The sequence below is a fragment of the Micropterus salmoides genome, unplaced genomic scaffold, assembly GCF_014851395.1.
Source record: "Micropterus salmoides isolate LMB-PRFRI ecotype aquatic unplaced genomic scaffold, ASM1485139v1 Ms_hic_scaffold_20, whole genome shotgun sequence".
NCBI lineage: Eukaryota > Metazoa > Chordata > Actinopteri > Centrarchiformes > Centrarchidae > Micropterus > Micropterus salmoides.
This window is the reverse complement of record NW_024041151.1, coordinates 3,629,625-3,909,293: the sequence shown is the minus strand read 5'-3', so window position 1 is coordinate 3,909,293 and position 279,669 is coordinate 3,629,625. Positions and strand designations below refer to the sequence as shown.

The window sequence follows — 279,669 nt, the reverse complement described above, 5'->3', positions numbered from 1 at the left end:
TTTCTATAATCTTAATCAAGGTTATTACATTAATAATTTCCTAATTTTGTTAAAAGAATCATGTTTCCTTTAACACACATTTGCTGTTGCAGATTAGTTTTATTTAAAGCTGATTTGCAACAGAAAGGGTTGAAATGATCTAAGCGTCCGAAGCTTTGTGTTGTGTGAGGTTTGTAATTGAGCCTTGCTCACAAGTCCTTGATTTTTGTACCGTAACCCAGCTGAATCTGTTGAACCTTTAGACCAGTAGTTCCCGACCTTTTTGGATTCTGATCCCTTCAAATGAAAATGCTTCAGGGATCACAATCCTGTGTGAGTTTTAGTCCTCTGCACCCGCAAAAAAAAGGCTTGAAACACTGCAGTTTATTTAAATAGACAAATTAAAGGGAGCATTCAACAGTGTTGCAACCAAGTGGGAACCTCCGGTGCTTAAACCTGCATTATCTCTAACGGCCAGCAGGGGGCGACTCCTCTGGCTGCAGAAAGAAGTGTGATTGTAAATGTTTCTACTTCTCAGCTGATTTATTCCCTCAGTAAACACTTTCCTGATGAGTTTCTGGTCTCAGTCGCTAGTTTCAAGTCTTCTTCAACACAGCATGATGTTCATTTAGTAAATTATGGTCCCATTTAGAGGAACATAGACCAGACAGAGGGGAGGCTCTATGGCGGGGCTAGCTTGTGATTGACAAGTCGCCACCATGGCAACGTGTATCTGCTGCACTATCCACGTATTAGGAGTTGGCTGTTCATTTTTCCGGTAAGTACATTTTGTTTGTCGCTAGCCAAAATTAGCATACCGGTTAATATCACAGTCACCGTGAATTACAGATGCACCTTTGCTAACCAAGTTAGCTAGCGCTAACCAAGATGGCGACAGCCAAAACGCTTCAAAACGCTGGTCCACAAACCATAACGATGTCACTGTGGCTACGTCCACTTCTTTTCTACCGTCTGTGATTGCAAGTCATTTGGAGATTACATTTACAGTGTTTTGGACTCCTGGAAAAGAAAGACGTGTTTTGCCCAGTGATCCCTTAAAACGAAGCTATGCCTACTTGTGACATTTTGTCGCCAGCTGATGTGTCTATAAGTTATGATAAATTTAAACAGAGGGATTTTGTTACGTTTGTTTTATTCTAATAATTTGAGGCGAAATTATCCATTAATTCACACGAAAAATACTAAATATTTGCGACCACTTGGGAGGTCCCGACCCCCAGGTTGGGAAACACTGCTTTAGATTCCAACATCACCGACATTAAAGGATTTTAATCTACTTAATAGTCATGAAACGTTTCTTTGAAGTCGGAAGTTCTCAGTTTCACCACCAGCAGTTTTGGTTTCCATTCAGTTTGACAAGTAACTTTTTTCTGGCTGTTGTCTCGCAAATATTCCCTGATGGGTGGAAGGCAAATCCTGCCCCGCAGCATTTCCCTACCGCCAGCCCATGTTAATGTCCTAATGATTCCTTCTGTTGCCATCGTGAATGCTAATAAGAAGATAATGTTTCCTGCCACGATAGCAATTTCAAGAGGCCTTCCTGCTGCGGTTAATTCAACTGTTGAGGAGCTTTTAACCAGATGCTTGACGATATTAGGCACTCTGAGGAAATTGAATGCTACCCACATGAGTTTAATGAACCAAAAGACATTCACAGAGCCAGAAATACATTACATTAACGTCTGCATGTAAGGCATTTAGTAAGTTGGTGCTTTTATCCAGAGAGACTCGCAAAGAGTGCAGCAACACAAGGAGATCATTAATATTACAAGCAGCTAATAGCGTGGGTCAGACCACCACTGAGTGCTGTCATTGATTAATTGATGTATTTTACCATCTTAATATCTAAATGTAAGTATGGATTATTAGGATTCTGTTCCTGTATACTCCATTGCATTTAAGACAATGAGATGGTGGCTAAACAAAGGCATGAATAATTTATGTCTGTCAGTGTCAATGTATTTGATACTACTATATCAGCAGAGCAATGACCTAAGCTAATGCACATCTGAGTAATGGAGAGGTATATTTGGCTAAAATGTTATGACTTTATTCTCATTAAATGTGTTAGTCTTGTACTATAATGACTTTTTTCTCAAAGTGTCAGAGAACACAGATATGTGGGAGAGATTCTGAATGTGCAGAAAGTTTTGAACATTTGAACACGGGAGCTATTAAAGTCCTGAAGTTTATTAAAATAAATGTATCCACATTTAAAACCGTCACTTCAATCGGTTATGCCTGCTTGCAGCAGGGATGAAATTAAATGAGAAAAATTGTTCTACAGGTGTATAGAAGCATGACACGATGGTTTCAGGTCTAAAATGCACAATGTCTCATCGTTTCGCTGATGTATAAGAATACGATGTAAAATTACAGTAAAAGATCTGGCTCAACTCCCCCCCCAGGTCTTTTGGCTAGAATTACCTCATCCCTGCCATTTTAACAAATTTGTGTCGTCCAGCAGTTTAAAGGTAACGTCACGCTAACAGTATGGCCTCATGTTGTAGTTTCCTAAAGCACCAAACACATGCGTAAGATTTTCTCAAACCTGTCTGTAAATGTTCACACACAAGAATCCTTGAACATAAAAAAAAATCACTTCGATCGGCAAAAAAATGTTTTTTGATCTCAAATATGCTCATGATTTATTCCACAGGCCTCTCTCCATCACATGGTGTGAGTAAAATGGTTGACTCAAAAATGTGTGGTCATATAACCAATTTAGTCTGTGGTTGATGTTGTTATTTCCTCATTTTTATCATGCGATTATTGCCTTTGCACTATAAAGTCTGTTTAATTGCTTATTTATAAATGAGCCGCTATGTCTAACGGTTTGTATGTCATTCTGTATTTAGATACTGATATCAGCGATACCAAATCTCACGCCAAACTAAATTGAAAAGTTGGCAACCCTTTTAAAATGCTGCTCTAACATTGAGGCATCAGTATTAAAAATCTAATAATCTGATTTCAGTCACAGGAGGCTTTTTACTGCACAACCAGTACTTTTATTACTTTACTACATTTTGCTTATAATACTTCTATACTTTTACTTGGGTGGAGTTTTAAATGCAGGACTTTAACTTGGAGTATCTTTACATTGTTCTACACAGAGCTATTTTTACTTACGCTTGGCAAAGACTGGCTGTATATAACTTCCTGGGAGTGTCAGTGTAGTGGTCTCTGCGTGCAGCCTGTGGTGGTTAAAGGTAAAACCAAGCACGAAGACGTGTGATTTGAAACAGGCCTCGTTGCTAACAGCCTCTGGAAAAGTCTCTGTGATGAGAAGGGTTAAATGATGGAGAGCTGCCGAGTTTGAGCTGCACAACTGCCAAGGCGGATAAACAGAACCGGCTGACTCAAGCCTCAGGAGATGGTATCGAGCCGAGTTACACACAAACACATTCACAGGCTTAACAAACTGGATACTAAACTCAAAACAGCTGAGTTTTAATGGTAAACTCCTACAGGCAATACACAAACATGTGAAACAATACTTCTGTGTGTGCAGGTATAAAATGTGGCTCGAAAAAAGCCCCAAATTAAATATGACATTTAGAAAATACTTATTTTTCTTAAGGGTATGAACATTAAATTGACAAGCAGCTCATTTTCTAAAACAGTCGGACTCCAAGGCAAGAGAATCTGCACTTCAGACAAAATGCTGTGTTAGTGATTATCTGAAATCAAAAGAAACAGTCAGCAGAGCGTACTCCTCTACCAGAGCATAATAATCTCCTCAGTTCCTCATTAGCTTTACAGACAGTGTCGTATTGGTTAATGACAGAATGGTAATGAAGGGAGGCACTAAGGTAAAGGTCATAGAGTAACTAAAATCAATAGGTTTCCTTCTGTTGTGTCAATTTAGGAATAAACACTCATAACATCCTGTTTGTTTGACAATATAAAGGCATGACGGTGGTGCTGGGGGAAAGGTCACAGGGTCACTAAAGTCTATATGTTCTTTTCTCTTGTGGTTATGAAAATGCAAACCAAAATACACATTAACTTGGCAAGTTGTGTTCAGGAGACACTGGTCTTAGTAAAAACAAAGAAACACGTAGTGGTCTTCACATTTCCTCGACTCTTGCTGGAGGTTATTACGAGCCAAGAATCAGGGACAGGGGCAATAATGATAAATATATCTACAGTATTTTAATGTAGGTTGACAGAACTTTACATGTTCAGTGAGGCTTGGTTTCAAGGAGTCACAGCGTAAAACTCACAATATAACAGAGGTGGCGTCATTGTTTTACAAGTCACAAGTAAGTCTTAGCACCCAAGTGAAGTTTGTACGAACATGATGTATTTGTGAAACATGTTTTTGTTAATGTCAGATGTATTTATAGTTGTGAAAAAAGGTTATTTTTAAGATCTGTAGTGTTTATTTGTGCTAAGAGTGGTGTAATATTACTACATACTTGTTTGAATAGTTCCATATCGACCGAAAAACACTGTAGTATTAATAACAATACTTTTAGGATAGAATATTTGTTATTATTATTATTATTATTATTATTATTATTAGTAGTAGTAGTAGTAGTAATATTAATAACAATACTTTTAGGATAGAATATTTGTTATTATTATTATATATTATTATTATCATTATCATTATTATTATTATTATTATTATTATTATTATTATTATTATTATTATTAGTAGTAGTAGTAGTAGTATTAATAACAATACTTTTAGGATAGTATATTTGTTATTATTATTATTATTATTATTATTATTATTATTATTAGTAGTAGTAGTAGTAATATTAATAACAATACTTTTAGGATAGAATATTTGTTATTATTATTATATTATTATTATTATTATCATTATTATTATTAGTAGTAGTAGTAGTAGTATTAATAACAATACTTTTAGGATAGTATATTTGTTATTATTATTATTATTATTAGTAGTAGTAGTAGTAGTAGTAGTAGAAGTAGTAGTAGTATTAATAACAATACTTTTAGGATAGTATATTTGTTATTAGGGCCCGAGCACGACCGTGCGAGGTCCCTATTGAAATTGCTCGGATTATTTTTTTTTTTTTTTTTTTTTTTTTTTTTTTTTTTTTTTTTTTCTGCAAAGTAGGCCCAAATGACATGGCCTAAACATACTCGAAAACTCACCAAAATTTGCAAACATGTCAGAACCGGTGAAAAATTTCGTATTCTACAAGTTTCGCACATGGGCGTGGCAAAATGACTCGCTAGCGCCACCTAGAAAATTGGAAATGATTAGCCCCTCGTTCACGTTCAACCTACATGTACGAAATTTTCTGGGGACATGTATCGTATCAAGACGCACAAAAAAGCCTCAAGAACCCATAGCCTAAAGTCAACAGGAAGTCGGCCATTTTGAATTTTATGGCCATTTTTGGATGATTTACATACTTCGTACTTTAACGAACTCCTCCTAGGGATTTAGTCGGATCGACGTCAAATTTCTGCTGTGCCTTCTAAAGGCATTGACGATGAAAAGTTGTGCTATTTGCGAGTTTTCGTCAATGGGCGTGTCCGTGGCGTCGATGATTCGCAATGAAACAGGAAGTTGTTGTAACTTCAGTGTACATGCTCACATCTGGACCAAACTGTACATCTAGGATGAGAGTCCCGCCCTGAACACATGTACATGCCGACATTCACCCACAGTCATAGCGCCACCTGCTGGCAATAGAAAGTGACCTTTAACGAAGCAGCCCCCGCCGCACGTTTCACCTATGTGCACGAATTTTCTGTGGTACGTGTATCTTGTCCAGACGCACAAAAAAGCCTCTTGGAGCCATAGCCTAAAATCAACAGGAAGTCGGCCATTTTGAATTTTACGTCAAATTTTGGATGATTTACACACTTCGTACTTTAACGAACTCCTCCTAGGGATTTAGTCCGACCGACCTCAAATTTGTGCTGTGCCTTCTAAAGGCATTGAAGATGAAAAGTTGTGCTATTTGCAAGTTTTCGTCAATGGGCGTGTCCGTGGCGTGGCGTCAAAGATCAGCTCTTCGCCATGACACGGAAGTTGTCGTAACTTCAGTGTACATGCTCACATCTGGACCAAACTGTACATGTAGGATGAGAGTCCCGCCCTGAACACATGTACATGCTGACATTCACAGACAGTCATAGCGCCACCTGCTGGCAACAGGAAGTGACTTTTAACGAAGCAGCCCCCGCCGCACGTTTTACCTACGTGCACGAATTTTCTGTGGTACGTGTATCTTGTCCAGACGCACAAAAAAGCCTCTTGGAGCGATGCCCTAAAATCAACAGGAAGTCGGCCATTTTGAATTTTACGTCAAATTTTGGATGATTTACACACTTCGTACTTTAACGAACTCCTCCTAGGGATTTAGTCCGACCGACCTCAAATTTGTGCTGTGCCTTCTAAAGGCATTGAAGATGAAAAGTTGTGCTATTTGCAAGTTTTCGTCAATGGGCGTGTCCGTGGCGTGGCGTCAAAGATCAGCTCTTTGCCATGACACGGAAGTTGTCGTAACTTCAGTGTACATGCTCACATCTGGACCAAACTGTACATGTAGGATGAGAGTCCCGCCCTGAACACATGTACATGCTGACATTCACAGACAGTCATAGCGCCACCTGCTGGCAACAGGAAGTGACTTTTAATGAAGCAGCCCCCGCCGCACGTTTTACCTACGTGCACGAATTTTCTGTGGTACGTGTATCTTGTCCAGACGCACAAAAAAGCCTCTTGGAGCGATGCCCTAAAATCAACAGGAAGTCGGCCATTTTGAATTTTACGTCAAATTTTGGATGATTTACACACTTCGTACTTTAACGAACTCCTCCTAGGGATTTAGTCCGACCGACTTCAAATTTGTGCTGTGCCTTCTAAAGGCATTGAAGATGAAAAGTTGTGCTATTTGCGAGTTTTCGTCAATGGGTGTGTCCGTGGCGTGGCGTCAGAGATCAAGTCTTCGCCATGACACAGGAAGTTGTTGTAACTTCAGTGTACATGCTCACATCTGAACCAAACTTTACGTGCTTGATAACTCTCCCACCCCGCTATGGAGGACCGATCCTGACACAGTCAGAAATAAATACAGAAATAAATAAATGCTCAATAAATAAATAAGCATCCAATTAAATACACAAAAAAATTAAGTAAATAAATAAATGTAGGTAGTAATTAAATTATACAAGGAGACATAAATGTATATATTTTAATTAGTGCCTTTACTTATTCACCTTTGTTATAATTACCTTATTTGTTTATTCAACTTTATTTATTACTAATTTTTTAATGTATTTATTTATGTGTGTTTTAATATTTTTGTCTGTTTTATTCTTCCTTTGTATTTATTTACCTTATTTATTTTCACCCATGGTATTTATTTCTGCCTGTCTTAAATTTTTGTATGCATTTCTGCCTCATTATGCAAATGAGGAGGGGCTGTGTCTCAAGGGGTCATCTTCTCTGCTATTGGTGGACCAGTCAGACAGGAGAGCTCCTACTCTGCCTGCAGACATCAACGATCTTGCCCCTCACACAGTCAGATGGCTTCCTTCAGTGCGCTGAGGTGTTTAACAACTCTGAAGACAATACTACCAGCAATGTCTTCCTTCTCTTTTCACGTAGAAGCACCGACAGACAGTGCTTTCAGTTTGCTGCATGCATGGACACAGAACTGCGGTATAGGGAGAAGCACACGGTCAGCTGGCTGCAGCTAAATCTGGAGTGCACTCGTATTCAATTCTGTATGGTAAATTCAGTTTTAACGGAGCAGAGCGAGCTGACAGGCAGAGTTAGAGACTTTTTCTGTCCGTTTCTCTCTTTACAAAGACGCATGTTGCAGTCAGAGTCTTCTCTGAGATGCGAGCACGACATACAACACAATTTATCAAATTACACAACGGATATACAGTATGAAAATAAGATTGATTGGATTATACTCACAGGAAGTATAAAACCTCTTACATGGGTCTATTAAAAGTAAAGTAACACAAAAATGTCAGGGAAATTACTTTACTTAGATTTAAGTACTGCAGTTGTACATTTGAAATACCTTCCTACCTTTCTGATAGGAAGCCTTCTTGAGGTGGTATAAAACATTTCTTCTTATATTCTGATTTGAGTTGTGGACAACTATGACCACATGAATTAAAAAAACATTTCACTGCCCAAGTCAGCTATGACACAAGTCTTGATCATCAGACTACATGCTGTACAGTATTTGTGGACAGATTTTGTCCCAGGATTTCTTATGCATTTCTTCTTCTTCGTTGCATGATTTAGAATAATAAGGTGAGAAATGGGTCTATTCTGAGTTCATCCTGCACTGCAGCAGCTAATAAAGTCCATTTAATCCCCAAAACGCTTTTCTTTTAGGCAGGCTAGAGCAGAAAACAACTCACCTTTCTCAAGTTGTACAGTAATGTCACATGTGTATGAAGGTGGATCAAACAAGCTAATCTTAAATGTCAAAGTAGAGAGGAGCCTAGTAGGCCTATTTATTTTCATTCATTACACAATATGAATAAGCTATGCAGACAGTTGTAAAGAAAGAACATCTTTTTCTTCTGTTCTCTACTTGTTATAGTTACACAGTATTAGGGGTGTGGGCTGTATTAAAAGTATCTACTGTTCTCCCATGCTCTAACACACAGTAACGATGAAATGTGTGCTGTTCTCACATTCTTCCTCTGTATGTACACATAAACAACAAGGCAGGGAAATATAAAAGGAATTTATTTTATTGTTTGGGTACATTATTGTTCAGTGTACATGCTCACATCTGAAACAAACTTTACGTGCTTGATAACTCTCCCACCCCGCAGACATCTACACGTCAATACCGATTTATATTCATAGCGGCAAGTGCTATGTAGCTCCACATAGGGGACACAGGAAGTGACATATAGCACATTCATGCGGCGTCATAACCGCGTAGGAAATTCACAGCCGCACCGGCAGAGCTCCAGAATATGCAACTCGGCCGGCTCACGCGCGGACGCGCTACTAGTGCGAGGGCCCGCCCAACGCTGCTTGCAGCTTTAATTATTATTATTATTAGTAGTAGTAGTAGTATTAATAACAATACTTTTAGGATAGTATATTTGTTATTATTATTATTATTATTAGTAGTAGTAGTAGTAGTAGTAGAAGTAGTAGTAGTATTAATAACAATACTTTTAGGATAGAATATTATTATTATTATTATTATTATTATTATCATTATTATTATTATTAGTAGTAGTAGTAGTAGTAGTAGTAGTAGTAGAAGTAGTAGTAGTATTAATAACAATACTTTTAGGATAGAATATTGTTATTATTATATTATTATTATCATTATTATTATTATTATTAGTAGTAGTAGTAGTAGTAGTAGTAGTAGAAGTAGTAGTAGTATTAATAACAATACTTTTAGGATAGAATATTTGTTATTATTATATATATTATTATTATCATTATTATTATATTATTAGTAGTAGTAGTATTAATAACAATACTTTTAGGATAGTATATTTGTTATTATTATTATTATTATTATTATTAGTAGTAGTAGTAGTAGTAGAAGTAGTAGTAGTATTAATAACAATACTTTTAGGATAGAATATTTGTTATTATTATATTATTATTATTCATTATTATTATTATTATTATTAGTAGTAGTAGTATTAATAACAATACTTTTAGGATAGTATATTTGTTATTATTATTATTTATTAGTAGTAGTAGTAGTAGTAGTAGTAGTAGAAGTAGTAGTAGTATTAATAACAATACTTTTAGGATAGAATATTTATTATTATTTATTATTATTATAATATTAGTAGTAGTAGAAGTAGTAGTAGTAGTATTAATAACTATACTTTAAGGATAGAATATTTGTTATTATTATTATTATTAGTAGTAGTAGTAGTAGTAGTAGTAGTATTAATAACAATACTTTTAGGACAGAATATTTGTTATTATTATTATTACTAGTAGTAGTAGTAGTAGTAGTAGTAGTATAAATAACAATACTTTTAGGACAGAATATTTGTTATTATTATTATTATTACTAGTAGTAGTAGTAGTAGTAGTAGTAGTAGTATAAATAACAATACTTTTAGGACAGAATTTTTGTTTTCATCGCTGTTGACTGGCTTCCTGTTTGCCCAAGGCTTCATGTCATGTCTACATCCGCGCAAGTTGTGGATGTGAATTTTTTCACCGTCACGCTGGTCTAAAAACGCGCGTGTCCTCCCCTATAAAACTGTAATTGTATCTGTGTGTCTTACTGAGAATATTTAAGTTGAATTAAATCCAAAATCATTTGATGGATTGTTTGTAGATGACTAGAGTATTTTATAGTTCCACCGGGTGGAGCAGCGGAAGGATATTTGACTCGCTGTCTATAAAGTCGGCTCCACCGCTCTTCGTCGCTAAACCAGAGACAGCACCCGGAAAAGACAGGAACAAACACCAGGAACAATTTGTCGGTAAGTAATTGGAGCTTTTTTAAAGCGTAATCAAACTGAGTGGTCTAGCGTTTTCACATGTGTCGATGTATGGCTTTAATCGTATGGCTTTAGTTGTTGGTAACAAAAGAAACTGCAGCTACGTCAGCTGTTTTGGAAGCTAAAGATGCTAACAGTAGCGTGAGGCCCAACGTTAGAAACGTCGCCAAGCGTTTATCACAATCCACTCTATTAAACCAGTAAACAACGAAACATTAACCGTAACAAATGCGAATAGTTCAGGATAAATCAACGGCCGAGTTAACTCCTTGTTGTTGCTATTTTCTTGCGATATCCGGTTAGATTAGCATCGCTAGCATGTTAGCTTCTTCCGCTGTTAGCAAGTTTAGCTGGTCGGACTCATAAAGGAAACGTCTGGTTAGCTGAACGACTAAACATCTTTCTGTTTCGATATGTACACAGTTCCCCCTACCGAGGTTAAGCTGTATTTAAAAAGGGATCTGCTTGTATTTTTCAGGAAGCTTCCAGTAGAGCGTGGCGGGTGTGACCTAATTAATCTGCACCGTCATCTAGCTGTTAGCTACGCTACGCTGCTAGCAAGATGCTTTTCAGTAACCAGAATCAAAACATTTTCTGTCTTAAACTGTATTTTAATTTAATTTCTAATTGTTTTGTCTTTTGAATGCACTTTGTAACCCGACTTACCGCGTTTCTTTCTTATGCTATTAAATCTAAACATAGGGTTGGGCCAGATATGGTAACATTTTTTATTATAGTTTTAAAGTGTTTATGTTCAATATCAATATGGATCAAATGTTGAATCATTTCTTTAAAGGCTGATTTTGTGCTCCTGAGTAAAAGTTGAAGAAAACCTGTTTAACAAATCTTAGGCAGAACATTTAAAACTATAAAAAAATAAAGTCCCTCTTCCTGCTCAAAATGTCTAAATAGAAAATAAGTGCGACATTGTTTAACATTTGAATGTTTTTTTTTTCTCAATAGATTCAAAATGCAGATCTTCGTGAAGACCCTGACTGGCAAGACCATCACTTTAGAGGTTGAGCCCAGTGACACAATCGAGAATGTCAAAGCCAAGATCCAGGATAAGGAAGGCATCCCTCCAGACCAGCAGCGTCTGATCTTTGCTGGCAAGCAGCTGGAAGATGGCCGCACCCTGTCCGACTACAACATCCAGAAGGAGTCCACCCTCCATCTTGTGCTCCGTCTGAGGGGTGGGATGCAGATCTTCGTGAAGACCCTGACTGGCAAGACCATCACTTTAGAGGTTGAGCCCAGTGACACCATCGAGAATGTGAAAGCCAAGATCCAGGATAAGGAAGGCATCCCTCCAGACCAGCAGCGTCTGATCTTTGCTGGCAAGCAGCTGGAAGATGGCCGCACCCTGTCCGACTACAACATCCAGAAGGAGTCAACCCTCCATCTTGTGCTCCGTCTGAGGGGTGGGATGCAGATCTTCGTGAAGACCCTGACCGGCAAGACCATCACCCTGGAGGTTGAGCCCAGTGACACCATCGAGAATGTCAAAGCCAAGATCCAGGATAAGGAAGGCATCCCTCCAGACCAGCAGCGTCTGATCTTTGCTGGCAAGCAGCTGGAAGATGGCCGCACCCTGTCCGACTACAACATCCAGAAGGAGTCCACCCTCCATCTTGTGCTCCGTCTCCGTGGAGGAAACTAATCACTTCCTGCTTGAAGATGTGCCATTTGTTCCTTCTGATCCAGCAGTCATTCCTTAAGTTTCAATAAAGTACAAAGGTGTTCCTGATTTATTCTTTCTTTGACTTTTAATAATTTCACTTTGCACTTTGCTTTAGCTGAAAGTTGGTGTAACTGTCTTTGGCTTCTAGAAGTTGATTGGAGGTAACTTATCTGACAAATAACAAGATGTTAAGATTGATATTTGTGGTTGAAGTGGTCTGATCTGAGACCTGAAATGTTGTTTTTATGACCTCCACAGCTGCTGTAACAAATGTTCCTAACTAATAAAAAGGCTTCTCACAATCACCTGATCCTGTATTATTTTATAGTTTAGAGATTTGGTTATTCTTGCGTGCTTTATCTGAACTTTTAATCAGATTAAACTACATGGCATGAGCTCATGTTTCTTGCAAGTGTATATAAAATTAAACTAGTTGGCTATATGAAACACTAAAAGTAGCCTCATCTTGAACAACATTGTGTCAGCAATAATCAAATTTTTGTAATATTTTGCCCACAATACTTTCAGACATTGTCAATGCAGGGCTGCTGTTTTAAACTGTGATGTTGCCACTTTTTCTTTTATCAGAGCCAGCAAATATTCATTAAGATGCTTGAACCAGTGATTTTTGCTTGATAAATGATTTATCAAAGGTTTTCTGGATTAGTCGTTGACTTCAATTCATTAATTGACTATGAATTGTAGTTTATCAGCTCTTGTTTACCTCCAAAATCCCTTGTTTCAAATCAAACTTCGACAGACCAAGTAAATTAAAGGCAACAGAATCAATATGATGTACCAGAACCTGATAACTCGTTTCACAAAAACTAATTGATCCTGTTCAAACTTTGAAAGCATTTAAATTCATATTCTCTTACAAATAAAACTGCAACCGACAAAAGGAGTCTAAACCATAAAATGTTCTTGAAGCAAGCGTTTTAACAGTAAAAGATAATTTTGTTCAATTACTACTTTAATTAAAACAGTTCAACTGCGCAGCTGGTGGACAAGGTATTCAGATCCTTTAAATAACTAATACCACAGTTTAAAATACTGTTGCATACTTTTACTTTAACATTTTCTAATGCAGGAATTTTAATTGTAAGTATAATCAGCAAAATGTACTTAAATTAAAAGTCACAAAGCGTCAGCTAAAGGAATAAATGCAGTCGCAGTTGTCCAGAGGCCAAAGTGACGCCTTCACAATGCTTTGTTTTGTCTAACTAGCGACATTATTGCAAATAAATTAAAATAATCAAAAAAGAAAATTCATATGTAAATCTTAATTTGTAAAGTAACTGAAGCTGTCAGAGAATATCAAAAGAAAATACTCATGTACCTGAAATTTGTACTTGAGTAAAAGTACTTAATTACTGTCCCCCCTGCTGTTAGGACCAAACAGACCAACAGAAACAGATCTTAAATGTTGTTTTATTACATTTTTCAGGGCTTTACAACCATAACGCAGATACAGCATGATGTAAATCACCCTCGTCTCTAACATTCTTTAAATGCACAAGAAAACAAAAACAAGAGCAAAGATGAACACGACATGATCAACAGTACTGAGGCCTAACACGGGTTCAGAGCAGGGTCACGCATTTACTAGTAACACATTTTGGTTGTTTCTTTGCGGCTATTTATCGTCACTACAGGAAGCTGGTTGGATCCTCGAGGCCTCTCAGTGCTCTGCCAGTTCACAGAGATCCGACCTGAGAGCTGCGATAGTTTTAGTCAGGGGGAGCTTTATAATACAGTGACATTACATTTGATACAAGTCCAATTATGAAGTGTGAAAGAGCACAATCTGTACGCTTGTTCAGCCTGTAAAAACTGGGTTTAAATCAGAGATATCAGGCAGATTATTATCAGTTTGCAACACTTTGCACCTTCCCTGTGTGTGTGTGTGTTGTCAAGCTCACAGCAGTAAACCTGTGTGTGTCTACAGAACGGTCTCGGCACAGTCACCGAAGTGAGCGTGCAGTTTTTGGTGAAACTCTGCTCCAGGTGGAGGCAGGTGATCGGTTGGATGAGGGCAGCGTTGTTGCTTGGAGAAGAGGCCGGGCTCCTCGCGGTCTGACTCCACCTGGATGCTGACCTGGGGCACGGGCGGGCGTGTCGGCAGGTGTGGCGACGGGGCGATCCCGGGGGCGAGGCTCGTCTGGGATTGGGCGGGTGAGGGCGGGCAGGTGATCTTCAGGTGCAGAGTGATGCTGAGGAACAGTGGTGGTTACACTCTTGCCATCTCACACATTTACAGTCAGATGCCAGTTTATTAGGTACACCTGCCTAATGCAGATCTGTGTAGGAGCTGCTTTAGAGAGATCATTTCAGAGGCTGCTGTTTGTATAGCTGCTGAACTAGGTGTTTCTATTATTTTGTCCGCCCTGTTTATATCAGTGAGGGTTGGATATAAATAACAGGAGCAGCTCTCTGTGTAACATCACATACAGTTTAATACCTTCATGAAGGATTTACTGCAAAACCTTTGCATTAAACTGCTTTAGTTTTATGTAGGTGTACCTAATAAACTGGACACTATGTGTACATGTACACATACACAAGCTCAAAAACTGCACAAAGTAGGAGTACTGACACTTTAACATTCATTCATTAAAAAATGTAAAGTGTGCTTTTATGTCTTGCATCTTTGAAGGTGCAGCGTGTTACATGAGGAATGAACCACTTTAATTTGTGTTGGAGAAACAAGAAGAGTTTGGTTGTTTTACGGCCGTGACTTTGACTGTTAAATGACTGTAGAGGGCGCTGTTCACCGCGAACAGCAGGAGGCTGGCAGGTGAAGTGAAAGAGATGAGAAACAACAGGAATCACAAGGGCTTATGGGAAACAAGAGAAACTTTTCACCACTCAGATCGCTGCATGCATGCTTTCTGTTTATCTTCATCGGCACTTAAGCTGCAGCAACTTATCAATTAGTCGCTTCAACTAAAAAAATGAAGCAGCAAGTCTTAATCTTCTCTTTTAGTATTATTGCATGATAGTAAACAATATCTCTCTGGCATTTTACTGACAAAAACAATTATTCTGAGAAATATAATGACGATATACAGTAGAATAATAAGTTGGAGTCAAGACATTAACCCTCAGACTAAAATAATTGGTAGCTGCAGCCCTTAATATCTATCTTAATATTTATTTGACCATTTTGGCTGTTTTAATGCAAATGGTATATAATTTGGCAAAATTGTGAATTTTTGGAATTTTTAAAAAATTTTGATCCCATGTTGCAGAATATATATAACACACACTGTTTAGTGATCGCGTCTGTCTGGGTCTTTATTTCTCATGCAGATTACCATCTAATTGACATTTCTATATTTATTACATGAATATTTTGTATTTTGAACGGTTTGAACCCTGAACCTTCCTGCTGTGAGGCGCCATCGTGCCGCCTCATGTTATTGATATACAAGCTAAAACTGTTTTGTGCTGTAAATAATAAAAAATAAAAATGGAAGCTATAAATGCAGACGTGATAGCCGAGTTTAAAAACAAATGTGTTCGGAAAATATTTCCTCCGCCACATGTTGTCATGTATGAAAAGAGAGATTAACTGTTGTTCTTTAGGTTCACTCATGACAACCGTCTGCTGCCAGGCGTGAGCGGGTAAACGGGATCAGACTTCACGGCGCAGAGAGGCGACAGCAGCCGTGCAGGAAACAAAAAGGGTGAAATGCAAGATAATGCAACATGGTGGCGGTGGCGGCGGCGGCGTGCTCTCCGGTTTACAGAATCAATACGTGTTTTCACACTTCATTCATTGAAGAGAACTTTTCTAAAGAAACAACCAAAATCCTGTCATGATGAATCCCCTGGTCACCATCTGTAACGATGTGTCTTTAAAAACCAGTCTCCAGTGTGTGCAGTAACAACAACAATAACAGCATTAAAGTCTGTTTCTGAAAGGATGGCACTGTTTGAGAGCCTGTTACTACTTTTGTTGCAGTAAAACCGACAGTTGACCGTAAAATCAGTGCGCTTGGATCATTTATTGGGATTATGATAAAAATATATATGTATAAAATAAGAGTACTGTTATCCTGTAAGTACGATAAACAACTGTTACCTCTATGTGTCTCTGCAGCTGAAATTTAAGGAAACTAAACTGATCAGATTTTCTTTATCAAAGCTACAAAAACTCACAAAACAATATTTACAGGCATCAGAATAAAGCTGTGAATCAACTATCCTGTGACACCACTTTTATCTCCAAATGTTGGTGGCACATTTTAGATTTTAACCTCTCACAACTTCTCCTGTGAATAATAAACACTCAGACACTCACACCTGAAGTCTTTGCAATGCATCCAGGTGAACTGTGGGGATTCTGACACGAACATCTGATTCATAGTTTTTCACGACACGTTTTGCAGTAAAGAAATGTGATAATAATAATAATCTGTCTAGATATGCCAGGATCTACATTAAAGTACACGAACAGTTAAAGGACAGAGCTACAGCAGAGGTTTTGTGAGGCGTGAGGTGAAAGGGACAGGTGCATGCAGCTCACGGAGCACATTTAGGTACTTTAAAACCCCTTAGATTGACATAATTTGCGCCAAACATTTTACTCCTCTGTCATGTCTGATCTTACAGACGGATACACATAGTTTTAGATTCAGGGGGACTTAATCTCTGTATCTGAAATAAACGCTCATTAATCTGCTTAATGACAGACAAAAGAGGCTCCTCATAACTGCAGAACGCCCCTGAGAATTAACACTTTTTAAAGTTTTCTTCAGTGTCACAGTAATCCAGTGACGGCTGTCTGTACATCCATGAACACACTGCTAACAGGAGCCGCTAACGGCGACCTCAGCTGCTTATAATGGGGGCAATTTGATGAAATTTAAACAAATATGGGCTGGAGCCCAATATAATTCATGTTTATGTTTGTGTTTCCTAAAGCATTGCGGTTCTGAAACGTAGACTGGTGATGGACTTTCTGAGTTATTTCTACTGTACAGGCCTTTAACATAAAAAACAAAGTAAGAAATCCAAATCAAACATCTAAAATCACACAGGGTGTGTGTTTCTCTGTGTGATTGGTTGTCTGAAAGTGACCGTGCCGTCGTCCCAGCCAGCGTTCGTGCGGGGTGAGTGCATCAGATCACTGAAGGGCACGTGAAGTTTCAGCACACAGTACCTGCGGTCTAATTCGTTTTCTTCGGACGTGACCGTCGAGTACGGGTTCATCTCCTGTAGGGAAACACACGCAAAGAGAAACACATGCACAGAACAACACAAGCATACACAGGCGTGTAAACACATTGTACGGTGCAGCACAGACACAAACACAGACACACAAAGATGATAAAGATGAACAAAACCAATCGAGAAAGAGACCAGTGTCACCATAACAAGCATCTTTAGAGGTTGCTCTGGACCACCTTTATATTTGAACTGTCTGTAATATCGACGTAAACATGTTCCTTGTGTCGTATGAAACAACGCTCTCACTCTCAAGGGGCCACAGATGGACGCGTGCTCGTGGTCCATTGGCATCAGTTTGGAAAGCACCGGGGAGCGACAACGCACTACGCTGAAGGTAGGTGTAGTATATTTAACAGAAAAGTCAGAGTAAGGTGGTGGTCGGGGTGGACGGAGGGCCAGAAAACGGACTCTCAACCAGGAGAGCGGCGTTCGTTTGCCGTGTGAATCCAGAAAAATGTCGGCTGTGTATTGTTCCCGGTAGGCTTTAGCTTCTGTCATTATTTCTTTTCAAGTCAGTTTGAGTCCATTTGAGTCGAGACGACAGCCTGAATACAACCTTCAAATGCAGAATGCATCTGCAAAACTGTCTGCTTCTTTTTGAGATCGCTTTTTCCAACAATTTGACAACATTTTTCCCGGGGAGGGCAGCAACAGACAGCGGCAGCGCCGTGATAAATTGTCTAACAGCTCCGAGTTTGTCGGACTTAGCAACAGTAACTAAGGGGGGGGGGCGTGGCTTAGAGAAGGGTCAATTAACATACCATAAAACTTCAATTAAAAGCAGAGTCCCAAATAGCCGCCTACCCCGTTTACTGGCCTGGTGTGGGAACACATTTAGACAAATAAATGCCTGGTCTGGTTTTTATAGATAGGTCGCCGCTTTAGCTGCTTCTATGTTGCTAAGATCTTTAATACAAATATTAATGTTTAAACGTCTGATCAATGTGTCAGTATGAACATGCGGCACATCGTTAGATTAGTTAGATTCTCCACAATTCAATCGTTCAGTTAATTTAACGGAAACAACGAGCCCCAAAGTCTAATTCTTATAGATTTACCGGTGTAACCTGCATGGTACAAGAGATTAAAAGAAATAAAAATGCAGACTCCCGTTACCTTTGAAGCGCTCGTTAAGCCCGTTATATGTCCGTTCCTTGATTATTTATCTTCCTTTAGTCTGTTAGGGTCCACTGATCAAAACAGCTTTAAATAAAAATGAATCCAAGTTGTGAATCCTGTCATTTGAAGTCTGTCGCTCTCTGTCTGCTAACTTCTCTCATCCTGCACCCTGTTGTTGTTTTCATTACGTTGCTGCCTTCAAAATAAAAACATATAAACCGTCTGTCGGAGCCAGATCAAATGAATGACGTGTATTTGATATTTGATCATTAATATTCTGTTTGATAAATAAATAAACGGTTTCATAGAAGCCTATTTCAGTTTTGTGCAACAGGAATTAAAGGCCAGTCCCATATGGACACCTGTCCCAAATATAGGCAGGGTCAAGTCAGTGATTTTAGCAAATAAAAGCCCTGGGCTATTACTCAAAGTTTGATGGTAGTTATTTTCACCCAAACCATGATCTTTTCCTAAACATAACAGAGTACTTTTTGGGGCTAAAAAACCAAATTGCAACGTTTCACAATGTTAACGACGTGCTGTTTGAAAATTGTGACATTTCGCAACTTTAACAAGTACATTTATTTTGAAACTGTAACCAGATGTTGCATATTTATTGTTGCAGGTGACCACAGAGCCATACACGTGCAAAAACGATACGAAGCGTCCATAAGTGACGAGTTGGGAGTGAGGATGTGTTTTAATAAAGGAAACCTCTGGAGTTTGTAACGCTGTGGAGCAGCTTTGCCCTCTGAAATTTGCTGACCTCTGTCCTTGAAATGTTTTAAACCCCCATGAGAAGAGTTAAAGGTGCACTTCTGTTTTGCTAACAAACATCTGATGCCCGGGATTCTCTCTAGACAAACACAAGTACGCAGTGGAATATCATGATTAACTTAAAATTCATGTAAATTAGATAGAACTCACAGTCACATTATCACATTATTCATGGTCAAGAGCAACTTAATCTGTCACATTTAGTAAATGGCATTAAAGATTTAAAAAACTGGCACAACGACAGGTGGAGGAAAGGGCTGGTGTACTCACAATCTGAGGTTTGGTTTTGGGTGGGAGGGTTAACACAGGCGGGGACCGGCTCTATGACCTCCATGTGGATCTTCACTGGAGGGACAGAGCTGTTGGTCTGAGTGACAGAAAGAGGACGTAGTCTGCATGCAGGACAAACTGGGATTTTAAAGGATAAGACTACATTTATTCTATATATTTGTGTCACAGCCAGAAACTATTAAACTATCAGTGAGCCTGGGTCACATGTTCCTTCATCACCGTGAACACACCGTAGTTTATTCTGACTGCCCCAAATCCTCGCTACAGCACACGTGTGGATTCATCCGCCGCTGAAAATAGTCCCCAACAAATGCACTATTTCTTTCTGTTTGTCTGATAGAAACTTTTCGAGCAGCTGTTTGAGGAAATTACCGAGCCTTTTAAAACGTTAAACTATATATTTGTGAGGAGAGCTCGGAGCTGAAAGCCACAGACAGGAAGTCAGACAGCACTGAGAGACGGAGTAAAGGCCGGGCCACGCCAGCATTTAAAACAGCGTAAGCGTGACAGACCTGCAAAGTTCACCTGTATTTAAAAATAAGTTGTCTTTTTCCTTTAATGTAAAAAAGCAACTTGTGGCCGCCACTTGTTTATCTGTTCTGGACTACGGGGATCTTTTAAATGTCCATACTTTAGCACCGAGTCTTCATATGGTTGACACAGCTTACCACGATTCCTTGAGGTTCATAACCAATTGCAAAGCTCTGACTCACCACTGTGAGTTCGACTCTCAGGTAGGAGGTGCTGCTCTGGCCACACATAGACTCTGTCATTGGTACACCTTTATATTTAAGGCAGTTCTTGGTCTGCTGCCACACATGCGTTCTTATCACGCAGAAAAGTGCCGGACAACGCTCTTGTTTATGCTTTCTTTGCCAAAAAACCCGTACTTAAACTGGAAAAAGGGCATTTATGTATTCTGCACCCTCAGCATGGAATTAGGGCTGGACAATAAAACAATAACAATAATCAAATCGAATTATAATTTTTTTCAATAACAATATAACAAATGTTCAATAAATATTCAATAAATGTTTTATTTTATTCACTTGAATCGTACACGAATTAGGACTTCATTTTTCTTATTAAGATGTTTATTCTGTTGAGGAAAAAGGACTGAAAAAGGTTTTACATTAAAGATATTTGTTAACTAAGATTTTATCATAAATATTTTGAATGTGAATCTCAGATTTGTGAAGTGATCCACTGTTTGACATCAAGTGTTGACCATAAAGAAAAGTTTAAACCGCAATTAACCATCTGGTTTCTTCAACTTTCACTCAGGAGCAAAAATCAGCCTTTAAACATGAAAGACAAAACTATTTGATACTTATCGTGATAATTATCGATATCGAAAGATATGAAACTTTTTATCGTGATAACATTTTTGGCCGTATCGTCCAGCCCTACATGGAATACGTTGCAGAAGGACTTGAAACTCAATGAATTAACCTCGTTAAATGCTTTTAAATCCAAAATAAAAGAATTAGAGGCAGAGTCCTCAATACGTAAATGTTTTTAAATTGTGAATCTGACTCTTTTGAAATGTGAGTCATTTTTATTTTATTTATGCTGCTGCCTGTCTTGTCCAGGCTGCACCTAATTGCAAAAGAGATCTCTATCTTAACGGGACTTCATTTTTAAATTAATATTTAAAAATATTAATTTACGATAAATATATGGCGTGAACCACAAAACATGCTGTTCAAAAGCTGGACCTTTTGGTAATTAGCGTTGTTGCGAATGTAACGGGAAGTTTTTCTTACTTCTGGAACAGAACGTGGCGCCTCCACTTCGGCTCTCTTTGGCTAGCATTTAGCTCGCCGGTTACCGTAAGTTACCAACTGGTCCTGTTAGTTCTCGCTACAACACAAACATCCGCTTATCCTGCGTACAGGGTCGCGGGGGGGCCGGAGCCAATCCCAGCTTACAACACAAACATATTTATTACACAAGGATTCGTTTCACTCTCTGGTGCCACCCAACCGTAAATCGCGGCCGGATTTGTTGACAGAAATATAGAATAGCGCTAGCCTTATCCTTCAAAATCAGTGGACAATCACAGTCCTCACGCTACTGCCAAGGAGCAGCTTCAGTTCTTTTCTTTTGGCTGAAGACATGACGGGCACAAAGATGCTAAAACACTGAACAACTCATCTCTAAAGTGGTGGAACACAGTGGGAGGGCTGAAAGGAGGACGGACAGACAAAAAGACTGTAGTAAGTGTTGTACAGTGCCTTTTCAGCAACACTGTGGGACAGAGAGGAGAAACATACAGTACAGTATTAGTCAGAGAAAACAAACCCGCGACACACCCACAACAGATGGAGTGACATTTAAAGCACCAAGAAAAGAGACTCGCCAGCTTTGGAGATTACAGCAGCTGTGTGTTTGGCAGGCAGAATGTGCAGAGTAATCTCGTGTTTGATTTCATGTTTGTGGACAATTTCCCTCACCTCCTCGTCGCTCTCCGGCTCTGCCGCCTTCTTCTCCTTCTTCTTCTTCTTCTCATCCTCCTTCTTCTTCTTGTCTTTGTCTGGCAGGATGTCGTCCAGCCAGGCCAAGTCGTGTTGCGAGAATATCAGATCCAGCAGCTTCCGGACGAGCATCAGACCCAGAATCTACACACAGAGGAATCAAACCGGTGGATAAAAGAAGCCACCGCCTCACTCTGCCTCTGAACGTTGGACTCAAGGTGCCGGAAATGTCGACTTAATATCGCGACACAGTTTACCGCACATAAAGTTCAGGAAAATACAGGTTTCCATCCAAATGTAGCACAAACGTTAACCGAATTTCAGAAAGTCGGCAAACGAAAATGCGACTTTGGCTCCATCCCCTGCCGCTGTGAGAACATGACTGATGGCGATAAACAGCGGGTGGATCGCTGCCGTTAAACCATCGCAGAAGAAGAGGACATAACGAGGTGACGTCTTTAAAAAAGCTGCGGTCAAAGCTCAAAATGAAGGAAAACGATCAGACGTTTCTTTTAGCTTTATGTGTTAAAGTGATGAAGGCTACCGTAACCCTTGAGCTGATGCATCGAGACGCTTCGAGATATAGAATCGAACCGTTGACCTGAAAATCATAATCGAAACAAATCGTGAGACCAGTGAAGATGCACAGCTCTAGCATTAATGCACATAGTCTGTTTCTTTCACACTTATTTTGCTTTTTATTGATAGTAGCAAACTGATACTGACGTCAGATATTGGGCCGATACGGACTCATAATAGCTGGATCAGGTATCGTGACAAGGGGCCCGATCTATTGTATGTAATTACAAGCGTTTTGCAGTTGTGGTGGCTAATGTCACTAAGGTGAGAGCAGGATCCAGAGCATTTAGTTATCAAGCGCCTCTACTATAGAACCAGGCCCCAATTTGGGTTTGGGAATCTGACAACATCACTTTTAAGGCTAGACTTAAGACTTTCCTGTTTGATAAAACTTTTAGTTAGGGCTGGAATTGGGCAAACTTTAAATTATTAACCCGTTTTTTATTATTTTATTTTGCTGATTTATTCTGATTGTATTTTATCTTGTGTTTTATCACATGGATTTTTTTTAAATTCCAAAGCATTTTGTAAAGTGTAATGGGACCATGTCTTTTGGTGATTTTGCACTTTAAATAAAACTTGATTCACTGATTGCTTTTACGAGACGCGTCAGCAGTGCGTCAGTAGACCCGAACATCTTGCTAGGAGAGCCAACATCGCATTTTGTTTTACTAAGTTAGGAAGTAATGTCAAGCCTGATGTTACATAAAAAAGAATAATCCCCGGCCTCTTCTCACAGTGAGCAGCTCGTTGATTTTACGATACTCGTCACCAGCTGCAACCCAAAGCCCAGCTATTGGTATTGGGACTGAAAAAGTCGGATTGGTGCGTCCCTCATTGATACACAAACTCTTCTACCCTTAGCCAAACTTAAAAATGTATTTATGATATTTAGATTTTTAATTTTAATGTGCAAATAGAAAATTAAATAAAACACAAAAAAGTCAATGTATTAGCTAAATACTTAGCTCAGTAGCTAAGCGTGCCTCTTTTATGTTTAGACAAAGAATAGGAACACATCCCTTTGTTCTGACTTGGGAGCATTAACTATTCACTAGCCTAATAAAAAGCCTTAATGAGCCTTTTTTATTCTGGTACATATGTGGAGCAGTTTGTTAACACGTGACACCAGATAAAAACGATGTGTAGCAGAATCGACTGTAACTGACGTCCACTTTGTTGACACTTCTTTTGTCAAGTTACAGATATCACAGCTGTCAGGAATGTCTCAGACTCTGAATTACAGCTCGGAGGCTGATGTCAATGTTTTTTCCTACTTGGCTGCTCATAATTATGGTTCCCTGGACATGAAAGGAATGTGGCATTAGCTGTAAAGTTGATTGTTGTTCACTTATATTAGGACTTAAAATGTTTCGGCTTAAAGTGTTTTGGTCCTTACGTTAGTTGATAACACATTCACAGTCAGCCATTTGTGACTGTATTTCCTGTCCTTTTTCTTCTATTTAGTCAAAAAACATCCCAGCAGAAACCAATAGATAACGTCTGCTGGTGGTCACATGGCAAAAGAAACCAGGATTGTTAGACCAGGACACAAACAATGTCCAACCACCAAACCCCTCAGTATCTTCATCAAACTAAGATCAACCCTAAATGTAATAAAACAAACATGTTACTATCTGATATCTTGATAAATACCTCAATCAAAAGACCAATGAGTGACCGAGATACAGGATAGTACACTTACCATTACTGGGAAGATGATGGCCAGGAAGGTGGACTTCAGGATCCAGAGGACGGCCAAACAGACGATCTGGACGATGGTGAAAAGATGGACGCGTCTCAGAGGAACGTGACGCAGGAAGGAGAAGTCCGGCTGGTGTTTGGCTGGCATCAGATACAGCTTCATACGCTCCCAGAACTGAAACACAAAGACGCAGAACGTGTCCTCAGGTGTTCTCAGTCAGAAGTTTAATTATTCAGAGCACTTGTTTAGAGCTGAAACCCTCAATACATTTATTAGTTGAGTTGATCGACAGACAGCTGTTTTCATAATAATCATAGTTAAGTACTTTTTCAGGTAAATTTGCCAATAATCTCTTCGTTACAGCCGTTTAAATCGTAATAAGATGTTTAAAAACTGGACATACTGTATGTATTGACCTCAAAAATCCAGCATCAGTAAGCCTCAATGTTAAATATACTGTAAAACTTCAATTAGAAGCGTAGTCCCAATTAGGCACCTGACCCTTTTACTGGCCTGGTGTGGCTGCATGTTTTGACAACCCGCTCTCACTCCCAGCCTCGTCACATATGGGCGCATGGTCAAGACCCATTGGCATCAGTTTGTAACACATTGGGGATCCCTAGCGTCATAGCTCAACGCAGTGGGGGAAGCCCTGTAGCGTCAGTTTTTGACAGTAAAGGTAGGTAGTAAGGAGGTGGTTTGGGTGGATGGAGGGCCAGAACCCGGACTTTAAACCAGGAGTCCAGGGTTCTTGTCCCGTGTGAAACAAAGAGTCAGCATTAAATATTTTTATTTAAGTTAGTCTACGTGAGTTACGTAAAGTAAGTTACGCAAGTGACGTTAACTTACGTATTAACTGACGTACGTAGTTATTTTAACCCAAACCATGATCTTTTCCAAACCTTAACCAAATAGTTTTGCTAAACCTAACCAAACTGAAGTGTTTCACAACTTTAATAATGTGATCTTTCAAAATGAAACTCTAGCGTTTTATTTTGAAAGTGTAACCGGACTTTGCATATTAATTGTTTCTAACTTTACCGGACGTTGCATATTTGTTGTTGCTAAGCATTGCTAACTTGACACCGGAGCATTAAACGTCGAAAAATGACGTTTAATGTGTACCCAGGGCGTTAACCAAAGGGCCTTGACCAAGCGTCAATATGTGACGAGTCGGGAGTGAGAACACGTTGGTTTTGACAAATAAACGCAGGTCTCAATTAGAAGCCTGGTCTGGTTTTAATAGAAGTTCTTTATATATAAAACCTCTTAAAGTACCTGCTCTCTCTCTTCTCTCTGTCTGTCTCTCAGAGCTACAGCAGATGAAATTAATTGATAGTAGTCATGCTGGTTGGAATAAACAATTTGATAGTAGCTTATTTCTTTGTTGAGCAAGAATTTTGTGGGAAAGGAATTAAAGGCCTGTCCCAAATGTAGTTAGTGATAGTATATAATTCAGTGACTGAAGCAAATAAAAGCCTGGGCTCTAATAAGACAACACGGATATATCATCTTTGATCTACCTGGATGCCACTCAGTGATGCCACACCCATGTAGAGGAACACTCCATACAGGACTGGCATGGGGATGTACTGAATTAAACAGAGCAGCAGTTAAAATACAACATTATAGGTGAAAAGCAAATCAAATGATGAAAAAAAAAGAAACATCACATTATCTTCCTTGTTCGTTGCTGGCGTCTGCTAACATACCTGGAGAACGGGAGCGAGGAAAATTGAGAGTCCAGTCATAACAAACACCAAAATGCCCGTCAGCCTCTGCTCCCTACCAACACAGAATTATATGGTGTTAAATTTATATGTGGTGGAAATTATTTACCCACACACACAGTCTCAGGATAGCACAGGTGTCATTTACACTGGGGACATGTCGCCTCCACTTTTTGAAATGGCTGATTAAAGTACAATTTGTTAAAAAAAACGCTCTGAAATATAGCTTATAGTTAAATAACAAATGAAAATGCATTTAGAAAGGCTTGTAAATTAAGAAAACAATGAAATGCTATTAACATATAGAAGAAACAAATGTGCATTGTCCAAAAAAAGTAACTTATGCCAAAACAAACAAGTTACTGATTATAAAATAAACGGGCATGCACCAATCAGCAAATTTAACAACTTCTGGACACAGTTTCTTTTTGGCCACGTTTTCCGTTCTCTACCTGTGAACATGACAAAAAGAGGAGGACAGACTAAATCATGCCTACATATGTGTTGCCTCAGCAGGGATGATGTTAAATGAGAAAAGTATATTTACAGAACAAACACATCTGAAAGCTACACAAAATGCCTGAAAGCTGCACTGCATTTGACTCTATTATATTTATATATTTTGAAACGTCACGTGCACCTGAATTTTGTGTTTCCTTTTCCAAAAATAAAAACATTTCCACCATAAATTGGTGCAGAGACTTTCACCAGAATGCAGGAAATTAAGTGTGTACAGATCAAAATGTCCTGGGGGAGCTCCCCCTAGACCCTCCGCTCATATATGCTGGCATTGAGGATATCTTTAAAACACTGTTTAAGGATCTTTGTCTCGTTCTCGTGAACCTTTCCAGAGGTAAGTTTCTCTTCACACCCCTAACCTGAGCCCCTATGTCCCCACCACTTTTCAACACAAAGTGACGCCCTTGCAGGATAGTCTCACCTCACTCCGAGGAACTGTGGCTGCTCTCCAGGAGCGCTGGACTCGCTCTCCATTTTCAGAGAGTCGATGTGAGCGATGGAGATGACAGTAGCTGCTACGTACCAGGGCAGACCCAGGAAGGAGCACACAGCCATCAGCACACCCACCCAGAACAGGTCCAAGTGGTAACCGCAACCTTTCTGCAGTTGGGTAGAAGGTCAAAAATCATTCAAGTCTAACCACGATTGTAGCAATGAACAATTTCTGAAAATTGGACTAATATTTAATTTATCTAATTTTTGTACTAATATTTAAATTGTGATTATTTTTTGAAAAATTAAAACTCCAGTTCTGTATTTGGTAGTTGACATCAACAAAGCTATAACATAGCCTTATCACAAATTTATCTTGTTTCTACATTAAGTAAGAATTAGAGTATTGCAGTTTGTGGAGAACCGCAGATCTCAAAGTGGGATCCGGGGGACCCCCAGGGGTCCTTGAGGGGGTTCCAGGGGGTCGCCGGCAAAAAGGGGAACAACTTATTTTTACTATTGACATAAGGTATGACTAGTTTAGACGTGGATTTCATACACTTTCTTTTCTAAAATATACAAAATTCTATCAGATGGGTGACAGTGGGACATAATCTTCAAATCAAATGGGGGACTGCTGTGTAATTTGTGACAGTTTAGAGGTCCTCAATGTAAAAAAGTTTGAGGTGTAGAGGACCTCCTAGGGTGCTTTCATACCTACACCTGCATTTGAATCAAACACTGGAACATTCGTTTGGACAGGTCGAAAGCAAAATGCAGCAAGGTCCAGACCAAATTTAGGTTTCTTTATATTATATCTTTTTCTTCTCTGAGAAAAGTTAAATGTTAAGTAACTCTAAAAATGTTTGCACTTTTAAACAATTACATTAGTAATCCACTTAATATTACACACATAATATTAAAATTTAATTTACATTTAAAAGTGATGTTATATTTACTGATAACAGTTAGCAGGCCAGTTAAGATAATAAAGACAACTGACACATTTAAAATGGGTTTCCTGTAAAATAAGCTTGTTTGGGTTTATGTATTTTGAAGCTTTGTATTTCTTCTGAGAATGTCCTGTATTTTCAGACCTTAAGTTTGTTTTCCTTGCGGTTGACTATGACAGCGCTGATCTGCTGGTCCATGAAGATGAGTATGGTGACCAGGAGTGCAGGAACAGAGCTGGCCAGGTACCACCACCAGGGGTTCTTACCAAATGGCATCACCAACCAGCCACGATCAGGACGAGTTGGCTGATCACACATACACACACATAATGAAAAATATATATAGTAAATATATGCCAAAGATAAAAAGGAGAGAAGGTGACTGCACACATCCATCTTAAAGAATCAAATGCTTTACATCTGCACTAATAAAACAAATTAAAAATCTCAATTATATAACTAGTTTAACAACTTTATATACAGCTAGCTAGTTTTAGCTACTTTATATACAGTTAACTAGTTTTAACTAATTAATATACAGTTAACTAGTTTTAACTACTTTATATTACTATGGACATGTAAATGCAATAGACTGGGGGAGCTATTTCACTCATTGTATTTGAATAAAGTCCAATATAGAGCAGACTAAGTCTTTGAAAATGAAATGTCAAATGCTCTTCTCATTTTCATTGTTAGGAAATGGCATTTTAATTTTAATTTTGACCTTAAAAGACCATGAGGACATGGACATGTAAATGCAAAAGACTGGGGGAGGTGTTTTGCTAACTGTATTTGAATAATGTCCACTTGAGAGCAGGTTAAGGCTTTGAAAATTGAATGTCAAATGCTGTATTTTCATTTTAATATGGTCCTAAAATGCTCACACAAGTATGTGATAATGAAAATGAAAATTGGATGATTGCATTTTCATTTTTACCTAAATAACACATACATATGTGGAAAATGATAATGTTATTGTGGGATTACATTTTCATTTTTAAGTTTGCGTGATAATTTGAAATTAGTCCTCTATACGCTTCCATAAGTTAGTTAACTAGTTTAACTTTAAATATAGTTAGCTAGTTTTAACTACTTTATATACAGTTAGCTAGTTTAACTACTTTATATACAGTTAGCTAGTTTTAACTACTTTATATACAGTTAGCTAGTTTAACTACTTTATATACAGTTAACTGGTTTAACTTTAAATATAGTTAGCTAGTTTTAACTACTTTATATACAGTTAGCTAGTTTAAACTACTTTTATACCGTTAACTATTGTTAACTACTTTATATACAGTTAGCTAGTTTTAACTACTTTATATACAGTTAGCTAGTTTAAACTACTTTTTATACCGTTAACTATTGTTAACTACTTTATATACAGTTAGCTAGTTTTAACTACTTTATATACAGTTAGCTAGTTTAAACTACTTTTTATACCGTTAACTATTGTTAACTACTTTATATACAGTTAACTAGTTTTAACTACTGTATACATTTAGCTAGTTTTAATTACTTTATACAGATAGCTAGTTTTAACTATTTATTTTTACCGTTAGCTATTAGTTATTGTAAAATCTTAATCTTAAAAGTAAATCGGAACCATAGCTGTCAAAGTAGTAGTAGTATGAGTAGAAATAGAATGTAAAGAAAGTACACTAAGGTACAAGAACCTCAAAGTTATAAGTACAGTGCCTGAGTAAAAGCACTTAAGTACTTTCCACAAGAAAAACACACACACATGCAGTAGGGCAGTAATATGTTGTAATGACACACACATTAAAACAGAAAAATCTAATTACCTTAAACTCAGTAGGAACGATTAGTTTGGGTGTGTCTAACCCCATCAACATATCCAGACCCACAAAGGACATGATTGACATGAAGATTGCAAAATCACTGATTAGCTTCCTCAGCTACCAACACACACACCAAGAGAAAGGGAGGACAAACAGTGAGGAGGGGAGACATATGTATGTACAAGAAAAAAGTGGAAATGAAGACAGGACAAAAAAAAAGAGAAGATATACTCTGTAAAATCATTACATTGACAAATCCACACTAAATCAATGACTGATTAGAAATGTATAAAAACTACATCATTGGGAGGGAAAGAAAGATGAAAGATGAAGGCGGCATTTTAGGGAACAGTGGACCTTGATCTCAGTGGGCACAAGTAGTTTGGGGGTATCGAGCTCCAGCAGGCAATCCAGTCCACAGAAGATCAGGATAGAAATGATGATGGCAAAATCACTTATCAGGCTACGGAGCTGGAGCACATTCAGGGAGAGCAGAGGAGAAGACAACATGGTAGAGGACATTCTGGTACAGATACAGAGGTTTAAGCTTTGGATAAGGACAAGGAGAAGTTTCCTGCAGATATTCAGTAGCTTTAAAGGATGAAGCTGGAGATATTCTTCTTTTTATCGGCAACAAAACCGTGGTAGTTTTTAGCAACAATACGCTTTGTTGGATTGTGTATGTTGGATTTAGTATTAATTAGCAAATATAAGTATATACTCTAAAATGGTGCACTTATTGAACATTACAGCAGAATGTTAACTTTGTCATTGTAAGCATGTTAGCATGGTGGCATTAGCATTTAGCTCAAAGAAGTGTATTTTTGTAATCTGAGTTAATGAGTGATAAAGCTTCCCTTGGTGTTAACCACACAGTTCACAGAGTAAAATACCATGCTATAAATTTGTAGGTAATGCTATTTTACTGATGAGCAAATTAAGTTTTCTGCAATGTTACTATACAATACTAATATATATATATATCTATATATATAGATATATATTTTAGAAAGCTGATCAATATTTGATCGCAAACAGCTGGTTTGGTCTTCAATTAAATAAGATAATAATTAAATAATATTGCCAGCCTTCTCCTTTATATTGGAATGTCTTCATGCACACATTACAAGAGTCTAGCATTTCACATGCAGGTTTACTTTTCTGTAGGGTAAAGCCATTGTGGAAAAACAACGTACAAGTCTTTGAATCTTATCTACTGTCTTACCTTTGTTGGAAAGTAGCGGCTAAACTTGAACTTCTTGAGAGAAACAGTCATGGAGTAGGTGCCAAAGAAGAGGATGAAGGACATCAGGGCCAGGTCAGGAACATACTTACAGGAGTTCCCCATCAGCATACCACCGTACTTCACACACTCTTTCTTACTGAGCTGACTCCAGTCCAGGTCTGTCAAGTTAAACTGCAAAGATAGGATGGAAGGGGGGAAGAGGAAAGTGGGAGAAGATGGGCGACAGGGTGGGATGGAGGGGTTCAAGACGGGGTGGGGAAGGTGGGAAGCAGGTCCGAGAAGGGAATATCGAAAGACGGGTGGAGAAGAAGCAGACACGAAAAAGAGAAAAGACAAGCGATAACAGAAGAAAAGACAATACAGAACACGGGGACTTCCAGACTCGTATTTGTCAAACATCTCAGAGTCAATCCTAGTAATCGCACTAAAAGTTGAAGAAGAACTTCCTACACTGACTTTCAGCGTGATGTCACCAACCTTCAGTGCCACAGAATAGAAATTTAGACCAGTTATTGTGGTTTTCCTTTTTTTTTTGTATTGGCACTTGTGATTTTAGCGTCTGGTTTTTGAAGGTAACTTTAGGCCTGTACAGTGTTTTAATTAAGACCAAATGTGGACCCTTCAACATTTTGTCAGCGTGTGGTAACGACCTTTTGGTTGCGAACAAGGATCAATTTAACCAAACGGGAGAGTCTTCTTCTGCAGCATGCGTTCTCAGTCATTTCTAAAAATGATTCAGTTTTTTGTCAAAACTATCTTTTAATAAGCTCTTTGTCATCCAATGTTGCCAAAACATCTGTCCTCACACCATCTCCTGGCAGCTATGAACAAGGAGCTCCACTAACTATCAGCAGAGACAGGTGATAAAATACTTTTACTCCTACTTCTAAAAGTATGACAAATACTGCCTCACTCAGAGGTCTAATTTCCTACCCTGAGATGCTTAATAAATATGGGCCAGGTTTCTGTCAAACTACCGCTTCAGTTCATTACAGTATAAAACATTTACAATACAAACCCCCAAACAATTAGAGATGCAACTTAAGTGCAATTTTGGCAGTTCACTTCACAAAGAAGGATAGAAAGGATTCATGTGAGGGATGTTTTCTGTCTTTGGCACTTACCAACAGAGTCATATTATCATCTGCGAGTGGAGCTGAAACATTCAAGCCCAGCACAGATGCTAAAGAGCAAAAACACAAGAGGGAGAAGACGGAAACCCAATGAGTCATGGGTAACATGAAAATCCAGTGGAGTGTTTGCTATGAATGAACCAGAATCAAAAAGAATGACTGATGTGAATGAGCCGTAATATGTCACAGCATGTATGTTGATGAACCATGTTGGGTTTTAAAGGAATATTTTTATTAATTGTTTTTTGTATCAAATACTGACTCTCTGCACGCTGGCTCTGTAGCTGCTCCATTGTGCACGTTTGGATTGAAAGCTTTTTTACTTTTGTCTGGCCTCTTCTCTCTGGTTTGAAGACTCAATTGGAAAATAGTTTGTGCAAATTAAAATCTGATGACACCTTCGAGCAAATCTGATCAAACCACACAGTCCTGATGAAGCAGTTTTTTAGTGTTAAAGGCCGTCCACATTAACAAGAATAACTATAAAATCGAGAACGTCCTGTAATGTGTGGCCCCATGCACACACTGCGCGCTCCGCCTGCGTAGGAAAATGGATTGATGACATGTTACAGCTGTGCATTGCGCAGAGAAACATAAAGAAAACCAGAAGGATATCGGTTTGTGAAATTCTTCAAAGACAAGAAGAGGTAGGAGAATCCAACACTCTGTTACGAGAGATGTCGTCGTTGAAGACACATTTTATTCTTACACATGGCATTCTGGTAATCTTCAAAGAGGACATCAGTAATGACCCTATGAGACCCCAACGCCAAAGACTGTGGGGGGTATGTCTAAGGTAAAATTATTTTGATTTTCTGTCAGTGTTTCTATTGTTAATTTACATTATATTTGAGTTAGAACAATTTTAAATATTATTTATTTATAGTTATTGTTATAGTTATCGCTCTTAGTGTGGTCTGTCTTTTAACCTGTTAATAACACTCACTAAGGATGCTGACCTTTAAATTTAACTGTTGCTTAGTTAGGATATTTAATGTTCTAAAGGAATACTTAAGATCATTGAAACCTTTTTGACATTTTCAGTGCCCTACAGATTTTCAGACAGGCAGTGAGTGTTTGCTAAAAGCACATCTTTGGTGGAGTATTCTTCTAATTAAGTCACTTAAACATTGTTCAAACATGCTCTACCAGAGTTGACATGTGCGTACTCACTTCATCAGACAGCATCCCAAAAATGAGGCAGAAACAGACAAGATACACAAATCATCACAGAGTAAAGAACAAACATTTTTGCATCTAATCAAACTGACAAATCCTGTAGCTGTTCATGTCAAATTACGTCACGTCATTAATAGAACAGGTTGACATTTTGTGAGACACTTATTCGAAATGAGAAAATTAAAACCAATCCTGGAGTCACAAATTGGTTAGCCTAGCTTAGCCTACAGATTGGAAGCAGGGTTCAAAATTCAAAAATACACAAAACATTTATTCTTAGGATCAAAGCACCTCTTAAGCTCACTAATTAACAAGAATATTATTTAAATGTTTCCATAAACAGGAATATAAAACTAAAATTTGTGGTTTTGTAGCTGTTTTGTAACTAGAACTTCACAGCAGAACAAACTGGCTGTTGTTCGCCAATCATGTAACATGATTTTGTTTGTAAACCACAAACTGTCATTTTTAAGTTTCAGGTGGGGTACGACTCAAACAAACGAGAAACCATGTTTTAATTAGTGAGCTTTAGAGGTGTACTTCTGTACTTTACAAAGCCAGGCTAGCAGTCTTTATGCTAAGCTAGGCTAATCACGTCCTGACTCCAGCTCCTTAGTGCACAGACTTGAGGTTGATATCCATCTTCTCATCTCACTCTCACACAAAGCAAACTTTTTAACTATTCCTAGTAGTATGGTGGGAAATGTCTCTAACAAGCTCCATCTCTAAATAAAGTTATTCCAGAACATGTAAAACAACAAAACAAGAGTTTGACGGCTCACCCTGGTCTGGTGCGATGCATTCGCACTTATAGGCAGTGATGTAGTCAGGTTTGAAGCCACGGTTGATTGGGTAATACTTCCAAGCTCCAACCTGTGAAATACAGCCAGTTTTATCTTGTGTTAAGTGTTGTGCAGTTAATTTGTAGATCTTGAGCTTGTGTCTGTGTGAAAGTGTTCGTCCGTTCCACGTGACAACATGTTATCTACCATCTTCTTAATGGCGTCAGAGATGAATATGAAGGAGATGAGGCTGGAGAAACCCTCCTCTGTGAAGCGGGTCATGTACTTGATAATGTAGCTGGCGTCTGAGAGCACCAGCAGCAAACACTGCAGACAAGAGTGAAGGCCAATCCACAGACGCAGCTCCATGTAGTCTATATCATTGCTCCTGTGAAGAGAGACAAGTGCTTACATCACCTATCTGGTTATTTGTGCAGTTCACATTTGGGTGCTTTCTCTTGTGCGCGTCTTACTTGCTGAATTCATAAAGCAGTTTCTCAAAGATGAGAATGGGTCCAGTTGAACTGAGGATGATGAGAGGTTGCCCACCAAACAGACAAAAGACTGTCCCTGCTAAAGCAGTGCCAAGGAAACTCTCCATCACGCCCTTTGGAAAAGATCAGGAACAGACAGAGACGTGAGGTCAACTGTGTACATATTCTAGGTTTGTGCATTATGTAGTTAGGGGTGTCACGATTCTCCAAATCAACGATTGGAGTTTTGATTTAAACATTTTCTTCAGCATCTCCCAGAGCAAATAAAATAGTGTGGTTTCCAGGTTTTAGCATCGTTAGACTATCCAGTCTTGATTGGCAAAGATCAACATATCACTTGTTTTATGCCCTGACAATGGTCTTCTTTGAAAAGAAAGTGTGATACAATCATATAGCCCTACTTTTTGTGTGTACCACGAAAAGGCCATATGGTCAAATATAAATAATTAATTTAAAAAGTAATAACAATAACTTATTTCACCAGTCGAAAAACTGTTAAACATAAAAACAATAAGAAGAGTCACCAGAGGGCAGAAGGGTTCTTTACAACCACACGTACAAAGCCACCAGCTCCGTTTTAGGAAGCATGGCCTTGTGGGTTATCTGAACTGTAGTATGTGATGGAGCGGGCTTGTTTAGTGTCATGATGTCTTCTGTTCTTCCCTCAGGTGGATCACGTCTGGTCTGACTGACGGAAGAGCCAATAAAGTGGGGGTGAGATCCTTGTTTCGGACTCTTCTACGCCTTTCTGCTGCGGCCGCAGCAGTTTGTTTGTGATCTGTGTTTTTGTAGATTCTTGTTATTTGACTGTTCTGATGACTCTGGAAGTCTTGTTTTCGTGGCTTAATGTCTGTTTGGTTAGGTTTAGGTTTAGGGGTGGGGGAGACTCCAGACCCTATGGCCCTTTGTGGGCTGGTCTGGAGGGCTTCCCTTTCTTTTGCAGCCCATCAGACTTTGTTTTGAGTATTTGGGGTTGATTTGGCTTGGATTTTTAATCCAATTTTTTTTCATAGTTTGTTTAATAAACTTAATATTTTATTTGCAACACCTTGACTCTTTGATTATTTTAGCCTTGCTGAGGGATGTAACAGAAGTGGTTTCTCCCAATGCCATCATGTTTTCCACAGTCACAGAAAAATGCATACAGAAGAGAAAAAAAGTCTTTGTTCATGCAACGTTACTACTGCGTCCTCCTGTGTTCTTATCCTGCAGATACATTTTCGACTCCGGCACAAGTTGCCGATAAGCTACGCAGCCTCGTCTTTGAAATTTGTTTTTTCCTTCGGATACACACAAGTATGCAGGAGAGAAGGTCGAAATCGAAAGCTCATTTTCAAATTCGTGACACCCCTAGTTGTAGTCTTTATGAAGACCTGGTAATTGTCGGTAGCGTCCCCTAGCAGTCCGCCAAAGGTGATGGCATTGGTGATGCAGCCCAGGTAGATGAAGACCACAGCAGAGAGAGACTGGATATGGAAGCCATCGTAGATATCACTACAATACCAAGGGATCTTCCGTTTGATGTCCAGCCACAATCCACCTCCAAACCTGTTAAAACAAAGATGAGCACATTGTTAAGATGACAGAACCAGGATGCAACTGCAACGCAGATCTCCGGTCCTCTCATACCTCCCAGTGAATTTCAGCTCCTCTCCAAGCTCATGTGGCGCTGGAAGCTCATCGTCTTCTCCTCCAGCCGCCCCGCCGGCCGAGCCGTTCATTTGACCCAGCTCGTTCAGGTTCAGCACTGACTTTCTGTGGCACACATGGAGACAGAACAAGCCGTCAGGGGTTGGACAGGACTTACTTGAGGTACTTGTCAAGAAGTAGTCTGGAGACGTGTGGACATGAATGGGAAGACAATGTAATGATGTGAAAGCTCAGAATCATGAACCTACAGAGAATTATCAGTTGAATCTGCAGTTCCTCTTGACTTTCTGGAGCTTTATAAGTGCCTTTCAGCTCACTGTTAAACTGTTCTCTCAGCGTTCTCTAGTCAAGACCACCCAAACAAAGAACAATTCCAGACAAGCCAGGATGTATCAAGACCAAGACAAGACCAAGAATTTGAGGGGTTGAGACCAAGTTAACACCAAGACCAAATGAGGACGAGACCCTGGTCAAGACCATTACCTGTGTACGACATACGATAAAATGTGAAACATGATCACAGGCGTTTCTCAAATTGATCTGAAATATCCATATTCCCATAAAAACACCCACATACAAACACTAAGAGCTGAAATCAACTTAACCATCTTTATTCAACACTCTTTTTCCATGTTTTCCATCCACCCAACACGATGCAGTTTTTTTGTGCAAGCAGACTCTTGTCTTCCATATTTGATCCTCATATTTGATCTGCAACTGTCTTTTCAAACGGAAAATGAGTATTGTGCCACGTGCTTATGGACATAGAGAGCACCCTATTTAATTTCCATCCATAGCGACTTACAATTGCTATATATGTCAGAGGTCGCACGCCTCTGGAGCAACTAGGGGTTAAGTGTCTTGCTTAAGTGGATTTGAACCCGGCTCTCTCACACCAAAGGCATGTGTTTTATCCACTGAACCATCACCACCCATTAAAACAATGGGAGGAGAGGAGAAAAGAAAAAGCAAGGGACTGAAACTGTAAAATCATTTTCGTACTTTTTGGGGGAGCTGTTCAAACAGCTTAGCTCAGGGAAACAACAGAAGTTTAAAAGTCTCTGTAACTGCTTGTTTCCACTGCAAACAAGTGGCGAACAAATTCAGTTATTACATGTTTAAATGTGATTAAGTACATGCCTCATTTCTGCTGATGGAACCTTCTTGGGAGGTTCGATACGTATCTTTGGGTCCCATTCCCCTGGTGGGAGGACAATCACCTCATCCAGAAACTCATCGACACCTGCGATCAGGTCTTCACGGTCCCTTGCTTTATAGGCAACATCACTGAACAGCTGACAGGAAGGCATAGAAATACAAATCAAAGTAATCCATTGAATGCGTTAATGAGTGTGGCCTATCGGTGTGGGACAGTGGCAGTCACTTACATCATCCACCATGAGCGTAGCGATAGCTCTGCCAATCTCATTGTAGGACTTGCTTTTGCCCGGAGGACCCAGCAAGATGAAGAGAAACCTGTCAGAACAGAAGGTCCAGAGGCTTATTAATGCAAGAACCCCCACACTCCAGAGAGAGATTCACAGGGAGACATGAGAGACACCCCCACCTTGTTGGCACAGGGACCTCGGTGAGGCCTCCCAGAGTCGTGGCCTGAGCCAAACGTACAAAAGAGACGAAGGGTTTGTCCAGAAAATCCACCTCACCGATCAGGACATTGGAGGCTTCGGCATCACGAGGAATCTTTTTCATGAACTTGTTCTTCAGCTGGCGGACGAGAGGGGAAACAGAAGGAGGCAGCAGGTAAAATCACATGTTGCACAGCAGCGGACATTTCCTAGCTGCTTATGTGTGCCATGATCAACTGGCATGAAATCAGGTACAAATATTCAAGGTCCCCAGAGGATGAATCCTGACTTTTCATCTAGATCCACTTGCATTTAACCTTTTCATTTATCCAGTGAAATATCTCAAAATCTGCTAAATGGACTGGCACAACATTTGGTACCACCATTCATGGTTCCCGGAGGATGAATCCAGTTTACTTTGGCGAGGCACATGTTGTTGATTCAGTAGTTATTGGATGGATTGCCATGTTCATGTTCCCACAGCATGGCCTAGTCTTTTTACTGCATATCATACTGTATCTCCTACTTTTGCTCATGGTGCTAAAGTTAAAGCCTCAGTCAGACAAACAGCAGGTGACGAAATGGTCCGGCGATGCTCAGTAGTTTAACACAATGCATCGTCATCCGGCAAGTTGATCCATTGGCCAATCAAATAGTGCAAGAGCACATTCCTGGTGGATTATTTGTAACGCTATATTTTTTGCAATTTAAATTATTAAATGCTTGCTGCTGTAAATTTTTCAAGAAAAATAATAAGTAAAACCCTTCGTTGTAATATAATATTGTGCAGTGTTTTTACATCTGATTTGCCTTCAAATTCGTGGCTCTGTTACTAAAACTGGACTTCCTGGATCGTATTTCTTTGTCTCACCGGTACCTGAAACAACATAGCCTTCCAAAGCAGCTACTTGTGTTCTTTTAATACAGTCATGTTTTTAGTCTGAAAGCTCATTAAGTCGCCATTTCTCTGCTCATTCTTGTTGTGGTGGAAAGTACTGTCCTTACAATTTTGAGGTACTTGTACTTTCAATTTTCTATTTTATACTTCTAGTCTTCTTCTAATAACTATAATTTCAGAATCAGAATCAGAAGGAGCTTTATTGCCAAGTAGTGTTTTACACATATGAGGAATTCGCTTTGATGATAAGGTGCTACACGCAGACAAACATACAGTTGACATAAATAAATGTAGGAATATATAAATATGGAATAAACAAATGCAAGTTATATAAGCATAATAGAAGAATAAGACAACTATTTGCTTAACTTAATAGTTACTTTACAGATTCAGATTAATAAAACAACATATAATAAAATACATTATAATTTAATGTTAAAGATTAAGATAAAACTTTATTGACCCCTACGGGGGAAATTAACAAGCTACCAGCAGATGAAGTACACATATAGTAGTAGTGAGTTCCACATTTACCAGTTTCAACCTTAAAGTAATGAATAAGTTATCAAGTAATAATTAATTTGAGCCAAAATAAATCCATGATATTTGGCAATTGTAAAACAATCAATCAAGCTTAGATGCAGTTAGAAGGTGTCAACATAATAAGAGTATACTAAAATAAATCCCTTGGAGTGATTATAGACGACAAGATCTGTGGGAATCCCACACATAACACTATCACTCCACATTTTCTTTTGCTCACTGGTGTTACAGTATTTAAATTACTGTGCAGAGGTTTGGGGGCCAGAAACAATCTGTATAGAGAAAAGGGTCTCTGAAAACGTTTTTGTTTGTTTCTCTTTTAAACGTTCAAAATAAAGAAATCAATCAATCAATCAATCAATAATTGTAATCCAGTAATATAACATACTGTACTGTATGTCTGAAATGGGCCATTTAGCTGATCATACTTGCAGATCTTGTAGCGAAGTCTTTTTACAGTGTGGTATTACTTTTAATTAGCTGACGCTTTTATCCAAAGTGACTTACAAATGATCAGAGGTCGCACACCTCTTGAGCCACTACGAGTTAAGTGTCTCACTCAGGGACACACTGGTGATGTGTGGCAGTGGGAATCGTACCCCGGTCTTATCCACTGCTCCACCGCCACCCCGTTAGTATTTTAAAGGATAAAGGCCCTGGAACCTTCCTCCACCGCTTTGTTTCCCACAGTATCAGGGGCACAAACACATCCAATTGAAATTTTGGAATTACATACAGTATAAAATCCCACAACACTGTGTTGTAACTCTCCTCCTCCTCCTCCTCCTCCTCCTCACTAAGGAAGCACGTGGCAGTGGAGTGGTGGGTGCTTAAATTAAAATCTCTTCATAATCTGTTAATGCCGCTTTCAGAGTCAATTCACCAACCGGTCCTCTTTCACTCTCTTGGTCCTACGCAACCGTAAACAAGACATTTCAATCTCTCTTAACATCAACTAATTTAAGAGTACTCCCTCGCTCTAAGTTTTAGTTTCCACCTGCAGCTATACTGTCGTAAGTTTAGTAGTTTTATACTCTGGCAGTAGGCATTACATGTTATGATGAGTGTGTGTGAGTGCGCATATGGGTCAGAACCGTCGGATCAAAGAAAGCTGGAGGTGCCATGCCAGCTTCTGTGAACAAATGATTAAAGCAGACTCAGGGGTCACATGCACAACGTCTTTTCCTGCTCCCTTTGAAGTTCTTGTAAAGATATTTATCCGATTTACAAACATAAACACACACAAATTACTGCTGCTGGTTAACAATTAATACAGTATACAGCAAAACAGAACCTCACATACAAATCACAAGAAAAAGCAAGTGACTGAAACCGTAACTTTATTGTCGTACTTTTTTGGTGGGAGCGGTTCAAACAATTAAGCTCAGGGAAACAACAGAAGCTTAAAATTCTGCACACAAATGCACAATCATAAGTACAAATACCCATGCAGGTACATGCACAAACACAAAGTCGCAGCTCAGCTAGCAGACTGTGTGGATTAGAGGGGTTTAGTAGTTCTGACGACTCTGTACACCTTCTCATAAAACAAGGCTCAACTTTCACAAAACACAAACACAACCTGAGAAATGGAGAGGGAATGTGTCACATATGCCATCTGTTAACTGTGAGCAGAACCGAAATAATCCATCGTTATTTTCCCACAGGCAACAGGAGAATAGCTGATTACAAATCAATAACAGCTCAGACAGTGACTGTGTTTCTACAGTACGTGCAGGCACTGACTGTGTACAAGCCGCAGATATTTTATTTTACACATCAGTTTACTTGTCATAACGCGTACTTCTTGTATGTATGGAGCAGCTTTGTCAAGTCTGAGAAAAATAACCCTGATGAGGTCATAGTGATGTTATCAGGTTGGTTGATGATACAAACTGGGGATGTGGAGTCTGAGAGATGTGGGGCATTTAATTGGTTTAATGAAGAGATGCTGTTAACTTGCCTGGGAAATGTAGGACCCAGTGTTTTTGGAGCTTAACCCAAACTAGTTTATTAAAAAGTGCAATACTACACTTAAAATATGTTGATTTCTTTCTGTTTTCTGTTGAAATTCTTTTAAAAAACTGTACTTTCTTTGACAACATTATAGGTATTAAAAATTAAGAAATGAAAACTTCAAACTGGACGGTTTCGGTTTCCAAACATGAGCAAACAACTCCACAGCTGTTGCTAAATCCTGATTGGTGAATGGAAGTTTGTGTCAAAAACAGAAATCTCTCAAAACCTTTCTAACTTTGGCAGGAACTGCTATATTGAGGGCCCCACCACCCGCAGTTTGAGGGCCTCTAAAGGGCAGTTCACAACTATTTGCAAAACTACATACCACTAGGGATTAAGTAGAAAAATATGTCTACAGTATGAGATGTGGGTGAACTGACCCTTTATCTGTAAAGGTAACATATTTCCATGACAAAATAGTGGTGTTGCTTTTGTATAATATGTATACATAAGTTGTATAAGTGTTTCTACAAATTAACTTAATTTCTCATGAACCATAAACTGATTTCATCATTTGACATAATGAATGCTTTAAAGGTGCATTTTATTCTTACTGTGAATAAATTACATAAAAAACTAAACTAAACCAGCAGTGAACGTATCTCTTAACAAGTCCTGTGTGTGATATCTCTTCTTCCTCTGAGCCGTAGAGCTCCATTGTTGTCCAGAAACTATTAAAACCCATCAGTGAGCCTCACTGCTGCACTGGGTCACATGTTTGTACATCACCATGAACACAAACACTGTAGTTTATTCTCACTGAGTCCTACATGCACCGTCCTGCTGTCACAAATACTCACTAGAGCGCCACATGTGGATTCATCCGCCGCTGAAAATAGTCCCCAACAAATGCACTAAATGGTAGAAGGATGCTTTTATCCAAAGCGCTACAATTAGCCTCTCATTCACCAGCAAGCGACCATGTAAGAGGAATGACCTCGCCCAAGGACACATGAACTGCCAACACAGTGATTAGTGGATGACCTGCTCTAGTTCTTGGGTCGCAGCCGCCTACTACTTTATCCGATTTGAGTAATTTTTGATAGAAACTACAGTGAACAGCTGTTTGAGGAAATTACTGAGCCTTTTTAAACATGAAACTTTATATTTGTGAGTTTTTTTGTTTTTTAAAAACATTTACATTTTCAAGTAGGAACCAAAGGGCTTGGAGCTGAGAGACACAGTTGTTGAAAATAAGAATATAAAATATAAATGTAGAATATTTCCAGCCTTAGTGCACACAAATCCACAGTTACAAACACACATGAAGCATGAACATAAAAGTTACCTGGTCTGTGCTCGGTGTGTCTGAAATGTCATTCATGCTTCGGCTCTGGGCAGCATCTGTAAATGAACCACTCACTTTAATATTTAAAACACACAGTGTGCCATGTTATGTTGTATAAAAAGAAAGAAACAGGGGTTTCTATGCGTTTTGAGTTGTGTCTCAGTGGACTTTTATTCAGCTGAGATGCAACAGAGAGAGCAGTCCACAGTGTGTGCTAGAACGTCACCATGACCACTTGTTTCTGTGGAGGATTATATTTTAATGACTCATTTTAACTCAAAGCATATTTGGGAACAAATACCACAAATACAAATCGAACAAAAGAGAACAAGAACATAGCACAGAGAGAGAAAATAAATCCTTTCATAATCCTCTTCACCCAGATAGATTCACAACATGAATTAGCAAAGGCGCACACAATAGGACCAAAATCTCTAAAGTAAACACATATTATGTATTCGTGACAAGTCTATACACACATCATGCAGTGAGGGGGGTTAGCTGGGATCAGTGTTGAAAAAAAATATAGAAATACCCGAGAAGTTTAGAAAGAGAGAGTTTTGTCTTAGAGAAATTTGTTAAATAGCTGCAAATATTGAGTGTGTATCTTGGTGGAAGAAGTAGTGGAGAGCCGGGGCGAATGAAACGCGGGACCAATGAAACACAGCGATTTTCTCTAAGCCCATACAAGTCTGATACGCCAAACTACCTCAGCACATACAGTCCACAGTAACAGAACTGAGAAAAATCAGGTGGATACGTCTACTTTTGTGTCAATCACGGAAAGTAAATTCACTCAAGCGATCTTTTTTTTGAATGATGAGTTGTGTTTATTGTTCCATGTGCCATGGTCATGATCACATAAAAGTACTTTAACACATGAAGTTTTAAATGTCAAAGTTTTACAGTTTAGAAGCTAGTGAAGTTTAAACGCCAAGAGTCACTGTTGGGACGATTGAAAGAGGTGTTTCAATCGTCCCAACAGCCATTCTACCTTATTTAAATACGGCGGGAGGGGGTCAGAGTCCACTACGTTGCAGGCTGGACCACCAGGATGCTCACCAGCCAAATAACAGGGTCTTCACAGTAGACCAGGAAAACAGGCTGCCAATATCTAATCCAAATGTGCATTAGCTGTTAGATTTTCTAGTTAGCTAGCTAAGTTATATTTACTTTTTATATTTCTATTTTTTATTTAAAAAAAGGACATAATGAGTTTTCAATTACGTATTAAGAAGGGCAGTGTCAAGCTTTCTAAATAAAAATAACAATAACAAACTATTTTATGTATATCGTTGTGTTTCTTCAGTCCCACCCCTGTGTTTCATCCGTCCCGCACAGTAGGGACAAATGAAACAATGCGCACCTTTCCTTCAAAGTGAAATTATACTGTAGTCATTCCACATTTTAACAAGATAACACCTGGGATTGATAGAAAACACATGTGAGTTGTTGATGACAACAACAAATGATTTCTGTCTGTAACGTTATATTTTAAAATGACGTATATCTGAAAAGTGTAGTTGAACTACTTTATATACAGTTATCTAGTTTGATCTACTTTATATACTGTTATATAAGTTTATATAGTTACAGTTTGCTAGTTTGAACTACTTTATATACAGTCCGCTAGTTAACCTACTTTATATACAATTAGCTAGTTTAAATTACTTTATATAAGTTACAGTTAGCTAGTTTAAACTGCTTTCTATATGGTTAGCTAGTATGATTTACTTTATATTGTTAACTAGTTTGAACTAGTTCATTTGCTAGTTTGAACTAGTTCATATACAGTTAGCTAGTTTGAACTGCTTTATATATGGTTAGCTAGTTTGATTTACTTTATACTGTTAACTAGTTTATATACAGTTAGCTAGTTTTAACTACTTTATATACAGTCCGCTTGTTAACCTACTTTATATACATTCAGCTAGTTTGATCTACTTTATATACAGTTAGCTAGTTTGAACTACTTTATATACAGATAGCTAGTTTGATCTACTTTATATACAGATAGCTAGTTTGATGTACTTTATATTCTATTAACTAGTTTGAACTACTTTATATACGGTTAGCTAGATTCAATTCCTAGCTAGTTTAACTACTTTATATACTGTAAACTACTTTATACAGTTAGCTAGTTTACTTTATATACTGTAAACTACTTTATACAGTTAGCTAGTTGAAACTACTTTATATACAGTTAGCTAGTTTACTTTACTTTATATACTGTAAACTACTTTATACAGTTAGCTAGTTTACTTTATATACTGTAAACTACTTTATACAGTTAGGTAGTTGAAACTACTTTATACAGTTAGCTAGTTTGAACTACTTTATATACAGTTAGCTAGATTCAATTCGTAGCTAGTTTAACTACTTTATATACAGTTAGCTAGTTACTAAGTACTTTATATAGAGTTTTGGTCTGTTTTCATATTTGCTAGATAATTTTACCTCTTTGTGTGCTGAACAGTTATTTAAAGGAAACCACCTTAAATAAGGGTGGAACTGTGAAACGTGATAAGTCACGGGTCAATAATGTCAGGAACCATGTTTTAACCTTTAACAATGTATGGTAGGCTATTTCTAATCTTATTATATCTTTTGTTTATATAATATCTTAAACGTAACCAAACCCATGGTGCATTCATGTGTGTGTGTGGTGTGTTTAGACTCACGCAGGTGGCTGAGGCTGCTTGACTGCCGAGAGCGTAGGTCTTCTGTGGAGCGGTGGATGCCAGAAGCTGAACTAGTACTATGATTAACCTGAGGACTACGGTCTGACAGAGCAGCAGCAGCAGATGTGAAAACGATGAGCACCGAAGAGGTGATTTTACAAGGTAAGGCGGTGATCAACGTGGCAGAAAACAAAGGCAGCATTAGTCATTAATTAGAAGGTTAGATCACTTTACTGTGATTGCTGATTGGTAGTTGAAAATGCATACAAGTGGCGCACAAACTTACTGGAAGCAGTGTTGGAGGACTTTCCTATATCTGCCAGCGAGCGGTGGATTGGTTTCTTGGTCTGGTGACGGTGTTTCCTGAGCAACACAAAGCTGATCTTCTCCTTCAGATCCGGAGGAATGAGACCATCAGCTATCTGCCGATCCACAATCTCATCTGGAGTCAAAGTTTACAGCCCAGTTGAAATAAAGGTAATTTTGCATGGACTAAACCACTTCTAAGGTAACTAAACATCATTTTTGCACATGTCAAGTTAATTATCCCGCAATGTAATTCAAAAAAGACAAGAGGCTCAGCTTGAGCTCCAAAACTCTAAAATTAATTGCAGATGGTTGTGATCCGGATACAGGAAGAACCTTGAACACAAATGTATAAAATCCAGTTTCTTAGCCTGTTTTCGCTTATTGTTTTGGTTTTGCGTCTTGCAAAATCTGCTTTTCCCAACAACATTTCCAACAGAAAAAGCTTTGATAAAGCCATGGTATATGACCTGCTCAGCAGCAAACAGGAGACAGACACAGGCAGAGTTTGTTAAATAAACCCTCTTTTTGAAACGCTACATGTGCCTACCACATGGAGTATGAAAGGAATGGAACGTACTGCTGTCTGGACCATTGGACTTCAATCTAAGGGCCTTTACACCTGAAAGTCTGCACCAAGGTCTGCACCAAAGGTCATATTTTTGATAAAATAGTTTTGGTTTGGTTTCAAATTGCAATTCTGTGAGCATACTGAAGAACTTTACATGACATTGCGTCCTGTCTTCATCATCTATGTGGGCTGCATCTCCTTAACCTTGACAATGATTGGTTTGTAAACGGACGTGAGTTGGACATCGTCATGTTGCCAATTCAGCGGCTAGCTTTGACAATACTCTTTGGCCTTGACATGAATGAATGAACAGATGCATATCCATGCCACTATATTGTTATTATTATGGCATTACTAACTGCAGCACAAACTCAACTCGAGGCTGGTTCAAATTCGCCTAATGAACATCCTCATGTGAACATCGTCGCTGGCAGGAAAAGAAATTTCTGCACCTCCGTTTGGGGATAGACCAAAGAAGTGTCAATTTTCTTCTATAGCGGCAGTTTCAAAAGATGAGCTGTCGCAGCAAATGTATAATTGTATCCTTATTTTAATGCATTTCTCTGTGCATAGAAAAATAATTCTTAATTTTCTATTGCTACGTCATCTTCTCTCAGTTATTTCCAGTTTACTCATGAACCACCGGAACTTCCTGTAAATTGTCTGAAAGTCCAAACCATCCAAAAAATGCTTTCACACTAGAAAAGAACCGAACGTTATAGTTCTGAAGTCTAGAAACAACAGGGGAGAAACTGCTGTTGGACTCACCCACGATCTGTGGCAGCGAGTAGCCCTCCAGGTCCAGCAGGATGCTTCCTGTCTGCAGACAGGTCCTGAGCTCAAACAGGCTGTGGAGGGTCAGTGTGGAGACATGAGGCTTGCTCCATCTTTCTCCTCCCTCCTCCACCTTCTCCTCAAACTTCACCCACCTACAGAGAGGGGAAAAAGTGGGTTGGCTCTGGAATTCAGTAAATTAAGAGGTGTAATTTGAATGAATGATTGATTTGTCCAGCCAGCAGGATGCTGTTATGTGTTAAAGCCCCGTCACCCAGCACCCATGATGTCTCATATCTAACCCTCAACCTCTAAATCCATCAAAAGTGACCCCAAATCCTAAAATAATGAAAGCTCTGACACTCTGACACCGGTATGTTTGTGTGTATTTCCGTGTGTGTACCTTGCAGACTCTTTCCACTCTAACTCGCCCCCCTCTTGCTGTAGTGTGTCCATCTCAGTGAATATTGTGGGTGTTGGGGTGGTGTCATCCTCCGCCAGTAAGTGGCGCAGCCGCTCTGCTGCAGGGGACACTGCATAAATGTAGGCCAAACAAGAGACAGAGTCAGATTTCCATTAAATTCACAGACAGAGGAAACTTACATAAAACAACCTGAAAAGCAGAAAGATAAAAGGCAAGTTTATTTGTGTAGCACATTTCAACAACAAGGCAATTAAAAGTGCTTTAAATAAAACAGAAAAGCAACATAGGGAAAAATAAAAAAATACATTTAAATAAAATTTCAAACAAAACGAGGCTTTTAAAATATAAAAACAGGTTAATTTACCCGGTATACCAATTTGTTAGTGGTTTTGTAGAATCTTCATCTTTTCTAAAATCTCTTTATCGTACAATATTTATTTCCTCTGATTCACAATCTAGCTACAACAAGGCTGCTGTTCTGGGAGTTAGGGGCACACATTCTTACTCCCAACTCATCACATATGGACGCTTGGTCAAGAACCCTTGGTGTCGCTGTTTAGCGCCCTGGGTACCCTGTAGTGTGTTTTTTTTATACAGTCTATGGTTTTTGCACATGTATTACACAATAATAAAAATGCAATGTTAGGTTAGATATTTAAGATAAAACTAGTGGTCAACGTTGTGAAAGATCGCAATTTGGTTCGGTTTAGAAAAAGTTAATGGTTTGGGTTAAAATAACTACATTAGTTATGTAAGATCATTAAAAACAATCAATGTTGACTTTTTGTTTCACACAGGAAATGAACGCCAGTCTCCTGTGTGTCTATTCATCCACCCTAAACCACCTCCTTACTTGGACTTTTCTGTTATTTATAACCAGGCTTACTTTTAAGAAAAAGGGTAAAAGAGTGTGTGACCAAGCGTCCATATGTGAGAATAGGTTGGTCAGGAACATAATGTCAACAACACTCTGGTCTAGAGGGCAAAATAACCAACAAGTCTATGCGGATCAACATCCCCCACATACTCGAGCACCACAACCAAACGAGTCCTTCTGCATGATGAGTCCTTCTGATGCAAATACATTTTTACTTAAGTTTTATTTAAATGCAGGACTTTCACGAATAAGTATTTTTTACTCAAGTACAAGATCTAAGTACTTTTTCCACAACTGCATGTAACAGATGTCCTTTGTCGGATTAAATCCCACGACATTACGTGGCTGAGACCACCAATAGAAACAGTGTGATCTAAACCACACTTCTTTAACGAGCGAACAAGAGAGTCAGCTCCTCTAATGACTATCTGATATCTGATCAGCTGGACCCTTTTTCTAATTTTACTCTGAGCAGATCGATCCCCATTAACGTCCGAGCCCGGAGGCGCTGTTCGCTCGCATCCCACCACTGATTGTGTGTGCGTCAGTCAGCACGAGAACGTGTGTCGCTGACTTTGTTTGTTCCTCCTTATGATCCAAAAGCTAATAAAAAGTGAAAAACCCATGAACTCAGAGAGCTGAATGGTTCCAGTTTAAACCACAAGTGTCACGAGTGATGTTCACAATCTCAATCAACAATTCCACATGCAGGGAACAATTAGGTAATCCATGTTAACTACAGCGTGGTGTATAATTATAATACAATACAATGTTCCACAATGAGCCCAACACAGTTTCCATTGCTGTCTCTACTGTCTGGCACATTGGGTCAGGTCATGTTGGTGTGTTTGTGGCTGTTTAAAAAATATTGCAAACATGCTTCAGGTTCTGAGATCAATGCTTTGGTTAATCAGAGATTCGGTGTGTGACAGCTGAGAGAGCTGCAGACTGGATAGAAAAATGAACCCTCATCTTTGCTGGATGTGGATTGACAACTGTTTGCTAAAGCATAGCTTATTGTTATGTAAATGGTGAGACGTCAGCTTGTTCCACTATCACCAAGGGGCTAAAAGAATCAATGAATGCTGCTTTAAATAACTGATTTATTAACAATGTGAGCTTTTTAAACCATGAATCAAGAGACCTTAACCACATGGTCACTAGAGAGTGACACAGTTATTTTAAAATGGTCTCAAGGGAACCATAGCCATAAAAAATGTCCCGGCACAGAAGATCGGAAATATTTATTTATTCACAATAAGTAATAGGTAATAGACAGAAGAGGTTCATTACTTTTTGATAAACTGCATACATTGAAAATGAGTGATAGTTTAATTAAATCTAATTTGCATGTCAGTGGCCGTTCTTTTTTATCAACGACATCACTACAATGCATCATGCTCATTTCCAGGCTTTCTCCATTTTCACTTGTGCCATCTTTACCTGTTTGGGAGCCAGGTAGGGTCCAGCAGGAGGCCATAATCGTGGGGAAAGGCGCCCCGGGGTCCTGCATACTCACTGGATCCTCTGACAAGTTAGACCCAAAGGTATCTGGAGAGAGATCCTCCGTCTGCTTTGGGCCAAGGAAAAAGGAGGCGTCTAGCTTCCTGTCCTCTTGTTAAGGTTGAGTGTCCACCATGAGTGGATAGAAGTGACACACTCCTTCTCACATACGTCCTTTCTGCTTGTTTCTCCGCTTTGCTGACTCCTTTGAGTTTTATTCCTGAGCCAGTTGTTGTTAATTCAGGAAACCATGTATGGTTTGTTGTGTCGTCGGTGTCAGCGGTCAGACCTGCGCCTTCAATCAGTCAGAAAAGGTCTTCTCTAAGCTGTGGCAGAAATCCACTGAAATCTCCAAAGCAGCAAAGAGCCAGAGGCTTTAAGAGGGTTGACACACTCCACAGGGCCCTCTAGTACTCTCCTCCCAGAAGCCCATGCACACGCACTCATACTCAGACACGCAACAAAAGCAAGGACATCCTCACCAACATAACCTCTACTTTCTTGCTCTGATGGCCCCAACAGTCCTGCATCAGTGCCTCTAACTATCCGCCTCAGGCTTTGGTGTTTGCTGCACACGTTTGGTATAAATCCGGACTGGAAAAGGGCAAAAACACAAAACACCCCAAATAACACACATACATGCACACCAGCTTGGAGTTCCTCAGCTCTAATCAGCTTACGGGCTTCAGTCTTCATGGTCCCTTGGGAACAGGGACCATGCTGCAAAATATTCATCACTTACATGCACTAGCGACTTCAACCTCGTCACACACGTTTAATGCAGAGGCTACTTTGGCTTAACAGCATAGAGCCTGGTCAAATATCACTACTGTGTGTGCCGGATATTTTGCACCAGCTAGCAGTGGTGGACAGCAACTAAGTACATTTACAAGTACTGTACATAAGTACAAATTTGAGGTACTTTACTTGAGTATTTTCTTTTCATGCTACTTTCTAGATATTGTACTTTTTACTTCTCTACATTTATCTGACAGCTTTACCCAAGATTTTATACAGTACAGCTGACAGGATTATCAGACTGACACTGAAATTAACTGGCAACAACTTTGATCATTTAAAACTACTTGGTGAGGTTTTGGAAAACATCACGGTGACAACTACAGTAACGTCAATTCTGTAACCTACATAAAAACATTTAAAGTTGACTTTTTGTTTCAGACAGAAAACAAACACCGGTCTCTTTGGCGTCTGGTACCAACACACACGGCAGCCTTTAGCATCATAGTTGAACGCTAAAAGTATTATTATTATTAATAACAGAAAAGTCTGAGTAAGCAGGTGTTTGCGGTGGACAGTAACTGGACTTTAACCCAGAAGAACGGTGTTTGTTTTCCACGTCCTAAGTTATGTTACTTAACTTACGTAAGTAAAGTAGTTATTTTCACCACCAATTCTTGGTGCTTAAAACTAAGCAAATTGTGACGTTGCACAACATTATCCACTAGTTTTATTTTGAAAATGTGGATGTTGCATATTTATTCTTGCCAACTTGACCGCGGAGCACCTACACAAAAATTACGCTAAAGGGCACCCAAGGTGTTAATGAGCAACGCCAAGGGTGTTGACCAAGTTGGGAGTTAGAACAGATCGTGCATTTATGTAGTTCTTTTGTCCAAAGCACTTTAGAATTTTTGTTTTTTGTTCACAACCCTGACCATCAGGAGCAACTACACCAGCTTTAAGTGTTCATAAATGACGCTTCCACCAGTGCGTTACAAACTGACTCCAAGGAGTCTTGACCATGCATCCAAAATTTACACACTGGGCTGGAATAAAGCTCTTGGAGTTTAAAGTTAAAAGGTATCAAGGGAAGGGCCCAGTAGTTGTTCAGAGTTTGGATGGATGACTCTTATTGCCATCCAAGTCCATTCTGACTTTTTACTTCAGCCCACTTGGTTTATTACTTTATACTGTCTCCTCTGGTTTTACCATCCTACTCTTGCCAGTTTTACTTTATTACTTTATTTATTTGTTTGTTTATGCTTCTTCCATTTGCTCTGAGGGGTTTCCTTGTAAAGCTATCTCTGTACATGTTAAGAAAAACACAGCATTTAATTTTCTGCCGCTAGGGATCAAAAGAAAGACAAAAGACGTAGTTAGTGAAGTAGCATGTCTTCACCACAATTGCCTTTATTGCGATCACCTTCTCCTGGTTAGGGTTTCTTCAGTGTTTATCGTTCTGGAGGTTTTTCCCAGGAGTAGAATTATCCGCTTAGACAACTTCTCTTCAAAAAACAAATGTACCAGGTGAATAAAACTGGGAGAAACACTGACTAAAGCAGTTTCACATTAAAAGTCAGTGTTTCTCCAACCTTGTTTGGTGGACACAGGTCTCAATGCATGTAGACATTACCTCAAACAGGCACGTATCTAACCTGAGGGGTCGGCGTGCTCGCGGCGCTCTGTGCTGCCCTCGTCATCGCCATAGTGCTCCTCTCTGTCATGGTAATATCCCTGGTGCGAGTGTTCACGGTGTGTGTGGTGATCATAGTGTGTGTGCCGCGTGTCGCGGTCTGCGTCACTGGCATAGGAATGATGTCTGCGCCTTTTCCGTCTGTGAGAAACTGGAACGCCGATGTAGACGGGCTGGGCCTCTGAGAGAGAGAACATAGAAGAGCCGGATCAATACAGTCCTCATTAGTAAGCAAGTACACACACACAGACTGTCATGTTTCTATCACTTCAGAGGACATTAAATTGACTTACATTCATTTCCTGGAGACTTAACCTAGCCATAAACCATACATTTCATTGATTTATGTTACAGGGAACCTCGTTTTGGCCACCCAATTGGACTGTATAAACAGATTTATGTCCCCATAACATGAGTAATACATGTCCCCACACATTACATGAACTGAAGTGAACTGAACTGAACCAAAGTAAATTTAAAAAGGTTGAGTTAGATTGGAAGATCAATACCACTCTCATGTCTGTACAGTAAGCTTAGATTAAGTTAGCTCAGCACAAAGATTGGAATGAGGGGGATTTCCCCAAAATGTCGATTTTAATTTAACAACTCATGCTCGTGTTTCTGAAACACAGTTGGTCCAACACGACTGTCAAACGGCCGCATTTCAGCCCGTTCTCATTCCCAGGCGTCAAATAGCTACGCTTTACCACGTCCTTCGGCGTCTGGTACATGGCAGTCTTTAGCATCATAGTTGAATGCTAAAAGTAGGTCTAGCATTACTAACAGAAAAGACAGGTGGACAGGTTGGTCAGAACTGGACTCTCACCCAGAAGACCGTTGTGTTTGTTTCCCGTGTGAAACAAAAAGTCAGCATTGATTCTGTTACTTAACTAATGAAAGTACTGTAGTTATTTTGACCCAAATCATGATCTTGGTGCCAAAACCTAACCAAACTGGGACATTGTGCAATGTTAACCACTAGTCTTATTTTGAAAGTTTAACCTGATGTTGCATATTTGCTAACTTGACCATGGAGCCCTACATGTGGAAAAATGACACTAAAGGGTACCCAGGAAGTTAAAAACAAAGCCAAGGGAGTTGACCAAGTTGGTAGTGAGAACAGGTATTTATATTGTTCTGTCGTCCAAAGCGCTTTCCAATTTTTGCCTCTTATCACACACCAATGGCAGCGAGCCATCATGCAAGGTGCTGGGCTGACCATCAGGAGCAGTTTGGGGTTTAGCAGACATGGAAATTTTTGAAACGTGGACAGGAGGAGGTAGCAGTTGCCTACTTTACTCAATCTTGCCTGCAGGGTAACTGTTTTCTCACCATCATCATCGTCGTAGTGTCGGTGGCCCTTACTTCTCCCTCGCTGCCAGTCATGATGATCCATCCTGAAACCAAAATGCAGAGAGGAGGTTTACGTGGTGGAAAGAAAGAAATGACCCACAGCACCTCACATACGGATGCTTTCTCTGTTTGTGGAGATTTCTCTGCTCGGGGAATCCTCCTGGCCTTAAAGTGACTCTTACTGTAACAAGTGAACCGCTGGCCCACATGGCCACACATGTGCCACAGAAACCTCAACGGATCAATGGATGACAAGAGGAAAACTCAATGGAAAACCCCCAGCAGCCCTTCAGGACCAGCTGCAGCTCAAACTATGGAAACCGAAGGAAACAGCATGGAATTCCCACCAAACTGCTGCTCGGCTTCCTGCTCCCAGTACAAATAGTCTCGTATTTAACCTTTAAAAATAAAATAAATTGTGTTACTATACAATATTCACACAAACCTAGAGCCACACAGGATCTTGAAACATTACATGAACAAAATAAGTTTATATCAAGACAATTACACAATCAGTACAAACTGACATGCCATAGCTGAATGTTGTTCTAACGTTGATGAGGTTACGGAGCTTAAATATACAACGATTCCACTTTCACTTTGTTATTAATGGCTTGGTTCAGAGCCCATAGGACAGCAAAATCCAAGATGAGATCTCATAGTTGTTTCCTTGTTTTCTCAGAGACACAAATGAGCTGCTTTTAATACCAAGGTGAGACCAAAGGCCTTTTCTCCCACTTCTCAAATTCATCTCAGGAGAAACAACCATATAAAATCTCATTTATGTCTGACTCTGATCAAAACAAGAGATCTCTAACTGATCTTAAATAGGTCTAATTTAAGTCTCCTCAACATTGGACCATGAGATCAGAGAAAGAGCTCAAAGAAAACTCAAATATGTCTGTTTTCTCATATTGTTAACTCATCTGTCTTACTCTGATCAAAGGATGAGATCTCTACAGTATGTTAAATAAGCATCATTTCAGTCTCCAGAATGTGGATCAGAAAAAAAGCTCCAAGATATTTCTCAGTTTTGTCTTAGTGACCCCACTTAGTGGTTATTTTACTCAAGTACTTTACTTATGTCAAATGTTGAGGTTGAGTATTTTCTTTTTATGGGGGTTTGTACTTTTACTTCCCTTAATTTTAAATCCTTATTGTATTTATTGTTAATTATCTGTTACAAGTTACTGAGAAAAATAAAATTAATTTTGAAAAACAATAATACACAAAATAATGCACTTTCAAATGTCATGTTTTCCAAGAACCCAAGAACACAACAAGTATCTGTTATACAGAATAAGCACTTTTACTTTTGATACTTAAGTACATTCACTATGGAATACTTTTATACCTTTTGCTTGAGTAGAATTTTGAGGACTTTAATTGTGGATATGGTATTTCTCCTCCTTTAAGTCTATGAAAATTGTACTGGATTTAAAGACAATCAGTCCTTTATTGCCAATTTTAGCTGGATGGTGCAGCGGCAGTGTCGTTGCCCTTGGAACAGCAGGAGCGGGGTTCAAACCTCCAGCACGGTTCTCCAAGCACAGACAGTGATGTGATACAAAAAGCTCACAAACATCTCCCCAGAGCTCCCAACTGCTTTTTAGGAGCAACAAGCAAGACATTAATGAACTGGAAAGGATACAATGATGAGATCTCATCTGTTACTTTCATTTATCCTATTGTAATCTCAATTCAGTATCCATCTGTCTTACCCAAGTCTCAAAACCTCAATCTCTCTTCACCTCATCTTTTTCTCCTAAGGGCTTTTAGGAGCAACAATTCAGATTGGAGTGATCTCAAAAAGATAAACTATTGAGATCAAGAGTATGGAAGATTTAGAATGCCTGAATAAACACAAACCAAACAAGTGTTTTCTCAAGAGTTAGTTAGAGTAAATGAAGCTCTAGCAGTGGTGAAGTAGGGGTAAGGCGATTTTCTCCGAGCCCTGGCTGCATTTGCAGTCCAAGCTGTGGCAGCACCTTCAGCACGCAACCCTTGATGGAGCTGCAAATATCGCATCATCGTTTCCCACGGCCGTCTTCGGAAAACTGTTTTCCAGCACAGCAAGTAAATTTCTGAAGTGGGACTGTTTTTCGAATTACAAGTTGTGTCTTTCGTTTCATGTGTCACAGTAGTGATCAATCTACACGTTATTTAGTGCTTTGCCCTGTCAGAGTTTTTGAGTGTAAAAATAAATCGTGTTGATTTGTCAGGAGTTCCTGTCGGGACGAAAGTAACACTTGTTACCGCTACAGTGACCACAAGTGTTTCTTTTGTCCCGCTGCTAATGTGGTGACTTTCTCTGTGTTGCAGCATGTATTGAAACATGTTTATGTTATATTATACCAACGTATATTTAATAGGAACAAGGGAAACACAAAAAATCTAGTTGTGTTACTTTTGAACCAACGGATGGGGTCGAAAGTACCAATGCGTCGCTTATGTTTAAAGTGAAATTATACAGAAGTCGTTCTACATTTGTACAAAATACCACCTGACATTGATAGACCACACCTGTGAGTTAGTGCCCACAGCAAAAATATATCTCTGTCTACAACATAACATTTTAAAATCAAGTTTTTCTGAAAAATGGTACTTTCGCCCCTGCTCTCCCCTATTCATCAGAGCCTTCACTTAAAGGTTGAGCAGTTCGTCCATTTTGGGCTACTGTGGTTAGCGATGGCGCAATGGATAAGACATTGGTGACACTTGACCCCTAGTTGCTCCAGAGGAGTGCGACCTCTGACATGTAAGTCGCTTTGGATAAAAGCGTCAGCTAAATGAATAAAATGTAAATGTTTTTTCATTCATTATGTAAGGTCTTATACGCCACTGAAAACATAGTTATGGATGTTATATTGCATGTATTGTATTATATTATTGTCCTGCATGTTTGCATGTAACAAAAGTAGGTTGTGTGTTGTTTGCATGGCTAGCTGTGTCTAAATGGTGTCTGCTGTTACTGTACTGATGTTTTACTGTTTCTGGATGTTTCGCATGTCTTATGTTGTGTTTTTGAGCATGCTTGTTTTGTTGTTATTGTTCTTTTTATAGTGTTTCAGTGTACTTGTTGTTACTTACAAAACATCTTGCTGAAGGACTGCAGTTGAAAATTAGCCAGTAGGCTAACACTGTCACATTTTACAGTAATGTTGATTAATGTGTACTGTCCTTATAAATAAATACCTAGAAAATAGAAAAGTACTAATACCACACTGTGAAAATACAAGTAAAAGTTCAGCACTGAAATTGTTACTTATGTAAAAATATGTCAATATAATCACGAAAATAATATTAACTCTTGATTGGAGGCAATTGTACATTTACTTAATAATTATTATTAATAATAGTACAATATAACTAAACAACCATTTCTTATTTGGGAAGGTCACCTTTACTTAAAAAATTGTCAGACACAGTGATACTGATCATTTCTATGTCTTTATTGACCAAATGTTCAAAAAGATAAAGAAAGGAGGTTCAAAAGACCCCTCCTCACAGCACATACATCTGATTTGAGTTTGTTCTTTTCAAACACAAAGTCACTTAATAAGCAGTGCTTATTTGTTAAAGCAAATTAAGGTTCAGTACGTCATTACCACTATAAATTTTACAGAACATGGATTAAGACCAAACAAATCCAAAATCGGCCATGACGTAAAATTCCATTTGACCTTAACTCAAGTCATATCCAGAAGAGTAAGGCAAGCATACAATATTACTAATACTAAAAGACAAAAGTAAAACAAGAGAGCCATAAACCAGCCAGGAAAAGACTGAGTGCACAACATGCACAACCAATCAGTCTGTGTCTTCTGAGAAATGTCAATAGGACATGGCTATTTGGGAGATGAATTGTCGACGAAGCGTCGCAGTGAAACAAGGGTCATTTCATTTTGGCGATATGAGGCTGCTCAACGTCTGATTTTACATAGAACTACCAGTTTTCGCCCAATAAGTAAATTTACAGCCTATTACTATAAACATTTCAACGTTTAATGCTGTAAATAAACATGTAAAAAGAAAAAAACTTTCAACAAATGTTTTTAAAGAGGTGGTATTCTGCTTTTTGGCTTTTTCCCTCTCCTTTACTGAGTTATATTCCTTTTTTGTGCATGTAACAGGTTTGCAAAGTGAAAAAGCCCAAAGGGAGTTCCCATCTCCCTCAGAAAACTCTGCTCTGAACTGCCTGAAAACAACTCGTTTGTAGTCCAGCCGCTTCCCTTTCGAAAGGTAAATACGCCTCATATAACGCTCGCCAAGCGGCTACTCTGACATGCCCTCAAAAACAGCGGTGGAAAAACAGCGAGCTGCAGCACACAGCTCTCCTCTCCCTTCCAAACACTAGCTACCCTCCAGGCAGTCAGTGACATAAAGTTGTTCCTGTGATGTAGAGACAGAGCTCAGTTAAAACTTTATGGATACAGATTAATAACTCACCGCTCTGAAACTCTCGCTCCAGTCCATGTTGCCAAGCTGGTCGGCAACATGTACAGCTGAACCGAAGCTGTTTACGGGCTTCTCGCTGACCCGCCCTACTCTGCTTCTGATTGGCCAGTAGTCCTTAACTAGGAACTGAGCATGTGCAACTCCCAACAAAGATCATTTAGAGACAAGATGTATCACTCCATAGCTAAAACAATAGAGGCAATGTTCAGTATGACAAAAATATGGTGTTTTTTGAAAATTAAACCATGTAAACCTGTTCTGGTACAACCCCTAAATAAGATTCTGAAAATGAGCAGAATAACACCTCTTTAAAGTGAGTAAATAAATCCAGAGTTGTAACCCTAACACTGGGTTGTCAGTGCGCAAGTGTAGGCGTAGCGTGTATGTGTGTAGTGGCAGAAGAGGAACACTTGCTAAAGAGACGGAGCTCCAGCTTCACTGGTGTTGTGTTGAGTTGTCCGCACCTCGTGGGACTTTCGGATAATTTATCACCGTTGATGAACCACACAAAGAATATTATTTTTAAATAGCTGGCTACTTGAAATAGACCCGCGAGGAACAGTGATGCACATGCCGTTGTTGGCAGCACGGCATGCACGCAAAACTACACAAGACTGGTGATTGGCAGGCGAGAGAGAGAGAGAGAGACAAGGGTTTTCAAAAAGCCTCAGTTTAGCTGGAAATTTACAGACGTAACAGAGACTGCAGCTCTGCAGCTTCTCAAGATTAAAGCAGAGCCACCATGTTTTACCCCTGCTCCCCCCCCGCTCGCAATCGCCACGCACAAAAATACACATAATTCGACTATCAGTCGACAACAGGCAGGACATGACGATTCTGATTCGACTATGTAAATCCTTAGACAGCGCCACAAATTTTGTTTCGTTATGCAGCTTTGTGCTGCTAATAAAGAACCTTGTTCTTTGTATGGAGTTTAGCATCCTAACTAAACAGTTTCCCAGTGCGATGTATTTACAGTATCCACCCAAAGAGTTCCTATTCACAACATAGTCCATTTCACAGCTACTAACCCAACACGATACGTCTCATCTTTTTTTTTGTCCGACTGGCATCACTTGAAATGCTGCCCTTCCTAAAACTTATCTTATATACAAATCCTCTTCCTTTCCTGTTTCACTCTCCACGTCCTGCTCTAAGTGCATTTTCGAACTGCCCGCCTTCCTTATTGGAAACAGTCCTAATTCCATCCCTTATGTCAGGACTTCTGTCTCTGAGTAGATTTTATTATGGTTTTTTTTATGTTGCAATTGTTACTGTTATCAAAAAAAAGGCAGTGTAGCTAGAATTTATTATATATTTACCTTGCTGACTAATTTACTTACAGTAAAATCTAAAACATTTGCACATGGGTTGTATTTACCACCATCCAAAAATCCTTTTTTACAGTGTACAACTACAGTTATCAAACATAAGACAACACAGTACCACCATGAAACATACAACAACAATCGTGCCATGAGCAGAACACAGCAGCAGCCAGTGGAAGGAAGGTAGATTACAGCCTAACAGAAAACACATTCGGCCCCTGTATGGCATGGGGAATAAAAGATCTCTTTTATATGTACCGGTTCGGCCTCGGTACCCTGACTCGACGGCCAGACGGAAGCAACTCAAACTCTGAGTGGCGTCTGCAGATATGGCACTGTCAAATACATCACAAGCTGCTTTTTTGGCTTACCAATCACCTTTTCTAAAATATTAACAATTTTGGAAAGCTTTTTTTTGTCTTTAACATTCAGATTGCCATACAAAGCTGTTATATTAATCAGTAAAAGGCTTTCTACCAGGCCCCTGGACGCGTTGACTAATTTAAAACAGGCGCCGGGTGGTTCTCTTAAAATTAGTTTATAGAGTTTATATATTTAACAGCTGCAACATTAAAGCAATGAACAAATTAATGCATCATAATTACAGTACTATACATATATATTTGTATAATTCTGAAATGTGTCATTCTGCATAATGAGTACTTTCACATTTAGTGCTTTAAGTATATGTGCATGCTCATACTTTTGTATATAAGTAAACTCTTTGTACTTTGTACGCGGTGGTGAATTATTATTATTATTATTTTCTAGGACTTAGTTGGTCACTTTCCCTCAGGGAGGAGTTAAGTTTGAATAAATGTGAGCCATGATTTCACTTTACTGCTGCCATAAACCGAAAACCCAGAGCCCTCTGCACATTCCTCTGTTTCTCTGCCCGACATATTCATGTACATGTTATTAGAAGTTGCTCACCGAGCGATCCTGTGCACCCAATGACGTATGCTGCTCTTCCTAAAGCTGATTTAGGGGTGGTTTTCTAGGCTGATCAATAGATGTCATTTCTGATTGCTCACTAGTCCCTGACGCCTGATCACTGAGTGTGAAGGACAGTCACATGAGTGCGGTCGTCCACACACACTCACTGGCACACGCACGAACATGAAGTAATGAGAAGCAGACGGTTAAACCGAACATTTTAAAAACAGTCAAACCCTCACCGCATGTTTGGGTTTATACCGAGTCTGTCGGGTCGAACCTGCTTATTTTTAATTGTTTTGCCAAATACCTTTTGATGAAGAAAGGTTATTGGGGGTGAGGTTGGTCAGCATCAGATCTCAGACGTATAACCATACATCCAATTACGCGAGGCCCAAAGGTCACCTATAAACTACCTCACCCTTAAACATGGTGTTCGTAATACATTAATTCGGCGGGCTCTTTTCCTGATGGTCGAGTACTACAACACTGCGAGGGACGCCAACCAGAGAGTCTGCATAGACACAGACAGTCAGGCCCTTCTTCTCCATAACACACAGGTTCAAACTTAAAAAAGTCTCACCGCCCACACAACAGGCCTTCTCCAGCTAATTTGTTTACTCAGGAAGGCAATCGCTCATATGATGAGCCCCCGGCTTTGGGATTTTTCTTTGGAAGAGGCCGACATCCTCATGTCAGTAAAACGTGAGCAAAAATTCAGCAAAATGAGACTAAAACTGTCTGATTTCTGCAGCTCTACAAGCCCAACCACCGCACACAAAAATCCTAAGATCTAAAGACTGAGGCAACTTGAACCTGAACTTAAAATAAACATTTAACAAAGATATAACCCATTGTTTTAACTAATTATTTAGCCAAATCTGTAAATCCAGTTTTCCTAATAAAATGACCAAGACCTTATTTCAAATGCTGCATGGTTTCTTGCAGTATATATAGTATAGAATTACGGTCAAATATCAAAGCAGGTAGCCCAAACCATCCACACAATACAGTGTAATCAAAGTGCTGTAAACTCAGCACTAGAAAAACTAATCGCAAACATTTATTTAATTTGTCACCAATATATCAATTGTTTTCTTGAATCGAGTGACATTTGGGGACTGAGGGTGAAATTATCTTTTTAAGATGTATAAATATACAAATAAAACTAAACTAAATGACCTGCACAAGAGATATTTTACAGATCTATTCAAAGCTTTCCACTTTACTCATCTTCCTGGTGCACCAGTGTGACACATTTAAATTTGAGGGAAAATACATTCTCATACTTGACATATTATTGCCAGATTTAAACCTTAACAAGCTCCAGAGAAACAAAAGGACAATCATGCAGTGTAATAAACAAGTGTAGAAATGTTTATGCCTTACCTGATGTGAAAGATGAAGCTGAGACAACCAAGAAGTTACCGCAGTATTTTTATAATGTCTTGGTGAAGGATCCTGACAAAAGAAGACACGGAGTTCAACAACGTTCTGGGTTTTTCTATCAAGCCAAATGCTGCAGCTAAACGCCAACAAACTGCTCTCGATGACTGTAGAGACATCTGAGTATTGAGTCCTGGATGCCGCTCGAGTGTCACTGTGTGTGTGTGTGTGTGTGTGTGTGTGTGTGTGTAGAGTTTGATCTGTTCATGCTGTTTTGGGCGCCCATTCACATTTTCAGTGGTGGAAAGTACATTTACTAAAGTGCTGAAATCAAGTACAGTTTTAAGATACTTGATTTGAACTCTACTTTAGTATTTCCATACAGTATTTTATGCTACTTTACACTTCTACTCTACTATATTTCAGAGGTAAATGTCGTACATTATACAGCATTTATTTTGACAGCTTTAGTTTGGAGTCTTATACAATAGGGCTGCAGCAAATGATTGTTTATTTTGTTGATGAATCTGACTTTTTTAATTAACCCATCAGTTGTTTGGTCTATTATCAGAATCAGAAATACTTTATTGATCCCCGTGGGGAAACTGTTGTGTTACTCTTGCTCATGTTGCTAATTAAGGCATCAAAGAAAATATAAATATAAAATATGTCATTAAATATTATATAAAAATGATAAAAACAATAAATATAAAATATAAAATGTTGGCACACAGAAATAGAAAAAAGAAAATAGAAAAATAGAAATAGAAATTTGGAAATATGTACAGTTCTCTACAGTACGTAACAGAAGTGTAATATTTGAAGTGTAAAGTTTTGTCCAACTAACAATCCAAAACTCCAAAATATTTGGTGTGCAATGAAATGAGACTTGTTGCTGCCCCCTTTGTGTCTGTGCAGAAGTGTCTGTGATGGTATTTACATGCATGCACGTAAATCCTACACACGTTGGACACTGCCTACCATGGAGCACTGGGGTTTATCACACATTTGAAAGCCCTTACTCACCACTGGTTCTTGTATGCTCAGATTGGATGGTCTGCCTTGTCCTCCTGTAGACTCAACAATTAGAATATTTTTATTTATAAGACTACTGTTGGTCTACTTCCATCTTACCTACGGATCTACATCCTTGGCAAAGTATGGGAAGACTTATACCAATAATCTGTCCCTAAAGTCTGGACTGAACTGGGAAAACAGGGTCCTTTAGGTTTGCTGCTTTGAATCAGCTGCAAGATGACCTGAATCTTCAGGAGCTCGTCTCTCTGGATGCATTCAAAGTCCTTTTAAATTAATTGGAGCCTGGCACATCTGGCTGATTTGATTGATTAATGTTGCCCCTGTTTGATCCCTGATGTGGATGACTTGTGATATATTATGATCCTGTAATTTATGATTTATTTGCAATGTAAATTGTTATATGTTTTTTTTTCTATAAACCATGTTAAGGCAAAACACAATAATGTCCATAATGATGATTTTGCTTCAATCTGTCAATTTTCAGAAGTTATTTTGTAACTATTATTACAAAACCTTTACAAAATGTACAAAACAATCTTGAATAACATAAATACAGATTATTATTTGTCTATTTTATACCAAGTCCATCAACTGCAGACCGCATCAATTTCATCTTTGTTAGCATTTTACATGTAAAAGTTCAAATGGTCTTTTTAAAATTCTCCATATTGAATCATATATCATTTGAAAGTTTGTTTTCTAGAACACAATGTTGGCTAGTTCTTGTATCTTATATATTTATATGAGATTTGTTCACGTGTTATGCTAAGTGTGTTTCTATTGCTAATCTTTAACTGCCATTTTCTCAAAATGACATGTTTCCTCGCCTTTCAATGCCGTTAGTTCATCATTATTTTACACACTGTTTCTTAGGTTTTATAGCAAGACATTTACATTTTAGTTTTAAAAATATATATCTTTTAAGCAGTCTCTCTTTTTAATGTGCTGCAAAATGTGATATACAAATCAGTGCATATTTAATGAGGAAATGCCTCATTTGCATATTGAAAATAAAAAACATACAAAAAGTTGTAATTCAAAAAAGCTTGTATTTGTGCTTACAGCTTCTAAAGTTTCATTATGATATGAGTTAAGAAAAAGCCTATTTGGCTGTGGTGTCTCGCCTCCATTGTGCTGCTGCCTGTCTTGGTCAGGGTTCTTGTAAAAGAGATTATTAATCTAAATGTGACGTTTTACTGGTTTAATAGTTTCTGGACAACAATGGAGGTCTATGATTCAGACACCAAGCTGTGAGACACACAGGACTCGTTAGGAACATGCAATTTCTTGAAAGTAAGAAAATATTAATTACATACAAACCACTTCTCATCGCATATGATGAGGCTGCAGATTGATCCATGGCCGCACACTAACCACACGGTGACGCCACGCACGCTATGCCTGGACCACTTTACTGTCACTGACTCCCACTTGCACTGTGGCAGCATGATTCACCACTAGATGGCTCTGAATGACTGGCTTCCTCTTCCAGATGAGCAGGTTAGTAGCTGGAGCAGAACTGAGGGCGCTGCACACCCACTGCAACCCTGCTCAGATGTTGTCAGTAATCCTCTTACCTCTCTGGACAGCAGGATAAATTAGATGCATGAATAACTTTGTGTGGTCTGCTGCACAGAGATGATCTGAGGGGCATCAGGAATCTAAGATGTAATCAGGGAGATGGTGCAGGCGTGCTGTTCTTCACTTAACGTAGCAAAACAAATTCTTTCTTTTAGTTTGCATAATTTGCTTTGAGCAGGAGAAATAAAAGGTAACGGAATAAACATTAAGAAGATAAAGGATCTTATTAATCAAAATAAATAATAGATATCCATAAAGTATACTTGTATAGCGCCTTTCTAGTCTTAAAACCACTCAAATTTTCATTCACAACAATTTGGGGTTCAGTTCATGCAGACTGGAGGAGCCGGGGATTAATTCATGGGCAACCCGCTGCATCTCCTGAGCCACAGCCGCAAGTGCAAGTAATCTGTAGTGACTGATATTATTATTACACACAGGGTGATGAAAAAAGAGTAAACCTACAGAATCAAAGAAGACATTTCAATAACTCGGCCCGTTAACTCTCCAATCAAAGTTCAAGGTTCCCGTCTTCGTCTCTGAGACAGCAGCACGTCTGTGTTTAAAGGATGTGAATGCTTCTGTTCCTCAGCAGGAAGATAATGTTTAAATTATCCTACATGGACTCTTTTATTTCATTCCAAATATCTTTCTGTATTCAGTCATGTTTTAATGAGTATGTGAGGAATGAAACCAGTTTTCCCTCCCTCCTGCGTCTGCTCATCACCTCGATGTCTTGTTCTCTTATCGTCTCTCTTCTACAGGAGCTCTTTCACATGGACGTCATGGTTTCAACTCCTGTACTGCTTAATGGATCAACCAATTTGCATATCAGATACCAGATAAGGCATTATCCTTCGTTTGAAGAGTCTTTTATAGGGTAATTGAATGTGACCGTATCAATCTGATAGAGATCGAGACCTCGGGGCACAGGAAGCTGATCTTTCTTGATTTTCTCTTTCAGGCCCTGCTGATGCATTAAGGCCTGATATATCACACGTACACGTGCACACACCAACACGTCCTCATGCCTAAACGACAAATGAGGGCTGACCCCGAATAGTCGAAGATTAGATGCTTCGATGGGCGGAGCCTGATTCGACTGTCAATCTCACATTCGAAACAAGGATCATTTCATTTTGGCGATATGGGGCTGATTTTACGTAGAACTACCAGTTTTCTCCCAATAAGTTAATATACAGCCTATTACAATATACATTTCAACATTTAATGCTGTAAATAAACATGTAAAAAGAAAAAAAACTTTCAATAAATGTTTTAAAGTGCGTGAATAAATCCAAAATTGTAACCCTAACCTTTGGATGTTGTGCCGAGTTGTTCGCACCTCGCGGGACTTTTCGATAATTTATCTCCGTTGATGAACCACACAAAGAATATTTTATCGTTTTTAAACAGCCGGCTACTTGAAACAGACCCACGAGGAACCGACGTGCAGTTGTCGGCAGCACGGCATGCACGCAAAACTCTGCACAAGACTGGTGAAGGACAGGCGAGAGAGAGAGAGAGAGAGACTTCAAAAAGCCTCAGTTTAGCTGGAAATTTACATTGTAAGTTGAATGAATAGAGACTGCAGCTCTGCAGCTTCTCTACGCCTGACATACAGCCAATCACCGTCTGCCACGTCATCATACAAACGTACAGCCAATCACGTTGTCTGATGTTACCAGCAGATCTGAACGCCCGAGCACATCCGGTACCTACACCGGTCGACATGCAGACAATCACTGACTTAGGTTTAGGCACACACCCCTGTGGTGGTTAGGGTTAGGGGCTTTGGGGAGCTGTCAACGCCTTTTACACTAGGGTAGGTAGCTACCTTGCTACAGCTACGTCTCATGTGGACGCTGAAGGGCACCTTTTGCCACAAATAACCCTTTGTCAGCCTTTCTGAAACGTCAGTATTTGACGCCCCGAGATGAGAACAGACAACAAACACACAAGTAATTATGAACAGGCACAATTTGTGGTAACCTCCTTTGACTGACAGGACCACTTTTGCGCATGTGCAGATAGGGATCCAGCACGGATTACAAGAGGTCTAACAAGATGCTGCACAATCGACCTGCACAGCTGTTTCCCTGGTGAGGACGGGCTGACACAAAACATGTGAAAGCACACGATGAGACCTTTTTAAAATAAAACAGGATTTGTAAAGTATTCTAGTTTAATATCAAACTGTGTGTCTTCATTCCTTTATTCATATCTGAGACCTAGTAGCAGCATGATTCCAGGCCCTCCACAAAACCGAAGTCTGAGCTATTTTAACCTCATCAGTATTGTCAGAACAGAGGGGGTTATATGTGATTTTGGGCTATATAAATAAAGTTGATGTGACTTGAGAGCTGGCGTCCTGCGTGTCCTTTTAACAGCGATGATTTCACATCAGTCTGCCCACTCAGAGACAGGGAAGATCAAGTGAATGCAGGAGACAACAGAGTAGAGGTCGACGTGGGAGAGCAGCTCGTGCAGCAGCGCTGATTGACAAGCCCTCGGGGCAGCTCTACTACTTCGTCCTCTCATGTTGGACTGAGGGGAAAAATGTGTCTTACAACACAGGGCAGGTCGGGGCTAACGGGTTAGCATGCTAACTTCATTACATATTTCTACACAGTGTCATTTAGTTCATCTTTAGAAGGTTTTAAACAAAACTTTTGGTTGAATCTTACACTTTGTACCTTTAAAGTAAGAAGGATGACAAACTGACAGATCCAAATGTCTTTTCTTTTTTTTCTTTTTTTTTACAAATTTGAGAAAATCAGACTCATAACCCATTATTAATAATTTCCCCATAGACTTTTCTTTCCTCAAACTGTCGTTTTAACTTTCATAATTCACGTTATCTGCCAGAAACTAAAGTGGAAGTAGCGTGATGTTTCGCCCCAGAGACTTTTGTGGGAGCCATAAAAATTAGGTGCGTTTCTATCCACCTGTTTTTGCGCTTACAGGTGGAGTTTTTAAAGTATGCAAAAACATTTTTCCTCTTAGCTCAGGTTTGAAAGCTGGATTATCGACAAAATCGGCAGCTACTGGAGAATCAGCTCCACCGGCTGTTTATCTCCATGTACCAACACCTACCATTTGCATGACGGTAGTGGATGGAAACGTGTATTAATTTGCATTTTCTTTTGCAGATTTTCTGTAAATTTGGTTAAAATTTTTATACAGTTTGGATGGAAACATGAATACTGTTTTTTTTATCTAGCTCTAGTTATTAAAGTAACATTAGTAACATCATCAGATAGTTTTGGTGCCTAAAACAAGAATTATACTTTCCGTATCCGCGAGGGTCCGCATGACAAAGAAATTGTCATCAGAGGGGATCTCCCAAGCTGACTCCAGAAAGTAGTACAAACTGAAGTAGTCTTTCAAGCTTTAAGCCTAACCCACATGCAACATTTCACAAGTTTAACCACTAGTTTTATTTTGAAAGTCTAACCAGACGTTGCATATCTATTGTTGCTAACTTGACTGAGGAACCATACACTTGCAAAAACGGCGCCAAAGGGCGTTCAAAAAGCAACGCTAAGGGGTGCTGACCAAGCGTGAAGAACGGGTTGGGTATCGCCAGACTAATTTGCAAAAATCCTCCTGCGGCCCAAAAAGCTTCTTCTCCATAGGCCACCATAATAAAAGAGATGTCTGTAAAGGGTCAATTATGAGTCTTTCTGTTATGAATTTTTGCTCCAGGGAAGTTTTATATTTATAAAACTTTCTTTTAGCTGAGAAAGAGATTTAAATATCTGTGAGAAGTAAATCCAGAAACTAGTAATTTCTTTTTACGTATGCACCAGGCGAGCAATTTTCATTTGACTGATTAGGCACCATCTTTGGGCCCGTGTCCAGTTCTAATAATACATCCATGGGCCTGATGTAGCTGCCAGAGCAAATGAAACATGAGCACTGTTGATTCAACTTGTTCCCAGGCCAAGGAGGTGCATCATTCTAACAGGAGGTTCAAAACTGTTCATGATAATTGATCTTTCTGTGTCGTTTATCTAAGCAAAGTTCTAGCAGATACAAAAACTTCGTCCTCCTTCATCCTCTCTCTCCCTTCTCACTGCCGTTCGCTGTGAGATGTAAGTAGTGACCTTCCGGCGTCGACATGTTCTTGCTACCTAATTCTCACTTCTTAATTAGAATTTTATATGAAATCAGGTGTCCAGGCAGACAAACAGATAAATGGAGAAGACTCCCCGTCATTCTCGTTCGTGTCACATCTTATTCCTCATCTCTTGTTCAGACATGAGCTTTCACCACCGGCACTGTGGTGTTCGATTCAGCAGCTGTGAGCAGAGCAGGTGACAAATGAGACTGGATTCCTGTTTTCCCTGCTGTGGTTGTTGCGAGTTAGAGGCGCTGAGGGATAATCGTGCAGTGCCACGTATCTGATTTTCCATCACTTTGGTGAGGTGACATGCAATTTGGCCAGACGGGATACGATCTAGTGACCGTGTGACCTTCAGTTATTGAGCTCTTAATTCACAGCAAGACAAGCACAGCTGCACCGTCTAGCTTGAGATGCATGCTAAGCATAGCTAATCTGGATATGTTGAAATTTACATAATGTATCTGAATGCATCAAATGTTGGAGCATGTAATCAATAAACACGTGACCACAAGCCAATTTCCTAACTGATAAACTCTGAAATAGTGATGTGGTGGTTAATTTGCTTTGCTATAGACGCTGTAGAAGCTGTAGGCTATGTAAACACTTAATAAATGCTTTAGAACACAAAAAAACGGAGCTGTTAGCAGATATAAAAAACATTATAAATGTTAATCATTGTTTTTATCAACAGGTGGTCATTAGCTGAAACTCTCCCTGAACAGCTTTGGATTTCTCTACAGTGATAAATTGGTGCAGCTTGGTATCATCAAAAGGCGTATGAACGCCAATTTCTTGGCGCCAAGTCATTTGGCGTCACGCCATTTAGACTGCATTGACTTCTACTGTGCAGAAACGGCGTGCTATTTCGCGCCTACTGTCACAGGTAAAATCAGCGTGTGTGAGATATAAAATAGGGATGAAAGTCTGACACAAACAAGAATTACACATTAGTTTTTGATTTTTATTTACGTTACATTACGTTAGTTACCATGCTATATCGTTGCTAACGTTAGCTACATAGCATTAGCTACGTTAAAGTTTTAGTATCTCGCTAGCTAACGATGCTAGCATCAACATCCCCCCTCCGATGTACTTTAACCTTAACCATCATTAAATAAATATGCATATCAACCTCATGGCCGATCTTCTAGCTGGTAGGGTTAACCTACCACAATGCTGTCTAAACGGCAGCCAAAGAATGTGTTGAAATGGCATACCGAAATGTCCTTAAAAGTGGCGTGAAATTTTACGCCTTTCCAGGATATCATGCTGATTGGTGGGGCTCTGCTAACAAAAACATTCTAAATCCCAAGATGTCACATTTAGGCGTCACAGTCCAACGGCACTGGGGAATCCCTGTAGTGTCATTTATGAACGTTAAAGATAGGTGTATGATATTTAAGACAAAAGTCAGAGTAAGGAGGTGGCTGGGGAGGACGGGACGGCCAGAAAACGGACTTTTACCCAAGAGACGGGTGTTTCCTGTGTGAAACAAAAAGTCATCCTTGAATGTCTTTATTTAAGTTACGTAGGCTTATAGCTTACGTAAGTTACTTATTTTAACCCATGACCTCTTCCCAAACCTAACTGAGACCTTTCGGTACCTAGACCTAACCAGATTGCAATGTTTCACAACGTAAACGACTAATTTTATTTTGAAAGTCTAACCGGATGCTTCATGTGTCCAACAAACGATGCTAAGTGTTACCCAGGGCGTTAAAATGCTCAGCCTGTATAAGAAAACAAACACATGTGGGCCTATAAATAATTTGCAGGCAGCATGAAAACTGTTTATATGTTGAAAACACATGAAAAATCTTAACTCAAGGCCCCCTTACTAGATTTCTTCTGGTGCATTCGGCTAATGTTGTCATGGCTGGTGTGTATTTTATTTATTATAAATCTTACAAATAATTACATTATTAATTAATAAAATAATTGATAAGTATTTTAAATAAATAATACATTATCAATAAATAAATTTCAAACTAACAGGTTACATGTTGTCATTCATTATCTTTTGGTTATAGCCAACATGGTTATTAACTATGGACGAATACATTGATAAACACACACTGCTTACAGCAACATTATAAACCAGGTTGTAGCAGTATTTATATTATTGTTGAGATACCGTTACCTGTTTTGGACATTAAAACTCATCACTTTATAAACCAATATCATCAGATTGATCCAGAGCGCTAATCCTGCCTCCTGTATTGGTCCTGATAAATTGTGTTGCATTTCAGGGTCATACAGAGATATTTCCAACAACTGTTACCGTCCAGACAAGAGCAAGACTGATCTGTGTTTATAGAGCAGGGGGGAGTGAATAGTGGAGGGGGTGGCGTCAATGGCTGGTGAGCTGCGTCGTGCGTTTCGGTGCGGAGCGCGCGTCTTCACGGTGCGTAAAGACAGCTCCACCACAAACTGCAGGGATTTTGCGCTTTTCACTCTTTCACACGCGCTGCTCCCTTCCAGCAGCGGGAGGACACTCATCTATTTCCAACATCCAACTCTCCAAACAAGCGGATGCCAGAAAGATGGACCCCCTCTACAACGCCACCGAGTTTTACGCCACGAACGGGACAAACGTCTCCGTTAACGGCAGCGACGGCTTCAACCAGTTCATCCAGCCGGTGTGGCAGATCACACTCTGGGCTGTCGCTTATTGCAGCATCGTTGCGGTGTCTGTGGTCGGTAACGTGGTGGTCATCTGGATTATTCTGGCGCACAAACGCATGAGGACCGTCACTAATTACTTTCTGGTACGTACTGTGTGTTTGCTGAGCGAGGAGCGAGGGCCAATTCAGGTTCTGCCTGGAGGTTAGAGGGTGTTTGAGAACATTTTGAACTCTTTCTGGAGGATTTGTGTCCCCAGTAAAATGGAGTGAAATTTAACCATTTGCTTAATTTTATTTTATTACCTGCAAAAATCATGAATTTATTTACTCATGTTTAAACATAAATGCACTTTTGTGAAATGAAGATGCTCCTCAAGCATAAATCAGGCGCCAGCATACAGAGAAGATTAAACTAAAAGCACCGATCTATAATCTAAATACATTTCCTATTTATTGAACACCGAATAAAGACATGGAATTGACTGACTTCAACGTGCCTGTGCTAATTAATTTAATTAATGCACATGAAATCACTGAAATGTATGTAGACTGTATGATCATTCAAGAACTAAAGCATCACCAAAAAATATGGTTTCAGCTCATTGCTCTCTGTGTTAAATAAACTAATTATCAAATCATTTGGTTAAAATGTAAGAAAACAAATTCCCACAAGCTCATTTTCCATTCAGTTTACTGTCACATAGGACAAAGAAAAGCATCATTATCACAGCTGAGAAGTTGGAAACTGCTATTTGTTTCTTGAAAAATGAACAATTATAATCAATCAAAACAGTTGCAGATTATTTTTTCTTTCGATTGACTAATTGATTTTATAGACTGATCCTTTTGGCTCTATTTCAAAGTCACAAATCGATGGATTCATTTAAAATTTGCCACAAATGTGCATTTTTCATAAAGTATTTGTAAACGGTAATATCACTCAATTGTGCAGTCCTTTAGCAAGAAAGGATGCAAATACAATAAATTCCTGCACTTTATTAAACTTTGTACAGAACTGGCTCATAAATACAGAGACTGGCATTTAGAATATATATATCTATACAGTTTCCTGTTGATCAAGATAATCACCTGTCTCTTCTCCAGAGAGAGAACGGGTAGATGTTTGCCCTGAATTTAGTCTCTGAGGCAAAGTTGACCACAGATGTTGGTTTTAAAATGTTTTTGTTTGGGGTTGCAGGCTGCCGGGAGATATAAAAAACAACAATAAACTAAAAGTAGGATGGTTGTGAGAGTCGATTGTGCTGCAGGCGGCTGAGTTTCAGTCGGCACCATCAGACCTGCAGCAAACACTGTCACCACTGCAGCTATAGATTTTAGCAAAAAATTAAATTAATTGATCGTTTTATTTTGTCAATACATCCATCGGGTTTCTGCCGCTTATCCAGGCCACTTCGCATGAATTCAAGTAATTACATCATTAGGAACTGTTGTTAAATAAGTTTCAAGTTGGTTTATTGTCATTCATCCACATACCAAATGAAAAAAATGCTGTTTCTCACGCTGTTTCCTAAAATCAAGATCACAATGACCAGCTTACAAGACACCATACAACACAACACAGTAACTGACAGTAGACGAGACAAAGAGAGCAGATCTATGATTGCAGGAAAGTACTGAAAACGTGTAATATATGTAATTCAAGGCCATATTGGTCTCCTTTCATACTGAGTCCAGGTTGGTGTGTGAAACAGGTTTTAAATGACCTTCTATGTTGTCTTTAAAAGACTTGATAAAACCCTGCAGAAACTCTTGCCAGGGTTGAATGTGCTACATGTGGATATAAATGACAGACTGATCCTCATTTTCAAAGGAAAGCATTCAAATGAGTATATTATTGTTTGGATGCAGACGATCACGTCTGACTACATCTTTGCTTTCTCTCCCACCAGCTGATGCAGAGAGACGGGTTTGTCTCCGGGGTTATTTTGTAGCAGTTGTAGGTTTCAAAGCTGTCAAACTGTTTGCTGGTGTGTACTGTGGTTCTTTCTGTCACTCTTCTGCAGGTGAACCTGGCCTTTGCCGAGGCCGCCATGTCAGCATTCAACACGGTGATCAACTTTGCCTACGCTGTTCACAACGAGTGGTACTTTGGTGTGGTTTACTGCCGCTTCCACAACTTCTTTCCCATCGCAGCCATATTTGCCAGCATTTACTCCATGACGGCCATCGCTCTGGACAGGTGAGTGCTATGGGTCTGTATGTCTTTATATTAATGTGTAGATATAGGAGCCATAGAAGGAAGACGACGGTGGAAAAATGAGTCAGAGTTGAAGAGAGGAGTTTGTTGTGTTCCACTAGCTACACGGCAAACACCTCTCTCTCGTTTTCACCGGCGTCTTCTTGCAACAACTCGCCTCTCACGAGATTTCTGAGTGAGAACTGTCCTTGGGTGAGGTTTCAGTTTCCTGTTAAAAACAAAGGGGTCCACCAGGAGTCCCCTGTAGGGATCCTTTCCATGATGTTGTCAGACACCTGGTGTAACAGACTGAGACTGTCAATTTCCCCGAAGGAATACGTTACAGCCTGTTCAGCTGCTGGACGCTAGTGTTGTAGTACTCGAGACCGGTCTAAACACCACTTTTTGATGGTCTTGGTCTTGTCTCGGACTCGACCGCATTTGCACTCGGTCCAGTCAAGACCATAACTTTGGGAATATCAATAAATTGCTTTTGCACTGTCTGATTTATTTGTTAACATCCTAACTTTGATTGGATGTAAAATTTATTGCTTATAATTCAACCAGTTACCGTTCATGACTGTCCCCCCTCCCGGCGATGACAATGCTTACGTTGATTTCAGCTCTTAGTGTTCGTATGTGGGTGTTTTAATGGGAATGTGGATCTTTCAGATCAATTTGAGAAGTACCTATGATCTCGTTCCACATTGTATTGTGGGTCATGTAATTTGTGGAACTGGTCTGGGTCTCGACTTGGTCTCAGCCCCTAAAAGTTTTTGTCTTGTCTCAGTCTCGATTAACTGTGGTCTTGGTCTTGACTACAACACTAGTGGACGTATTCAAGACTTTCGGTACATACTCGCATTTCAGCACCAACAGAAGTGAAAATAGGGCCCAGGTTTAAAAATACTGAACTAATCCTTTAAGGTGGATCTGGTATTCCCTCTAGTGAGGACCACTATTTAGTTTTTTCCAACAGGGCTGTGAAAGGACGTTTCTGATCCCCATATTTCAAAGCTGGAATGCGACTAGACAAAATGAGAGGCACAACAATATGGTTTACTTTGCTATGACTGTATATAAGACATACGTACGCTGAAGAGGGAAGGAAATAGGAGAGATCATCTCCAGTATTTCCCTGCTACTGTACATTAGAAAAACAAAAACATACATATACACTCTTACATGCATTGAGACAAACATAACACTTAGCTTAATTAGATGGTTGCACAAAGCCAATATAATCCCAACACATCTTTATACCTACACAACAGAATCGGTCAGTTGTCAATGACTCCCAAAACGACATTTATGATCGTTGGAAAGAACAGGCGTCAGGCGTACGCCACCTTAAGTACGTTACATATTTCACGTGACGCAGCTAAGTCAACGACGTAACCTTATTTAACTTAAAACCTTAAATAAGTGAAGCATGAATTGGTTTCACAAGGGACATGAACCTCGGCCTCCTGGGTTTGTTTAACTCATCCAAACCAACCACCTGCTAATAAAGACTCCCCCGCTCTTTGTACTACATCACCTGACTTCCTCCTTTGCTACCGTCATAATTAGTACGGCCACCGAAAAAAATAAATAATGGGTCTGCTTGCACAGACGACCTATCCGAACACTATGCAATAATATGTAAGACTGAGTGTTTTTCTGAAGTTGTAAACGTGGACATGTGTGTTTCTGATCATTTTAAACTTCGCTTGTGCTCTTGCATGTTTTAGACCATTAACAACTGACCGAAAGAAAACTTTAAGTCTTCACATTGATTTTCTATCTTCCAGGCAGCCATTTGCTTCCATTAATTCAAATAAGCCACGGACACTTGCAGAAACTTTAAACGCACTTGAGTAATTCCCAGTAAACATTTAGTTTTGTTTCTGTACCACTCGACAGCGCGGATCACAGTCTCTCGCACATATCTGCATGAAGCCTCTTGAAGAAACTTGGGTGTCATGATTGATGACCAGTGATGTTGCTGCTGTTTCTCGCTCGTGCCGCTTTGCTCTATACAACATCAGAAAAATCAGACCCTACCTCACTCAGTACGCCACCCAGCCTTGACTATTGCAATGCCCTCCCAGCAGGTCTTCCAGCTTGAGCAATGAAACCCTTACAAATGGTTCAGAACGCAGCAGCGCGTCTGGTTTTTGATCAGCCCAAAAGGATTCATGTCACTCCATTACTCAGTGACCTCCGTGGCCTGCAGAATCAAATCAAGTCACTAATGCTGCATACAGAGTGACTACTGGGTCTGCACCCATCTACCTAAACTCCTTAATACAAACTTACGTTCCTTCTCGGCCGCTGCGCTTCTCCAACGAACGCCGCCTGGCTCTGCCGTCCCTTCACACAAAGCAATCCCAGTCCCGGCTATTCTCATCTGTGACACCACGATGGTGGAACGAGCTACCACACGCCATCAGAGCAGGGGCGTCCCTCCCTACAACTTCAAGAAGCTCTTGAAAACTCATCTCTTCTGAGAACACTTCCTCTTATAATACCTCTAACATGCACTTCTCCTGTGCTCTTCTTCTGTCTGCTTACAACTATCTTGTATTGATTGCACTCTTTGTTAACTCTAACTTCCTTCCCAAGGTATTTACCCCACTGATGCCATATGTGCCATTAGCGCTTACTAGTATGTATTGTCAGCTGTAGATCTCGTGCTGTAGTTGATGCTCTGTTGATGATTGTATGTTATTCCTCAAATGTAAGTCGCTTTGGATAAAAGCGTAAATGAGTAAATGTAAATGTACTCACTTGTACAGTATACATGCATTGGCATCTGGGATTAAAAAGTCTGCTGTCAAAAAGCACGAAAAACAAACCATGAGCAGACGATTAGCAGCACCAATACACTCCAATTTCTGAACATCCTGTGATGACAAGATGCGATTTAAAAATAAAGGCCGTTTAATTGTTTATTAACTTTTTGAAGCAAGTTTTAAGCCTCTGCTAGTGAATTTTCATACTGTAACAATTGTTAAGTAAGTAGGAGAAAATGTGAACATGTGTTTGTGTGTTAGATACATGGCGATCATCCGTCCCCTGCAGCAGAGGCTGACTTCTACAGAGACCCGTGTGGTGATGGGTGTGATCTGGATGCTGGCTCTGCTTCTAGCCTTCCCTCAGTACTACTACTCGGCTACTGCCCTGCTGCCTGGACGCACCGTCTGCTACATAGACTGGCCTGAATACACCACTGTGGACTTCAAAAAGATGTGAGTACCTGTGGGGAACAACGCAGAACATGAGGGCTCTGTAAACCTGAACCAACAGAAGCCAGAGGTGTTGTTTCCTCTCAACACGTCAATTATTACAGCCTTGAAAGAGCATTTTGGGAAGTTTCCCGTGAGTGGGACGAGAAGACTAAACACTAACATTAACATAGGGAGTTCTGTATCTGGTCATCTGATAATATACAATATTTACTCTCTTTTACAAACTCCTGACAAAATCTCTTTAGCTGCTAAATGCTCTTGTCTCTAACGGTGTGTTTGCTGCTGGGCAGGGAGTGTACAGTTCGTTTACCAGAGCTTGTTTGTTGTGACCATATTTGGACAAGGGGGTGGAGCTAGCTAGCTTGGTTAGCAAGGTGCATCTGTAATATACATTAACTGGGATGCTGATTTTGGCTATAGCGACAAACAGGCTTAAAACAAAATGTACTTCTTGGAAAAAAACAGCCGACTCCTAATGAGCTTTTTCAGTGGCACTGGTCAAATGGACCCAGAGCAGCGGATCTTGATTGACAGGTCGTCGTGGTAGCCCCGCCCTAAAAGCCTCCCCTGCTTCCTGGTCTCTGTTCCTCTAAATGGGACCATAATTTACTAAATGAACATCATGCTGTGTTGAAGAAGACTTGAAACTAGCGACTGAGACCATAAACTCATCAGGAAAGTGTTTACTGAGGGAATAAATCAGCTGAGAAGTAGAAACATTTTCTCATAGACTTCTATACAATCACACTTCTTTCTGCAGCCAGAGGAGTCGCCCCCTGCTGGCTGTTAGAGAGAATCCAGGGCACTTCAGCACTGGCTTCACTTTTCAGACCCGGAGGACAAATAAGGTCAAATAACTATGCTTTGTCACTCTTTCTCAAATCGGCGTACATACGTTCGTGATGAAGGTGTTGACAGCCCCCCGAAGCCCCTACCCTTACCACAACCATCGGAAATGTTAGTACCTAAACCTAAGTCAATGAATTTATGCGGGTTAGCCTCCGAGGGCGTTTCATACGGACACTGAAGAGTACCTTTAGTACCTTTTAGTTCCACGCTGTGTGAAAGCGTCAGTTATGACGCATTGAGATAAGAATGTGTTGTATATTTTTAAGTCTTGGACAGAGCCAGGCCAGCTGTTTCCCCCTGCTTACAGCGTTTATGCTAATCTAACTGCGTACAAACAATCTCATCTCACTGTCTGAAAAAAACAAAACAAATAAGTTTATTTCCCCAAAATATTTAACTATTTCATTAAAGCTGCAAGAAAAGCATAAGTGTAAAACTCGTACTCCATCAGTATGAAGAATAATAACAATAAACGAAGTTTAAAATGTTTGCTTTGGCGTGATTTATGGCTCCCGCGTCGGCTACGTTGGCAGCTGGTATGTCAAATATTTGATGTGCAGTATTATTCCATGCTTACTATATATATATATCCTGCGGCAGCAACACACCATTGTGGTTAATAAGGTTTGATCCCTTGTCATCTTATGGTGAAAAAGGATAGCTGCAGCCTGGCTGAACCGGTGCCATGCCATGATCATCCCCTTGAGGGATTAATTTAATATTGTGAAAAAATAGACCCTGCAGCTGAAATGACTCCTATTCAGGTGATTATTCTGTCTATGAGGATTTTCCTCATGTCTGACCGATCTCTTCTGGAAATGTCAGTGGAGCTAAAAGAGGAAAAGGGCTTCTGATAAATTTACCTCCAAATTAATGTCTTATTATCGTCCCTAACACACACTCTTAACCTCTCTGCAAATGAAAGCATCTTTAATTTAGTGGTCCTGATTTCTTTGGGCTCTTTGCAGAAAAGGAAATGAGACATCACTTCCATATTGGAGTGTGTCTGTCTATGTAAATATGTAATCCATGATGTGACAAGAGACAATCACTTAGACAAACGGCAGATCTTAGTTTTCAGAGAAGAACCAAACTAAAGATAACAGTACTGTGCTAGATGTGAGGCTGCACTTCATCGAACGGGCATCACTTCGTGCTGAAAAGTGGTAAAGGCTCAGATTGTGACGATACACTTAGCTCACAAGATGTGACGATGCACCATATTGGTGGCACGAGAAAAAGACGAGAGGATGTTTTAACACTATTTAGAAAAATAATTCAACGCTGAAATATATGGGTCCTTCCCTCAGAAGATTTTGAGCATTAAATTCCTGCATTCTAGACATCTTCTGCACCAATTTATGGTGGAAATATTTCCATTTATATAAAGGAAACATAAAATTCTAAATATAAAACTCTAATGGAACATATTGCACTAATCAGTAGCTTGTTTTTTGAGCTTAGGTTTCTTTTTTAGGAAAATGCACATTTGTTTCTTCTACATTTTAATTGCTTTGCATGTTTTCTTATTGTGCGAGTGGGGACATCCAGTGTAAATGACACCTATATATTCGACTACAGGAAAATATCATTAGACCTCTTTACAAGAGTAGGAAGAGCACAGACCTGTTCTGGACCTCGAAGGAGCGTATTTGATGACAGACTGATGACAGGGGTTATAATTTCTAGTATTAATGCTACTGTATTGAGCTCAACCCTGTGATCAGTTTAATATTTATCCATGCAGACTCTTTCAGCTACACAATGTTTTACACACTGGGCACTGGTGTACCTATGTGTCTTTGAGAAATGCATTATTACAGGCAGACAAATGAATATCTTTTCCCTCTGTCTCTCATTTCCTAGATATTATGTGTGTGTGACACTGCTGATCTACTTCCTGCCCCTTTGCGTGATGGGATGTGCGTACACGACCATAGGTGTCACCCTCTGGGCAAGTGAGATTCCTGGAGACTCCTCTGAACACTACAAAGAGCAGCTTTTTGCCAAACGCAAGGTGATGCAGACACACACAGCACCTGCCCCCCCCCCCCCCCCCGCAGCCTCCTGAGTGTGGCCGTGCACGATCACTAAACACAAGCATTTAATTTAATGGTTTTTTAATCCCCACATGACAACAAAAAAACCCTGAAAAGATTATTTTAAACCCACCGTACACCCCCGTCTCCTCTGTGTTGTTCTGTGGCAGGTGGTAAAGATGATGATTGTGGTTGTGTGTACGTTCGCTGTCTGCTGGCTGCCCTATCATATCTACTTCTTACTGCACCAGTTCTTCCCCGATTTATTCGAACAGCGCTACATCCAACAGGTGTACCTGGCCATCATGTGGCTGGCCATGAGCTCCACCATGTATAACCCAATCATCTACTACTGCCTCAACAGCAGGTAGGAAGCCTGGTTTTAATAATTCCCCGTCAAAATGCCTAGCTGGATGTTCATCTCCCTATCATTTGTGTAGGCGATCTGCTCATGCTGTAGGTAATCTGTAATCCTGTCTGTTTAATCCATCCTGTTATGAAATATTTGGCAGGTTCAGAGCAGGTTTCCAGCAGGCGTTTTGTTGCTGTGCTCCCACTGTCGGCAAGGAGGAGCTGGAGCTCAAATCACCGCGCTACCTGCATACCCAGGTGAGCATAATGCCTGGTGCTCGCTGGAGGATTTTCAAATCTTAACCGATTTTAAAAATACCACAGACATAACCAGAGATTTAAACGATTTTTTTATATTTTAACTAGTGCTGGGCAACGATTATAATTTTCTGCGATTAATCGCATTGTTATGCTATGTACACAAAAGTGCAAAAACATGTGGTTTGCAAACACGTAAAACAACTTTAAAAAGGTGCTTTTTACCAGCAGTATTCCCTTTACACAATAGCAATAAAATATTTCTTGTAAATCTCAACTTAAACATTAATGTAATCAAATCAAATATTAAACCAAAGCTATTTGCCACAGCCAGGACATTACCTTTTATCTAGCTTGTTAGAGTCCAGAGCCACGATTATAACATCATAACAAGCAACAGGTGAACAGATATAAAGATTTTCAGTGTATGTTTCATTTAAAAAACGTGGGATTGAGTATTTAGGATTTCCTAACCTGAGATAAGATAGGATGTTTACTCACTGCACAGGATTCCTAAAGTTAGTTAGATTTGCTTCTGTAATACCAGATAGGTGAAAATCCTTTCTTAGACTCTTCCTATCTTAACTTAAGACTTAAGATAGGAACTTAAGACATGAACTTTCATCATGTGCCTTCTGTATTTTAATGTGTATTTTATCTTTTGTATTTTATTTCGCTGAATTTTGTAAAGTGTACCGAGACCATGTCATTTGGTAATTCTGCACTTTAAATAAAGCTTGATTAATTGATTAAGAATTAGAGACACATGAGGCTAAAACCCATGGGCCCTGGCGTCGGTCGTCAGTGCGTCTCTTAAGGTGTCGGGGAGTGAGGTTTACTCACTGCACAGCCTCGCTGGCTTCTGTCACATGTAGTACTAATGCTACAGGTTTATAAAATTCACTGACAGGCAAAAAATAGATATTAAAGAAAACCCCATAACAGATTTGTAAATAAGATGGTACTTAACTCATGACTCTGTCTATCTATGAGTGAATCTATAATCGTTTCTATTTTCAGGTGAGCATATACCGAGCCAGTCGGATGGAGACTGCAGCAGCTGAGCAGAGGAGGGCAGAGCTGCCGTCCTGCAGCCCTCTCAGCCAGCCTCACGTGGAGGTCACATCCAACGGCTCAGAGGCACTTACGAAGAGTCCGAACAGTTCTACACAGTAGAGCAAACACCATTAGGTGGTGTGGGAACAAAATGTCGACGTGTGACGAGCTGCCATCGGCTCGCTCTTAATGCTCTGAAGACGCCGTCGCGGTCAGACGCTCGAGTGCATTAATAGCCCACGGATGCCTGCATCCTCAGTGGGTCTGGAACTGTGTTGGAAGTTAAAACCAGTGGTAAAAAGTAACAACTTAAGTACATTTACCCAAACACTGTACTTATGTACAATTTTGAGGTACTTGTACTTACATTAGTATTTACGTTTTATACTACTTTATAATTTTACACTACGTTTCGGAGGCAAATATTGTAATTTTTACTCCACTACATTTATCTGACAGCTGTAGTTATAGTTACTTTTCAGATTAAGATTTTACATTAAAAAGGATATAAAACACAATAAAGTGTAGCTGTTACAATAAAGCAATGTCAACTGGGGGCTTCTTCATGTTTGAGACATCTACGAAGCTAAACTGTTAACAGTGGCACCAAAGATTTCCCCTCTAAACTTCTCAGGTGGTTTCATTTATATTTGGGGCCCAAAGAGGCAACATCATCCAATATTTCTCAAAAAACAAAGAAAAACTGAATGCAGATTTGTGTGACAAAGTTTCTTCTTTCCTCTCCCATTTATCATCTCACAACCCCTCTGATTTATCTGGTAAACCTCTGGAGTTTGGGAACCACTGGACTGAACTAGCTAACGGTATAAAATAGACAAACTAGCTAACTGTGTATAAAGTAGTTAAAACTAGCTAACTGTACATAAAGTAGTTAAAACTAGTTAACTGTGCATAAAGTAGTTAAAACTAGCTAACTGTACATAAAGTAGTTAAAACTAGTTAACTGTGCATAAAGTAGTTAAAACTAGCTAACTGTACATAAAGTAGTTAAAACTAGCTAACTGTGTATAAAGTAGTTAAAACTAGTTAACTGTGTATAAAGTAGTTAAAACTAGCTAACTGTGTATAAAGTAGTAAAACTAGCTAACTGTACATAAAGTAGTTAAAACTAGTTAACTGTATATAAAGTAGTTAAAACTAGCTAACTGTATATAAAGTAGTTAAAACTAGTTTACTGTCTATAAAGTAGTTAAAACTAGCTAACTGTGTATAAAGTAGTTAAAACTAGCTAACTGTATATAAAGTAGTTAAAACTAGTTTACTGTCTATAAAGTAGTTAAAACTAGCTAACTGTACATAAAGTAGTTAATACTGGCTAACTGTACATAAAGTAGTTAAAACTAGCTAACTGTGTATAAAGTAGTTAAAACTAGCTAACTGTGTATAAAGTAGTTAAAACTAGCTAACGTTAACTTTATATAAAGTTTTTAAACTAAGGTGACCAGATTTCTGAAATGAAAACCGGGACATTTTTGGTCTGGTGGTCAGTATGTAAAATAAAATAAAGGGGGACAATTTCGGTTTCAGTTTATGATCTGTCAAATTGATGATTGCAAAAGAGATAATGTCTTTATTTTACATATAACTCAGCAGTAAGTCATGTTAGTTATTGGCTTCATTCTGTTTTCCAAATGTAAACAAAGATATTAGACGTAGGCCTACCAAACACATAATCCATTGGCCACAACAGGCTTCAGTTATTGCCTATAATCAGGTAAATGTCCGGCCTGGTTACGCTATAAACTGCAAACACTGATTTGGCCACAATTGTGATTATTCAGTTAAAAGAAATGTTAAAGTATCACAAAGACAAACCTTTGCTGTTACCACGGACATAAAGTGATGTTTACTTACACATTATGTCAGTTTGATCCAGATAAAAGCAGCTGTAGCTGTAAAGAGACTGGACGATACAGCTTTAACATGCTGAGCGCGCTCTCCCACGGACGGCAATCAGTTTTTGGCTCGACCCCTGTCTGCTCTTCTGTCCAGTCTTTCTGGCCACGTAAAATCTGATTTCAGGTCCGTTAACACCTCATACAGTTTGTGATTAACACACAGTTAAAAACGGGGACATTTCCGGGGACAGCTCCAGACTGGGACGTCTGGTCACCCTATGTAAAACTAGTTAACCCTATATAAAGTAGTTAAAACTAGCTAACTGTATATTGGTAAAACTAGCTCCACCTCGAGCAGCTACAACAGTAAATTGCCTCTCCAACACTGATGCATCAGGGTTAACAATCTAATATAGAATCAGTCACAGGAGACCTGTGTTCGTACTACATGAAGCTAATACTTCTTCAATTTTACTTGTAATGGAGTATTTTATTTTTTTTGGTTTGTATTAGTACTTCTTCCACTGTGGGTGAAAACATTATGCGGACGCTGTTGGACACCACAGTCGTGAACCTGACAGAAGCAGTAGAAACACGTCAGTAGAAACACACATGACCGGCGGCATTCTTGGACTGGTTTTGGAAAGTGTGACCCTCCACTTCCCTCGGCAACAGTGTCACGTCAAGTTGAGTTTCGGACGCTGTGTTTGTGCTGTGTGGAAATAGGGAGACAGATTCGGTGGATGTGTGTTCGTGGATCTAGCACCTGTTGGACAGGATTAGCCCAGTGTTTTGACAATGTGTAGAGCAGAGTTCACTCTGCAGCCGGCAGGTCACAGGCCAGCTAAATATAGAGGATGAGACATATAGACAGTGGTGGAAGAAGTATTCAGATCCTTTACTTAAGGAAAAGTACTATACCACAATGTGAAAATACTCTACTAAAAGGAAATCTGCATTCAGAACCCTACTACCACAAAAGTATGTAAATATTATCATGTTGTTTCTGGACTAATATTCCTGCTGCATTAATGTTTTTTTACTGTTGTATATGTTTAAGCTTGAGCTCATTTTAACTCCTTTATATCCTATTGGGTATTTTAATCTGCAGCAATGCATCATGGTCTATAAGATCATCATATGTTTGTAGTATCGCTGTCCCGCGGGAATGGGATGGGTGGGTGGGCCAGAAAACGGGCTTCCACCCAGGAGACCGGTGTTTGTTTCCAGTGTGAATATTAAAGTCAACACAGATTTTTTTAAGTTAAGTAACATTTCTTATTTAAACCAAACCACAATCTTTTCCTAAACTTAATCAAATTTCGATGTTTCACAACGTGTTAACCACTAGTTTAATTTTGGACATTACGTATTTATTCTTGCTTACTTAAACTGGGGAGCCCTACATGTGAAAAAATGACGCTAAAGGGCACCCAGGGCGTTAAAAGGTAATGCTACAGGGTCAGACGCCCTGGATTGAGAACGGGTATTACTGGACAACTAATTTCAAAACTAACTTGTAACTAAAGCTGTTGTGGAGTAAAAAGTACAATATTTGTCTCAATAAAATGGAAATACCTCAATATGTACAGCGCTTGAGTAAATGTGCTTAGTTAGGATCCGCTGCTGCATATAGAGGGACTGATGAAGGAAAACACACGGAGCTTCTCCACTGCCAGCCTCCTGTGTGCATCTCTTTACCCGCTAAGGGCAGGGGGGAAGTGTTCGTCGCCGCTGAGGAATGATGCTATTTCAGCCTCAGACAACAACAGCTGCACAAATTCAGTCAAATAATGTCCACAAGCAGTTTAACTGGACGGTTCTACCTGTCTAACTGCCCTGTTTCTTGCAATGTGAGTACATGTTTAGTCTACAGAGCGTGTGAGGACCAAATGGTATCACATGTTGTCCTTTTATTGGCTCAGTATAATTACCGGAGGCGCCCTAGAAATGACCCATTACAGTGTTTCTGTTAGAACAGGCATGGTGACTGATCTGAATGTGTTTGTGGTTTATTATGTGTTTAGAACAATATAACAGGATTCGTGTGGACGTTTAAAATGTTTGTCAATACAATATTTCTTCATCCAGAACACAGTGGAGACTCATCTGGTTAGTTTCACTGTTACACAAAGTCCAGTTTTCCATCACATGAGCTTATTATTGTGTAGCAAGCTGATTATTCCAGATTATATCATCAATAAAATAGATGTATTATTTATTTATTTAACAGGGACAATGCACAATATATGTACTGGACCTGATTTAGCTAAAAGCTTATTCCCATCTGCAGTCCCAGAGTTGGGTGAAAAGTTTTAATTTGTGTTTATAAATCAGCTTCCAGACCAAGACAGTAAAATAATAGTGGTTTAGTGAGTTTGTTGATGTTATTAACTTGTAATATTTACCAATGAAAAAGCTACTGCAACACACAGTAAGCTAGTTAACACTGAATGTAACTTTGTGCCATAGATTGTCTTTCTTAATCAGATACTGTGGTGGAAGTGGTGACGTCAGGTCACATGACCGCCACAAAAATGTGGACGTTTAAATGGTTCGTTCACCAAAAACAAGATGAAACAAACTTGTTGTCTTATTTACCTGTGGAGGTTTCCATCCACACAGATTGTTTTGGTTTTACTATATGTGTAATGTAGGTTTAGATATCAGTCTGCCACCACAATACACAACACTGGTTTGAAATTTAAAATTACTTTTCAATGCTGCATGCACCACAAATGACATTAGATTCTGCACCTTGTGTTCGGGTGGAGGCAGAAACGTCAGCTAACTTTTTTTTGGAGAAGGCAGATCTGTTTCTTCTACATTTAAATTGCATTTCATGTTTTCCTATTGTGCAAGTAAACATTTCTCATAGAATTTTTATTTGTTATTTAACATTTCTTGTTGCTATTTGTCCTAATTTTTAGAAAACTTTTAGCAAGTGCTTTCAAAAAGTGGTGGGGACATGTCCCCAGCGTAAATGACACCAATGGTACAGAACGGTGAAAAACCACTATTTTTTTTAATCCCATTTGGATTGTGCTCTGAATTACACAATTTAATGATCTGTTATCATGGGACCAATAAATAACCACACATCCCAATAATTAAAAGTATCAAAATCAGCTTTTTCTTAAAAATAAAAAAATGACTTCATTGACCAATATCAATGAAAAGTCTATGTCCCTAAATCCAGAATATAACATTACAATCATCTTTTCACAATATTCTCTAGCTTCTTTCATCGTAACCCGTCAACAAGTGGAAAGGATGAAAATGAATTTTTGAATAGAAGCGAATAAATTCTGTACAACCTCCTTATTCAGACAACTGTTTCAAAATAAAGTCTATTCAAATCACTTCACATTTACCAATATCATATACAATACATATACAATAATAATATAATATAACTCATTTCAGTCCATCTGTGATCACGCTTCCATTCACAAACTAAAAATGAATCCTTATGTGGAAACCAGAAACTTGCTGACACCCTGATGAAGGACAGATAAGAAAGATGAACTGGAGAAGTTTTTTTCATTAGGACTTATGTTGAAGCCTCACTGGTGGGCACCTCGCTGTGTGTGTGTTTTCACTATAAGAAATCTGAGTTTACTGAACAAAATTATGTAAGACTTAATAATAAATATATACGCTTAACCATTTGGTTGAAATGTCCATATGTAGTGATATATTCAAGCCTCTTATTTTTTTTTATTTAACAAAAGCTGACTATTACTGCGGAATACAAACTTTTGTCAATATAATATTAATCGATTACAGTTTCATCTTGTGACTATTTACCCATGTGGGGCTAAAGGCACAGAGTTTAAGTACAAGTATTTGCAGCAAAATGTATTTAAAGCATCAAAAGTATAATGCAGCGAATAGGAAGGACTCCTGTCAGTGTCAATATTGTTATTACTACTTTATCTATTACTACTGTATGTAACAGACTGTAAGGTACATTAAGAGATAATGTTTAGTGTATGTAAAACCTTGACCTTCAAATAAGAGGCACGAAATTTCCCTCTTAATTGTAGGGGAGTATTAGTACCTCAAGTACATGTAAAAGTATTTGAGTAAATGTACATAATTACTTTCCACCGTCAGAATGTATAAAAGTAAATGGAGCAACGTGGCTGCAGTTTCCCACTGAGAATAATCCCTCAGCTATGTGGAAGCTGCCGTGATACTTCTTCCTCCTCTCCTTTATCAAGAGACTCGTGCTCGGCAGTAGAGATGTTTTCCTCTGCGCTCTGATCTTTCAGAGAAAAACAGGGCTGCTGCACCACATGTGGCTCCACGGCTCCACCTAGCATTTCAATCCCAGACTGCAGTGGTTAAATGTAGAAGCTGAGCGTCCTGGCGTCCACACAGGCGGACAGGGAAGCATCAGATGAGAATAGGAACATCAAAAGATCAGATCGTGAAGGCACTGACCTGCTCTTAGTCCTAGATTCTGCTGTGGTGGGTATCTGGAGGGGCGACAACGTACAACGTAGTACGTACAAATGAAAGTATGACATGTCACCCAGTTTTACAAGCAAATGGATCCCCAACTTCCCAGCATAAAAACAATAGGATCAAAACATGTACATGAGGTTAACTCAGAAAGAAACAGAATGAAAAATATAAACTCATTCGTAAAGAAAAAGAAAAACAGACAAATGAAAATGGTAAATGAATAAAAAGTAAATAAAAACAAACAAAAGCTGTCACACAACAAAGTCCTTCACCCAAAAATAAATGACTGCTCCGAAAGCTGAATGAACTAACAAAAGAAAGAATAGGACCCCACGTTTTATTAAAGTTATCAGATCAGCCCCTAATACTGTATTTCATTTTCTATTTCTTTTAAATAATTATATAAGGGACATTAAGTCATTCAGCCAGGAATCAGAAGGTGGAGGTTTTAGATCCTTCCAATGAGCTAAAAGGGATGAAAAAGATATAATATTTCTCTCCCTGGGAGTGAAGCTGGCAAAATCTTCAGGGACACTGAAAAGACACGCCAGAAATCCCTGGTCCATCGAGGGACTTTGAGTTTATCGTAGAAAGAGGACCAGAAAGGAGCCAGCCTTGGAGAAAAAACGACGACGACCGGGAAGAGAGGGCCCTCAGCTGTTGGAGTCTGTGTAAATTACACAGATCAGCCATAATCCTGGACCGCTTTTTGACGCCAACACAGCCCTGACCCGTCGAGGTCTGGACTTCACTGTGTCTGCTCTGTGTGTTCTCACACCTTTCTATCAGAACCAGCATCAACTTTTTCTGCAGTTTAACCTGCAGGAGCTCGTCTGCTGGATCAGACCACACGGCCCAGCCTTCTCTCCACAAATGCTTCAATGGTCGGCGGTTCACAGCTTTTCCTTCCTTGGCCGCCACTTCTGATTGGCACTGACCCCTGCACACCGGTTTGGAGATGCTCTGACCCAGTGGTCTCGCCATCGCAGTTTGGTCCTGCTTCTGACACATCAACTACGAGGTCACAATGTTCACCTGCTGCTTAATATTTTCCACCCGCTGACAGGAGCCATGATAACGACATGTCAGGGGTCATGATGTTATGGCTGACAGACAGGAATGAAGACCCCCTTTGCCTTTCCGTAAAGACACTGACAGCAGAAATTATGTTCAAACATAATGGGAAAAAGTCTTACAATGAACTGCAAATCCAGATTTAAATCTTTCATGCGTCTGAGTTGTTACTGTACTGCTTTTAATGACAAGTAACAAGTCCCACAAAAACATTTTAATGGAAGTCTGTTTATATTAAACAAGGTTGTACCACTAAAAAGACGTGTGCATCTTTCAACATTCAGATTTCTTTGCGATGATGTTCATCTTCATGTAGCATAATGTCCTCTGTGGCTCTGCAGGAGCTGAATCAAGTCTGGGAAATTACCCCCGACGACGTTAGGCTGCACGATTTGGAGAAAAAGTCATATTGCGATTCGATTATAATGGAACAAATGGTGCTATGAGTCTACCTGCTAGATTATCAAGGAAAATGCACAATTTTGAAATATGTTTTTCTCAACTTGAACAAAGTTAAACGATAAACAATATTTATAACAATAACTAGTAAAACTGTATCAAGGGAGCGCGTTGCTCTACGGAGGCGGCGGCTAGAAGGAGCAAATATTGGCCACGGCTAAATCTACATCTGTCCACTGCAGAGGCTCAATCCTGGAGGAGGAACTGGTATACATAGGTGTATTAGTATAATATTATAACATTAAAAAAAGAGTATAATGTTCTGTTAATAGCATACTGTTAGATTAACAATACTAGCCTATTTTAATTACTATATTCATTATAATTTCAATACCACCATTTACCACTAGCTGAATATTAAATCCAGTTACAGCTGTTTATTTATTTAATCATTGTGCAAGAAAAAGGCTCTAAATTGGTCTCTTATTTGTTAATGCTGATTACAAACCTGTCAATAATCATATTGCTCAGCATTGTAAAGTGTGCTGTAACATGTCAAACCTTTTTAATGTCCCGCTTCATCCAGGCTGTGAGTGGTAGGTTAACGAAAAGTGAAACTGACTGTCTTTATGAAAAGTTGAACAACAAAACAAAGAACTGACTGTATTTAAAGTAGTTAAAACTAGCTGACTTTCAAGATTAATCAGATTTGTCGCTGAAGCGTTAACGTTACATTATAGGGTCTCGATCCCCATCCCTGATGATGATTAACGTGTTTATTAGAATAATGTTTAAGGTGTTTATTGAAAGATACACAGAACCTTACGGGGCAACTTCCTCGCTCAGCTTTACTCTGCGGCCTTCACATTTTTGTAACACACACACACACACACACACACACACTACCCTGTTGCTAGCAGGCCGTATCAGAGGCTCAGGCAAAGGTCATAATTTAGAATTAATTGCATATCTGAGTGACAATGGGGCCTGCAACTCTGAAGGCTGTGAAGGTCATCATGTGACACAGCGCACGAACCTGTGCTTGTGTTGATGTTAACTCCTTTGTCTTACGCACACACACACTTTTTATTAAACATTTCAGTCTTATTTCTTTAGAGGTGTTGTAGGGTAGAATACACAGTTTTAATATAGAGTATGTATAGATGTGGAAAAGGTGGGTCTTACCAGAAGACCCACAAGTGGAGGAGCGAGACAGGATATATAAACCAATGTAATACAGAGTTGAGGAAGTCTGCTCCCAGGACCAGCTCGGCTACACTTGTATTTGGTTGAAATTATCAGTAAACTTGACCAATTTGAACTTTACTTGAATCTGTCCCATTAAAAAAAAAAAACCACACCATTTATATTGAAAGGACAACAGTTACACCCAAGGGAAAAGAGTGAAGGCCCAAGAGGGATTTTATATCCCACAATATAAAGCTATTAAACTAGCTGACTGTATATTAAGTAGTAAAACTTGCTCCACCTTGTAAAATGCTGCTCCAACATTGATGCGTCAGTATTAACAATCTAATAATGTCACAATCAGTGACAGGAGACGTTTTACTGCAGAACAGTACTTTGATACTTTAACTACATGAAGCTGCTAATACTTCTGTACTTTTACTGAAAAAGGATTTTGAATTAAGGCCTTATTGTAATATAATGTAGTATTTTCACATTGTGGTACTGTTTACACCCGAGTGTCCTTCCGAGTGCTCCTCATTGAGGACCATATTCTGTACCTGGACCGTTACATGCTGTTGGGTAATGTGTTGACAGAAGAAAAAAAATAAATAGAGCACAAGTTCATTATTGTAATTTCAAATATATTTATTATTACCTCCAAGTTATCTCATAACATAAGCATTTGACACCAAAGGGCTGACTGAAATACTGAACATTCATTCCTTTAGACAGTGTTACACATTCAAGAACTACATTCACACCTTTAGAGAGAATCGTCAGACGACTGTTCGATACTCTGCTTGAAGTCTCAACTCTCACGAAGGACCCGAAGGTTAGTTGATAAAGAAATGTCTCCCCTCTTAATAAAGGCACGTTGGCGCTCAGTAGAGACACCGCTTCCTGCGAGTTCCCTTGTTTATTATTACAGAAACATTTCTTTAAAAATCACAGCCACCGCAATAACCGTGTACGACTCCTACTGATGAAAAAAAAACTAGAAAATGTTTCGTCTCAACACTGATGATTCTCAAACACCTGGCAGAAAAATTAACACGTTAAAAACTGGAAATGGTGTTTTTGTGGTCAGTTAATTTTTTTTTTTTTTTTTAAATACAAAAAAGTGGTTTTCAGTGACAGAACATCTCGACTCGCTCTGCCTGAAGAGACAACACAGTCTCAACCCCAGCAGCTTGAACACAAGCACTAAATAAAGTGAACACGGGTCTCCGGCTGAGTGTTTCATAAACTGTACAGTACAGTAAAATACAGCAAAGCTTATCTTTTGTGCGAGTTTTAAAATATACTGAGCACCGTGTGACAGTGTTTTCAAATGATGTCGGTCGTCAGAGTCCACACAACACCAGCTGTGTGTGTGTGTGTGTGTCTCATCAGTCCTCGTCATCTTGTAGTAGAGGGTCTTTCTCTCCGGTTGAAGTGCTCGTGTGTCCCTCTGGTGTGTCGCCTTTAATCGTCTGTGTCAGAAGAAAGAGTGCGTGAGGACGTGTTCAAAAGAGATTCATTCAAAAAAAATAAATAAATAAAATACCATCCGGCAAGAATATTAGCCATAAAGCCACACAGTCCAGCTGAACGCTAGAAAAAAAAAAAAAAAAAGAAACAAACCCTAGAAATGCTGAATTCGTCACATATGGAAGCACGGTCAAGACATCAGTTTGTAACGCACTGGGGAGCCATTTAGCGTCGTAGCACAACGCTAAAGGTAGGTGTAGTATTTAAATAACAGACAAGTCAGTAAGGAGGTGGATGGGTGAGTCAGAAACCGGACCCTGGACCCAGGAGACCGGTGTTCCTTTTAGCATGTGAAACAAAAAGTCAGCGATTCTTTTTAGTTACGTGACTTAAGTAAAGTCATGTCACGTCAGTACCGTATCCATTTTACCCCAAACCATCATCTTTTCCTTAACCTAACCCAGTAGTTTGTGCCTAAACGTAAACCAAATTCCAACATGTCATAACATTACCACTAGTTTTATTTTGAAAGTCTAAAAACGGAAATTGAAAATTTATTGTCGCTAACTTGACCGCCAAACCCTACACATGCACAAACGACACTAAAGGGGTTTCCCAGGGCATTAAAAAGAGATGCCAGGGGTCTGGCCACTAAAAAAGTATGTGCAAGGTGTTTTTAAAGATTTGTCTTCAGAGCCACAGACGGGAAGTCAAAGTGTTGGGAAACGGTCTGACACATTGTTACTTTTGGTCTTTTCATTGGATTTATCAACGATAATAAAAATAGACTTTCATCAGCCTTGCCCTTTAAAGGTGGGGTCAGTGATTCTAATCCAATACACATCTTTTTGTCAAATTCAGTGATCATCTCCTCCGTTCTGTGAGCGCTGAAAACAATATATAGTTTGTACACTGACTACTAACTTAGCTAACGTTAGTAAAGCTGATGATACATGGAGCAACTTGTAGAGCAACGGTACTGGGCAGTGTTATCAGTGGTAATGAGTAGAGATTACCGTAATCCTCTTCCCCTCCCCGCCGCTATCTGTTCAAAACATAGTTGGACTTGCCACCAGCAACATTCCTCAAAAAGTTTCCCCGTGTATCATCAGCTTAACATTACTTGCGGTGTCGTCGTTTGCTCTCTATGTCATGGTGTTGCATTTCTCCTGAATCGCTCACCCCATCTTTAAACTGACAAAGAAAATGGATGACTATTTAAACATAGCCACGCCATTGGTTCCTGGCCATCATTACACTGACATTTACTCCTTTAGCTTTTATCCAAAACAACTTACAATTGCTTTATGTGTCAGACGTCGCACGCCTCTGGTGCAACTAGGGGTCAAGGGAAGGAAACGCTGATGCTTTAATAATGTGGTGTTCTTCCTATTATATTCATACTGGGACACCTCTTTACACATCTTCATGCATCAACACCAAAACGTCATGCCACAAGAACCTTTGCACTTTCCATCCTCTTCGTTTCAAACAGCATACAGCTCTTTTCTTTTAATGAACTTTTAAAAATTTTATATACATTTGTGATTTTTGACTGTCGTAGCATTGGTTTTTTTTTTTTTTTTTTTTTTTTTAAATCTTACTAAGCAAAATCAAGTGGCTAATTCCTTGTATATGAAACCTACTTGGCAATAAACGTGATTCTGAACTGCAAAAACCCCCCAAAACACACAAAAAGCAACGAGTACATGTGTATGTCTTTGTGTGCGCACCCACCTGAATTACTCATGACATATTTCTCCTTTGTTTCATGGTCATGTGAACCTTTTACCGGCTCTTTACCGGATTCCTAAAAGACGACCAAACTGTCTTTAAACATCAGCTAATCAGAAAATACAAAAAAAAGACAATTAGCTGCTGGTTTGATTCAAGGTTGTTACGGAGATGAAACCAGCAGCAGCGTGATTTTAGAAGGTGGATGTGCAGAGATTCATGCAAGAAGCCATTTCTGGTGGTAATCGTTTCCACCGTTAAAGAGGGCATGCGAGGGGTTACATTCAGTGTCTTTTTAACATGATCATACACAATTACACGTGAAGGCGTTCGGTTTGTTTGCCCCCACAGCTCTTTGGATGGGCTGATTATCATGCAACAAAGCTTAATGAGAAAGGAAAGATAAGAAATGCTGAAACTGAGACTTATGGTCAGAAACCACAAGAGCTGGACCGGCTGTAATTAGCCACTAGGTCATCCCTTCTGTAGTAGAAAGCGTTGGTCTAATTGGATACCTTATATAAGAAGTACTTGACGAATTGTGAATGTGCAGATGCACCCCACACATTTTCACTTACGGGTGTCCTCACTTTTGTCTCCAGCGGTTTAGACATTAACGGCTGTGTGATGTGTTATTTTGAGGGGACGGCAAATTTACACTGTTATACAAGCTGCACACTCACTACTTTACACCGAAGCAAAGTGTCATTTCTTCAGTGTTGTCACATGAAAAGATGAAAAATGTGAGGGGTGGACTCACTGTGAGATACCTGCCCTCACATGCTGTAAGGTCAAAAGTCAACTGGGTCTTTTTAGAAAGCTGTTTGCATGTTACACTTTTATTTAGTTGTGCATTGTTGAGCTGCATCTAACGATTACTTCATTATCAATCGATTTAAGGTTTGGGCTTATAAAATGTTGGTGGACAGTAACCAAGTACATTTACTTAAGTCTCGTACTAAGTACAATTTAAGAGGAACGTGTACTTGAGTATTTTCTTTTTTTTTTATTGCCACTTTCCACTCCACCACATCTCGGAGGTTTTAGTTTCAACTTCACTACATTTACAACTTCAGTTACTTAACTTTTCAAGATTTTACACACGAAACATATGAAGAGTTTATAAAATATGTTTTGTTATAAATTAACCGAAACAAATAGTTGATTGACAGAAATCTGATCCAATTTTGACAAGTTTGTCAAGCCAGCAACACCTGACAAACTTAATAATAGTAACATGTATAATAGTACTTTTAAAATCAGGTACTTTTGTACTTTGAAGTAGAAATTTAAATTGAAAAACTTCTTTTAGTGGAGTAATATTTAGCCATGGTATCTTTACTTATCCTTAAGTACAAAATTTCTGTACTTCGTCCACCACTGTGCACATGACAGTTTCCCAGAAGTCCAAGCTGACATTCATAAATCTTGTACCGGCCAACTAGCAGTACAGAAGATATTTAACGTCAATATCATGGATGACAAAAAAAAGCTCATCTTTTTCCCCATTTGAGGAGCTGAAAACAAAAAAAGGATCAGTTTCGAACAACCAATTAATTTTCACTGCCAATTTTCTGTCCATTGACTAAAGGTCTTACGTCTAGCTGACCGATTTGAAAGCAACAGCATAGTTCGTGCAAAACAAAATATTTTGAATATCTGACATTCTGATATAATTAATTGCAGTTTTTTTAACCTGGAAATCTGATAAAACCCTTTCCAGCTGTCACCACCGCTGCTGCAGGAAACAGAAGAAAAGACTGACTGAAAAGTGGAGGTTAATCCTCCAATTTACAAGAAAGGAAGCAACTATTCGAAAAATGAATTCCAAAATCAACTCCAGTCCACAATAGAGTTGAAATCACAGCTCAAAATCAAATGAAAATCAAAATTTGTCATTCGGATGACTGATCAGGACAGTTTCACAAACCCCAGAGTTCGTCACAGTGGAAGTTATTGTCGTGTTTGTTTGAGACCACTGCAAACACAAAAAAACACTTTTAAATAATGATATTATAAAATCTCTTAAACCATGTCACTGGAATTTGAACCTCTTGCCAAATGTCAGGTCAGGGTGCTTTATGGGCCGCTGACATATCAGATCACACAAACAGTGTTGTGATAGGGAGATGTCAACATGACACACTCATTAACTTTAACTGCTTGGTTTATGGTAACAAGTGTAATGTTTGGTTTCATCACACAGACACACGTTCGTTCTTCTAGCCCTGTGGGGACATTTCATTCACATATTTTATTCCCTAATCTTAAACATCACAACTACCCGTCTAACCTCAACCCTTCCTCTTGTACAGATTACACAAACAAGCGATAAAGCAGCGCGATTTAGAGCTGCTGGTTGGCTGGATTTTGTTGCCTTTTTATGCTAAGCTAAGCTAGCTATCTTTATTGTAGCTTTCATTATTTAGCGGACAGATATGAGAAACTGTAGCTTTCTAGAAAGCATGTGTGAAAAACAAAGATTAAATTGCGTGCTGTAAAGTTACAGGTGTAAATTTAAAGTGACCTTTGTCACCTGTACAGAGTCAGAGCCACACAGGTCATCTTACTGGACTCCAACACAGCGACTTTAATTTGCAGATGTGCGTTTTTTTATTCCACCAGCTATTGGCTTTTTAGACAAAATGGGACAGAGCCTGCGACTCTCTGCAGAGAGGAGATGCTGCTCCCTTCTTTTGTGCTTCTCCTCAGACAACAGTGACGCTGTCGCCAGTTGTGTACAGCATTCATCTTTGTATGTCTATAGTGTATGAGTTATTATTGACTACTGTTGAGACAAACTGCCCCTCAGTGACATTAGAACAATACTTTACTCTAGCAAATAAATTAAATTTCCCTAAATGATTTAAACCAAAAGGGACAAGAAATCTAATGACCTGCATGTCAATTGTGTCAACTGTATTATTAGTGTGGGTGTGTTTCATGTTTTTATATCCCGGCGTGAACTTTAACCTGAATGCACATAGTTAACCGATGGGGGCTCGTGTCACTGTGGGGACAAAGATTTTATGTCTCCAAAGATGCTGTTTGAGGGTTAAGACGTGGTTTTAGGGTCAGAAGTTACAGTTTGGTGTTAATGTTACACCTTGTATCAAGTATTCATGCTAAGCTAACGGGCAGCAGTGTAAGATATACTGTAGGAGTGACAGCACAGGTCCTGTTACCTCGTCCTTACTAATAAGCACTACTGTGGAGTACGCCCCAGACCACCGAGGAGCAGCTGGACGAGCTCTCCAGCCAGCTCCACTTTGACTTTCATTCTTTATCCGGTCAGTCAAAGGAGGAGGAGATAGTTTGTAGAGGTAAAGTCTGGTGCTGCAGTGTTATACAAGCACATGTGAGCAGAGGAACAAGAGTGACTGTGAGGAGGTGCTCAACATGATCGTTTTAAACTCACCCACAGACAGGGAGTCAGACGATACGGAGAGACGGACTAACACGTTGTTGGTTTTGGTCTTTTCATGGGATTTGCTGAGATTAAGAAAAATATAGAATAATACCAGCCAATTCTGGTTTATAACAATTTGGGTCTTGTTTTCATAATAATCTTACTGCGCAAACTTCTACTTCTAATGGTTGAAAAGAGACCTCAATTCTGAATCCTATGTTTGTATATTTAACTGTATTATGAACTTTAAAAGCTCTATGTTCTTTGTTTGAGCGGAAAATGATCCAACACCAGCTGTAAGTTAAAAAAAAGGTATAAACCTAAAAAGGCAGCAGATGAGTTACATTTAATCAAATCAGATTAGGCTACTAATGTAGATAAATTATGTATTCGTCAGCCTTAAATAAATAATGGTAATTACCAATATAATTTTCCTCACCACTACAATATATGGTCAATAAATATTTGGAATTTATTTGAATCACAAGCCAATGAGCACTTAATTTTTCTATTAAAATATTTATTTTGTTGTGGAAAAAAGTTACTAATCATTTGTTAAAAAAAGACTATCATAATAGTTTTAAAAAAATGTTCTACCTCAGATTTGTTTATTAATCCACTGTTTGGCATCGAGTGTTTGTCACATTATGACTATAAAAGGAAAGTTTAACCACCTGCTACTGTTCAACTTTCATTCAGGAGCAAAAATCAGACTTTAAATAATGATTTGACATTTATCCAAATAATCGATACTGAATGATATGAAATGTTTTTATCGCGCTAACATTTTTGGCCTCATCGCCCAGCCCTAGTCACTCTAAATATTAGTCAGAGCATCTTTATCTGCAGCCTCTCCTGCTCCTTTTCCCATCTGTTAGTGGGAGAACGTGTGCAAACGTGTGTCGTGCCACATGCAGTTAAAATAAAAACCTATATAAACACTGTGTGGCAGCTTTACCTTCACTTTGTAATGCACCATGGCGGCGATTATTATCATCGCCAGGCCGAGGCCGATGAAGCCGTACTGCATGTACTCCATCACGGCAGGCAGGACGACCAGGTTCGTGTGGAACGTAGAGAGGATGGGCCCGTCGATATATCCGCTCTGAGGAGGAAAGATAATGTGTGTTACAGGATTATACAACAATACAGCTTTAATGTGCAAAACTAATGGAAGACAAACTGACTCGTTAGCTTCTTACCTTTAAATCACCTCATATTGGCACACGTTTCAATGCTCATTACTAAACCAGCAGATCACTGAATCACCGCAGCGTGCGTTTAAAAGCATTTCTCTTTACTTTAACGACTGTTGCATGATTGCTCCAGGGTTGATCTCTTTGTGCTCGATGCAGAACAGGAACACAAAACAAGCATCTGTTTGCCTGGTATAAATGTGGATTTACTGTAAAGTACTTTAAAATTGTTTCAACAATGTATGAATTTAACCATTACTAGAGACATTTTAGAGGAGACACGCCACTCAATCTCATCCTCAATACAACGCTATGGGGAAAGCCTGTAACTGTAAAGATGGCGGTTATCCCGCCCCTCCTGCTAAAGAGCTAATCGTCTGCCTTTAACAGCCAAAGCGGGAATCATTTCAGCCAATCGTGTGGTTCCACTGACGTAGGGGTCTGTTTTACTTCTACGTGGAAGAAGTATAACCGGTCAAAGAAAATGCTTTTTAAGCCTTACTTTGGGGCAAAGTCAAACACTTTCAGCAATTTTTATTAGATTTTAATGCCGATTCTATTCATGTAGTGTTTATGTCCTGGTGACCAGTAGAAGTGCAGTTCTGGCTCTGTCTCCATTCATTCAGATAGGAGCCTGGTCTTGTTAGTCCAAAATAGCTGCCCTGAGGAGTTACCAAGACGGCGGCCGAGTGGCAGGACTTGCCTATAAGGACTTTGCTATTACTATTATTAAAGCCAAAGATTCCCATAGTTATTATACACTGAACAAAATTATAAAAAGGCAACACTTTGAGTTCAGCTCATGATGAATGAGGGCAAAAACAAGATCTAAGACGATCTCTACGTACACAAAAGGCCTATTTCTCTCAAATATTGTTCACAAATCTGTCAAAATCTGTGTTAGTGAGCACTTCTTTGCCGAGATAATCCATCCACCTCACACGTGCTGATCAGACAGCATGGGTATTGCACAGGTGTGCCTTAGGTTGGCCACAATAAAAGGCCACTCCAAAATGTGCAGTTCCATCACACAACGCCACAGATGTTGCAAGTTTTGAGTGAGCATGCAATTGGTATGCTGACTGCATGAATGTCCACCAGAGCTGTTGCCCGTGAATTGAATGTTAATTTCTCTACCATAAGCCGTCTCCAAAAGGCGTTTCAGAGAATTTGGCAGTACACATGACCGGCCTCGCAACCGCAGACCACGTGTAACCACACCGGACTTAAGGAATATAAATAACTGGAATACACACATTCAGACTTTATGACCGCTTTAGGGAATCACCACTTGTTTTACGTCTCATTTACAGTGACGTTAAATCTGAACGAATAATATTTTGGTGCTCGTTTCTGTAAAATGAACGCAACGATTAAATTGTAGAGAATCTAACTGATCTTATGATGTGTAGCATCATGTCCATACTGACCTACAACCTTTATATGTGTGATCTAAGCAGCTTAGCTGAAACAGTGACCCGGTGGACTTTGATATATAAAAAAATAAAATAAAAAAAAAAAAAACTTCCAGATCAGGCGTCTAATTGGGATTAGACGCCTGATCGATATTTTAGGTTATCATTCAGATTTTTTGTATCATTTCAAATACTAAATTCTGTGTGTTTTTTTACAGCATTTTATTATTCCGATGCTCTATATAAAACTTTAAATGAGACGTAATATGATACAGATGTTTGTGCCTATGTGAGATTTTGATGCCAAAATTAGGAGGAGAACATTTTGTGTTTCACGAACTCTGGCAACTCTTGAGAAAACTGTTGTGAAATATTGTAGTACATAAAAAGGTAGAACTAACAGGGAAAACGATGACAAACCGGGAACGGAGAAGTAAGAACCCCAAGGCACCAAAATAAGAATTGTACTTGAATAAGACGAAGAAGTATCGCTGAATACTCTTATTAATAAACAACTTACCTCCTCAAACCAGAGCATCGGCATCACCACCTCAGCAATCTTGCCAGTTTCTCTGCAAGGACAAGAACGCTCAACTTCAAACCACGAATGGTAAGAAAACAGGAAATATCCACGAGCCACATGAGCACATAAAAACAATACTTGTCAAAACGTTTATGGCGTGGGGACATTTAGGGAATAACTTCCTTACGTAATTCCTGACACTCTCTTCATGTAGAGGTTGAGCTGCAGACGGATGGCCACATTCAGAGGGATGCCCGTTAGCTAGAAAGAGAGACATAAAAACAAACCTCACACGGGGAATAGTATGGGAACAATTAAAGAAAGTATAAAGAAATGTTTCCATATAACCAAAAACAATTAACAAAAGGAGGAAATCCTCATGTTTGAGTGTGATTTTTTTCTGGGAAATCGAATAATTCACACACGTGCAAACGGCACGGCAGAAAAAAAAAAAACAAGTGAAATGCAACAACGAAAAAACAGCCTTCAGTTCATCCCAGAGGTGCTGGATGAGGATGAGGTCAGGGCTCTCTGTACATCGTTATGAAAACAGGAAAGGGACAAACAAACTGTTGAACAAGTTGGACTTCACACTATTGTCTAAACTGTCACGCACTGTAGCATTAATTCAATTTATTTATATATAGTGCCAAATCAACTGAAGTTAGCTTTTCATACAGAGCAGGTCTCGACAGTACACTCTTTGTAATCCCATTGTAAACATATTTTATGTAAATGATAAAGTGCCATATTGCACATCTGTCTTTGATTGATGTGTGTTGTTATGCACCTTGTCACTGAAGCAAAGTCCTGCAATAAAATTGTTTCGGATTCTGAAGCCAATTTTATTTGTTTAGCCCCGACATCACAGGATTGCCTCATGGGGATATACAATCTGTACAGCATATAAAGCGCTCTGCTTAGACTATGATTTTAGTTTGAACAAACTTTATCTGAAGCAGCTGCTGATTTCAAAGTCACAGCAAACTGCATCTTGATAACAGATACGGACGGATGAAGAGTTGGAGGTTAATGTGTTTTTCTGGCCGAACAAACTGATGTGGCCGCTCAGACAGGCAGTGGGGTTTCTCAAATTTGGATTCACCAGAATCACTCACTCTCTCACAACTGTCTTCTGGAAACTAAAACCTCTCGTTTCAGCAACAGCAATCTGGAATTAGTGTAAATCCAAGACCAATGTACTTCGTACAAACGGCACCGCTTTTAAAACTGTTTCGCCCTTTCGTGCCATCCTATTTCCTCAGGCATCTGGACTCATCTGGCTTCAAGTACTGGACTTGGATGTTTGGTAACATGTGGGAACCGGATATCAAGTGTTTACTACTTGAACTTGCAGGAAATTAAATGTCCCCGAGCCCCACACGATTTTCTACATTACTACACAGAGACCGCTTAAAGAGTTGAAACACGGAGGAGTTTCATTTTCAACAACAGAAATATAAAAAAGTGTGTAGGGTTGGGTATCAAGAACGGTTTCAAGTTGGAACAGGTACTAAATTACCCAGAACAGTGGACTGGATCAGACCCGTGTGTTTGGATTCTGCTCATCGGTTCCCGACTTGCTGCATATTTCAGCTCCTGACTGAACTGCAGTGAGCATTTTACAGTCCATCAAAGTGTCTCTGATCTGCCAGGAGCTGCTACGCCGACCTAATGTCAGCCAGCTACGTCAGCAGCAACATCTGAGCTGACGTTCAGCTTTTATACTGAAGGGAAACCAACGATGCTACAAATGATTCAATATATATGTTTCTTAGAGAGGAGTCCCCTTTGGGACAGAGACTCCTTTCACTTTAGCCATGAAGGGGAAGATCAGCGAGGAGGATGAAGGTCAGCGAGCGCTGATAAGATCTGTGGTGAAGGAACCAGAACAGAGATTCAATAAGTAGAATTGGGTTCGATTGAAGGGCGTCTTCTTCAGCTTAGAATGGGCCGTTAGTCTTCCGGTTTTTAAACGTTTTATCTTTATCACTCTACATGCTCCTTTTACATTTTTATTTCTTATATAATCCATCTCATATTTCTATTGTGCTTTTAATTGCTTTATTTTTAAATGTGAACTTTGCATGTAATTTCATACTACAGTGTACTGTGAAGTCACTAAAGAAATCTTGAATCTGTAGTGCGAAGAGGTCACATCCAACAAGTTTTCCCTTCGCTATTTAAAAACAGCTTCATGAGCAGAAAGCGGTTTCCCTTAATCAGTAACCTGATGTTACTGCAGACTGGCTGAAATTGACTGAACAAGCAAGCTTCAATCTGCACAGAAACTGTTTTGTTATCAAAACTGATATTTTACTGGGGCCATAGACTGTTTATTACACCCCTTAACTCACAAACTGCTGCAATTACGGAGAATTGGACCAATTTCCAATTACCTTATCACAATGCTAGTTATAGTTGTTGTATAAGGAACTGAGAACAAAATGAATCATGTTACAAGAAACCTATCAGTAAAGAAAAACAAAGATAAAATCTGATATCATGGAGTTGATTTAGAGCAGCAGGTCAGCAACAACAAATGTGATCGTCAGTACGGATGAAATACAGCAACAATCAGGCTGTAGCAGAGTGACTTCCTTTGACCCTGATATGTAATCTGTCCACCTCTGCTCAAGCGGACCACATCACCTCAAGGACAACAGCCCCACTAAAACAATTTTATGTCAGCTGATTCACTCATTTGTTTCTGATATGTTTAAAAAAAAAAAAAAAAAAAAAGCCACATGCACTCGGCACCGTTTCAACCACCTACAGTGCACGGTCAGTCTAAAGTGCACGCCGCAACTGCATTTAGGACGCATCCTACTCCATTTTTGCTAGTTAACTGTGCATAATCTTGGCGCATTATCAAAAGGTTTGTTTTGGGCATAAAAAAAAACACATTGTGCTGAAACGTGTTGGGGACGATACACTTAGTTCACAAGATCGGACGATGTACAATATATAGATCACAAGAACGCGACGAGAAGATACTTGATCACTATTTTAAAGAAATATTCAATGCTGAGATATAAGAGCGGGCGGGGGGGCGTCCTCTCCCAGGAAATGTGCAGCATTAAACAATTTCCTGCATTCTGGAGACATTTTCTGCACCAATGTTTGCTAGAAATGACAATTCAAAATTTACATTGTATGTTTCCTTTTTGTGCAAATAAACCTCTCAAGGTTGTTTTTTTTTAACAAATGCTTGGGTGATGGGACAAAATCAGCCATTTAATAAAGTGGTGGGGACATGTCCCCAGCGTCCCCACTGTAAATGGTGTAAAATGAAATAATCCAATACGTTTCATCTCCCACTCCCTGTAAAAGGACTTTCCTGCACATGCGGATGAGCGAGAGAGACGAGGGGTCTCCTCTATGAAACCTCCTGATTCTCAATGCGCTGCATTATTAGAAACCACGATGAACTGGTCGCTCCTTCAGTCCGCATGCATTACTTCCTGTTGTTGACTGTGTAGCTGCTTTCACATACAGTATGTTGGTGTTCATGTTTGCCGTCTGCTGTAGTGTTACACCTTCTCAAATTCTTGTAAACTATTATACAGACTGACCTGCGGTCTGCACCACAGCTGTGGCTGTGTTTTAACAAACAGCGTGAGCCCGCTAATAATGCACGGATCAGCTCTGACGTGATCCAAATGTGCGCATGAATCTTCCACCTGCCACCCAGCCCAACAAATTTCCTCAGATTTAGAGACCTGGACCCGCATGAACATTTCCCTCCCTGTAGTGTCTTTTATTAAAGATTTACTTTAATGATTAGGGACGCGGCCGTCAAGTCATTTAAACGTATCCATGCGCACAGTCGCAGCAAATATTGTGGGACATTTAAGAAGCAAAACGAAAAAACTAGGACAGACAAGAGGAAACAGAATTTAACTTTCAGCTTCTGAAACATGTTTAGACGCTCTGGTGGAGCTTGGCTGTATGAACGTGGACCGTGTGAGACCTTTTGGACTTGCAGAAGAACAAAGATCATCAACTGACGTTAGATCCTGACTGATCCCGTCGGCGCCTCGGGAGATTTAAATAATCAATGAAGTTCTGCAGCTGTGCTGGTTTTTAGCTCTTCTTAAGCTTTGTTTATATATGTGTGTGTCGCTCACCGGGTGAATGTCTATGAAGAGGCCATGCTCCTCCTCAGTTGGATGAAGGCCCTGCACGTAGTCCAGCAGCACGGGATCGGCGTTATAGAAGTGAGGATGAGAGATGAAGCACGGAGACTCTAAAATGGACGAGAAACTGTTCAGTTATTCTGCAATTCTCTGAATGAAACACCATCAGGTGAAAATTCAAACCTTTAAGCTGTGGTAAAACGTACATTTACTCATGCACTTGAGTTTCAGCTGCACTTTTTGAACAAATTTGAGAATTTCAAGTCAAGATCATTTAATTTATACAGCACAAATCACAAGTCGCTGAACACAATCTGAACAATTCGAACAATTCCTTCGATTAGAGTGAGGAAGAACTCAGGAAAAAGGATCCCAAACAGGAAACGGTTTAACAGAAAAACACAGTATTACAATTATGTCGACAGTTTAGATACATTTGCTTTTTGCTTGCAGCATCTACATTTCATGCCAATTCTACTCTACTGAACTTTTCCCTCCTCCACATTCATCTGACAAATTTAGTTACTAGTAACTTTGCAGGCTAAGAATTTATGCATGCTTATAAAAACATGATGTATTGTTATATTTTATATGTAAAATATATGAAATTAACCAACAGCCTTTAAGTAAAATAGTTCAGAGTATCAAAAACTGTTAAATTCAGTCTCTAACTTCAGACATATTGGACCATCACTCTCAGGCAATGCAGCCAGAATGTTTCTTCATTCAATGATCTTTTCTCGTATTAAATACCGTTTTAGAAACTGGTCACTTGTAAATTCCACAACACTCAAACCAATAAGGTCACTTTTCAAATGAGCCTTAAAAATCTTCAATAAAAAAACCAAATATGTTTCTTCTCGTCACTGCTTAATCCTGCAGAAACATAACTTGCTAAGCTTTGAATATATTTTATAAGTCTAAATTGGCGTGCGCTGGTTTGGTCAGGACCACTTCACTGACACGACGTACAAGTCAGAGGTAATCCAGAGGTGTGCAGACGTGTACTCACTGTGGCGGCAGCTGCTGACATTCAGCAGGCCGGACTGTCTGCAGGGGCAGAAACCTTCATTGGGAGCGTAATCGGTCCCATTAGCGAACATCGTCTTGGGTGCAATAAATCGATACAGAGGGACGCCATTAAACTCGCCAGGACGCTGGTAAACGAGCTCCAAAGATCTGAAACCACACACGGAAAGATGGTTTTTGCAAGTACGCAAAAAGAACGGAGAGACAGACCTGAGAGTAAAAGAAGAGGAAGGAGTTTTACCTGCAGGCGTCAGGGCTGTAGAAAGGTAAAGTGCTCTCTTTGGTCATGAAGGGAGGCCACATCTGTCCAGCTGTTCCATTGATCATGTTGCACTGAGGCGTCTGCCAGTAGCTCAGCTGTGAACAGAGAGGACGGGTCAGAGGGGGGGAAGGCGAAGACACGCGAGCCCATAAAGAGTCCTGCGGGCTGCGGTGTTGAAGTCTCACCTGCGTCAGGCCGTTCCAGGAGTCGACCTTGTGGACGTTCCTGATGTTGTCTTTTCCAGTGAAGATGGTGAACAGGCCGGTGTTGGAGTTGTTGAACTAAAAGATATAGTTGAACATCTGCATGAGACTACTGATGCCTGACTGAAGTGAAAAACGCACACAGGCTCATTTGAAGAAAAAAAAAAAGCAAAACATGAAATTTCAGCTAATTGTTTATTAATTCTGCTCAACTAATGATCATCAAAAATGTTAATAGATTTTCTGTAGATCCACTGATTGCATGTTTTCAGCAATGGGTAAGACAAGCTTATTCGTTTAGCACATTTAAGCTAAAGAAAAGGTGTCTCAAAGTGCTTTACATAAAACATAGAAGCAACATAGGGAAATATTAAACAATTTAAAAAAATAACAGTCAGAAAATAAAATTAGGCTAATTTATCCAGTAAATATTTGTTCACCCATATGATGTTACGAATAATCAGGTTTTTCACCGTCCATTGTTTTGCTTTTTTGATTTCCCATCTCTCACACCAGTCAAACCTCACGCGATATTTATTTCCTCTTACTCACAAACGTCAGCGTGAATCCAGATTGTTTGCAGTACAATCTTGGTAGAAAAAACAGCAAAGAAAAACCGTTCAGCCCTACTCAGACCTCAAGTCGGTCAAAAAGAGTAATAATCTTTATTTGTAGAGCACTTTTCCTCAGCTTTTGCCATAACTTCACGTGAACACTGTATTTAATTGTAATCGTCACAGCAGACATTTAAAAAGTCTCAGAACCGCTGCGCAGCGTCTTTGTGTCTGATAAACCTCACGTCATGGGCGTGTGACTTAAACTGCACTTCCTAGAAACCATCTCACTATCTCCTGAAGCACAGACCTTTGCCTTGTTTTTGCTCTGAACACCCGGTTCAAGGTGATTAAAGGTCAACACCACATGTGAACATGGAAAATGCATTTTAAAACACTCACTTCAGCAAAGAGGCCAAACTTCCCCGTTGAGGGCAGCATGCCGGGCAGGTACCGATTCAGGAACTCCACCAGTAAACTGTCATAGCCCCACATCAGCTCGCCTATGGTCTTGGTCAGGAAGGGCCCCTCGTTGAAAGTCTTGAAGGTGGCGCTGATCATTAAACGCACCGCAAACGGCAGATTTTCCAGCATGACCGCTGCACCCTGAAAACACAGAGCGCAGAGAGAAAGCTGAAGACAGGACAGCGGGCGAGTAAAGCAGAGAGCGTGTGCCGAGCGAGGGGAGAAAAACGGCGTCTTACCAGCACCAACATGTTTGGAAGCGTGACAACGTCAGACTCGTTCCCTACAGACATGGACGGCTCAAAGAAGTACTGTCTGTATTCCTTGTAGGACACCGTGTTGTTGGGATGAAATGTGATGTTGTCTTTCTGGATGTGTTTTCTGAAAGACAAACAAACCTAAACATTTATACACATCCTCATTCTCCACCTGCTCGGTGGTTTTTCATGAAAGGTCGTGAGAAGACGTCACATCGCTGTCGTCGTCGTCTCAGATGGATTTTCTTACTGAAGTTTCTCAACATTTGTCTCCAGATGAGACAAGGTGCCATAAAAATGCAGATACCCTCACCTGAGTCCCCTGAGGGTAATACACCTATCAGCCACAACATTATGACCAGCTGGTCTTCCTATTGCCGCCAAAACAGCCTGGACGCCACTGTGTGTTCAGACACTTTTCTATCAGAACGAGCATCCACTTCTTCAGCAGTTTGACCTACAGCAGCTCGTTTGTTGGATCAGACCACGCCGGCCAGCATTTGCTCCCCACGTGCATCACCGACCCCGTCGCCGGTTCACAGCTTTTCCTTCAACTATTGATTTAACATGTGACAGAAAACCTAGACTGTTGGATATCTGCACTCTCTCGACTTACGGTCAATATCTCGGTCTTGTTAGCGTTTCCCTGCAGGAAATTCTGGCAGTTCAGCGTGTTGACAGCGTTCTGCAGATTCACAGCTTAAAAAGATACGAGTATCGTCCGTGTAAAAATGGAAACTGATATTATGTCTATGTATAAGTTAGCAGGAGGGAGCATGTAAACTACCAGTCAGAAGTTTTACAACACTATTTTTCCAGTTTGTATGTAAATATAAGTAGTACAAGTCCAGTGAAAAAGCTTAAATGGTAATAAAGTAAACAGCAAACTGCCAAAGTTAAAAACAATGTTTAAACCTAAACAAAACATTCAGACATATTAACAATTAAATGGAGGAGTTTTGTTCATTATTTCACTGTAGGATGACCAGCCGCTCTGTCTTTTTGTGCAAATAAATCAATCATTTCCTTCCACTGCTGCAGAATAACCAAAGAAGGTAAAGACAAAGTTGAGGTCAGCAAAATACTTTGAATTTCAGAGTTACAATTTCCAGGGATCAAGTTATGAGTTAGCATCTTCTTATAGTTCTTCTGCAGCAGTGGAAGGAAACGAAGCCTTGAGAAGTTTCCGTTTCAGGAAAAAATAAATAAATAAACAATGTACAGGTAGAATCTGTTGTGTGCACGGCGTAGGAGAGACGAGCAGAGGGAAACTGCTCAGGGCTTCTCGACCGCAACTGTCTGGAGGAGAAACATTATTACATCTGATATCTTTGGAGTAAAGGAAAGGAATGTTGTTCAGGCAGTGTAAGGAAGTCTGCAAAGAGCCACTGCAAAGCATTTTTGTATTTAATAAATAAACATGAGTAGAGCACAGAGCTCTTTCTAGTAAACTTTATCAACATTTACTGAATTATTAAATATCATCAACATATTATCTAGTAAACATCATCAACACTATCAGGCTGTTAAATAAACAGTATGTTTTGGTACTCTGAAACCAAACCTACGACCTTTGGCTCATGGAACACTTTGCACCTTGTGAATCCTGCTAATGTGATAAAATGATAAAGAGTAAGAGGCGAGATAAGACGCATGGAAGGAGGAGAAAAGAAAAATAACTGAACAAGGGAACAACCCACGACCCAAATCTAAACTAAAGGCTAAAAATCAGATTTGGCAAAGAGTTTGAATTTGCCGTGAATTGGGTGAATTCTGATAAAAACACCAGAGTGATTTGGAATTTTGTGACTTTAATTTCAGGGAATTTCTGAGTTTTGTTCTTGTAAATTTTCAAGACTTTCAACTAAAAATAAATAAAAAATCTCTGTATTTTTAAACACGTATAAAAGTCAATCTTAAATACGTGAAAACATTTAGGATAATTCAATTAGACAGACGGGCTTCCTTAAACGAACTAAGATCTCCTGCCTAAGATCACCGAGGCTGCAGGGCTCGCTGTATGAACGTAATGCTGTTGTCCTAATTTCAGCTGCAACAAGTCAGGACGAAATCTAAAGTGATTCGATCACGTGGTGTGTAGCCAACACATACAGGTAACGTGTGCGTTAACCACGACGGTAACCTGCTCAGAGCAGGTCGTATTGCAGGCCACAGACATCTTCATGGAAAGGATCCTTACGAGGGACTCGGATGTCTCGCTCAAGGACAATTCTCACTCTAAAATCACTTGAGAGGCGAGTTGTTGCAGGAAGGCAACTGTGGCAACGATGGAGTTGTTCTGGACTAACGTTAGGAAATAAAGCCTTGCTAGCAGCTCCTCTACGTACAGAACAAACTCCTTTCATTTTCACCGGCGTCTGGATATACACGCATCTTTGAAACAATTAAAATAATTTGCATATTTTATTTTAAAGCCAACTCAGCTAACTTTATTATTAGGAGGCCATTTCACCAAACACCACTGATCTTTCATAAGAGAAGCGTGAGGATCTCGATTTGACCACGGGTCTCTTTTTTAAGGATTAAATATTCTATTTCTATCAAAAAATCTTAAACCAGCAGTGAATGAGCTCCACTGTTTTTCTGACTCAGTCCCACACGCACCTTCCTGCTGCCTCAAATACTCACTAGATCCACATGTGGATTCATCCGCCGCTGAAAGTAGTCCCCAACATATGCACCATTTCCTCTTGTTTGTCAACAGAAACTACAGCGAGCAGCTGTTTGAGGAAATTACTGAGCCTCATTAAACATCTATACATCTGCGAGGAGTTTTTAAAAGATTTACGTCTTCAGCAGGAACCAGAGAGCCACAGATAGGAAGTCGGACAGGACTGAGAGACGGACTGAGGTGTTGCTGGTTTCATTTTTTTCCATGGGTTTCGCAGACAATAATAAAAATATAGAACAAGACCTGCCCTGTCGTCGTAGAACTTTTTGTTCATCATCCAGTCTAGTTCAACATGTGCTGCTACAGACTGTGTGGAGTAATGATTTAAAAAACGTGCAGATTGAACTCATTCCTCCTTGCACATATGTAAGTTCTGCAACTTTGTCTCCCACATAACGAACAAGCCACATACTTGTGCTGCTAGAACTTTTTGTTCATCTAATCTAGGTCAAGGTGTGCTGCAACAGGATGTGGGGAGTAACTACACATACAGATTGAACCCCTGAAAGAGATACAACTCTGGCACAAAGAATAAGCCACATAGTAGTTAGGGATGAAACGATTAGCGGTTTAACGGTAAAATTCCTGACGGTTATCATTACCGTACAGATTTTAAATTACCATGGTAACCGGGTATAATCTCACGGCAAACACTGTCCAGCGTCTCCCAGAAGCAGGTGTGCATGCGCACAATGCAACGTGGGTTTGTTTGGGTCAATGGCAACACGGCAGAAGACAACGCTGCGGAGATTTTTCAGTCACTCTGACTTGCTAACAGCGCGTAAACTGAAGGGGAGAACATGCAAACTCCACACAAAGGCCGGGAAGACCAGGGTTTGAACCCACGACCTTCTTGCTGTGAGGAGACCGTGCTAACCACTGCACCACCGTGCCGCACCTCATTGTATTACCTAAATAATATAAAAATCTTGATAATGCACACTTAAGTGATATTCATGTTTACAAAAAGGCATTTGCTGTCATTTTTTTTTATGCAAACAAAATGGCAACTGTATTTGTAGTTTAATATAAGACTTGTTGAAATGGTTTCGGCGTCACGCCACATTTTGCATCTTGCAGGACAAAGTGGACCGAAACAGAAGCATGCATGGTTCAGCATGTGTTGGATGTTAATCTAAACTGTGTACCTGTACACGTAAGGTCCTCTCTGCTCCACCATGGGCTTTTCTCCCGCCAGTATCTCCTGAGGGTTGAGGATGTTGAAGAAGTAGACAGACATGAAGAAGGGCACAGGGACGTCTTTCCACATGGTGAAGGTGAGGTCATTGTCTGGGTCGATCACTGTGTTCTGACACCAGAGGGAAAGAAGTAGGAGTTAAAAAGGCCCATTATCAGATATCTTCAGGAGGCCCACAGCCACGAAGGATTCTCAGTTTAAGATCATATATGTTGAAGAAAAGCTTAAAATCAACTAATGTCCGATTTGACTAATCATTTCAGGTCTAAAATCATTAAATCTATATAAACCAACATAAAAAAAGGCAGCGTTTCAGCTGTATTCCCATTGAAAGACTGGAGTACAAACACTGTGTCCACGATGGTTATTCAAATGTCCAAGGTGATCTCACTTCACACGGTTTAATCCCATTATTCCAGAGTCGAGCAGGATTTTAAAATCTGAAACAGGCATGTAGATTTTAATAGTTGATCCAATTTATTTTCAATACAATTGTTTTCCCCCCCCACACTCATGAACTAATTGTTTAGTCAACAAGTGAAAAAAGTCCAGTCAAAAACTCTTCTCAATTTACATGAAACGGAGAAAAGCAGCAGATTTTCTGTCAATTGACGAATTGATTTGACTTGTTACTCAACAGAAGCTCTTTTGGATCAGATTACTTGTCTCTGTAAAAAGAGGCCAGTGTGAAATGATTGTAGGACGATGAAGTTAGCTTCAGGTTCAGCAGTTAAGGCGAAACTCTGATCAAAAAACACTCAATTTAGAGCTCTCAAATCTGGACTAGATTGTTCCAGAGAGGCTAAATTATCTTTAAAAACAACAACAACAACAAAAAAAAGGAAATAAAAGGCAGATTTATAAATTGTTTTTTAAAGTCATTTTCACAAATCTGAAACTGTTTCAAAGAAACTTTAAGCTCTTTGAGACAATCTAGTCCAGGTTTGAGAGCTCTAGGCATCGTGGGTTTTGTCTGAACCTGGTTTAATGTGGTCTACATGCGGGAAAAACCTATAAAATCCTTTTTTGCATTTTTACAAATAAAATAAAAGTTTTCAGACATCCGAAATACTGTTTTAAAGAATCTTTGGCCTTTATGGTACAATTTAGTTCACATTCGACAGCTGTATGCATACTGGTTTTTAACATTTTAATATGAATACACATCATTCAATTATGTTTTGTTTAACACTTTTCTCTGGATAAGATGGTCTTCCAGTTGGAAATCCTCCCAGGTGCACCATTAAGCAGAACTGAAGGGCTGTCTGTATTTAACAGCTATAATTGACCCAAAATACAACTTAAAACTGAACGACAACAGGAATGTCTCTTCATATATAACGTTGTGCACATATTTTTACCCTTTGTGTTTCAGCACAGCTGCAGGAGCACGGCTCAGTGAAGCTCACTGCACATGCTGCTTGTGTACAAGATGTCCTTTGGATTTACAGCAACATGGGCACATATGACAAGTTGGTTTTCCTGCACACGCCGCCTTTGTTTTCCTCCTGTCATCCTGTTTTCAGATTTAAAGGCTGAACAAAGTTACCGAGCTAACTCTCCGGGTCAGGACGCCGCTTACCTTCACCACCTGGTCGTCGATGATTATCGGTCCCACGAAAGCAAGAACAGTCCCGAAAAACACCGTCAGCACACCTGCGACTATGAACCCAAAAGCGACCTTGGCTTTATTAATTGCCATGGCTTCTTACGCACAGCTCGCCGTGCGTAATTCTTTGTTTGGCTCCGTGTGGTTCTTTGTTTGGCTCCAGACAGCTGCGCGCTGCTAGCTAGCTAGCTGTGAAGACTTCACCTGTGTTTCAACATGAAGCGCTGCTGCTCAAACTTAAAGTCTACAGTGCACCCGGCTTCTTCATCTGCCTGATCGATAACGTTAACCAGCTCCCCATTTTCGCCGTATTTATAATCTTGATTACGCATGCGTCGGCTGAGCTGAGGATTGTGGGAGTTGTAGTTCGGGCTCGTTGTGCACTCAGAAACCCTGATGGGAGCAGGACTCCGATTCTTTACTTTAAAAAGTAAAAGTAAAACACACAGAGGTGTTTTAATTCAATTGTTTTTTGAAAGAATAATTTGTGTAAAATTTTTAGCTTGCTAAGAGCTGAAAATGTTTTGAGAAAGGTTATTTGCTCAATAAAAAAACATGCAATGCAAGGTAAATACAGAAGAAACAAGTGTGCATTGTGCAAAAAAGTAACCTACTGGTTCTAAAACTACCCTAAAATGTGCATGCACTAATCAGACTTTAACAAATTCTTGACACGGTTTCTTTTTTCAACAGCTGTTGAGTCGGTTTGTGACATCTTGTTTCTCTAATTTTAAAAAAGTCTGAAGCATCAAAACAACATCTAAAGTAAAGTTTGATTTATTATCTTTAGCTAACATGTTAATGTGACTCTAAGTTGTTTTTTTATCTTGTCATATTTTAAGGCAGTGACTGGCCTAATCTTATCACTGGTGCTTTCTTTACAGTGGATGTGGTTTTGTCATGGTGTTGCAGGACTGTTACTTGTGTGTTTTATGCTGAGTATTTTCATATTGTCCACTCTACACCATGCCCTTTTGATGAGCCATCATTATGCTATATTTTTTATTTGTAATTATTTACTTTGACCTCATACCAATCCTCTTGTTAGACCGTCAAAAGCTTTTAGCATCTGAGCCCCACAACTTTTTAACACAAAGTGACGCCCTTATACAGTATGTGAGGAAAATGTTTTTTACAGTATCAGCAGTAAAAGTACTCATTCTTCAGTAAAATGTCTCCTGTGACTGATATGGAGGGCTGTGTCTGCCACAATGCTCAATAAATAAATAAACATCTTGTTAAATACACCAAAAACAGATTTAAAATATAAATGTTTTCATTAATTAAATTCATGCTTCTTTATTTATTCACCTTTGTATTAACGTATTTTCCTGTGAATGTTCTGACAGACATTCAGTTTCAGTGAGCGGCATTCAGGGACTGTGAAATCCATCTTCTTTCAGTGGCGGCTATAGCGCCCCCTTGTGCCTGCAACTGAGTTGATTTCTCAGTGGTTAAAAACAAAGGAGGCCAGGATAATGAAGAATCAAGCCACGGTTGTGAATTGTTTACAAACTCTCAAACCAGCTACTTTCCCATGGGAACTTTCACCCAGCTGCAACATAATACAATTATCAAACACCACACAGTGAAAGATAAGCCCATAATAATGAAACTTTTTATGCTTTTGGTCTTTGAATAGAAGCGCCACAGTTTGTTTTTTTAACCAATAATGGCTCTAATACACATATGGATCCATATATGACTGAATGAGAGGCTCCAATTTGAAGTCTTGCAGCTTACTCATTTTTAGACCTTATACATTAGTAAATTATTTAGTTAGTTATTAAGAGAATACTCATAGTATTAAGTATGTGTTGTTAAATATCGCTTTGTCAATATTTAAAAGTTACAGTAGAGTTATTTTGTTACTCATATTTATGCGTTGATCATCAATCCTTAATGAATTGTCTCTTTTTATCGTTAACAAGGTTTGATTTGGAGCAGAAAGATATCCCAAACTGGAATTTGCTTAAGACAAAACTACACCTCAGTTAGTTGGTTAGTTCAGAACTTTATTGTCCATGTAGTGAAAAATAGCTTATGGTGTCACCACAAAGCGTTAAAAACAATTCAGGACAATGACTAGGACAAACAGCAGTGACACAGTATCAACAAGGACAATCTAACATGCATTTAGCAAGAACTCGCCTTGCATCACCAGCTGTGGTGTCTAAAAACATGTTATACTAAGCACTGAAAATGGGAGAGATAGACTACACATGCAAACGAGTGACAAAACTCAACAACAAATGCTGTCTATGAAGGTGCAGCAGTCAGCGCTAAATCTGCCAAAACTAATAACAAGGAACCTGCAGCACAGATGATCTTTTTATTCAGACTATGAACATGCAAATGTGAAGCATCAGCAGAGTCTATCTGAATGCTCAGCTTCTTTTGTGAAGAAAGTTGTTCAGTGTCACATAATTTGCTCTTAGTAAGAGAAAAATCAGGAAATGTTAGACTCAATTGGTAATAAAAAAGCTGAAGTGAAACTGGACAACAAAATAACCTCAAAATATTAAAGTATTGACATGACCTACCTTTATTATTTGGTGATTCATTATCGCTGGTCCCACAAACAGCAAAACGGCTCCAAACAAAACCGTCAGGGTCCCTAACGCTACAAATCCAAGAGCTATTTTGGCTTTATCGATGGGCATGGTTGCTGATAATGATCAGTTTTGTCTGATAATGGAAGAAAATGTTATGTTCTGTTGAGTCTGCAGGGCCAACAAGTCATGAAGAGAGATGGATACAGAGGAAGACGCTGTCAGGCGTGTTGGCTGTGTTTATACTCTGCAGACCCGCCCACGCACGCCCACGCGCACTCACACGCGTGCACGCGCACAGAGCGAGGGGGGTGGGTGTCGTGCACTTTTATCCCAAATTCAAACTCAGGCAAATTCATGTCACACTTTAGTCAGATGACACAGAAACACTTGACTTACTTGTTTCATATAGAGCCTACATGTGTGCACAGCGGTAGGAGAAGAATTTCAGATTCTATAAGTAAAAACTATTCCACACAAGTAAGGTCTGCACACTAAGTAAAAGTATGTAAGTATGATCAACAAAATGTAACTTAAAGAATAAAAACTAGAAGTTCTCATGGTGCAGCAAAATGTTCCCTGTCAGTGTTTCATTATATCTGCTATTATTCTGCTGCTTACACACGTTTTCAAAACTATGTCCCCTTTTTTCAAAACTCTACACACAATTCCCAAAACTGCTCACACAAAATGCCTCATATGTCCTTCAAGATAAAAACACAGCATTCAAAATGCTACAAACACATCCCAAAACAAAGCACTTGCATCAGACGGCAAACACTTTTTTCAAAGCAGTAAATTATTGGACACCTTTTACAGACTGTTGTTCTAAATCTAAAGCTCTTTTGTCTTTCAAAGGCTTATGTGTACGTTTCCATACAGCGTCCTAGAATGATAGTAATCTGCTGAGGTGTTGAAAAGTGCACTGCAAACACCAACACAATGCTGAAACAGAAAATATTTATTTGTCAAACCATTACAGTTGTAACAGTAGCACAGTGTGGTATTGAGTAGCGTTCAAGAAAAGGAAACCACAAACACATGTGAACCAAAAGTATAATTTTAATTTAATATACTGCACGGCTGAAATAACCAATAAATTGTTGCAACCTGTTCTAATTTGTTAAAGTTCAAATTATTCAACGCCACTGTAAAGCAACTCAAGGTGGGCTGGACTCTCAGTCCAGCTTCTCTCATTGTCAGCCTGTGGTTGATCACATGATCAGTGAGTGCGGCCCTGATCTCATAAGTGATGGCTCTCCTTCCTTCTCCAATTTGCCCTCCTCGTCCTCCTCATCTTCAAACTCCTTGACCTCCTTGACCCTTGTCCTCATGTCGTCCCCTGCCTGTCCATTGTTGGCATCCATTGTTCTAAACAGGTAATTTGACCTTTGACCTATGTATAGGTCTGCTGTAGACTAAAGCAGAGATCGGTTAGTTTGCACATGTGAGGAGTGGCTGTGTGACCTGGTGAAGAAGTGCAGCATTTTGATTGGTTGTGTTCAGAAAAGGAAAGCAGGTCACTTCCTGTTAGATTTTAGTGTCTCAGGCAGAGAATTGTCTGTCGTGTTTTATGCAAGTGAAAACTGAGTGAAAGGCTGAAAAATGGTTTGTGGTTTTGGAGATTCGAGGTGAAGTTTTGCTCTTTGAGTGAGAGGTTTCAAAAATCGTGTGACACGTAAAGATTTTGTGTGTAAGCAGTTGTAAAAAAAAAACTGCTGCATTAATGTTTATGTTGCATTTTAATTCATGTCCTGTTGGTTAGTTTAATCTGCAGCAATGCATCATGGTCTGTAAGATCATCATGCGTAGCGTTGTTGTCCTGTGAGACGACACGGTTCGTTGATTGGGAGGACTGAAGGATGTGCTTTTGCAGCCTTGTTTGACCTGACAGCAAATCCAATTATCCATCTAATGTGGTTAGTCAGGGGTTAATCTAAACACCACGCCTAAACCACCAGCACAATCTGTCAGGTTTACATCCCTGACTGCAGACGTTACAGGGCGCTTGTGTTTGAATTAGCATGATCAGGAACTCTTGGTGGCTCTGCTACAATCCCAGACCCCAGCAGTTAGAGGGTTTATGGCCAAGCTGCGATGTCTCTGCATGTACACCAGTCTTTGTTTTATTTTGAAGGGCCTGTAGGAATCTGATGGTGGGTTACCTTGAAGTTGGAAGGTTTTTTTAAGCAGGGTAACATGGAGTAAGTTAGTTGATTGTTTGTAAGTTAGATGTTATTTAGACTCTGGATAGCCAAGCTGCAACTTCACTATCAGAAAGTCTGAGGTTATAAGCTCACATGTGCTCACATTTGCAGCTAGCTGGCATGCGCATATTTTACCTCAGACTTTCTGCTAATGAAGTTTCAGCGAAGTCAGTTTTTAAGTCTGAGAAATGAATTATAGGAAGGCTAATAACATAAGTTTACTTCTACAACATAGGCCAATAATCCTCTTGCTTTTAAACAGCTTCTGTAATAAAATATTATTTTATGTGTCAGCAAATAGACATTGAGCTTAGGGGGGGGGGGGGGCGTCTTACCCCAAACTATCCTAATGTGGAAATCCAACACACTTCCACCTATTGTCTTCATCCAAGGTAACCCTGTTAACATTTACAATTAATATTGTCGTCCATGACAGATTAAAGCTACTGGGCTGGATATCGTGGCTTCCACCAGGAAGTTTATCTTCCCAAACAAGTGTCCTTGCCAGTCGTGCATGCAGCCAAGATCACTACATACAGTTGCAGAGAGAAAATATCGAGTCAATAAAGTAATTTCATTGGAAATTTTGGTGTATATTTGTCAGAAATGTAGTTTTCACTCATACTCTGGAAATGCGTGATAAAAATGAATGATATAAATAACGATAATTTAAATAATATATTATAATAAATGTCAAAACAATAACACTAACACATTAAGAACATTGAGTAACAAGACTTATATCAATTTACCATAAAGATTCAGGAACTAATATTAGCTACTAAACTAGGAACCAAAAGTCCCATTTGTCCAAATTCAGACCCCTGACTGATTAAAAATGTTTGATATGCAATTTTTACATTTGAGGAAACACTGACACAGAATGATTCTGTTTACTGTAGCATGCCGTGATGCTTGAGTTGTGTTTGAGGAGGACAGTTTGTCCAGCAGGAATTTGTCTTGGTCCTGAGCAGTCGTCCGGCAGACAGCGGAGACGCCAGGAACTCACTTTGCCTGGCCAAAAAAATAGTCTGACACATAACCACGGCAAAAGAGTGAACTGACCATCTTTTAAAAACTTTTTCTCATGTCTATGCGGCAAATATGAAGCTACAGCCAGGGGACGTTAGCTTAGCTTAGCATAAAGACTTAACGAATGGGGAAACAGCTAGCCTAGCTCTACCTCTAACCCTTGTACAGATTAAACAATCAGTATATGTTTGGTGAGCTTTAGAGGTGCTGTCAGGCAGATTTGTTTACTTTTGGAGAGAGGCAGGCTAGCTGTTTCCTCATGTTTCAAGTCTTTGTGTAAGCTAAGCTAACCGGCAGCTGGCTGTAGCTTCATATTTAACGGACAGATGTAAGTGTGGTATCAGTCTTCTCATCTAACTCTCGGCAAGAAATAAAAAAAAGCTTATTTTCCTAAATGTAGAACTTTTGCTTCAAACTGCATGTAAACTAAGTTTTAGAGGAATCAAACTGATGTTATTGTTAATAGTTTATCACAGTATTGTGCTTTTGTTGCAGCCACTTAAAATCGGTCCATCAAGATTATCGTAGTGTTGACATGAGGAGACAATGTGGAGGCTTCCGTGAATGCCGCTGGTCCTAAGCAGACATGGGGGAGATGGATGAGTTTCTCAAGGAAACAGGATTGGGCAGTGTGCGTGCGAGGTGCTGTGGAGGAAAGGAACATAAGGAAGGCCGTTCTTTTTTTGTTTGTCATTAAAGACGCACTTCTTCACTCTTCACGGGGAGTGAGATCCAGCCTGGAAAAACAGCGGTATAATGTGACTTTTTTTTCATTAAAGTCATTCGGATTCATCGTCTTTAAACCATGAACGTCTCACAGTCTTATCCAACAGATATTTCAGTCTTGACTCAAGCTGCTGGCCGGTGGCTAAAAATCATTGCTTAACATGGAGGGTGGTGTTTGTGGTGGGAGCCTGGGTTCGATTCCCACTGCGACGCATCCACCAATGTGACCCTGAGCAAGACGCTTGACCCCCAGCTGCTCCAGACGCGTGCGACCTCTGACATATACAGCGATTCTTAGTTGCTTTGGAGCGTCAGCTAAATGAGTACATGTAAATGGACGACCAGGTTGCTGAAGCTGTCGTGTTGACCCAAATAATTAATTTGATTTAAATCGAATTCAACTTGGCTCCTTTTTTATTTGTTACTCCCCCAATTTTGTTAATGATTGATAAGAATCTGTTTACATGTGGTGGGGCCATGAACCTTTCTCAGCTTGCCGTAGTAAGTAAAAGTTAATTTAATATAGCACCACAAGAACAAGTTACAAAGTGCTTTAAAATAATAGTAATAATAATAATAACTTAGATATATAAAGAATGTATATGAAACCCAAGGACACGCTACAAAATTGAATATTTATGATAAATCACCAAACATTTTCACATACAAAACCGGGTTAACTGTGCGAATGGAGTTTCCAGGCTGTGGTGAACAGATGGTGTCTGAGAGGTTTTTTAAACATGTCCAGCGTTGCAGAGGGTCGGGGCTGCAATACTGAACGTCTCCGAAGGCACGGGGCAAGGGCATGGAGGGATTTGTAGGTGAGAAGGAGGATTTTGTAGTTGATGCGGGACTTGATTGGGAGTCAGTGAGGGTGGATTAGGGTTGGGGTGATGTGCTGGCAGATCTTCAGCAGAGGTTTGGACATGCTGGAGCCTGGTTTTGCTGGGGACTCTGTACAGGACTCCATTACAGTAGTCCAAGTGAAAAGCTTCTAAGTAGTAAAATAATAAAGCCATGTATAGTATATGTATATATATATATATATATGTATATATATATATATATTTAGAACCAAGAATGAAACATAAGCAGCAACAACATAATGCTTAAAATAGTCAGAAACGGATCTTAAAACATCCATTTGCATGCTTTAGATAGCACGTGGTGACACAAAGGCCAGCTTCTGTAAGGGTGATCACCCTGTGCTGTAGCGATCTGTCTGATAGGATCTCTGCTCGGATGTCTCTTTGTGAAAGTATTAAATGTATTTAGACCAGGCACCAGGGAAAAAAAACATTAAAAGTACTTAACCGCTGATGATATTTTATGCCTCACATATCTTTATTCGTGGATTTGGTGAATTTGGGTAATGAAGAGGGCTCTCTCTTACTGAGTGTACACATGATCGCTTCATACGTATTAAAAGGGACGTAAGGCCACGGAGAAGAAGGCCACAGACCCTCATCTGACTGCTCTGTGAAATCATCAGATCATTTCAGGCTGTAAAAGCAACACTTGTACTGTTTGCGTTAGAACTTTTCCTCACATGTCATCCTTCCTAAATGCTGATGGTGGCATTTCATTAAAAGGAAGTCTTCAGAGAAAGGCCTCGAGCTTCCCCCTTGTCCTGACTGCCTCCAACACATCAGTCACGAACATCATGTGTTTCCGATCTGATGAAGCCTACATACGTCTCGCTGCTCTAAACAACTGTGCAAAATGTAACAGCGAGTCAAACTGAGTTTTCTTATAAAATCAAATCACTTATGAAAACAACTATTTAGGCAGGAACATGTCTGGTTAGTTTTGGATCAGTGGCTCACAACTTTTCTGACACGTGACCCCTTGAAATGAATCTACTTGTGACTCGTCATCACAGGTTCAAGTCTTTAATAAGCAGTGTTGGGCAAGATTACCAGTTGCTGTCATTTGAGAGTCATTTGTTGTATTCAAGGGCGGCACTTTGTGTTGAAAAGTTGTGGGGACATAAGGTCTGAGATTAGGGGTGTGATGGAAGACTTTGGTCAGGAAAACAAGACCAGAAGATATTTTGACACTATTGTGAAGAAATGTTCGATCCTGAAGTCAGGGGTTCCTCCCCCAGAAGACTTAGAGCAATAAACTCATAATGGTTGAAATGTATTATTTAATTTAGCTGGCCTTAACCTAGAACAACTAATCTATCTGATCTGATGTTTAGACTCCAGCGCTTCATCATATTGGAATCTATCACTATCCATGAGTTGAGCTCTAATCTGCAGAGCCAGTTAGTTCTTGTAAACATTCTTGTAGGACTCGACCTTGTAAGATTCCCAGAGAACACTGATATCTGCCAGCCTGACGCCTGAGCTGCTGTCTCTAACTAATCAGTCTATCGTTGTCTTCCTGACAAGGAAAAGTATATGTGAGAAATACCTAAAGCTAGAATGTCAAACACTTATGAGATCAGTTAAATTACTCTAAGCTAGACCTGTCTTATCTTTCCCTGTTACATCAATTAAGACAATTTAAAGTGTAAATGTCTTTATTTATATGAAGGGAACAAAATCCATGTAGCCGGGGACAATTCAAAATATAAAAATGTAATGGAATATCATTTATTTTTTATTTTTTAACCTTTATTTAACCAGAAAGAAAACTCATTGAGATTAAAAATCTTTTTTCCAAGAGCGTCCTGGCCAAGACAGGCAGCAGCACAGTTAACAAGGTTGCAGACATTAAAACATATAACAGTAAATAATAGTACTTTAAAAGCAACCAGTGAAACCGGCTCCTGAAGATTCAGGACATTTTGCAGCTGATTCAAAGCGCAGGGGGCCGCTGATTCAGTCCGGACTTGAGGGCCAGATAGTAGTAAGAAGTCATCAGAACAAAGACAATATCTTCCTGTGCCTTTCTTTTTGATGGAGGTTTGTAGGAATGGGGGAAGCAGAGCAAGAATAGCCTTATAAACAAGAATGTGCCAATGATTAAGTCTACGGGTGGACAATGCAGACCAACCAACCCGCTCATATAAGGAGCAGTGATGAGTGTCATGAAGTTTGTGATGAGCCTCAGAGCTCCGTGGTAAACAGTAATAATAATGCAGGATTCAGTAGCTTTTTTTGGTTGCTTAAGTTACTTTCTCGGACAATGCGCATGTGTTTCTTCTAGATTATAATTGCACTGCATGTTTTTTTTTATTGTGCAAATAAAAATTCTCAAAGCAATTTCATTTGTTATTTAAAAATTTCTTGTTGCAAGCTATTTTTTTTTTAGAACATCTTTAACAAATATGCTTTCAAAAAGTGATGCGGACAAAATGAGCCAATTCAAAAAGTGGTGGGGACATGTCCCCAGCGTCCCCACTGTAAATGACACCTATGGATTTGTTGATTGTATTTTATTAATCTGATTCAGCAAAGTAACTACAGATAAAATAAATGTGTTTTTTCCTGAAATGTAGAAAGGAGAAAACAATGTACTCAAAAAGCCTCAAAATTGTACTTAAGTCCAGTACTTTAGTACTAGACTCTGTAACTCATTGTTGTTACAGAAAAAGGTAAAGATGTTCTGTCTTAATGTGGCTTTCCAGGTTTAATTTAAGAAACAGAAAATATCTTTATTTCAGGTTATGTTGTTCAGATAAGATCTAATAATTTCAGGTTTAATCTCCATTTAAAAGCTCGGCTGTCTTGTGTAGTAAGTTTACACAGAGCTCTGTGCAGACAGGGAGCATATTGTTTTCAAGCGCCGCGAGGAAACTAAAGGCGTTAAAATTGGCAATCATCGCTTTGACTCCACCCGGAACTGAACAGCAGGTTCTTTTCTTGTATTTGTTAAAACCAGAAATAACCAGATGATCTTGTTAGTGGTTTCACTTTTCATTCAATTCTCCCTTATGAAATGGACACTGATGTCCGCAAGGCTTCCCGTCCTGAAGTCAATGACTCAAATCCAGAACTCCATTTTCGTTTCTTTTAATTAGATTAAACTATTATTCAAATGTTATTCATCTGTGCTCTTTGGGCACTTTTTGTTTTCCTCCTCAGATAGAAATTAATATTTACTTCTCCAGTGGTTGTACCATAACTAGATGTTTATCCTTCTTTTCATATCCACTGTAAATATTAAAGCTTGGTGAGATGACAAAGACCTAACTGAGAAAGTGTGTTATGAGACAGACACGAGGAGGAAACAAGGATGCAAAAGTTTGGCAAATAACGTTGAGCTTTTATTTTAAATCTTGAGGATATACCAACCTTTTATCAGTGTTAACACCTGTTATATTTATTACTACAGTTTGATTAAATATGACCTTTTTCATCGAAAGCAGGCAAAACAACTAAATAACTTACCCATATATAACTATAATTTACCTCTTCAGGCCTCTAAAACAGACTCAAACTGAAAAGTCTGAACAGTAAAACTGATCTGCATGAATATGTGGCTGGCTTTTATTCAATCTAAATAAATAAAGTGAGTTTAATACATTTCATCTTTACACTTTTAGTTTAAGCTGTGTTGGAAAACCTCATCTTAGATCTGATTTAGAAACACAAAACTGCGTCTTATGGTTTTAACATTTAGAGTTTAAGGATAACTGAACTTATCACACACAGTTAGCTTAGCTCAACTCTAAAACTTGAAGAAAGACATCTGCTCTTTAGTTTGGCTTGAATAATTTATTGTAAAAACGTGCAAAGTCAAGGTTCGTTTCAGGTAAAAGAAAATCAGTGGTGATTAAAACGTAAGTATGCGGTGGTGGAAGAAATATTCAGATCATTTAATTAAGTGAAAGTACCAATTTAACAATGTAAAATAACTAAGTAAAAGTCCTGTATTTTTGTGAAAGTACAGAAGTATTAGCTGCAAAATATACGTCAAGTATCAAAGCAAAAGTACTAGTTTCACGGAAAAATGTCTCCTGACTGATTTGTACAAATAATCACTAAGTAATCTAAATTTCAGTGACAATAATAAAGAATTATTGCTGTGGAGCCATTCTGGAGACACAAACACACACGGACGAGCTGCAATGGCCTCATCTGTCCGCCAGGTGTCGGGATTTCCACTCCTCCTTCTCTTGGAAATTATAATTGAAAGAACTGCTGAGACATGAAAACACATCTGGAGATTATACAAGGCACAGGTGGATCACCATGATAGGAGTTTCTGCTGGGGGTCACAGAGGTCAGGATGCAGCATTTGAGGAGTCCCAGCTTGAGTAAAACTGAATTTCTCTCTAACTCTGACGTGCTGTTAACAATGACTTGGTGTTTTTGGTGAAATAACATCCTGCTTCACCGATCAAATTAACCTGCAATTCAGTTTAATTATACATTGTGCTTGAGCTCAGCCCTGACACACACACACACACACACACACACACACACACACACACACGCCCTGATCTGAGCAATATAATATCCTAACAGCTAAATATAACTGAGATACAAGAGTGTACAATTTCACCTTCTGTTTAAGTACTTCTAAAATGGGACATTTTTCTAGTGAAGTTTTGAACTGGACCTGCAGGACAACGTCAGAAAACATGTGTGTTTGTCCTTCTACAGCTGCGACAGCAACGCTCCTAAAGCTTCTGTCTGCTGCGGCCAAACAGTGAAGATGTTCAGAGGTAGAGTGGGAAACCAGGATCTTACTGAAACTGTATTCTGGTTTCTTTTCAAGGAAAGTGTTGAACAAACTGCAGGTGATCGAGCTTTTAATGAACTGTCTCCTGCACTTGGTTCAATGTGATGTGGGTCTCTTCACAGGAGGGATATCTTGGTCTGTGATCAGTAACGGCTGCAATCAATAAAGATTTTATTCATTAATGATTAATCTGCAGATTATTGTACAGTGTTCTTTAAGATGTAGAAAATAGTGAAAAGGATATTCAAGCTTGCAAGGAAATAAAACACAAGAAGCAAATCCTTACGTTTGAAAAGCTAGAACCAATAAAAACTTGGGGTGTCGCCCAATATTTTGTCCAGCACCTCCTGAAGAGCTCGGTGGAAATTCAACCGAATCACTGGACAATCTGCATCTTCAAATAAATGAACCCAGATCTGACACATCAGGGACTTTCAGATCAAAAATAAACCACGTAAATTTAATTCATGGGGGAAAAAAAGTACACTCACACTGCACTAAAACAGAAATGTGGTATCAGTGTAAAAGCTTCCTGCCATAATCATACGGATGCACTGATCCGACTTTTTCAGTCCTAAAACAGATCCCAGTACCTGGTATCTGGCCGAGTACCGATCAGGTAAAATCAATTAGCTGTGAGGAAGAGACTGGTTGCTCTAGGTGTCACTTACACTGGGGACGCTGGGGACATGTCCCCACCCCTTTTAGAAATGGCTGATTTTGTCCCCACCACTTTTTGAAAGCAAAATTTGTAAAAAAAATTAAAAAAAAATAAAAAAAACACGTTCTGAAATATAGCTTGCAGTCAGATGACAAATGAAAATGCTTTTAGAAATGTTTACATGCACATTAAGAAAAAATGCAATGCAATTAAAATATGGAAGAAACAAATGTGTGTAACTTAAGCTAAAAAAAGAAACAAGCTACTGATTAAAAAAGACTTGCAGCACCAATCAGTAACTTTTACAACTTCTGGACACAGTTTCCGTTTTCTCCCTGTGAACATTACAAAAGAGGAGGGAAACCCCAACGTCCCCACTTCTGCTGGTTGTCATTCATTTATGTGTCCTGAGTCTCTCCTAGCAAAATTACTGGCACACTGCTGACACATCTCGTGATACCAGCGTAACTGAAATGAATAGATCACTAGAGCTGCGACGATAAGTCGATTATTCGATTAGTCGGTTAAAGGAAAATTTATTGACAACTATTTTGATTATCGGTTAATCGTTTCAGGCATTTTTTAAACAAAAATGTAATCTTTCTTAAATTGAGGAATTGCTGCTGTTCTTTGTCATTTATGATAGTAAATGAAGAGTCTTTGGGTTTTGGACTGTTGGTTGGACCAAAGAAGCAATTTGAAGACGTCACTTTGGGCTTTGGAAAATTGTGATGAGCATTTATAGACTTAATGATTAGTCGATTCATCGTGAAAGTGGTCGTCAGATTAGTCAATACTGAAAATAATCGTTAATTGCAGCTCTATATTGAATTATTATTCCATCCTGAATAGTAATATTATGATGTTCATCATCATCATTTTTATTTCAGTTACATTAAAATACACGCGTAGTAAATCTGTGACCTTTTCATCCTTGTTTGTTTTTGTTTTATAAATGTGCCACGTCCAAGTTCTCAACGTCGATTATCCTGTTTGTTTTTTCTCTTTCTGTAAAACAAGTGATGTTTTTTCTGTGTAGACCTGAAGGTCTTTTACATCCTCCCCCTGAGTCTCTGATGATGACAGCGCTGCAGCGTCTGTCCCGCCTCTGTGACGAGGGAGTGTCCTGTGGTTGGACTAGAGTTCAAAAAGTGCAAACACCTGCATCTCCATCCACTAGCAGAGCACAGGGACTGCAGGTTAGACGGGCATACCTCACTAGCTCAACTCAACCAACTGGACTGTTGGCTTTTACTACAATTTGGTGATGAGATCCTACTTTATTACAGTCAGTGCATGAACACTGGATGTACTGCAGCTTTGGACAAATAGACAGGGACAGCTTTTAGAACAAACACACATTTCAACATGGAGATTGAAAGCATGGTGGCAAATAGTGCTCTTATTAAAGCCAGAGAAGGTAAGAGACCTTTTTCATATTGTCCTACAGAATTTATGTCCAAACATCTAAACTTATTTTTCTGAAAGTATTTACAGTGAGAATAAGACATGTAATAGGATCATTTAAATGTTCACATTTAGACCAGCAACTACATGCTAATTGTAAGAGTTTTTTAGACTTTAATTAGAAGGTTTTGTTTCTACACTTCATGGCATAATCTTTGTCAGGATCTCAGGTGCAAAATGTTTCTCCGGTCATGTTTTGGTTCGGTGATTTGAGGGCGGCGACTTCCCTAAACAACAACGATGAGGAATGATGAAACACAGATCAGTCATTTGCACTGACCCCTGGGCTGCTCAGACTTTCACCCCTGTTTTATTAATCCCTGCCAGTGCTGGTTTCAAGTTTCCACAACATTTATTTACTTTTAATTAGTTTGGACATTTCTAGATTTACTCATAGTTCACCCACAGTGAAAGACTTTGAACAAAAACATCAGAAACATAATCTGAAATATGAAATTCTGTTGGGAAACAAATGGGTTGTACGAAAACTGAGCTTTACTTTTGAAGCGACGGCCGAGCTATTAGTTAGAAATTGAGCTGCAGAGTAATGTGGTCCCACTGGCTTTGCTTACCTGCTCCACAGCTATAAATAGCTCATTCACTGTAGTGAAGCATACCATTGTGTGAAACCTGACGGGCTAGGTATGCAGGTACTCACGCATGTTTATGATGACACTGCTGACATATCTATAATCACAATCTGCAACTAAAACAGATTCGATTTTCTCTGTCAGGTGGAGGGGGTAAAGGCAGAAGCTGGAAGTGGAAAGAGATGCTTCGCTTTCCTCACATTAATCAGTGCATGGAAATGGCCATGAATATAGGTGTGTGCACGAGCGTGTTTCATAAGTCACTGCATGTCAGGGTTTGTTGTGTGATTTCACATCATGTTTTGTTTTACGTTTCTCCGTCAGAGCGAGACTACTATAGTCTGTGTGTGAAGCAGCCTATTGGCAAGAAACTGTTTCAGCTCTTCTGTCGGAGTCGGCCTGATCTGCAGAACTACATTTCCCTCCAGGACGCTTTGGTACGTTAAAGCTTTGGGGGCTTAAGTAAATATCATTTATAGGATTTCAACTGTAAGAAATACAGAGCAAGTTAAAGCTCAGAAAGCTCCATTTTAGACAAATGCATGCTGATATGAACTGTGTCAGGTTGGGTGAGTTGTGGTACCGTAAAACAAACACTTCAGTGCATCAAATGTGAGTGAATAAAGTCCAGAAATTACACAACACAATACACTTACTGAGATTTCAAAGGGTTAGCATGTTCAAGAATTACAAAACTCTACATTTTTCAGCGTCTTTATTAATTTAAAAAACAAATTCAGGAACAAATCTGAGGTAAGGACAGCAGAAGTCTGTGGCGGGCATTAATCTGTTAACCGGCTGGGCAATAAAACAATAATGATAATTATCGCAGTATAATTTTCCTCAATAACAATATCATAAATGTTCAATTTACCGTCAATAAATGTTTGGTTTAATTAATTTGAATCACAAACAAATTAGCACTTAATTTTTATATTAAATTAAAACTGAGGAACAGGGACTGAAAAAACATTTACTGATCATATTTGTTGAAAAACATTTAGTCACAATAGTTTTGAATGTTCTTGTGAAGTGATCCACTGTTTGGCAGCGAGTGTAGGAAAGTTTAACCACATTTTCACTCAGGAGCAAAAATCTGCCTTTAAACTTGAAAGAAATAATGATTTGACATTTATCCTGATAATTATCGATATCGAATGATGTGAAATGTTTTTATCATGAGAATATTTTTGGTCTCATCGCCCTATGAAGTTGACCACAGTTTGGATGTAGAAGTAATGCCCTAAAAAGACATGATGGGCGCCGTTTGTGTGGCTTTGTAAGTTAAGTAAAATATATGTTGTCTCAGTACACCGAATGTGATCGCTGCAAAAATCGTATTCCCGGTAATATACTTCCCACCACCCCTCATTCCAATGTGCAGAGTTTTAAGATTGTATAGTTAGTTTGGAGCCAGTCTAGAGTCTCTCTTCATCCAGTGCCTTCTAGCAAGTTGACCATCTCTCTGTAAATTACAACATAAAAATATTTATTCCCATTGAGACCTTCACACCTGGCATGAGATGGAGGGTCCCCTCCAGATCCAGTTCAGTGATGCTGCAGTACAGACAATATTTTTTTCCTATTTCCTGATCAATAATGGCTCTCTAGGGAGACTGGAACAAAATACTTGATTGAGTAATTTGAATATTTCACGTAACGTCCAAAATACATGTGTATGGTTTGCAATCCTCTCCAAAAAGGTTGTAGATGTTTGTAAGTTTGAGTCCCTGAGAAGATTTAATTCCCCACATTTCTTCCCTAAAGTCCATCTGTAGCTCCTGTTCACATTGTTGTTTAGTCCGTTTTAACGTATTTAGAATATCTCAGAGCTGAAGATGGGAACTGATGCCTCTTACTGTTTAAACGCTTTGAAGAACTCACCTGTATATTCATATGATGTCTCCTGCAGGACATGTTTGAGACAAAGTCAGACGAGGACAGGAGAGTTTTTGGCATCAGCATCGTTCAGAGATTCCTCATGAGTCAGGTCTGAAAACACACACATCCATACTACTTACAAATATTTATGTATCTTTTTGTTACATATTTGTACTCCAAAGAACTCAAACTCCATATTTTATTTTACAACAAATATTCTTAAATTAGTTTTACGTCCACCCAGAAACCCATCTAGAGTTTAACGGCTGCTAACAGCCACAGTAAGTACTTTAGTTTGTTTTACAAAAACCAGCCTCGGCTTAAACGTCCTCATCCATGTTTCCTCAGTCCAGTCAGTGCGTGTCCATCGTGCTGAGACACAAACAGAGCTGCATCCAGAATCTGGAGCTGGATCCCTGCAGCGATGTCTTTCATGAGTGCAGGGAGTAAGTCCTCACATGCTCCTTCTGGCTATATGTGCACATGTTTAAAGGGAATAAAGCCTAACCTCTCTGTTTCCTGCATTAGAGACCTACATAAATACCTCAGTGGAGAGCCCTTCATGCAGTACCAGGAGAGCATGTTTTTTGACCGTCTGCTACAGTGGAAGATGTTGGAGAGGTCAGTATGTGTGTACAAACTAAACACAATGACAGCTCAGTGGTTGGTTGCGTAGCTGGTTTATCTGCTTGCATTACCCGACATGCTCTGCTACAACCACTCTTGACTCCGTGCCACATTTAGTTTTGTATTTTCAGTTCAGAATGAAAACAACTTGTCTTTCTCTTCAAGGCAGCCCATCACCAAGCAGACGTTTAGACAGTACAGACTACTGGGGAAAGGAGGGTTTGGAGAGGTAAGACTGCAGTCACACTTTCTCAATGACTAAATAGTTTGCAGCCAAAGCTGTGTGTGTGAGAGCCCACATTTAAAAAAAATACATATATTCTCATCTCCCTCTAGTGGTCTCTAAATATTCTGAAAGATTTGGCTTTATTTGTCCAGGTTTTGAGATTTCTGCCTACTTTTCAGAACACAGGAGTCGCTGGTCTTTGTTAAATACACTAAAGTCACACAATTACACAAACTAACTGATGGAGGCAGCGGTAGACCAGAGAGGTAAAATTACAGTTTTTATCAATGGAGTCTGGTGGCTTTGAGGAGAGCGATTTACTGACTGTTTCTGATTGAACAAAAGGGCTTATCTCTGTAGGGATCATTTCCACAATGTTGTCAAACACTCTGAGCACTTTGGTATCTCAGGTCGGGGTGAACAGGTTTGTGACGTGTGTTACAAGCTGGAGTGTGAACACCAATCAGAAAGGGTCCACTAAAAGATGCTATGTAGTTGCATTACGGGAAAAGTATGATCCAGCGTTCCAGTGTTTTTGACCCATTTAAGGTATATGGTTTATGACTTTATGGAATTACAATACTGTTATTTCCACACACAGGATTTCATTTTTGAAATAATAACTATTGCTACTAATTAACTATTTTGTGTTATCTTTCCAGGTGTGGGCTTGTCAGGTACGAGCCACAGGAATGTTGTATGCCTGCAAAAAGCTGGAGAAGACTCATGTGAAGAAGAGGAAAGGAGAAGGCATGGCTCTCAATGAGAAACAGATACTGGAGGTGCTGGACAGTCGATTTGTGGTGAGATTACCAGAGTTATGCCCTTTCGGTTTGATTTGTGGTGAGATTACCAGAGTTATGCCTTTTCGGTTTGATTTGTGGTGAGATTACCACAGTTAAAATCTTTCTGTGCAAATAAAAACCTTTTTAACCTAAACCTAACAACGCATGTTGAGATTTGGTGACATTAAACCAAAGTACACAATACTGCTTGCCTTACGCCACATACAGTCGCAGGAAAAACTACGTTAACCCTTTGGAATAACCTGGATTTTTAAATAGAATTGGTCATAAAATGTGTTCTGATCTTCGTCTAAGTCACAACAATAGACAAACACAGTCTGCTTAAGGTAATACCACACAAACTGTTGTATGTAGTATGACTGTGGACCAGGGTGCAGACACAGAACACTCGAGCCGAGGCAAGTTCAAGTCAAGAGTTTATTCACAAGGAATGGAGCAACTTGTAGAACTGTTTGAAAAAGGTTAGAGTGAGCAGGGGCAGTCAGCGATCCCAAAAATCCTCTGTGCAACACAAAAGACACACTTGATGAGGGTATCCCGAACAGGTTAGGAATAATGTGGCGACGAGTGTCAGGAAGCCCCACATCTTAAGGCCGGCAGCTGATGAGGATTGCCAGCAGGTGTGCAACTTCACCAGGCGATCCGCTTCCTGCCAAGTGTTAGACACACCCACAGAACACCACAGGGAAAAAAGGAAAACCCCCAAGTGTCACAGCACCAACTGTGACACAAACAATTATATGTTCTCACGTTTTTATTGAACACACCGTGTAAACATCTACAGTGCAGTCAGCGAGCCTGGAGTCCAATCACTGAGACGAGATTGGAGGTGTTGGTTAAGAGCTGCTATAAAAAACACACACCTGGGGCCTGTACCGTGAAGCAGGATTTGAGCTTTTCCAGATAACTAAAGGGTTAACCCTGGGTTTTTGGTACCACAAAGGTGGTTCACTTATTACCGAGGTTGATCGCCATGGTAACTTATGCTGAACGGCTAACCTGCTCCAGACTGCACTGCAGGTTATGTTCCAGATAAGAGATCAACGCTATTAAAACGCCACCTACTGACCAATCAGCTCTCTTGGAAAATGACATCACCATCTGTAGGAGATCCCACAGACCGTTTCATAGGCTGCTTAGCCTATATGTGTGCTGCAGTGATACGGAGAAGCTTTTGTACAGCAGCTGTGTTACTTAGACTATGTTGTTGGCTATTTGTCTTAAAATTACAGTTGGCTCTTTGTTTATAAAATATGACGCTCTGCTGCCAGAGGACTTGTTCATGTCTGCGATTGGTCATCTGCTGCTAACACCGCCTCTTTTATGTGAACGTGCTCACGGCTGGATTGGAAAACCCTGTTTTGACTTACCGAGTTGATAACCATCTTCGTGTGACACCTTATCCCGATCCCAATTGTGATTGATAAAGTAAAACATATTCATAGGTATGTTGAACTTGCTTCTTGGTACAGGCCCCAGTTTTAATTTTGCTATTCTAACGAAGTAAATGCTCTGTAAATGCTCCGTACTTGTATAGCGCCTTTCTAGTCTTTTCGACCACTCAAAGCGTTCTGCATTCACCAGTCATACACATTCATACACTGAGCCTAAGTGCTCAAACGGAAACTAACATTCACACTCATTCATACACTGGCGGAATAGCCGCCAGGGGCAAATCGGGGTTCAGTATCTTGCCCAAGGACACTTCGACACGCAACCAGGGGACCTTCCGATTAACGGCCAACCCGCTCTACCTCCTGAGCCACAGCCGCCCCCAAGTAACCATCTCTTGAACAAAAGAGCTCTCCCAAGACCTAAGATTAAGAATTGCTGACTTGTATAAAGCTGGAAAGGGTACCACAAGTATCTCTAAAAGCCTCGATGCTCATCAGTCCATGGTAATACAAATTGTCTATAAATGGAGAAAGATCAGCACTGTTGCTGCTCTCCCTAGGAGTGGCCGTCCTGCACGAGCACAGCGCAGAATGCTCAATGAGTTGAGAAGAATCCTAGAGTGTCAGCTGAAGACTTACAGATGCTCTGGAACATGCTAACATTGCTGTTGACGACTCTAAACAAACACTGAACAAGAATAGAGTTAATGGGAGGACACCACGGAGGAAGCCACTGCTGTCCAAAAAAACATTGCTGCAAGTTTGCAAAAGAGCGGCTGGAAGTTCCACAGCCCTACTGGCAAAATATTCTCTGGACAGATGAAACCAAATTTGAGTTGTTTGAAGGAACACACAATCCTATGTGTGGAGGAAAAAAAAGGCACAGCATATCAACATTAAAACCTCATCCCAACTGTATGGTGGAGGGGACATCATGGTTTGGGGCTGCTTCGCTGCCTCAGGGCTTGGAAAGGTTGCTCATTGACAAAAAAATTAATTCCAAAATTTATGAAGACATTTTGCGCCAGTTGAAGCTCAACAGGAGATGGGTGACAACAGGACAACAACCCACAGCACAGAAGTACATCAACAACCGAATGGCTTCAGCAGAAGAAAATACACCTTCTGGAGTGGCCCAGTCAGAGTCCTGACCTAAACTCGACTGAGATGCCGTGGCATGACCTCAAGAGAGCGATTCACACCAGACATCCCAAAAATATTCCTAACTGAAACAGTTTTGTAAAGAACAACGGTCCAAAATTCCTGTTGTTTAGGTCTGATCTGCCACTACTGGAAATGCTTGGCTGAGGTTATTGCTGCCAAAAGAAGTTCAACCAGTAATAAAATCCAAGGGTTCACCTACTTTTTCCACTTTTTGCATGGTATTAGTTTAAGCAGACTGTGTTTGTCTGTTGTTGTGACTTAGATGAAGATCAGATCACATTTTATGACCAATTCATGCAGAAATCCTGGAAATTCCAAAGTGTTCAAATACTTTTTCCTACGACTGTACAAGTCTTTAACTGATCCACACTTCACATGCACTCTTGTTCTGCATTTAGGTGAACCTGGCGTATGCTTACGAGACCAAACACTCCCTGTGTATGGTTTTGACCATGATGAGCGGTGGGGACTTGAAGTTTCATATTTATAACATCGGCGTGCCCGGCCTGGACAAAGACAGAGTGAGGTTCTACGCTGCAGAGGTCTGCTGTGGTTTAATGCACCTCCACCAAAAGTCAATAATATATAGGTAAGAGAATTTCCATATTGAGTCACCTCTCTTCTGTCCTGGACGTATGAATCGACTGCTGTGTTTGATCTTCCAGGGATATGAAACCAGAAAACATTCTCTTGGATGACAATGGTATGTACAGCAAGAGTTTGTTTCTGTAAATATTGAGACATAAATAGCTCTGATGATATGTTTGTGGTTATTTTTAGCTCGGAAAATTTGTCTGAGTGATTAAAATGACAACAGATAATAGTTCTGTCAGCAAATCACTCCACTTATCGGATGCATTCTTGAGATACTTCAACCTGTTTTTGTTGACATGGGTACAAACAAAGGCAGGTGGAGGAAGTGAAAAGCCTGTGAAAAACAGGTGTGGCGCGGTCTATTTTAAGAAAACTCTGCAACTGTTCATTCATTCTTGGCAGCGCGTTTGAAGACCTGGAGCCACCTTAGGTTTACAAGCCATAATGATGACTCAATATTAGTTATTGCATACAATGTTTCAAGAGCTGTCTACTAAGAGGGCAGGGAAGTAGAAACTGATTGGGCGAAAGGGAAAGTGCGTCATAGCTCAAACCTGTTCGGTGGATTTTTTTGTATTTGTTCCCTGAAGGACACATCCGCATCTCTGACCTTGGCCTGGCTGTGAGGCTGTCTGAAGGGAAACTGGCGCGAGGCATGGTGGGCACGCTGGGATATATGGGTATGTATGTATGTAGCTCACATTACTGATGTCCAGACAAAGTCTACAGAGCACAAAGAGTGTGTTGGCCTTTATCTCAGCAAAAACCAAACAACTCCAGAGAGAAAATTCCTAAATCTGTTCTTGATCTTAATGTAATAAATCTAAAGGTCTCAGGTAACCAATATCAGAAGGTTTATCTGTGGCCTGCAGGTTTAACCTTTAACCTGCTGCTGTCTATGCAGAAATAATGTGTAACACTTTTTCTTGAAATATTTGTTACAGAAAATACAGAAATGACCATAAAAAATTGTTACTACACCAAATTACCAAATAATTCATTGTTTGGTATATGCGCTATTTATATAAATATAGTATAATTACTTTGTTCGCCAAAAAGTCTTTAACAGACAAAGAAGTACAGTTTGTTATCATCAGAGTCAGAGGTCGGCCGCGCTGTTAGACTAGATTAGATTCTTTATTGTCCTTTCCAGGACATTTGTTTCCACCATCTATACGTACATGAACATACATAACAACATGCTGTACATTTTATACACAAATTGACTCTCAAACCCAAACATACCTTTTACTTAGCAAGTACTCTTGTTGAGTAGTGTTATGGAGACGGGACAAAACTCCTGCTATAGCGAGCCCGTTTCCAGGCCAGGGATCTATATCTAAGTCCCGATGGTAGCAGAGTGAAAAAAATGCTGAGAGGATGACTGATGTCGTGGGATATTATGTGTGCTTTCCGTATAATGGCTTTCCTATTGAGGTCAGAGAGGTTGGGGGTGGGGAGACCAATTATTTTGGAGGCTTTTGTAGAGCAGCAGTAGAAGGTGGGAAAGAGACTGAAGTTTACAAACCTTGTCTGAAAAACATTTTACAGAAATCTAAATAAGTCTTTTCTTGGATATCTGCTGTGTAAATAATGCTGTCAGCACCATCACAGATAAACACTACTGGTCAAAAAACACCCCAATGTTTCTAGTTTGTATTGAAATACAGTTCAAGTCCGGTGAAAAACCTTAAACGGTACAAAAGTAAGCAGCAAACTGCCAAAGTTAAAAACAATGTTTACGTCACCAAAACAGACATTTTCAGATATAAAATTAACAATTACATGAGTTTTGTTCATTATTTCACTGGAGGATTAACTGATGATGACCAATTGGTCAATCACACGCTGCTGCTGGCTGCTGACAGCGTACTGACCTGCACCCTCATTTCAGCTCCCGAGGTGATCAACCACAGGCCTTACGGGGTGAGCGTCGACTGGTGGGGCCTCGGCTGTCTGATCTATGAGATGACTGCAGGGCAGCCCCCGTTCAGGACCCGAGGAGAGCATCCTAAACCCATGGAGATGGAGCGAAGGATTCAGACTGAACAGGAGGAATACGGTGACAAGTTCAGCACGGAGGTGAAAGACCTCTGTTCCTTGGTAAGTTCTGCTCAACAGACATCTTTCTTCAAACAATCAAGTTCAGGAAATGAACAGGTTCTCTTTCCTGTGTTGCAGCTGTTGACCAAGGACCCGAACCAGAGGTTGGGTTGCCAGAGCTCAGGGGGGAGGGAAGTAAAGTCGCACCCTTTCTTCCAGCAAATCAACTTCAGGATGCTGGAAGCAGGACTCGTCAAGCCCCCATTTAAACCTGATGCAAGTACTCTAATGATGGTTTAGACACACATAACATCTCCGCACATGTATTTACCTGTTACACAGTCTGACAGTGGCAGTGACTCCATTTAAACCACAAACCTTATTCTTCATTTACATTTAATTCTTCGCTCGCCTGTAGATTAATTTCACATTTGCATGTTCAGCTGACCTGCTGTGAACTCACAAACAACCTTAGTCATCGTTCTTTTCAGGAAATGCCCTGGGGAAATAGTAGGGAATAATCCTCCATAGAAATAAGCTTTACAAATATAACTAATATCTTTATTAATGATTAATGATATGTCAATTTAACTAGTATATATCCTCCTGCTATTTTTAGCATTTTAATTCTACAGGAATTCCCCTCCAGATAGTCTGAACACGTGTGCTGTTATTAATAACTTATTAAAAGTGTATTTAATGAGGTCATATTATGCTCATTTTAAGGTTTATAATTTTATTTAGGGGTTGTACCAAAATAATTTTTTTTTAAAAACACACCATATTTTTGTCATACTGCATATTGCTGCAGCACCTCTTTTCACCCTGTGTGTTAAACGCTCCATCTTAGCTACCGAGTGAAGCGTCTCACTTCTATTCACCTGTGCAGTACCTAGGTAAGGACTACTAGCCAATCAGAAGCAGAGTATATACAGTCTATGGTCCTCACAAGCTTTCTATCTTTCATACGTACGCCTGGAGGGTCTTTAGCGTTCAGTAGGGAGGGTGGGGGTGAGGGGAGGCAGCGAGCGGACGTCTTGTCACTGTGTGTGCTGCAGCTCAGTGTGTTTCTCCACCAGTGTTTTTGAGGGCGTGCCACAGTAGCCGCCAGGCGAGCGTTATGATGCGCGTTACATAGTGATGCAGATAGTTTATGGAAGTAAATCCAGCTGTTTTCACTTTGCAAACCTATTACATGCACAAAAAAAGATTTAACACAAAAAGCATAATATGACCTCTTTAAATAAAACAAACAAACAAACTGTAGACTTTATGGCTTATATAAAGTTGCCTTTTTGTTATTTCTTAATATGAAAAGTGACTACGGCTCTAAAACATGAAGTAATCATATATTCAAATTAAATAAATAAGAAGGAAGGAAAACTGAAAGCCTGTCTGTGCTCACTGCATGTTGTGTTTTTACTCCTGCAGCCCAGACAGGTGTACTGCAGCGACGTGCAGGACATTGACGAGTTTTCTACAGTGAAGGGAGTCATTCTGAACCACGAAGACAACTACTTCTACTCCAAGTTCAACACAGGCAGCGTCCCTATAACCTGGCAAAACGAGGTACGTTCAACTTCTTGGTAGCGTCGAAGCGTCTGTCCACACGGAGACTACAAACCTCCTCCTCCTCCTCCCCCTGCAGGTGATAGAGACAGGATGTTTCCAGGAGCTGAATATTTTTGGCCCTGCGGGATCTCGATCTCCGGACCTCGAGTGGTCCCAGGCGCCCGAGAACCCCAAACGCGGCCTGCTGCACCGCCTCTTCCGCAGAAACGTAAGAACGCGGCCACGCTGTTTCTCAAAGCGTGTGTGTGGTTTTGTGGCGGCTGAATATTTCTGTCTTTCCTCCAATAGCAGCATCCGGAGTCGTCAGACGAAAGCAGACAGAACTTGGTGTCCCACGAGAGCTACATGACGTCTGGACTCGTCAGCTCCAGCCTCTGAGGACTGCCGCAGCACAGAGACTGCTTTAAAGACACTAACGTACGAAGCAGGAAACCGCAGTGAATCTCTGTGAATCCCAGCATAGCATTCGTTTCTGTTATATCAGCACTTGCTTCTTCTTAAAAACAAATTACATCCGTAGCTTTGTGTTAAATACTTGAATTTTGATACAAGCAGCATGCCGTGTGAAGCTACTTCAAAACTAATTTCACTGTGTTCACAAAGTTTTGATTTTTTTCTTATAAAAATGTACTGGTTCCACTTTCCCTTCTTGTTCTGCATGTGAATATTTCCAGATTTTCTTGTATGATAACACGTCACTGTCACGTTTTTCTCATTATTTTATAGAACGATTAATCTATTAAAAGGATCATTTAGGGTATTTTTAAACCTGGGCAGGAGACAAGGATGGAGCCACTTGCTCTTTGAATCTGAAATTATTTTTTGTGCTGCCTTTTCTATTACGAATGAATGACATCACAAACAACATTGAGTATTTCACCCCTCACTTATAGGATCATTTCGACAACTTTAAACCTGGGCCCTTTTGTTATTTTATTTTTTACATATGTTTGGGTCTAAATGAGTAGTGGCAGAGACGTTTAAGAAGAGACACACCACTTAAACGCCAAAATGCTGGTTATCCCGCCTTTCCCGCTAGAAAGCCAATCTGCTTTAACAGCCGAGGCGGGAAACATTAAGCCGTGTGGTTCCACTGATGTAAAGGTCTGCTACGCATGCGTAGAAGAAGTATAATCGGTGGGGAAAAACCATAGACTGTATATAAAAACGCTTTTTAAACCTTATTTCGTTTTTTTTTAAAGCCAGATTTTACTGCTGATTCTAGGGATCGGATATTGTTAATCCAAAATAAATGCCCGGAGGCGTCACCGAGATGGCTGCAGGGTGGCGGGACTTGCCTGTAAGGACTTTGCTAGTAGGTACATAAAGTTTTGGAACCGTGCAGTAGATCCTTCAGCTGGTGTTGTGTGGATTTACGCTACATGATGCTATTTATGCTAAATGTTATAATCAAAAAACAGAAGATGTCATAATACTGTGAGAGTTATAACTTTATGGGATTGGAGAAGGGAACACATAAGGTAGCATTTTTCGACTCGATAGACGGCTGTTGATTTGCACGAAGGCAGCAGATATCGTCAGAACACCGGTAGTTAAACCGGCTACAGTGGCTGCAACGTATTTCTTTAGTCAAAATGGCGTCCATACAAAGTGTTTCTTATTGCCACTGACAGGCTCAGACTGTTGCACCAGGTGTCTGACAACATCATGGAAAGGGTCCCTGCCAGGGACTGGGTGGTTTTAACAGGAAACTGAAGTCTCGCTCAATGACAGATCTCGCTCTGAAATCTCGAGAGGCGAGTTTTTGCAGGAAGACGGCGGTGGAAACAAGGAGGAGAGGGATTTGTTGGTGTCGCACACAACAAACTCCTCTCAGTAATTTCCACTGTCGTCTTTCTGCAACAAAATAATCAACAGGTTTAAACTAGTGTTGTTAGATTAATGTTTAAGTTGAGATTTACAAGAAATATTTTGTTGCTACTGTGTAAAGGGAATACTGCTGGTAAAAAGCACCTGATTTCTTTAAAGTGTTTGCAAACCACGTTATTACACTTTGTGTATATAGCAGTACATTTGAATTAAAAGTGCGCAATACACTTCTTTAGAATTCATGATTCAATTTTGCGCATAACAATGAGATTAATCACAAGAAAATCATGTGATTAATCGCGATTAAAAAATTTTATCGTTGTCCAGCACTAGTTCCTCCTCAAGGTCGGGAACCACAAAGTTTAATGTCAGACGCACATTTCTTTGTTTGAAAGCTTGTTGAATGATTCAATTAATTAAGAGTTCAGCTTTTTTCATGTTGCATTTTTATTTTATTTAACGCCGAGTAAAAAAACAGACACACAATGTAAGACAAATAAAAATTTGCAAAAAAGACTGAATCTACTCTCGTCTACTGAGTGACTGAGTGATGTGAAGTGTTGCAGAACATCAGAGGTCCAACATGGCACCCAGTGAGAGATTTCTCTACACGTTAACTTCAAAATACACATATTTTAAATCAGAGCACCGAAAACAAGTTGATTTAGTTGCCAAATGTTCAGTGTGGCATGTCAGCTGATGACACGCTAATAAATGATGATATGCAGCCATCCATTATTAGCTTGGTGGAACCATTTTCACAGCTCATGTATTCAGTTTCAACTTCCTGCAGCGTGCGGTGCTTTCGTTTTACCACTGAAGGTGGAGCAATGTTTTGATTTTTTTTTGGGGGGGGGGGGGGCGTACAGAGGTCAAGCTGCCTTCATCCTTCCCACGGAGGGCTGCGGCGTCCGTCCACGTCCGTCTCCACGTGGTACAGCATGTCAGCCAGCGTGTGTTCGATCACAGCTCCCCAGCCCATGTCGCTCATCTGAGACGGAACAAAAACAACCACAGCAGATTGATCAAAGCTCAGGTTAGTGTGAGGTTTGTAATCTGAGGAAGGACGCGAGTCTTTACCGGCTGGTACTTCACGTCCTTTGGAGGGTGTTTGAAATGTGGACCAAAATTGACCGACACCTGAAAAAAAAATAAATAAAAAGAGAGTTCAGTTGAGCGAACATAACGAAATGAAATGAGACGGCAGAGGAAACACAGCAGGTGCACTCACCGTGCAGCTCTTGTAGAGTGAGATGGCAGGGAAGTACATGCCTTCAAACAGGTTTTCAAAGGCAACACCTTGGTTTACTCCGTTTTTATAGAATATCATCTGAAAAACAGGATCCACGAGTTAACAGAAGCAAACTGCCTGACAGCTTTTCTAACTGGATTTGACGGGGAGACGTTTCCTCACCCTGCTGGGGCTCGTCGACTTCAGGCTCTTCTCTGCTTTGTCTACGTAGTCCTTCTCCTCAAAGTACAGGTAGCTCTTGAACTTAATCAGCGCCTGAAGAGACATCAGATTTAAGAAAGGACGCCGGGATAACGACAGCGTGGTTGTCAGCGTGCCGCAGGCGTTACCTTGTCCTTGTACGTATCAGGCAGAGCCTTGGCGGTCTCTGTGGCGTCAGGCAGCTCTATGAAGAAGCCCAGCGTGTCTCCCTGACCGTAGCCCGAGGAATAATGCTTTCCTACCGACTGGTGGAACCGCGTGCCCTTCTTGCTGCGCCACGAGTAGCTGAACTTGTCGTAACCCAGAGGGGCCTGCAGGTTGCCTGGGATACGAAGAGAGGAAAGTGTTTTAACATATCAAGAAGTCACCGTGCAGACAGACCTTTAGAATAAATAACTAGTGTGTCGTTCTCAGGAGCATCTGCTGGCTCCATCTCATTGCTGGTACCAGCTCAGCTCAACTCGCTTTTAGTGCCGTCTGTTTTCCACTGCAGCCGTAGCCACAGCACAAAACTGCCGTGACATAATCGTCCTCGCGACACACGGCAACCAAACAGGAGCGTCCGCACCTCCTCATTTGACAACGCCGTGGTTTTGCAGGCATCCATAATAATAATAATAATAAAGTACAGAGAGCCTTGTTACAGTTACTGTGTCACAATCTCCGGCTAAACTATCTAAAAATGGCGGGTTTGTTCAGGACACCCCGTATGGCGTCTGCAGTGTTTTTCGTGAGACAAGTCATGTCATTTAAATCAAATCTGATTTAGCTTGAAACGCGGCTCCTACATGTACAAACACACGGCGAAGTGAAGGTACCGTTACCTCCAAACTACTCAGTTGACGCCAACTACGCTCGTACATGCAATAAAACCTTTGTGAGCAAAAAGAAAATACTTTATCAATACATCTGTTCAACAAGCTCAACATGTAGAAGGTGTTATTAAAATCTGCTCCGCCCACAGTGCACAGCTAACGTTAGCTTGGCAATCAACCAAGTGTTCAACAAGCTCAATTGAAAGCGGTCTGTCTAAGGTCTGGTGCTTAGGGCGCCACGTGCCTTAAAATTTGGCACGTTCTTACCTGCAGTGAATCGAAGCAGAGAGGAGGAGGAGGAGGAAGGACTGATGCCGTACTGCAAGAGTTCAGTGTTTCCTCTATATGCATTTAGAAGCAGCGCGCAGTTAGCTAACATCTCCCCTTCAGACTGAGCTGAGCAGCTTCTACAGCAGCTAGTTAGTGATGCAAACTCGTCCTTTTAAGCTGATGAGCAGACGTTTCTTTTTGGATTTTAATGTGCAAATAAAATGCACCTCAGAAGGGAGGAGGTTTCTCATGCTGCCTATTTTTATATTAATGTCTACAGATAAATGTCAGAAGCTGTAAAATGAAGACACAAAAGGCAAACATGAACAGTCGCATCAGGTCATATTAACAGGGTTTTTAGGGGTGATGCCCAAAACATGCTGTGCCATCACTGTAAAATCAATGAAACCAACCAAATTACTTTCTCCAGATCTAAAGGTTGTAGTTCCTCCAGCAGACTGATCTTTGGGTGGTTATTTATTATCTGCTCTAGCTTTTCCAATAATGGCCCAATATGATGTGAAATTGCACTTGCTGTTCGTCCTGCCCTGCTGCTGGAAAAGAGGAGACACTGGAGTTTCCTCTTAAACTGTGAAAAACATCATGATAGGGGTGAATGATTTTGGAAAATAATCTAGTTGCGATTTGTTTTTAACCAATATTGCGATCACGATTTAATATGAAATTAATTTTTAGGCTCTTTATCTTCTGTATTATTCAAAATGGACAAGCAGTAAATCAGTGTGCAGTCTGACCAACACGATATTAGATAGATGAAACTACACTGTTCTTTCTTGTGGGTCGCGCCTGTGTTATGATGAATTAGGTAGAATTATTATTATTATGAGCATAATAATGGTGGAGAAATATCACATTATAATTTTCTTCTTCGTTTCACAGATATTTCCTGAGCTGACTGGTGGCTGTGTGCGTGACGCAGGCGCCGATCGCCACAATACGCTTACCGTACTGCACGTGTCTTTCTGTTTTGCATTTTTCCTGTCCGTCAAAGCGGCGGATGGCCCGACGATTTCACCCACCACCAAGTTACCCGCGGGTTTCCCCGTGTGACACTAAGTTTCCGTAGGGTCAGCTTCTGTCAAGCTTAAGGCCGTTTGGACAACAACAAGTCAAGGTACAGCGTCACGTGCGAAGTTGATGCTCCGTCTGCAGACTGCTTTACTCTCGCATGTGACCAGAGCATAATCGCAGCCTTTGTGATTAGAAAATCGCAAATGCGATTAATCGTTCAGCCCTAGTTGACGACATGTTTGTTTGGCTGTCGCAGCCTGCACTGCGTCTGCGTGGCTCTTTGACAGCATGAGCGCAACAACAGCAGCTGCGCACGTTAAAGCATCGTCTCGTTCTTATCGGCCAAAATTTTATTTGCCCAATATTGGTCGACAATTTATCGGATCGCAGCTCTGCTCGTCTTACTGAGGCTGCCTCGTCTAAGCTTCTCATATGAAAGTTGATTTTTATGTAAATGCAGAAGCGCTTCCACTGACCGAGTGGTTGAGACCAGCCGAGCCTGGCTGCCGTCTCTGAAGGCATGTCTTCAACGGTAACCTCAAAGTACCAGGAGCCCTTCCGGACGCCGTGGGAGGCTCGCACCATGGAGTAGCCCTTCTCCCCGGTCACGGTCAGACGGTCGTCGGAGATCTTCAGCTGGGGCGCTGCGACATGAACACACACTCATTTTTTTTTTTACAGATCCCAGAAACATGAGACAAACTTGACCTTTCAAGGTTAAACATCTAATCCTAGAGATGTGTTTGGAGCTGTGAGCACCTCTGTCGTGTAAGGCCAGCAGCACCCTCTCATACAGACAGGCCCGGTACAGATCCCCAGGGATGGGTTTGCCGGCCCAGCAGTCCAGTTCCAGCTTCTCCGGGTCTGGGGCGTGAGGATCTGGTTCTGCCAGGATGTAACGGTAGCCATCTTTATTAAAGGGGTGCTCTAGTGGGTAACCGTGAGGAGGCAGGCGCTGGGCCGAGAACAGAGGGTCGCTGCGAGGAGGGAGGAAAAGGAGTGTGTTTGGAATCTGCACTGATATAAAAGACCAAACGTTCCTACTGACAGGTGTTGTCTCTGTGTGCCAAGGTGACCGATCAACTGATGAAACTGCTCCTGTTCTGGAGAGTTAACAAAAACATCAGGCGCAGCTACAATGCCTCGAGAAGCAACGAGCTCACGTCCCATAAAGAATTGATTATTTCTATCTAATTAATCTGTTTTGTTTATGCAGCTTTTCTTTCTTTCTTTGTTCATGACGCCTGTTTAATTTTGTTTTGTTGAACCTGAGGCCAGATTATGATCTTTTGCTATGATTGCTAATGTTGGATATTCTCTCTGTCTGCTGAAAGTGTCAATAAAATAGATATTGTATATAAAATAAAATTAACGGCAGCCATTTTGACAGGCACAACAGAGCGTGTGCGTGTTCACTGTTGGTTTTTATACCTTCGGGTTCTCTTTGTGGCTCCTGCAGCAGCGCCCTCCTGTTGCTGCTGCTGTTTACGTTTGGCCCCTCTTCCTTTTCCTGGACCAGGGGCCAAAGCACCTTCAGAAACACAGGACAGATTATATAACATAAAGAAATGCGCGCAAGCGAACACACAGTCAGTGGCAAAGGCAATTTACACTTGTTAAATCTGGTGGTCATTCTGGAAACTGTAGTTTTTATTGTGTAATTACAAGGTGATTCTAATGTTTTGTCCACCCCATCTCTGCAAGTAGTAGAAGACTGATTATTTAAAAATCTTCTCACCTCTGACTTCCACCTTCAAGAGGGTGGGATTTATTAAAGAGCTGTTGCACTACCTGCACTCCAGAGGCTGACAGTGAATTCAGGGAGAGGACAGAGGACTAGATGTAAAAAGCCAGTCCATCATTTTAGACTCTTAGGCAACTTATTACAAGTTCAGTTCCACTTTACTGTCTTTGAAAACCGTCTTTTCATCATCTGTCACAACAAAAATGCCAAGACACACACACACACACACACACACACACACAGAAAGTGAAAGCAGGTTATTAGGCGTGGTGTAAACAACGAGGAAATAGCAGGCACAAAAAGACAGAAATTAGTTTGCGTGGCCTTTTCCAAACACCGTCAGCCTCTTACAGTACAACAGGTAGTATCCGCTTACCAGTAACTCAGAAAGCAAAGCGCCGGTTGAACAACAGCCAAGACGGAAACACAATTTCTCATATCTAAGAAAAGCAACGGACTGTAACTGCAGTGTCGAGTCGGCTAGTTCAGATATTTTTCTTGTGGAAAAGAAAGTTGTTCCACGTACATCTGGGACGGCCTGCAGTTATAGATCTAAAGGAGGAACTACTGACACGGCTGCCTTACTGTATATCTGCACATGGGGAGGATCAGTCATTTACAACATGTACATTTATATTTCAAAATGGGATTCCTGGTGATTTTTTAAATCCTTCAAAACCACAAAAAGGCGTCACAGCGAAGTCTCAGGAGACGTTTTGCACATCTCACGTCTAATATAGCGTAAAACTAATTAATAAAACATGTTAGGTTCTCCAGTCAGTGGACGCTGCACAGAGGCTGCTCACTGCTCCCTTGATGGATGGGTTAAATGCAGCGAATGGATTTAACTACATGTATGTGTACATGATCAATAAAGTTTACCTTCCTATAGCCCCGGCTTTTACTTGCTTCCATCACTGAACTCACGCTGCCTACCGATGGGACAGGCCTTTAATTCATTTCACCCAAAACTGTCGCTCAGTAAAGACGGGAAACGGGCTGCTATCAAACTGTTGATTTCAACCAGTATGAATATTACTTGTATGAATGTGAGGCTATAAGATAACATTAATTACAAGATCAGATCAACCATCAGAACCTAACTGGTCTGACGAAGTTTAAATATTTATATGCACGATCTGGCGGGCTTTAAAAAGTTTTATACATCCAAAGAACTTCTATAAAAACCAAACCAGGCTTCTAATTGAGACCTGTGTTTGTCAAAACCTGTAGCTACTATCGAAATAGAAATAGCGATTTGAAAGAACACGGTGACTAAAATGTTAATCATACAGCTCATCTGACCCGTTTCAAGCACGAGCACCATGCGTCTCCTGTTACGGTCCCACTCGCCAATCACAGCGGGCACAGGGCGTGTACATTTTACAAAAACAAACGAAAACTTGGGATAACGGCGTCGGCCAGACCAATACAGGCGTCGGCCGTGCCGCGGTTTTATCACACTGAAGTGTTTCGGCAGCGGAGCGTTTAGCCTACATGTTGTTAATGTGTCATTCTGTGTGCTTCAACTACAGATAACAGCTCTCTGCAGACTAACGTTGCATAGCCACAGGGAGCATTTCAGAATAAGAGCGTTTTGTCTGTCTGATTTTGCTTATTTGTTCAGTTGTCCTTTATTTTTGTGCTTCTGCCATGATTAAGTAGCTACGTAGTTAAATTGTTTCTTTTTTTGTCTGTTTTTACTGTGTTTGTTCTTGACGTACGGTGGGGAGTCTGCAAAGGGTGTTTTATTTTGAAAGTCGACCGGATTCTCTCTGCTGTTCTGTGTCTGACTTCCTGCCCGGTAAATCTGCTCTGTGCTGCTTGACGCGGCTTCTGTCAAAAACAGACCGGCAGTGAATATTGACCTTAAACTAAACTTCTGGCAGAAAAATAGCAATTAGATTTTTTTCCCTAGGCACACCAGGCCAGTACAAGGGAGGGTGTCTAACTGGGACTAGGTTTAATGGAAGTTTGACACAGGAGAGGGAAGGCAAGATGAGGCTAATTAGCACTGGATGAAAGCCGATGGCAAATCAAAAGTGGCCCTCTACTCTCACACATGTGGTGTTACGGAGGACAGACTGTGATTTCAGAGAGGACACTTTTTAAAAAAATTTTTTTAAAGGGATTTCAGAGCCCGTTAGCAGCCAAGCCAGAGATGACAAAGTCCACGGATCAAAGGGGGTAAAGGCGAGGGAGAGGAGGGGCACCAAACAGATGCAGAGAGCAGACAGGGAGGAAACAACTGCACGTGGATGAAGTTGCCCACAAGATGCTTATTGAGGATCAGTTTGGGGCAGACTGAAGTCAGATTGGAACATCAGGGCCAACTTCTATCCAGGGGGTTACACAAGACACAAAAACACACAGCTCATCAGCTCCAGATGCCAAAAATACCACATATTCACCTGAGAAAGTAGATCCACCTGGAACACAATGCACAAAATCGCCATGGTCATCACTTTTATCACGCTCTTATTCTCAGCGCTGGGGAGCTTATACAGGCCAGTCAACCCCCCCCCCCCCTTGCTAATACAGAATGTGAAATAACAATCTTTTAAAAGTAAATGTATATCGTCTTCATGTACAGCTGAGATTGTGTGTTATATCCTTACCATTCAGCCCACCGGCCGTGGGAGCAGCAGTGGTCTGTTTCTGTGTGTCATAGGAGGGTCCGATGTTTCCCAGGTCCTACAGAAGAGCGACAGCAACTGAGATTATACTTCACATGTACACAAACGTTCTTCGGTTCCTCCGGCAGAAGCCTTCTCTATGTGCGGCGTGAATACCTGGTCCAACAGGCCAAATTTGGGGTAGTCCTCCTCAGGGTCTTTACTGCCAGGGTCGGGGTGTTCCTTCACCAGGAAAACATCCCGCTCTTTACTCTGGAAAATAAACAAAAGTACTATTACTATTTACTAGCGCTAACGTTAATGAGCGATTAAACTACAGTCTTTGACTTATTCTAAATATATCTGCGAGCTGCTCGTCTCTAGTTACAGTTGGCGCGTCCGAAAGGATTAAACCAGCGCGGACTTGTGAATAAACGCGAGCTGTACAAGTACCTCACACGGCTTCCTGCTTAAAGTTCTCTAACGTTACTTTTTTCTTTTGACTGTGAAACGTTAGTGAGAAATCTCAAAGTTGCAGGTCCTCCTTGTAGACCGTCATTTATTCAACAGCAGCGTTTCCTCTGTGTCACTGTAACATAGAGGACGTGTTTTAGAGCCAGTTGGTGGTCAGGAAATGGTTTCTCGTGGCTTTGGAGAGAGTTAACAGTGCTGGTAAAAGGATAAACTAGATGTGAATATGCGACATAGTAGAAAGTAGTCATTGTGGCAGATTATATGTAAGGTAATAACTGCTGCATGACATATATATACATATATATATTTAATTATTTGCCTATGTAGGAGAGCCCTGTTTATCATTATCATCATAGCAATGACATTAGATATGATAGATGTTATTATTATTAGTAGCAGTAGTACTATATGGGTCATTTTTATAGTTTCTGTTTCGCTGGATCCCCCAGTACACTTCAAAGTTTATAAGTAGTAGTAGTACTCATATAATTTAATTAATTCAGACATTTGACCCCTTGATATATTCTGTTGTACTTTTATTTACTTTTAGTACTATTTATAACCATAACAAAGTTTATACTGCATTATGTCATGGTCTCAACATACCAACATTTTAGGGACAATCTTTGTTTATGTCATGTTTCTTAAAATAAGGGGAAAAACAATGTTAAAACAGATTTTAAATATCTCAAATACTGAAATCATTATCGGACTTAGAAATCCCACATGGGTCGGGCTCTAACTACTGGTGCCATATTGTTTTGATCCATGTGGGGGTTTCCTCCATAAAGTGGACTTTAAACTCAGGAAGGCAACTAGCTAGAAAGGGTGACACACAACACTGGCTGCCTCCACACGGACTGGGTTTCACATAAAGCAGCACCTTCTAAACTCTTTGTGTTTCTCCACTGTGCGCCACAACGTTACCATCGTCTTCACTATGTTGTTGGGCCAGGTGAGCTTCCCCGGTCTCTGACGCGTTGTCATGCACTCCCAGAACTTGTCAATGAACGGTATGATATCCTGCAGAGAGACATGAAGAGAGTGAAAAGTATTAACAACTTCGGTACATCAGGAGTTTCATAATCCCACCAGTTGTGTTTTGTTTTCATAAAGACAAACAACTGCTGTTGTGTTGAACTAGAGATTCACTGATCTGACTTTTCAGTCCAGATATCTGGGATTAAGGTACCGGCCGATGCAGAGATGCTTCCTAACTCAGAAAAACAAAATAGCTGGTTGCGTTATATTTTGCAGAGCTAAAACACTGGCGAGAAATACTTCCAAACTGCTGAGCCCTTGTTTCTGGCCGCCTCCATGCAACGTTAGCTCTTCTGGCATGCAAATGTTCGGGTCTAGCAGCGCACTGCTGATGCCTCGACCCCCTTGTCAACGAGAACCAGCTATGTGTGTCGGTATCAGATTGGTGCATCCCTAACTACGACACACATATGGATGTAATGCAACATTCATTTAAAATTCCAACTCATACCGACTTAAATAAAACATCAGTGCATCAGATCATGGTTGCAAATTTCTTAAATTTAGGTGCACATTTATTTTATTCTTTATTTTGTTCTTTTCCATTTACATGACGCTTGTAGTCATCAGGATCCTGATGAGTGTGTGAAAGTACGACCACATCACACTAAGGCTGGACAATAAAACAGCAACAATAATTGTTGCAATATATATATATTTTTTTCCAATAACATTATAACAAATGTTCAATAAATATTAAATAAATGTTTGATCTTTATTTTCTTGATGAAAAAGGACTGAAAAAAGCTTTTACTTAATTTTACTCATATTTTGTTGACTAAGATTTTTTCATAATTGTTTTGAATGTTCTGTTTGGCTTCAAGTGTTGCCCATAAAGAAGAGTTTAAACCACAATTAACCATCAGGTTTCTTCAACTTTCCCTCAGGAACAAAAATCAGCCTTTAAACTCAAAAGAAATAACGATTTGATTCTTACTGTGATAAATATCGATATCAGAAGATGTGAAACTTTTCATTGTGATAACAGCCCCTTTCTGCTAGTAATAAATACAAGGTCTCCCTCCTCACCCACCAGTGCATCTATGGAAATGTCCCCAAATCCTTGTCGTTGCTTTTAAAAGTTTTAAAAGGAAAGTGCATTACAAATAAAATGTATCTTGTATAGCAAGATGTCTGTGAAGATTCTCAGTCATCCAGGTCATAGTTATCCAACGAAGGTTAAAGTCAAGGGCAACTGGACTTGGTTGAAGATACTGGAAACTCATCACTTCCCAGGAAACTGAACAAATGTAACCTATTGGCCTCAGGTGAAGATACCAACGATGGTCGTTCAGTCTTGGCCACAGGTAGTCTTAACGACTGTAACGACGGTCGTCACAGCAACCAGGAACACTAACGAACCAGCGGTATCGATGACCCGGGATAACGACCCCACTGAGGTTAAATAGCTGAGTTTCCCTGCCAGTCAGTCAGAACTGAAGAAGTCCTTTGGATGAGGGACGAAACGTCTTCCAGTATCTTCAACCAAGTCCAGTTGCCCTTGATTTTAACCTTCGTTGGATGGATCATTGGATGTTTTCAAAATTAATATTCTGTAGGAACACACTGATTATTTAGGAATTTAATAATAGTAGGAACTGCATAAATCTGCTCTTTATGGTGGACAAATCTGGACTCAGTTTGTGATATCATCTTCACCAAACGTCAAGTTAAGTTTATTTGAAAAGCCCACAACAGCATCAACAAAAGTTTGCGCACCTTGTCTTTGGAGAACATTGTCTTTGGGTGCTCGTCTTGTGTTCTGGACCGCCATGTCAGGTTCGCCAGGGCTGTGAGACACATCTCCTTCAAGTCTAAAACACAAAACGTAACACTGGTTTGTGAAAGACTGAACACAATATATCAAAGTTTAAACCCACTGTTACGTTATTTTCAGGTCACCTACTTGCTTGTTTCCTGAGGAAGTATGTGTTGCCGCTGTGATGGCACACGTTGCAGTGAAACACATAATTAGTCATGAAGGGAAGACAGGTCCTGCAGGGAATGAGAAGGATAAAAGGTTGTATCATGAAAACTCTCAGTGAAGTCACATAACTGCTGATATTTTACTGCCCATCAAACAAAATGATGCACATACGCGGTGTCAATGGCAAACGTGTCTGCGGTGAACCACTTCATACACAAGGCACACTGCAGCTCCACGTCGCCCAGCTGCCTCCCGCTCTCCTCATCTCCGGATCCAGTCAGAGCATCAGCAGCCTCAGAGCCTTCACCAGCTGTTTCCTGCGAGAAAGAGACACCTCATCAAAACAGCTTGTGTGAATTATAACAAAGCAGCCGTGGACAGCGTGCAAACCAAGTCAGCTACACGGACAGTTAAAGGTTCAGTGTGTAAGTTGCGGTGGCATCTAGTGTTGAGGGTTGCGAATACCAACCAACGGCTGCTCTGCTCTGATCTAAATGATACGTGTGGTCCTGTATTTGTCCAAAATTCACTTTTCTTCTTACTACTAACAAACCAGACAACTACCACTTTCTTCTTTATAGTTATTCAACATAGTGACAAAACACACTCTGTAGAGCCGTTTGTCCATTTCGGCTACTGTAGAAACACGGCAGCGCAACATGTCAGAGGACCCGCAGTGTATGTAGAGGTACTAAAAACATAACGGTTCATTATGTAAGCTCTTCATACATCACCTAAAACATAGTTATGGATCTTATATTGCCGACGCTCCTAAATATTACACACAGACCTTTAATAGAAAACATCCAAAGTACAAACAAAGTCTTTTTAATATATATATATATATATATATAATGTCTTAACAAATGTTACCATCCCCTCTTTGCCGTTTGATGATTCAGTATCCATGCTGGTGGGTAGTTCACCAAATGCAGCATCTCTGAAAGGCAACGGAAAGATCAACACATATTCACCCAGCTTCATATCATATCATAAAAGGATTTGTGCAGTCAGAAATCAGAGAAACTGGACACGAAATATTTAAAAACACCGGTCCTATTAACCGGTTACTTGTACAAAGATGCATCTTTCAGTAACCATTAACAACAACTGTATAATCAGTGCACATTAGTTACCGGTTTTGTTTTTAAAAACGTCTCTTGTTCACCTGCCTCTTCGTTACTGTCTCTACTCATCAAGTGTCTGGCGTGAGGAGTTTATACGTGCGAGTGTCAGAGGGACAAATCACGTCCTCATAAAGCTCGCTGAACCTTATTAGTTTGCCAGTGACACTAAACTTTCAGCTCTTTTCTCTTTCCAAAGAGCAGCTAAGCTGTTAGCCTGCGAGCTAACGTTTCCCTCGGTGAGTCTGTGGCGCGCTAACGACAGCTAGCAAGGATGCTAACAGCATTTTAAAAACAAAGAGCGGATCTGTGGTTTATATACTGACAGATAATCGCAATCACGTCCGACACATCTGCAACAGTAACAAATACTCAGTATGAAGGAGTCTTACCCGTCTCCGGTCTCCGGTTCGGTTGTAGCAGCAGCGCCCAGCTCTCCTTCAGACGCCATCTTTCAAATCAATGAAAACACAGAAGTATCGCGAGATTCAGTTGGAGCATCAACTTCCGGTTTGCGCCGTGTTTCTGCTCAGCAGCGACGCCGCAGGTTAACTTGTGAACTGCATTCACAACAACAACAACAACAATAATAATAATAATGTCCTGATGAAAACAGACCCCTTTTTCCAGATAAAAAACGCCTAAAATAACAAACCCAAAATGAATCAGGAATAACTAGATGCATAATTCTGGTCTCCTTTGAAAAGTCAGAAGCTACGGAATATGAATCCATTGTGTATTAATATGTTTATTTTACTTTTACAGACTACATGGAGAAGCAATAAAGAAAAAATCTGATATTTTTATCCTCCCCTGGTAAAAAAAAAAAAGATATATTTTGATGCAATAAACCATCAAAACCATCCTGAGGAAGCTTTTAATGCAACTGAATATCTTCTAATACAACTAGAATGCAATTGTAACTGTAAATCTGATGAAAATAAACTAAAATACAATAGTTATACAACATTTTCAAATATACCAGGCAAATTTCCATATTTTGGCAATATTTATTGTTAAAATGCTGACTTTTATTGATAGATATCTTTAAAACACTTTTTCAGTCCATACAACCAATTTCCAAATGACAAAACATTGAAATATTGATAAAAACAGGAGTATTCATCAACATTCCTGTCACCAAAAACACTCCCATGTTTACAGGAACATCCCACAGTGATGGGGGGTATCAATCGATCCGGCTTGAGCCGACCTTTGCATGTCGATATATCTCCAACGGATCGGCCACAAAATGGCAAAAAACACCGCATGTTCTCAAGCAGGCATGTTTCCTCTCTGCAGAAAAAGACAACAGCAGGCAGGCAGCTTGCAGGTATTGCAATAATCAAGATGCCCCTGTCTTAGACTCGGAGCAACAACATCGGCGGGTTTCTGAGTTAAAACGGTGAAAAAAAAATCTTTAAATTAACAGATACCTATCCCATAAGCTGTTTCCAATTTCTCTTGTCCAGTTAATTAGAAATCACCTGAACATCCTCATCTTTCTTTTTTAAAACTGATAATATTTATATGGTTGATCAAAACATCAATAATAAACTAGGAGACCGACACCATGCAGTCTAACACATTTGGTGACCTGAAAAAATAAAGGCTGGTTTATCAGTGGTTTAATCTGTACTCCACTTTCCACATATCTTGTCCTGCTCTTTTGAAAAAAAGAGAAGAGATTCACTGTAAGATTATCACAAAGACACAGCCTGTTGGTAATTGTCCAAACTACATGTTTGCTTAAGATCCAATGCAGATAAAACTGTTTTCTTACTCAGGTCGCTTTTGCTTTGCAACTCTGGGTAGATTTAAAGACTTGGCAGCTTTCCCTGCACTGACATTCTCCTCTAACTGGGTGAACATCTTAAGAATTCACAAATACTCGTGTAGAATGGTGTTTTAAGAGATGTAGGCCTATTAACTCTAACTGCAGAGGTCAGTTCATCCTTTGTCAGCTCTGCAAATCAGCGATGTATTTAGTTAAAATAGCCTCAAAAATAGTCAACAGAAATCAGTAAATCCTAAGAGCTCAGATTGTTATGACCTGGCTCAAAAGGCCACAACAAAAGGGAGTCACACCATGGTAGAAGTTTAACAAATTATGTTTATTTAAACCAAAATGAACCAAAGTAAGGCTGGTGCCAAAGTAAAGTGTGTGTGTGGGTGCTGTGATGTGCAAGAAATAATAACTATCAACTAAACAACATGTCCAGAAACCGAGGAAAAGGTGGAACCTGTGGAGGGAAACAGATGGTAGCAAATTAGGAGAGAGGTCCGTCCTCAGCCCAGCAACAAAAGGCAATTAGCCCAGGTGCCAGAGTTACTGCAATCAGTCTCAGCTCTTCACCTGCAAGGGATAGAGATTGGCCACACCCACACATGACCCCACAGGGCGTCACATAACTGAGTACATTTACTTAAGTACTGTATTTAAGTATACTTCTGAGATATTTTCAGTATTTTTATTTAATGCTACTTTATATTTCTGTTCTTCTTCATTTCAGATGCAAATATTGCACTTTCCCCCTTCATTTATTTGACAGTTTTCAGATTAAGATTTTACAAAGAAGCGTGTGATCAGTTTATAATTATAAAACATAATAGCTCTCACTTGGATCTGCTGGTAAATCTTACTATACTGATGTTCCTCAAATGTAAGTCGCTTTGAATAAAAGCATCTGCCAAATGAGTAACTGTAAAATATGATGCTGTGTTTTAGATTTAACTTCCCAAAAGAATACAAAGCATCTCCACCTCCAACCAGCTGCAACATTAAAGGTTACACTGCCTTTAATAAATAAATATTTCTCCCACTCCTAGATATCAGTATAATGTAATGTAAGCATGTTATTGGTCGAGAAACTGACATGTCGTTTAATTTAATTCTCTACAAAGTGACGTTGCTTTTATTTACTTTAAATGAATCTCTTTTTTTCCCAGTTGAATTATGATGAGGTGGAGATGAAGCTTGTGCTTTAGAGAAGATTATAATGTTTATGTGTAATGGTGGAAGCTGAGGTTTGCCTTGTGGGAGCTGGGTGTACTCGTAGTTTCCTCTCTGGATGATGGATTTGAGGTCGGCGTTTCTGCAGCCAGAAAGAGCAGCCGGTGGTTCTGGCTGAAACCTCACAACGTAGAAGAGTCCAAAGAATGAAAATCCATCTCAGATTAGGGTTGTGAAGATACACTTAGCTCAGGAGAAGTGTCGATGCACGGTATTGGGTTCATGAGAACAAGGCGAGAAGATATTTTAACACTAATTTGAATATTCAGTGTTGAAATATTTTAGTGGAGAGTCCTCCACAAGAAACATTTGAGCATGAAATACTTAATTTCCTGTATTCTGGAGAATTTTTCTGCACCAATTTACAGAGAAGATGTCTTTATTTAAATAGAGGGAAACAAAAAATTCAGCAGAACAGAATATAATGCAGTAATCAGCTGCTTGTTTTTTTTGGCTTGAGTTACTTTTTTGGACAATTTGTTTCTTCTTTATTTAAATTGCATTGCAGGTTTTCTTATTGTGCAAATAAAACTTTCTCAAAGCAAGTCTGGAGATCATAAAGGAAACATGAGGAAAAGACCTGCGTGGTGAAGCATCTGAAGTTTATTCTCACATGCTCTGTAAAGGTGTTGCACATGTTCTGCTATTCAAAAAGCAAACCCAAGAGTGATCATTGTTTATATTAACAGCACAGACAACGTTACTACAACACAGAGCAACACCAGAAGCACCTTTAGTACAGCAGGTAACTTCCACCTGGAAAGATTCAGGTTTCCTCTGAAGATTAAACCTTTTAGGAAACTTTGGTCCCCCTTTACTGCAGATCTGGAAAACCCATCAGACAACTCTTAAAGGATCCGTCTGGAGTAACTGAGCTTTCACTTAATTTGTGTTCTTTTCTTTAGATATTTGTCTGTTAAGTCAGATTGTTCAGTTACAGGTTTATGTTCTGTTGTAAAACATAAATTTAAACAAAAATCACAACATTTAAACTTTTTCATGCATTATTGTTGAATGTAAATTAAAGTTTGCCACCAAAGTTGCTTGAAAAAGTCACTAAAATTGCAAAAACATGCACCGATAAAGAGAGATTTATCTACAGTCTCGTCATGACGTTTAAATCCGCCATCAGGTTTTTGGATGTGCAAATGTCTTCCTCCCTAACTGCTTTAACCGGAACATTTCCATTAACTGTTTTAAGAGCGATATAAAAAGCTTTGTGATGACGTGAGACCACCCCACGTACGTCCTGAAAGTCAAACGTTATTTAATGGTTTGTGGGGCCGTTCCAGCACCAGTAAAGACACGTCGAGCACAAAGGCAAGTGTGCCGGCAGACGTCTCACAAAGGAGCCCGGGAATGCTGAGGGCACCCCTGGGTGTCGCAATAAATGCCTTTGAGCCGTTGAAAGGAAGATAATAGTTGTGTTTTCTCCTCCTCTTTCCCTTGCAATGGGGACACATCTGTGGCGTTTGGGATGTTATGAATAGGTGAAGGAATGAGGAATCTTTGTTTCTGACCTGATGTAACTTTGTTTAGTTATTTTTCTTTGAGGTTGTGGGGATTGTTCCAGTTTAGAGGTGAGACTTGGTCTCATTCTTTTCCAGTCCACCTCCCTTCTCTTCTTGATAAAAAATCTCGTTGCATCGCAAATATTTTTCCTATTTATTTTCATTTATATTCTGTGACATCTGTTGTTTAATATCTTAAAAATTCAATTATTAGCCCGGGCTTTTATTGGCTTCAATCACTGAACTCACTCTGCCTATATTTGCGACAGGCCTTTAATTTCTTTCGCACAAAACTGCTGCTCTGCAAAGACGGGCTTTCTATCAAAGTGTTTATTTCAACCAGTATGAATATTACATGTATAGAAATGATCATTTAGAGAGAGGGAGGGACTGCCGTAGAGAAGATGAAAGAAGAGGGTTACCATGAAAAAAACATTTTGATTATTTTGATGGGTGGACCCTAAAATAATATAAATGATAGGAGACATGTGTTCAGACTTAATGACCACTTCAAAGGAGGTGAGTCACCACTTTTTTCTTCTCTTTTGTTTAACTTGATGTTAGATCTGAATGAATAACACTTTGGTGCTCAATGTTTCCGTAAAATAACCCAAACCATTGAATAGTGGAGAATCTAACTGATGTACAATGTGAAGCATGCCCATACTGACAAAAGTTTAAACAGTTTAAAGCAACAAAAGCTTTTATACACCCAGAGAACTTCTATAAAACCAGACCGGGCTTCTAATTGAGACCTGCGATTATTTGTCAAAACGTGTAGCCACAGCAGGCCAGTAAGAGGGACAGGCGTCTAACTGGGAGTAGGCTTATTCTTTAAATCAGTTCTTACGTGTGTAAATGGTTGCATCTGGCTTTCAGACCCTTCATTTTGTCCCCATCAGGGCTGGGATTACCAGAACATCCTGCTAAAGATGTACTGGATATACTGTCTGCTTTGGTATCATCTGAGTCGCAGTGCAGAGTTTGTCACCAGATAACTGTGATATTTTCAAGTACTGCAGGACTTAAGTACACTTCTGGTACAATTTTCTGCTTCTTTATACTTCTATTAACCTACGATTCACTACTTTGCCTGGCCGTCACTTGTTGTTTTGCAGATTCACATTTTACCCACAAAACATGCAGCTTGTAAAATACTGTATGATGCGCTGTAAAAAACTTCAACATCATCAGTAATAAAAATCTGTATAACACTATGAAATGCATGGAACGATGCTTTAGCTGTAACGCTGCTTCAGGATTCCTGGAGACTCATTTAGAGACTTCCTCAGGAGTGTTTTCTGTCTGTCTTCTTCTGTTCACACCTACTTACATTTTCTGTCTTCATCATTTCTTCATCCCCTCATCCTTCTCTGCCCCAAGGTCTATCCACTTCCCCTTGTCCTGCAGAACAAAGCCCAGGGTCAGAGAGGGTCAAGCCTACTGGTGACATCTGCTAATTGTCCTGATGAGCCGGCCTCTCTTGTCCCCTCAATACCAGTTGCTCTGTAGGTGTCTGTAGCTGGGAGCACGCTGGCAGCTGCCACCTTCATGAGTTACCTCCACAGGATCATTTACCCCGCGACTCTGAACCCCCTGTGGACCCTCCTTTACGTCCTGAGGAATGGTCTCTCTGGGTATAACCAATAATGTGGATTTAAAGATGGGACTGTTACCTGAATTGTAAAGTTAATGAAGCAACTAGAGGGAGATTAATCTGCAGACACAGCCAGTTAAACATAAAGAGGCAGTGATGGAAAGTATTAACTCAAACACTGTACTTAAGTACATTTTGGTGTTCCACTTTTTTGTTACTTTAGACTTCTACTTTACTACATTTCAGAAGGAAAGGTTGTACTTTTTACTTCTCCACATTTATTTAACCGCCGTAGAAGTTACTTTACAGATTAAGATTTGACATAATCTCACGGACTGGCGGCTTCCCACATTTTTGACTTGTGACCACTCAAAGCAACACGTCCTTAAACTTAACGACAGAAATGGTCGAGTGTCATGTGTCCCAAAATGAAAAGCGTTGGCAAGTACCAGTCCAGCGATGGGGGCACCGGCACTTTACATTATTTAAGTCATGTGATGTTTAACACGTGGTAAACGTACTGTCGTAGTTTGGTTAGGGTCAGGAAAACATCGTGGTTTGGGTGAAAATAAGTACATTAAGTAAGTCACATCATCTACAAAACGTCATTTAACTTAAAACACGGCGCCTTTGACTTTCTTTCACACATGACTCAAACCTCAGTCTTCTGAGTGAAAGTCATTACGTTATTTGACTCTTCCATCCACGCCACCACCACTTACATGGACTTTGTCGCTCTTTATACCACGTCACCTGACTTTTTCTGCCTCTAGAAGTCACAGCTTAATAATCTGCAGCCTAATCGAGGCCAGGCTGTTTTATTTCTTCTGTCCCATCAATCATCTCACGACCCCTCAGATTTATCTGGTGACCCTTTGGAGGGACCTCACCCCTAGGTTGGGAACCACTGTACTAAGCTAACTGTGTATAAGGTAATTAAAACTATTAATCTTTAAATAGCATGTACTTGTCTTGTGTCAATGACTAACTCGAGTTTCTTTGTTTCCCTTGAAGTTGTTTTAAGGTGGGGAAACTGATCTTCCACTCTGTCTGACAGTATATTAAATATATATCGTGGATATTCAGCACATCAACCCCGACATATTCTGTGTCTTTGAAAACTTTGGGATCTGCACTGCATTTCACAATAAAGAGCTGTGTGTTGGAGCAAAGCAGGAGTTTGTATTGACTGAGCCACCAATGGTACTGATTGAAGAGGAAACCATCACTCCACGGTCACATAAAGACAATAACTCGTTGCTTTTCAGGCGTCTTGGTTCTGAAATAACCAACAGAAATGTCTCACTGTGTTGCACTCTGTAGAGTTAATACCTAAAAAGTGAATGTGACATCTTCATAAAGGATCTAAAACAGCAGAACACAGCAAAAAATCCACTCATTTAAGAACCAAAGAATATTTTTGCATTTTTCTTAATGAATTAACAAATTTAGTTGACTTATTGTTTCAAAAACAGGACAAATTTGAGTAAAATGACTAACAGTGATAGAGAAACCTGGTTTTCCTGATATCTCCAGCAGGCATGAAGTGGCTGCTTTGCTCAGATCGCTTGCAGCTATAAAGTTGCTAGTGGGCTGCTAATTAAACCCAAGTGCTTTGTGGGGATGTTGCACTCAACAGGACAAATGGCGCTATGGAAACTGGGACACAAGGGAGAAAAGGCGCAAACTTTCCCTTTGATAAGTCCATCAATTAGCATCACAACCAGCGTTCACGTGTCCTACCAGCGTAAAATCTCACATTTGCAAATAATGACAAGCCAAACCACAATGAGGAACACGGTGGGAAAGAAAGGGGGCACATTTTAACCAGATGCCGAGCAATAAATAACCAACTCAGTGCCCCCCAGCTGAGAGCGGACATTTACATTTTGAAGTGCGCATCAGGGAGTCCCACGGGGCCGGAGCGTGTGTGCGCGTCCGCACGGGAAAGACTGAGGCTGCGATTGTTCCTACAATACGCGTCGCTTCATTTGGGTTGCTTTTTGAATGAAATGTAAATTTGCGAGCGTGTGCAGAGGCTGGATATATAAAGGCCGGAGCCGTCCGGGCACAGACACCGCTACCTGCGTCCTGCACGGTCCACAGCGAGCAGAAATGAAGCCAGTTGCAGTCAAGTTGCCTTTAACCCACAGGACGCCCTTCTCTGTGGAGGATATTTTGGACCCCACCAAGTTTACAAGAAGAAAAATCTGCGCAGTGGAGGCAGAGGCAACAGGTGAGGCTTAAACTCTTTGCGGTCTAAGAAACGATCTAGACCTGTTTGTGGATTCATAAATTGATTTATTCATAAATGTCTGTTCCCTTTCAGGAGCTTCTACTCCCAGAGAAGAACCCAGAGAGCAGGCGCATCCTCCGGCAGGTGAAAGCTGCAGCCAGGAGGATGACGCTCAGTGTCCGGGGAAGCCTCAGAGGTCGAAGGCAAAGAGTCGACGGATCCGCACCGCGTTCACCCTGGAGCAGCTGCAGATCTTGGAGCACAGCTTCCACAGGTGCCACTACCTGTCGGTGCTGGAGCGGCACACCATCGCCTCAGCGCTGCGCCTCTCCGAGACCCAGGTCAAGATCTGGTTTCAGAACAGACGCACCAAGTGGAAGAAGGAGCGGCTGCCGGGGAAGGAGGCAGAGGAGGAACACGGCTTCACACAGTCCTTCTCCTCGCATCCTGCCGTCTGCTCATCTCTGACCTTCAGTCCTCTCTACTGCCAGCAGCGCACTCCGCTCCAGCTGTTTGCGCCTCTGCCGCTGGTGCCTTATCATCATTATTAAACGTGGTGCGCAAACCTGCACTGAGGGACTGAGCGCGCGACGGAGCAACACGAGCAGCTCGAGACTATGGCACTAATATCACTAATCAGCAGAGCTGTGAAAGTGCCCAACAGGACTGAGTAGGAAAACGAAATGATAAATATTTTTTAATGTAATTATGCTATAACTTATTTTGATAAACACTTTTTATTGCAGATGTTTTTGTTTGTTCCTTTTTTCTTATACAGGCCTCTTATAGGCTACAGTATTTTTGATTTAACCCTCTACTTGCCCCAACGCAACAGAAGGGATGTTTGACTTCACACAAAATAACTTGCTGGAACAAGTACAGTCATACATCTAAAGAAACATAACACTTCATATTTAACTTTTACTTTCCTCAAGGTAATATTGTGCAGTTAGGCTCAATGGTGGTGGTGGATGTTTTGCACCTCACTAGTGAAAACTGGTGCATCTTATAGTCTAAAGGGCCACAAGGAATCTGATAGAGGGTCTTTTCCTGCTGATATGGGAGAAGGGGTCCCATAATTAGGTTTGAGAGGCAGATCTGTGGGTTTCACCACTCAAGTCAACACATTTTTGCTTCATTTAGATATTTCTTGAACTAAGAATTATCTATATTTGCCATTCATGATGTACTACGAATAGCATTGTGCAAACTGTTAAGGGTGAAAGAAACGAATAGGGGAGAAATTCATGTAGGGGGGGGCGGTTGTGGTTCCGGGGTTAGAGCGGGTTGCCTCCTAATCGGAAGATCGGCGGTTCAATCCCCGGGTCCTCCAGGCTGCATGTTGAAGCCTCCTTGGGTAAGATACTGAACCCAATATGCCCCTGATGGTGTGTGTTGACTTTGGTGTGAGTACTTAGGCTCACTGTGTGAATGTGTAACAATGCTTTGAGTGGTTGAAAGACTAGAAAGGCGCTACACATAAAGAAGAAACAAAATCAAATATGTAAATACAGAAGTATATGCACTAAAATGTAGATATAGGCCTACACACTATGTGCGATCAAATCCAGTCCCCCAAAAAACAATGTTTACCATGTTCATTATCTTAGTTTAGTGTGTTAGCATGCTAGCATTAACCAAAGTGTTGGACGCGTTAACATGTTGACCTGATGATGGCGCTAGATGAAAAGTCAGAGTCAAAGTCAAAGTTTTTTCAGTTCATGCTGAGGGGAACATGAAGGTCTGAACCACATTTCATCACAATCCGTCCAACAGCTGCTGAGACGTTTCAGTCTGGACCAAAGAAGAAGACAAAACGCCATCACCATAGAGCTACACAGCTGCATGGTAACTGACTTATTACACAGAGAAACAGGACCATATGCATCTTCTAAAACAACGTTTCATGTTTCACATGCTGCTTGTTCTCACCTAAAAGGTAACACAGTCAGATTTCACTTTAAAGTTATAAACTCCTTGAACCCTCTTTAGTGTTTCAGATCAGTTTAACTGGTTTCAGATGAAGGTCAGAGTGCGTGTGCGAGACATCCTGACTGGTAAACTCCATCCAACACCTTCTTGGCCAAGTTAGATTCATTCTATAAGTATTTCAAATTTATTTTCAAAGACGCAGCCCCCCTTAAAATAACTACTCTTTGCTTTAATCTGTCTTAGAAACACACACACACACACACACACACACACACACACACACACACACACACACACACACACACACACACACACACACACACACATCTGTGTGTGATTTAGCACATACTCTTCTCCTCAGATGTCAGGGGGTTCTGAACACAAGATGTCCATCCATTACTGCAAATGACACAAATCAGTGAAGTATTTGATATAAATCATTAAAAAAGCCACGTTAGACCTCAAAACAGTACGGCCATTTGAAAAGACAAAGAAACATCAGGAGAAGAAATAACTGATTTAGCACCGACTCCAGGTGGAGCAAATTCTGAAATTCCTTTTACCCAATGAATAAATATCTTTAATACATTTTTAAGAAGACGAAACATTTTATTATCGGCCGTTTTCTGGCAAGCTGGTTGGAGCGAAACTGATCTTAAGCTACTTCCATCAATGAGGTATTGGAAACAGATGGAAGAAAACAAAGTGCTTGGTGAAGATAAAGGAGGCTATTATTACACACACACACACTTTATGAGCGTGAGCAGGGAAATGAGTCAACCTGTAATGGAAACAAATGAAATATTTTCTGCGTGATAACATGACTGATATGTGCGAGCGCTCAGTGCCTCACAGCTGGTGTCAGTCTGCTCTGTGGACCGCGGTCATCACATGATGGGCCTGCTGGGATTCTCTGACACTGAACATTTGTAAAACCAAAGTCATTGTTGGTGACTTTGGTTTAAGTCACACTGAATCAACAACAGTGACTTTGGTTTTGTCCACATACTACGAGCGATGCTGTCGCCCATGTTGACTGCTAACTGGAGGGAAAATTGAAAAGTCAAGGAAGTCAGCGTCGATTCTGTCCAATGAAAATTTGTTGGAGGTGTGTGAAACTTGTCGGCACTGTTGGGAAGGTTACTTTGGAAATGTAATAAGTTACCAATTACAAGTTACCCTATTTAAAATGTAAATCGTAGTGTAGCTATTTCAATTACTTTATCAATGCAGAGTAACTTTTTTTTACATTTTGATTACTTTTCTAAATAATGAGTGTTTCTAAAGACAGCTAGAAGGCGGTTAAACTGGCAGATGAGTGGCGCTGCAAATTACAACATGAGAATCAATCAACAGCATCAGAACAGCGTCAAACGTTACTAAACAGCTGTGGCTGGAAACATCAGAGGAAAACATGGTGCACATGAAAAACATGCAAAGCAACTAAATGAACATTATTAACATATAAAAAAATCCAACAAAATTCAGATGTAACCCCCGATGTAATCATGAACATTTTCATTAGTAACTTTAAGGGATTACAGTTACATTTATTTTGTCACTAATTATTATTTACTAAGTGTTTATTTCTAATATGTGTAACACAGAAACAGAAAATGTAATAAAATAAACAACTCAAAATTATTAAAGAACATACTAATAAATAAGTTAATAATAATAATAATAATAATAGTTACAGCCAAAGAAATCTTGTCAATTTTTTTTACATATTCCAAAATCACTGGAAAGAAGGAAAAAAATGTAATCCCACCCTGTGTCCACAAATCAAATGCTTATAAATAATCTGCCTGCATTCCAAATTAATATTTACACATCAACTTTTTCATATCCAAAAGCATTTAAAAATGTACATCAGTTATATAAAAAAAAGAAAGGAGAAAAAAAAGGAACATAAGACAACACATAACAACAACACTGAAAATAAACTGAAAACACTCATTGATTGTTCCTCCTTATTCATCCCTGTAACTCGTGAAACCACATCCTTACACCCAATTTTAAACTGATTTATGTTTGGACGTTGCTTTAGTTCCACACTGAGACTCTCCCACAGCCTTTCTGCAGAGTTTCCTTACTGAGACTTTTCCTGGTTGTTTTGAAATTGTGTTTCCCCCTTAAATTATAACCTCTCTCTATTTACATTACTCTCCAACACTGCACGTCGTTTAGCCTGTTCAGTGACGCACGGAGCAGGTGGGGAATCCGATCCAATCTGATGTTCGCTTGCTCGCTCCTTCACATCACGTCCTGATTGGGAACAGCAGGTGTACAGTAATCCTTACACATGGAAGTGGCTCTGTGAGGCTGCACAGAGGTCCCTTTATCTACATGCCAATGTCAGCATGCTCACATGCTCTCAATGACAACGCTAACGTGCTGATGTCAATAAATCATCAGGTCAAAATTTGAATCTGTCCAAAAACCTGCCCGGTCCAGATATCTCCTAACCTATTGGATGGCCATCTGCTGGTTCACTAGTGAATCACATTAAAGCCTGTTGCAAAGAACCTTGGTGTTTGGTTTGATAGTAATTTAAATTTCGAGCAGCACACCACAAAGCTTGTTCAAAAATGTTTTTATCAACTTAGAAATATAGCAAAAATTCAATATATGTTAACTTTTAAGGACACCGAGACCATTTTACACGCCTTCATCTCATCACGCCTGGATTATTGCAACAGCCTTTTCACCTGTTTAACCCAAAAATCTATTGATCGACTCCAGACTGTCCAGAACTCAGCTGCCAGGCTTTTAACCAGAACAAAGAAATATGACCACATTACTCCTATTTTAGCTTCATTACACTGGCTCCCAGTATGTTTTAGAACTGACTTTAAAATTCTATTGATCACTTTTAAAGCTCTTCATGGCCTCTCGCCTTGTTATATTTCTGACCTTTTAGTCCCATACACACCAGCACGTACCTTGAGATCCTCGGGCAGAGGTCTGTTGTCTGTTCCAGAGTCTCGACTGAAAACTAAAGGGGACAGAGCGTTTGCTGTCAGGGCCCCGAGGCTCTGGAACAGCCTGCCCGAGGAAATCAGGTCGGCTGAGTCAGTGAACTCTTTTAAGTCCCTTCTTAAAACATACTTTTATAGGAGAGCTTTTCCCGATCTTATTTGACTTTATTTTATCCCTTTTATTTTATTGTATTTTATGTATATTTTATATTTATTTTAAACGTGTATTTTAGTCTCTTTGTGTGTTTTATTGTTTTTACACTTGTTAAAGCACTTTGTAACTTGTTTCTGAAAAATGACAAGTGGTGGACATGAAAACTTAACTAAGATGTTGAACATGGTAAACATTGTACCTGCTAAACATAGTAGCAGCACGTTTGATGACTTTAATTGTCTTATTGTGTAATTAATCTCAGTCGATGATCTGCTGAAGGCGAGACGACCAGACGCACAGGATGTCCTCTGCTGACTTTATAACGTGACTCCGTTCACACAGGAGGAAATAATACTTCACTCCTCACATCTGGCAACAAATGTGACCCATCAGTGACCGAGACTGGACCGAAATTTAAAAGTGTTGTGTAATTATGACTTCATCTGGATATTAGTTTATATTATTTCTCAAGACAGTTAAATCCACTCAGATTATTTAAAAGCCCAGGAACAAACAAAGTGATTTAAGGGCTAATAGCCATGAAGCATGATTTTCAGGATTTTGGAGAGTCTGCTCTGGGAAGGCGGTCCAGTCAGGACAGGTTATGTTGCAGAGGGACATCAGACCAGGCGGATCCTTCACAATTACCTTACGTTTGACTACATGCTGGACAAATCTGAAGGTGACCCTGAAGTCTGAGCTGGTTTACAATAGAAACTTTACTATTAACCTGCTAAAGCCAGTCTTTAAAGATGCACTAGTTAATATTCGAACAATGCATTAAATGACTATGTGTAACATGAAAGAGGTAACTTGTAGTGAAAAACCAACAGAATTATCACCTGAATCTGCAGCTCCTCTGGATTTTATCGTCTCTGTCAGCTCTTTGTTTTGGTTTTGCTCATCAACCTAGTTTCCAGCAGCAGTAGGCAACTCTCTGTGAACTACCTGTCCGGTACCAATCATCTGACAGACACAGCTAGTAAATATAATGCAGCATTTACATTTAAGCCTACTGGACTTACAAAGTAAAGAAACACAGTGAGAAACACGACTCCAATGAACGCTAGGGTTGCTTTGTATCTGACATTATAAAGCTTGTAATATTTCTGTGTTGTTTTTTGTGCTTGTTCTGCTGCCCAAAGAAATGTGGGATGTCCCGATCCAATGTCAATGATCATATCAGCTTGAGCGTTAACCTAAGCCCGGTCCTTTGTTTTACGTTAACTGTCACACAAGTGTCGTAAACAGAAAGCACAGTTTGTTACCGGACGCAGCTAAAATCTCTGCACTATGGAAATTCACCTCAGAAATAAACAGCCAAGACAGTGAGCTAATCGGATCGGGACCGCATCTGCAGATGCTCGACATTAAATGACTGTGATTGGGATCGGGGGCCAAAAAACTAAAATCTATCAATGCAGGTTTTAAACATTGGCCACCACAAGCTGCTGGTCAGAGACAAGGGCGTCACTTTTTGTTGAAAAGTGGCTGGACGTAAGGGCTCAGATTAGGGGTGTGAGGATACACTTAGCTCACGAGAAGTAACGATGCACCATATTGGAGTCATGAGAACAAGACGAGAAGATATTTTATAACAATTTGAAGAAATATTTAATGCTGAAACATACGAGTGGAGGGTCTGGGGCTCCTCCCCCATGAGATTTTGATCATTAAACTCTTAATTTCCTGCATTCTGGAGGCATTTTCTGCACCATTTATGGTAGAAATCTCTCAATTCATATAAAGGGAAACACAAAATTCAGGTGGCATGTGACAATTCAAAATCCAAAAATTTAATGGAATATAATGCAAAAATCAGTAGCTTGTTATTTTTTTTAGCTTAAGTTACTTTTTTTTGGACAATGCACATTTGTTTCTTCTATATTTATTTATTTTTTGCATGTTTTCTTAATGTGCAAATAACCCTCTCAAAGCTTTTTCATTTGTTAGTTAACATTTCTTGTTGCAAGCTATTTTTCAGAACATTTTTAACTTATGCTTTCAAAAAGTGGTGGGAACATGTGCCCAGCGTCCCCAGGGTAAATGACACCTATGATCACACCAGACAAAGTAAGGCTGCAGAAGCAAAACCCCTGAGTGAACTGAGAATTTAAAATTGCTTTTGATTTCAGCCTTTCATTTGTAAAAAGAAGAATGTGCTATTTATTCTTTCAAAAGTTCCATAGTCATTTTTTTAAACCACCAAACTTTTGTAGAACTAACCAGCGAAACAACATCTGTTGCCGCATTATGCCCACACTGTTTACAACCTCGTATTCACTCCTCTTCAGTGTCTAGTAGGAGGCCAGCTGAGGTCCTCATGTCTATTTTTCTATTCAGAAGAAATGTGGAGCCTCTGCTTGTTTTAAAAGTCTTTCAAGTTACGCTTTCTATCATTTAATGTCCTCACTGAGGTCTAATCCACTACCCTCTGGTTGTCTTCTAGTCATTCTACAATTGCAAACCAGATTTAAATGTTTTTCTTTAATCTTTCTTTCTTCCCTCCCTCCCCTGTAGGAATGTCACATGTGGCAGATGCTCCTCCCCTCTGCTTAGAGATGGGTGAGGGGAAAAGGGGGTGAAGGGCCATGAGGGAGAGATGTGGCTGAGGAGTATGTCGGAGAAGAGGAGGAGGAGGAGGAGGAGGAGGAGGAGGAGGGAGCTGGACGAGGCAGGGAGGTGTGTGGTTCTGCTGCTGCTGAAAATCTGCTGCAGACAGATGCATTTTTACTCTGCACGACCAGGAGGCTGCTTTAAAACTTCCAGCCCACAACATTTTCTTCCTCTCTCCACGCTGACTCGCCATCAGAGAGGAGGAAACTCTCTAGACCTCCAGAAGCTCATCATTTTGTTCTCTCCAGGATCCAGTATTCTGCGTCCCATTCATTTCTTCTGAGACTTTAGAGGAGCTCAAAGTCTGGTGACCCGAGACAGACGAATCTCTGCATCTGCAGGGCAGATGTTCGTTACAAAGTTGTTTCTGCAGCCAGTTTGAGAGTCTGGTCTTTTCTTGGAGGACGTCTGGTCTGTTTCATCCGAGTCAGCGTTGTGTTTTTGTACCAGAGCAATGAGGGCTGAGGTGCTGGTCGTCTTGGTGGGTTTGGCCCTGTGCTGTGTCCTGGTCTGTGCTCAAGAAGAAATGAGGGAGAACAAACTCTCCAGAGACCGGGTTCAGGTGAGAGAAACCCGAGGACTGGTCAAGCACAGGAGACAGGGGGAGGAGGATGGGGGTGTTGAAATGTCTGATGAGCCTGCTGAAGTGGTGGAAGAGCAGAAGGCAAAACCAAAGAAGAAGAAGAAGACACCTGAGGAAATTGAGGCAGGTAAGAAGGAGAGTCTACAGACAATCTAATTGAATTTAAGCGTCTATGTGCAGAAATGTGAAAGTCTGAATGAGGTTCCCTCCACTCTGCTCTGAGCTTTCAGCCAAGACGCTGAGGATACACAGATAGGAAAGGCTGCAATCAATCTTTGAGGCAGGAAAACATTTGGTTTGAACTGTGTTATCTACTGCTCTGTCTCCAGCTCTCCCTCTGAACTGGTCCAGAAATCTTCTTTGCATAGTCACAAAAGCTTTTTGTTAAAGCCTTGTGTGTTTACCACATGAATAACATTTCAAAACCAGAGTAGCAGAAGAGTTTTTGTTCTGTTTTGTTGAAAACCTCTCAGTGACTCAGAGATGATGGTGCAGAAACTTAAAGGGATTCAGTCAGTGGGCTGATGTCTTGGCAGCCTGACCGCACCGCTGCTTACATGACCTGCTCTCTCTGCCAGGGATTCAGGTCGGGTAAAAGTTTCAGCAGCTAGTTTTGTCAAGCACAATCAGAGTGGCGTCTGTGCCTCAATTAAGTCTACAAGAAGGTCTGAGCAAGAGCAGAAATATTTCCACTACGATTTTCCATAAGTGAGCTGACAGGATTTACGAGAGTTCCCACTTTCAGTAGCATTGATGCAATGGCACGGACATTATGAATGTTAACTTTCCACTGCATCAAGCAAAACCACAAGCCTAGCAGCCAGAGGTTTTCATGTGAGGATGATTTAAGTTACACGAAAGGCCATAATTAACAAAACCTGAGACCCCAAACTATTTTTCATTTCTTTCAGGCTTTGTTTTTCCAGGAAACTTTGCTGAACAAGCAACATCTTTATCATATTTATAAATTACTTTATTTACTTATTGGACCCAATTAAGTGATGGATGCTGTTATCTTCTGTTTACTGAGACATTTACTCCATACATGGCTGCACATTTTGTTGTAACCAGACATCTTGGCAGCTGTTGGACGGATTGTGATGAAATGTGGTTCAGACCTTCATGTTCTCCTCAGGATGAGCTGTAAGAACTCTGGTGATCCTCTGACCTTTCATCTAGCACCATCATCAGCAATTTGCTTAATGACCAAATACCAGCAGAACTAGTGACATTCCCATCAGCCTCAGCGGAACTCTGTGTTTACTGGTAACTAGCTAGCATCACTGGGGAATGGGGGCAGCAGGAAGCCTGCAACCACAGATCCAGAGAAGGCACAAAACTAAGGGAGAGGGAAAAGGCACCTGCAGAAAGTGATAGGAGGAGAGTCAAGTTACTAACATGCAATAATGGGATGAGGTTGCATACAAATGGAGAGAAAGAAGAGAGGAGCTCAGTGCATCATGGGAAATCCCCCGGCGGTGTAGGCCTATAGCAGCATAACTAAGGGATGGTTCAGGACTCACCTGAGCCAGCCCTAACTATAAACTTTATCAAAGAGGAAAGTCTTAAGCCTACTCTTAAATGTGGAGATGGTGTCTGCCTCCTGATAGCTGAACGCTCTGGCTCCAGTTTTACTTTTGGAGACTCTAGGAACCACAGGTGCATTCTGGGAGCGCAGTGTTCTGGTGGGGTAGTAAGTTGTACTACGAGCTCTTTAAGAGTAAATCAAAAATTACAGTAAATCACCGAGATATGCAGTGAACCTGGTATGTTTGGGGCCTGCGAGGGTCCGGGGCCCACTGTGCCTGGTTGGTAATCTAGCTTTTGATTGTATGCTACCATCACACACATAATTTGGCAAAGAAACAATTTGCCATCAAACCATAATTCAAACAAAAAAGGAAAAGCTTTGAGGTCTGATCCAAACACTGGATCTGAAGCAAATAAGGAACTCAGAAACCGTCCCTTCACTCTAATCTTGTGTTGCATAATGTAATGTCAGTCATATAAATGCCAAGAAAAGGTGATTGGCAGTAATGAAAAGTGGTTAGCCAGCACTCAGAGGGTGAGTAATGGATTGGCCGTGCAGGACTGAACATCAGGAAACATGTTTAGCAGAAGAAAACAAGCCGCCCTCTGTGTCTGCGCTGGAGGCTGATGATGGTTGCATAACGAAGGTGGATTAGAAAGACTGAACCCTGAGGCCCTTTGAAGATCTCCTCTCTGTAATAGTCCATGTAGTCCAGAACGAAACCCCCTATTTTATGCTTTAAAGTTTTTAAGCAGTTTCTCATCAGACGCTTGAGGGGGTGTAACGCAACGCTGAGATGATTGAAGGTCAAAACATTTGAGCCTGGAGGTTCTGAAATCTCCCACATCCATCCATTTGTTAACCTTATATCTAAATATCTTGGAAACTAAAGGCCACATTTACGTGATATCTGCTGTGCACACACTTTAAACCATATAAAACAACAAATTCCACACTGCCTTACAGTGTATGAATTTTTTATTTGTTCTTTGGTTACCAATGTTTAGTTAGTTAAGTTTTTAGTTAGGCTCTATCAGAAACATGTTTTGCGCTTATGTAAAATAAATAAATAAATAAATAAGAATTTTAGTAAATAAATAAAAGTATTTCAGTATTTTGAATCTTCTGTGACACGTGTACATGACACATAACGTGCTTCCATCATGAACCTTAATTTTAATGCTAAATGAAGAATCAGTTTCTCATTTTGTGAAATCTTCAAGTCAACTAGCAAACAGTGATTTCTTTCTTTCTCTTTAGTCTTTGGTCCGATGAGACTGAAACTGCTCTTAAAGACTGAAGGCAGCAAGGGGAAACAGCTCGCCTGGGTCTGTCCAAAGTTTAAAAATACACCTCACTAAGTAACTCTGTTATGTCTTGTTTGTTTAAGCAAAAACAACGACGTGTGTCGTGTATCTGGAGAGTTACGTGCTGGGACTATTTCTTGGTGAACACTCGAGCGTAGTGAAGTCTTTTAATGGTTTGGTGCAAAGAAGAAAACCCAAACCGCAAATGATCTTTTTTTTCAAAATTATATTTCTGTTAATGTACCAATTAAATAAGATTTCCCCATCTATCATACTGTAAAACAACCTGGTCACAGGCAGGTGTGACTACGCTCAAGCCTGTGCCATTAGAACTAAAGCATCTACTAGTTGTGATCTGGTACTACTAATTTAGAAAGACAACCTTTGGTCAATCCACTTTCTCTGTAAAAGTAGTGGGAAAGTGGAATTTCACACCCACAAACATTAGAAACTCAGAAAGTTTTGCAGTGCTTAAAGTCAGCCTCAAACGTTGGCTGAAATCAGCACAAGAGCGTCACCGTTAATGAATGCATTTCATTTTTCTGTTTTGTATTTAGTGTAAGTATGAAACCGTTTTTTTATTATCAATTTCACATTGATGGATATAATGTATTTTGTGTAGTTTATTTGTTGTTTAGTGGTTGTTTTGTGTCCTTTTTTTTTGTCTACCTGCTCAGGGACAACAGATGCAAATTAGCAGCTGGCTAACTCATGTGCAATGAATATGTGCAACTACGCAATTATTTTAATTGTGCTGCCCCTGTCAAATAAACAGTAAATCAATCAAATAAACAGTACTAACTTGGAGAACTTGGTAGGTGTATTTTTGAACCTTGGACACTCCAGCTGTTTCCTATTGTTTCCAGTCTTTATGCTAAGCTAGGCTAACCATGTGCTGACTTCGTACTTAACGTGTGAAATGTTATTAATCTTCTCCTCTTACTCTCGGAAAGAAAACAAACAAATTCGATAAATTATTTTAATGATAGAAGATGTGTTTATTTAATTAAAGTGATTTAATTTCACGCTGCAGTTGTGCTCCCAGGAGGAAAACGCTTGACTGGTTTTAAAATAGATTTACCTCATGAACTTTCCTGCAGCTCTACCATCAGATCAAACTTTGTCTACTCTTACATAACTATTCCTTCATGTACACTGTACAGTGTTGACTGTCTGGAGAGATTATTAGACCGTGGCAATGGTTTCCTTCTGAGTGCTTTTTTATTTGGTCTCAGACCAAAACAACCAATGAGCTGGCTGAATTCTCGTTCAGAACCAGGTCCTGGTGCATTTATGTGTTACAGCAGACAGTGTTAACTTGTTTTATAGGTACAGTATGACGTTTGCTGTATACAAACATCTGTGCTAACAAACATATAAAGAGACTATAAAGAAAAACTGAAGAGAAACATTTGGTAATAAAAAGTTCACATAACACTATAATAAAATGTTTAAAGAAGCTGCAGAGCTGATTCATGTGACATACATGAATACACACACAAACTACTGGTTTCAAATAACTGAATGTTTTTCCTCTTTTGACTCCTCTCTCTGAAGCCAGGGCAAAGAAAGCAGCAGAAAGGGAAGCAAAAGCCAAGAAGCAGAATGCCCCTAAGCCCACCAAAAAGCCAAAACCACCGAAACCCACCAAAAAACCCAAACCACCAAAACCCACAAAGAAGCCAAAGGCGCCCAAAGCCACCAAGAAACCAAAGACAAAGACCACGACCACAATGCAGCCAGAGACCAGTCGTACCTCTCTGGACGAGGAAGAGGAGAGACTGCTGATTGAACTGGGCTGGTTCACACGTATGTACACATTATATATATCATATTATTATTAATTCATGGTTTTATATTGACGAAAAGGTACCTACTAGTGATATTTCAAGAATTATTAGATTACTTGCAGGTGAATAAACGCACAATACAAATAAATTTTTCTTTAGAAAAGGTTGTCACAAATTTTTTGATGTTTTAAAATCCAACGCATAAAACTTAATGATCTTTTATGGCAATAAATTCCGATTACACAGCATTTATATTTCTATATTATATGTCTGATGTGATTCCAACCTTTTAACTCTTTAACTTGATCTTCACAGGGATTCAACCTGTGACCCCACAGGGCCCTGGATGGAAAGAGCCTGTTGAGCCAGACCTGGGTGAGACCTTTACGGGTCACTGAACTGCTCACATAATAAAAGTTGCAGTCATAAACTCAAAAAAGAGCAAAGACTGATCACGTTATGGTTATCACTTAGTGGTTTTGGCAACTTTCTACTTCTGCTTGTCGCTGACACAGGAAACAGGGAAATGGAGGCGCAGAACACCAGGCAGAGTAGATGCAGTTTTACAGAATAGAATATTAACTTATAAGTGGAACTTACAACTGAGGTGAGGCAGGCAGACCAAAAAAAGTAAACATCCATAAATCCAAATACACAATCCTAACGGGAGATAATTCAAAAGGTTCAGAACTCTAGACTGAGTAAGACATGACAACCATTGTAAGACAAATGCGGAAATACCGAAGATGGGTGGAGATAACGAGACACAGGTGAAACACATTAGACGGTCAGGGAGCACACAGACAGGAAGTTTGGACAAGACACAAGAGGCAGAACAACTTCAAAATAAAACAGGACGCACAGGAAACACCAACACCCCAAAAACGTGACACTACTACTAATATTGTACTTTGTTTTACTCCACCCGATTGTCTGACAGCTTGTGTTACAGGTTGAATCACCAAAATTAGACATGCATGGTTTTCACTGGATAGAAAGAGAATGAGAAACTGTAATCTGAAAAGTAACTTCAGCTGTCAGATAATGTGGTGGAGTAAAAGTACAATATTTGCCTTCGAGATGTGGAAGTCGAAGTAGAAAGTTGCATAAAATTGAAATCAGTGAGCTTGACGCTGACTACTGGGACGCCAGACGTAGGTTTAATCAACGTCTTCTCAATCAGATCCAAAGGTTTTATGAAGGGTTCCAGCGGGTCACAAGAGCTGGGAAAATGGGAGATTTTAGGAAGTGAAATACACAGAGACACAATCAAAGCAGGAAACTGATGTTCTCGATGCAACAGATTTATCAGTTAAACATTTTCAACAAGCAAATAAAGACTACTGTGTAAATTATAAATAAAGTTAGGTCATTTTGCCAAATGCAGACACTCCATTGGATGGATCCAAACACAAGAAACTCAGGCAGAACAGGTACAGGTTATGGTCTTTATTTATTAGTTGAGGCAAATTACGCTGGACATGAGGCAGGCAGTACAAAAGGCAATAAACCAAAGATCCAAAAGAAAAGCAATTATCTAGGCATGGGAGACAGACGAGAACCAAAACACGAAAAATCCAAAGTAATGAAAAGGGGACGAGATAATGAGACACAGGTGAAAGACATTAGACAATCAGCGAGCACACAGACAGGACGTTTGGACAAGACACAAGAGGCAGAACAACTTCAAAGTAAAACAGTAAGCACAGGAAACAAACACTGACACCCTAAAAGTGTAAAACACTACACTAATATTGTACTTTTTACTCCACCACATTATCTGACAGCTTTAGTTAATTTTCCACCACAAAAATCCACAATCCAAAAGAAATGCATGAACAAACAAAAGTGAAGACACAGACTTATCTGTATATACACAAAAGGGAGGTGAATAGGTACAGGTTGAAACTAGCAGGGAGGAGCAACCAGTCAAATCAGTGGGAAAACACAAGAGCAGGAAGTGAAGCGAGCAGAAACAAAATTTCAAAGTAAAGCTGGTAACAAAGAATAAATGACACAATGACAAAACAACACAGAGAACAAGAAAACACAAAGACAGGAAGTAAGTAAATAAAGACACACAATGAAGGATTTATCAAAATAAAATAAAATAAACTGAAATAAATAATAACCCACAAAGAGGAAAGTAAAGATTCACTTTAGTCCATTTTATAAAAAATCATTGAGTTTTTCCTGCAGATTTATTTCTCCTGTAATGACAATGAACTCCTGTGGTGATTAAGGTTCTGCACTGGCGTTTCTGTTTTCATGTGATAGCAGAGATTTTGTCATAAAATCTTTACATCACATTTCTGCTTTTCTGCTGCTGCTGCTGCTGCTGCGTCCTTCACAGATGTGGTGCCTGGTCGATACCCTGATAACAAAAAAGCCACAACTACCGAGGTCATCATGTATATCCCAGGTACCCCTCTGTTACACAATATGAGCATGTGTTTCATTTTTTAATGTTTTGTACTTTGTACGAGTTGGCAGATACATGTTAGACCGATTGTTTGGGTTAAGTATTTTTAATGAATAATGGTTATCAAATTTTTTGGTACAATCATTGAGATTTCAATCCACAATACTTTAAATTTCAGGTTATCTTCAACAACAACACTAAATTTCAGATTATTATTATTATTATTAAAATATGGTTTTTTGAAAATTAAACCATGTAAACCTGTTCTGGTACAACCTCTAAATAGGATTTTGAACCTGAAAATGAGCAGAATACCTCCTCTTTAATTATTCAACACTAAACACTTTGTATATAATCATCTTTGAGCATCCTCGTGGAATAAAGACAAGAGTTCAGCTGTAATCACCTATTTGCTTCTGTTTCAGAGGAAACCACCTCCGTCCCATTTGTCGGCCCCTGGTACGAAGAATACGATTACGCTGACTGTACGTCTGTCACTGGAAAAACATCCTACCAACAACTTAACAAGCTTAATGTGTGCTGCAGTTCTTTGTTATGATGTCTGCATGTGATTCCCACACAGTGGCCGCTAAGAAGCAAGAAGAAGAGGAGGAGAGAGCTCGAAAAGAAAAGGCAGAAAAAGGTCTTTTTTCTTTGTTTCTTTATTTATTTTTCACTGGTGACATGTTTCTGCATCACCACAAACACACACTGTAGTTTATTCTGACTCAGTCCCACACACACCGTCCTACTGCTACAAACACTCACTAGAGCACCACACGTAGATTCATCCGCCGCTGAAAGTAGTCCCCAACAGATGAATATATCCTCCATTTTGACTGATAGAAACTACAGCGAGCAGCTATCGTAGGAAATTACTGAGCCTTTTTAAATATGAAACTATATATTTGTAAGGAGTTTTTAAAATATTTACCTCTTCCAATGGGCTCGGAGCTGAGAGTCACAGACAGGAAGTTGGTTATAAGTTAGTTTGAGTCTGGACAAAATACAGCAAACACTGGACGTTTCCTTTATTCTTAATTCTTCAGCCATAGTCAAGAAACAGAGGAGGTACTAGAGAGATAGAGGTGGGAGGAAGGATTTGCAACAGCTGCTCTGTTTAGTGTCCAGTGTGGATTGTTATATAAAAGCTCAGAGACCAGCTGGCTGATGCTATGATATCAAGAGGCAGTGAGGAGGGTGACTGATTTGATTTGTCTTTTAAAGTCTTACACAACAGTTTGGGAATTCCAGTAAAAACTTCTCTGAAATCCTGAAACTCTTTTCTGTTCAAATGACCCTGAAGATATTACCTCAAATTAAATTGACCCACACGAGGAATATATGAGAGGAAGGTGCACTGTATGAGCACATATGGAAATATTTTGTGTGGTGGTGGTTGGCGGGAGAGCACAAGGTCTATGTGAAAACATGTTTTGACACACATTGTTTTGTCATTACGCTCTGAAGCTGAGCGGCTGAGGAAGCAGTGGGAGGAGGAGGAAGAGGAGAGACTGAAGCAGATTTCAGTGCCTGCTGAGCCAAAGAGTAAGAGAAGCCCTGCTCCTTACTTTTGTTCACATGTTTCTGTAAATGCTAAAATTAAAAACAGAAACACACATGTATTCAATTGTTAATCATAATCAGTCATTTTAAAACTACTACATTGTCTTCAGCTAATGTTTTACTTTGTCTTCATTCAAAAGAAATACTGCTCTTGACAGGCTTGTTATTGACTGCAGTGCTGCTCCCCAAAATGAAGCCAATGAGTGTCTTTCTGGAACACTTGTCAAACAAATCCTGTCTTAATGTTTACTTTCCCTCTCAGAGTGTCCTCCTCTGGGTTTGGAGTCTCACCGGGTGGAAGACGACCAGCTGCTGGCTTCCTCTCAGACTCACCATGGCTTCACGGCTCAGAGGGGGCGACTCAACATGCAGGTAAACATCTCAACCCATCTTTACTCGTTCCTCGCGTTCGTCAGGAAAACTGTGGAAATGGGGAGTCAAAGCAATTATGTGTTTACAAGTTTGGATGGAAAAAGAGGCCTAAGAGAAGCTGTGGTCGCCTGCAGGGCTCTGATAACGAGGATGATCTGTATGGCGGCGGGTGGTGCGCAGAGACAGAAGAGAGAGACCACTGGTTTCAGGTCGATGCCCGCCGAGAGGTGGAGTTCACCGGGGTCATCACCCAAGGAAGAAACTCAGAGCAACAGTGAGTCCTGTTTAAACTTTATTGTTCTGACACTTTATTTTTCTGTATGTCTGTTTATGTAACTATGGGAAAAGTTAAAAAAAAGACAGAAGATAAAATGTTGGGCCTGACAAAAAACCCTATAGTAAATAAAAATTATGAGATACAAGATCATTTTGACTTTGTGAATTCCAGATTTTTGACAACCTGCATTAGTTTGTTGGCCACTTAGGGTTAGTTAGTTAGTTAGTTAGTTAGTTACGAGCTGTAAACACAACATAGTAATCTGACTCTTTCATTCATCAACGCACTGGGGAAGTCCTGTAGTGTCCTTTTTGAACATTAAAAGTAGGCGTAGTATTTAAATAACACAAATGTCTGAGAGAAGAAGGTGGAACCGGTGGGTCAGAAGACATTTACCCAGTTAAGGTAGTGAGTTAAGTTAGATAAGTAACATTACTTGACTTACTAACTTAACTCACGTGAATGACGTAGAAATTTTAACCCAAACCGTGATCGTATCCTAAACCTAACCACGTAGTTTTGGTCCCTAAACCTAACCAAGTGGTTTTGGGCCCTAAACCTAACCAAGTAGTTTTGGTCCCTAAACCTAAGCAAGTAGAGTTGGTTCATAAACCTAAGCAAGTAGTTTTGGTCCCTAAACCTAAGCAAGTAGAGTTGGTCCCTAAACCTAAGCAAGTAGTTTTGGTCCCTAAACCTAAGCAAGTAGAGTTGGTTCCTAACCCTAACCAAGTAGTTTTGGTCCATAAACCTAACCAAGTAGAGTTGGTTCCTAACCCTAACCAAGTAGTTTTGGGACCTAAACCTAACCAAGTAGTTTTGGGACCTAAACCTAAGCAAGTAGAGTTGGTTCCTAACCCTAACCAAGTAGTTTTGGTCCCTAAACCTAAGCAAGTAGAGTTGGTTCCTAACCCTAACCAAGTAGTTTTGGTCCCTAAACCTAAGCAAGTAGAGTTGGTTCCTAACCCTAACCAAGTAGTTTTGGTCCCTAAACCTAAGCAAGTAGAGTTGGTTCCTAACCCTAACCAAGTAGTTTTGGTCCCTAAACCTAAGCAAGTAGAGTTGGTTCCTAACCCTAACCAAGTAGTTTTGGTCCCTAAACCTAAGCAAGTAGAGTTGGTTCATAAACCTAAGCAAATACATTTGTTTCCTAACCCTAACCAAGTAGTTTTGGTCCCTAAACCTAACCAAGTAGTTTTGTTTCCTAACCCTAACCAAGTACATTTGTTTCCTAAACCTAACCAAGTAGTTTTGGGACCTAAACCTAACCAAGTGGTTTTGGTTCCTAAACCTAACCAAGTAGTTTTGGTCCATAAACCTAACCAAGTAGAGTTGGTTCCTAACCCTAACCAAGTAGTTTTGGTCCATAAACCTAAGCAAGTAGAGTTGGTTCCTAACCCTAACCAAGTAGTTTTGGTCCCTAAACCTAAGCAAGTAGAGTTGGTTCATAAACCTAAGCAAGTAGAGTTGGTTCCTAACCCTAACCAAGTAGTTTTGGTCCATAAACCTAAGCAAGTAGAGTTGGTTCCTAACCCTAACCAAGTAGTTTTGGTCCCTAAACCTAAGCAAGTAGAGTTGGTTCAAAACCTAAGCAAGTAGAGTTGGTTCCTAACCTAACCAAGTAGTTTTGGTCCCTAAACCTAAGCAAGTAGAGTTGGTTCCTAACCCTAACCAAGTAGTTTTGGTCCCTAAACCTAAGCAAGTAGAGTTGGTTCCTAACCCTAACCAAATAGTTTTGGTCTCTAAACCTAAGCAAGTAGAGTTGGTTCATAAACCTAAACAAGTACAGTTGGTTCCTAACCCTAACCAAGTAGTTTTGGTCCCTAAACCTAAGCAAGTAGAGTTGGTTCATAAACCTAAGCAAGTAGAGTTGGTTCCTAACCCTAACCAAGTAGTTTTGGTCCCTAAACCTAACCAAGTAGTTTTGTTTCCTAACCCTAACCAAGTAGTTTTGGTCCCTAAACCTAACCAAGTAGTTTTGGTCCATAAACCTAAGCAAGTACATTTGTTTCCTAAACCTAACCAAGTAGAGTTGGTTCCTAACCCTAACCAAGTAGTTTTGGTCCCTAAACCTAAGCAAGTAGAGTTGGTTCCTAACCCTAACCAAGTAGTTTTGGTCCCTAAACCTAAGCAAGTAGAGTTGGTTCATAAACCTAAGCAAGTAGAGTTGGTTCCTAACCCTAACCAAGTAGTTTTGGTCCCTAAACCTAAGCAAGTAGAGTTGGTTCATAAACCTAAGCAAGTAGAGTTGGTTCCTAACCCTAACCAAGTAGTTTTGGTCCCTAAACCTAAGCAAGTAGAGTTGGTTCATAAACCTAAGCAAGTAGAGTTGGTTCCTAACCCTAACCAAGTAGTTTTGGTTCATAAACCTAAGCAAGTAGAGTTGGTTCCTAACCCTAACCAAGTAGTTTTGGTCCCTAAACCTAAGCAAGTAGAGTTGGTTCATAAACCTAAGCAAGTACATTTGTTTCCTAACCCTAACCAAGTAGTTTTGGTCCCTAAACCTAACCAAGTACATTTGTTTCCTAAACCTAACCAAGTAGTTTTGGGACCTAAACCTAACCAAGTGGTTTTGGTTCCTAAACCTAACCAAGTAGTTTTGGGACCTAAACCTAACCAAGTAGTTTTGGTTCCTAAACCTAACCAAGTGGTTTTGGTTCCTAAACCTAACCAAGTAGTTTTGGTTCCTAAACCAAATTGCGATGTTTCAGAAAGTTAACCGCTAACTTTATTACGAAAGTCTAACCGGACGTTGCATTGTTATTCTTGCTAACTTGACCTCTGAGCCCTATATGTGCAAAAACGATAGGGGTACCCAGGGCGTTAAAAAGTGATGCCAAGGGGTCGTGACCAAGCATCCATATGTGACGAGTTGGGAGTTGATCAGACAATGAGAACGGGCTGGACAATAGTATCTTTGCACTTCCAGCAGCTACAGAGCCACATGATCATTCATGCTGAGTTGTGTTTGTGTCACCTGATGAAGGTGAGTCCAGTATTCTCTCTCTGTTAGCTCTGTGTTTGGTCTCCACCAGCTCCTGAGGGAAATATCTGGCTCTTTAGCTGCTAAATGCTCCACAATGTTCACCAGCTGCTGTCTGATTATGTCTGTCTACTGCTGAGCAGGTTGTGTACAGTGGCTTACAGAAAAATAGAAAAAAATTCTAAAAGTATTATTATTTTCATTGTTTGTTATTTTAGTAATTGTTCCTCTATTTATTTATTTTTTTAATTTTACATTTGATACTGATTTTTAGTTGGTTTATATTTTTATTTTTTAACACACACAAATACACATTTTTACTTTACACGTTTTATTAACTTTGTTTAATATTTTGTTTTTTAAATTCTTATTAATATTTTCTTTTCTTTTTTTAACACATATTCTTTTGTAATTTATTTTTAGCTTTGGCAATATTGTTGTTTTACATTCATGTCAATAAAGCTAGATTGAATTGAACTGAATTATTGAGATTTTTATTACAGAAACTGAACCAAAACAATGAGCTGAAAGATGCTAAACTGCAGAAGCTTGTGATAATTCTCTTTGGGTTTGTTGCGTTGGTGATATTAAAATATTGATTAGCGGTTTTAAAAAGTCATAATTGAGACATGCCATGAGTATTTTTTTCTTTTCCTGGTGGAAATGGGCTTCCATACAGATCAGTATAGATATGGACTGATTCATCTAATTTACTTCGTAGTGAGGATTTCGTGTCCTCCTACTTCGTGGCCTTCAGTAACGACAGTCGTGACTGGACGACGCTGCACGATGGCTACGCCGAATGGGTGAGTGGAAATTAAATAATGCAATGTTTAACATGATGACCCAGAATGATTAGAACTGAACTCGTCTGCTCTGCGTGACCCTCTCCTGCAGTTGTTCTATGGGAACGTGGATAAGGACACACCGGTGATGGGTCAGTTTGCTACGCCCGTGGTGGCGCGCTACATCCGCATCCTGCCTCAGAGCTGGAACGGCAGCCTGTGTCTCAGAATGGAGGTCCTGGCCTGTCAGCTACCCAGTCAGTATCCCAGAAAACAACTGGCCACATCTGTTGGCACATCTCCTACATGTTTCATGACCTCATGAGTCACAGAGCTTTCGCCAAACTTGGAGTTGGGTTCGCCCAACAGTGGTAATACACAAGAGTCTATTTCGCAACATGAACTTCATAACCCCAGTGTTAAAAAGTGTTAACTGTAAACTCTCAGCAGCAGAACATCGAGTTTACTTTTAAGGCTCTCCCTCACCTGGCTCCAGATTATAATTTGGATGGATCTTTTAATTCCTCTGCATAGTTTAATCTTGGGGCAGCGGTCTCCTTTCTCTCCTTGAGTCTAGGCCAAAAACTAAAGGGGACAGATGTTTTGCCATCAGGGCCCAGAGGCTCTGGAACAACCTGCCCAGGGAAATTACGCTGTCAGAGTCAGTGTCTTCTTTTAAGTCTTCTTTTATAGGAAAGCATATACTACTTATTTTAATGTTATTACTTTCTTCTTTTATTTCTTCTTTTTGTTTTGTCAGTGTGGTATTTTCTCTCTGTGTCTCTGCACTTTGTTTTGCTAACTGCTCTATACATAAAGTTTATTATTATTATTTATTTACTCTCAGCTTGTTGCTTCTTTCAGGCAGCTACCGCAGTGAGAATGACGTCACCCCGTCAGATGACTTGGACTTCAGACACCACAACTACAAGGAGATGAGACAGGTCTGTTTTCAAACCTGTGTTTTGCCTCATTAGCTGATAACTCTGCAGAGAACGACGTCACAATTGAGTTTCTTCTTGTCTTCTTCTCTTTCAGATGATGAAGGTGATAAACGAAGAGTGTCCCAACATCACCAGGATCTACAACATTGGTAAAAGCTCTCAGGGCCTGAAGATGTACGCCATGGAAATCTCCGATAACCCCGGAGCACATGAGACAGGTACTGGGTTGAACTAAACAGAAACCTCCTTTCTCTTTTCTCTTTGGTGACTTCTGCATATTTTGGATTTGTGAAGTCTGAAACTTCACATCATTTTGCTGCCTGAATAAATTTTTGCGAAACCTGATTCTCCATATCCTTGCCAGCTTCAGAGGGTTCTTGGGGCCAGATTTAATAAAGGTTTGCGTGAGTAAAAATGTGTGCAAACTTGATATCACCAGCAAATTAACACTTAAGCTGAACAGTGTGCACGCAGAATGACGTCTTCCAAAAGTGCAAGATAGCACCTGTTGTTCATTTAGTACTTTTGCTTTCATGAATATGTAAAATTTGGGAGTTTCATTGTTATTGTGCAATGTAATGGGAGTGAAACATGCAAATACTATTATTTACTACAGGCAATGTGATCTAACACACAATTTCATGTGTGTGCAACAGCTTCAGTAGCCTATTTAATACGTTTGAAAAGAAGGTGCAAACCGCCAAGTGTTGCGCAGAGATGGCTGCTGTTATTGTTGTGAGAAAGAAGATGTGGAGAAATTAACAATATTAGATATTATTCTATATCCAATGTATTGAAATAAAATTATTTTATTTATTTAATGAACTATATGAAGTTAAAAGTTTTTTTTTTTGTATTTTCCTTTAGCTTTGGTAATACCATTGTTTTAACATTCATACCAATAAAGCAAAATTTCGTTTCGACCTGACTTCTTTATTTAGAATTTAGAAAGTTGCGCGGCGCTGCGGAGAGCCCCCAGCTGCAGCAGAGCGTAAAATTCATCCAGCCAGAGGGAAACATCACCAACTGTTCACAGCACGCCAGTCGTCATAGCGACACGACCCATTGTATGTCTCGGAGAGGGAATGGGGCGTTGGGGCGTACAGGGCCAGGAGGTCACGGAGCTGCCGGGTGTGGACGGTCGGTGATTGTTCCCTCTGGCTGGATGAAGCACGATCTGCTGGCATTTCCTCTCATCTGGGTCGTTCCAGCACACTGTATCTGTTTCTGCTGGGGTTTCACAAAGCAGTTTTTCAGGTGTGCTGTCCCAAGTACTTAGTGCAATCTCAGGCAGGACGGGCAGGTACAGACGATTTCCACTGAATGAAACAAACCGAGGTTTTTACGCAGTGGCTGCTTTCCCTCCCGACTCTCCATGGCGGAAACCATTAAAACACGCAAAACCCTCATTTAAATACGACCACCTCTGTTGCGTTTGCATCTGTTGTAGGCTACGCAGTAATTCTTAGTTGATAAGCCATAACAGGTGCGACAATGACACATGCAGTATTTTAGAACGCACGCGCAATTTAGTACTCTATTCGGGGCGTTAGTAAATCAGGCCCTCGGTGTTTTTTCAAGAATCACTTTCATTCAACTTGAGAAGAGCTCCATATTGTATTCATTTTTTCTGCTCCTGGTGGTCTTCATTGAGTCGTTACAGGAGGGGTTCACCTCCTGTAACGACTCAATGAGGACCACTAATTAAAAGGCAAGGAAAGTTTATTTGTGTAGCACATTTGAACACCAAGGCAATTCAAATTGCTCTACATAAAAAGGGAAATAAGAAACAAAATAAAAACAGGACAGAAAAAAATATAAGTGCAGTATAAAATAAATTCGATTTAATAAAAGGCGGCAGCAAACAAAAGTCTTCAGCCTTGATTTAAACTCACCTGTGTTGGTGTTATAATCAGGTCACCTGTGTGTTGTTCCTTTTGCTCCGCTGTCATTAGGTGAACCTGAATTTCGGTACACAGCTGGTCTCCATGGTAACGAGGCGCTGGGTCGAGAGCTTCTTCTCCTGCTGATGCAGTTTCTGTGCAAAGAGTACAATGATGAAAACCCCAGAGTGCGTCGCCTGGTGGACGGAGTGAGAATACACCTGGTGCCTTCACTCAACCCTGACGCCTACGAGCTGGCCTACGAGATGGTACGATGGGCGTGCAACATAAATCTGAGAAACATAACCCTAATGATGTCACGGTGATATAATAAGAGTTATCTCAGCTTTGACAAATCCTGCATTACAAATTTGTGGTGGGGGGTTTGACAGATGTGGGCGTTTACAAGGCAGAGTCTGACATTACAGATGTGTTTTTGGACCTTGACCATCTTTTAAATCTGTCTCTTGCAAGTCATTTAGTGCCATGTGAAATCACTGGAGTACTGCCGGTTGTTAAATTTAATACACTGTCCATAAATCTGTCTCTTCACATGCTATTTGTCTTCTCTATTACACACACATTAGAGGTACTGGCTAGCCGTTTTGGATACAGCTCATTAGTTGATGCAAGTCAGACAACCTAAAATGTTATCAGACATTTATTTACTGATGCTAAAATGCTTCATGTGCACGTAACACCTTTAAACTGTTCTTTGAGACCCCATGTGGTGCTCTCTCTTGTCCTGCAGGGCTCAGAGATGGGGAACTGGGCGCTGGGCCACTGGAATGAAGAAGGTTATGACATCTTCCAGAATTTCCCAGACCTCAACAGCGTCTTGTGGGGAGCCGAGGACAGAGGCTGGGTCCCTCGTATAGTACCCAACCATCACATCCCCCTCCCAGAAAACTTCCTCAATGGCTCTGTGAGTTAGTTTTGTGCCACAAAGGGCCCATTTACCACTTTAATCCTACACAGTGCATTGACATGTCTCTGCTTCTTGCTCTTTTAGCTTGCTACTGAGACGAAAGCCATCATTTCCTGGATGGAGCGCAATCCATTTGTACTGGGAGCTAATCTGCAAGGAGGAGAAAAACTGGTTGCATACCCGTTTGACATGCAGCGTCCGCCAACTTCTGTAAGGCTATTTTATGAGGAAGAACCAAATAAACGTATAAATCCCCTCAGCACGTGCACTAATTTTCCTATGATCCTCCTCCTGTCAAAGTTAACCGACAGCCGGCGTTGGAGAACTAATGCTGACATGAATGAGGAGACGTGGGCTCGCATTCAGCGGCAGAACGAGGGAGCTCTGAGGGAGACGCCCGACGACACCATGTTTCGATGGTTGGCCATGTCATACGCCCACAGCCATCTGACCATGACGGAGACCTACCGAGGCTCCTGCCATGGGGACGATATCACCGGGGGACAAGGCATCACCAACAGAGCCAGCTGGAAGCCAGTGGTGGGCAGTAAGTGTTGACACAGTGGGAATCAAAGAAAGCTTATGAGTAGAGGTACGATTAAAAGGCAATTATACTCCATGATCACTTACCCTTGTATCCCTGATGGCATCCAGGGCCGGATTAACATGTTTGGGGGTCCAAGGGCAAAAACTTACTGTTGGGCACCTGTTGCTTTGAAGTCCCCGTCAAGTACAGTGCACACAACAAACTATAGATTGCAGCTTCATTATTTTTTACACGGAGACCAACTAGACAATGCTCTATACAATACTGAAGTACTAGAAGATACTTGAAGGCGCAGTGGATAAGACGCATTCCTTTGGTGTGAGAGATCAAATCCACTGTGAGACACCATTGTGTCCCTGAGCAAGACACGTAACTCCTAGTTGTGTCAGCTAAATGAATAACTGTAAAGGAATACTGCATGGCCCCAGGTCTGTGGGTCAGTTAAAGGTTGGAGATACCCCAAATAAGAACAAAGGTGTGCATGCGGTTCTGTTTGTCTGCATAAATGGATGTGTTCACCATCGTCAGTACAAACTGACAGTCTGCACATGTCCAAGTGGATCCTCACAGACCCTCGTGGTGCGGAAAGTATAATTTGGGCTTACTGAAACAGTTTTATTTAGGAATACGCACCATGTGAGCACAGTATTAACTAGAATAATTAGTTATAATCTGAACCAGATATTTCACTTTATTTGAAATTTCTAAAAACTAATTGGCAAGCAGAGGAGGAAAGAGTACAAAAATATTCTACTTAAGTAAAAGTACAATTAGTTTGATGAACTTTTACTTAAGTACAAGTAAAGTTACTGGTATAAAATCTACTCAAGTAAAAGTAAAAAGTAGCTCATTTAAAATTTACTCAGAGAGAAAATTACTTTGTTAACCTAAAATAATTGCCATATTGCTGTTTAATATTTTCAACTTTCGCAAAATGAGATTTGACTTTATGCTGCACACAACATGAGTCTGCGAACAGCAAAAGTGAAAGGAGTTGGTCACGTGGCTGAAGGTGGAGGTGTGCAGCCTCACTGTGTCTGCTGCTCCTGACTGTTGTCTTGTTGTGTGGACGCATTTTTGACGAATGAGACCTGTCAGCGCTAATCTCGCTTACAAACAACAAAACAACAACAAAAAAATAAAAGTCACCACGTGTTTAGCCAGTTAAGTGCATTTAATGTAAAGCTGCAGCAGCAGGAAATGCATTTGAAATGCATTGTTTGCATTAGCAGTAACTTGTTATGGCAGAAAATTGGTTGTTACTCAATTCTTTGCTCAACCCCTCACCAGGAATATAATTTCCACAACATAACTTAATACAGTGTTTTTTCACCGTGTACACTGCATGATAGAACTGTCTTTTCCAGTTGAAGCCAAAGTGGTCGCGAGTTTTTCCTTGCACTTTTTTTTAACTCAGTAACGGATGTGATTGAAAATGTAGCAAAGTACAATACTTTAAATAAAACATGCTTAAGTAAAATTAAAATGACAGATTTAAAAAACTACTTCAAAAAGTACGAGTGCACAAATAAACTACTCAATTACAGTAATGTGTGTATTTCCACCTCTGTTTGCAAGTAATCAAATTACCCAAAAACTGCTCTGGTAATCCAACCCTGGTGATGTCCAAGTTAACTTATTCTACTTTTATTGTATTTTCTTCTTTTTACATTCCTCTGAGCTGCTGTGCCAAACAATTTCCACTACGGGGATTAATGAAGGGACATCAATCACAAACAATTACGGTCCTAGAACTGCAGTCCCAGGATTGTGGGGGTCCTGAAACTGCAGCCTCTGGTACTGCAGCTACATAATATTGGATATCTCAGTGGTGGATAGCTGGACAGACAGCTCGACACCACTAGGTGTAAATAGTGGTGTGAAGTGATCCTTTATGAAACCCTCCTCTGAAGCTCTCTGTCACCCTCTTCTGCAGGTATGAATGACTTCAGCTACCTACACACCAACTGCTTTGAGCTGTCCGTTTTCTTGGGCTGTGACAAGTTTCCCCATGAAAGTGAACTGCCTCTTGAGTGGGAGAACAACCGCGAGGCTCTGTTGTCCTTCATTGAACAAGTGAGTACAGGACTGTGAAGTATGAGTTGGACCATTCACCCAAAACCTTTTGAGCATCCAAGTCATCCCCCGGCAGACCTGAGAGGTTCTGTGGAAAGTTATGGGGTAGGCTTAGAAAAATATTGGTCGTGATGGATTCCAGTGGTGGCTGCCTCCATTGGCACTTTGAAGGTTTTTGCCTAGTTGTGGGCCCCTATTGAGGGATTCCCACCCCAGGACAGTTGCCCACTTTCCAGGATGGTAGTCCAGTCATGGGGATAGCATGACACCGGTGAAGGACGGAACTATGACCACTTTTCAGAGGCTAAAGTAATACTCTAATGGTACAATGCAAATTTAATCCTCACAACGCTCTCCTTGTGCGGTTTTTATCGCTGGACAACTGCCAAGTGTTCACACACAATGCGATAAGCAAATAAACTCAACCCGCGATTACCACAGCTGTATGAACCCAAAGTAAACATTTAGCTGTGATTTAAGTGCAATAAGCGGATCAAACTGATGCCAAAATAACTAGAATATGATGCAGATCTGTTAGACATGTGAATTCATGCTTTGTCAGGTCTGTCAGCAAGACAACAACTTTTTAAATGTTTGTTTTCTGAATGGAGTTCGGATCAATCAGGGCTGTGCTATGCTAACTTGTTCACAGTAAAGTACGACAGCTGGAGTAAAGTTACAGAGACATATTTTCTGAACTCATCAGGTAGTTCAACTTCCTTGCTTTGTTTTCTCCAAGCAATGTCCAGTTTTGTCCGTTTTATATAGATATGGAGTAGTAGTCCAACAGAGCTCTGGGAGCCAACCAGTGGAGCCGGAAATGCACGGAAGCTAGCTGCTGAGAAGTGCAAGTGAAAATAAATCAAAGCTGTATTCCCAAAAACTAATAATTGCAGAGTAGAAGGACGTAACGGCTCCATCACCCAGATCCCCATACTCATCATGCCCAATGACGGTACAGACATGTTCAGGGTAAACGGCGTAGTTATCAGAGCATAATCCAGAACGACTACGGGTCTTAATTTGTCCCAAAGCTGCAGCGCTGCTCTGCTCTCCTACACTTCCCCGTACTTTAGCAGCTCTCCGTTGGCCAGAGGCATGTCGTTACCCCGCTCTGCCTGGTCCTCTCCAAACAACGCTCTGAAGCCGTCGGTCACCGCTGATAGGCTTTCGCAACATCACGTGTTATGCAAATTTCTCACTCAAGTTGAACTCCAGCGAACGCAGCAACAAATGCATCTTCCGCACAGCCCGGAGCGAATTTGCAGGACTGTGACTCTTTGCATTGACTTTGTGCTTTCAGTGTGAACACAGACAGAAAAATGCCCATTCATCATTCATTTCAATGGGCCGACTGAGTTGATGCAGCAGGTGTGTCAACCCCCCCGCCCCTTATGGTGTCAGTAAAGTCTTGTCTGTAGCTATTGTGTCCAATTGAAATACTGTGGTTGGAACTGGCTCTGGGATTTTAGGCATGACATGCTGTTTCCTGTGCAGGTTAATCGAGGGATAAAGGGTCTAGTGAGAGATGTGGAGGGAAATCCGCTGCCTAACGCCACCATATCTGTGGAGGGAATACGTCATGATGTCAGAACCGGTATGTTGGCTGGAACCACAAAGATACTTTGCATGATAATTATATTTTAGATAACAACGCTGAAATGACCTCCCTAATATTTCTGCCTCACACTTTAGCTGTAGGCGGTGATTACTGGCGGCTGTTGAATCCTGGAGAGTACAGGGTGACCGCCAAAGCTGACGGCTACACCCCTCAGACTAGACTGTGCATGGTGGGCTACGACTCTGGGGCCACTTCATGCAGCTTCACCTTAGCCAAATCCAACTGGGACCGCATCAAACAAATCATGGTGCTCCACGGCAAGAGGCCCATTCGACTCGTCACCAAAGCAAACGTTGTGAAAACGACCACGGCCAGCACAGTGGAAGTCACCAGCACCGCTGCAAGCAGTCGAGCCAAATCCCAGAACGCAGTGCGACACAGGCGGCTGCGACTCATGCGTATGCGCAGGATGCATTTGCGCAGGATCCGTGGCCGGAGATTACGAGGCTATCGTTACACCACTCCTGCAACAACCACCACAACAACAACCACGACAACAACCACCACCACGACAACAACACCTGAAACAGAGGAAACAACCTCCTGGTACGACTCCTGGTTTCCTATGGACAGTTTGACTGACAATCCGTTCGACAGCTTCATCTTTGACTCAGGGCCGACACAGGACTATCCTTTTATTTACACTATTGATTGATTACCATGTTCAGTACAGCTGTATCATACAAAGACCTTACTAACCACGTCAGTTTGCTGCAACATCACAGCTTTAAACACATTATTTAGTGAGTGGAGACGAATATCCACAAGATAAATATGATCTGGAATAGAAAGCTTCTGCTGAGCAGAGACCATGCACCCCAAGTTTCAACAATATACAGCATGTCACAATAAAAGCAGGACATGATTAGTTACTTCTCCTCCATTTACTCATATAACAGCTTTACAGTGCGACAGCTGGCCTCAGACTGATTTCATGTACTGCTGAATGCATTTGATTAAAATGAAGTTATTTTCTAAACTGACCTAGTCTGTGTGTTATTTTATTGTTTCAGTGTCTTTAACTTAAGAGAAATTTGCAACCCAACAAAACCACAAACAAATAAGCAGGACTGGAAGAAAAGGTGCAGAAAGAATGAGAAAATGAAACTGAGGATGAGCGGTTCTGACTAAATGAATGATATTCAAGCTATAAATGCTGTATTTTTAGAATTGTGATTATGGTGTTGTCATTATATGCACATAAGCCCTGAGTTTAAATCCCTTACAAACCTGCCTGAGCAGTTGAGCTCTATTCAAACCATGGAGAGTTAATGAACCGTATTCAGAGACTGCAGGAAATGTGGTTCAGACCTTCTTGTTCCCCTCAGGATGAACAGGAACTTTGGTGATCCTTTAACTTTAAACATCAAACCAGCCAAACGTCAGCATTGTAAATTTCACTCACTAGAACTACAACAGAAATACTCGATGTTTGAGAAGAAATCTTTTTATTTTAATAAACATTATGAATGTTTCCAGAGTGAAACAAAAAGATATGGACGCTGCATTCATCCCATAATCTCAGCCCACACTCACATCATGTTTGGATTAGACAAAAATCCAACTTCAAACTGTTCCAAAGTTCACAAAGTCCATTCTGTCCGCGGCCCATAAAGCTTCAGCGGCCCGTTTCATCCACAGTCCATGCAGTTTATATTTGTCTCGCCATCCCGTCCTCCTGCAGACGGTCTCTGCACAGTTACAACATATTCACACGTTCACGTGGACTGCGGCTGCAGCTATGACCGGCCTGCTTTGCCTTTTCTGTTCCTCCCTCCGGTGTATCGGAAACTCTTCAGCGGGTTCTTCCCCTGGATGTTCTTCTACAAGACAAAGTCAATTATTGTGGTTAACTTCTAATTTGTCTCAATATGCAGTTTGAATGTTATTCTTGGTGAAACACAGACAGGGACAACGGTTATAAAAAGTACACTTGACAGAGAGACGTGAGTTTGACCACTGATAATTAGATACAGGACTGCAAGAGACAATTATATCCATTACCGATTAATCTACGGATTATTGTCTTCTTCTGTAAAAAGTCAGAAAATAGTTCCCAGAGCCCACGGTGACGTCTTCAAACGTCTGACAACTACAAAATATTTACATTATACAACTGACAGAGATGAACTCGTTTAACCAATTTATTATTTCAGCTGTACTCAGATATTAACATCAAAATATAAAAATGTATCTCTGAAACGTGGAAATAATATAAAAATATAGTCACAAGCTTCTCCAAGCAAGGTAAGAGATTTCCATTATATTCTAACTAGTGTTACTTTCGTCAGACGAAACTAAACGAAATATATTCATCAACAACCTTTTGTTCCTGACGAAAACGAGACGCCCACAATGTCCTTCAACACTGACTGTGACTTTATTAACATGCAATACTGTTGACAAAAAAACAACGAGACTAAAATGTAATTCATAAAATAAAAACATTACTAAAATCTCGCTTTCTTTTTGTCAGGAGACAAAATATTACAGGCCAATTTTTCTCACTCACTTTTCCCTCGCCTGGTGCACGAGGAAAACGTTACTGTGGAGGATGGAAACTCTGCTGATGAACACAACATGCTAAGGAGAAAGAGGCGCTTGGATATTTGGTCCCGTTTCAAATTAAGAGAGGCGGACAAAAAACACAGAGTGCCTAATTATATCGGACTGCGAGCAAAGTGGTTATAAGATTTTTGGAAAAAAGATTAAGAACTTGAAGCGGCATATCAAAGCTGACCACCGGGAATTGAGCTAAGTTAAAGTCTCCTTTGCAATAAAAAAAGAGAAAATAACATTTGAATTTTACAAAACATTTTATCTATATGTGAGATGAGTGAGATAAAGAATAAAATGATAAATATCTACAGGTGAAACTCAAAAAATTTGCATATCGTGCAAAAGTTCATTTATTTCAGTAATTCAACTTAAAAGGTGAAACTAATATATTATATAGACTCATTACATGCAAAGTGAGATATTTCAAGCCTTTATTTGATATAATTTTGATGATTACAGTTTATGAAAACCCCAAATTCTAAATCTCAGAAAATTATTATATTGTGAAAAGGTTCAGTATTGTGGCCTCAAAGTGTCACAATCTAATCAGCTAATTAATCCAAAACACCTGCAAATGGTTCCTGAGCCTTTAACTGGTCTCTCAGTCTGGTTCAGTGGAAGAAGACTGCTGTGCAGAAAACCATCATTGACACCCTCCACAAGGAGGGAAAGCCTCAAAAGGTAACTGCAAAAGATGTTGGATGTTCTCAAAGTGCTGTATCAAGGCACATTAATAGAAAGTTAAGTGGAAGAAAAAGGTGAACAAGCAGCAGGGATGACCGGAGCCTGGAGAGGAAAAGGCCTTTCAAATGTGCAGGGGAGCTTCACAAGGACTGAGGCTGGAGTTACTGCATGAAGAGCCGCCACACACAGACGGGTCCTGGACACGGGCTTCTAATGTCGTGTTCCTCTCGTCAACAAACAACGTCAGAAGAAAAAAAGAACTGGTCTGTTTCTCAGTGGTCCAAAGTCCTCTTTTCTTATGAGAGCAAACTTTGCATCTCATTTGGAAACCAAGGTCCCAGAGTCTGGAGGAAGAACGGAGAGGCACACAATCCAAGTCCAGTGTGAAGTTTCCACAGTCTGTGTTGGTTTGGGGAGCCACGTCATCTGCTGGTGTTGGTCCACTGTGCTTTATTAAGTCCAGAGTCAGCGCAGCCGTCTACAGGACATTTTAGAGCACTTTATGCTTCCTTCAGCAGACGAGCTTTATGGAGATGCTGACTTCATTTTCCAGCAGGACTTGGCACCTGCATGCACTGCCAAAAGTACCAAAACCTGGTTCAGTGACCATGGGATTACTGTGCTTGACTGGCCAGCAAACTGGCCTGACCTGAACCCCAGAGAGAATCTATGAGGCATCGCCAAGAGAAAGATGAAAGACATGAGACTGAACAATGCAGAAGAGCTGAAGGTCGCTATTGAAGCATCCTGGTCTTCCATAATACCTCAGCAGTGCCACAGGCTGATAGCATCCATGCCACGACGCACTGAGGCAGTAATTCATGCAAAAGGGGCCCAAACCAAGTACTGAGTACATCTGCATGATTATACTTTTCAGAGGGCTGACATTTCTGTATTTAAAATCCTTTTTTTTTTTTTTTTTTTATTGATTTAATGTAATATACTAATTTTCTGAGATTTTGAATTTGGGGTTTTGTAAATGCTCCGTACTTGTATAGCGCCTTTCTAGTCTTTTCAACCACTCAAAGCGCTTTTACATCTGCATTCAGCAGTCACACACATTCATACACTGGCGGAACAGCCGCCAGGGGCAATTCGGGGTTCAGTATCTTGCCCAAGGACACTTCGACATGTAACCAGGGGGAGCCGGGATTGAACCGCCGACATTCCAATTAACGGCCAACCCGCTCTACCTCCTGAGCCACAGCTTGTTCGAGCTCCTTATAATAAAAAACTAATCACTGTTTACTTTCTTCAAGACCTGCGGGCTCGTCACGCTGCTCTATAGCTGCTCGTCAGAGGGACGTACAGTTTCATTTGATCGTCTCACCTTGAAGCTGCTCTTGACGACTCCTTCCGGCTTGGCTTTTTCCTTCCTCTTCCTCCTCCTGCTGCTTAACAGCGGATTCACGGCGCCCCTCAGGGTCTCAGGAACTGAAGGAAGTCGGAGAAAAAACGATGAGTTAGCAACAACGGACATCTCTGTGAGCGTGACCTAATGTTTACTGTGTGCGCGTCTTACTGAGGTACTCGGGCACGTTCCTCAGGTGGGGCTTGACGACAGCAGGATGCAGGTCTTTGTCGTGTCTGAGCAGCTGCAGATCTCTGGGGTTATCGTCAAAATATGTCTGAGAGACAGCAGAAACATCCGATCAGAAAACGCCCTCACGGGTCCACCTGCACTAATCTCTCCGCAGAGCAGTGGCCGTCACTCACCTTCAGTTTTTCTGAATTGAGCAGCTCCTGTTTGATCTCTTTCAGCCGGGCCTCCCTGACCGCCTGCTTGGTCACTGAACGCATCGCATCCTGCAGACACACACGATAAAACTTTTACAGCACTTAGCAAACCTGAAGGTGACAGTCTGAACTGAAGCCAGCGTATCATGTGTTCTTAGCTGTTCTTATGGACACTAGGCAAAAGTAAACCGGACAGAGAAGACAGTTGATCCTGCTTTGTCACTTCACAAACATGACGAGGATACTCACCCTGCACCTGTACCTGAAGCCTTCAATCTCTTCCATCTTAAACTCATAAGGTTTCAGAACAGATTCAGCGTGATCTGAAACAAAGGAAACACGCCTTTCAGACACGTTAATGTTCCACTCAACAGTCACAGGATTAGACGCCAAGATTAATCAGGCCGATACATTAAAACACTGGTTGTTTGAGGACTTCCTTGCTCATTATCAGCTATTACAGGTCAAAAGCGACCTCCCTTCTCCCCTCACACAGATTATAATTTATCCTTTAGAGATTCAACCATCTTCCTCTTGAATCTGCAGTATTCTGACACACCAGGAAGAATAAAGTTCATCGTAAAAAGTGTTATCTACTTAAACTATGACAGTGTTATAATCCATCCATCGTCAACCGCTAATCCTGCGTACAGGGTCGCGGGGGCTGCAGCCAATCGCAGCTGACCATGACATTATAATATATTTCAATTCAAAAATGCTATATTGATGAAATGCATTTGAAAGCCTTTTTTTTTTTTTTTACATTTCCTATTAAATACACTGCAAAAACTAAAATCTAAGTAAGATGAATTATCTTAATTGAAGGCAAAATTTGCTTGTTTTTTGTCTGATAAGATGTTTCTTCTTACCAGGCGGCTTTTATGTTAGAGAATTTCACTCATTTCAAAATTTTTTTGTCCTTAAGTAGCAAGGGAAATATTGTTGTTCTGTTGGCAGATAATTTTGCTTATTTTAAGTAATATTTCCCCCATTTTATTGCTTTTTTTCCCCCCTTCGTTTTTGAGAGCTCAGTTTTTGCAGTGTAAGAGCAGGAAAGAAGTGAGCGTCACACAGGAGGGAGGGAAACATTCAGCAGCATTAAAACCAGGTCAGCTGCAACGGCTCATTTTAAGGAGAAAGAGGGATAATTAGTTTACAAAGCTTTATGTTAGCAACATGTTGCTGTCCTGTAGCTGCAGAGTGAAAGTGTTCCAGTCGTCACTGACCTGCTGGTGACGCCCTTTCCCACTTTTTCATGGACTAAACACTAATAAAAAGACTAAAATGACGTCCTCGTTACCTCCTGCGAGGGCCTCCTCCACCTCCGACAGCAAACCCAGCTCAGTGTGAGAGATGAAGGACAGAGCCGTGCCGGGGTTGTCTGCTCGCGCCGTTCTGACGACAGGACAACAAACCAAATGATCAGGAAGCGCTCAGACAGAGGGCCAATCGGCATTCGCAAATAAACGACGGGGAGCTTCTTACCTTCCAACTCGATGAATGTATGATTCTACAGACGCGGGGAAATCAAAGTTGATGACATTGGCAACGTTTTGGAAGTCCACACCTCTGGAGACGCCGTACTCCTTGTCCTTAGTCCTTTAAAAACATCGTTCGGCAGTTATTGTCAACGTGTCACCAAAGGTCTGCAGAAACGTCTGGCTGTGTGAGGACTCAAATCAATGCTTCAGAATGTGGTGTCCGAGGTTTGGCAGAAGATTTGCATTATCCAAAGTGTGAGGGAAAGAGATTAAAGAGCCAAAGCCTCAGCACCACGTTCAAAAGCTCACTGTAAACGTCTCACAGAAAGAAAAGTGCCCCTGCTAATCTAAATAAACACCTCACCTCCTGTTTGCGTCATGTTACTAAATCACTGACGCAGAGTGGTGTGTTCGCCGTTTCCGCTACAATTTGGTTTCTTTTCCCCACCACAGCGTTCCTTGTGGCTTGTGTGAATCACATTTTCTGTGTGTGCTCAAGCTGTACATGACGGCCCCCTGAGACAACCTGATATTTTGGTTTGCACGTTTTCCTGCTTCAGCCCTGTTTAGCTGTCAGAGTCTGAAGCTGCAGAGCACGTGGCTGCTGTGATTCGCTGCGATCAGCGTAAAGCCAGCATTGCCAAGAAAATCTGATGCAACTCACTTTCCTCCTTTCTCTGCGGTCTTTTTCTTCTTCCCTTTGCCTGCAGTCGTCTGCGGAGCAGCAGTGGGGTCGGCCAGGCTGGTTTCGTCTGTGGCGATGATGTAGTCGTAAAACCCCTGATTAAACTGAGTGATGATGTGACTCCTGCAGACAGCCGTGTGGCGGGAAACAACAGAAGAACAGGGAATTAATTTGTTGTACTCTACTATAATCTACTGTAGTTTCATTTAACTGAAAGGCGACTTCAGCTTATATTATGTTACTGTGTGAAGGCCAATTTCTACTTTTGGGTCAACTTAAACTTAAAATAAGGCATGCTCATTGATCTCAGCTCACAGTACGCTCACGCAGGTAGAATGTGTCCGACTTGACGCCATTTTTATTCCCCGCCTGCAGCTCATGTTAGACTATCAAGTCATCTCAAACGCACCTACTGTTTGTAGCAGCCTACACCAACAAAGAAGAAATGCAAACACAGTGGAACATAGAAACCCCACAGCCCACTAGTGTTGTGGAGGTGTAGCTGCAGAGCGACGCAGACACCAACTCAGAAGCATAAACGCTCACAACGGCGGCTACAGCGAAGACTTTGTGCATAAGTATAAACTGGCCTTGACTGAATGCATTTACATAACCTGTGCTGGACGTGATGAGGACAAATAAGAGACCAAAAAACTAAAATAAATCATCTACTATTTAGTGAAACTGCAGACTTGAAGCTGCTTCTCTTTGTGAGTCTTCACCATAGAAACAAGTACATGCACAGAGGAAAGGCCTGGAAATGTAAAAGCAGCTCACCATCAGCTGTTAGACGACCTAGTGGAAGAAAGAGAGTTTCCTCTGTAAAAAGACTCTCACCTGGACTGGACGGGCAGCTCCGAGTTCAGCACGCAGGCAGGAATCCCAAACTGTTCCAGGAACAGTTTGAGTCTGTAGCATCGCTCCACCGCTCCCACGAACACCAGCGTCTTGCCCTGAACCAGCCGCAGCCTCAGCAGCGTGTAGATGAGCAGGAACTTGTCCTCCTCCTCGCATTTAATGCTGTACTGCTGCAGCTGGCTGCTGTCGGGGAGCTGAGAGCCCTGGAGCTTCAGGATCACCTGGGAGGGCACAGATCCACGTATGAAGACCAAACCCTACACCGTGCAGCTGTTTCTTCTGAAGCAGAGACTTTGTAACACACAGACAACCTTTCTGAGACTGAATTTGAGAGTGGCATTACAGGGTTGTGTAGCAGCAGCTCCTTTAAGGCCTGAACATCCTCAGTGAGAGTCGCAGACATCAGGAACGACTGGTAGATCTTCGGCAGGTGACTGAAACACAACAGGACAGGTACTTTTGAAGAGAAAAGACAGGCGTTTACAATACGTGGAAAACCTGAATCTATCTCCTAACAAGTCCTGTGTGTGATGTCTCTTCTCCCTCTGAGTCTTAGAGCTTCATTGTTATTCTGACTCAGTCCCAGATAAACCAAATACTCCACGAAAATAGTCCCCAACAAATGCACTATTTCCTCCTGTTTGTCTAATAGAAACTACAGCGAGCAGCTGTTTGAGGAACAGACAGGATTTTGAGAAGATCTGCCGACGTGCGGCTCACCTGCTGCACTAAAACCTGCTCTCACAGGTTTGTGAATGTGAAAATTTGAGGGGGGAGTTACAATCACAACCACGGCCCAACTCTAATCTCACAGAAAAATGCAGCGGAATTAGTGTGGTTCCAACTTCTGCAGCTGGAGAAAAGCAAGTGCGGCCGTCTTGCTCCCGTAAGGTTTCATGTCACCTGACGTGGTGACGTTTTGCAGCGCGGGCAAAAGTTACTTACGTCAGCGCTGCGCAGCATGAAGTGAAACGCGCCTATAGACACAGGACAAACACAGATACAAGACCAAAATACATAAAATACTAAAATGTTACGGACTCTGGTTGTGCAGCAAGAACAAGGCACTCTGGCATTTCTGAACATATAAATAAATAACTAGGCCTATGATTCGACAGCCATATGTTAAAAAGAAACTAACCCAGATACTAAACCTGGGGGTCAGGAGCAGAGATCGATCTGAGGGGAACGACTTTTCACTCATCGTTTGCATTTTCTAATGAAATATTTTCTCCCCTTCAGGCTTTTGAAGATCCTTCAAACAGAAAGTTTTCTCATATCCACGTGGTCGACACAGTAAACACACGTCTGTCCCTGCTCGCCTGTTCTCACCACAACAAGTTCTTCAGGTCCGCCTCGAAGCCAAAGGAGAAGAGCAGGTCGGCCTCATCTACGACCAGCGTCTCCAGGGACGAATGCAGGACCAGGTTCTGGGCGTTGAGGTGGGCGAGCGCACGGGACGGCGTCCCCACGACCACGTCAGGCTTCTCCATTAAGATGGGCCTGTTCCAAACACAACAGAAAACCACACAGTGATCACGGCGCTCCAGGAGATCTGGTTTTTAGTTCGTTGTATATGAAATGTGGACGAGCATCCCCGAGCGGACCGACCTCTGCGCAGACAGGTCCGCTTTCCCGGAGATGTCGGCCACCCGGACGTCCCTGGAGCAGTACGCCGTCAACTGTCTGATCATGGTCTGAACCTGCTGACCCAGCTCCTTGGTTGGTACCAGGATCAGAGCTCTCACGTCCTGCTCACGAACGCTCTGAAGGTAACGACAAAAAGGAAGACGTGGGTCACATGACATGTAACGAGATAACTTCTGACATATAAATAAAAATAAATAAATGGAATTGTTTTCACTTGTGTGAGGTCAATTAATAATGTGAATCCTATTCGTGTCGGTGTGGTGAGCTCTGGCCGAAGCGAAACTGAATATAATGAAAAAATTGCCGACTACAGAACAAGTACATTCACATTTATTCCACTTATTTTGCCTTTTTTTCCCACCATTGCATGAATTAAATAATCATAATGTGCTTTTTTCTTGTGGAGAGACTATAGTCGGGGGGGGGTCCGGGGCCCCAGAGGGTCCGCTGAAGTAAATTACATGTGTCCATTTACTTTTAATGGCCACATGTAATATGTTTTATACTTTCTGTGAATATAATCCAATTAATCTTATTTCCATCCTGTATAGACGCCTTATTTTGAAAACCGGACGTTGTCACATGTTGTATGTGGTTCTTCACAGCCTCTCTTCAGGCAGGACTCTCATACTGCAGCACTTGTCTTTGTAAAGAGACAAACTGACAGGATAAAGTCTCTAACCTGCCCGTCAGCTCGCTCTGGGCCGCTTCAGTAGATTTACCGTAAAGGCTTTAATACGTGTGCACTCCAGATTTAGGTGCGGCTAGCTTAATCGCCTTCTCACAGAGGAGTGACAGAAAGACTCAAAGCGGGTCAGACTGTTGCCTTTTCTAAGAAGTCAGCCGCAGATGGAGTGGATGTGCTCGGAGACAGTTAAGCAGAACAGCGTCTGCAAACGGCCATTTTTGCGTCTTTCTCTGACACTTTAAAATGCTTCCACACTGCCGACATGTAGGGCTGCACAATAAAACAATAACAATAATTATCGCAATATATTTTTTTCCAATAACAATATAAAAAAAATGTTCAATGTTTGATTTTATTCACTTGAATCATACATAAATTAGGACTTAGTTTTTTTTATTAAGATGTTTATTTTGTTAGGACTGAAAAAAGATTAATTTAACTCGTGCATGTTTGTTGAAAAAGATTTTATCTTAATTGTTTTGAATGTTCTACCTCAGATTTGTGAAGTGATCCACTGTTTGGCCTCAAGTGATGACGATAAAAAAAAAAAAAAAAAAAAAAAATAGTTTAAAACCACAATAACCATCAGGTTTCTTCAACTTTCACTCAGGAGCAAAAATCAGCCGTTAAACGCAAAAGAAATAACGATTTGATGCTTATCGTGATAAATATCGAAAGATATGAAACTTTTTATCGTGATAACATTTTTGTCCATATCGTCCAGCCCTACCGACATGTCAACGTAATTGTTCGGTAAAATTTAACCTTTTGACTCCTTAGGCCGAACACCGAAAGTGCTATTTTGCCATTTTCGGACGATTAATTTCGGTGGCCGAACAATCTGTGCATCCCTAACGTGAACCCTTCGGAATCACCAGGATTTCTACGTAAATTAAATAAAATGGAAGAGTTACTATCATCGACGGAAATATGAATTCCAAAGTTTATCAAGAAAGTTTGTAGGAGAATGTTAAGGCCATCTGTCTGCCAAATGAAGCAGAAAACGACTCAGTATCAGGACAACGACCCAAAGCACAGAAATACATCAACAACAGAAAATCCACCTTCTGGAGTCAGAGTCCTGACCTCAAGAGAGCAGAAGAACATTCCTGAATGATGTTCAGGTCTGATGTGCAGGAATCCAAGGTTCCACCCTGCACTGTGAATGTTTGCGTGGTATTAGTTTAAGCAGACTGTGTTTGTCTGTTGTTGTGATTTAGATGAAGATCAGATCACATTTTATTACCAATTCATGCAGAAATCCTGGTAATTCCAAAAGGCTTCAGCTACTTTATCCCGCGACTGAAAATAACGCAGCTGAATGAAGCGCACCTCGCTCTCCCTTAAACACCAGCCACGCTCTGAAATCTACAGCAGAACCCAAAGTATGTTTGCATTTCATTGATTAATAAGACCAGATCTAAAACAACAACGTTACTGGCTGAGATAACATGAATATTAGATTGTACTCTGCAGGAATAATGAATTATACGGGACTTTTCTTTGTTTTGATGTCGGCGTTGTAGATCAGCCGCCCTGCTCTCTAAACATCGGCATCAGTCGACCTCTACTTGTAACTTTCTATGACGGATTTCATTGAACACTCGTAAAGCTGAGCTTAACGTGGCTGACTGGCAACAAACAGACCGACAGAATATGATGTTTAAGAGCCACGCGAGTATTTAGAGATGCAAACAGGCAGAGATGTTTCTACAGAACGATTAACTGATTATTAGAAACTCTTAAGTTAATCACCAACTATTTTAATAATAGATTTGAGTCATTTTTTAAAGGGAAAAAAAGTCAGAATTCTTCAGTTTCCAGCTTCTTAACTGTGAATATTTTCATTCATATATTCTCTTTGTGTTCTGGACAAAACACGACATTTGAGGACGTCTTCTTGACTTCTTGGACCAAACAACTTACTGATTACTACAGAAAATAATCCACAAAGAACAGAATGATCAGTCGCAGCTCCAGATGTCCAAAATATTTCCTCCAGTATGAGAAAAGCAGCTTGTCTACAGATATTTGATCAGATGGGTTAAATTAAACATCATTAAACGTCACTTCTGTTTTTCCCCCTCACCTGTTTGGAGGCCAGGACGCGCTGGATCACAGGTATGGCATAAGCTGCAGTCTTTCCGGAGCCGGTCCGGGCTCGAGCCAGCAGGTCTTTCCCCTCCAGGGCCAGAGGGACGGCCTTCTCCTGGATCAGAGTGGGCTGGGACCAACCCAGATCTGCAACCGCCTGAAACAGAACCACAAGGACTGATTTCAGAGAGCAGAGCACGGCTGAGAGAGAAAGAGAAGAGGTGAAACTAACGACTCCGGCTCAGACATTTAATAACCCGGTTTTTATTTTCTCTTCTGCAGGATCAGGATCTTGTTCAACAGCACAACTGTACTCGGTTGTGCGACAGTAGTAACGCAATAACTCTACATGTGGATAAACGAGTTGACTCCCCATCAGACAGTAAACACAACATAAACAGGAGGCCCCTCAACAACACAGGGCCACAAAATCATGTTACAATGTCAAACTTATATGATGTTATTCTTTGGTACATCTGGCTGCGTGATAAGGTAAAAAGAAAAACATCATCTGCTGTTGCAATCATGAGTGACAGCATTTGTTTGGGTCTCCTTTACCAAACAAACGTTTTGTGGAGAACAGAATTTGTAGGCAGGAGAGTCTCTGCATCTCTACAGCATCTTAATTCACACATTTTTACTTCCACAGAAAAAAGCAGCTTCAGTGATTTTTGGATATTTAACTTTTGAGATTTCGATAATATTTCAATGAAGCGTGCAGCCCCTGTGGCGCACGTCCCCAAACAAACGATGACGTTACATGTGGTGGACACCTGGAAAATACACCGTCCCTGCAAGTCTCCACTAGTTTGTGCTGTCAGGAAGCTAAATTCTGTGTTGGAACCGCGTCTGTTCACACCGAGGAGTAAAACCTCCGCAGGAAGTCACGCTGATCTTCACGAGGCCGGAGAGGTTTTATCAAGGCAGCAGCTGGACAGTCACGCAGAGACGGAGGCGAACTTCTCCGGATGCAAACAGCTAAATTAAAGAAAGCTTCACGTGTTTCTTCTGTTTTCTTGCCCGCTGACGTGTTGCTGCGCAGCCGCAGTTTCTGTCCTCCAGCCGCTCGTTCAGCCTCTTTACTTCACATTTAATGACACGAACACGTTGTTACCTTTAAAAGACGGTCGTCTAAGCCCATTTCATGAAACTGAAGCCTCTCAGCTGCCATTTCTCTCTCTCTGCCCTCACCACACTGCTCACACGTGCGTCGCAGGAGATTACGTCACGTTGCCTTCACGTCCCTCCGCTCAAGCTCCGTGTTTGGATGATTCTTCATTTATTCTTCATGTTGGTTAGAATAATTCACAGATATTACTCTTCTTCTTCTTCTTCTTCTTTAGGGTTTAATGGCGGTTGGCAAACCAGTTTAACGGTGCATTACCGCCACAAGCTGGACTGGAGTGTGGAACGAGAGATTAAGCAGGAAATAAATGAAATAAACAAAAACAAAAACAAAAACAAAAACAAAACAACCCCCCCCCCCCCCCAAAAAAAACAAAAACAAACAGAAATTAAATTATTTTTTCTAACTCAGTTTCTTTAAGAAACTTAATTATATGACAATATATCTGGCCTGCTGTTTTCCCCAAGAGACCCGCCAATGAGATATCATGATGTTTTGCCTTCCGTAATGACTGAAAGAGGCGCTTCCTCTTGATAGTGTATCTCCTACACTGAAGGAGAACATGTTCAACCTTTTCTAGTTGGTTACAATATATACATTTCCCAGTTGGGTGCTTACCTATTTTATATAATGAAAAGTTGAGACCTGTATGTCCTATTCTCAGACGAGTGATTATATTTTCTTCCCTACGTTTCCAGCCCACCATCCTTCCGGCACCAACCTGTCTCTGTACATTATATAGGTGCCTTCCAGTTTCACTATTGTCCCAATGCTCCTGCCAAACTGACTGTGCATAGGTCCTGATAAATGTCTTAGCTTCATCTCTAGTTAATGGGGTTTTTAGGTCTACATGTTTGATTTTGAGTGTTCCTTTGGCCAGAATATCCACCTGCTCATTACTCTGTTAATCACAACATGGTTAAATCTAAAAGAGACATCGATACAAACCGAGCACCCAGAAACAGTTTTATTTTGGCAGCACATTAAACACTGAACATATTTATAGAGATTTTACATTAATGTGGGAGCTTTTCTAAAAGTCAAAGTAAAGAAAATGATGGCAAAACTCCACATTCATAAATATAAATTCTACCAGCTTGTCTTTTTCTCTATGAGGTTGTACATCCTGTCAATTTAATTTCTAAATTCAACGACAGAAAGGTTGTGACGACTGTCAACATAGGGTCCCCTTTTAATATCTTTATGTAATATAGGCTACCCCCGGCAAATATTTTATTTTATGTATTTGTATACTGTTATAGTACCTTTCTATGCCACATGTAAGCTGTATTCCTCTTTTTGCTATAAAGATTAAAAATAAATAAATATATCAAGCTCAGTGAACTCGGGGATTATTCCTATGGGTTTCACTTCACGGAGAAATTAATCGGCAGAAAACCTGCCTATTATTTATTATTATCTTAACAAAGTGAATTCCTTCAAAATCTTTATTTGAATACATCCAGTGAAAAAGACATTACAGAGATTTAGAAGTTATATTGAATATCCTTACACTTTCTGTGAACTACAGGAGGAAGTTGTTTTTGTTTTCCACTGTATGTACAGTGGAATATTTTGGTTGAAGGTTCAACATTATATGATAAGAAAAAACTGGGCAAACAATTCAACTTCAGGATAAATACATTGAAGAATGAGCAGAGATAAAAAGATAAAAAATATTTTCCACACTCCAAACCACATTTTGGACACTTCGATCAAAGACATTAAAAATAAGAAGGCAAATTATGTCTTTCATTAAAATTCTCATGGACCAATGAAACATTATTTTGAATCTACTTTACTCTCTTAATGTCCTGTTCTTTCTATTTTTCCATTCACCCTGGTTGTTTTGCGTATATGGTGTCAATATTAATCTGCTCTCAAAAATAAAACAACAATCTATTTCAAAAAGCCCCGTGTTCTTGTTTCCCTTTTTACTGAAACGTTTGACTAATACCTGTTTAATAGAAACGAGAAAAGATCTGTATAGTTCCATTAGAGTCAAATCAAATTTATTTAAAGTGTAAAATCACCAGCTGTGTGGTCCCAGTACACTTTACAGAAAACAGAGACACATATAGTTTGCAGAATTGGATAAAAAACACATAAGAAACACACATTAAAATACACAATTATAAAAATACAATAAAATAAAATAAATAAAATACACAATTAAAATTCATAAAATACCCTAGCCCTAATTATAAGCCTTCTCACAAAATAAATATGGAATTAAATTTGGAAATGTTGGTTGCTTCCTGAACCCAGTTTTAAGTTTATTTCTGTGTCTCTGTTTTTTGTTCTATAATGCTTGTTTTTATAAAATGTGATCATCAAGCACAAAACAAAACAAATGGATTTTCTCTATTCATCTCAATTATAAATGAAGGATTTAAAATATTAAACATAAACGTTACCATGTCATGTATTTTACCAGATCATTTTTCATCTGCAGTCCCTTGGCAGGTCACATATAAAACAAACGTGGCACAAAGTAGCTGTTACTATTCTGCTATTGGACAGGAATACGTCACACAGACAATGAAAAAGGAAGTAAAAAAGCAGCCTACAGTCACAAGTACGGACTTTAATGCGTTTAGTGTCCTGATAGCTTAGTTAAAAACTATTTTCTTTTACATTACATTTACTCATTTACTGTAAATGTTACTGTTTAAATTCAAAATGATGTCTTTTTATAAAACAGAGTGGTGTACGACATATTTTACTTTTACTTTACTCAAGTTAAAACAATATATTCGTTCTTTATTGTTAGTTTCCGAATATACGCCTCCTCCTACTCCTTACACCTGTGTATTAAATAAAGCTTTACATTTAAATTGAATATTTCAGGAGACATTTCCTTGACGTCTTTGGAGCTTCAAGAGAAAATATAAGGTTTCTCAGTTCTTCTTCTCTAAAACCATCCGCAGACATCAGTTGCTCACAGAGTCTGGTAGCTTGTCTTCTCTCATCGATCTGCATGTCCTGGTGATTCATCCGTTCAGTCACGTACAGGCGCCGTCTTTCCCCGGCTCAGCGAACGGGAACACTTCCCGGGTCAGTCGGGTCAGGAGGCACGGCATCTCCTTCTTCCCACCCAGGACGCGGCCTTTGGCCTGGAAGGTGTAGGCCACACTGTGGGCGAGGCGGGTCATGAGGCGGGTCAGCTCCAGGTTGCGATTGCCCTCCTCCTCTAACAAAGTGCAGAAAGTCTGGAGGAAGACGGATCCACTCAGCTGGTGCATGAAAGCTGCGTAACCTGAGGAGAGGACGGAGGAAAGAAGCTCAAACCATCATCCATACATGCATTTATTTAAAAGCGTCAGCGTATAAAACATTACCATTGGATTGTTGCTTCAAGCTAATTCATATCTGCAGTCCCTAAATATATGAATATGTGTAAAATACTTTTGATTTTCCAAGCAGTGGGCCCAAGAAATGTTCATGTGGGTGGCCAGATGGGGCCACTAGAAATTTATATATAATATAAACAGCATAGCACTTTATGCATATGCACCTTGGTACGGGTGGGGGGGGGCACCAATTTTATCAGGGTGGACGTGCCCCCCCCCCCCCCCCCCTCCGGATGGCGCCCCTGTTCCCTAGACCATGGATCCAAGCATTGGGTTGATATTTTAAATCCTTATTTTCGGATTATTTAAACTGTTTCTCTTTTCTCAGATAAATCACACAAAGGCATGTTTCAAATAGTAAATCTAGCCATTCAGGTTGGGCATTATCGAAGCAGCTGGAGAGGAATAATGGATTATAACTGGTCTTGTCTAGTTTTCTGATCCCGCTGGTTACACCCGTGTTTAAAACAGCAAAAGGTCACAAAATCAATTTATTTAAACTAAATAATAATGTAGTAACAAAAAAAAAAAAACTAATAGGAAGCATCTTAGCTTTTTAAATAATCGCGCTGATAATAACATCAGCATTTATTTTACTTTTCAGAGTACAAACTGCTCAACAAAAGAGGCTGTTTGCTGCTGTTATGTGACAGACCTCTAACCTCTAACATGCACTTCCTGTGCTCTTCTTCTTCTATCCCCTACAATTCTCTTGTATTGATTAACTCCTACTTCTTTCCTGAGGTATTTACCCCAGTGATGCGATATGTGCTATGAGCTCTTGCTAGTATTTATTGCAGACGTAGGCCAGATATCCCCGTCTGGAGCTGTCCCCGTTTTTAACAGTGTGTTAATCATAGACTGTTTAAGGTGTTAGCCAGAAAGACTAAGATTAAAATACCTTTAAATGGACAGAAAAAAACACATAAAATGCAGTATTTTCCTTGCCAGAAAGTTTTTTGTAGCCTCTACTTATTGACTGAAAGGATATTTCTGCCCTGAAATGACATGATTATATTCACGAGGGCTATATATAACAGATTATATAAACTTTCCCCCTTCTTTATTTCATATATAATATCATTAGATTTTTTAATGACATGGCCAACTGACCACCAAACCAAAACTGTCCCCGGTTTTCATTTCACAAATCTGGTCCTTACACTTACTAGTATGTACTGTCAGTTGTAGATCTCGTGCTGTATTGACGCTTAACTTGTATGTTGTTCCTCAAATGTAAATCGCTTTGGGGAAAAAAGAGTAAATGAAAGTCGATCGCACAACAAGGTGTTTTTGTCCTGTTAGCGGCTAAGCAAATAAGGGGTTGCAAGCTTAGATAATTTTATCACCTGTACATTTAACACTTTATTCAGTGAAATGAAACGGAGAACAAACTGCCAGAGATGTTAGAGAGCTATTCTGACTGACTAGTGCTGACATGTTCCCGGCTAGTGTGTTAGCCGTCATCAAGCAGGTATATTAGTTTCACAGAGACTCTAACTGGTGGATGGACTTGGGTTTACCCGGTGCTGTGGCGTACATCACAGCTGTATCTACAGGAACAGAGAGATACTCTGAGAAGCTGCACTCTGCGGTGTCTCCAGCTGAATCCACCTCCACCCCGTCATCCAGACCGTCTCCCCGACACGCCTGCAGAGACAGCAACAAGTCCTCAGTTACAGAGATCCTGAAGTACAAGCATGGTTTTGTGACCTCAGGGTGACCCAAACTGACCTCATGTAAGACTGAGATCATGACAATATACAACTTTTCTTTAATTCAACTTTTCAGTTGAGGTCAGATGAAATGTGTACAGAAGACTGTGAGCTGAAACCTTATGAACCTGAACACCTGTATGAGGAACACTTTGGCCTTTTTCTCCATACATTCGCTGTCAAAATATCTGAAGACACGAGCGAGTTGGACGGCTTTCCCGTCAGCTCCGAACACGCAGCCCTCCTCCCCGTGAGACGACAAGACGCCCAGGAAACAGTCCTTCACAGGCCGCCGGCTCTCTGCAGCACAAACACACGACATGACACATGCTCATCAATTACACACTTCGCTCGCCCATTATTGACTGTCGAGACGTGACTAAACGTGGAATGGTATGAGGTACGTGTCAGGTCAGGCATGCACGTGCAGAACATCAGGCTCAGGCTCTGTGCCACGACTCTTGTCTTTGTTAACATTAACTGAGACAGTCCTGTTCTATTAGTTTCTAACAAATGCCTGCACAGGAACATGATTACACGACCTAATGATCACGTTATCTATTAGTGATAAGCAGCTAAAACACCGCGTGAACTTTCAGTCTGATTGATATCTGGGTGTGTGTCCAGGTTGTAAATACACAGAAGCAGTTTCGTAATGTGTTTGTCGTTCTGAAAGCATAAGAAGATCAGTGGCACCAGAAAAGAAAGGATTATAAATCTGAAATCTAAATGCTTTAATCAGACAGTTCCAATAAATGTTTAAATAAAGTAAAAGCATGTGTACTCTGCACAGTAATGGATAGTCCGTGTTCCTATGTGGGTATTTAATCTGTATACTGATGTGTAAAGGCAGATTTGTATCCTAATAAACCATAGAAACTGAATGGGAGTGTGCCTCACCTTTCAGAAACAACTCGTAGATTTCGTCTCCGCCGAGGTCAGCGTGGATGTCCACCTCGAAGCCCAGTTTGCTGAGGGTCCGGTGGAGCCTCTTGGCGTCCCTCTCGGCTCCAGGCCTCCTCCCCAGCCTCACCCCGGGGTCAAACTCTGCCACAGACACCAACACTGCCCTGTTACACTCCCCTCTGCCATCCAGCAGGCCTCTCCGCTGCAGCATAGCTCTCCAAACACCTCAACGTATCAAGCTGCTTCTTCCTGTATCCGTGGAAGGTCTGATGCAGGCGTCCGTTATGTCTCTCTCTAACTTTGTGTCCCTGGAGTCACTGCTAGCACAGCTGTAAAGTTGTAGCCGTACCTCCAGTCACACCCGTCTCACCACATATGGACTTTCCTCTGCAGGCTGATGCAGGATGGTGTTACATAACTCTCTCAGGTGTGTTGCCCTTCAGGTGTTTGCTTTTCCAGATGAATCAGTGCTGGTCTACTGTGGTCTTGATCAGTTTCAGGAGGCTTCCAGTGGGAGGAACCTGGTCTCACCACAGTGTTTAATCAGTATCCTTCAGTATCAGGTAATCTCTGAGATCAAAAGCACGTGGTCATCTTCAGCAGGTGGAGTTTGATCCATGTTGGAAGTTAAGGCTGAAAGTTCAGTAAATGCAGCAGCACTAGAGCTCAGTCTCCCTCCGGAGACAATGAAGGCTTTAAACTCTACCTTTCACAGAACTCCCCAACACCTGGAAACCCTCGCAGATGTGGAAAACAATGGAGTTCTCCTTTAACCTCACAGTTTAAACTTAATTTTAAAGTTTTTATGATCAGCTTTTGAAGTGTGGAAATGTAACAGGGCAAACTCCATCAGCTGCGTGACATCTCGTGGCGCGACTTCTGTTTAAAGGTCAACAATTTACTTTCAGTTTAAAGTCTTTTGAAGTCCACGCCATTCGTGGAAGAAGTGCTCAAATCCTTTACTTGAGTAAAAGCAGAAATATCATAGTTTAAAAAGAATCAATTAGAAGTAAAAGTCCTGAATTCAAAAGTGCAGAAGTGTTTCAACAAAATGTGCTCAAAGTATCAAAAATGTGAGAGTTATTTTGTTGTTGAAATGAAAGCACGTGGGTTTTGCTTCACCAATGGAGGCGACACACATTAAGTCGGGGTCCTACCTAGAAAAGTTTGGGATTAAACACCTTTTAGGCATCAATTTATGGTGGGAATATTTTTATTTCTTTAAAGAGAAACACAAAATTCAGCCAGCAGGTGACAATCCGAAGTAATTAAAACAGATGGAGTTTAGAGAATCATATTTAATTCAACAGATTTCCATAATTAGTAGTAAAATTTGCTAAATCTCATCCAGCTGGTAACAACATTTAGTCTGGCTTTGATCTGTTTGAAGGGTTTTATCGTTTTGTTTAAGTCCCTCCAGCATCTTAATAAATTGTTCATGTATGCATTGATTTTATGTCCTTGTTGTTGTGCATTATGTATCAGGTTTTAGTTTTATTGTTCTCTTATTTTAATTGTGTGAAGAACTTTCTCGACTCTATGTTTGCAGATTGCCAGAAGGCTGAATCTTAATCAGTTAGCCGCAGCTTTGTTCAATCAGAAGTCCAGTCTAGTGATTTGTATTTAACCTTCCCTGCCAAGAAAAGCAACGTCACTAATCAAGTCCCACCGGTTGCAGTGAAGAAAAACATCAGTAATTTTCCACTTCTGGTTTGTGAATCATTCGTCTTTCTGTTTTGTCTACTTTAATTTAATTTGCATCTTTAAACGCAGGAACTTTTGCATGCTCCATAATCAAACCTGTCAATCACACCTGTGAGTTTCTGATGTGCTCAAAATAAGTCATTAGAGACGCTGACTGAGTCCATGTCACGAAGGTTTGTTTTCTAGAGCACAGTTCAGATGTCTTCCATCAGAGGTGTGTCCATGTGTCATTTTAATGATGGGAAGTGTTTTTCTGGAGGGTTAGCTAATCTTTAACAGCTGTTTTCTCAAATCAACATGTTTCCTGTAAACCCAGTAATTTCCCTCGCCCAACAAAGCAGTTAGATCATCAGAATTTTACTGTTTCTGAGGTCTTATATCAAGAAATTAACTGAGGTTTTTAAAAAAATCTTTTATCATTCTCATTTTGTGTGGGATTTTTTTTTCTCTGAATATGTGGGGAATCTGAATAAATATATAAAATTAATATCTTTTGATAAACTGTTTTGTAAATGTCTGGCCATTTGGTATAGTATCACAATAACCCCCCCCAAAAAAATCCACCTGCTCTTATTAATGTGTTGGAAAGTGGATTTACATGATATGCAAATCTTTTTTAAACAGAAAAATTGTAATTAAATAAAAGCTTCTATTTCTGTTGAAGCTTGTAAAGTTTCATTGTGATTAGAGTACAGTTGAATTTGTCATCTCGCCTTTTAACCAGAACAAAGAAATATGATCTCACACACTGGCTCCCACTATATTTTAGAATCGACTTTAATTACTTTTAAAGCCCTGCTGTATCTCCTTTTAGTCCCATATGCACCAGCTCGTACCTTGAGATCCTCGGGCGGAGGTCTTTTGTTTGTTCCAGACTCTCGACTGAAAACCAAAGGGGACAAAGCGTTTGCTGTTATTATTAAATTACGTTTATTGGCATGAATGTAATAACAACATTGCCAAAGCATCATATATACACAACATAAGAACAATCAGCCCCATACATTTCATTAAACAATTAAAGCGTAAAGTAATCAAAGTGTATGTGTGTTTGTGTTTAAAAAAAAAGAAATATTAAAAGTTAAAATAAAATAAATAAATAAAACAGTAAGCGTGTGTGTGTTATAAAAAATATATTAAAAATAAAATAAATAAACAAAACAGTAAGCGTGTGTCGGTGTGTGTTAAAAAATACAAAAATATTATAAATAAGATAAATAAATAAAATAGTAAGCGTGTGTGTTTGTGTGTTTGTGTTAAAAAATAAAAATATATTAAAATAAAATAAATAAAGAAAACAGTAAGCGTGTGTCAGTGTGTGTTAAAAAATACAAAAATATTATAAATAAAATAAATAAATAAAATAGTAAGCATGTGTGTTTGTGTGTGTGTTTGTGTGTGTTAAAAAATAAAAATATATTAAAAATAAAATAAATAAACAAAACAGTAAGCGTGTGTCAGTGTGTGTTAAAAAATACAAAAATATTATAAATAAAATAAATAAATAAAATAGTAAGCGTGTGTGTTTGTGTGTGTGTTTGTGTGTGTTAAAAAATAAAAATATATTAAAAATAAAATAAATAAACAAAACAGTAAGCGTGTGTCAGTGTGTGTTAAAAAATACAAAAATATTATAAATAAATAAAATAGTAAGCGTGTGTGTGTATGTGTTAAAAAATATATATAAAAATTAAAATAAAATAAATAAATAAAACGGTAAGTGTGTGTGTTAAAAAATATACATAAAAAATAAAAATAAAATAAATAAATGAAACAGTAACGTATGTGTGTGTTTATATTAATAGACAAAAAAATAAAGAAATCAGTATCAAATGTAAAAACAAAACAATTACTAAAATATCAAACGATCAAAATAATAATAATTTGAAAATCTGTACAATTATTTGTCAGTCTGAGGTTCCACTGGTTGTCAGACATATTTTGCAGCAATTATTTCGCATTTTTTTAAACTTTATTTTAACTGTTGTCTTGTTTTCACCTTCTGTCTTATTATCTATTTTATACGCATTTTATTGTCTTTGCACTTGTGAAACACTTTGTAACATGTTTTTAGAAAATAAAGATTATTATTGTTGTTGTTGTTGTTGCGACATCTAGTGGATTTTTCTATCACGTGGCTAAACGAAGCGGGGGGGGGGATTCACGTGACGTCCACTGGTGTGGTTGCGTCATCCGCACGCGACTGCAGCCGGCTGTGCTCCGCAGACAGCCGGTGTGCAGCAGCAGCAACAGCAGCAGCAGACTGACTGTCTTCAGTCCTGATCAACATGGAAACCGGCGCTCAGATAGTTTGCTGAAAGATTCAGAGACTCTTTCTGTGCGTCCGGCCGGAGTTTACAGAGAAGCAGCCGATCACAGAAACACCAGTTTGAACCTAGAAGCATGCTAGCTGCGGGCTGAAGCTACACGTGGTAACTTTCAGCTCTTTTCAGGGTAGTTCTGGTAAAAACGGGCTACGGTAGAGGAACAAGTTGGAAATGTCTCGATACCAGAAGAAAAACGGGATACCGGACAGGTGAGCAACACAAAGCCACACCTCTCATCTGTAATGTTGAGCTAACTTTCATTTTGTAGAGCTAAGCACTAAACTCCTCTGTATCTCCAGGCTGATAGTTGGTCTGAAGTTTAATATTCAGACTGGGAAAATGTAGAGGAGGCATTAAACTGACTGTTTCACCCTTTTTAAAGTAGTTAAATAACCATTAAATGACGAGGATGTTATTTTCAGCATTTCATCCTGTTGCTGTTGTATTTTGTTGTCTGACCACATTGTTGAAAGGCCCCGGAAACTGGAGAGCTCAATCGATACTGATACCCTATCAAAATTTATTTAACATCGACACATAAACACTTGTGATGAAGATTTGTGTTTGGGACATTTTAATGTGTAAAAATAAACACAAATACCCCAGCACTGGATGTTGCTGATCCACCGTACCTACAGATCTGTCAGCTAAAACCAGTGATTGGCCTGTCTTGGTTTGCTCTTCCAGAAACCAAACAGCTCCTCTTTCACCTGAAGACGTAAAATCTTTTAAAAAGTCCTCACAGATAAAATGTTTAAAAAGGCGCCTCAAACAGCTGCTCGCTGTAGTTTCTATCAGACAAACAGCAGGAATTAGAGCATCTTTTGGGGACTATTTTCAGCGGCGGATGAATCCACGTGTGCTCTAGTGAGTATTTGTGAGTCAGAATAAACTACAGCGTGTTTACGGGGATGAAGGAACAAGTGAGGCTCACTGGTTGTTTTGTTTTTCCTTCCCTACAGGTGGCTGGACTACAAAGCTGTTGGGAAAAGACTTCACGGGACGCGTTTCATTGCCTTCAAAGTGCCGCTGAAACAGGTAACAGGAAGTTTAATTGTTTAAATCTTTCTTTTGCAGTCGTGTTTGTGAGTGAGCAGCGAGTTTACAGCTGCTGATGACCATCGGTGTGCTTTCTCTAGTCTTTGAACCGCCAGCTCCCGTGTTCTGATGTCTTTGGTCCCTGGGAGCTGCGGGACACTTTGAACAAAGAAAACTTAGACCTGGGTTTGATCGTTGACCTGACCTTCACCACGCGCTACTACAACCTACAGGTAAACACACACACACACACATTTTATTATATTACATCATATTTAAAGTGATATAAACTCTGTTTCCTGTGTGCAGGACTTACCGGAGTCGCTGCTGTTTGTGAAGATCTTCACAGCTGGTCATGAGGTTCCCAGCGACGATACGATCCTCCGCTTCAAACGTGTCGTACGCAAGTTTCTACGAGACAACGCAGATAACGGTGAGAAACGCTGCTGCTAGAACGAGGCCGTTATTCGGTTATTTAAAGGTGTTATTTCCACTCGCAGTGGGGAGGACACGCCCCCTCTCTCTCTCTCTAAGCCTAAGGGCAATTTATACTTCAGCATCAAATCTATCCTGGCTCCCCGAAAACTGTGACGCAGGCCGCAAGAACTGTGATTGGTCGTCTTTGTGGCATCACATTTTCTCCTACGCATTTCCAGCCATACCTCCAACGTGATCCGCTCAGTTTCAGTGGCCACCGTTTGTGGTAGCCTGCACCAACGAAGAAGAAGAAACTCAGCATCAGTGGAACCCCTCCGCCAACCTGGCGGTGTAACTGCAGAGCGACGGCTTAATGACGGCGTTTGCCTGGAGTCCCGTTAATGTGAAACACTCGCCTGCGTTCCCTTCGATCGCATCGTGAGCAAAAAGCTTAACGAGCAGAGTCTAGAAGGCTTTTTTGCCCTCAGTTTGGTCTTTCTGGCTACATGCAGTCTGCCTGTAGGAACCGGATACAGGGGCTGCTTTAAAGTACTTTACAGTTAATAATTCTCACAAAACGATGCATCAATCAAAAGATAAAGCAGCAGAGGAGAGAGCTCGCTGTGCTGATATAACAAAAACAACAGCTCTATTAAGGAAACATGTTTTTACAATAAGTAACTTTCTAGAGGAGCAACAGCTTTATCACATTTTACACCTTTTTTCAGCCGCTGTACCCCGAACACTTCATGTGTCTGGTAAATAGCACGAGACCACAAGCAGCTGAAGTCTTGTTTCAGGTCGACACACAGAAAAAAGGGATTAGTGTCGGTTATTTACAGGAACTATTTGCTGCAGGAGAGAGACATTTAGAGAAACTCCTGGTTTCTACTGAAGCTGGTTTCACACAGAACTCCTTTTTATATCTCCTTGAAGTGAGAGTACAACACTGTGTGTGACTGATGAACTAAATCAGCCACAGCATCTGACGCCGGATGCACCTGACACACATTAACTGCCTTTTCTTTTCCAGACAAGCTGATCGGAGTCCACTGTACCCACGGTCTGAATCGCACCGGCTATCTGATCTGCAGGTGTGTGCAGTTTGAACCCCACAGTGGTAGTTTGAACGTGGATAGTGTTTAACAGCTGTGTCTGACCCGCAGGTATCTGATCGATGTCGATGGGATGGATCCTAAAGAGGCTGTAGAGTGTGAGTACTGACGTTTTAGTCTCCTGTTTGAAGGTGCGTCGGGCTCGTTCCTGAATGAAAAGTTTAATGTCCTTTTGTTCTCAGTGTTTAACTCCTCGCGGGGCCATGCCATAGAAAGACAGAACTACCTAGAAGATCTACGGTGTGGACCGAAGAGGAGGTACTTCAGACATATTGCATACTAAAACACAACTGTCTGCTGTGGATTGATTGGACTGCGCAGGATGTTTATTGGTCTGCGCCTTGTGACCTTTTTAAACAGTAACGACGGGATGGAGGAGTCTGAGCAGGAGCCAATGAGAGGCCGCGCTACACATCGGCCGTTAGACTCTGACGGCAGAGACGAGAGACGACCACACTTTAATGACCCCTGGTACCACAGGTAGGGACAGCCAATCAGACGACAGCTTAAACAAAAATGTGACCGTCTTATTTGTATAGCACGTTTAAAAAGAACAGGAGCTCGAATTTCATTCTGCTGTGCTGGTGGGTAAAAAGCCTTTGAACCTCCACACAGTCGTAATTAATAAATAAAAAGATTAAAATAGTGAGAAGCCTTTAGGGGAGTCAGAGCCTGACTGACCCAAGACCTTCATGTTCCCCTCAGGATGAACTGTAGTAACTTTACTGATCCTCTGACTTTCCCGTCTAGCGCCATCATCAGGTCAGCATGTTAACAGGTGCGTTTGACTTCATGCGGCGTTGGCTTAATGTGATGCATGCTGGACTTAAAAGAAGGCATGCTGGCTAGAAATCCTGTCCGACTTTCGCCGGCGCTGCAAAACTTCACCATGTCACATGACACTGAAACCTCGCGGGAGCTTTTCTCCTGCTGCACGAAGTTAGAACAAGTATTTTTTATTTTTTTATTTTTAAATGCCGCGAGATCAGTCGTTGTTTTAAGCTCACGCAGGTAGAATGTGTCCGATTCGACGGCGCGGTTTTTAAACCCCGCCCCTGCTTCTCACGTTAGACTATCGCCTAATCACCTAATGTCCATCACTTATGACCAAACACCTGAAGAACTGATGACCCAGATGGCACAGTAAATATGTAGCTTAGCACAAAGACAGCCCTGCTCTATCTAAAGGGAACAGAAGCACCTACCTTTAAAACTCACTGATTAACCTGTTATATCTCGATTAAGTGCAAAAACGCGGATGTGACAGTTTCTTGGCAAGGGAGTCTGAATTCCTGGCAACCTCGTGGTGACAACAAGACTCCAGGAAGTCACTGATTTAAAATACAACCACAATAAATCAAAATCAAATCAACTTAATAGTAGACCCTCATGTCCATATTATCAATCTAACTCCTTCACATCGGGATGAATTAGTGAACTAGCGTGTTAGCATGCTAACAGAATTTAATGAGCAGTAAACCCGGGTTTCCAGCGGCTCCTTAAGAAGTCTTAAATTAAATAAAGGGAAATGAAGGTGTCTTAAATTTCCCCTAAGTTTGCTGCATGTACTAAATTTGCAGAAGGTGCGTTTAATGCTGGTGGGGAAGATCGTCGCTCACAGTGGCCCACCGTAAAACATTTGATTAACCTGTTTACCTCCGTGTCATCTCTGCCCGGAAAGTCCCGCCTGGCTTTGTTTCCCTGTTTTCCTTTCTGTTGTTTTAATAGTTTATATTGAGTTTAAGAACAGCATCGCACGAGTTCTTGTTCACAAACGGACACAATCAGTTCACCAAAAACACGTTCAATGATCGGTGCTGTTTGAGCTCGTCTATGTACAACACTGTACAGACATGTCATTTCACAATACTGCGACCGGTGCATATATCCGCCCAAGTAGCTGCTGTAATGTGTAAACAGCCTGTGTCATTTACCTGTGGTAAAAATACTGTAATACCGGCTCTGCTGCCAAATACAGCTTTGTTCATTATAAGAGCTTCCTCGCATCTGTCTTCTATCAACAAAATAGACACTTTTGGGTCTTAAATTATATGTGTTGACGTCGTAAAAGGTAAATTATATGTGTTGACGTCGTAAAAGGTCTTAAAAAGTTGTTAAAATGTTTCAAGAACCCTTTAAACACTTCATTTCAGTTCAGTTCTCAGTGTTTACCACAGGATTTTAAGAGACTAGACAGTAAACAAAGTTGTGCTCTAATAAACTATTTGATCATAAACCCATTGTAGAGCTATAAATGGTGATGAAATAGCATCAAAAGTCAACAAATTTATTTATTGTTTTTCTAAAAACCCTAATTCAAAAAAATTGAAAATAGAATTAGTAATTTCCCTAACATTTTATTTATTTTAATAGATTATGTAATATGTTTTATACTTTCTGTGAATATAATCCAGTTAATCTTATTTCCATCCTGTACAGACGCCTTATTTTGAAAACTGGACGTTGTCACATGTGTTTCCTCCTCGCGCTAAATTCATCCAGTCCGACCCAGTGTGATAAATAATGTTGTAACATGAAGACTTCACAGCTTCTCTTCAGGCAGGACTCTCTGCAGCACTTGTCTTTGTAAAGAGACAAACTGACAGGATAAAGTCTCTAACCTGCCTGTCAGCTCGCTCTGGGCCGTTTCAGTGGATTTACCATAAAGGCTTTAATACGTGTGCATTCCAGATTTAGGCGCGGCTAGCTTAATCACCTTCTCCCAGACGAGTGACGGAAACAGACCGTTAACGTTACCATAGTTACCACCAAGCGGTCGCCTCGAGTCGGAGACCAAAGTGTGTGAGTGTGCGAGCTCACAGCAGCGCCCACAAAACACAACGTTAGAGGTCTGAAATGTTATTATGAGATGTGTTAAAATATTTGCGGTTTATTTTAAAACTATGGCGGAACAAATTAGACTGTGGCGGGCCGCCGTGGTCTCGTTAATTAATGGGAAACACTGATTCTGCAGGTTATAAACCTTAGTGTGGGACACATCGACATGTTGACCTGATGATGGTGCTAGATGAATAAAGTTATTACAGTTCATCCTGAGGGGAACATGAAGGTCTACATTTCATCTCAACCCAACAGCTGCTGAGATGTTTCAGACTGGACCAAAGCGGTGGACCCACTCACTAAATTATTCTTACATCCTGTCGCTCTGTTTTCCCTCCCGCAGGTCTTTCCCTCCAAGAGAAGAAAACCCTCGCTCACATCGCCATCACCATCCACACGACGGCATTCTTCCCAGTCCGCCATTGTTGCCCCCACCTCCTTTCTACCCTCCCACGGGAGCCCCTTACTCCCCGCATCGATGGACGCCCCCTCATCCTGACAGTCAGTGGAGGAGACCCCACCGCTCAGAGGAGAGCAGGTCCAGACATCCTCCAGCAGAGCGGGACTGGAATCCATCTTCTCGCTGGCAGGAGGACAGAAGGAGAGCTGCTCCCCCTCGTCTTCCTCCTCCCCTCCCCCGCTACTCCCCACGCTGGACCAATGAGTCAAACGGCCTCCGAGACGGACCTGAGGATGAGTGGGCCGCTCCCAAAATGAGACATCAACACAGATATTCACACAGAAACAGAGCCGACACTTATGACAACTACTAGTCTGATCTGCGTTTGACAGAAACCAGGACACTGAAATACTCTCCAGCCACGGCGTGATGACGGCCGATCATAACACGCTTCTTTATGGGCCTGACGGAGTGAAATTATACATTAAATTCAGCTTTTTTTTTTTGAATCTGAAAACTGATTTGAGAAAATGAAAAGTCTCAGATGGTAACAAATCAGTAAAGATCAGCGTACAACAGATTCACGTAGCAGCTTCTCAGTTTAAGCCGGCGCCGACGTCGCTTTCACCGGTTAAAACAAACGCCGCCCGCAATAACTTTCGTTTCGTGAGTTTCTTGATGACGAGCTAAAATAAAAATTGGCTGTTGTCTGGTTTACATTCAGCCAGAGATCGTTAATGAGGTAAAAGGAGGTTCGCTCCGTAACGCACATCTGCAAGTGTTTCACAGAGTGAGACGTCTTCTCTCTCTAGCTGATCTCGCTTCAGTTTCTCACGTTAAACTTTAAATTAGCTTCGGTGTTTGGATCAAACAGCTCGTGAGGAAGTTATTTAGAGATCAGCTGTCGCATATTAATGTTAGTTCGACGGAACAAAAGTAAATTAAGTTTGTGTCTGAACTCGACCAAAGATCCTCTGTGAGAGAAGAAGCTCCACTCTGGACAACCGGAGTGTTTCTGTAGTTCCAATATCTCTCTCTCTCTCTCTCTCGCGCTCTCGCTCTCTCGCTCTCTCTCTCTCGCTGATCTGACATCCTCCACTTAATCTTTCATTCTTATCAGATCAGTAATTTAAGCTTATGGACGTAATATTTTTGAATCTGGACCTTCAGTATTTGGATCGAGTAGTTTGTGAAAAATAAAGCGTGTCAGATTTAGGATATTTAAATGTGTCAGACACATATTTAAGCATCATGTAGATAAATCTAGCGTCCAGCTGAAGCTAACGAGCCAAGAAGTACGGCAGACAGTTGAGACGTCAACGTGCCTTTTTCATCAAGTCAGTCGAATGTTGATCCCTCTGTGCTGAGGAGAAGAACTGTTGACACGTTTCCCTGCTTTATATTTCAAGTATACATTTTGTAGCATGATTTGATCGCCCTCCGTGCACACAGTTAGGGCTTCAACTAACGAATATTTTTACTGTTGATTAATCTGGATGTTATTTTCTCGATTAAGCGATTAGTTGCCTGATCTATAAAACATCTGAAAATGTTCATCACAGTTTCCCGGAACAAGAGATGAGGCGTTCAAATGTACCATTAAAAAAATGTTGGCGTGTAGAACCAGTGAAATTTAGACTTGTGTTTTGAAATTGACTTTTAATAATTGATCGATCGTTGTAACTGATCATTTTCTGCTGATTGACTAATCGTTTCAGCTCTACAGGCGGCCCATCAAGGGGTGAAACGATCGGTCGATTGACAGAAAAATAATCTGCAACTATTTTGATAATAATTTTAATACTTTTTTCAAACAAAAGACGGTGGAAAACTGTCACTCGTTCTTTGGCATATTAATCTATAATGAAAATAATCAGTTGTTGGAGCCCTAAACTCTACAAACTGGTGGCTACTCATTGACAAGGATATGATCCCTCACCGGCTTCCCACCCACAGTGTTAAAACTGGGATTTCACTACCAGGAGTTGAACTTGTGTGTGTGCGTCACCCTGCCGCTGGTGTCAGACTGTTTTAATGGACATGTTGTGTGTTTTTGTTTTCTACCATGTGGACTTTCGGTCAGGTGTGACCTGGTTTAACTGTGGCCCCGTAGAGCGAGATTAAAGTAAATGGAAACCGTCTCTGACGTCTCTGCTGATTTCATCACCATGTTGGAAATGAAAATACAAAAAGGATGTTGAGAAGACTTAGATCAGTAGTAGTCGGGGCTCACATGAACATCCAAACAGGTTCTGCTTGCTGTCATCTTTCCACCTGGTCACACTGGATTCCTTCGAGATGTAAGTGATGGGGGGACGAGATTCAGAGGCCGGTTGGTTCACATTTGTGGTTCAGACTTGAACGTCTCAGCAGCTGTTGGATGGATTGTGATGAAATCTGGTTCATCCACACAGGATTTACTGTGATAACATGTCAGTCCTCTGAATTTTCATCTAGCGCCATCATCAGGTCAACATGTTACAAAACACTTTGATTTATGACCAAATAACTGTAGAACTGATGACATTCCCATCAGCCTCAGCTGCACGCTGTCTTTACTGGAGACTGTCCTCACCAGAAAAACAACATGTGTCCGTGGTCGGCGTTGGGCGGCCTGCGGGCCAAAACTGACTTTGATGCCAGCAAAAATAAATAGTGGCTGGGGCTGAAATATGTAGATCTCAGTCATGACAGCAACAGTTACTCAAATAATCATGTCCTCTTTAGTGAAAGTGTGATGTTTTTTGCAGCAATGAGTTTAATTGAGAGCTTTTACTGAAAAAAATCTGAAGGACATTCATAAAAAGTCTGTGGCGTGCTTGACACACGTCTGAAATAGCTGTTACTTGGCGTGAGATTTGATTCCCCTGAAGGAGAAGCGTAAGAATTTCCTCTGCCTGGAGATGCTGAGGAAATGACGAGCTCCAGAGGTAGATGGATGTGGATCAGTTGCTGGGACGCACATGCTTTACTGTGAGCATGAGAAATATTTGCAGTATGTGGGGATCAAACACACAAGCCTCCTATCAAGAGTCGCACTAGTGCGCACTAATGACTAAGCTGGACAAGGGCGAGTTAAGTTGATCATGTGATCATGTTCTGTCCTGCCGTATAATGGCTTGAAAATAATTTGCCGAGTTATTTGCCGACCCCTCATGTAGGTCGTTTGTACAGCACGTTATTTTCACACATTAATTGTTGCTGGACCCAAGTAGCCGAAGTTATTTTCAACATTACTGACTTTTGTCACGTGACTCACTTTATTTACTTTCTTTAACCCAAACCGGCGTTTTCTAAAGCTAACCAAGTAGTTTTTGTCGCCTAAATTTAACCAAACTGCGACCCTTTCACATTGTTAACCACGCCTTGTCAAGTGACGTAGGACTTACGCAACGCAGTTAAGGTCCAGTAGCCTGAAGGGAAATGCTCTTATGTGTCGTTTTAGGAGGCATGAACAAACTAGTGCTAGCTTGGTGGTTTACTGCTAATTAGCTAATGTTAGCATGCTAACACACTAAACTAAGATGGTGAACCCGGTAAACATTCTCACAATTAGAAATAATTTACTGATCCCTGAGAGGAAGTTTTTTGTTACAGTTGTTACAGAGAAAGAGTAGAAATAATAATAGAAATATATAATAGTGCTGAATAAACCAGAATACTGCACATCTTCTCAGTTTGATTCTCTGCAGGAGTCGACGAAGACTTTGACGGCCACAGGCAGGAATGACTTCCTGTGGAGAGAGTTTCCCCTCTTTCTAACTTCCTCCTCAGGTCTTTCACACTGGCTAATGGCTGACTTGACCCCTGCACACTGGTTCCTGGCTCATTGGCTCCTGGTAGGTTCCTCACAATCTTCACCTTCCTTGTCTGTTCTTTCCTCACTTCCTCCCTCAACAACTGAAATGATGACGTGGCATTGTTAGGGTTATGTGGAGAGCGTATAGGCTAGTCATTGGAAAAAGAAATATTAAAATTTTGAGTACACATAATTCAGTTAATGTTAGGGCAATATGTGTCACTTGGTGCTGCATGTGGCACTTCTCACGCCAGGACCCTTCCTCCTCTCGGGCTCACGGCGATGCACAAATATGTTTGGAACTTTATCAACCCTTAAGACCAGCTCTCCCAAACTGCCAGCTCCTGCAGCAAGCAACCAGAAAGGGAGAGGGGTCGTAACAATATACACACACACACACACACACAGTACATTTATACACACAGTACTGTGGAAAAGTTTAGGCACGTGGATAAATGCTGTTAATAATCTTTTTAAAAATGCACGTTGATTTATTACAGTTCTAAATTTAAAAAATGCAAAATATACAGAAAAAGATATCATCCTATGTATGTTTAAACAATTACAAACCGATGATGATGGTGATCAAAGATGTAGGTTGAAACCTGATCATGTAGCACGGCGTCTCCCAAACGATGGTTTCCAGATGTGCTGCCAAACTCAAAGAAGCACAAAGAAACGGTCTGCGTTGAGGACCGTAGACAACGTGTAAGGAAATTTCCATCCAAGGAAATTTACCACAGCAGATTGAAGACACGTCATGCTTGTGGCCTTCACAAAGGGACAATGTCCAGCAGTGTCATCAGCTCAGAGCTGCAGAAAACAGTGGGACCCTGGAACTCCCGTCTGCTGTCTGAGAAGCCTTCATCACGTTTACATTTATTCACTTAGCTGACACTTTTATCCAAAGCGACTTACAATTGCTATAGAGGTTCTGTTCTGCTATCAGAGATGGGTCACAGTGGGGAGTTGAACCTGGATCTCTCACACCAAAGGCGTGCGTCTTATCCACTGCAGGGCCTAAAAGCTAAACTATGAGCATTCACCAGCCATTTGGCTGATGGACAAGAACGTTTTGCAGCCTGCAATGATTTGGATATTATTTTACACATATATTCAACTTATACAGTGATGTTGAAGATGTTAGGCTTGTGATTAGAACTATAAACTTTGTTCTTCATATATAAATAAAATAAATAAATTAACTCTCTTCTCATAGGAAAAACTAATGACCCAATTGTCCCAGCTAGGGTGTAAAATTTCCCGCTACATGCTTTAGATTTACGTTGCTTTTGGCAAAGTCCTTTGTCTAATGATAAACAGATGCATGCAGACTCCCTCAGAGCAGTGAGTCTGATGGTGGGGAGGTTTCAGGGCTGAGCGATGTCACTGGGTGGATTCTGACAGCAAAACACATGCAGTCCACATGCCGTGGGCCAGAACGCGGTCAGTTTGCTTTGCACAAAAATAAAAAATAATAGATCTCAGTCATGACAGCAACAGTTACTCACATAACAGCTTCCTCTTAAGTGATTGTGCCTCTAAAATAAAAGGGCAAGAACATCTTTAGCAGCAAGGCCGGAACGCACATGCAGCACATGCTTTATGTGAACATGTGCAAAAGTGTCCTTTTATTCAATTTGGGAGGAAAAAATAAAGGAAAAAAAATATCTGCAATAAAATGGAAGCAATTGAGTGTCCCCTGCTGTACCGACTGAGCTAAACATGCACATAATTTAAAAATGGTTTGACTCATGGGGCTTCATAGAACGATGATAGAGAAGGTTCAAGAGGTGAATTTGTGCATTATACTTTGTCAATTAAAGCATAACCAGCATAGTTCAAATGAACAAAATGACTCAAAAAAAAATTAGTTCATTTTAACGAACAAGTTTTAAAGACTCGATTCTGTAATCGGATGTCCAAAGGTGTCCACACGGGCGAAGCATCACAAGTAGGCCTACTTTGTGATTGGCCTGTTATCCATATCACACCAACTAATATGGTACACAGCAGACAGTGTACGGCCTACTTCTGCAAAAGCACTCCTGATGTGAACTTTAATAGTCCATTAAACAGTATAGTACAATAAAAATGCTTAAATCAAACAGTAAACATATGAATTACAGAGATGGAAATTTGCCACTGTGGCTGGTGGATCCTAAAATCTACCGGCCACTTTATTGTTTTTAACCGGCAAATGAAATAAATACAAAAAATATCTACAATACTTAAGCATGTTTATTTCATTAGGGTAAAGTCTTAAGGAAAACCACTGACATTTTCTCTTTCTCTCTCATGCAGAAACATGCACCATCACAGGAACCGTGAACTGGTGGAAGTTACATTTAATGAGTTGGGAAGATTGAACAAAAGCCAAAACCATTGCTCCTCTTCCTGTCCTCATGCCCATCCCTAGTTTTATGTCTCTGCTGCTCATCAGCATCAGATTCTGAAGTTTCAGACGTGCTCCTGAGCATTCCCGGAGGCCCTCTAAGCCAAATGCTAGCCTATATAGATCTGGACAACAAGGGTGAGGTCATAATCCTCTATAGAAGGACTGGATAGCTAGACAGTCAGCAGGTCACACAGGCTTTTAGATGTAAACCTCCTGTCACTCCTGCCCGCCTCTTTAACAGAGTTCAGCAGAGGCGGGTACGGTAAGAATGAGGTCGACCAGGCTTTTGACAAGTCTAAACACACGGCGAGAGAGTGCCACATCCAGATAAAAAAAAAAAAAGAGAGCACAGGAAAAAGCAGTCCCGGAAGATACGGTTGCCCACGGCAGCAGTGGGAGATTATGATGATACACGTTAGAGGTATTTAAAGAGTTATAAATCCCCTACACTAGGGAGTTAAAAACACTTTTCTCTTCAGTCTCTAAAACACTCCTCCCTGTCTCTGCATGATCTGCTAATAGCCTTCGTTCTCACAGCGCTGGCACTTGAAGACCAGGGTGTGTGTGGCTGTATTGATTCAAACAAGATCCTAGTTAATGAACACAGGATGTAACCATTGTAGCAAAATCTTTTCTCACACACTGCTCTCAACATTGGAACAAAAAAGTTAGAAATGCATGGATTTATACACAGACACATGTTGGCCTTTACACACTGAAAAAAAAAATCCTTTGGATTTACTCGATTTTAATGTGTACATCGGTCCCACATGATCAGAATGTGGCTAACTGACATAATTTTCCTGTTTTTCCTCAATGAATTATTGCTTGTCAAACCAAAATAATTAATTCATATTAGACAGTTTAAAAGAATCATGTTGACTCAACATGTTATTTGTCAGTTACTATAATGCCATCATATTGTGTAATGTTAATGTAAATCCATGATGTCCAGGGTACCTGATTATCAATTGTAACTCCAACTTGATTTCTTAATGCTTATGTTACTCAAAGGAATTATGTACCTTCAAGGTAATTTCATTATGTCCTATGTATCTGAGATAGGTCTGTAAATCTTACTTGATTTGGTAAAGTTTATTCTATCTAAATGTATTGCAGGCATCGGTTCGTGTGTGCAGATATTTGCATTGACAAAAAAGGCTGACTCAGAGTTTTGCACTAAACGTTCGTTATATTGAACAATACAAACTTTATCCAAAAAGAGGACTGCAGTTGTGTTTGCTGATTTCAACTGTTACAAGTTGTGCATTCCTAGGAGCAAATACAAAACATGAATAAAACGTTTCCCTTAACTAAACCAAATGTCTTGTGTTCAAATGTTGCTGGCACTGAGGGCCTATTTTTTAGAGCTTTTCTTAGAAGGTTTACTCCCACACCTACATACTCCATTTTCTCTGTGCCAACAGGTAGCAGTATTAATTTACAACAAACAAAGTAATCAGTTCTTCCTGAAGAACGCATCTAAACCTTGTATTCACAGTTGTCAGAGGATTCAAAGCAACACATACAATATATTGCTAAAGTTTTTAAGGTGACTCCAAGCAGCAAATGGAATTAACATTTTTAACAGTCAACAAGAGTAAATGATAAGGCAGTGCAAATGGTATAAGATGCCTTTGACAACAATTGAAATGTCTTGTGTCCTCATGTTACAGGCAGTGTAGTCTCTGACGTGCCTGTATTTTGGAGCAAGTGCTTTATTAGACAGTTTACATCCGACCCTGCATACACCATTTTTACTGTGCTAACAGTATATCTTTATGAAAAAAAGTAAACAACACTTCGTAAACATTTGTTTTGAACTAAGGAACAAATATATAGATCTCTTAACCTTGTATACGGAGTTGTGAGAGTATTCAAAGCATCAAATACAATATATTGCAGAGGTTTAAGGTGACTCAGACCAGTAAATGAAAATGTTAACAACCCATTTTTAAACAGTAATCAAGAGAAAATATAAAGCAGTCCAATTGGTATAACAATATCAAAGTTGTCTTTGACGACAATTCAAATGTCTTGTGGTCTAATGTTGCTGGCACTGTATCCTGACCCTTTTACTGAAAGAGCCGGTTTTTTAGAGCCAGTGCTTTGTTAGAAAGTTTACTTCCATCCAGTTCCATGAAAATCTTTTGGACTACCTCGAAGGTGTACCGAAGGTCAGCAGGGTAACTCAGGTTTAAGGCATAAATCAGTCCGAACAGCATGGCAACAGCTAATGCTACCGTATCCAGATCTTGCAACACCTTGATGCCTTCAAGGACGATTCCAATGTCCTCTGGTTCATCACTTGAAGCATGTTCTTTAAGAACAAAAATCCCAACAATGGTGTCTTCAATAGCCTCATTTATGGCGTCTTTATCCATGCCCTGTACCAAAAAGACAAAAGTAAATGACCCATTAACAAGCGCAATTGAGAAAATGATAAATAAATATGAAACTGGATTAGGGTTAAAATGTTGGATTTATTTCACAGACACTTAAATATAATAGCTTCTTTTCACATTTTTATTTATTTGTTGTTTATTATATGTTGAAATTTCAATATCATAATCGGCTATACATTAACTCATTGGGAGAAAACTGGCAGTTCTGTGTAAAATGAGACGTTGAGCTCCCCCATATTGCCAAAATGGCGTGATCCTACTTTTACAAGATTCGACTGTGAGAATCAGGCTACACCCATCGAAGCATAAAATCTTCGACTATTTGGGGTCAGCCCTATAGGCAACATTTTTTTTTTCTTTAGAATACACAAAATGAGTCTGCTGTGCAGAGCAGGGGGAACCGGAGGTGAGAGTCCAGAGGGCGATTGGTTGAGCCGCTCCCTTGGAGGGCAAAAAAAGTTATTTCTTGCTGCTTGCCAACCGGAAAGCAAGTGATACACTGTTACTATGGTTTTTTTACTTTTGCATTGCCAAAATGCTGGATGATAGTTGTACTTTCTGATGCACTAATCGAGAAAGAGAAAAGCCTGAGCTGTGTTAGGTGAGGGATTCCCCACAAGCCAAACGTAAACATTACGACAGTCGAGCAGCAGCAGGGCGCTTTTTGACGATAGAAATGAGGATCGGATGCTGTAACATGGATTCGAAGTGCCGACACTTGCAGTTTGTGTTCATATCTTTCTTTTTCTTAAATTGAGAGGTGATCCAAATAAATGTAAATGCTTTTGCAGCGTCTCTACAGGGGAGTTGCGGCGTGATTTGTTGTGTTGGTTTGTTGTTTTGCCCCCAGGTACCGCAAATGTCATGTGACTGAAAACTATGAATAGGCCTTGTACAACTATTTAAATGTGTTCATTATGTTGTTTGGTGTGGCCTACAGTTTCCTGATTAATTTTAAAATATAGGCTATTTGACATTTTTGATCTTTATTTAAATAAAGCATTAGAGTCTATAGTCATGTCTCAATTTTGTTAGATTGACCAGTAACCAAGAAACATTGTATTGATTTTATAATGGTATAAAACTAAAAATGTAATACATCAAAATAATAAACACATTCTCTCAATCAATTAATAATTTCAGCTCAAATGATCAAGGAGAAGGACAATAGAAGAGTAGAAGATAAGAGAAAAAGTAAGCACCAGTTCATGTACATACCACATATTCCCGCACAAGGTTTTCTGGATCTTCACCCATGTAGATACAGACTCCCTTAATGATACACTCTCGTCCAGTATCTACATCATCACACTGAAAGGAAACGTACTTAATTATTGTCTTCATGCAGCTCTTCTGCTTTATTTTAAAGTCAACTACTGCTGTAAACTGTCATAAGAGAACATATTTCTCTGAGAACATAACAGCAGGGTCCCTATTATGGTACAAGCCTTTCTGTGAGCTCTAAATCATGCAGGAAGTAGATTGGCAGGAAAGAGGAGGTAGAAAAAACTATGAAGATAAATAAGTAAATTAGAGGTGCTCGGATCAGGGTTTTTTGGGCCGATCACGATCACCGAAAGCAGTATCGTCCGTTACCGAACACCGGGTCTATTTGAAGCCTTTTATTTATCATGTAGCATTATACAGTAGGATGAAACGATTACCGATTTAACGATAAACCATGGTAAAATTCCCGACGGTTATTATTACCATACACATTTTAATTACCATGATAACCGGGTTCGGTTACCGCACTATTATAAACTCACAGCAAACACTGTCCAGCATCAATCAAAGTAAGCGACAGTCTCCCAGAAGCAGGTGCGCATGTGCAGAACGCAACGTGGATTTGTTTGGGTCAATGACAACACGGCAGAAGACAACACTGTGGAGATTTTTCAGTCGCTCTGAAGTCTGGTCATAGTTTAGTTTTTATGAGAGTGCTGAGGGAAACTTGATTGAAGCAAATGAGCTTATAGTGAAAGCAGGGTGAGTTAACTTTTAGCTTTGGTTTGTCTGTCTGACTTGCTAACAGTTTGTAAACTGAAGCTCTCAGTGTTGCTGCTCTTGTAAAAATGCTACAGGTTGTACTGTTGCTGTGTGCGTCATGTGTCAGCAGACTTTATTCGTCAACTGCATATGATAACACATTACAGAGTTCAGTCAACTAACCAGCATATTCATTCATTTTAAATCCAGTCAAATTAGTTGTAAAAGTGTCAGGAGAAACGCTGCAGACTGCTTTGTATTTATGGCATTTGTTGTCTTCTAAAGACTTATTTGTTTTCATGTAATTGAGCATGAGGTCATTGCATTATCTACAGAATATAAAATCTTGATAATGCACACTTAGATGGTTTTCATATGTTTAAAAAAAAAAAAGAAAAAAAAAGTATTGGCTGTTATTTTATTGTTTATGCAAACAAAATGTTACTTTTATTTGTAGTTTTCAATATAAATCTTATTGAAATGGTTTCGGTGTGTGTATCAGTACATTGTGATCTTTTTCAGAACATTTTTACAATAATGTGATAATACTGATAACCGTGATCATTTCGGTCACTACAATTGTGATCTGAAATTTTCATACCGTTTCATCCCCATTATACAGTATACTGTGTATTTGTCATCTGTTAATTTTAGGACTAATTAAATGAAGTATCATGAAATGACAACTGTTTATTTTATTGCCAGGAAACATGGGCAACAAATTCCACTCCCTCTCTCTTAGAGACTTAAACCATAGCAGCCTTTGCCTGGTTACTGCAAACATTTTTTTAGCTTAACAAATACAGCTTTCCTGTGAAATAAACTACAAAAACAGAACAAACAGCATCTTTATAAATTTACTTCAACTATAAAAACTGCAACAAAAATTTTAGGAGATAAAGGAGCACAGGCATCATGAGTCGATGATAAACTCTGAAACAGCTGCTTTTTGTTCTGGAAAGCTCAGGCAGGTTCTGTGGGTTTTAGGGGGTAGAGAGAGGAGTAGAGAGAGGGAGAGTGGGCTACAGAGAGGAGTCATAACTGTCACTATTGGGATTTGAAAATAAGGGAAATTTAACTAAATAAAAATGTTAATTCCATATTATACTGTTAGTACTTATAGTTACTATATTCATTATAATTTGGTTTACCACTAGTATATGCCTAATATTATTTCAGTGGCTTGTTTTCATTAATTAAATCCTTGTGCAAGAAGCACAGTCTACATCTAATGTTTTACATAGGCCTATTGCCACTGGCTTTACCAGAGAATGTAACACTTAAAATTTTATTTTATTTTATAAAGGTTAAAAATAAGGGAGATTTATAGGGAAACATTTAACGGGAGGATACTGGCTGAGAACAGAAAAAAAAGGCGGGAGGGTTGACATGACAGGAGTAGAGCGGACTAATGTGAGGCTACATCCACACTACTACATTTTTTAAAGACAGTTAACGATATACAATCGATAAGATTTTTTTAACTTTTTGCTTTGCATGACTGATAAGACCGAATCAGAAAGCCAAATGTGAGTGTCTGTGTGAGTGTTTTTAAAGTCCTCTATTTTTGCCCACGGGGTCAGCACGTTTTCAAACTTCTCCGTTTTAGGTCTTCGGATTTGCCGGTTTATCTGGACTTGAGGCGGAAATGTAGCAAAAGCTCCCCGTTTTAAATCAGGTGATTGAGTGGTGCCTGAGCTGCTAAAGGGCCCTCTCTCTCTTTGCATCAGGAAACTCACACTGAAAGATCAGTCACTCTCTCTGATGCGCTGTGGGTCAAGACAATTAAACTCTGGTAGTGGGCAGGCATGTGTGTGTGAGATGAGCACAACCGTGACAGTTTCACATGATCCTCCTGCTTGTTGCTCCGCTTGTCTGATTGCTGCTCAACTCTCATTGTAAATGATTATCTGGAGCACATCACTCGCTTCCTGTCTGAAAAGGACTTTGGTGCTAGCTAGCTTTGAAAACTGCTTAGACTGCGTAGTGAAACCATTTTAGCTGCCGTTGAAAATTTGTCTGGCGCGTATTGCATCATCTGATAGGCTTTTCTGATCTGCCTTTTTAGAGACCACTGATCAAACTAGTTAAAGCAATTATCGGCCGATAACGATTGGTGAACGATCGATCGGAGAACCCTTAAAGTAAATAGAAGAAAGGTTAAAACTAAGACAACAAGATGAAAAAGAAATGCACTTACAGTTTGAATGCCAATAAATTATGTGGCAACTAAAACATTCTACCTTTCTTCCAAATGTCTTAATGTTTTTCAAAAAGCAATCAAATTCCTAATGTTTTTAAGTTTTCCCATGACTGTGGGAGCCCTGTACCACTTACATCTGCCATTTGTGCAATGATTCTTTGTAGCCTTTTCCCTAGCTGTCCTCCTCTGTTTTGGAACAGCCTCATCAGGTTGTCAGAGTGGAGATCCAGCTGAGACAGGAACTTGGATTGAAGTGGGACGGTGGTGATTCTCTTGAATTCAGCGTTGATCTGAAAACGGGTAATAAGCACAAAGGAATCAGGTTCAAACTGTAGACATCCAGGAGAAAGCCACTATCACACATTCAGCAGACCACGACAGTCTAGGAGGGAGATAAAGCACAGACAAATAATATACAATCAGGTATATTAGCAATGTACCAAGACTGTCCTTTTATCAACAGCAAATGCAAAATGAAAAATACAGCATGAAAAAAGTCTTACCTCAGTGACGTCAAATAGGGCAGGCCACCTCGCCATGAAATCCTCCACCGTTGGTCCATCACGAACTACTTCATGTCTTCTGTGTGCAAAAGTCTTTTCCATCTTGAGTTTCACAACCTCCCTGTTGTTCCTCTTCTTTACATCTAATAGTAGAGCTTTCTGCATGGCCTCAAGACTCTCCTCAGTTTCTGCTGTTGGGTATGTCGGGCAAAAATTCACCTCTGCTCTCTTTGCCTTTTTGACACCAAAGGCTGCACTGCATCTTCCTGCAGGTTTGTTTTTTAAAGAGTTCACTGTTACCTCTGGGCAACCCAGTTTTCTCAGGTGTGTGCGGTAGTTAGATAGTTTATATTTTAAACTGGTCTTCCATCCGCCACATCCACTGCAGGACCCCTTCTCAGTTAAACATGGATGTGTCTTGATAAGACTCTGGGCTACCTGTTCCATCTCCTTATCACTGACATAAACTTTATACTGTACAATTTCCTGCACTAAACCATCAAGGATGGCTGACTTCAACTTGGGATCTGGAATCAGTACAGTGCCGTTTCGAATATAGGCTAAACTTGCCTGCTGAAGTTTTAATTCAGCATCATAGGAGAACTTAGGCACATGAAAAACAGCTGGCCAAGAAGACCGCGAGCTCGTCGACTCACTCGATGACAGTACATCTGTATCCACAGATTCAGCTGAGAGGGACGAAGAGTCACTTACAGAGGAAGACAAAGGGTTGAATGCTTGGGGTATTAGGACTGGAGAACCCATCTCATTATTATACGGCAAAGTTGGGGGCATTGCCATATCAATGACTCTAAGAGTACCTTTGTCTTCTACTTCTGAAATTGAGGTAAGGTTGAGGAACTCATTTCCAAACAAGGAATCCATAAATTGAAGTCGAAAATTGCCCTGAAGTCCACACTGTTTCTTGACTTCAATCATAAGGTCATCAATGGATGCAGGGAGTCCATGGGAAAGAGTCAACCTCTGAGAGCTGCCATCAGTCAAGACGATCTTAAGGATCACAGGAGTCCCCATCTTCAAAGCTGTTTATTCTGCAAGGACACACAAATTAGACATCAGACATTCATACATTTTCTATCTTAAATTCAGTGTTAAAAAGCATACTTTTCCAATTGCTTGAGTGTGGTTGGTATGCAAGTTTATAATAAAAATAAACAAATAGGAGAAAATTAACAAATAGGAAGATAACCAAAATAATACTGGATCACAGTTCTAATTTAGGTTTATATCGCAGAGTACGGTCTAGACCTGCTCTTTTATGAGCGCTATGAGATAACTGTTGTTATGATTTGGCACTATAAATAAAATTTAAATACTTTAAAAAGATTATTAAAAAGACTATTTTAGACTGATTTTTGAATCACTTTTCCCCCCCAAAAAAACATCACTGCAGTTCAGTATAAAGGTTATTACTGTAAATCTGGTCCACATCAGAGGTCAGTGTTAGGTAGGTAGGAATATGGTGGGTTGTTAAACTAGATGATTATATGAACTGTAATTCTAAAAGTTTCCTTTAGGTTAGACAGCTACTACAATTCTAATCATGACTTTTCCACAAAGAAATGGTGACAGGTATGTCTAAAGATTTTATGGGTTTTCCCTCTGTGAGTTACTAATGTGAGCTGGCTCAGTTTCCCAGCATGTCAGTATAAAAGCAGGATTAGCTTCAGTGGTAAGCTTAAGAGTCTTAATATTAGAAATGCTACCTCTGATGCAGAAGAAACTAAGTAACTTGAACAAAATAAATTGAAAAAAAAAGGTAATGTTGAAATGACCTAATAAATTAAAATTTTAGACTTTTGAAAGACTTAATCATTATACAATAAAATTTCAGACATTTAAGGCTAAGGAACTGCAGACACCCTGGAATAGAATTATGAAAAAGGGTAGGTTAGAACAGTTACATAAAAAAAAATAATAATATCTCTATCTACACACACACACACACACACACACCCCTTGTTACTTTAAAAATATGTGATAAAGGCAGGCAAAAGGTAAGAAGATGGTGCTGCACCATCCTCTAACCATATTTAATAAAGTAGACGAAGCAAATTGTCCTGTCCCCCCCAGTTGCTAGCGCACCTTTGATTTCAATATGCCTTTTCAAAGTCACCATGCGGGTTGCTCCAATCTTGTAGTCAACAAGGGGACAAGTATCAAGGAGTTCACTGAGTGCCACGACAGTGAATGTTCTTGTGGGTGCTTGGCTGAGTTCAAAGGCTCTATAATGCTCTCTGTACCAACCACATAGCTCTTTGACAATACAGAATATACTCTCATGTAAAATGCAGATTTGGTCAATTTCACTGAATTCAGGCATTCCACCCACTGCTCTGTGGGCCAGTATCATTCCCTTCCTATATGTTATACCCTTGGTTGTCACACACTGTGCAAGGTGAACCTCAGGTGTGTCAGAGAACTTTTTCCTGATGACTTGGGCTATCTCCTCTTTGAGTAAGTCTACTGGTAGAGTGGATATAGCAGAGACCTCTAGGTCAGACTTGCTCAGAAACGGAGAGCTCAGATGGTATGCAATCATCACCTGATGCTTTGAGGCTAATGAGAGTGGCACATTCTTGAAGCAGCTTGTGTGTCTGATAACCTGCTTAAAAAAGCTATGCTTAGCCTCAAAGCGCATTGTCCACTGCCCAACAATTGGACCAAACAGCCTAATCATCTGGGGGTAGTGCTCCAAATAATGGTGTTTTGGAAGCAGCTTGATGTCAGGGAACAATTCTTTGTATCTCTGCCTGTGCTCAGTGATTTTACTTTCCAAAAAAGCCAGCGAGTCATCACTATGCACAGGGGCAACAATAAGCTCTGTAATGTCCTTCAGATCCATGAGAACAAGCCACGCAGGCTCATCTTCAGGTACAAGGGATCCAACCAAAAAAGGTAAGAAGCGGAGCAAGCTCCAGTTTTCATGAGCATTTCCCCCCACCGATTTTGAGCTAGAAAAACTTTGTGACACTACATGAGGTTTGTTTGTCTTGTCAGCCCATTTGTAGGGAAACTTCAGAATGGCATTGTTTAGGTCTGCTAACGTGAAAAGCTTTCTTGATATAAGCACTGTTAAGCAATGAGCTAGCTCTACTGGGATTATACCCTCAAAAACATCATGGGCAAGATCAGGTGGGGAGCCAAAGATGACATTAAAATGAGACAGATTTTTTGTAAAAACGCATTCCTTTTTCACTCCACAAAAACCTGTACCTGTATCTTGGGCTTGTTTGACATGGGCCTGATGAAGCTCCTTTGTTCTCAGACTGAAAGCACCAGATGCAACAGAATGTAGCTGAATATCAGTACTCTTTCCTGTGCAAAATCTGCAATAGTATTCCACCGAAAAACTCTGCATAAATCCTGCAACGCTGTGTGCTCCCAGGTTGTCTGCCACTACACTGAGAACTGTACCTTTAACTGACTCACCTAACAACAGGACATAAACACCCAGCTCCTCCAGAGTTTTCAGATCTTTTAGAAGAGGTTCAAAGATTTGATCATAACCATAGGTTTTAACATCATCGGTTTTGATAGATAGATAGATAGATGACAATGATGAATGAGATCCCGGAGGCAAGTTAGCCAATACCCAATAAACAGCACAAAGCTTGTGTTTCTTTCGCGAGGTGCCAAGCGGGTTACAGGTTTCAAAATCATCCACATAAAAATTTAGGATGATCCTTGGCTTTTCTCCTGTGAGGAAACTATTTTCCCTAAATAGGGAACCATCTGTTGCTGACTTGAACTGATATGACACTCCAGAACATGTGCTCTCCTGTTTTTGATGGCCCTCGACAACTTCATCAATGATATCCTTTCTACATAACAGCTGTTGTAAGGACTTCAATATCGGTACATATTGGAAACTGCGTTTGTTTTTAGCATCAAGAATATATTCCACTGGCTCTACAACACTGAAGTTCTCCTTATAATACTTCTTACGCTGATATGCGGTACTGAGAGGGCCACCTTTTTGTATTGACCTTTGAATAGGATTACCAGAACAAATTGCATTAATAGTTTCTCTAATTATATGTTCATCGACAGGGAGGTTTCTCTGATGAAAGATCTCACTCACAGTGTCACAAGATAATGGAACAGGTGCAGAAAAAGTAAAATGATGGAGTTCTCCTAAAAACACATCAACAGCTGTGCTGGGCACATGGTCCAAATGCTCCAACTTCAGCAAAGCAGCTGCAAATCTTTGCTCTATGATCTTCTGCAAGTCCTCAGTTTGAGAGGGACTGTTTGAAGGAATGACCACATTTGACTGTTCGACGAACTCCTGAGTATTTTCCAATTCATTCACAGATGATATCCTAGTACGTATAACTACTCCGGGTTTAAAATCAACCAAAGTGTGATGGCAGTGCTTTCTGTTTTTGTGTGATTTAAATGTGCAATAAATGTTTGTTTTAAAGTCGCAACCTAAAAACATACAAATGACAGTCTCATTTCTTTTGAGATGTGCATTTATATGAGCAAAATAATCCCTCTCTGATGCTAAATCATTACAAGCACAGAGTTGGCAATTGAATATTGCTTCCTCTTTGCAAGTGACCCCTGTGGAGTGAATTTTACTTTGGTGGACTATAAGGGCATTCCATGTCTTAAATGTGCATTGACAGTGCAGGTATGTACATGGAAAGCGAGAACTACGTCCAAAATGTGGATGCTTTAACTTGTAGTGATGCAAAAGACTGGACCTACTTGACACCGTTTCTGTGCAACCCTTACAACTCCACATTCCCACCACCTAGCCCTGTAACATACATCAAGATCGTCATTAGTCACATCATTAAAGCTCCAATGTGAAATTCATATATAATCAAAAAGGTCCACTGCACTACCAAAATTCAAAACACACGATGAAAATGTGCTATTACTTACAAATTGATTCATAGGCCTTTAAATACAAGGACTTTACTGTTTGGCTTGTTCGTAAAGTGAATTATTGTGCAAAAAATTTAAGTTTAAATTTTTCCCAATAATGAACTGACAAAACATAATTGATACTTTCCATCTTTAACTGAAGCTCTACAGTTATTTTTGGAAATGTACTTCTAAGTCACAAAATCCAGATTTGGGGCTTAAAATAAAATATAAATGACATCACTTACCACTATAAAGCCTTTGAGTATGCATTCTCTGCAAATAAAATGAAAGACCTATAAAAATATGTATAATCAGTGAGGTGAACACAAACAAACAAATATAACAAAAGTCAGAGCAAGATGCAACAGATATTAACTTTTAACGTTAAGTATTTTCTGTAATACAGTGCAATTTTGTAAACAATAGCAAGCTGAACATAATTAAATAACTGTTAACTTAACGATTTACGGACGGCTTTTCAGTGTGTTTAAGTTTAACAACAAAAGAGTGGATCAGGAAACTATAATGATAACTTACAATAAATACACATTGCACACCAGCCGGGAGAGTAAAGACTACACTACATTGTCTATACAGAACACTAAGTTCATTTAAGGCAATGTTAAATTACCTCTGATGAAAAAAAACAAAAACGAAACTAAAGTAAATATGTTGCTTTCACCCTCAGGAGCGAATGGGCGAAGCTCGTAAATCCCCGCCAGCGACCAGCTAACGGCTGTCGGGACATTAAAGAACTGTTGTCAGCAGCGGTACCATCGGGGAAAAACCCTCACTGACCACCTACGGTACCGCTGCTGACAACAGTTCAGGATTTCCCCGGGGTTAGGGCTTAACGCAACTTAAATAAAAGTCAAACTAAACTAGCTAGCGTTGCTTTTAGCTAAAGTTAGCTAAAAACAACTTCAATGTAGTTACACAAACAAGTGACAGACTATTTGGGGTATTACATACTACTGTACGAAAACAGAATCTAACGTTGGTGGAAATGTTGTCTACTTTAACACATAAATCAATTTGACAAACTTACCTTTTCAGTAATTTGAGGTCTTGGGAGGACATGTAGCTGCAGAGCTGCCGCTTCTTCCCATGCTTGGCATCTTGGTATCCAATCCGGAGCGCCATTCAACACTTCCTGGCGCTCTTTGAATATATTCTATTTCCGGTGGTGATCAAACTCAATTGTATCATGGATGTATAAAGAGATTGGCTGATTTCAATCAAAGCGAGAAAATCTAGTAGAGCAACAATCTACATAAGACACTATAAGTCTACTTGATTCAATTGTGTTCAAAAAGGGAATATAAATGAATTGTGTTGCATATACAAACTTTCTTTGTGTAAATTCAAAGACCAGCTATTTCCAATTTTTTCAGTGCACAAAGGATTAACTGTAAGATTAACTCTCTGTCAACTTTGCTAAAACCCTACAAACACACACTCAAATCTTTCTTCGGAAGCAGTTTTTGGTATTCTCTACCACTACTACTCATTCCTGCGGCATGGCTGTAACCAGCTATGAAGTCACTGAGGTTCTGACCTCCGTAATTATATGTTGGCAACCGCTTCTCAACTAAAACATAATACACCTGGTAGTACAGTTTACTTGGAAAAGGTATGAGAGAAATTTCTTAGTGAATTTGCGGCCGTTAGGATTTACACACAAGGCAAAGCAGCATGACTTATGACAGCGCCGCCACAGAGCTGCCTGCCACGGTGTTGCAGCTCTGCTTTATGAGATTTAATTGCTGTTTGTAAAGATTTTGTCCAACATGCGCTAGGGCTATGATCGGATTACGTTAATGAATTTAAGGGAGTTAAACCTATCCGTCTCATCGCCGTCTTTTCTGAGTCCCTCAGATGAAATAGGTGATTGCATACTTTCTGCTGACAACTCGAATGGCTGCCCAGAATATGAGCTAAAGGTGTGGCACTGAAGAGGTCGGCGTAGGACAACGTACACCGCTCCCAGCCATTTGCATGTCCAACGTGTGTTCTCTTAGCAATAAATCTACTTTTATGGACCGATCTAGTTTTTCAAAGGAATTGTTGTTTTATTCTTTTGTGGCTGCACGATGACATCACCGACACGGCTGGGACTTATAGTTTCTACATCAATAACAACAGTTGCTGGGATCATTGCTCTAGTATCCTGGAATGCAGGGGCGGACTGGTATAGGCTAAGTATTCAGGCAGGAAATATGACTCGACCCCAGGCCACCTTGTTCACACAAACCGCTATTTTTTGTGACTAACCTTCTTATATACAGTCTACGGCAGGGGTTGTCAAACTGTCAGAACTTGTCAGACTGCGGGCCTCTCCTCATACAAAGCTTGGGAAACCGCGCCCCACATCTTTAATTTACTTGGTAAATTTCACTCAATTCCTGCATGTCTATGAGATCATGATTATATTATCTGATCCCATAGACACTCAACATTTGAGCCAAAATAGCCTAATATTGCTGTTTAACGTAACGTCTGACTACAACAAATAGTTTTTAAAAAGTCTGTCCTAAGGCATTTATCAGTTTCTGACTGATGGAGGGAAAACTGTTCCCCAAAACTACTGTATTACTATTATACACATGTAGGCAATTCTATTACTGTATTACTATTATACACATGTAGGCAATTCTACAGTATGTGATCTCCTTTTGATCACTGATGCAATAAGTGATGTAATATTGCTTCATTTCCTTTCACTGAGCCTCCCTTGAAACTGTTTGGAGTGATGTGATCCACCTTTTTGGTCTTAGTGAGGACTCGAGCAGCAGCGTTCTGAATCTGCTGCAGCTGTCTGATGGATTTCTTAGGGAGCCTGTAAAGACACTGTTACAGTAGTCGAGTCGACTGAAGAAAAATGCATGGATAAGTTTTTCCAGGTCCTGCTGAGATGTACAGTAACTCTTCTAATCCTTATCCAACGAAGGTTCAAGTCAAGAGGAACTGAACTTGGCCTCTTCTAATCCTTGATAAAGTCTTCAGGCTACAGTATGCTGACTTTGTAATTGTCTTAATGTGGCTGCTTAAATTCAAGTCTGAGTCCATGACTACACTGAGATTTCTGGCTGGATTTGTGGTTCTTAACAGACTGAAGCTGAACACTGGCACCAAAAACAATTAACTTCAGTTTTACTTTTGTTTAATTGAAGAAAATTCTGGCACATCCAATCGTTTGCTTAATACAGTTACTCAGCACTTGTATGGGATCATAGTCCCCTGGTGAAATGATTATATAACTCTGTGTGTCATCTGCATAATCTGAGCCAGTGGAAGCATGTAAATGTTAAACAGAAGAGGCCCCAGAATGGAGAGTGTGCAGGCTGCTGAGATGCTGAGTAACTTACTTTGCAAGGCTGCAACATCTAACGCACGTCTGCCGTGTATTATCCATGCATTGGAAAGTTATGTTAAATTTTGCTATCGGATTTAGCAGTGAGGAAATACTCCTGAGTTTAACCCACAATCACTATCATGCACCTTAGAGACTTTGCCTTGGAGTGATTTTCGATTTTTTGTGACATTAATTTCAGGGAATTTCCGATTTTTCTTTACACTTCTGACCCTGGCTCCCTAGTTTTGGACATGTAAAATCCATCCATCCATCCATCGTCAACCGCTTATCCTGCGTACAGGGTCGCGGGGGCCTGGCATCGGGCGAAAGGCGCCAGTGTAATTAACAACCTAGATATATAATGTAAGTCCAGTGACTGTAACCGGACAGCCAACCTGGCTCTCATTCTCCGGCGCTGGCAGTAACTCAGGCTGCAGAATGAACGACAGACTCTGAGGAGGACCCATGTGAGCGCTGTAAGAGTCCAAGACTATTCACGCATGCTCCCTCAGACAACCCGTTGCTCGATACAACGTTAGGTCAAATGAGTGAAATGTTCTTTTGAATGACGCAACACTAGGGCCAAATTGCTGGATTCAGTATTTACAGACCACACTGCTCCCCGAAGGAATTCTACTTAATTTCCCATGAAGTTCCTGTTCGTGACGCACAACATTTGTTAGAGGAGCAATTTTCCTTCCTCCCCTCCCGCTTCTCTCTCACGTTCTGTAAAATATGCTTGTAAGCTATTCACCATAAACTGATTATAAAGAGCTATTCACACAGCTGGATCCATGGGAATCCCTGGTTATTCTCCAGAGGTCCTGATGACAACAGCAGCTCTTTTGCTGACACTGTGTGTTTGTGAAGCCTGAGTTCTCTGAGCTGGTCAGAGCATATTTTTCACAAAGAGCAGTTATTCAGAGAACATGCACTGAAAAGAATCATAGAGCCATTTAGTCATGTCAACTTACTTCTTCTTTTTAACTCAAATAGCTCTGACAAGTTTTGGATTTTGAACTCAACTGTATGAGTTTTAGAAAGTTAAACTTCCATTAATTCATTGTGCTGACTATTTGACACTTTTGTGGTGTTGATTGAACTTACGTATGTAAGTTATCAGTTGAAACAAAAGGCGAGAGTATGAGGATTGTCTAGGTGCTGCGCCTTTTGAGTTTGAGAAAAACATATACATAATCAACTAATTATTAGGGTTTAGCGAGATACAGATACAGATACTTTCTATGAGTATCATCAGAGTAAAATGTGTCAATATCTGTTTTGTTATAAACTATAAATATATGAATATAAAAAAAATCAATTACTATTCTCTGAAGCTCAATTCTGAGGTTGTTCTGTAAATGGTTTTCTAATAAATATAGCAAGTTCTGATAGAAATTTCAGGCTTAAATAACTTCCAGTTAATACCACCCACTTATAGAATAAGCTCCGCCCATTCTGAGTACAGATACAGAAGATTTGGTGTTCTTGCTCACCCCTGCTAATTATACACTGCAGATAAGTCATATATTCAAATTCCAACCAAAATATAGACACTTCTGTGGCAAACAAGACTAGTTCACCGGTGGAAAAGGTTCGAGACAACGGCCTTAAGGCCCTTTCAGAAAGGAGGTGACATCTGCTGACATCTGTTGACATCTGTTCTCGGTTTATTTACTCCTTTACTCCATCTGCATTTTTTGGACATGTGATATGGTCAATCTAAATATGTGAAAACATTTAGGATAATTTAATTATAGCCGAGCGAGATGGGCTACATCTAACGAAGTGTCCTTAAGCTCTCCTCCCTAAATGTCATTTCAGCTGTTACCACAACTAATTTAAGAGAACACCAGTGAGAGCTGTGGCCCAGGGCCTCAGTGTGGGTGGAAAGACCGCATTGTTCTGAGAGAATATAAGAGAGACGAGGGGGAGGAGGAGGGAGGAGGAGGGGGTGTGCGGTAGGGAGGAGGGAATGTGCAGTGGGCAAACAGCAGTATTGGCTTTGTATTCCTCCTTGGAGGTTCTGTCTCACCAGCCTGAATGTATCCTGTCCTCTTCTCTGAATGATTGCTCTTTGTGGTTATTGGACCTTGTGATGGTTGCTCACAGAAATGTGCTTCCAAACACACAGTGTCAGCAAAAGAGCTGCTGTTGTCACGAGGAGCTCTCAGAGACTCTATTCAATTGGCTTTATTGGCATGAATGTCAAAGAACAATTTTGCCAAAGCTTAAAACAAAAGAACAATTCATTTCATGTAATTCATTAAATAAAAAAAAAAAACAGTCAAAGTGTGTTTTTATATATAAAATATATATACGTATATTAAACAGGCTCCCAGTCTGTTGACTCCAGGCAGTCCTGAAGAGGATCTGTAGCTGCTGTAGTCCCGATTAGTTTAGCCCCCACAGATTTCCATAACCATTTAGCTCTTTTATATGTTTGGTGCCAAGATGACTGGACTTCCGGGCTTAAATAATAAAGTGCTGCATGGGTGTAGAAGATTCAAAAGATTAAAAACTAAACTGAAAAAAACTATTGAATCAGAAACACTAACTATTTATTCAGAACAGCAGTAAATACTGTAATACAGAGTAGAAAATTATTTGCATTAGAAACAAAGAGCAAAGGGGGGGGGGGGGGGGGGGGGGCTGTATGCATCTTTAACCTTAGCATACAGCAGGTCACTGATGATACAATGATACAACCCCATCTGACAGCTTCAAAGATTCATTTAACTGAATCAATCACTTCCATGGAGACAACTGAAACTTTCCTGACTGGATCATTAAGAGCAGCTGGTTTAACATCAACATGCGAAAGACTGGGATGTGCCAAAGCCAACTCTGCTTTCCGATGATGCCTTTCATGGCAATAATTACAAACTTGGCAAAACCTACCAAATGCAGACCATGATTTATCTTTGCAGACTGAGACCAACAAAAACAGTGGTGTGACCAACAGCTCTAGGAGTCGCATTATCTGAAACACAGTTTATCCCAAATAGCTTCAGGGAAATTTCCTACTTCCTGCTCAGCTATGAGCAGCAACATCTAGTAGATTACACTCTTTAAATTGCTCTGGTACCATTAATGTTCTGTGTTAAGGATCACACAGAAGTGTGAGAACCTCCCACGCAGAACACAACCTGTTGAAATGCTTGGTTTAGTCCCTTGCAACATGTGACTGCTTTTCACACTTCCTCCAAGACCTGAAACGTTGCCTTGAAAGCTTTTTTGGCGACCCATTCAAAAAGGGAGAAAAGAACCTCTGAGTCTGTCTCATCACACTTTGGTACATTTTCTCACTATGTGAAACAGATGCTGCAGATCTGAACACTCAGTCTCAGCATCACAGCTGTAACTTAAATTTTCCTTTCCAATTTTATTTCTTTCCATTTGCAATACAGCAGAAGTTCTTTTTGCTGCTCAGAGGTTAAAGCTGCTGCTGGCGAAGCCACAGGCTAAGCACTCACTTTGATTTAATTGTTGCTGGCAAAACAAAACTTTCCATGAAAGCAGCTCTCAGAAAACCCTAAATGTCCTCCTTTAAGCGTTTCTCTCCCACATCAACATCATGATGATCAATGAGGTTCAAACGTGTGTCTCTTTTTCAAAAGCTCCACAAAAGCTCCACAGACTGAATCAGTGTTTTTCTCGTTCTTTAATTACTTAACCAAGCCGGAAAAACAAAGCTGTGGTCTGCGTCAGGCTTCATCCACCCTGAGGAAATGACCCCTGCTCCTCCCTGCTCCTCCTCCGTTAACCCTACTATGGGTTGTGTTGCCAGCGGAACCGGCGCACTGGACTGTCAGTGGTCGTTCCCTCCGGCTGGATGAAGTCTGAAGCTCCTGATTTTACACTTGCACTTAAAACCATCAGAGCAAGAAAGGCAACTGCACAAACAGCGAACCCCCTCGAGTCCAGGGATGTGCCCACTGCTCTAGCAAATCTAGCAAATAATACTAAATGTTTTAATAAGTAAATTAAGCAAAGTATGTGTGAGTGGGGTTTATGTGTGTAGAAGTGTCGGCAGGGCAGGATCATCAAGCAGGTCTCCTTTATAGCCACCTGAGCGCCGCCTGCTCAGGTGTGTTGCATCTCAGACCAGGTATCAGCTCCACCCACCAACTACCTGGATTAGGTTTAGGACCTTTTAGACCTTCTTGAGTTTTTCCTATCAAGCTGCTTTGCACTTCTCAGGGAAATGTTGTACTTTTTACTGCGTCACATCTATCCGACATCTTTAGTTAGTAGATGTTACACACAAAACATAAAGTAACACAGGATACATCAATTCTACAAGTACAAATACATATTATTACAATGGTTTATTAAGAATCCTGTTTTTCAAAACAAACAGTTATCACCAAATATGGAGCATTCAGTATAACTGGGAAAATAAAGAAAGTAAGAGTTAATCATATGTTGATCACAGGCACATAAAAGATTCCTAAAATTACGCATCAAAACAAACAAGCAGCAGATAACACATGCAGTATCGATATACAGTACAAAATTGCACACAATGCGTGTATCATGGGGTGGTGATGGCGCAGTGCATGTGACACATGAGATTCCCACTGTGACGCGTCCACCAGTGTGTCCCTGAGCAAGACTAGTTGCCCCAGAGCCGTGCGACCTCTATACAGCAGTTGTCACTTTGGATAAAAGCGTCAGCTGAACGTAAGAGAAACGACTAATTACAACGTAGGAATGTGCAGTGAAGAAAGTAAGAGTTGATCTTAGCTTAATTTAACAAACTTCCAAAGACGGTCTGCAGGATGTGGAGGTCACACCATGGCGCTAAAGGACTAGACAGACCCTAAAACACTTAGACAGATGATCTTAACATATGTATTTGAACAATAATAAGGATACATAGAAAACAGTAATTAAAAGCAGGTGTCAGTAAGGCAAGTTTTAATACTGTTTTGTTATCATATGATGCACAAAATACTGCTTCAACAGCTAGTTATATGAGCAGAATGTAAAAGTAAACCGGCTTTATACATTAAAGGTCCGGGAGAACAGTTTAAGAGATTACTTTTCCCAAAACAGTCATAATATTCCGGTTACTAATCCAAGTAACGCTGCGTCGTTATTGAACGTACTGACCTTGACGTGAATGCGCGACTGCGCGGCAGCTCAGTGGCCCTGGACCTTATGTTGTTCAAGACAGCTGTTAGCTTAAAAGCTAAATGAATAAATCAGAACGAGGGAGAGAGGTGTTCTGTTCACAGATGTAAGTATGGCCATTATTGTGTCACAGTCAAAGATGAAAGACTATGTGCCAATGCACTGACAATTCACCTATTTTGTCATTTAGGTAGGGGAACATGTTGAGCGTCAAGTAACAAATTATATAAATATTTACTTCTGCTTCTTCCCCACATTATTAAACAATGAACACATCAGTGAGTCACATCGTTGCACTGGGTGTTCCTTTATATATCTACACCCAATTTCCTTTGTCCAGCTGACTCAAAGACATCCGTCTTAATCTTGTTTTGATATTTCTTGACCACATTTGTTAACGTCTCCACAGTTTCCCGGTTCCACTTGATCCCTGTGTGCCAACAGAAGAAGAAACCTGTTAAAACTTCATGTAGTTTTGCAGCGCTGTAAAAATGAGGAACTAAAGTAGAAGCACTGAAATATGATGGTTGATGACAGGAGACATTTTGCATTACAGCATAGGTGTCATTTACACTGGGGGACGCTGGGGACATGTCCCCATCACCTTTTGAAAGCATTTGTTAAAAATGTTCTGAAAATACCAAAAAAGCTGCACTGTCCAAAAAAAGGACCTTAAGCCGCTTTATATTCTGTTCTATTTTTATATCTATCAATTGTTACCTGTCATCTGAATTTTTTGTTTCCCTTTATTTAAATAAAGACATTTCCACCACAAATTGGAGCAGAAAATGTCTCCACTGATCTCCCTGTCCTCTGTAACAGGCTCCCAGACCAACCAGTAAGAGTCACTGGTGCATTGACAAAGACTTCCAGGAGGGAACACTGACTATTGTACTGAGCAAACATAAAGCAGGCTCCAAGGATCCGGCACTGTGTGGTGTTAAAAGAGTGTTTCCTCTGCAGCACATCTTATATTTCTCATTCTGGTTAGCCATTTGTTTACATAGTTAGCAGCATGCTTTAATGTCATGCCCTGATCTAGCTGTGCCACCCAACCACGTCTAATGTTTTCCCATAATGTTGTGATTGTGTGTGAGCTCTACCCACATGACAGTCATTCCACAATAAAACCGCAGCTCTGCATTTCGTCACCAGACCATCTCGTCATTTCTAGTGGTACACTCGCTGCGGGCTCATGGATTTAAGACACATATTTTTTGTGATTTTGATCTTGAAGTTTATCCTTACATCCTGTTTTGTTTCCCTCGCCTTTTCTTTTTGCCCCGTCTTCACCTTCCTTCATGCTAAAGGACATTCAGTGTCTGGAAATACCCCTTGCACATTTATTGTACTGTTAGCAATAAATCCCCTGTGATTTCCACTTTTACAACTAAACCTTAACAACTGATAATTTAAAATTAATCGCTACGTATCACTACTGCCAATGAAAATCTGACAGTAACTTGACGTACTAAGGAAAATGAATGTGACTTACAGATGATGCACACCAAGACAAGTGTGACAATAACAGCAAGGGCGACGTCGCACCAAACAGCAGAACAAGACTGGATGATGAATAAACCAGCTGAAAAGATAGAAAAACAGAACAGCATTATATTTATATGAAAATAGACCCCATATGTTTGACACAACAAGTCCTCAAACCTAAACAACAACATTGGTCGCTTATCCATGCCTCCTAGTGACAACGACTACGAAGTCTACATCACGTGGCATTAAACACGTGGTTAACGTGAAACGTTGCAGTTTGGAACGAGCTACACGGTGGCTTGCAAATGAGAAAAGTGGTGCGTGCATTCTGTTGGTTTTCACCCCCTTTACTATCAGCCCCTAAACAAGATCTGGTGCAACCAGTTACCTTCCATAGTCACATAATTACAATACATGTTGTTCAATTTATACTATCATTTGTCTTATATCTATATATTGTTTTTATTAAATAACCATTTCTTATTATTATAATACTCATTTTATTACATGCGTAGGGTTTAGTGTTTTCCTTTCTTGTTGTTCCTCTCCTCTCCTTGAATAATCATTCAAGGTCGGGGAGGATCTCTGTTCCCCAAAACATAGAAACCTAGACTGTGTAAATGATTATGCATCCCTTTGCTCGGGCTAGACACCTTTGGACAAGCGTCATCAGCAATTTACAATATCCACAACTATTTGGGACCCCAGATGGGACGGACAATGGATTCTCTGTTGAAGGACAGAAGCCAGCTTATCTAGGAAAAATCCTCCCTACAAGGAGAAGCTGTGTTCAGAGGAGCCCTGATCTTTGCTCTGTCCCTGAGAGAAAGGGGAAAGAACTTACACAGTGAGAAATGAATAGATAATTGAGTGAAAGACAAAGACAGTGAGGTTGAATAGAGTGAGGGAAGTGTCAGAGATCTTGCAGCTAAAGATTTGCAGAACCTCTATCCACTCGTAAACTTACAATCGCATCCAGAGTGAGACTGAATCAATGAGGCTCGTGGACAGACGTCTCCTGGATTCAGCGTTGTTTCTCGGAAACAACACTGATTTTGGTGAAAACAGTGGACTTGACGTGTTCTTACTCATGCATGATGGTTGATGGTTGGAAATACCAAACGACTTCCGGAAGACAGCAAGGAAAGAGATGACGTGCAGGTCTGAATGAGGTCAGTGATATAAGTAGGAGGCAGATTGTGGAGGGCTTTGAATGTTAGTATTGTTAATCATTTGTGAATTGATCCGGCTAATAAGTTAGGTTTGCAGCACTGTAGCCTCAGACTTCACCAAACTCAAACATAAATGTCTGTGTTGACGTCAGGGAAAGTATGGGTAGAGAAAATGTGGGGACCTAAAGTGACTGTATGTGAAGCCAGCTATGAAATTTATGACTGGAAAAAAAAGGAAACATCATAGGACAATTTAAGTGGACTAAATACATGTTTGGTGAGAAGGGAAAAGACAGCTGCAGAAGAGTGATCAGCATTATCCAGAGGAAAAAAGGAAAAGAAACCCGAAATTCAGATTGATGTATGAAGACAAGAATTGACGGAAAGGAAAGCTCAGAACTGAAAGTTAGACTAGATAAAGTAAGGATCACAATGAAACTGATAAAAGGAATAACAAGAACAAATGAACTGATTATATCTTCTTTAACCGAGGTACACAATACACAGAATCCATTCTGGCTAATCCAGTACTAGACTCCCCTCCTCCTTCTCCTCCTCCTCCTCCTCCTCCAGTATGCTCCAGTTTCAGATCCAGTCCAGTAAGAAGACTATGCAGAGGGGAAAACTGCTGCTGAAATCTGACAGAGCGACAGAGACGTAAGAAACCAAGAATTAAAGACCTACTACTGGTGCACAGAAGGAAATGTGCTGCGGTCCAGTTAAAGTCCGATAAATAATAATAATAATAATCTTTATTTGTAGAGCACTTTTCAAAAACAAGTTACAAAGTGCTTTAACAAGTGTAAAGACAATAATACAAAAACAATACAAGATAAAAGCATGAAAACATTGAAAAGACTAAAATACACGTTTAAGATAAATATAAAATGAGTAAAATAGAATAAAATAAAAGGGATAAAATAAAGTCAAATAAGATCGGGAAAGGCTCTCCTATAAAAGTATGTTTTAAGAAGGGACTTAAAAGAGTTCACTGACTCAGCCGACCTGATTTCCTCGGGCAGGCTGTTCCAGAGCCTCGGGGCCCTGACAGCAAACGCTCTGTCCCCTTTAGTTTTCAGTCGAGACTCTGGAACAGACAACAGACCTCTGCCCGAGGATCTCAAGGTACGTGCTGGTGTGTATGGGACTAAAAGGTCAGAAATATAACAAGGCGAGAGGCCATGAAGAGCTTTAAAAGTGATCAATAGAATTTTAAAGTCAATTCTAAAACATACTGGGAGGTATTGAAGTGTAATGAAGCTAAAATAGGAGTAATGTGTTCATATTTCTTTGTTTTGGTTAAAAGCCTGGCAGCTGAGTTCTGGACAGTCTGGAGTCGATCAGTAGATTTTTGGGTTAAACAGGTGAAACGGCTGTAATAATAATCCAGGCGTGATGAGATGAAGGCGTGTAAAATGGTCTCAGTGTAAAGAGACATTGGCAAAAGATTTTCCTTTATTAATCACCATCATTACCATCATCATGTACTTCACTCCAGCCAGACAAGATGGAAAACAGTCTGAAATATGCTGAGTACAGGAAAGGACAATGCACAGTCCAGAAATACCATCACTGGTGGTTGACGAAGTCCATAAAGAACAGAATGAATCATTCATGTGACCATCACCTTCAGACTACAGCGATGTGAAACAAAATGTGATGAGACCCTTAAAAGTTCAGAGCCGGATTAGTCCAGGAGTAAGGAAGAGCTGTGTCCCAGCATGGAAAACAGGCAGCATGAAAAAGCATGCTGAACATACAGAAGTACAGAGGATCAATGCGAAGACAAAGCAAGAAGACAGACTGTCAAAAGAAACTGATTGGTGCGGAACAATTAAGCCCCCCTGGTACAAGGAAACGGACAGTACAGGGGTAGAGGGTGAAGCAAAGGGAAAAGTAGGCGTTGGAAAAGAGATTTTGCACAAAACAGACTGACAAGAAAAAAAGTGGAAAAAAAAAAATGGACCAAGCTGGGAGGGGGGAAAAGACACACAGCAACAGGATGCAGACAAACAGTCACACCGGGTGAGTCACAACCTCTCACAAGTGGAATCTTAAACACACTGAACATAAAATGAATACCATATGAAGGTATTGTTACAACCCAGCTCGTTAGGGTAGGGCAGTAACAAGGTATTTGGGTTAAATTAAGGTGGTAAGGACAACTGAAATCAGGTTGAGTCGAAGTTTAATTAAATGAGTTGTCTCCAAAAAAAACACAACAAAAGGAGGCTATGTAGGTACTGACAAAAAAAACACTTAACAAAAGGAGGTCAGTACCTACATGCTGTACAGGAATGTAGTGTAACCAAACAAACAATTTTCCCCCTTAAAGGGTGCCACTCACAATCTAGTTTACAAAGGTTTTTACTGACAAGAGTCACTTAAGCCGGCAACCAACAAACAGATCAGATCAGATTTAAACACTCGAGACATTCACAGGGGTACACAACCAACAACAAGGCGAACTGATCACTGGCTCACAGTCGCCTCGAAGTGCAGGAACACAAACTATTTGTAGGCCAGCTGGTGTTGATTGGTGAGTTCTGGTTGGCAGGTTCGGTAGGCTCCTCGGCCACACCAATCAGACGCTAGCAAACAGCAACCAGGAAGTGGGTGGTTCCAGGTCCAGGGGAACCAATCCTCGACAGGTGCTTGCCGTGGGGATTTGCATACAGCTCAGAGAACTCCAAAACACAACTACTCTAAGGCAGCCAGCGGCGGCCGTAACAGTATTAGTAAGTCAATCTAAACTTGTACCAGCCGACATTTGTAATGAATAATGAGCACAAAGGGTTCAGGAAATTATCAGAGTAACTGTGCTTACACCTAGCAGGTGACAGTGTTACATTGTCTGTTTAAAGCTGCCCGAGAAGAGAGGCCGATATTAAAATATGGTATCATGTGCTATGTGACTTTGCTAACTTAACTTAACACTTATTTCGGTAATCAGAGCACTGGGAATGACGAGAGAGTGTGATATATTTCTATTTATTGCGACATATTATCTGGACAGAGGGAGCTGCCGCTGTTGTGTTGTTTCTTTTTCTCTTTCTGATCTGAGCTGCTTCAAAGCGTATATCGATACAGAACAGAATGAGAGTTTAAAGCCACACAATGTCTAATTTTATTAGGATGTTTTGAAGATTCAGCATTACCCATTTTTGATTCACTGTTACGGGCTGTGATGACTCGTCTGCATGCACCCCCTTTTTTCCAGTATTGGAAAATCTGTGAGGAAGGCCAACCAACAGAGCCACAGCGTGGTAGAGTGTTATAGACCAACTAGCAGTAAATGGAGCTGTGCATCCGCGAGCACTAAAGGTCTAAAAATGTTCACGCAAACCTGTTATTGATTTCATCAAATGCCACACATTTCTCTGTTTCTGATTCGGCAAAGGCCTGGTTTAAATTTTTTACATCAACCACACTGCTGGTCAGTTTCGTTCTGCTGTCCATCACAAGAAGCATGCTGAGATGACCAGGGTTTGCTAAAGTGGTCAGCTCACAATGGCCACACACAAGGCTAATCTGTCTCAATTGCAATTGAAACAGACAAACAGACAGGATAAACCTGGGCATCTTATATCTATATATTGTTTTTATTAAATAACCATTTCTTATTATTATAATACTCATTAGATTACATATGTAGGGTTTAGTGTTTTCCTTTCTTGTTGTTCCTCTCCTCTCCTTGAATGATCATTCAAGGTCAGGGAGGATCTCTGTTCCCCAAAACATAGAAACCTAGACTGTGTAAATGATTATGCATCCCTTTGCATCTTTCCTTCCCACTGCGTACAAGCCTTTCCAACTATTCCAAAACTAATCACCATAAAGAGGTGATGATGATTTTCTAGACACGGGACACTAATTATTAAAGATGAATATCTCTCCCATGATTCATGGTGAAAACAGTGCACTTAACCGACTGGAAACTGACCAAACTAAGCTGACAGAGCCTCACTGACTGAAATGGCTCTCCACGGTCCACTTTGACCAGCGTTCTTACTCAAACATGATAGTTGATGGTTGGAAATACCAAACGACTTCCGGAAGACATCAAGGAAAGAGATGACGTGTAGGTCTGAATGAGGTCAGTGAGATAAGTAGGAGGCAGATTGTGGAGGGCTTTGAATGTTAGTTTTGTTAATCATTTGTGATACAGGCCAGTGTAGTTGAATCAGCAGAGGCGTGAAATGTTTTGTGGACTTGGAGCGTGTTATGATCCTTGCTGCAGCATTTTGAATGAGTTGCAGTCGGTAAATAAGTTTGTTTGGAATTCCTGCTAAGATTGCATTGCAGTAATAAATGCGTGATGTGACCAAGGCATTTACTAGGACTTCCGTTGAGTGTTGATTTAGAGCAAGTCGTAGTCTGGAGATGTTTCCTGTGTGGAAAAAGGCAGATTGAGTGAGAGATAGTACTGTCCCATGTTCCACCAACGCTCTTAACCTGCTTGGAGACAGCTTGGAGGTATGGCGGTTCCATTTATGAGGAGTGAGCTGATGTTGGTTTTTGACAGAGTAGATTTTCTTGAGTTGTAGGTAATTAGTTATCATCCATGTCTGTATGTCATGTAGACAGGCAGTGAATGTCCTGGAGGGGAGTGTGGAGCTGGGGTTTGTGGATTGATAAAGCTGTGTATCGTCAGCATAACAGTGAAAATGGATGTTGTAGCGCTGGAAGATGTTGCCAAGAGGGAGGAGGTAGATGATAAATAATAGTGGTCCTAGCACTGAAACCTGGGGTACTGCGTAGTGGACTCTGGAGGTTTCTGACCTGTAGTTTTGTATTTTTACATATTGTGACCTTTCTGAGAGGTAGGAAGCAAACCGTTGATAGACAGTAACCAGTAACCCCAATTCCTATATTTGCCAGGCGATCCATGAGGAGGGGATGTGATACAGTGTCAAAAGCTGCTGTGAGGTCCAGGATGAGAATGGAGAGAAGACCAGAATCTGCTGTTCGGAGGAGTTACTGGACTTGGTAATAGTTTCAGAAATGTGACTTTCAGTTTGATGGCTGAAGTCACAGAAGACAATGGATGTAGGCAGTGAAAATAAACTTTCTGATTGTGGGTTAGTCTGCACTGTGTTTACAGAGGCAAGTTGGTCAGTGAAAGAAGTTGAAGTTGAGTTGAAGAATGTCAAAAAACCAGAGCACTGTTCATTTGAAAGGTTATTGTTCATATTAGTTTCCAGTGGTTTAAGTAGTCTTTTTACCGTGGAGAAGAGGGTTTTGGCATTTCCTTCACCTGCCGCGATGTTTTCATAGTATGAGTTTTTGGATGTGGAGAGAGCATTTTTGTATGGGAGTATATGATCATTGTTCATCTGTTTATGTACAATGAGTCCAGTCTTTTTGTAGAGCCTTTCCAGACGGCGTCCTACGGCCTTAAGCTGACGCAGTTCAGATGTGTACCAGGGAGAAGTATGGGTAAATGAGACAGTCCGTGTTTTTGGACGGGCTAAAGTTTCCAGTGCAGAAGATAAGATGTCATTGTAATAGTCCATTAGATCGAGAGTTAAGGTGGTGGGCGGTGGAGCTTTATTGGGGTTTTATTGGCAATAGAGCAGATGTTGAAGAGAGCAAATTTATGGCAGGTCATGTGTAGGGCTGGGCGGTATATCGGTATATAATGTATACCGATCTAATTTCAAAATTAGACAATACCGTTTATACGATATATTTAGATGTTGAGTTAATTACTGTTTCCATAAAGTCCTGCCAACGTTTGCTCCTCATCTGTGTGGATCGCTGGTGTGTGTGTCGCATTGAACATTACGTCGCGGCAGTTGTGTGTGGCGTCGCTATGACGAATTGAGCTGGAACTGGTAATGGAAAAAGGGCATAAGAAGCGGGGAACACTGACGCGTTTGCAGCGGTTAGGTCTGTGAGTGGGAAGAGAACTGAAGGAGGCAAATTCAATAAGTGATTGATACTTAAGACGTAGAATGAAGTCTAATTAAAATGGTGAAATATGAAACAAGCTAAGTTACTAAAAGTAGTAAAAACATGCCTAACCCTAAACCCCCCCCCCTCCCAGCCTGAAATACCGATATATATTTTACACCGGAATTCTGCATAACAGTACCGGGATATGACTTTTTGGCCATATTGCACAGCCCTAGTCATGTGTGTGTGTGTAGATGATTTGGCTAATGGAGTTAGAACTAGGCTACCCATCCTGTTTGGGTGGATCTGCCTTTAAAAGGGATGTCATACAGTTCAAAATAACACTGTAGCCAAGGCCACTTTAATGCACGGGCTTACTGGGGCTGAAGCCCCAGGGCCTATGAAGACAAGGGGCCTATTATAGGCCAATAAATAATCCCATTGTTTTGTAGTTTGTCGCATTTTCAGTCCATCACTTGATGTTTTTGGCTGCTGATTGATCCAACAGAAGTGAGTACATCAGAATGCCCCCCCCCCAAAAGAGGTTATACCGAGCGCCAAAGGAAAATCGCAAGTCATTTATCAAACAACTGTTGAGCAAGCAGAACATAAACTTAAATACGACGTCTTGACATGCAGCAGGCGCTGGATTAATAAACCAGCTGCCTCGTTGGTTTGACTGCCCCTCTGTGTTTATGGAAGAGATGAATTCCTTTTATTTCTCACGATTTACAAGCCTACTCTCCTCTGCCCTGCTAATCTCTGCAGGGAGATTGGGTGCTTTCATCACCCATGTGAATAATTGCTTGTCAAAGTCACTTTTCGCAAACCAACCAATCACAGCCAGGAGTAGGCGGGACTTTAAAACAAGGTTGAGGCACTAAAGCAAACTTTAGAAATGTTGAACTCTGTATGCACGTTATTATTACTGAGAAGTTAGTAATTTGCATACATTTGCAACAAATGTGAGAGCCACTAACATGTAGAGCATTTTTCTTATACAATAATTTAATGACTGAAGAAAGCCACAAAAATGAAACTGCTGTTTTTTCCAACTGGAATTAATATTAGGCTACTAATGGTAAGCTATAGTAGCCTGTACTATGATCTGATTATAATGAATACACAAACAGCACTAATCAAACCTTAACCACAGAGGTGCAGGCTGATATCAGAGAGAGTGAAACAGCTGAATCTCAACTAATAAACTATCTGTAAGCAGATTACCCAAATAAAGTGTAACCTGTAAATATACTATTATACTAGCAATATTTTTTATTTATATATACTATTTATTAATACACTGATTTATATCGTTACTCCTCCAGGTTGTGGATATATTTTGTTTATCAAAAGTTCAGAAATAACAAGAAAATGCATAGATTTTGGTCATAAGGTGACTCACTGCCTTTACTGTATGTGTACCAATCATGCTTACTGTCGTGCGAAGTATAGACAAAAGTGGTCATTACACATTTTTATTGTTTTTATTGTGGGCCTACAAAACCTCTCAGCCCCGGGGCCTAAAGGTTGGTTAAAGCGGGCCTGACTGTAGCAGCAGGACAGAGGGTCAGTGACCTTCTACGGGGAGAGCAGTGATTGGTGGTTATGTAGGGACTGAACTATATTCTATAGAATTTGACCTCTGACCCCTTGTTTTGTTACCTCAGAATAGTACTGAACCCTTCTATGGGTTTGACCTTTTATTTTGCAGACTCAAACCCTTCTATGGTACCTAACAGATACCTAAACATATCCTATATAAGCTGTGTTTGAGAGACAGAGTGGCCATCGGGTCTCTCTCCAAGCTGCTGCAGAGCTTGTAATTGATGGTGAACTCCTTGATTTAATAAACTATTATGATCAAGAACAGTGTCAAGCGGATTTCTTCTCAACACATCATCGCAGCATTATTGTTCGGAATCCACAAGAGAAAAGGGGACGAGGGGACGACAGTTGTAGGTTTTTGAAGCGGGACAGCACAGAATAAACTTTCACTGTATGTGCTGACCAGGGCTGGACTGCAGGGCTGGTAATCTGGCATACCGGGTAAATGCTCAGTGGGCTGACGCACCTTTGGGGCTGGTGTAACGTAAATGATTTATTTGTATAACTGTTTTTAAAAACAGGCCAACGATCACGGACAGCGGCCCACTGGGTAATTTTCTATACTGACGCTAGGCCGGCCCAATTACATCTCTTACTAGCCCCCACCCTCTCTGCTCTCTGTGTCTTGCGTTGCGGGCAAAAAAAACCCAAAAACATTCTTCAGACGTAGGCCACCAATTAACCAATGTGTTTGCTACTGGGGCTGCAGTAGCTTCAACATCAGCTGCAGTACCCTGCGTAGAAGGCAAAGGCACTTGAAGGAGTAAAGGAGAGCGGTAGCCACTGCCAGGCAGAAGAGGAGGCGCGTGTTAGCGAAATAGAGTGACAAAGCCACAGGGAGGTGAAGCGTGGAACAGGTCAACCAGTTGGGAGGGAGCAGGGAGGAAGGGTCATTTACACTGGGGACGCTGGGGACATTTGTTAAAAATGTTCTTGTGAAAAATGGCTTGCACTAAGAATTGTTGTATGAAATAGGTTTATTTTGTAGGGGAGAGCGGGGTAAGTTGTCTCGTGTGTAAGTTGTCACACTGCTCATAACTCCAACACAAAAATCAAATACCCATTTTGTGTGACTTCTTTTTCAATGTTCAACTTCCTAATTTATTTGTAATTGCAGGAGGAATGTGTTTTTGAAGGAAGGAAGAAAACTATCAACAGAAGTCAGAGAATGGCAGCACGCCACCTGACATAATGTTAAAGGCAGTCAGGCAGGTGAAGTTGAAGAACAAATCAATCAGAAGTACAGCTGAAGATTTTGACACCAGCCGCTGACATCTCTTTTGGCCTCATCTGTGTGGAGCCATTTACATACAGTGAAAAGAAGACGTGGTTTAAGTGAGTGAAAAGCAACAAATGGACCCCAGATGTTTGCACCTCAGGCCAAGCAATTCATGTGTGCCAGAAATGTGACTCTAAACACACGTCTGATAGTCAGATACAGATGTCGTACAAAATTAGTGTGTTTAAACACATGTGTTTAGTTAAGAAGTTTTACACTTAAGCAAGTTATCTGCAGCATTACATTCAGTTAGTATAGATCTATCAGCACTCCAGAGAACGTTTGATTTTAAAGTTGAAAGAAAGAGGTTGTGCCACTTAATGTGTGCTCTGCCAACATTTTGTTTTGAATTAAATTATTTATTTTCTAAATTCTCTTGGCTTGATTATTTTTATTTTTAGTTCTGGTTTGAATTGGAAATTGAAATCAATATTCACAATTAAGTGTTGTAATTGTTTGATAATCCAGTGTGACAACTTCCCTGCCGATGGGGCAAATTGTCACAAGTGCGCACTCTCTATTCAACAGTCTACAGCTCCGTAATGAGATAAGATATAACGATGTAATGAATACAAAACTTATGCCCACGACTTCAATCTTTTGTTTGGTGTGACATTTCTACCATTGGGATGTATGGTGCTCAGTAAATATTAGACAGTGTGAAAAGTGTGACAACATAACCCGCTCCCCACTACTTTAAAAAACCTGCAATGCAATGTAAATATAGAAGAAGCTTCTGCGTCCTTCAAAACAATTAACTGAAAAAATAAGAGCTACTGATTACTGCATTATATTTTTATATTGTAAATTGTCACCTGCCACCTGAATTTTGTGCTTTTCCACCATAAATTGGTGCAGATGCCTCCACTATGCAGGAAATTAAGCGTTTAATGCTAAAAATCTTCTGGGGGAGGACCTTCAGACCCCCCTATCGAATATTTCTTCTGTAAATATTTTTTTCCAAATAGTACGTCTATAGCAATTTATTCTTGTCTTGTAGTCATGGACACCAATTTTGTGCAATGTCACGTCTCAGTGTTTCATCACACCCCTAATCTGACCCCCTAAATGGAATGATCGTGTATTGGTGAGGGGTGTCCGACTGATTTTGGTGGGCCGCCTCGGCCAAAAATCCTATTTTTGGTCCCAGTCCAGCCCTGGTGTTGATTGAGGATGGGACTTGTGGGCTGGCAGATGTTGTGTTGAGGGAGCAAGGTCTGACCTGGGAGAGGGATCTGCTGCTGTCACAGGGCAGGGACGGCCTCCAGACCCTCTCTGCACAGGATTAATTCAGGATAAACGCAGGAATCATTGATGACAATTTAGACATGTGTGAGATTGAATCTGCTTTGATGCTAGACGCTCAGGGTCAGAAATGGAAGATAAACTCTGAGACTCATTTAGGACATGCTACGGTCTAACCAGTTATATTAGAGAGATTGTGGAAAAAAATAACCACAGACCAACTCAAAAACTCATGTTGTAGTAATCTGTGTTTTTCCTACAGTTCAAAACACCTTATCATGGATATTACACCATGTGAATAAATACACGCTGTCATAAATTTGTTGGCATGTACAGTAAATGGGCTAAAGTTTCCATAAACAGGAGGCCAGAGTGCGGCAACAGCCCAATAACGGAAATTCTTCCTTGGTGACTAAACCACTAACAAAATGTTTTCCTACATGCGACATTGCCTTCACATGTCGCCCTCTTTAGCCACAGCTACTCTCCCTCACCTGGAGCCAGGGAAATAAGACTCATCAAGGACCACAGGAAAAAGCACTGGAAGCTGGAGTAGAGCCCTGTACTGGCCCAAAACTCCGGCCCTGGGTGTGCAAGCCCAGCCCAGCCCCAGCCCGATTCATTAGACTTACCCTATTATGCTGGATCAAATCTTGGATTTTATTTGTGTAGAAGGGCAGTGCTGTGACATAGCACACTTTAGATGTGCCGGAGCTATATAAAGGCACAATGAAAGGAGAGAAGTTAAATATACCTGAGTCCAGTCTATCAAAAAAGAAATGGACCCGAATCGAAAAAATAATAATAAAGCAGATGCGTTATTGGAGCCTTTTCCAGAGGGCTACTCACAGGAGTTCCTGCTCACAGGAAAGGCCCTACGATGATATGGGGCCTAAATCAACTAACTGAGGCTCACAGGAAACTAGAATGTGCTGAGGACACTCCAGGAGGCCTGCTGTTGTTTAAAGTAAAGTCACTCCAACTCGACTGAGGACATCACAGAATGCTTGCACATTTAGACACGTAGGCATACAACACTCAGCCATTTTAGGGGGACGTGAGTGCGGGTGGGGAAGAAGAAAGAAGGAGACAGCCACACACTAAGCACAACATGTATCAGGGAAATACAGAGTGACCCCACGAGGGATCAGCGATGGAACCAGGTCAACAACTCTGCGGGTCAGGATGGTGTGGCCTCCCCCGCCTACTGTAGATCTAACTCAAACACACAGAAAATGTACAGGAGCAGGCCGAGTTAAATGGAGAGAATTTAAGGACATCTACTGGATGACGGGTGTCCCCAAGTTTCAGTCCTTTCCAAGTATCAACAAGGAAGTAACGTTATTGCCATTACTGTGTCACAGTCTAAGATGCAAAGAACATTGTCGTCCGTTGTAAACTTTGTGCGACCAGTAAAAAGCTTTCAACCGCAAACAATTCTACATCGATAGCCTACTTAAATGAAGCATCAGCTAAAGCAGCACAGCAGCATGAAACTCAAAAAGAAACTCCGGCCGGTGCTGCCAGTGATGGTTGGACTCATCGGGAGAGAGTGGCGTTATATCACCCAGTAAAAGGTAGAGTAGCTAATATTACTTTTTTAAGGAGTATATGCTAAGTAGCTTAACTAGTAGGTAATAGCTATAGGCCTATTATTTCTGAGTAATTTGACACTGATTTGACATTCAGGATTGGATAAACTGGGTGACCTATGTTTTGATTATTTCTTGTAATAGGCTATATCTTATGTTTACTTTGACGATATAAGGCATTTTCAGACGGACAAAATGTGTCTCTACAAAGTATTGACTTTAAAGATGTGTGTTCGCATCAATCAAACTAGAAAATTGCACTTCCTGTGGAAGGTGTGTGTGAATGCTGAAGCTGAAATGTACTTGTAAAAACACTGCAGGAGAAATGCAAAAGACTTTAATTCAATTGCATGAAGAAGCTGAAATGAAACAAACTTGCAAATGATTGCAGAAAATGCAGAAGAGCTGAAATGAAATCCATAATAACATATTAAGAAGCTCAATGGTGTTGCAATTCACTGAATAAGAACTTGGAAGTTGAAAAGAGGTAAAATACGTTGCTAAAAAGATGATAGTTGTTATACTCTCATAAATGGAAGTTGAAATGAGTTTGTCAAAAGAAAAAAATGGAAGAAGGTAGTACATTTCAGAATCATAGCACACATGTACTTAAAATGTGGAAAAGTATGATTTTGAAATGATTTCTCTTGTTAAATGGATCCAGGAGCAGTAAAAGAAAGGAAGACAGACAGACAGGAACACTACAGTACCAGGTAGTAGTAGTAGTAGTAGTGGTAGAAGCAGTATTATTATTGGTAGTAGTATTAGTAGCTATTGTAGTAAATGTTGTATTACTAGTAGTAGAATTGGTAGTAGAGGGGAAGACTGTGGTACTAGTTTGTACTAGTATTTGTAGCAATAGAAGTAGTAGTACGAGTAGCAGTATAGACTTTGGTAGAAATAGTGGTACTGGTACTACTACATGTTGTAATGGTAATAGTAAAAATAGTAGTAGCAGTAGTAGAAAAGACTGTAGTACTAAAAGTGATAACTAACAGCTATTACTAGTAGTAATAGTAGTAGTATTGAGTGCAGTAGTAGTGGTAATAGTAGAAGCAGTAGTAAAAAAGACTGTAATATTAGAAGTGGTAACTAGCGGCAGTACTAGTAGTAGTAGTATTAGAAAAGTAGTAGTCTCTGTGCAGTACAGTGAAGTTCATTCAGAAAACACAGGACCAAGTGTGTGTCGCTCAGTACGTTTAATAGTCTTGATCCAATGATGATCCACTGAACATTTGGTGGCAATCGGAGCTACAGTCTAGGAGGAGATGTCAAAAAAGTGCTTTTCAAAAGATTCAAAATGGCAGAAAGATTTTATAGGCGGACCTTAACGGTCCTTACGGCTTTTTTGTAGAGCACAGTGAGCTGGACCTGTGTCAGAAATTTCAAGTCAATAGGACTTATGGCATGAGGGCTGTGGCCTTTCAAAGTTTGCATTATTAAGCCTTATTTACAGCGCCACCATGTGGCCGATTGGGTTCATATTTATTCCCCCAAGTTTCATATTTCTAGCTCATTCCAGCTCACGGGAATTTGAGCTGGCGTGGCAGACAACAAATAACAATAATAACTAAAACAGACAAACGTGTTGGAGTGGCCTAGTCAAAGCCCGGACCTCAATCCAATTGAGAATCTGTGGTATGACTTAAAGAATGGTCTCCACCAGCAGAACCCATCCAGTTTGAAGGATGCCAGCGGGGGTGAAAACCTGCGCAAGCCACTGTATTGTCGTTTTTCTGGTGAGGACAGTCTGGTTTGACAGTTGAACATCGACAGACATCATGTATAATTTAGTTAGATCTCTTTCTGACCTGGAAAATAGATGTTTGTCTGTCTGGTCTGGTTGATGTTCTTCTGTTGGACTCTACAGGTGAAGCTGTTGCTTTGTCTCTTCTCCACTGTCATTCTGCTCCTGACAGTATAGAGGTCATCAGGACCTCTGACTGTCTCTGTAGGTCCAGCAGGGAGGAGGTTTCCCTCACCGTCCAGCCAAAACACCTCGGGCTCTGGATACCAGCCTTCAGACTCACACTGCAACACCACACTGTTGGGGTTATCTGAGTTAACCTTTATGATGGGCGTGGAGACGGCACCTGAGCATAAGAGAAGAGGAATTTAGATCAAACACAAAACAATTTGTCGCCGCTGAATCGCTGTTAAACTATATTAAAAACACTTTTCAGGGGAGAAAGTTGCACTACCTTTTACATTTTATAGCAAAATCATTCATCAACTGTTACTATACTAAATTTAAAAGGTGGGGTTTGCAATTATAATTCAGGAGGATTCAAGTACTTGGCGGCACCGTGGCAATGTGTATAAACATACACTTTATATTACAACAATAATTCTAGTGAAACAGAACAGGGAAATCACTGACTATTTATAACTCTCCAGTCTGACTCACCAACAGCGAGTTGGACAGAAGCTTCCTTTTTAATTGATGGAAGGAAGCAGAAGTATTTTCCGGCATCAGAGATTTTCACACTGGAGAGTTTCAGGAAAACGTTTCCCCTCATCATTTCATCCAAAAACAGAGTTGTTCGGAAATTATAAGATGGGTTTGGAGGCTCAAACATCAGTCTTCCATCTTGGTGAACATGGATGTACTTTGGATCCAAACCAGGTTTGGTCCACACCACGGTCTCAGAACTGGCACTGACTGCAGGTTCAAGATGACATGGCAAAATGACATCATCACCAGCCAGGGCTACGATTGGTTGATGTGAACAAATCAACTCTGGCTGCGCTGCAAAGAAAACAAAAGAACCAATAAGATACAAGAGCAAAGTTATTATATGTCATCAAACTAAAATGTTTACTTTTAAAAATTAAAGCTCTCAGAGCTGCAAAAACAGGAGAAAGACCAACAATATCCGACCACAGATCACAAGAGCCTCAGAGTCTGTATCTGACTCATCACCTTTACTCTGTCTCTAAGTAAACAAGACAGCTGCGCTGATAGAAATGTCTGTTACATAGAAGCCGAGGTTAGATACTCAATTATGTTTTCATTTTCAGATGTTTACCGACCGAATGTCTCCAGTTAGTACGCAATACAAGTGACCTCCACTTCTCAGTTTGACTTAAAGGTAAAGCAGTCAAGCATCCAGTAGGACGTTTTTAGTAAACAGTGATGTGTAAGACATCCAGAGCTTCCTGAGTTGACCCCCACACAAAAATTCCCATCACATAGTCGGTTTCACGCAGACAGGATGTGAGATCATGTTGTTACAAGAGCATGAGACTGTGACTGATAAAAACTTCTGTATCAGGGTGAAGTACGGCAACAAATTCTCATTGGCAGTGCAAATTTAAAAAGCTGCTGAATTTGCATTCAGTTAAATTTTTAGAGATGGCAGCGTTGGTTGATCAGTCCACCAATTTGTAAAGATTAGATTGTTCCCATTAAATGTTGCACGGACATTCATGGTTCCCAGATAATTGATCCTTCTGACTTTTCCCGGAGCGCCACCATCAGCTCACAACTTTAACGTGTCCAACACTTTCGTTTATGACCAAATACACGCAAGAGTAACAGCCCTCCCATCAGCCTCAGTTGTGCTTTGTGTTTAGCTAAACTAAGGTGGTCATTGTCATTGTGAGCCTGTTAGCATTGTTAGCACTGAACTGAGAACACAGCTAGTACAGCTTCACAGAGCTGCCACTGTGGCTGCAGACTTATCTAATGATTGTAGAATTTTTATTGACTTTTATCGCCTCTTCGGACCGAGTCGTTGTTACAGAAATGTCTTCCTTTTTTGTTTTGTTTTAATGCTACGGCACGATTGGAATTAAAGCGGCATCACAAGATGCCACTAAAGTCTCACTTTAATGTTTCCTCTGCTTTTTCCTGGAACTCTGAAGACCAGAATCACAGGAAATAAAGGACTTCACATTCACATAAACACCACAATGAGAGATTTGCACTTCGCCCGGGTCGACCCTCCCTAGTTCATGACTGGACTGGTCATGAACTGTTTTTCTTCACTTATCTGTGTCTATTCTCAGCCCACATCTGTATCACCAGCCTTGTTATTCTGTTTTGGTAACCTTTCTTAGCTGCAGAAATTATTATCAAAACATCTAAAGAGTTCACTTGTGACTAAAGTCAAACAGCAGACTACATGCAGTTAGCTTTCCTGATTTCCTAATATGTTATTTCACTTTTAAACACTATTATTTTTTAAACTCAACCATGTAGATCTTTATATTTCATATTATTTAACACTGAGTCACAGAAATGCTAAACCTTGCTACCACACCTCCAGCAGACGGCACTAGAAGAAAGACAAGATGGAAAAGCAAAACACAGCAGGTCCTGAAGGAAACTCCATCACTGGACTCTTTGTTTGGATGCAGCATCATGGACACCATCCTGGAAACAAAAGTGGTAAAAAACAAAAGCATTATCTGATTGTTTTCATGAAAATGACTGATGAATAAAACACGTCTTTACTTAGTAAACTGTTACTGTTTTTCAGCAGGGTGGAAATTCCGGATCCTAGTTTCCTCTTTGTTTTCGCTTTCTCTTTTCTTTCTGTCTCAGTGACGGTGTTATCTGATTTTGTCCCGTTCCAAATCTGATGATTAGCAACGCAGGCGTCAACGTCAAAACAAACCACTGAAAGATGGCCTCAGGCAGCAGATAAGAATGAGGACAAGGAGGAGGACAAGGAGGAGGAAGAACCATTATGGAGTGACAGGCCGCTGCATGGCATGTACCACTGACAGTGGCTCATCCTACCACACAGTTTAACCAAGGATACATGCATTTAGCTTTGGTTGCCTTGTAATCTAACTAAACCAAACCACAGCCACAGACAGGGCCAAACAATATTTTCACGTTAAATTATTCATTTGAAATAAGAACTTTTTTACATTTATACAGCCTGCTTTTACAGCTAATAGTTATGTTCTTAAAGTAGATTACTAATTAAATTAGTACAAAATTAAGGACTATGTAATTTGAGGTTATGCTACAGTAAGTAAGAGTGCTTCCACCACTGAAATATAAAAATCTGTGCATCTTCCACTTCATCATCTTTGAGCTTTACTCTGTAAAAAATAAATGGTTTTGACTTGTAGTTAAAACAGAGTTTTTAAAGGTTAGTTCACAAGTATAGTATAGTATAGTAACAGTATAAAAATATGTGGGAAACACAAAATGTAACTGTATCAATGACAAGTCTCCCATTTCTGTCTGATCTACTTTTCACCTGCCGCCCTGCACGGTCTCTCAGATCAACTGAACTTGGTTTATTGTCCATCCCTTGTTTCCGGTTGTCTACAGTAGGTAGAAGGTCATTTAGTGTTAATGCTCCAAAATTATGTAATTCACTGGCCCTTTCACTTAGAAATATTTCATCTGTGGCAACATTCAAGACACAGTTAAAAACATATCTATTTAACATGTATTTTGTTTAAATGTGACTATATGTATCCTGTGTGTTAGTGTGTAAATGTACCATGTAAAGCGACCTTGAGCTCTGGAAAGGCGCTATATAAATAAAACTCCTTCATTTTCTTCTTCTAGACTGTAATGAGATAATTAAACTACACAGATGTCTATATGAGACGTTTTTGGCTATATATAGACGTTTTTGAGCATTTAACACTTAATTCCCTGACTTCAAGAGAAATATTCTTTCACCAATTCATGGTGAAAATGTCTTTATTTATATAAAAGAAAATACAATTCAACTTGCAGGTGACAATTCAAATATACAAATATAATACAGTAATCAGCAGCTAGTTCTTTTAGCTTATGTTACTTTTTTTGGACAAGGCACGTTTGTTTCTTATATGTTTAAATTGCATTGCCTGTTTTCCTATTGTGCAAACAAACCTTTCTTAAACCATTTTCAATTATTTTACATTTTTCATTGCCCATGGTGCCCATAGAAAATACTGTATCATATTGGTAACTTGACCCTGAGGTTGAAGTCCTATAATCTGTTCAATTCAATCAATGTAGTAAGTATACATCCACAGGTGCGCAGGTCCTGCTGCGCTAACTGACCTGTGTTTTACAAACTGTCAGATGTCTGAACTGAACACACTTGAAAAAAATTACAAAATAGCATATCACCAAAATCCCTGGCAAGACTTGAACTTAGATATGGAGATACAAGGAGCCACTGAGGAAATTGGAAATCCAGCAACTACCTTTTGCAACCACGCGGCAGATCACCACCTGTGAGCAGACCACTGCCAACCCGTCTACCCTGTGGACAGGGGCAGCCCGTGCAACCAGTGGGTTGAACAGCAGCCTAGAGCTTCTGTGAGTCTGAGAACAGTGTCTGGTTATCTCCTCAGTGGAGAGAGGACTTTAGTGAGTTCATTTAGAGTTAGACATTGCTCCCTCAGCTACCCTTACCCTGTGTTTATTGTTGTCTTACCTTGTTGGCTCGGGCTCTCCTTTTGAGAGAAGTTTTGAGTTGGTTTTCCTTTGTCAGTATCGAATAAATATACTTTAGTTTGTACACAATCCTGACATCCTGTCCTTTTGCCTCGGTTTTTATTTCTGTTATTGTTGCTCCTCCTCCCCCTGGACTTACCATCTGGAGGAACTTAAAAGTAACACACTGTATTAATCATTGTTTTTTCTCTCCAAAGGTCGCAGATGATCCCAGGGAGAAAGAAAACTTGTTTAATGTGTAAATATTGCACAATATACTTCCAGTGAAGTGAGACTATAAATTTGGGAGTATTATAGAACTATAAAACCTAATGAGAAAAGTATGTGAAATATATTTCTTGAGTGTCATATTAACATCCACTGCTGACTTTTAAAGAATTATTTGTAGCAACTCACACAGGTCCTATTGTCTGCCACACTTTTTTTTTCTGTGCCCGTGTTACTTTTCATTAATTTTTTATTTTTTTTACATGTTATGTATTTGTATTCCACATAAACCTCCTCACTGTTGCTCACTGTGTGTAAAGTATGGTGCTCGTGTCTTCTTCAATTATTAAACCTAATGACCACAAACTAAGTGCTACCATAGTGCCAAAATGTGGCCAATGAAAATATGCAAAACACATACATGACTGAACAGATCAGGCACCAGGCTAAGCCGGCTGTAGAGAATAAATCACCATGGTAACCCATGTGCTACTGCTTTCGTGAAACTGAGTCACGGCTAAATTCAGCCAGGATATCTGGACAATCCTCACTGCGTTCAGGGTGCCGAGGATGCTTTGACTGTTTCGCTAATTCATTGTTTGTTTCCAGTCTTTATGGTGCCTTCACTTTCTGTATACATGTTCTTAATCAAATCAAATGTTTTCCTCTCTCTCTCTCTCTCTCTCTCTCTCTCTTTCTCTCTCTCTCTCTCTCTCTCTCTGGCTGAGGGATCGGCTCAGGTTACCTGGAGGTTTGGTGTGGAAAAAAGGAGGACTGAAATATCTGGGAGTTTTTCTGGGCACTGAAATGTTTGTGCAGAAAAACTGTGACAATGCCTTGGAAAAGGTTAAAGGTAGGCTCATGAAATGGAAATGGCTCTTGTCCTACAGAGGTCGCACTCTTGTAATCAATAATCTGGTTTCTTCTGCTCTGTGGCACCGGTTGGCTTGCATTGATCCCCCAGCTTCTCTTCTGGTACAGATCCAAAGGGTTTTAGTTGATTTCTTCTGGGACAGGTTGCATTGGGTACCTCAGAGTGTCCTGTTCCTTCCCAAGGAGGAGGGTGGACAGGGTCTAGTCCATCTGGCCAGCAGAGGCGCTGCCTTCCGTCTTCAGTTCATTCAGAGACTGCTCACTGGGCCGACAGACCTGGTCTGTGTTGGATTAGCTGATCGGCTTGGATTAAGATCTACACGAGTCACAAGTCAGCTACTGAAACACTGGAAAGAGAAGCTGACGGAGCGTGAGTGCTCTCTTTTGGTGGACTTTTCTGTTGGAACACTGCTGCAAAACTGCACTGATCTCCATCCTGCCATTAGGCTTGTTCCTGGTTTTAAGAACTGTTCTGGTTTTACCACTTGAGCCTGTGGACCCTGTAGGTGCTTCTTTGGGGGACGCCTCAGGAAAGACTCTCTATAAACTGATGGTGAAAACTTTGAATCAGAGAACACTGAGTGGACGTAGTGACGCCCCATGGAGGGTTTTTCTGGACTTAGATCCTGACTTTAAACCAGCCTGGAGGTCTTTGTACAAAGAAACATGCAGACCTGCAGTGGAGAATCCTTCATGGCAGTGTAGCGGTGAACTCTTTCATCTGTTATTAACGCTGATGTAGAAGAAAAATGTCCCTTCTGCAGTGAGGGAGAGACGGTGTTTCGTCTGACAGATTTGTTTGTGCTGTTGGAAAACATTTTCTATAGATATGGAGAAGTTTTTACAAAGCAGATTTTTATTTGTGGTTTTAGATACACTCGTCGGCAGAAGAACAAATGTCAGCAATTGAACTTTGCCTTAGGACACGCAAAGATGGCGGCGTATATGACCCGGAGACGGAAGGTGGAGGAAGGGTTAAGTGTTCATGTGGTTCTTGTTTTTGAGAAAATGATTAAGTTAGACTTCAGTTTTTACAGAGCTGCGGATGACCTGGATACATTTGAGGTGGTTTGGGGTTGTGGGGGGGGGGTCAATTAAGTTTTGAGAATGTGCTGATCTAAATTTTTGCTACACATGTAAATGCAAAAGTATCTAGTAATGTAATATAGTATGTTTTTTTGTACAGTGCATATAGTAAATAAATGTTCTCTCTCTCTCTCTGGACAGGACCACATTAAATGTAAAATGTACCAATCCAGCTGTGCCAGCAAAAACAGGCATTTAGGACCATTTTCTTATCGAATGCTTTAACCATAATCACATGTTGTTTTCCCATTTTAAAGAACAGTTGAGGAAAACACTTTGTAAAAATACACAACTGGCCAGCGCAGTATAGGACTCTCTCTAACTGAGGTCAGACACTTTCATGGCTGCGCTCCATTGACTCATGTCATTTTCTAGCTTTTTTCTTTGGCTGTATTTTTCCAAGATCTGGTCAAACGCTGCTCCTCGGGCATCTTGTAGTAGTTACAGTCGCTGCCCAGAGGTTTTTATCTGATTTTATCGTAATGCTAATATTTTTCTCCAGACTCAAAGTATTTCAAACAAAGCCAACAATATCTCCTAAGGTAAATGTGCTTGCAATTAATAACCGGTAATATTGAGTTTTTGAGTCTAGGATTCTTTGGGTCGAGCATGTGCTGCCTTTCTAAAATCGTAAGTTCACTTATTAGATTCCTTTTTTATCTTATAATTTCTTCTTTTTTTGCAGTGGAATAACTTATTCTCCATCCTCTGCACCTGCCTTTAAATGCTTCCCATGCCAATAGTGATAAATTGACATTTTCTTTTTTTCTTTAAAATATAAATTCATCTTTCAACAGAGAGTTGTTGAATCTCCATTGCTTGTATATTGACTAAGGGAGAGAAATTAACTGATCAAGGTGCAATGACCCATTATAATAATACTATGAATCTGAGAGTCTAGCACATTCTCTATTAAAACATTGATATGCGCAAATAATATATTTGTGAATATGAGTTATGAACCTTGGAATAACCTTGGAATGGGAAGGTTGCGCACAACTGCTCAACAGCTGCATTTATGATTTTGTAAAAAAAAATCTAGCTCACATCCTTTTCTACTATTTGTTCTACTAATCTAAAATACATTTTTTGAAAATATTTTGCCAACCCATCTTTGTTTTAAGCCTATTTGTAATGGCTATTGCTTAAACCTTTTTTTAACCCATACCGGCCCACAGAGAACAGAACAAGCATCATAATATATTAACATTAACATACATACAGCATTTTATTCCTCTACAGAGTCTGCCATCTCACGATTATTCCTTTTCATTAATTTAAAATGATCCATAAGTAGCCTATTCGGTAGCCCGTAGCTCAGGGCTATTCAATTACAAATTCAGTTGGTCTGGATTTTAAAACCAGGACACGAAGATGGGCCAGACATTTTCTCACAAGTTGGGATGGGAATCATTAGGATTTTATTGACACACTTGGTTCAGTTATTTATAGATGCTCTTATCAGTCCTATTTATTACTAAAGAATTGCAGAAATTATTTGAATTTTTTTTTTATTAACTAAATGTTGTATCTAGAGCAGCAACCGGATTCACAACAGCAAAGACACTAATCTCTCACACGAACATGTCAGTAAAATAAATCAAATTCCTGTGAGTGAAGTTTAGAAAGAATGAACAGCTCAGTCCTCCTCCTCCTCCATCAGCAGCTGCTGACGCGCCTTTAGGCTACACACTGTGTTCCTGACTAGAAGGGAACCCTATATTGGCAAATTTATGAGCCTCGTTTCCTCGTTTTCTCACGGTTTAACAACTGATATGATTAGATGCAGTAAATAACTAATTTAAAGCTCCTTGAACTGATTTCTTTCCATACTAACATATTAAATTCAACAGTTTTCTTCGTGTGCGTCTCTCTGCCTGGACGCAGCAGTCTAAAGTGAAGCACCATCATGTGATGGATTTTAGAGTCGGACTGTGTCACCCAGACATTATGGTGAATAAGAAAGATAAGCCAGCACTGAGCGAAATCTTAGACAATGTCCTCAGTAATCCAAAACAATCTTATCTGGGAGCTTTGAGACCCTCTCCTCCTGCTCTTTTCTCTCCTGTCTCCTCTTGAAACTACTTTTATGTGTGAATAGCATGACTGCTAGCCTGCACGTGTGCTCTGCTAGTCTACTTGTCAGATTTTGCGTTTCACCCGGTTTCTGTCTTGTTGTCTTGACACATGATCAAATAGAAACTTAAGATTGGGCATTCGTTTAGATATTACCCATTCTTAACGTTTGATTTTCAAAGTCTTTAAGCCCCTTTTTGGATGAAGTAAATCATCAGCTCTAAGAAAAATGTGCCGTGCCATCTCAGGCTGTTATATATATTTATTTTTTTCCACATAATCAACTTGCATTTATGTGTGTTTCTGTTAGAAAAGGTTTTAAATCCATATTTAGAAAAAATATGACATGCTATGAATAAGAGTGTTTGTAAAGTGGGAATATTGACTAGTTTACTTCTATCCATCGATGAATACGTTCATTTACAAATAATACTGTCACAACATATTCTGTTTTAAGAAAACGTTATGACATAATAATTTCCCAATTTCTTTGAATGTATTACTGGTCTCTTCTATTAACTAATACCATTAATACCCAATTTTGTTTTCATATTTTATTATACAAGTAACAGGGCTGACCACAGTTACCGTATTGCTTATACTGCTTGATTAAGTTACAGTCATGGGTGTAATGGAGTATTAATGGGACATTCATAAACTTTTAATTCAACAAAACTAAGTATTTTGGAGACAGATTTGTTGACAGGTTTAGCATAAAAGACGATACAACTTTATAATGAGACTACAGATGTAACTGTAAATCATTTGTTTAACTCAAACATATTAAAATTACATTGCAAATAAATGTATAAATTAGCCGAGAAGCGTCGAATCGAGGGCAACTGGACTTTTTCACTTCCAAGGGGCGTCTTCGCTTCTAAATGTTGGGGAGTTCCAGGTATTTTACCTCTATAGGATCGTAATGAAAATCATTGATACCAAGTAGTGGTTGGTGATCCTTTCCATTGTAACAACGGTCGTTAGGGTCTATGGAGTCAACTGAGACCAAGTGTAAACAACTGTCTTTGGCCAAATGTGACCAGTTGTTCAATCTTCTAGGAAGATATGAAAAGACAGCATTATATACAGAGGATTAGTGGTGTCATATATCCTCCTCTGCTGAGAGATGGTTTCTCTATTCTGGTGTAAATATCAACCTTCACTCCTCTTTCAAACCATCCGTCTTCCCTATCCAAATACAGTAATGGAATCACAGTGTTGTTGCATTTTTCCTCTGACCTCTCGTGAAAGCTCCAAGAACAACAATGCTGTCTTTTTTGGAGTGTGGCATAAACACAGTGGAGGTCAGGATCCTCCATTGGAGTATACAGAGAAACCCACACACACGCAGACCAGTACTTAAGTAATTCTATCACCAACCACTGGAGCACAAGCAAAGAGTTCTCCAAACTCTGCACCACCAAGTTGATAAGCCCAGGCCCCAGAGAAGGAGCACAAAAAATTGAATGTAAATGCTCCGTAGTCTTTTCGACCACTCATCTGCATTCACCAGTCACACACATTCATACAGAAACTAACGTTCACACACATTCATACAGAAACTAACGTTCAGACACATTCATACACTGGCGGAACAGCCGGCAGGGGCAATTCAGGGTTCAGTATCTATGCCAAGGACACTTTGACATGCAGCCTGGGGATTGAACTGCCTACCTTCCGATTAAAGGTCAACCCGCTCTACCTCCTGAACCACAGCCGTCCCTACACGCTGCGCGCTGAAGGATGCACTTAATTGTGGAAACTTTATCTGCACCCTTGTGAAAAGAAGAACTCTAACACTGTGGTTGGTAAAGAAAAAAAGGAAATGCAACATCGTCATTTTAAACCCAGCAACACACTAAGATGGAAACTGGTCCACCTGAAAGATCCAACCCCCAAACACAAGGCAAGCAACAATGCAGGAATACACAGAAGTGTATGTTGGGTAAACCAAACAACCATTAATCAAACACATGGCTCAACACAGGAAGGGTAACTCCTCAGTTGCTTCAGCGGTTTACATAAACTGAAGAATAAGAGACACTCGTTTGAAAACAACATATATATTTTAGGGCAAGAAAGAGGAGTGAATGAGGCTATCTATTTCAAAGTAAATAAACCATCTCTCAAGAAAGCTGGATGTCTACCAAAGTTACCCCCTATGATCTTGTCCTTCATCTCTTTGCCAGGAGATTGTTGGAGAGAAAATTACAAAGAAAGTTGTTTACACAGTTCTGTCCCCCTCCGTGAGACATTACGTAACTCAAAAGAAATTCCATTAAAGGAGGTGACAATTACTTGTCTTTTATCATTGACAGACAGGGGGGGGTGGGTTGTCACACTTTTTAAAAAAGTGTTACAACCATCCACGATACATAAAACTAGGGAATGTCTTGATTTTAATATTTTCCAGATTGCCCTATATCAGGGTTACCAGCATTCATTTGTCAGCACTGTGACCAGTCCTCCCCATTCACATGCTGTACACATGTTTAGCGACTCCGAATAAGAATATACACACACTTAGTTAGACCTAAAGATGAGATGTTCTTTAATTAATCACATTTTAACAGTATTTATTAAGTGTACTTTTAAGTAAGTTTATTCTGTAGATAAATTCACATACACATACTGTCCATGTGTGAGTCATCAGACAAAGTCAGTCACAGCATTAGAGAAACATTGTTCTTTTATATCACTACCTGTTTTGGAAGCATCAGAATCAGAAGGAGCTTTATTGCCAAGTAGTGTTTTACACATTCGAGGAATTTGCTTTGGTGATGAGGTGCTACACGTAGACAAACATACAGTCAACATAAATACATGTAGAAATATATATCATATAGCTTAAAAGGTTTAAACATGTTTGATTGTTTGTTTATAGGTCTCAAATTATCCATCCCCTGTGATGACTCGCCTGCCCACTCATGATTTTCCATCAAAGGGAAAACTGTGGGGAAAGCCAGTGTAAATGGAGCAGAGCATCTGCGAGCACTAGGTCTCGAATTTTTAAACAAAGCTGTTTTTGATTACATTACATCAATGCCACACATTTCTCTGTTGGTGATTCGGCAGAGGCCTGGTTGATAGTTTTACATTAACAACGCAGCTGGTCGGTTTCGTTCTGCGGCCCATAACAAGAAGCATGCTGAGATGACCACTGTTGGCTAAAGCGTACAGCTCACAATGGCCACACACAAGGCTAATCTGTCTCAATTACAATTAGACAGGATAAAACTGGGACATGTGACCACAGTGAGAGTACGTCTCTCCCTCCCACAGCGTACGAGCCTTTTCCATCTATTCCAAAACCAATCACCATAAAGAGGTGATGACGAGTTTGTAGACAAAGTATCCTAATTATTAACAAAGGTTAAAAGAGAGACGAACATCTCTCCCATGATTCATGGTGAAAAACAGTGCACTTGACCGACACTGAGATGACAGAGCCTCACTAACTGAAAAGGCTCTCCACAGTCCGCCGTACTCGGGGACTACAAAGACCTGACCTTTGACCTGAGGTACGAGGTTGAATCTGCTTTGATGCTAGACTTATCAGCTGTTCAGGGACAGAAATGGAAGGTAAACTGTCTGTGTTATTGGTCACTGTAAACTCCAAGATTAAGACTCATTCAGAGAGGGTGAGACCGGTTTAGAACATCCGACTGTCTATCCATAGTAATCTGTCTCTTTCCTACAGGTTCAGACTTGATCTTATGGTGAATTGCACTAATACCATGTGAATAGATGAGATGCTATGTTAAAGTTTTATAGCTCACTTTTAAAGAGCTCAGCAGACCAGACGCCAGAGGATTAACTTGCCCGTGTTTTGGGTAACAAGTCATTATATTCTCGGTATTTTGAATTTTTTGTGGTCAGGTCGCCAAACACTACACTACACATATTTGAAATACAGGGTGACCAATCTATGATGGAATCCAGCTCCACACGGCCGGTGGAACCTTTGCGGTTGCCAGAATGGGAGCAGCGAGGTCTCAAGGGTTCAGTGTTGTGTTTGACTAGTATTTCTGTGATTATGGTGTTTCCTATTCTGTTTGTGTTGGATAAACGTCCACCTGCATCCAACTCGACCACACTGATACTGCATAGTCCACTGAGCTTAATAGTTCTGTGGGCGCCACTTTAAATTCTAGTTGCTATGCACGCCTGACCGGAAAGCTACGCTTTAGGCAGTTGCCTCTGCCTTACACAGCCTGCATGGAACGCTCACGTGTAGTTTCCAAATTTAAACCTTTCCCACTATCCGACGCCCGGCAGACCCGGTCGGGCCTTGGAATGCATGCTCGCACGTGGCTAAAAAGTCGACACGGCCCGGTTAAAAACTTAGGCTAAATATCCACTCCTTGCCCACGCGAGCACCGCCACACCCATTCCTCAAAACACCACAGTAGCGACAGACGTCAAATTTAAATGTTTAAACGGCTGTCGGTGGGGCATTTTCCTGGGACTGCACAGTAGACAACAACACAGACTGCCACACCCCATACAAGCCTAGCGCTGACTTGCTATTACACCAAATCCGTGCCATCCCTGACCTGTACTGGTCCTGTGGGAGTGGCCGGCTGTACCAAACTCAACGCCGGAAGGATGGAGAGGTACATGCGCGAGAGTAGTGTTGGCATTGGATGTCCTTATCGTGCCATACGAAGCCTCACAGGCAGAAACGCTCCACGCCAGACTTTTACTCCATCGATCCTAATGTGTCAGAAGCCATCACGGTGCCCTGAGGGGTCACAAATAAGTTTAAAGAAAGAAATCAAATTGCGGCCGTGTTTGAATCAAGTCCCTGCTTATTCATAACTTAATAATGTCTGTGTCCTGCAATACTGGCTACGGCTAATTTTGTCAATTTTCTGTATTAGGATGTCCATACATCGCCAGAGGGAGGATTGTTATGGCAGAAAATGTGTCCTGTTATATTTAATGTTTTGTGTGTGTTCTTTTACTATTATTATTATTATTATTAAGTATTGTGTTTTATCCTTAACCTTTCCTCTCCTACACTACTTATATTAGTCTGTCCACATTTACTAGGGTTTAGCTCAGAGCTGTGAGATTGTTTTTGGTACTTTCCCACTGATGTTGTTTCTCACCTCTCATGGAATGTTAATTTAAGGCTGAGAGAGGATCTATGTTTCCCAAAACATAGAAACCTAGACAGCGTAAATGATGATGCAGCCCTTTGCTCGGGGCCAGACGTTGGTGACTGGCTTAGGAGACTTCTGTTTATTTTCTTTTGTTAAATAAATTCTTCAAAGATAACAGTTTGTTGTAACTTATTTACTCAATCTTTCACCAGGGATATAATTTCACGACAGTGTGGCATCTATTTCGCTACTGGGGAAGGTTGTAATAAGGGAACACAATGCATCTGACATCAGCTCACGAGGTCTGTGGTATTCTTGTAGAGGACTGAATTGGTGCCATTTGTAGTGAACATATGTGGGTATTTTGTATAAACATTTGAGAACTCTAGCTAAATAATTCAGTGATTGATAGTTACTGAAGCAAAAGGTGTTACAACCATACCCAGCCCCCCCCTAAACTTCATAAAAAGGCAAGTGGAAATTATACAACTTTTGGAACAGTTCATTAGCTTTGAAGGGGTGTTTTCAGTAACAATAACAGGGTTGACAACAAAATCAGACCAACTAAATTGTTGTTTTTTGCAATATTTATATGTATTTTGTATGATAGTTTGACTTTTTACCCAATAGCTAGTAGAAGTAGAAAAATCATACTGAGGGACAGGCCATTTTCAAAATTTCTGCAAGATGCTTTGCACAAAAATGTGATTAAAATACTTTAAAAACAAAAGAAACAGAAAATAATTTCCTCTTATATTGGAAATTATTCCTCTTATATTATGAGACATATTATGGAAACTAAATTATAAAGTATTTTATTTGTTTCATGGTTTATTAAGATTTACAGAGCTTTGGCACGTTTTCGTATATAATGACCCCCACATGGACACAAAGACCTGTGGTGTCAAACACCACAGCAAAGGGGGGAAATCACATATGAGCCGATATACACACCACCTGATCTCTAACCAATGAACAGTTTGAGACGAAACAGGTGTTTAGGCTACTGATGACACTTGATGGGTTTTTACCATGTAACTGACAAAGACAAAGACAAGCTGGTAACTAGACGGGGCCGCTTCCGTCAAGGGCCCCCAGTGCACTGAAACTACAACTCATGAAAGATACGATATAGCTCATTAGATTTTGTGCTGGGCCACATGGAGGTGTAAATACTGCTATTAAACGCTATAATATGTGGGGTTTATCAATGGTAATAAATGATTCCAAGAATTTATTTTATTAACGTTTACATCCTTTAATACTTTAATACAATTACACTTAACGCCGTTTGATCAAAGAGCACAGCAAAGTGTCTGAAAAGGACCTAAAGAGGTGGATGCATAATTCGGCACATGAAATTTTGAAGGCTACCTGCCGAGATTTGCATCCTCCTCTTTTCTCAGCATTAACGGCAGGCGTGCGCAATTCTCGGCAGGCAGGCAGAACCGGGCCAAATAAGGAAGGTAAACTCACATCAGTGCCAGTGCGCTTTTGGGGATGCATCAGGAATCTCCACAGACATTTGGAAGGAGATTCTTTTCCAGCTCTATAGCCGCTCCCTCTGGCTTTCTAAAGATAAGTTTATTTCCATCTGCGGGACGGATGAGACTCGCTGCGTGTAGGATGGTTTGTAGGCTACTCCTTGCCATGGAGTTTATTTCCTAATATCCACATATTCCGCTCTTTTTCGCTCCACTCGTTGTGGTTTATGAATGGCTTTCCTTTCCAGCTCAACTTCTTCTCACTTACCGCTCTTAAGATGAACAGAATATTTCTTCAAAATAGCGTCGCAACCTTCTTTTTCGCGCGAACCAAACGAGCCTCCTCACGTCTCTTGAGCTAAGTGAATCGTCTCACCCGAGCCCTTAAGTCTCCACCACTTTTCAACACAAAGGGACGCTCTTGTCCTAATCTAATTTCTCTATAGCCCAATAAGACAGACAGAAAGTAATCTTTTTCCGCTTCATATTAATGTCTTGGCACTTTCTTTTCAATTTTTCTAAACACACATCAGACTATACATTCTTTACATTTACGATATAACAATACAACCTCGCTTCAAACATGCTAAACAGCCTAAACCACAGTATCCAACATTTCCAGAAGTTTTACTTTAAAAAGCAGCTCTTACCTGCAGAATGATGGACGTTAACTCTCCGGTGTGATGTCGAGCTGTGAGGCTGGACGACACAAACGCTTACTTCTCTGAGTCTGTGGCTGACTGCCCACAGGAGGAGCTGACTGAGGAAATTTGCTACTGCAAACCCCCCCCCCCCCCAACCAGGGACATACAGTTGCTGTTAACTTATGTGTACAGATGTGAAATCATGACAATATATAATAAAGCACTTTATGGGACTGTTTTCTTAATTCCTCTGCCACATTGCTCTCTGTCTATTCCTGACTTTGCTAAAAACATACACACTTTGTCTTGGCAAGCAGTTTGTTCTTCTATTCACTAGTCAGTCAAAATATTTTGTCCACTCCATCATTTCTGCTCTTTTCTTGGCGCTATGGCCGTAGGCTATAACCAACTATGAGGTAATTATAAGTAGGTCACAGCCTGTCATTAAAAAACCTAAACAATCCGGGGGTACCACTTGGGAAAAGGGAAAACGTATGACATAAGTGTTTTGTGAATTTCCCGGTGGGTGAAATGCTTTGTGCATTTACGTTTATTTACGTTTTATTTATCTCATTTACCAAAATCACTCCTAAACACGACCAACGTTACAGTCACACAAACTAATGAAGTTTGATGAACTGGATTAGGAAACTAAGACCACCTCTCATCACACATACCTTTTTTCGTTCACCTCCCGTTGACTACTGAAGTTAGGCCGGCCTCCACTTCGAAAATGACAGTCAAGCCAGCCCGCGCGCTGTTGCGCTGTTTTGCGATGCGTGTTTTCTCTAGGCATTACGGTAACATCGTGTCGCAGCACATTTCAAAATAAAAGTGAGCTTCTGTCAATCTCTCATGCTCTTTTTACCGTAACAAAAAAAGACAATAGAATATTTCTTAATGACAGAAATTCAAACACATAATGATCATTATGAAATAAATCAAATAAAAAAACACCTTCCTGTCTGTCCTGGATGCTGGACAGACCAAGAGCAGCACTAGGAGACAGAGGCAAGGAAAAACTTCCTTTAAGAGGCAGAAACCAGAACCAGGGCTCAGTGTGGGCAGCCATCTGGCTCAACCGGTTGGGGTGAAGGAGAGAGAGAGGAACAGAGAGAGAGAGGTTTAACAATACCTTTATTTATACATTTTTACTTCAAAATTATGAACAAAGTAACCATCACCATAAAACCATTTGTACTCTTATAATAAAACTCCTTTTTTAAAACTTCAAAACAAACTGATCGTCATGCAACTTACATAACACTTCATCAACACACCATATCTCACAAAACCCAAATAAATTATTTGTCAACCTATAATACGCAAATTCAATCTTAAGCCTCCCCGCTACAAGCCGCTTGCACATCTCTTCAGGATCTACAGTTGCCAATTTTAGACCTTTATTTTTCCGTGTTTTCCACACTGCCAGTTTAGCCGTTCCAATTAGGTAATTTAAAAGACACATTTTTTTCCTTTTTGAAAATGAATATTTGATTCCTCCAATAAACACCCTATCCGAAAACTCCTCATCAAATTTCCAAAACCAGCTCCCAAGCAATTTAAAAATACCATTTAATCTCTCACACTTTAAAAACAAATGCTCCAAATCCTCTTTTTCCCCACAGAATCGACATTCCCCCTTTACCGCTGTGTTCAGGTGTGCCACATGTCCGTCTGTTGCTATCGCCCCATAAATAATCCTCCACTGTAGATCGCCGGAGCGCTTCTCTACAGGAGGCTTATATAGGGCCCTCCACCTGTCTCTTATCAGGAAGTCTGGCCTCAACAAATCTGGCCACTTCGAAGCCTTCTGTTTTCTAAAAGAGTCCTGATGAATGGCCTTTACTGTAATGTTGTACATTTCCTTCTTTGACATGCTTTTAAAGGAACAAAACTGAGGATTCCCAAAGGATAGAACGGTGTCGACCACTTCTTCTTCATCATCCTCCTTCACTGCTGGAGAAATAACCAGTTCTGGAAATTGCACATTATCCCCCATGTCCTGGTTATTCTCATGTCTTTTTTGTGCAATAAAACTTCTGTACCCACTTGGTAATGCGTTGTTTATTTCTTCCTTTAGTTTTGACACCAGACGTGAAGATCTCAATCCTGTTGCTTCGTGAAGTTCATCAA

At 40.3% G+C, this 279,669-nt stretch overlaps 13 protein-coding genes across 21 annotated transcripts; 6 read left to right on the top strand and 7 right to left on the bottom strand.

Moving 5' to 3' along the window:
- The first annotated feature begins 10,293 nt into the window (after positions 1-10,293).
- Positions 10,294-12,453, top strand: LOC119914480 (polyubiquitin-B). Of its 2 annotated transcripts, XM_038733801.1 has the most exons (3): positions 10,294-10,449; positions 11,431-11,713; positions 11,942-12,453. In XM_038733801.1, the coding sequence occupies exons 2-3, from the start codon at positions 11,438-11,440 to the stop codon at positions 12,125-12,127; spliced, it is 462 nt and encodes a 153-aa protein (XP_038589729.1). In that variant the 5' UTR covers positions 10,294-10,449; positions 11,431-11,437; the 3' UTR covers positions 12,128-12,453. The 2 variants fall into 2 exon arrangements, with proteins under 2 accessions (XP_038589729.1, XP_038589728.1); XM_038733800.1 differs by having other exon boundaries at positions 11,431-12,453.
- A 1,119-nt stretch (positions 12,454-13,572) lies between these two features.
- On the bottom strand, positions 13,573-53,551 carry slc4a5b (solute carrier family 4 member 5b). The gene is made up of 27 exons (XM_038734656.1): positions 53,488-53,551; positions 52,118-52,336; positions 47,321-47,450; positions 46,912-47,072; positions 45,553-45,708; positions 45,267-45,368; positions 42,586-42,641; positions 37,819-37,976; positions 37,640-37,727; positions 37,392-37,546; positions 36,231-36,356; positions 35,975-36,149; positions 34,581-34,714; positions 34,315-34,495; positions 34,108-34,198; positions 32,138-32,196; positions 30,993-31,184; positions 30,125-30,238; positions 29,771-29,884; positions 28,110-28,271; positions 27,002-27,180; positions 26,044-26,116; positions 25,855-25,923; positions 24,332-24,505; positions 22,027-22,191; positions 17,316-17,368; positions 13,573-14,361 (listed from the first exon to the last, which is right to left on the bottom strand). Exons 1-27 carry the CDS (start codon positions 53,549-53,551, stop codon positions 14,091-14,093), a joined length of 3,621 nt encoding a protein of 1,206 aa, XP_038590584.1. The 3' UTR covers positions 13,573-14,090.
- A 17,224-nt stretch (positions 53,552-70,775) lies between these two features.
- On the top strand, positions 70,776-81,837 carry tacr1b (tachykinin receptor 1b). Of its 2 annotated transcripts, none has more exons than XM_038733880.1 (7): positions 70,776-71,132; positions 73,013-73,188; positions 76,224-76,418; positions 79,134-79,284; positions 79,597-79,673; positions 79,819-79,915; positions 80,936-81,837. In XM_038733880.1, the coding sequence occupies exons 1-7, from the start codon at positions 70,908-70,910 to the stop codon at positions 81,089-81,091; spliced, it is 1,077 nt and encodes a 358-aa protein (XP_038589808.1). In that variant the 5' UTR covers positions 70,776-70,907; the 3' UTR covers positions 81,092-81,837. The 2 variants fall into 2 exon arrangements, with proteins under 2 accessions (XP_038589808.1, XP_038589809.1); XM_038733881.1 differs by having other exon boundaries at positions 79,477-79,673; positions 80,936-81,836.
- An 8,756-nt stretch (positions 81,838-90,593) lies between these two features.
- On the bottom strand, positions 90,594-114,885 carry scarb1 (scavenger receptor class B, member 1). Of its 3 annotated transcripts, XM_038733574.1 has the most exons (13): positions 112,096-112,397; positions 110,464-110,624; positions 106,606-106,747; positions 106,304-106,507; positions 105,330-105,425; positions 105,124-105,239; positions 104,866-105,032; positions 103,845-103,963; positions 99,902-99,975; positions 99,712-99,763; positions 97,539-97,685; positions 93,175-93,247; positions 90,594-91,439 (listed from the first exon to the last, which is right to left on the bottom strand). In XM_038733574.1, exons 1-13 carry the CDS (start codon positions 112,213-112,215, stop codon positions 91,432-91,434), a joined length of 1,479 nt encoding a protein of 492 aa, XP_038589502.1. In that variant the 5' UTR covers positions 112,216-112,397; the 3' UTR covers positions 90,594-91,431. The 3 variants fall into 3 exon arrangements, with proteins under 3 accessions (XP_038589502.1, XP_038589501.1, XP_038589500.1); XM_038733573.1 differs by lacking the exons at positions 93,175-93,247; positions 112,096-112,397 and adding an exon at positions 114,666-114,885; XM_038733572.1 differs by lacking the exon at positions 93,175-93,247 and having other exon boundaries at positions 90,595-91,439; positions 112,096-112,395.
- Positions 114,886-126,124: 11,239 nt separating this feature from the next.
- On the top strand, positions 126,125-139,647 carry grk5 (G protein-coupled receptor kinase 5). 2 transcript variants are annotated; one of them, XM_038733832.1, is made up of 16 exons: positions 126,125-126,357; positions 127,139-127,228; positions 127,319-127,431; positions 128,907-128,984; positions 129,224-129,321; positions 129,404-129,496; positions 129,668-129,731; positions 130,391-130,531; positions 133,491-133,681; positions 133,758-133,795; positions 134,277-134,366; positions 135,581-135,789; positions 135,868-136,005; positions 137,161-137,298; positions 137,378-137,509; positions 137,593-139,647. In XM_038733832.1, exons 1-16 carry the CDS (start codon positions 126,306-126,308, stop codon positions 137,677-137,679), a joined length of 1,752 nt encoding a protein of 583 aa, XP_038589760.1. In that variant the 5' UTR covers positions 126,125-126,305; the 3' UTR covers positions 137,680-139,647. The 2 variants fall into 2 exon arrangements, with proteins under 2 accessions (XP_038589760.1, XP_038589759.1); XM_038733831.1 differs by having other exon boundaries at positions 137,590-139,647.
- A 328-nt stretch (positions 139,648-139,975) lies between these two features.
- On the bottom strand, positions 139,976-152,105 carry ash2l (ash2 like, histone lysine methyltransferase complex subunit). 2 transcript variants are annotated; one of them, XM_038733829.1, is made up of 17 exons: positions 152,019-152,105; positions 151,376-151,442; positions 150,674-150,819; positions 150,482-150,570; positions 150,295-150,389; positions 148,462-148,557; positions 147,238-147,333; positions 147,064-147,139; positions 146,857-146,874; positions 144,133-144,232; positions 143,461-143,678; positions 143,178-143,345; positions 140,713-140,906; positions 140,546-140,638; positions 140,363-140,461; positions 140,212-140,271; positions 139,976-140,122 (listed from the first exon to the last, which is right to left on the bottom strand). In XM_038733829.1, exons 1-17 carry the CDS (start codon positions 152,075-152,077, stop codon positions 140,015-140,017), a joined length of 1,782 nt encoding a protein of 593 aa, XP_038589757.1. In that variant the 5' UTR covers positions 152,078-152,105; the 3' UTR covers positions 139,976-140,014. The 2 variants fall into 2 exon arrangements, with proteins under 2 accessions (XP_038589757.1, XP_038589758.1); XM_038733830.1 differs by lacking the exon at positions 146,857-146,874.
- Positions 152,106-159,205: 7,100 nt separating this feature from the next.
- pnx (posterior neuron-specific homeobox) lies at positions 159,206-160,727 on the top strand. Its single transcript, XM_038733395.1, has 2 exons — positions 159,206-159,983; positions 160,077-160,727. The coding sequence occupies exons 1-2, from the start codon at positions 159,755-159,757 to the stop codon at positions 160,532-160,534; spliced, it is 687 nt and encodes a 228-aa protein (XP_038589323.1). The 5' UTR covers positions 159,206-159,754; the 3' UTR covers positions 160,535-160,727.
- Positions 160,728-167,747: 7,020 nt separating this feature from the next.
- Positions 167,748-190,261, top strand: aebp1a (AE binding protein 1a). Its single transcript, XM_038733393.1, has 20 exons — positions 167,748-168,376; positions 172,645-172,896; positions 173,193-173,252; positions 175,231-175,299; positions 175,725-175,784; positions 175,883-175,942; positions 176,770-176,847; positions 177,128-177,237; positions 177,372-177,511; positions 181,216-181,300; positions 181,392-181,536; positions 182,144-182,223; positions 182,318-182,441; positions 184,179-184,375; positions 184,858-185,031; positions 185,119-185,244; positions 185,335-185,581; positions 187,518-187,657; positions 189,155-189,254; positions 189,353-190,261. The coding sequence occupies exons 1-20, from the start codon at positions 168,121-168,123 to the stop codon at positions 189,931-189,933; spliced, it is 3,084 nt and encodes a 1,027-aa protein (XP_038589321.1). The 5' UTR covers positions 167,748-168,120; the 3' UTR covers positions 189,934-190,261.
- A 448-nt stretch (positions 190,262-190,709) lies between these two features.
- ddx56 (DEAD (Asp-Glu-Ala-Asp) box helicase 56) lies at positions 190,710-202,955 on the bottom strand. The gene is made up of 14 exons (XM_038733394.1): positions 202,829-202,955; positions 201,710-201,871; positions 198,894-199,048; positions 198,615-198,785; positions 197,626-197,716; positions 197,262-197,503; positions 196,404-196,547; positions 195,744-195,857; positions 195,559-195,653; positions 194,508-194,581; positions 194,238-194,327; positions 194,044-194,149; positions 193,852-193,955; positions 190,710-191,101 (listed from the first exon to the last, which is right to left on the bottom strand). Exons 1-14 carry the CDS (start codon positions 202,883-202,885, stop codon positions 191,018-191,020), a joined length of 1,689 nt encoding a protein of 562 aa, XP_038589322.1. The 5' UTR covers positions 202,886-202,955; the 3' UTR covers positions 190,710-191,017.
- Positions 202,956-204,846: 1,891 nt separating this feature from the next.
- LOC119914744 (caspase-7-like) lies at positions 204,847-209,164 on the bottom strand. Its single transcript, XM_038734228.1, has 3 exons — positions 208,809-209,164; positions 207,717-208,208; positions 204,847-206,099 (listed from the first exon to the last, which is right to left on the bottom strand). Exons 2-3 carry the CDS (start codon positions 207,946-207,948, stop codon positions 205,846-205,848), a joined length of 486 nt encoding a protein of 161 aa, XP_038590156.1. The 5' UTR covers positions 207,949-208,208; positions 208,809-209,164; the 3' UTR covers positions 204,847-205,845.
- A 3,548-nt stretch (positions 209,165-212,712) lies between these two features.
- LOC119914483 (RNA/RNP complex-1-interacting phosphatase-like) lies at positions 212,713-221,359 on the top strand. Its single transcript, XM_038733803.1, has 9 exons — positions 212,713-213,054; positions 213,808-213,883; positions 213,985-214,116; positions 214,193-214,316; positions 215,334-215,394; positions 215,467-215,513; positions 215,598-215,673; positions 215,776-215,895; positions 218,600-221,359. The coding sequence occupies exons 1-9, from the start codon at positions 213,017-213,019 to the stop codon at positions 219,027-219,029; spliced, it is 1,104 nt and encodes a 367-aa protein (XP_038589731.1). The 5' UTR covers positions 212,713-213,016; the 3' UTR covers positions 219,030-221,359.
- Positions 221,360-226,025: 4,666 nt separating this feature from the next.
- LOC119914482 lies at positions 226,026-238,029 on the bottom strand. Its single transcript, XM_038733802.1, has 6 exons — positions 237,904-238,029; positions 237,101-237,128; positions 231,954-232,996; positions 231,585-231,740; positions 228,477-228,569; positions 226,026-227,240 (listed from the first exon to the last, which is right to left on the bottom strand). The coding sequence occupies exons 2-6, from the start codon at positions 237,123-237,125 to the stop codon at positions 226,929-226,931; spliced, it is 1,629 nt and encodes a 542-aa protein (XP_038589730.1). The 5' UTR covers positions 237,126-237,128; positions 237,904-238,029; the 3' UTR covers positions 226,026-226,928.
- Positions 238,030-244,524: 6,495 nt separating this feature from the next.
- LOC119914364 (putative selection and upkeep of intraepithelial T-cells protein 1 homolog) lies at positions 244,525-278,254 on the bottom strand. 3 transcript variants are annotated; one of them, XM_038733633.1, is made up of 7 exons: positions 278,211-278,254; positions 277,540-277,665; positions 263,900-264,012; positions 262,042-262,383; positions 261,446-261,727; positions 246,845-246,934; positions 244,525-245,779 (listed from the first exon to the last, which is right to left on the bottom strand). In XM_038733633.1, the coding sequence occupies exons 3-7, from the start codon at positions 264,009-264,011 to the stop codon at positions 245,658-245,660; spliced, it is 948 nt and encodes a 315-aa protein (XP_038589561.1). In that variant the 5' UTR covers position 264,012; positions 277,540-277,665; positions 278,211-278,254; the 3' UTR covers positions 244,525-245,657. The 3 variants fall into 3 exon arrangements, with proteins under 3 accessions (XP_038589561.1, XP_038589563.1, XP_038589562.1); XM_038733635.1 differs by lacking the exons at positions 277,540-277,665; positions 278,211-278,254 and adding an exon at positions 277,158-277,177; XM_038733634.1 differs by lacking the exons at positions 277,540-277,665; positions 278,211-278,254 and adding an exon at positions 266,036-266,150.
- Positions 278,255-279,669: the final 1,415 nt, after the last annotated feature.

Excerpts from the sequence above, each read along its gene's own strand:
- pnx (XM_038733395.1), top strand. The coding sequence starts at position 159,755 with ATGAAATGTAAATTTGCGAGCGTGTGCAGAGGCTGGATATATAAAGGC. Across the intron at positions 159,984-160,076 it reads AGTGGAGGCAGAGGCAACAG|GAGCTTCTACTCCCAGAGAA; the intron begins GTGAGGCTTAAA and ends GTTCCCTTTCAG.
- LOC119914364 (XM_038733633.1), bottom strand. The coding sequence starts at position 264,011 with ATGGTGTCCATGATGCTGCATCCAAACAAAGAGTCCAGTGATGGAGTT. Across the intron at positions 262,384-263,899 it reads TCTAGTGCCGTCTGCTGGAG|CGCAGCCAGAGTTGATTTGT; the intron begins GTGTGGTAGCAA and ends TTTTCTTTGCAG. Across the intron at positions 245,780-246,844 it reads TGTCTTGGTGTGCATCATCT|GGATCAAGTGGAACCGGGAA; the intron begins GTAAGTCACATT and ends GTTGGCACACAG.
- aebp1a (XM_038733393.1), top strand. The coding sequence starts at position 168,121 with ATGAGGGCTGAGGTGCTGGTCGTCTTGGTGGGTTTGGCCCTGTGCTGT. Across the intron at positions 172,897-173,192 it reads TGAACTGGGCTGGTTCACAC|GGATTCAACCTGTGACCCCA; the intron begins GTATGTACACAT and ends TGATCTTCACAG. Across the intron at positions 177,238-177,371 it reads GGGGGCGACTCAACATGCAG|GGCTCTGATAACGAGGATGA; the intron begins GTAAACATCTCA and ends GGTCGCCTGCAG.
- grk5 (XM_038733831.1), top strand. The coding sequence starts at position 126,306 with ATGGAGATTGAAAGCATGGTGGCAAATAGTGCTCTTATTAAAGCCAGA. Across the intron at positions 126,358-127,138 it reads TCTTATTAAAGCCAGAGAAG|GTGGAGGGGGTAAAGGCAGA; the intron begins GTAAGAGACCTT and ends TTTCTCTGTCAG. Across the intron at positions 130,532-133,490 it reads TGCTGGACAGTCGATTTGTG|GTGAACCTGGCGTATGCTTA; the intron begins GTGAGATTACCA and ends TTCTGCATTTAG.
- tacr1b (XM_038733881.1), top strand. The coding sequence starts at position 70,908 with ATGGACCCCCTCTACAACGCCACCGAGTTTTACGCCACGAACGGGACA. Across the intron at positions 73,189-76,223 it reads ACGGCCATCGCTCTGGACAG|ATACATGGCGATCATCCGTC; the intron begins GTGAGTGCTATG and ends TTTGTGTGTTAG. Across the intron at positions 79,916-80,935 it reads CGCGCTACCTGCATACCCAG|GTGAGCATATACCGAGCCAG; the intron begins GTGAGCATAATG and ends TTCTATTTTCAG.
- ddx56 (XM_038733394.1), bottom strand. The coding sequence starts at position 202,885 with ATGGCAGCTGAGAGGCTTCAGTTTCATGAAATGGGCTTAGACGACCGT. Across the intron at positions 194,582-195,558 it reads GGAGGAGGCCCTCGCAGGAG|ATCACGCTGAATCTGTTCTG; the intron begins GTAACGAGGACG and ends CCTTTGTTTCAG. Across the intron at positions 191,102-193,851 it reads TCGTCAAGAGCAGCTTCAAG|AAGAACATCCAGGGGAAGAA; the intron begins GTGAGACGATCA and ends TTTGTCTTGTAG.
- LOC119914744 (XM_038734228.1), bottom strand. The coding sequence starts at position 207,948 with ATGATCTCAGTCTTACATGAGGTCAGTTTGGGTCACCCTGAGGTCACA. Across the intron at positions 206,100-207,716 it reads GATGTACGCCACAGCACCGG|GTTACGCAGCTTTCATGCAC; the intron begins GTAAACCCAAGT and ends TCCTCTCCTCAG.
- LOC119914483 (XM_038733803.1), top strand. The coding sequence starts at position 213,017 with ATGTCTCGATACCAGAAGAAAAACGGGATACCGGACAG. Across the intron at positions 213,055-213,807 it reads AAAAACGGGATACCGGACAG|GTGGCTGGACTACAAAGCTG; the intron begins GTGAGCAACACA and ends CCTTCCCTACAG. Across the intron at positions 215,896-218,599 it reads AATGACCCCTGGTACCACAG|GTCTTTCCCTCCAAGAGAAG; the intron begins GTAGGGACAGCC and ends TCCCTCCCGCAG.
- LOC119914482 (XM_038733802.1), bottom strand. The coding sequence starts at position 237,125 with ATGCATACTCAAAGGCTTTATAGTG. Across the intron at positions 231,741-231,953 it reads CCCTATTTGACGTCACTGAG|ATCAACGCTGAATTCAAGAG; the intron begins GTAAGACTTTTT and ends ACCCGTTTTCAG. Across the intron at positions 228,570-231,584 it reads TCATTGCACAAATGGCAGAT|TGTGATGATGTAGATACTGG; the intron begins GTAAGTGGTACA and ends GTTTCCTTTCAG.
- slc4a5b (XM_038734656.1), bottom strand. The coding sequence starts at position 53,551 with ATGGATCATCATGACTGGCAGCGAGGGAGAAGTAAGGGCCACCGACAC. Across the intron at positions 52,337-53,487 it reads ACACTACGACGATGATGATG|AGGCCCAGCCCGTCTACATC; the intron begins GTGAGAAAACAG and ends TCTCTCTCTCAG. Across the intron at positions 30,239-30,992 it reads GCCGCTACTTTCCAACAAAG|CTCCGTAGCCTGATAAGTGA; the intron begins GTAAGACAGTAG and ends AATGTGCTCCAG.
- scarb1 (XM_038733573.1), bottom strand. The coding sequence starts at position 114,785 with ATGCCCATCGATAAAGCCAAAATAGCTCTTGGATTTGTAGCGTTAGGG. Across the intron at positions 105,240-105,329 it reads CCTGGAACGGCCTGACGCAG|CTGAGCTACTGGCAGACGCC; the intron begins GTGAGACTTCAA and ends CTCTGTTCACAG. Across the intron at positions 99,764-99,901 it reads AAGAGAGTGTCAGGAATTAC|AGAAACTGGCAAGATTGCTG; the intron begins GTAAGGAAGTTA and ends TTGTCCTTGCAG.
- ash2l (XM_038733829.1), bottom strand. The coding sequence starts at position 152,077 with ATGGCGTCTGAAGGAGAGCTGGGCGCTGCTGCTACAACCGAACCGGAG. Across the intron at positions 148,558-150,294 it reads CAATGTTCTCCAAAGACAAG|GATATCATACCGTTCATTGA; the intron begins GTGCGCAAACTT and ends GTCTCTCTGCAG. Across the intron at positions 140,639-140,712 it reads CTGATACGTACAAGGACAAG|GCGCTGATTAAGTTCAAGAG; the intron begins GTAACGCCTGCG and ends ATGTCTCTTCAG.
- LOC119914480 (XM_038733800.1), top strand. The coding sequence starts at position 11,438 with ATGCAGATCTTCGTGAAGACCCTGACTGGCAAGACCATCACTTTAGAG.